The sequence below is a fragment of the Pseudorca crassidens genome, chromosome 15 (assembly GCF_039906515.1).
Source record: "Pseudorca crassidens isolate mPseCra1 chromosome 15, mPseCra1.hap1, whole genome shotgun sequence".
NCBI lineage: Eukaryota > Metazoa > Chordata > Mammalia > Artiodactyla > Delphinidae > Pseudorca > Pseudorca crassidens.
This window is the reverse complement of record NC_090310.1, coordinates 17,553,668-17,842,025: the sequence shown is the minus strand read 5'-3', so window position 1 is coordinate 17,842,025 and position 288,358 is coordinate 17,553,668. Positions and strand designations below refer to the sequence as shown.

Here is a 288,358-nt window from a genome sequence, read left to right as displayed (position 1 = left end):
ATCAGTATTTTTGACAAGTAAGTAACTCCTATGTAGTTAACCCAATGCTCAAATTTAAGAGCTATCCCCAACCCAGCAATCCCACTCCTGGGCAGATATTTGGACAAAACTATAATTCAAAAAGACACATGCTGGGGCTTTCCTGGTGGCGTAATGGTTGAGAACCTGCCTGCTAATGCAGAGGACACGGGTTCAAGCCCTGGTCCGGGAAGATCTCACATGCTGCGGAGCAACTAGGCCCGTGAGCCGCAACTACTGAGCCTGCGTGTCTGGAGCCTGTGCTCCACAACAAGAGAGGCCGCGACAGTGAGAGGCCCGCGCACCGTGATGAAGAGTGGTCCCCGCTTGCCACAACTAGAGAAAGCCCTCGCACAGAAACAAAGACCCAACACAGCAAAAATAAATTAATTAATTAATAAACTCCTACCCCCAACATCTTTAAAAAAAAAAAAGACATATGCATCCCTATGTTCATAGCAGCACTATTCATAATAGTCAAGACATGGAAACAACCTAGATATGTCCATCAACAGATGAATGGATCAAGATGTGAGATATATATAGATATATCGATAAATTGGAATACTACTCAGTCATACAAAAGAATGAAATAATGTCATTTGCAGCAACATGGATGGACCTAGAGATTTTATACTAAGCGAAGTAAGTCAGAAAGAGAAAGACAAATACCATATGGTATCACTTATATGTGGAATCTAAAATATGAACCAAATGAACTTATCTACGAAACAGAAACAGACTCACAGACATAGGGAACAGACTTGCCAAGGGGGAGGTGGGGAGGGGAGGGATGGATTGAGAGTTTGGGATTAGCAGATGCAAACTATTATATATAGGATGGATAAACAACAAGGTCCTACTGTATAGCACAGGGAACTATATTCAATACCCTGTGTTAAACCATAATGGAAAAGAATATGAAAAAGAATGTATATATATATATGTATAACTGAATCACTTTGCTGTACAGCAGAAACTAACACAACATTGTAAATCAACTATACTCTCCCCAAACAGGGTTGGGGTTTCTCTTTGACCCACTGGTGATTCCTCTAAGGAAACAAACCTCCTTACACCTAGACAAGACCCTCTCATCTGACTTCAGCTCTCCTAAGCTGAGTCAAAATCCCGCTAACAAAAACTTTCTTGTCTTATTTTAATAAGACTCCTATGTCTTATTTTAATTAAACGTTTTGAATTCCAAGCTTTCCTGATGCTTAGAAAACTTTTCCTACCCTCCCACTCTTCCCATTTCAGTATTCAGTTTCCACAGAAGCCTCAGCCTGCTTGATCTATTAAATGACCTACAGTTATGAACAATGGAAATATAATGGAAAGATAAATCTGTTTCATTCAATGGAAACATTTACCCAATGAGTCTGAGACATCAAAGCCTCCGAAATTTTGACACATTCATTGATTTTGTTCACCTTTATTTGTTAATCATAAAAACCAGGGACTGCACAAGCTCTGAAAGTTCTGCCTTTCACATGAAGATGTATATGTTGGAAAGGTGTGCTGAAAAGAGCATTTCCTTCCACACAGGGATTCTTAAAGTCATTACATCAAACCAAGTAAAAGAAAGCTTGGGTATATATTATTCTATTATAGCCATACTTATTGAGCACCTGTCATGTGAAAGGTACTCCCCAGGGTCAAGCCAGAGACAGAGACAGATGTGAGTTCTGGTGTGAAGAAGCTTTTAGCTGGGAGGGCAGATAAGCAGAATAGCTATAACACAAGGCGGGATGTGGGACACGTCATGAGACAGTAAGATGAGCACTGAGTATTTCTGCCCTTCTAGAATCTATTTCCCCTTCTTTGGGTAACAGAACCTGAGTTTTACTTTGAGAACTACCCATAACCCCCTATGACTTCATATGACATGGGAGTGATTGATCTCACTATCCAGCTTCAGGGTGGAAGCCCGTCACAGCATTGACCAATCAGAGTATTCCCTTCCTCTAGCCACAGTGATTGGTTCAAGAATGGGCATGTGACTCAATTGGTCCAATGAAATTCAACCCCGGGATCTTGTTGGAATAACATAAAAATAGCAGCTTCCTTTACCCTGAAGTTGCTGAGTTGGGGAGATATCAACCTGAAACTGTCCTGTCTACCCATAGAAAAGAGCTTTCCTGAAAGTGAAGGCAACGAAATACTAAAGACAGAGCCCAGATGGCATTATTTGAGCTCCTGGATTCAACTGTACCTGAAGAATAACAATGCTGTATGTGAAGAATCTTGTGCTTCAGTTACTTGGAGTTCAGTTTCTGTCACGTCTAGCTAAGAACCAAATACGGTGAGATACAGTTGAGGTGTAACCAATGTTCATCCAGGTGGGAGCAGCAGAGAAAGCACTGTCTCCTGAGGCAGTGGCTCCAGAGCAGGTGCAGGACGGAGCTGGAGTTGGGTCTGTGTGGATGAAGGGCAAGGGCATAACTGCCACTCTGTGCACCTTTCAGTGGATGTACTGCACCAGCAAGCCCCCTCTAGCAGCCACACCGCAGATCATTTTAACTCAGTGATGGTGCATCTTCCAGAGAAGTTTTTGACAGCAGGAATTGTATTTTTTCCTTTTCCTCCCTTTTCACCAGGCATCTATGTACACAGTAGGTGCTTAATGAGCGTCTCCTGAGTTATGTATAATGTTCTTGAGCAACAAGCTAAACTGAATCTCAGAAGACAGGTATCCAGTGGTTATCAAACATAAATAGACATTTCTCCAAAGAGGACATACAGATGGCCAAGAGGCACATGAAAAGATGCTCAACATCTCTAATTATTAGAGAAATGCAAATCAAAACTACAATGAGATATCACCTCACACCAGCCAGAATGGCCATCATCAAAATGTCTATAAACAATAAATGCTGGAGAGGGTGTGGAGAAAAGGGAACCCTCTTGCACTGTTGGTGGGAGTATAAATTGGTACAGCCACTATGGAGAACAGTCTGGAGGTTCCTTAAGAAACTAAAATTAGAGCTACCATATGATCCAGCAATCCCACTCCTGGGCATATATCTGGAGAAAAACATGGTTCAAAAGGATATACTGCATCCCAATGTTCATTGCAGCACTGTTTACAATAGCCAAGACATGGAAGCAACCTAAATGTCCATCGACAGATGAATGGATAAAGAAGACGTGGTACATATATACAATGGAATATTACTCATTCGTTAAAAAGAATGAAATAATGCCATTTGCAGCAACATGGATGGACCTAGAGATTGTCATACTAAGTGGAGTGAGTCAGGGAAAGACAAATATCATACGATATCACTTCTATGCAGAATTTTTTTAAATGAACTTATTTACAAAACAGAAACAGACTCACAGACTTAGAGAACAAACTTATGGTCACCAGGGAGGAAGGGTGGAGGGAAGGGATAGATTGGGAGTTTGGGATTGACATGTACACGCTGCTATATGTAAAACAGACAACCAACGAAGACCTACTGTATAGCACAAGGGACTCTGCTCAATACTCTGTAATAACCTAAATGGGAAAAGAATTTGAAAAAGAATAAATACCTGTATACATATAAGTGAATCACTTTTCTTTACACCTGAAACTAATACAACATTGTTAATCAACTATACTCCAATATAAAATAAAAAGTTTTAAAATAAATTAATTTTAAAAAATTAAAAATGTTTAATGAAAAAAAAAATTCAGGCATCTCCAATATGATCTAGGAAGGCACAGAATCAGCTATGTTTCTAATTTCTCTAAAAAGACTTGCTTCAAGGTCCCCCAAATGGTAGTGCCAGCAGCTCTCCAAGCCTACATTTCCAGTGAGCAGTCTTTTATCCCATAATCTCTCTCACACATTTATTACTATCATTCCTACCAATGGAAGACATGCTCAAATGCTCCCCAGTTCTATCTGCACCATGGACTCATTCCGAATAGTGAAGTGTGTGTGTGTGTGTGTGTGTGTGTGTGTGTGTGACTACATGTATGTGTGTTTTCTAGTTTAATTTACTGTTGTTTCATCCAAGCATCAACTCATGGGAAAAGAGTCTAGCAGAAGTTGGAAATTAGGTAGTGAGGCTGATAAAAATCCAGTCCTGGGATTACTGAGCAACAAATCATACATGTCAGTGGGGTGGAACAGCAATATCAGATCCTGGGCTTACCAAGCAGCAAAATGCATGTGCTACGTTGATCAACATGGGCTCCTGAGAGCTAGTTTGCTGGTAAGGCTTTGCAGACCTAGATGGGGAGAGTAAATGGGATGAGTAGGAGTTTGGGGCCTTATTCAAACTGTTTTTATATCCTGGGAGAAGGAAATCTTTTTTCACTGAGAAAGGTCAGCTGAGTTACGTCCACTTGGAGCAGGTATCTTTAGGATGGGTTCCTGGAACTCCTACCACTGTCACCATCACCACCCTTCCACATAACTTGCTCTGATTTTCTTTGGTTTAATATTCAAAACTATCTGGTTTAATTATTTGTTTGTTGGCTGTTCTAAGAGTGCAGGAAACTTCCCTGTCTGGTTCATCTCTATATCCCCAGCACCTAGACTGAGATGTGAGAACTGGCTCCATGATAGAGTTAGTGCCCAATAAGTGTGTATCAGGTGATTGAATAATGAATGAGTGACTTATACCATGGAAAGACAACTGGGCTTGGAGTTACATTTAATCCAAGTCTTGATTATGACACTAATCCTCATGAGACTTTGGGGGAAGTAAATTCAGATATCTGGGACAATTTCATTACCCATAAAATGAAAGAGTTAGATAGTATTTGGATATCAGGGTGTGTTTCATTTTATAGCAGTCTACCTCTCTTAATCAACTGAAATATCATGGAAAATTTGCATGTTTATGACAGATAAAAAGGGGCTGCTCTATTTGAAGCCCAGGGTGAGATGTTGGCTCTTAGCCACCTCTGTAAAGCTATAGGGTTTTCCAGAACAAAGTTCTCAAATCACTGGACAAGATGCGATTCATGAAATAATGAGGCATTCTACTTGCTTAATGATTTGACAACATTCAAAGTGATGCCAATGAAAGGCATAGAAATGGGATGCATGGAGTAGAAGAAAGCGAGAGACATAACCAGGGTTTGGTCCAGGGCTCATCTGACTCAGAATTCCATGTGCTTTTCATCCATCAATCCACCCACTCTCCTGTCCACCCATCTATCCATCTATCCATTCATTCAGCCGCTCATCTCATCCAGTCATCCATCTGTTCTCCCATCTGTCCGTCCATCTATCCATTTATCCATCCATGTATCAATTAATTTACTGAGCAGCTATATATTGAGACACAAGCACTGAGACTATAGTGCTGGATAAGCATGGCAAAGTTCCTGCCTTCACTAAGCTGCAGCTCTATTGGTGAAGTCAAACAAGAAATGGTAGGGAGATAGATAGATAGATAGATGATAGACAGATGATAGATAAGATAGACTGATGATAGATACAGAGAGATAGATAACATTGATCACTAGACAGATAACATATCAGCTATGATGAAGTGCTATGAACAAGAATAAAACAGGGTGAGGGGACTAAGGGGTAACACAGGTGCTATATTACAATGAGGTCAAGGATGGCTTCTTGAAGGAGGTGACTTTTGAGCAGAAATCTGAAGGAATCAAGAGAATATCCTGTGACTATCTGCAGTGAAAGCATTCCAGGAAGAAGAAGGCCATGAGGCAGGATTGAGGGTGGGGTGGCGTTCCGTGACACCCACCTGCCCCTTCAAAGAACACAGCTTGATAACTTCAATGATGTGGAGAGCTCATCTGTGAAAACAGTTTCTTATCTTGCAAGATTATAGTGAGGATTAAATGAGATGATCCCTGCTTATGTGTGTGTAACATATAAGAAGTGCTCAAAGGACATTGCTGAATGAGGGGAGATGGGTCTGATCTGGGGTTTTCCAGATTCCTTAATCGGCAAATATCTGCTGGGTATCCATTAGGTGGAGGCCCCCTGCTCAGCATTCCATGTCATTATCTCATGCAGCCATCCCAACTACTCTAAGGGATAAGCTCTACTATTGTGAAGTCCATTTGGCAGTTGGGGAAACCAAGGCAGGAAAAAGTCAAGTCCTCATCAGACTTCAACAGTCAATGCCAGAGCCCCTAGGCTTAACCACTAGACCATCCTGCCCCCTTTCCCCCATCACTTGGCCCAGAGATTTTGGCATGGAACCATTGGTCCCAAAGAATAAAGTCTTCAAGAGGCACAAGCGTGGTGATGGAAGATCGTGGGTCACTTCCTTTTACGGAAGGGTACCTCTCTTCTAATGCCACAGTAAGGGATTGCCCTTTCTCTCTGCTGCCTCCAAATGATCTCTTTTCAATAGATTATTTACAGTTTTCAAGCACTGAGAGATGCAAAGTGGAGAAGCCCAGAAAGATGTTTCTGCGTCTGGCAGAGATTTTTGCCACCTCAGTCATCCCTGTAGGTGCCCACACGACTCCCTGTCATCAGAGGCCCCAGAGCTTTCAGGCCTCAGCTTACATGCTGTTTCTGCTTCAGGTCAGGCAGAACTAGGTTCCAGACCCAGCTTTACCATTATTAGCTGTGTAACCTGGAGCAAGTAATTTCTCTCTCTTCTGGTCTCACGTTTTTCTAATCTGCAAAGTAGGAATGAAAGTAGATACCTTATTGGGTGATTACAAGTATTAAAGGGTTAATGCTTATAAAGCCCTAGGCATAGTGTTTGGTACATAATTAGCATTAAATAACAACTATCTGCATTATGATTAATATTTTCAAGAGTTCAGAGAGTCTGTCTAGCTAGTCCACTACTGTATTCCCAGTACCTGGCACCGTGCTTTGTCCTACAGTAAGTGCCTAATTATTATTTATGGAGTGACTAAATGAGTGAATGAAATTCAAAAAAAGGAAGGGCTGAAGAAGACGAGGAGAGGTAACTCATGGTTATACTCTGAGCAGGACGATTCAGAGACATCACTTCCCATCAATCTCACAGCAGCCCCATGAGATAGATCTCATTGTTTTCCATCGTATGAAAGAAAGAAGTGACTTGCTCAAATCACTCAGCTAAATAACAGAGCTTAGTTTTGAAATAACCACAGAAAGGTGACCAAATCTCTTGGTGGGAAGTCCATCCCTGGCAAAGTACTATCACTGGGCCACAGAACAATAGACTTAGAAGTCAGGCTAGCCAGTCTAGAGGATGGAAACTGGGGGCCCCTGGGTTGAAATCTGGTCAATGGATAAGGTTACTTAGTTTTCTCAGTGTTTCAAACAATCTTATGATGACACCTAAAAATGTAAAGGTTTCTTGTAAAATCTAGATTCCTGGACCCTCTTGAAAAACCAGAAGCTGTCTGAATTCTGTGCCTGCATTCCTGCATGGAGACAGTGAGCTGGAGCTGAGACAGGGCTGTTCACATTCTCCTGTGTCCTGTAGTCCCGCCTCCTCTGGCCAACTCACACAGCACACAGCCCGTGCAACCAGCCTGCTTCATCGCTCTGTGTTATCCCTTTGGCCCTGTTGACACCTAAGTTGGCCACCATGATTCAATCCAACACTTTCAATCTACAGATGGTACACTGAAGCCCAGAGGGGAGAAGTGGCTTGCCTCAGGCCACACCCGTAGCAGTAGACTTTGAAATTCTAATTCTCCTTCTCCAATGTCCTTTCCATGATTGCATCATGAACTTATGTAGGAAGAGCTCCTGGTTCAATTCTATACCTGCAAGTGCCCACAAATTATAATGATTGCTACAGAATCTATTTCCAAGAGGACTAGTTGGTATCTCCTCTTAAGGGCACAGGGTAAAAAGGAACAAGAATCATGGCAACCACAGGAGGTAGCAGCTGAGAAATAAGACCTACAAAATCAGTATATGCTCACCACCCCCCCCCACAACTGGCTCCCAATCATTCCGACTGCCAGTAGGATGCCTGACTTGGTGTTGGAGCATCAGTGACCTTCCTGCTGGTATAGAATTAGGCGTTGTTAGCCAACAGTACTTTAATTTCTCTCTAAAAGTCTCCAAGTACAACTGCTTCTGGGAGATGCCCAACCATTGGTTCTGCCTCTGTGATGACAGTGAATCAAGAGGCCAAAGACTTTGCCTTCAGGGGCTCCATCCCATTGCTGACATGTTGTGCTTCTAGAGGCTTCAGAGTCCAGCTTCCTGGAGTTCCGTGGCACTAATTCTAAAATCATGACTTTGGAAACTCAGAATCCTAGCCACCTGGAACTACAAATCACTTTAGAGCCCTTCTGGGCTATTCCCCCAACCACTGCAGCCATCCTGAGCCAGCAAATCCCAAATTATGATTGAACTTCAAGGACAAGGTTAGCCAAGCTCATAAAGTAAGGGAGGGAGGGGTAGCAAAAGACAAGGAAGCCCTTTGAGCTGCATAAAAAGCTCTGGTTTCTCGTGGGGTCTTGGATGTTGCCCTACTCAACATGCTCTCTACTAGTGTTGCCCCAGAGGTATCAGCTGGCAGGAAGTTTCATGCGTTGGCAATCCCTGGAGAGAGAGAGAGAGAGAGAGAGAGAGAGAGAGAGAGAGAGAGCGAGTGTGTGTGTGTGTGTGTGTGTGTGTGTGTGTGTTTCATGCGTTGGCAATCCCTGTAGAGAGAGAGAGAGAGTGTGTGTGTGTGTGTGTGTGTGTGTGTGTTTCATGCGTTGGCAATCCCTGTAGGGTGTGGGTGTGTGTGTGTGTGTGTGTGTGTGTGTGTGTGTGTGTGTTTCATGCGTTGGCAATCCCTGTAGGGTGTGTGTGTGTGTGAGTCCCAAAGCACAGTGGATTTCTCAGGCATGATCAATCCTTATACTGCTACCTAAACACCCTCATATCCAATAACACTCCCATCTGTGAAAGGGCAATATGAGGGAAAGCGATTTGTTTATGCTACCAAGAGTAAGTAGAATACATTATATATTGTTGTCTTAGAGAAAAGGGGACAACAAAAAGGATTTGTGAATTGAAAGTCAGTGATTACATTGGTGATGCCCATAGTACAATAAGTACAAACTCAATTACCTCCAGAGACTCATTTTCCTAGTGTTGTGTTTATACTTAAACTGATATTGTGAGTGGAGACAGGGAGACCTTCCTCCATGTTATTTATGCTTCCAGGCCTATTTGCTCAGGATGCATCTGGGTCTGTGGATGAGGTCCAAGCTCTCCAGCCTGATCCAGCCCCTGCTTTCTCCTCTAGCTTCATCCAAAGTCAGTGGTCCTTCCAGCACCTCCCAGTAACACATGCTATGTTCATACCAGCCTCCTCACACATCCCCGGATACTCCTTTCTCACTCACATCTCTGGACATCAGCACATGCTCTTTCCTCTGCCTGGAATGACCCTACCTAAACCGTCCATGTTTGAAGTGGATTTAAACTTCAGTCCAGTTCAAACTGACCCACAACTCTCTCCCTAAACCACCAGGCAGAGTTAACTACTCTTCCTCTTTCTTCCTGCATTCTTCTGGGTATCTCCTTCATAGCACTTACCCCATCCTATTGGAAGAATCTGTTTTTGTGTCTGTCATCTACTCTCAGCTGTAAGCATCTCTAGGCTAGGAATAGCTTTTTCATTTTTATATCTCCAACATCAAGTACGGAGTACAGGCACACACATAAGTGTCCAATAAATATCTGTTGAATTCATAAATTAATAAATGACAATGAAATCTCAGACCTCCTATTAGCTTGCTATTCTATTGAGGAAAGGTTCTAATAAAGATGTCAACGTGGCCCACTTTTAAGTGCCTTTTCTAAGAATCACATGCCCCTCTCTCTTCTATAAAGCAGGCTTGGACCTAGCCAAAGAAGCATATTTGCAGCCTCCAGGCAGGGGTGGAGTCCTAAAGGGCTGAAACTTTAGGAGGTGGTTGCAAAGGATGCCATCTGAATCAGCCCAGAGTCCGAAGAACCGGAGTTTAAGCTCTCATACGCTGTGCAAAAACAGGGCAGGATGGAGGTAGGCGATGCTGTCCATGTTACCAAATCTACATGGTGCCTTAACAGGGTTATGTTTCCTAAGACTGAGCAGTTTTGCAGTTACTTCTCCCCAGATTCTGCTGGGAACTTGAACAGGTGACGAACAAGAAAGGAACAGTCAGAAAAAGGAAAGAGGTGATTAGAGAAACAATGCTTTTGCAAGGGAGAAAAAAGGTGGGGGAATGGGACTATTGGCCTAAAAACCGTTATCAAGCATATTAGTTAGGAATATATTCATCTCCAAGCAAAAGAAAACCTAACTCCCAGTGACTTAAACAAGTAAGGGCTTGAGTTGCCTCAATAAACAAGAAACCCAGTGAGAATTCGAGGGCTGGTGCAGCCACTCAGTGACATTGAGGACCCAGTCCTCTATCTCCTGTCACCTTTGGTACTGGGTTATCTTATGCCCACAAGCTGGCTGCCCTACCTCTTGGCATCACATCTGCATCACAGTCAGAAAGAAGGACAAAAAGAAAAGGATGCATGATCAAGTCTGTTTGTTTTCTTCAAGAAAGCAAATGCTTGTTCAGAAGCCCAGCTCAGTAGACTTCTGCTTAAGTACCATTGACCAGAACTATTCACATGACCATGCGTAAGTGAAGAGCGACTAGAAAGATCAAGAAGTGTGCTCACCTGTATCTTTGGCTCAGAAACGCATGTGAGAAGGGGTTAGGAATGGGAATAGGAATAAACCCACCTACAGTGTGTGCTACACCAAATATCTCTAAGTTTGGGGGACATGAGTCCTTCCATACTTGTTATTTTCCCCTCAATATTGGACTTACAGCCAAGTCAAAACCCTCGGACATGGGGTTGTGTAAGTTCCTACTATTTGCCAATCTGCATGCCAAACACTGAGGATGCAGCAATGAGTAAAACAGAGAAGGTCCCTGTCCTCATGGACCTTATGTTTCCAATGCAAGGATCAGCAAACTAGAGCCTGTGCCATCATCTGTTTTTGTAAATAAAGTTTTATTGGGAAACAGCTAAGCACATTCATTTACATACTGTCTATGGCTGCTTTTCCACTACAACAGCAGAGGTGAGTAACTGTGATGATACTGTGTGGTCCACAAAGTCAAACACACTTATCTGGCCCTTTATGGAAAATGTCCTTGCTCCCAGTCTAGTGGAGGATACGGACAATAAATAATCAAACACGTGAATGATCCAGATCATTCCTGAGTGTGATGATTCTATAAAGGAGATAAAAAGTGATGTAATGGGGAGTAATGAATGGAGGAGCTGGCCATCCTAGGCTGTTCAGGAGAGTGTCTCTTAAGGAGTGATATTTTGTCTACAACAGATAATATAGAAACATGGACCCTAGGAGAAGGGTGTTCTGTGCAAAAAGAACAGCCAAAAAAAAAAAAAAAAAAAAAAGACCAAAGATAACAAGTGTTGGTGAGGACATAGAGAAAAAAAGAATCCTTGCACACTGTTGATGGGAATGTAAATGGGTTGCAGACACTATGGAAAACAGTATGGAGGTCCTCAAAAAATTAAAAATAAAACTACTGCAGGATTCAGCAACCCCACTTCTCGGTATATCTCCAAAGTAAATAAAATCAGTATTTCAAAGAGACAGCATTATTTACAATAGCTAAGATATGGAAATGACCTAAGTGTCCATCAAAGGATGAATGGATAAATAACAATTATATATGTGTATTAAATTCAGTCATAAAAAATGAGGAAAACCTACATTTTCAACAACATGGCTAAACCTGGAGGACATTATGCTAAGTGAAATAAGCCAGACACAGAAAGCCAATACTGCATGATCTCACTTATATGTGGAATGTAAAAAAGTTGATCTCACAGAAGCGAAGATCACCAGGGACTGGGGCAGTGGGTGAAATAAGGAGATATTGACCAAAGAGTAAAAACTTTCCATTATAAGATGCATAAGTTCTGGGGATCTAATGTACAACATGGTGATTATCATTGATAATAATGTATTGTATACTTGGAATTTGCTGAGGAGGAAGATCTTAAGTGTTCTCCCCACACACACAAGTGGCAACCATGTGAGGTGGCGGATATGTTAATTAGCTTGATTGAGGTCATCATTTCAAAACGTACATGGGTATCAAATCATCACATTATACACCTTAAATATATACAGTGGTTACTCGTGAATTATATGCCCTTAAGCTGGAAAAAATAAAGAAAATATATTAACTTTTTTTTTTTTTTTTGCGGTACGCTGGCCTCTCAGTGCCGCGGCCTCTCCCGTTGTGGAGCACAGGCTCCGGACGTGCAGGCTCAGCGGCCATGGCTCACGGGCCCAGCCGCTTCGCGGCACGTGGGATCTTCCCGGACCGGGGCACAAACCCGTGTCCCCTGCATCGGCAGGCGGACTCTCAACCACTGCACCACCAGGGAAGCCCAATGTATTAACTTTTAAAAAATGTATCCAGACAGGAAAGATCTCCATGTGTTATTTCAGAATATGTATGAAGTTAGAGTGGCCAGCTGGATCGAGGGTGAGAGGGCATGATATGGGGTCTGAGAGGTAGGCAGGTTCTCAACTTGGCAGAGCTCTGAGAGCATGGGAAGGGGTTGGGTTTTATCCTCATTGCAATGAGAAATCCTTGAAGTTGAGAACTGAACTGACTACTCTAGCTTCTGTGCACAGAATGGACTGTCTCAGGCAGAAGTACACACAATGCAATCACGAAGTGGTAGAGATTGGCTGTGCACCTGCCGAAAGTATTACCTCTTTGGCGGGGGTGGGGGGGCAGGGGCGGTGTACAGTTCAGAAAATACAGTAGGACAATATTTCCAGACTAACCGTTAGGTGTGGCCAGGTGGCTGAATTTTAACCAATGAAACGTGAGCATAAATAGTGCAGCCCCACCCAGACTCATAAAACCCTCCCATGCATTATCCTCCAGGCAGATGTGAACCCTGGAAGCCACATTCCAAACAGGGTGAAGCCGCCACTCATAAAAGATGAGAACCCTGAATAGCCACTTGGAAGACAGTTGCCCGCCATCAGGAACACCCATTTTTGGACTTTCCATGAGGAAGAAATAAATGTTGATGACACTGAGCCCTTCTACATGTTTGGGTTTGTTTTTTAGAAAGTGACCTTGGCTGTAGTAACTGATGGCTTAGACTAGGGCGATGGTTGCAGGAACCTGATTGCCCACCCGCTATGGGCATGGCAGGCTGATTTAGAGTCCTGGGTGAAGGTGAACATTTCTCTTATTCTACACAGCCTTACTCAGGAGCTAACCACTGTTTAGCACTTCGTGGGCTCAGCTAATCCTCCTGGACACCTGCTCATCCTCAGGGCTTCTGATTTGGTGCTCCCCTGAATTGCACTGCTCCCCAGGGACTGGCTACTTACATAATGATGTTCTGCGCGCACCCCATGTTTTATTTCTTGGGTTTTCAATCTTTTCATAAAAAATGCATGCTGGATGAAAGGTTTTTACATACCAAACAGGCCAGAGATTTAGGGTGGCCAGCTTAGTGGTTCAAAAATGTTCTTTTCCTATTTTTTTATTTTTATTACAATTGCTCTGAAAGAAATCCCTATCGCTTGATATTAACAAATGTAGCCACCGAAGCAGATGCACATACAGAAAATCACCAGGAGAATTAATTACCTACAGTTAGATCTGTTTCGTCCTTTTTTTTCCCCAAGGCAATGCTGCAAAGATGAGAGATGTTATGCAGTCAGTTGCTGAGCCCCTAACCTTGTATTTTTGCACCGGAGCCCACCGGGCAATGGAGATGACAAGAAAGCTTCACGGGGGAGACCCCTGGGCACACCCTTCTGGCCAGATATGTGCTGGAGTGACAGTCATCTTCTAATTTAACTAGAATCTAAGTCTGAAGGAAATCCCAGAGGCATGAGCTCTAATAGTAAAAATAACAGCACCTCACATGTGGGTAAACATCTTCACTTACAAAAGGACTCACATATCTGTTTGTGCCAATGGCTTCTACAAGTAAGTAAAGAAGGCAGCATCTAAAATTGTTGCCAGCTGTTAGTAACCACACACCCCCCCATGTTTCATGGTAGGACAGATCTGGGCTGGGGACAGCACGACATGGGACTGGTACCTTTGTTGCAATAATATTAGCAATTATTATGCACGTCTATTTATGTGCCAAGCACTATTTTTAGCACCATACATACATTAACTCATTTAATGCCCATAATATCCCAACGGTCTCCTTATTTTTATGTCACGGAGGAGGAGACTGAAGAAAGGAGAGGCGAAGTGAAACTTACCCAAGGAAACCAATCTAGTAAGTGGTGGAACTAGGATGTGTACTCAAGAAGTCTAGGCTCAGAGCCCACGGTCTTAAACATTATGCTATTTTAGAAAAACACTGGAATTGGAGTTAGCCCCAATTCTGCCATGAGTAAGTTGTTTTAACCTGGGAACGGTTCTGCGTCTCATAAAAATAGCATGCTGCTTTTACCTGTGTGGTAGATTGTTAAAGTAATCTATAATCTGCTCAAGCCTCCCTGTATTCAGAGCCTTGGGCTGCTCCCTCAAACACTGACTCTGAACTTTGTCTCATGACTTGCTGTGGTCAATACAACCATAGCAAAAATGATGCAGTCGGGGGCTTCCCTGGTGGCGCAGTGGTTGAGAATCTGCCTGCTAATGCAGGGGACACGGGTTCGAGCCCTGGTCTGGGAGGATCCCACATGCCGCAGAGCAACTAGGCCCGTGAGCCATAACTACTGAGCCTGCGCGTCTGGAGGCTGTGCTCCGCAACAAGAGAGGCCCGTGCACCGCGATGAAGAGTGGCCCCCGCTCACTGCAAGTAGAGAAAGCCCTCGCACAGAAACGAAGACCCAACACAGCCAAAAATAAATAAATAAATAAATAAATTTTTAAAAAAAGGAATGAGGGGTAGAACCTTTAAAAAAAAAATGATGCAGTCATAAACTTGAAAAGTGCTTGTGCAGTGGGAATTGTCCTCTCTCGCGCTCTTGCGAACCCTGCAACCATTATATGAATGAGTCTTGACTAGCCTGCTAGATGATGAGACACACATACACCACCCCAGCTCACATGGAGACCAACCTATAGACATGTGAGTGATATAGTGCTAGTTCATCCAGTCCCAGGTGAGCCACCAGCACACCCAGAGATCAGTCACGCCAATCCAGACCAGAAGAACCACCAAGACAATCTATAAAATTGTAAGAAAAAGAATAAATGTTTGTCATTAAAGCCACTATGTTTTGGGGTTGGTTTCTTATGCAGCAAAAACTGTAGGATACAATCAGTTACGATTAGTTTCTGCTGTGATTGACAGATAATCCCAAATAGCAGTGATTTTTTTTTTTAATTTTAAAAACGGAACATTTATTTAGGTTGTTCCACACACAGCCTTTAGTGGTAAGGGTTTTGTTTTTATATTTCTTTTTTTTTTTTACATCTTTATTGGAGTATAATTGCTTTACAATGGTATGTTAGTTTCTGCTTTATAACAAAGTGAATCAGCTATACATATACATATGTTCCCATATCTCTTCCCTCTTACATCTCCCTCCCTCCCACCCTCCCTATCCCACCCCTCTAGGTGGACACAAAGCACCGAGCTGATCTCCCTGTGCTATGCGGCTGCTTCCCACTAGCTATCTATTTTACGTTTGGTAGTATATATATGTCAATGCTACTCTCTCACTTCGACCCAGCATACCCTCCACCCTCCCCGTATCCTCAAGTCCATTCTCTATATCTGAGTCTTTATTCCTGTCCTGCCCTTAGGTTCGTCAGAACTATTTTATGTTGTTTTGTAGATTCCATATATATGTGTTAACATACGATATTTGTTTTACTCTTTCTGACTTACTTCACTCTGTATGACAGATTCTAGGTCCATCCACCTCACTACAAATAACTTTATTTCATTTCTTTTTATGGCTGAGTAATATTCAGTTGTATAAACGTGCCACATCTTCTTTGTCCATTCATCTGATGATGGACACTTAGGTTGCTTCCATGTCCTGGCTATTGTAAATAGAGCTGCAATGAACATTTTGGTACATGACTCTTTCTGAATTATGGTTTTCTCAGGGTATATGCCCAGTAGTGGGATTGCTGGGTTGTATGGTAGTTCTATTTGTAGTTTTTTAAGGAACCTCCATACTGTTCTCCATAGTGGCTGTATCAATTTACATTCCCACCAGCAGTGCAAGAGTGTTCCCTTTTCTTCACACCCTCTCCAGCATTTATTGTTTCTAGATTTTTTGATGATGGCCATTCTGACTGGTGTGAGATGATATCTCATTGTAGTTTTGATTTGCATTTCTCTAATGATTAATGATGTTGAGCATTCTTTCACGTGTTTGCTGGCAGTCTGTATATCTTCTTTGGAGAAATGTCTATTTAGGTCTTCTGCCCATTTTTGGATTGGGTTGTTTCTCCTCCGTCTTTTATAAAATCATTGTCTGTGCTTGACAAACTACAAGTTAATTGCTCTCTGAAAGAAAGGATTATGATTGGTGAGTTTTCTGGGTGAGGAGAGGGTCCAGGTCCCCTTGTATAATTCCCAAAGTGTACACTGAGGGCTTCTGCCACCTGGTGGACCAGCCTGTGTCTCAGGACATCGGAAAAGACTATAAAGATCCCTGCATAACTGGGTAGGACAGAAAAAAAGAAAGGAGAAGGAGGAGGAGAGGAAGCAGGAAGGGACCTGCACCCCAGGGCAGGGGAACTGAAGAAGAGGAGAGATTCCCAAATTCGGGAAACCCCCTCTCCGACGGGGGAAATCGATTGGGACAGAAGGGAAGCATTTGAGGCTGTTGGAAGAGGGTGAAGCGGCCAATCTGTGGCAGACAGGACAGAGTGAGAAATATACAGATGGTCTATACCACAGCCCTACATGTCCCAGACTGGGACGTGTGTTCACAGGTGTGCAAGGGGCTGGGAGCTGGTGCGTGGGGACTGGAGAACAGGCCTGGGGTGAGAACTGCTGTTGGCTGTGGGGAGACGGACTGGGGGTCGGGAGGGAGGAAATCCACAGCAGGGAATGCCTATGGAGGAAGATCGGACTGCCCTGGAAGCAGGGCATGACTGCTGAGTCACACGCAACGGGAGGAGCCACTATTGTAGCCTCTCTCTCCCCACATGTTGGCACCTGCCGACGACAATAAAAGAAGCCCGCTCAGGGCTGGCTCTTGTGTGCTGGCTGCCAAGCAATAAAAAAAGCCCCCTCAGAGCTGGCCCTCGTGCACCTGCTGCCAGGCGCCAGGAAAAGCCTGGCCAGGGCCAGCCCTCACACGCCTTATGCCGGGTGCCAGGAAAGGGCCTCACCAGGGCCATATCTCTTGCGCCCAGGGCTGCCAGCTTCCCTGAGCATCTGGTGCTGCTGGGGCTCCCCTGATCAAAGCAGTCATACTACGTCTGCACCCTGTCCTCACAGGGGCAGACCCAAGAGCTCCAAGGCAGCCTCAGGCCCAGAGTCCTGTGGGTGGACCACACACAGAACACAGAAGTAGGGATAAAACCAAAGCTGGACCCCAGGGACGGGGTGACTAAGGAAGATCGAAAATCTTTCCATCATCTGTACTACCTGCAGATAAAATCCCTGTGATCAGCTAGGTAGACCCTGTGTCTATGAAATATCTGAGTAGACAATGAGTGTTCCCACAAATGAAAACGGTCCAGCTCTGGCAGCTGTGGACTTTGGGGGCAGCACACGCGGGAACTGGGCCACATCAGAGTCGGAGGGGTCCCCACAGGGCCCACAGCAGGTCCAGAGACCAGCCCAGAGGCAGAGGAGGGGCTCCTGGGGAGGCGGAGGTGGGCTGTGGCTCACGGCGTGTGCAAGGACCCTTACAGTGGAGATCCCAGGGAAACATAATTATTACTATTAATTTTATCATGTTTTGATTCATTTTGTTGTTGGTTCTGGCTTTTTTTTTTGGTTTCTTTTTCGTTTGTTGTTTTTTCTAATTTCTTTTTATTTAGTCTTTTGGGATCTCTGTGTTTTATAACATATTTTTTATTTTTATTTTTTAAACATTTTTCTACTTTTACTTTGCTTTTCTGTTGTTCTGTGTTCTTTTTCCCTTATGTTTTCGTCTTCTTTTTCTTTCATATATTTTTCTTTTTTAAAATATTTCCATTTCTCCTTTGCTTTTCTGTGGTCCTCTGTTTTTTCCTTTTTATATTATTATTATTTTAAATCATCTTATTAGTTTGTTCCGTTTCCTTGCTGTATTCTTCGGTTGGCACACGGCTTTGGATTTGGTTTCAGGTTGTGTGTTTTTGTTAGTTTTAATCCTCATTGATTTCATTTTTGAGTTCTACTTGTCTGGTTTTCTCTTGCTTTTTATTTTATTTGACTCTGTGTTTCTTTTATGTGTGTATGCTTCCTTATTTCTGTTTTTGTTTGTTTGATTTTTTTTACCATTTCTCTGGGGTTTTGTCCTTTTTTTCTTTAAGATAGTTCCTATTTTTTTGATATATTTCTATTTCGATGTTGCTTTGCTGTCCTTCTGTCTTCTTTCCCCTTTCTCTTTCTCTTTCCTTTTTTTTAAAATCCTGTTTGTGGGTTTCTTTTGTTTCCTTGCTTCATTCTTCAGCGGGCACTTTGCTCTGGTTTTGTTTTCTGGTTTTGTGGTTTCGTCAGCTTTCTTTTTAATTGTTTGATTTCATTCTTGGGTTCTTTTGTTTGACTGGTTGTTCTTTTGCTTTTTATTTGGTTCTGTTTTTGTTTCTTTTGTGTTTGTGATTGTTTCCTTGTTTCTCTTTCTGTTTGTTTGATTTTACTTTTTACCATTCCTCTGGGGTTTGTTAGCCTTTTTTTTTTTTTAATCCCCTTTATTGCCGAGATGAGCGACTTGCGGGGTCTTGGTCCCTCTACCAGAAGCCGGGCCTGGGGCTCTGGGGTGGGAGCACTGAGTCCAGGATGCTGGACCACTGGAGAATCCCTGGGGCCAGGGAAGATTAATCACTGAGAGCTCTATCTGAATCCAAGACCCAGCTCCTCCCAACTGCCAGCAGCTCCCAGCGCTAGACACCTGACACAAAACAACAAACAAGACAGGAACACAAACCCACCCATCAGCACACAGACTACCTAAAGTCATACTAAGCTCACAGACACCCCAAACACACCACCTGACACAGCCCTGCTCATCAGAGGGAAAAGACTCAGCTCCACCCACCAGAATTCAGGCACCAGTCCCTCCCATCACAAAACCTATGCAAGCCACTGGACCAACCTCACCTCCGGGAGCAGAGAACAGAAGCCAAAGGAACTATGACCCTACAGCCTGAGGAAAGGAGACCTCAAATACTGTAAATTAGACAAAATGAGAAGACAGAGAAGTATTTTGCAGGCAAAGCAGCATGCAGCTCAACATCAAAAAAACAAACAACCCAATCCAGAAAAGGACAGAAGACCTCAAGAGACATTTCTCCAAAATAGACATACAGATGGCCAACAAACACATGAGAAGACGCTCAACATCGCTAATTATTAGAGAAATGGAAATCAAAACCACAATGAGGCATCACCTCACACCAGTCAGAATGGCCATCATCAAAAAGTCTACAAACAATAAATGCTGGAGAGGGTGTGGAGAAAAGAAAACCCTTTTGCTCTGTTGGTGGGAATGTAAATTGATACAGCCACTATGGAGAACAGTATAGAGGTTCCTTTAAAACTAAAAATAGAACTGCCATATGACCTAGCAATCCCACTACTGGGCATATGCCGTGAGAAAACCATAATTCAAAAAGAGACACGTACCACCACGTTCACTGCAGCACTATTTGCAATGGCCAGGACATGGAAGCAACCTAAGTGTCCATCAACAGATGAATGGATAAAGAAGATGTGGCACATATATACAATGGAATATTACTCAGCCATAAAAAGAAACGAAATTGCGTTATTTGTAGTGAGGTGGATGGACCTAGAGTCTGTCATACAGAGTGAAGTAAGTCAGAAAGAGAAAAACAAATACCGTATGCTAACGCACATATGTGGAATCTAAAAAAACAAACAAACAAACAAAATGGTACTGATGAACCTAGTGGCAGGGCAGGAATAAAGATGCAGACGTAGAGAATGGACTTGAGGACACAAGGGGTAAGGGGAAGCTGGACGAAGTGAGAGAGCAGCATGGACATATATACACTACTAAATGTAAAACGGATGGCTGGTGGGAAGCTGCTGCATAGCACAGGGAGATCAGCTCGGTGCTTTGTGACAACCTAGAGGGGTGGGATAGGCGGGTGGCAGGGAGGCTCTAGAGGGAGGGGATATGGGGATACATGTATACATATAGCTGGTTCACTTTGTTGTACAGCAGAAACTAACACAACACCGTAAAGTAATTATACTCCAATAATGATATTAAAAAAATACAGATTCTAACTCAGTAGTTCTAAACTGTCTCTCTGGCATTTGTATTTTTAACATTCTCCCAAGGCAATTCTCATGCACACCAAAGTGTGAAAACCAGTGATGTCTATACAGACATCTATCTTCTCTCTTGCTTCATGCTTCCATGCTGTGGGCTCATTCTCTCTCTCTCTTCACCTTCGTCCATGTACATGATATAGTGCACTCGTTTCAAGGTTGGGGGCCAGCCAGTGATAACACTGGGATTTCTGTATAGAAGGCAGTATAAACCTTCATAGTTCTTTAGAATGTGCTACCTTCTCTATTATTCCAACTCTTCCTAAGATCCTCCCACTGGATATTGTCCGTTGGGGGCCACTGGGTCCCCTAAGAGCAAAGCAATGCTTTGTGTGTTGTTGATATTGTTTTTTGTGTAATGACCTCTCAGGAATCCTGTGAAGAGGCAACAGAATTGTAAGAGCAAGAGGCAGACACCCTGCACCCTAGCTGCATTCTATCAGAACCCCTATTATTTCTATCAGTACTGTCTAGCCTGGTTTGTCAGGTGGTGGCCAGAACTTGGACTCTGTGAAATATAGATCATGCACCTCATGGAATTAGGAAGGATGTCATCACCCATAGGAGGCAGCAGACTAAAACTGGCAATTGTGGATCTCTGCGAGATCCCTATCATGCTAACATCTGGTGCAGTTCAGCAGAAGGAAGGGTTGTATTTGGTCTCACATCTGTGTCCTAGGCAAAGTCCCTTGAAGAGAGAGCCTAGATCTCAATTGGGAGATCTTGTTCACTGCTTATAGTGTGATCAACCATATTCCTTTGTAACCTACCCAGGCTAGGTTCACTTTAACCCAGCCAGGACTACGAATAGGAGCTAGGGATTTGGGGTGTACCACATGGAAATACCTACCTCGTGTTCTTCTCCTCCTTCTCTCTCTCTCTTTTTGTTTTTTTTGCTTTTATTCACATCTGAGGAGCTAACACACTACTAACCCTTATTCAGGATGGTGGGGTTGGGTGATCCACAGGGTAGGTTCAAGCACACAGGGTGGAAGATTTTATAAATAAATGGATAAATTGGAATGCGGATATTATTGTAGGCAGAATCTCTTTTTCTATTAGACTGACCCCCAGGGTCCGCATTTGTAAAGCAGGGCCAAAACTGCCTACCACAGAGTGCTTAACTCAGTACTTGGCTCGTAACTAGCAACAGACGGCACCCTGATATCGTGGTTGTGATTGCTGTTAAATTTTCAACAGAGTTATCTCAAACCCAAGAGATGAAACAGAAATAAAACGGTAAGTTCTTGTACCACTTTGGCTCCAGAGGGCAGGTTTGCCCAGGAACCTGGAAAAAAATGTAGTCAGCAGAGGAGAAGTCTTCAGTGCTAGTAGGCAAACAGAAAACCATGGCTTGGACTTTGAAAGGAGCATTCTAATGAATGAAGTTGATTTAAAAAAAAAAGTTTTATCTTGTAGTTAGAGAAGAAACAGCAGGAAAGAGAAATGAAAGGGAAAGCCGATGCGGCAGATCCTAATAGGCTCCAGCAAACAGCCTTAGCCCTGCATGTGGGATAGGAAAGATGGGGCCAATTAGAGAGGCAGCTTTTAGTTTTGAAATCCTAGCAGGAGTCCCATGAAAGAAGTAGAATGCCAGAGGGATACTGAACTGGAATGTCAGAGGAAGTAGAGAAGGACCACTCTGCACAGGAACAGAGCTGGCCACAAAGAGTGTACATGCTCACATCTAAGTAAGGAAGCTTTCCCGAGGCCTGAGAAATTCAGAAGTTAAGAGAGACAAAGTTGTAAAGTAAAAGAAGTCATAGAGAAAATTGACCCTTGGGAAATCCAAGGAAGTGCCTACTGGGAACGCGTCACCCAACGATAGCCCTGAAATCGGAGGACCTGGGGGCCAAGACCTCGGACAGCGCTCACATACACAGCTTGGCATTGGGATGCCATGAGTTCAGGGGACAGAGGAAAAGATCATTTTAAATATAAAAAATATGCAATATGAGAGACAAGGGTCAAAAGGAAGATGGGAAATCGGAGGCATCCCTGTTGCACATTTCCAAACGTGGCTAGACTCATAACCAAGAATAGCTAATATTTACTGAGTGAGCATTACTAGGTATCTGGCACTCTTCTAAGCCCTTACATGGATTATCCAATTTCGTCTTTAGGAGTATGCAATTTACACATTTCAGTAGAAAAAGCAGACAGGTGGTAAAATGTTTCTCTGGAATGAGAAGTGTGATGTCACAATCAATCTTTTGATTAGAGATGTTTGCTTGGGTTTTAAGTTCACAAGGTTCCTGTCAACTCTGGACAATTGACGCAAATGTACTGAAACCAAAATATTCTTCTCTTTTCACTTACTCTGTTTTTCCCATCTGGTTGCTGCCCTCAAATAAAAATGAGATTTAAAAAAAATAACTTATGGCTGGTAACAGCAATCAGAGGGAAATTGTTAGCAGCACTTAGAGTCTGTCTGGAAATAGCTTCTTTTCCCCTTTCTGAGAACGATTCTATTGTACAAGGAAATCTGTATTCACCTTATGGTCCTAATAGTTCCAAAACTTTGGAAAGCTGGAGTATATAAGAGACATGGATTTTGGAGTATCTAACTTTAGGAGGCTAAAGGGATAATATCAGTTCAAAGGGGGAAATAGTAAGATTCCAGCTGCCTAATAAGGCAATCAGAATCTTACCAAATATCAGGGTGAGGCAACTTTGGGTGTGACAAAGCAAAATAAGAAGGTTGGGGGGTAGGAGAAATGACTTTGTATATTAGTTGCATCTTTGATGCTTCTCTGGAAAAAGGACTATTTTGAAAATGCATAGTGTTAGCTTTAATAAAGTAAAGAAATATAGTGTGCATCTTATATTGCTAATATCCTATTATAATTCGGCCATTCTGTTATTTCAAGAACATTGTATAACTCTCTCTGGAGAATTTGCACAGCTATATAGCTGAGCATAATTTGTACAAACATCCCGGATCATCACTATTACCTTGAAATGCAGAGTAGAATCACCTGGAAAACTTTTCTCAAGTTAGAAAGGAGTTAAAACCCAAATAGATTCTAGGGCTCCATGTGCTCGGTCTTGACATGAGGTCACTTTTAGATAATCGTAGTTGCCATTTGTTACATGCTTACATTACACAAAGCATCATTCTAAGACCATTCACACATTATCTCATTTAATCCATACAACAACCCTATGAAATAGGCACCATTATTAGCTCTGGTCCAAGTCACCTGTTATCTCTTGCCCAAATTACTGTAACGGTCTTCTAACTGGTCTCCCTGATTTCCCTCATGCCCTCCTAAAGGTTTTTGACCATGCATTTCTCAGAAGGATCCATTTAAAACACAAGTCATAGCATATCCACCCCACCCCCAATCAATAAAACCCTCCAATGACTCCTGATTGCGCTCAGCATAAAAGCCAAATTCCTTATTTTGGCCTACAAATCCCTGTATGATTAAATTCCCCATGACCTGCCCAACCTCACCTCCTAATGCCCTCCTTGCTCGCCCCACTTCAGCTTCACTGGCTTCCTCACTGTTTCTTCAATGTGCGCTGATGTTAGGGCTTCCTGGCTTCCTGGGTGGCACCCCCATCTGATGGCCACATGGCCAACTCACTCTGCTCTTTCAATTCATTGGCTCAAATGTCACCTTCAGAATAAGGCCTATTCAAATAACTCTACTTTTAATATCTAATTAAATATTCTAATGTTTAAAATTACATCCCACCTGCTAGGCCTTCTCATTTTCTTTACCCTGCTCTATTTTAGCATAGCACTTAATTTACTAATTTATTATATTTGTTACTCATTATCTCTCTCCTCATACAAGCATATAATTTCCAAGAGAATAGAGATTTGGGTTTGCGTTATGCAGCAATGTATCCCAAGCATCTAAAACAATGCCTGGCACATAAAGATATTCAACAATCATTTGTAGAAAGAATGAACTAATTCCAGTTTTTAAATGAGGACAAACTGTGGGACTACAGCATGGAATGATTTAAGAACGGGCCCAAGATCAAAACCCAGGCTGACCCATAGAAACTGCACATTTATCCCCTCAAAGAATGACAATCCAGGGCTTCCCTGGTGGTGCAGTGGTTGAGAGTCCGCCTGCCGATGCAGGGGACACGGGTTCGTGCCCCGGTCCGGGAAGATCCTACATGCCGCGGAGCGGCTGGGCCCGTGAGCCATGGCCGCTGAGCCTGCGCGTCCGGAGCCTGTGCTCCGCAACGGGAGAGGCCGCGGCAGTGAGAGGCCAGCGTACCGGCAAAAAAGAAAAAAAAAAAAAAAAAAAAAAGAACAACAATCTATTAACCAAAATGTGAGTTAAAGGTGAGGATCTATGTCTTGTATAGAGATAGGAAGATAGATAGATAAATAGATAGATAGATAGATAGATAATGGATATAGACATTGATAGAGAAATTCTTGGCTCTTTCATAATCACCCTGACTTATACAAAAGGACCCAGACCCACCTAGTGTAAGAGCTGGAGGCTGAGAATGAATGAGGAGTAATTAAGGTCAGATACTTAGTGGGACAGGAAGGAGACTATGAATACCAATAAATTTTAAGAGTTTTTTCCTTTTAAACTTAAAAATTTAAAGTTTTGCTCATGTATACTCGTATGCTGACTCAGTAGGTCTAGAACGAGGTACAGGCATTATTTTTTTTAGAAAATTCACGGGTGGATCTCGAGTGTACCTCTGGTGGAAAAGCCCTAGCGAGAGAGTGGCCTCCTTATTCTACTCTACAGTACCTGTGGAGTGGCCTTAATTGAACTAACCAACTGGTGACTTTTAGAGACTTCTTGAGACAGAGTCACCAAAGTACGTGAACACTCAACTCATTGACATGCATATAGGGTTTGTTGTAAAGATTGGAGAAGAATCCCACAAAAGAGCAGGTAAGACTATTCTAGGGTTCCATCCGTCTCCCTCCCTGAAGGGGCAGCAACACACTTGGCTGGTCAATGCTCTGGTTGATAAGACCACATCGATCATAGGAGAGAATAAAATATGGGTAGAAATTTCAGTCCTCCTTTCAACCCGATTCCAAAAACAAGGGAGGGCTGCTGCGTGGAGTTAAGACCTAACTGGATCATGGTCCAAGAACATGGAATGTTTGATTAAACATCCTTTCTGCCATGGAGAATGCTACCTTGAATGCAGCCTTCCCCTGTGGTTTGCTTCTCTGTCTTATCAACATGTCCATCTGCAGCTGATTCTAAGAGAGAAAAGCTCGTCTTCCTCCTTAGCTTTAGAGAGCCAGGCAGGAAGCAAATAGGACTTGAGAGCAAAGGAAATCTGGGACCAGCCACCTAGGAGTTTCATGACATTTTCCTGGTCTCCCAAATTGAGGAGAAGGTTCACCCTTCCGCTGGGCTTTCTCAGCTCTACACAGACCAGAATAATTAGGTGTTAAACCATGTGCAGTCCAGCACATCCAAATGACCTGGGGCCTCCTCAGCACAGCTCAGCAGGATGGCTGGTGATCGACCCATGTAGGAGCTGTCCTCCCTCATTCCTGAGCAAATTCTGACCAGGGAAGGGGCCAAGGAGGCAGCTTTGCCAGGGAGGTAGGGACCTGAATTAGTTTTGTGGTCACAGGTCTGCTATCTTTGTGCCTAGAGTGGGTCCTGAACACTAAGAACTTAGCAAGCTATAGTCTTTGCCACCGACACAAACATATAAACCTGGGAATCCTGAACCCATGCTGACCAGCTAAAACCACCCCCCATAACATAACACACATACAGCCTTCGCTGGTCACCTCCTTCCTACAAGGGGTAGCTTTCCAATGCAACTAGCCACCAATGGATGCCTAATCCAAATTGGACTGGAACTCCAGGATGCTTTCAGCCAGCCTGACATTGAAAACCTCATGCTGCGGCCCTCACACCCTGGACCCAACACTCTGAATATTGATGCCTGCACAGTCAAACCCAGAATCAGATTCCTTCCCACTTATTCGTATACAGCTCCTGATGCTTCTTCCACGTCTCCCATATCCCAGCAGTTAAAGCTGTGACCACTCCCATAAAGATACTCAGTTCACCCAGACAGAATAACTTCCCTCCAGAAAGCTGCAAATCCTCCAGCCCCCAGCCCTTCCTTCTCTTCGTCCCAGGAGCTTGGAACCATCAAGCCGCCCAGATGGAAGGCTTCTCCTAGAAGCGTCCTACAGAGTGCAGTCTCGTACGGGGAAGCTGACACAATGTCTTCAAACATTTTTAATTGCCCTGTCAAACTGACAATTATCGAACTAATTATTGAGGAGACAATACCAGATACACTGACTGAATCAAGCATCAACTGAGTTTTTATGTAATTATGCAATTTAATGAATTGAAGGCTGCAGTAATGGACGATTACTAGTTAATTAGAAACTCCCTTTATGCTAATAATGCCATTTATTTTCGACTCACGGTATTTATTTTCAGCGTCTAAAGCATGGGACACATCTTCCTCTGACACGGGCATGATGAGTGTTTTTCGGGGGGTTTGGCTGCTAATTGTGCTATTTATAAGCAGCAAGTTTCTTCCATTCACTGACTGGAGAGCTCCAACTGGTTCCTATTATATTACAAGCATCTCATTTAGACCTAGATTTTAATTATTCTGCTTCCGGATGAGGTTCCTGTGTCTTCCTTCTCCTGAAATCTGGAAGAGAGAAAAGTAAGGGACTGTGGCAGATGGTCCTCAAGGTGCACCTCATCAAGGTCACCTTGTGAAAGGTACAGAGGTATCCCTCTTTCGTGATTTATTTTTATCCCCAAGCCCTTCCTCGTGTCTAAGTATTGCTTTCCTAGCACAACACATGGCTAGAAACCAAAGTGCATAGCAGTGGTTCTCAATCAGGGGAAACGTCCCCCCTCAACAGACACTTGGTGATGTCTGGAGACACATTTGTTTGTCCCAACTGGGAGCTCACTACCAGCATCTAGTGGGTAGAGGCCAGGGCTGCTGCTAAACGTCCTCCCAGGCACAGGACGGCTCCTCACAACAAAGAATTCTCTTGCGCAAAATGTCAATAGGGCTGAGGTTGGGAAACCCTAGCACAGAGCATCAGTAATCAAGAAGCAAGTGGATTTTCACCACCCCAGCCTCACAGAGGAAAACAAATATTTCGCAGCATCTAAAACATGATAGAACTGTCAAAAGCATGTGAAGCGGCTACATAAATTGTGAAACATGAGTCACAGTTATGTTTGTTCTGCAACAGTGTAAAGACTTGGAGGGTTTTTTTTTTTTTTCTCTTTATGAAAATAGAGAAGTGACAAGCACTCTCTCCCGGAAGAAGCTAAGGTCCTTGCCTTGTCCTTTGGTCTGCAAACACCCATCAATCCAGACCTGTCTGTGAACAAGTTGTTCATGGTCTGAAGCAAAATGAGGAAATAGAGGAGAATGTGGTCAGACCCTCATAATGCTAAATTCAGCCAATTTTTCACTTTCAGATGATGGCTTTTTTACTCTTCAGGAAGACATCTTGTGTTTTTGTCTGGCCAGCATCCTTTTTTACTCACTGGCTTTTTTTAGAATTATCCCTCACTCGTTTTCAGTCTGTGGGTCTGGGTGGTGCTGTGCTCGCTCCTAGGATCCATGGTGGGTGTAAGATCCAGGGTGACCTGGTTAGTCAGGCAAGCACAAGAGACCCAAGAGTCAACCTGGGACTTGTGATGGGGTAAGTGAATCCCACTCTTGTCTGTTGGGATGAAACGTGGAATGATGAAAACCTGAGGCCACCTTTGCCACCTCACGAATGAAACGTACGCAAGGTATGTAGTCAGCACAAGGATGGTAAAGAGGAAAGGTAAGGAGGAGAAGGAAGGGGAAGAGGAGGAAGAAAAAAAAGAAAATTTTATTTTACCTTTATTGTATTGTACTGTATTGTATTGCATTTTAGGTCCTGGTTCCAGTGATGTCTACAGCCTGATAATTGCCCGACCTTTCAGTATCATGGATGAATACATTATCTTCTGGTTTGAGCATCACCTCATTCTCCTCCTTTGGCTTCTCCTCCTCTGCCAAGCCCCTAAACATCTGGTTCCTCAGGGTTCTATCAAGGGTCCTTTTCCCTCTTCACTTGGCCCCTTCCTCAGTGAGGTCCTGTCCTCACCTCTTTCCTCAGCCACTATCCATGTGCTGAGGACTCTCTCATAACCCAAGGCTTCATCTCTGTCTGGATATCACCACTGCCTACTGGGCATCTCCAGCTGGAAGTCCCACCAACACCACAAAGCCCACCTGACAGCCGCAATCCTCACCTTTCTTCCACCCTGTCTTGCCCTGCAATTCTTTTCTCATGGGCAGAACTGTGATCCCCCAGGGACCCAGATCAGGAAACGGGTGTCCTCCTCCCTCAAATCTTTCTTTTGTTCCATCAATGATGTCTTGCTCTGCCACCACTTCGCCCTTAATTCCCTCACCTCTATGCCCCTTCCTTACTCCTCCACAAAATAGAACCTTCATTCTCATCAAACATTCTCTTCCTCCCCCACAATGCTCACAGCTCTGCTTGCAGTGCCTTCGTTTTTATCCCCTTCTCCCTGAAACCTTCCCAGACTCCCCAAAATGGATTAGGTGCCCCTCCATTACACTCCCAACACATATCACTTTTCATGGAAATTACTTTGAAAACTAGTTACTGAACTTGCTATATATTGAGCATTTTACCCAAATTATCCTTGAAGCTCATGACATATCCTCAAAGGAAGACATTACTATGTCCATTCTACAGATCAGGGAAATCAGATTAGAGAGCTTGAATCCATTTCTCAAAGTTGGGAGCCAGGAGACAAGCAGGCCTGGGATGTGATCCAGGCAGGTCTGGCCACAAATCCTGGGTAGTGACCACACCACCACACTGCTGTTCAGTCCCGCAGGTTGAAAAATCAGGTTTTTGGGGATAAAGTCTATAACTTTCATCTCAGGTCCCCACCAGCCAGGGCTGCCATATATTGGCTGTCAACGAATGCTGACCTGCTTAACTAAGAATGCTTGCACGAGATTCTATTCCTCTCACTAAAGCTAGGTTTTCTTGTTTGCTTGTTTTGTTTTGTTCTGCAAAAGCAGGGCTGGGTCACAGTCAACTTTCAGATTCTATGACACTGTAGTTCTAACAAACTCTATCCAGCTAATAACTTGCAAAAATAAGTGACTCATCTGTTTCTGTCCTTGTATCAGTCATTTTCTATCAAAAAATAACTTGATCATGTGTAGTTTGCATTGTCCAAGGAGACACATGAATCAGCTTTAAGAAATCACTTTCTCTGCCTTCACTCCTTTCTACCTCAAACGTGGTAATCAATGAAACAAATGGTACTCAAAGTTCCAGATCACCTGGGCTTCCTCCTCCCAATACCTACCCTTTCTTTTATTAAAAAAAAAAAAAAAAAAAGGCACAGAGAAGAAAAAACCAATATTTATCATAAAAGGTGGAGAAAAGTGATATTTGCTTGCTAGATTGGCAATGTCTTTTCTAACACTGGATTCAGAACAGATCTAATTAGCTGGGCTCAGACCAGGAAAGAAAATTCTTGCATGGTTTGCACCTTCACAGAATTCCATGGCAACAAAACCATCTGGAATGAGGGTGACAATTATAATATATTTAATGTTAGCAACCTTACTGGATCCAGGTGCAAAGCATGTTGGGATTTCAGCAGCATGAGTTGATGGGAAGTGGAGAAGCCTGAGGTGGAAGGAATAGAGAATTCTAGACATAGGTACAAGCCTAGTGCATCTCCCAAGGACATAGACCCATAGTCTAATATACATAATCCCAAGTGCCCTGCTGTCTTGGGCTCTAGTCTGGCTGGCATCAAAATCCAAACTTGCCCACAGTAATTAGTGGATAAAGGCAGCAGGAGCCCAGGTGGCAGGTGGCACTTAAAAGTCTGGCTTGTGGGAAGATCATAATTTCTGTTCATTTATAACACAACTTCAGTAAATAGTTAAGAAAACAAGAAGTATAGTCCTACACCCCAGGTAGAAGAGGCCAGCAAAATCCAGAGAGAAGATTAGAAAGAAAACAAAGGGATGGAAAGACAAGACAGCCATCCAGTTCCAGTAGACAAGTGAGCACACAGGCAGGGAAAATGAGGCAGAGGCAACACAGCAGGGGCCAAGGAAGGCAGGGCAGGGATAGCAAGCTCAGGTGCCCATGGAGACCAGGGAAGCAATCTAAGTGGGTCTGGTCATCCAGTGGAAACTGGCCACCTAGAAAACACGTGTCCCAACTAGGTGGCGGGGGGGCAGCTGCTACTAGCTCCAGCCCACTGATACCAGGTGGAAATATGATTCCCACATTTCTAGGTCTTGCAGTTTTTCAAGAGAAGCCAGAATTCCAAAGTTTGTATGAACATCCCACACATTGGAAATGCTGGCAACTGGTTTCAAGTATTTTAAGACATTTGCAGACCAAACAAAACTGTCTGCAGGCTAAATATGAACCCATAGGTTCATAGACTTCTGCAGCAAGGGCTTAGGAGAGCTCAGTGCCCCCCGTGGCACAAGGGATACCAGCGCTACAGTGACAGCACTAATATCAGAGGTTACAGCTGCTGGTGACTAAGGATTCGATGTCTAGACTACCCTTGGGGAATTGAGGGGAGAGGGCATCCTCAGACGAAAACCTCAGCGACTTTAGAAATATAAGACAAGAGGGCAAGGCTCCCACTAAGCCTGAACACAACTGGGTTAAGGAAAGGGATACTGGGGGAAACTGGGACAGTGTGTGCAAAATCACGGCAAGAGAACGTGCTCGTAACTGACAGTCAAAAGAAAAATAGCTGTAGCAGGTTCTGAAGGGCTCTGCCCAGATGCACTCACCACTCACACCTTCTGCCATTTCTGTGCATGCACAGAGAACATTAATCCCCCTAAAGGAGCAGCCCTTCACTGACGACTGATGGGGCCTGGTGGACAACTGCTCTAGATCCCTTCCCTCTGCTGAGATGAGGGCAGGGCAGTCCACACTGCCTCCCAGAGTTCTCTGCTGGGACTCAGCCTCAGTTGCTCACAGAAGTAACCTTCTTGATGATACACTTTTACTGACTTTCTTCTCTTCCCCATTTCCCCATCACTGCTTCCTAGAATCACCTCCCCGATAAACTACATGCACCCACATCCTTGTCTCAGGGGCTGCTCTTGGGGAGGAACCAACCTCAGCAGTAGCTTTTCATGTGTGAGGACCCTACCTTAGAGGCAGCGGATTGACTGGGTGACTGGTGTCCACGATTCTATGGATTGCAGATGATGTTCTGGAAATAAGGGACTGGGTATAAAGCATTTTCCTGGGGATCCTAAGAGTAAACCCTAGGTTTTAGTGTTTATCCTGCCAGCCCTGAGGAATCTTCTTGGTCTGGTCTGGATTGTTTCTCTCCTTCTCTGAAGAATATCTGAGCCAGTGGCATGTAATACACTGTCTTTAGGTATTTTTGCCTCTGGTTTCTGTGTAAATGAGTCTTTACGCACATCAAGGAAGATCCTGCTCAAAAGAACCCGAAGGCGATCGCTTCTGCAAAGGGTCAGAGACAACGATTGAGCAAATAACTCCTCTTCAATGTATTGAACTTTACATAATCTGTTCTAGGACAAGGGTCGTGTGTTATGAGCTGGTCACTGACACCCACCACTTATCTGAACTCAGGTGACCCAGAGAGTCCAGGAAAGTTCTCCAGGAAGCCAAAATCCATGCCACAAGTCCCTCCTCTCCCTCAAAGACTTTGCTCATGTGTTACACAGAATTCTAGCAACTTGGTTTTCTGATTTCCTTCAGAGCTAATGTAAGTGAATTTGGCAGTGGGTATCCTAGAAGCAGGCATGGTGGCAGCAGGCAAAAGTCAGAGTTGGGTAGTCAACAGCAGAGAGGAAAAGCAGAAAATCCATGTAGAACAGAAAGAAGACTTCAAAAATCCTAACATTTCTGAGCTATTTGTGTAGATGCAAACAAACATCCCTGTGCACTTTCCCAGCACAAGTGTAGCAACTATATAGAGAGTCTGTGAGGTTGCTGTATGCACATGCACACACACACACACCACTCACATTCGCACACATCACAGACACACATGTCACACACATGTGCCCCAGTCACCCACGCAGCCTCACTGGTTTCTTTCCACAGACTGAGAGGAAGATAGAGGCAGGGCAGTAACCTGACAGCTCCGACACAGCTGTGGCAGGAACAACAAGGCTCTAGTGAGCAGTTTACAGGGAAGTGGGTGGGAAACCAAGGGTATAGTTCTAGCACCTTCTTGCTGGGTGGGAGGGGGCTGGGGACTGCAATCAGAGTCCAAATCCTGAAATGTCTGGCAGATCCTGTCAGGCCCAGGACATGCCAAGCAGCCATGGTAGGAGTGTCCTGCCTCTGCTTACACCACACTTGTCCCAGCCCTGTCCATGGATGGGACTGGAAGTGGCAACAGTCCACTGGTCCTTGTTCACCACATGCCTGGAATCTTGCGCACACCAGACATGCAGTCCTGCTATCCGCCCAGTGCTCAGCGGCGAGGGGGCCACATCTCCATGTTCCCCCATCACCACCAAATAGATGCAAATCTCTGGAATAAAATCCTTTGCAAGGGTTGAAAACAGGAGGTACAGAAAGCACCTGCTGGGAGGCATTCTTGAGGCAGAGCCCAGGAAATGTAGCAATGATAACCCTTCTAGGAGCAGAAGCAGGAGGAGACCTTTCTGTTTCTAATTACACCAGGTAACAGGAGCAAAATACCAGAGAACCTTCTGCATCTGCTTCTCTGTTCAGCCCCCCTCCTCTGAGGACACACCAACCCCTCCAAGAATACACCGCATGTTCTCATCTAATCACCTGCTGCCTGAGCAAGAAAGTTAATTTCCAACAGTGGGATCTAGGCCATGGATAAGTTCCTCTGTTACCCTTTTTCCAGAACATTTGTCCCTCCCTGACGGGGGATAAGGCTGAATGTGTCCCACCTTGCTAATGCCTCATTCATCTCCTCCCTCTCTCTTCCCTCTGCCCACCATGGTGCAAAGTCAGCGACAGGGCCAATGTCAGTGTAGGAGGGAGCCACGGGACTCCGTGACATCTGCCTGGCCCAGAAGCTGCAGAAGCTGACCTGATTCTCATGGTGCTGCAGGAATGATGAAGGAAGATGGGAGAGAAATAGGGGAAATACAGCAGCAGTCATCAAGCGTGGACAGTCCAGGGCTTCCCTGGTGGCGCAGTGGTTGAGAGTCCCCCTGCCGATGCAGGGGACACGGGTTCGTGCCCCGGTCCGGGTAGATCCCACGTGCCGCGGAGCGGCTGGGTCCGTGAGCCATGGCCGCTGGGCCTGCGCGTCCGGAGCCTGTGCTCCGCAACGGGAGGGGCCACAACAGTGAGAGGCCCGCGTACCGCAAAAAAAAAAAGTGGACAGTCCAGGGCAACCCAAGAAGGAAACTCGAGGCAGGCAGATGGGAGACAGATCACTAGAGGCAGTGAGTTCCTTGACACTGGAATTGTGTGAGCAGAGTCAGTTCAACTCGCTGTCAAAGCTGTAGTGAGTATATCTGCTTTGGCTCTTCCTTGACTCCAGATTTTTCTGGGCTCCGATAACAGCATTTCCTCCATCTGTGACTCCAACACTAAGCACTGGCTTCTCGCTGTAGGAAGGCCCTGGTTGCCTCACCATTACTTTCTGCTCCCAACCCTGCCTGGCCCTGTTTCAAAGTCCCCATGTTGACTTCTCTGCATTTCCCTGGAAATGAACTACGTTTCCCACTCACCCTTGACTGATCTGACCCTGTACAGTGAGGCTACATCAGTCTCCTTCAGAGAAAATAAGTATGATTGTTTTATTTACTGTTAGGAGGAGTAAATTGACTCAGATTATTCCACATGCCTGGTAAAGTCACTTAATCTCACTGAGTTTTTGCATCTGCAAAATGGCCATAAATACCTCATCTCTTTTGCTCACAGAGGAAAAAAAATGGAGGATTTGAATATCGCTGGGGAGGGGGTGGATGGAGAAAAGCAATTAAAAGAAAATGTTTCTTACTGGAAAGGAATTTCAGCTGCTAAAACATGACCAGCAGCCCAACCCCAAGCCCAAGTGCCAAGTCTGAGGCCAGAGAAAGGAGAGAAAGAATTTGTAGCTTTTTTAAAGAGACTATTTGAGAGACTGAAGGTTCTTAATTCTTCATTGTGGAGGGAAAATTGACCCCTAAATTATTTATTGTATTTTAAATTTACTGATGGAAGCAGTTTTTAAAACTTCACTGTTCTTTTTGAAAAGAATTAACCTACTTAAATGTTTTAAATCTTTTAAAGTATTTCCTGTTAATGGTAAAATTAGACAGAAATTCTATTCATTGGAATAGGCTGTTAAGAACTGAGAAGGGAGGAATCCATGCCCCCATTTCCTCCAGGATCCTTGAGTAGGGGGACGGAGGGGTAAAGGTCATTCCCGGCCTTGATCTCTTTGCTGGGTCAATCTTAATCAGAACCAGTGAATAGCGGGGAAGAGACTGCTATTTTTATGGAATTCAGTGGAAAGAACTAGGACTTCTGGGACCTGTATTCCAGGTGAAGCAACCTTTTCGGCTGCAAATAGAAAACCCAACACAAACCAGAGTAAGCAAAAAGATGATTGGTCGGTTTCTATAGCCAGAATGTCTATGGGTACGGCTGGCTTTATCTTATTTCCCTGGCCACGGTGATTGGTTCAGAGATACACGCATGAGCCACTCAGAGGGGAGAAGCTCTGAAGTGCCTTGCCTTCAGAATCTGGCCAAAGACTTGCTCTCTCCTCCTGAGCTTCCTGTAGGGAAAAGTGGTGCAAATTTTGTCCCCAGGACATACTTCCCCTCCTTTCATCTTTCAGCCCTTCCTCCTCTGGGAGAACCAAACTCTCATACAAAGTTTCCTCTCCCTGTTACAAGATGTCAACTTTGTATAACTTTGTTTTAGTCTTGACTTTCTATAGACTGCTCTGCCTTAGACTCTTGGGAAGTGGACTGTGTCCTGAGCAAAATGAGGAACCTCTGAAGGTGTAACAGGTGTGAATTTCACATCACCATCATACTCAGGCACAAGAAATATCATCTTATTTCCCTTTTGTCTCAATAATCAAATTAAATCTGACTCTGACCCCTCACCTGGAAGGAAATTCAGTCTTAGTTATCACTGGGGCTTCTACTCCAACTCCTCAAAAAATTGTACAAATGTTCCCGGAGGCTTACACCATCCAGGCTTCTGGGTCACACTTGTCACTGACATCAGGACCAGTTACATAATTTGTGCAAAATAATAATCTTGTTTGAAGATTATTAAGAATTTTCAGATGATGACACAAAAGTATTAAACTAAGCCCAGGGCTATGTTTTTCCCAAAGCTATGAGATAAGGTCTTTGCCAAGGCTGGTGCCCCGGCATCTGAGCCCAGTGTCCCTAGATGTACCATGTGGCATCCTCCTTCTAAGTCGTCTGCTTCCCAAGGGTACCACAAGGAATCAGGGTTCTGATGTAGCAGAACCCCAAAACCCTTCTTTACCCCAATCTTTGGGAAATTCTCTCCCAACTTAGGCTCCTTCTATCTCCAGGCACCAAGCATCGTTGCAGCTCCTAAATATTCCCTTAAGCAAAAGAAGCCCCAGGCTGCTAAGACTCACTTCAGACCCTGTTTACACATCAGTTCAAGAAGGGAGGCAGGGCTTCCCTGGTGGCGCAGTGGTTGAGAGTCCGCCTACCGATGCAGGGGACGCGGGTTTGTGCCCCGGTCTGGGAGGATCCCACATGCCGTGGAGCAGCTGGGCCCGTGAGCCATGGCCGCTGGGCCTGCGTGTCCGGAGCCTGTGCTCTGCAACGGGAGAGGCCACAACAGTGAGAGGCCCGCGCACCGGAAAAAAAAAAAAAAAAAAGAAGGGAGGCAGATAGTTCTCATTTTTTCTTTAACAGCAGAAAAAAATAAAAATAAAATGCATAGTACTAAATACATTATCCTTCAGGGAATGACATGGTCAGATTTATGTTCTATAAAGTTCTCTCTGGCCACAGTATAGGAAACAGATTAAGTGGGAGGAAGGGGAAGTTAAGAGGGAAAGTGGAAGTACAAGCCAGGAAGATATTTCAGAGTCCAAGAAAAAAATAATATTGGCCTGGAGTGTCAGTGCAGATAAAGGGAAATGGACACATCTAAAAGATATTTAGAAGACTGTGGCTGATACCAATAGTTGCCTACTCCAGTACCCACTTATTTATTACTAATATAATCTCAGAAATGTTCTGGTTGGCAAGGTGTGTATTTAAAAATATTCACTTCCCAATCTTCCTTGCAGATAAGGGTGACGTAATTCAGCCGTGGCAAATAAATAAATAAATACACTGGATGAGGTTTCTGGGCTTTTGAAAAGGAAACAGATTTGACTGGCTTTAGTTTTCTCATCTTCCCTTCATGTCATGCCTGAAATCTGATGTCTTGCCAGGAGGTGTGGCAGCCATCTTGGGACCATGAAGTCATAAGCCTAAAGCCAAATTCCATAAGCTAAGAACGGTAGAGATGAAAGAGAGTGTGAGACAGTGATCATGTTACAGAGCTGCTTAAGCCATGATTTGACTCCCTCCAGATTTCTTGTTGCTTGCTCTTTGTTTGGTAAGTGTGATTGAGTTTTCTGTTACATGCTTTAAGATGCAACCCCTAAGAGATCCAGATATAGACCCAACAAGACTTAGGGTAAATTGTGGAGAGAGAATTCAGAAGTGGGCAGCATCACCTTTGGAGGACCCCAGCCAAACTCACTGCAGAAACCCCAAACCAACCATGAAGCAATGTTAAGTCAAATGCAAAGCTCAAAGAAGCTGTAACATTTAACAGGGAGAAATATATTGAGGTCATAAACCTATTTCCTCCAAAATATTAAATGAATAGCAGGAGGACCCTCCAACTCTCTGGACCGATGTGTTTACGAGCAGAGAGGGGATTGTGATCCAAAGCTCTGGCAAAGAATGGATTTACTAGAAAGCCCCAGGGCTGCATTTTACTGGCTTGGAGCACAGGGTTTGGAGTCATAAATAGCTGGATTCTAATCCCAGCTCCATCATACCCTAGTTGTGTGACCCTGGAAGTCAAGTGACCCTGTCCCTTTAGCACTCTAGATCCAGTTTGCTCACCTATAAACTGGATCTTGCAATAGTGACATTTCACAGCATTGTCTTGAGAATTAAAAGAACGAATGCACATGAAGTTAATAACTGAATCTCTGGCACATGTAAGTTCTCAAAAAAAATACGATTCCTTCCTCCATTCCTTCTTTCCATTAGCTTCTTCCTCCCTTCCTAGATTTCTCCCCCCTCCTCACCTATCACTAAAGACTGAACTATCAATAATAAGGCAGCGCTCAAACCCTTCTAGGAATAAAAATGTCATCATTCCGTATTACAAAGAAACAAGACTCAGATAATTACAATGGGGACTAGAACTCAGACCTCCTGCCTTTCAGCCTCGTGTTCTTTCTGCCTTCAGATGCCGCTTCCATTACAATTCCCCTACTGAGAGGTCAGAAAGCTGGGTACAGGGAGCAGGTGCTGGGAAAGGACATGAGGAATGCTGAGAGGACCTCAGACTCTTCATTGAACTTCATTCCTGCAGGAGGCTTTGAAAAGCTTGCCTCAGTGAATATTACTGAGTGTGATTGTGCACTAAAACTGTTAGAGACTATTGGCTATACATGGAACACATCTTCTTTCCACCTATGCATCAGATGTACAATTCCCAGACTCCCTTTCAGTGTGTAGCCATGCAATGAGTTGAAGCCAATAGAATGAGAGAAGTAAAGTGAGCCACTTCAGGTCTAGTCCATAAAGCCTCCCATGCTTGCTTCTCCATCTTTTTTCCTCCCTTCTGCTGAATGCTTAAGACTAGTTCTAAGATCTTAAGGGAAGGAAAAGCCACAAGATGGAAACAGTCTGAGTCTCTGATTGATTATGTAGAGAGAAACCACCCTGCTGATTTGAATGCTCAACCAAGACTGCTACATAAATGAAAAATACACATCTAATGCGTTGATCCATTACATATTTGGGTCTGTTACTACAATACAGCCCAGTTTAACTAACACATATGCCAAAGCCTGCACCAAAATAAGCTGAAAACGTGAACATGCCCAGGCAAATTCTAATTTGGAGTCTTTTTTTTAACTTTTATGGTTTTGATTTTTTTTGCGGGGGGGGGGATACTTTAAAAAATCGGTTATATTTGTGTAAAGTAAAAACATCAGGGGACTTCCCTTGTGGCGCAGTGATTAAGAATATGCCTGCCAATACAGGGCACGTGGGTTCGAGCCCCAGTCCGGGAAGATCTCACATGTCGCGGAACAACTAAGCCGGTGCACCACAACTACTGAGCCTGCGCTCTAGAGCCCACGAGCCACAACTACTGAGCCCGCATGCCACAACTACTGAAGCCCACGTGCCTAGAGCCTGTGGTCCGCAGCAAGAGAAGCCACCACAATGAGAAGTCTGCGCACCACAATGAAGAGTAGCCCCTGCTTGCCGCATGTAGAGAAAGCCTGCGCACAGCAACGAAGACCCAATGCAGCCAAAAATTAATTGATTAATTAATTTTAAAAAAAGATCAGAATTACAAGTCCATATGCAGTAAACCTGGGCTTCCTGTCTATCCCTAACCCCAGTTTCCCAGTTTCCTGTCCCAGAAAAAGACCACAATAAATAAGTTATTGTATATTCTTTTTAAATTTAATAATTTTTTAAACTAAAGTATAATTGACCTACAAACACTATGTTAGTTCAAGGTGCACAGCATAGTGATAACAATACTTCTATACATTGCAAAATGATCAGAACAATAAGGCTGGTTACCATACAAAGATATTACAATAATATTGACTATACTCCCCATGCTGTACACTGCATCCTAATGACTCATTTATTTTGTAACTGGAAGTTGTGCCTCTTAATCGTCCTCACCTATTTCACTCATCCCTCACCCCTTCCCCTCTGGTAACCACTTGTTTGTATCTATGAGTCTGTTTCTGTTTTGTTATGTCTGTTCGTTTGTTTTGCTTTTTTAATTTCACATATAAGTGAAATTATATGGTATTTGTCTATCTCTGTGTGACTTATTTCATTTAGCGTAATACCCTCCAGGTCCATCCATGTTGTCACAATGGCAAGATTTCAATCTTTTTTTATGACTGAGTAGTATTCCATTGTGTGTGTGTGTGTGTGTGCACATGTGTGTGTATCACTTCTTCTTTATCCACTCATCTACTGATGGACACTTAGGTTGCTTCCAAATATTGGCTATTATAAATAATGCTGAAACGAACCTAATGTGCATACATCTTTTTGAATTAGTGTTTTTGTTTTCTTCAGAAAGTGTCCAGAAGTGGAAATGCTTGATCATATGGTAGTACTATTTTTAATTTTTTGAGTAACTTCCACACTGTTTTCCATCGTGACTGAACCAATTTACATTCCCACCTACAGTAAGCAAGGGTTCCCTTTTCTTCACATCCTCCCCAACACTTGTTATTTCTTGTTTTTTTGGTAGCAGTCATTTTAACAAGTGTGAGGCGGTATCTCATTATGATTTTGATTTGCATTTCCCTGAGGAGCATCTTTTCATACGTCTGCTGATCCTCTGATGTTCTTTGGAAAAATGTCTGTTCAGGTCCTCTGCCTACTTTTTAAATTGGGTTGTTTGTTTATTTGATATTGAGTTGTACGAGTCTTAGTATATTTTGGATATTAACCTCCCATCAGCTATAATATTTGCAAATATCTTCTCCCATTCATTAGGCAGAGTTTTCCTTCTTTCTGTTGACAGTTTCTTTCACTGTGCAGAAGCTTTACAGTTTGCTGTAGTCCCATCTGTTTACTTTTGCGTTTTTCCCTTACCTGAGGAGACAGATATATATATATAGTGCTAAGACTGATGTCAGAGAGAGTATTGCCTATGTTTCTTCTAAGAGTTGTGTGGTTTCAGGTCTTACATTTAAGTCTTTATTCCATTTTGAGTTTATTTGTGTTTAGTGGTGCTGAACTCCTTTAGCTTTTGCTTACCTGTAAAACTCTCTCTCTCCTTCAAATCTAAATGATATCCTTGCTGGGTAAAGTATTCTTGGTTGTAGGTTTTTTCCCTTTCATCACTTTAAATACATCACTCAACACAATTTTTATTTTTAACTGCATTGCTGCATGGATCAATAGCTTGTTCATTTTTACTGCTGAATAGTAGTATGTGAATATACCGTGATATGGTTATACCATAATCTGTTTATCCGTTCACCAGTTGATGGTGATAACAAATAAAAATGCTGTGAATGCACATGTAAAAGCCTCTGTATGAGCATATGCTTGTTAGGAGATACACAGGAATATAAAGTCCAACCACTTAACACTGCCATCAACAGTGTGTGAGCATCCCAATTGCTCTATGTCTTTACCAATATTTAACACGTCTTTTTAAATGTAGGCATTTGATTATCCCCCAATGACAAACGATGTGCATCTTTTCATGTGTTTATTTACTGTCTGTCTTTGCTAAAGTGTGTGCTCATTATTATCAGATTGTTTATTTTCTTATTTTTGAATTTTGATAGTTCCATGCTTATTCTAGATCATGTCCCTTTCAGATGTGTGATTTGTAAATAGTTCCTCCTCATATGTAGCTTGTCTTCTCATTCCCTTAACAATGTCTTTCAAAGAGCAGACTTCAAATTTTTATGAAGTCCTATTATTGATTATTTTCTTTTATGGATAGTGCTTTTAGTGTCATGCCTCCCCCTCTTCCTCCCCCTCTTCCTCCCCCCCTTCCTCCCCCTCTTCCTCCCCCCCTTCCTCCCCCCTTCCTCCCCCTCTTCCTCCCCCCTTCCTCCCCCTCTTCCTCCTCCCCTTCCTCCCCCTCTTCCTCTCCCCTTCCTCCCCCTCTTCCTCCCCCCTTCCTCCCCCTCTTCCTCCCCCCCTTCCTCCCCCTCTTCCTCCCCCCCTTCCTCCCCCCTTCCTCCCCCTCTTCCTCCCCCACTTCCTCCCCCTCTTCCTCCTGCCCCTTCCACAGTCAGGGCAGGGGAGGAAGGATGATATCGATATTCCCTAAAAATATATATGCTTCAGACCCTCTAGGTACATTATCCATCTCATTCTCTTCCAGGTAGGAGCCTTTATCCACCCATTTTACAGATTTGAGAAACTGAGGTTCAGATATCTTGACATGCTTAGAGGTGTCCAGCCCAGGAATGGGAGGCCAACAGGCTTGGACCACACTGACTCAGAATTATGTGAGACATCCATGAGTCCACACAGTCTCCAGAAACCAGCATGACGCAGCCTCTGTCCTCTCCCACCAGGCCCGCACCTTGGCCCAGAAGGGCTCTGACAGAGCTGGCCTCAGTGTCAAACAGAGCTGGGTTCAAACTCCAACTCTGCCACTCGTGAACAGGCTGAGCCTGGGCAAGTACCCTCACATTTCTGACAATCCTGAGCAAGATTTTCTGAGAGAAAACAAAAGAGCTTTTTATAAACTGCAAAAAAATGCCACAGGAAGGGTGTCATAATAAAAATACCAATCTCATTACTATGTCATGGAAGGTAAAGTGAATTTTTAAAAGTAGATTAGGTCAGTATTCCCAGGCTTGCCATATAATAAAGTTCAAATTCGGCAGCATGGCAGCATAATCCCATATGTCCCTGCACCAGGGGTGCCTCCCCACCGCCCCCCCCCCGACTTCAATCCTTCTCTTTTCCATTCCCACCAGGCCTTTGCACCAGCTGATTCCCCAACCCCACCTGGGCTGCTCTCCCTGCAGATCTTTCTCTGTCTGGCTCCTACTCATCATTCACATCTCAGCTCAACTGTCACCTCCTCAGGGAAGCCCTCCCTGACCACCTCTCAACACTGTCATACATACACACCATCATGCTTTCTCACACTGGTTTATATTCTCCAGGATCTATATTGCTGTCCGAAACTCTCTTGCTTATATATTTCTTTGGATACTTGGTTATTGTTCGTCTTTCTCTTGTGGCAGATAAAGCCAGGGCCTCCACTGTCTTGTTCAGCATCTCATCCTCAGCACCTAGAACTATGTCTGACTCAAAGTAGGTGCTCAATAAGTATGTGTTGAAAGAATGCTTGAGATGAAATGAAGTATATCGAATGCTTGACATAAAGCAAGCACTCAGCTTAAGACAAGCCTGGAGAGGCTTCCGGGAAGATGGCGGAAGAGTAAGCTGCGGAGATCACCTTCCTCCCCACAGATACACCAGAAATACATCTACACGTGGAACAACTCCTACAGAACACCTACTGAATGCTGGCAGAAAACCTCAGACCTCCCAAAAGGCAAGAAACCCCCCACGTACCTGGGTAGGGCAAACGAAAAAAGAATAAACAGAGACAAAAGGATAGGGACGGGACCTGCACCAGTGGGAGGGAGCCGTGAAGAACGAATGGTTTCCACACACTAGGAAGCCCCTTCGCGGGCGGAGACTGCGGGTGGCGGAGCGGGGAAGCTTCGGAGCCGCGGAGGAGAGCACAGCAACAGGGGTGCGGGGGGCAAAGCGGAGAGATTCCCGCGCAGAGGATCAGGGCCGACCGGCACTCACCAGCCGAGAGGCTTGTCTGCTGCCCCGCCGGGGCGGGTGGGGCTGGTAGTTGAGGCTCGGCTTCGGTTGGAGCGCAGGGAGAGGACTGGGGTTGACGGCGTGAACACAGCCTGCAGGGGGTTAGTGCGCCACGGCTAGCCGGGAGGGAGTCCGGGGAAAAGTCTGGACCTGCCGAAGAGGCAAGACACTTTTTCTTACCTCTTTGTTTCCTGGTGCGCGAGGAGATGGATTAAGAGCGCTGCTTAAAGGAGCTCCAGAGACGGGCGCGAGCCGCGGCTAAAAGCGCGGACCCCAGAGACGGGCAGGAGACGCTAAGGCTGCTGCTGCCGCCACCAGGAAGCCTGTGTGCGAGCACAGGTCGCGCTCCACATCCCCCTTCCGGCGAGCCTGTGCAGCCCGCCATTGCCAGGGTTCCGGGATCCAGGGACAACTCCCGCGAGAGAACGCACGGCGCGCCTCAGGCTGCTGCAACGTCACGCTGGCCTCTGCCGCCGCAGGCCCGCCCCGCCCTCCGTGCCCCTCCCTCCCCCCCTCCATCTGAGTGAGCAAGCGCCCCCGAATCAGCTGCTCCGTTAACCCACTCCAGTCTGAGCGAAAAACAGACGCCCTCCAGCGACCTACACGCAGAGGCGGGGCCAAATCCAAAGCTGAGCCCCTGGGAGCTCTGAGAACAAAGAAGAGAAAGGGAAGTCTCTCCCAGCAGCCTCAGGAGCAGCGGATTAAAGCTCCACAATCAACTTGATGTACCTGCATCTGTGGAATACATGAATAGACGACGAGTCATCCCAAATTGAGGAGGTGGACTTGAGAGCAAGATTTATGATTTTTTCCCCTTTTCCTCTTTTTGTGAGTGTGTATGTGTATGCTTCTGTGTGAGATTTTGTCTGTATAGCTTTGCTTCCACCATTTGTCCTAGGGTTCTATCCGTCCGTTTTTTTTCTCTTAATACTTATTTTTTTATTTTAATAACTTTATTATATTTTATCTTACTATATTTTATTTTACTTTATCTACTTTCCTTCTTTTTTCCTTACTTCCCTCCTTCCTTCCTCCCTCCCTCCCTCCTTTCTTTCTTTCTTTCTACTTCTACTAATTCTTTCTTTCTACTTTTTCTCCCTTTTATTCTGAGCCATGTGGATGAAAGGCTCTTGGTGCTGCAGCCAGGAGTCAGTGCTGTGCCTCTGAGGTGGGAGAGCCAACTTCAAGACACTGGTCCACAAGAGACCTCCCAGCTCCACATAATATCAAATGGCAAAAATCTCCCAGAGATCTCCATCTCAACACCAGCACCCAGCTTCACTCAACGACCAGCAAGCTACAGTGCTGGACATCCTATGCCAAACAACTAGCAAGACAGGAACACAACCCCACCCATTAGCAGAGAGGCTGCCTAAAATCATAATAAGTCCACAGACACCCCAAAACACACCACCAGACGTGGACCTTCCCACCAGAAAGACAAGATCCAGCCTCATCCACCAGAACACATGCACTAGTACCCTCCACCAGGAAGCCTACAACACACTGAACCAACTTTAGCCACTGGGGACAGACACCAAAAACAACGGGAACTACGAACATGCAGCCTGCAAAAAGGAGACCCCAAACACAGTAAGATAAGCAAAATGAGAAGACAGAAAAACACACAGCAGATGAAGGAGCAAGATAAAAACCCACCAGACCTAACAAATGAAGAGGAGATAGGCAGTCTACCTGAAAAAGAATTCAGAATAATGATAGTAAAGATGATCCAAAATCTTGGAAATAGAATAGACAAAATGCAAGAAACATTTAACAAGGACCTAGAAGAACTAAAGATGAAACAAACAACGATGAACAACACAATAACTGAAAAATACTCTAGATGGGATCAATAGTAGAATAACTGAGGCAGAAGAACGGATAAGTGACCTGGAAGATAAAATAGTGGAAATAACTACTGCAGAGCAGAATAAAGAAAAAAGAATGAAAAGAACTGAGCACAGTCTCAGAGACCTCTGGGACAACATCAAACACACCAACATTCGAATTATAGGGGTTCCAGAAGAAGAAGAGAAAAAGAAAGGGACTGAGAAAATATTTGAAGAGATTATAGTTGAAAACTTCCCTAATATGGGAAAGGAAATAGTTAATCAAGTCCAGGAAGCACAGAGAGTCCCATACAGGATAAATCCAAGGAGAAATATGCCAAGACACATGTTAATCAAACTGTTAAAAATTAAATACAAAGAAAACATATTAAAAACAGCAAGGGAAAAACAACAAATAACACACAAGGGAATCCCCATAAGGTTAACAGCTGATCTTTCAGCAGAAACTCTGCAAGCCAGAAGGGACTTGCAGGACATATTTAAAGTGATGAAGGAGAAAAACCTGCAACCAAGATTACCCTACCCAGCAAGGATCTCATTCAGATTTGATGGAGAAATTAAAACCTTTACAGACAAGCAAAAGCTGAGAGAGTTCAGCACCACCAAACCAGCCCTACAACAACTGCTAAAGGAACTTCTCTAGGCAAGAAACACAAGAGAAGGAAAAGACCTACAATAACGAACACAAAACAATTAAGAAAATGGGAATAGGTACATACATATCGATAATTACCTTAAATGTAAATGGACTAAATGCTCCCACCAAAAGACACAGATGGGTGAATGGATACAAAAACAAGACCCATATATTTGCTGTCTACAGGAGACCCACTTCAGACCTAGAGACACATACAGACTGAAAGTAAGGGGATGGAAAAAGATATTCCATGCAAATGGAAATCACAAGAAAGCTGGAGTAGCAATTCTCATATCAGACAAAATTAGACTTTAAAATAAAGACTATTAGAAGAGACAAAGAAGGACACTACATAATGATCAAGGGATCGATCTAAGAAGAAGATATAACAATTGTAAATATTTATGCACCCAACATAGGAGCACCTCAATACATAAGGCAAATACTAACAGCCATAAAAGGGGAAATCGACAGTAACACATTCATAGTAGGGGACTTTAACACCCCACTTTCACCAATGGACAGATCATCCAAAATGAAAATAAATAAGGAAACACAAGCTTTAAATGATACATTAAACAAGATGGACTTAATTGATATTTATAGGACATTCCATCCAAAAACAACAGGATACACATTTTTCTCAAGTGCTCATGGAACATTCTCCAGGATAGATCATATCTTGGGTCACAAATCAAGCCTTGGTAAATTTAAGAAAATTGAAATTGTATCAAGTATTTTTTCCAACCACAATGCTATGAGACTAGATATCAATTACAGGAAAAGATCTGTAAAAAATACAAACACATGGAGGCTAAACAATACACTACTTAATAACGAAGTGATCACTGAAGAAATCAAAGAGGAAATAAAAAAATACCTAGAAACAAATGACAATGGAGACACGACGACCCAAAATCTATGGGATGCAGCAAAAGCAGTTCTAAGAGGGAAGTTTATAGCAATACAATCCTACCTTAAGAAACAGGAAACATCTCGAATAAACAACCTAACCTTGCACCTAAAGCAATTAGAGAAAGAAGAACAAAAAACCCCCAAAGTTAGCAGAAGGTAAGAAATTATAAAACTCAGATCAGAAATAAAAAGAAATGAAGGAAATGATAGCAAAGATCAATAAAACTAAAAGCTGGTTCTTTGAGAAGATAAACAAAATTGATAAACCATTAGCCATACTCATCAAGCGAAAAAGGGAGAAGACTCAAATCAATAGAATTAGAAATGAAAAAGGAGAAGTAACAACTGACACTGCAGAAATACAAAAGATCATGAGAGATTACTACAAGCAACACTATGCCAATAAAATGGACAACCTGGAAGAAATGGACAAATTCTTCGAAATGCACAACATGCCAAGACTGAATCAGGAATAAATTGAAAATATGAACAGACCAATCACAAGCACTGAAATTGAAACTGTGATTAAAAATCTTCCAACAAACAAAAGCCCAGGACCAGATGGCTTCACAGGCGAATTCTATCAAACATTTAGAGAAGGGCTAACACCTATCCTTCTCAAACTCTTCCAAAATTTAGCAGAGGGAGGAACACTCCCAAACTCATTCTACGAGGCCACCATCACCCTGATACCAAAACCAGACAAGGATGTCACAAAGAAAGAAAACTACAGGCCAATATCACTGATGAACATAGATGCAAAAATCCTCAACAAACTACTAGCAAACAGAATCCAACAGCACATTAAATGGATCATACACCATGATCAAGTGGGGTTTATTCCAGGAATGCAAGGATTCTTCAATATACGCAAATCAATCAACGTGATACACCATATTAACAAATTGAAGGAGAAAAACCATATGATCATCTCAATAGATGCAGAGAAAGCTTTCGACAAAATTTAACACCCATTTATGATAAAAACCCTGCAGAAAGTAGGCATAGAGGGAAATTTCCTCAACATAATAAAGGCCATATATGACAAACCCACAGCCAACATTGTCCTCAATGGTGAAAAACTGAAAGCATTTCCACTAAGATCAGGAACAAGACAAGGTTGCCCACTCTCACCACTCTTATTCAACATAGTTTTGGAAGTGTTAGCCACAGCAATCAGAGAAGAAAAGGAAATAAAAGGAATCCAAATCGGAAAAGAAGAAGTAAAGCTGTCACTGTTTGCAGATGACATGATACTATACATAGAGAATCCTAAAGATGCTACCAGAAAACTACTAGAGCTAATCAATGAATTTGGTAAAGTAGCAGCATACAAAATTAATGCACAGAAATCTCTGGCATTCCTATACACTAATGAAAAATCTGAAAGTGAAATCAAGAAAACACTCCCATTTACCATTGCAACAAAAAGAATAAAATATCTAGGAATAAATCTACCTAAGGAGATAAAGGACCTGTATGCAGAAAATTATAAGACACTGATGAAAGAAATTAAAGATGATACAAATAGATGGAGAGATATACCATGTTCTTGGATTGGAAGAATCAACATTGTGAAAATGACTCTACTACCCAAAGCAATCTACAGATTCAATGCAATCCCTATCAAACTACCACTGGCATTTTTCACAGAACTAGAACAAAAAATTTCACAATTTGTATGGAAACACAAAAAACCCTGAATAGCCAAAGCAATCTTGAGAATGAAAAACGGAGCTGGAGGAATCAGGCTCCCTGACTTCAGACTATACTACAAAGCTACAGTAATCAAGACAGTATGGTACTGGCACAAAAACAGAAAGGTAGATCAATGGAACAGGATAGAAAGCCCAGAGATAAACCCACGCACATATGGTCACCTTATCTTTGATAAAGGAGGCAGGAATGTACAGTGGAGAAAGGACAGCCTCTTCAATAAGTGGTGCTGGGAAAACTGGACAGGTACATGTAAAAGTATGAGATTAGATCACTCCCTAACACCATACACAAAAATAAGCTCAAAATGGATTAAAGACCTAAATGTAAGGCCAGAAACTATCAAACTCTTAGAGGAAAACATAGGCAGAACACTCTATGACATAAATCACAGCAAGATCCTTTTTGACCCACCTCCTAGAGAAATGGAAATAAAAACAAAAATTAACAAATGGGACCTAATGAAACTTCAAAGCTTTTGCACAGCAAAGGAAACCATAAACAGGACCAAAAGACAACCCTCAGAATGGGAGAAAATATTTGCAAATGAAGCAACTGACAAAGGATTAATCTCCAAAATTTATAAGCAGCTCATGCAGCTCAATAACAAAAAACCAAACAACCCAATCCAAAAATGGGCAGAAGACCTAAATAGACATTTCTCCAAAGAAGATATACAGAGTGCCAACAAACACATGAAAGAATGCTCAACATCACTAATCATTAGAGAAATGCAAATCAAAACTACAATGAGATATCATCTCACATTAGTCAGAATGGCCGTCATCAAAAAATCTAGAAACAATAAATGCTGGAGAGGGTGTGGAGAAAAGGGAACCCTTTTGCTCTGTTGGTGGGAATGTAAATTGATACAGCCGCTGTGGAGAACAGTATGGAGTTTCCTTAAAAAACTACAAATAGAACTACCATACGACCCAGCAATCCCACTACTGGGCATATACCCTGAGAAAACCAGAATTCAAAAAGAGTCATGTACCAAAATGTTCATTGCAGCTCTATTTACAATAGCCCGGAGATGGAAACAACCTAAGTGTCCATCATCGGATGAATGGATAAAGAAGATGTGGCACATATATACAATGGAATATTACCCATCCATAAAAAGAAACGAAATTGAGCTATTTCTAATGAGGTGGATAGACCTAGAGTCTGTCATACAGAGTGAAGTAAGTCAGAAAGAGAAAGACAAATACCGTATGCTAACACATATATATGGAATTTAAGGGGAAAAAAATGTCATGAAGACCCTAGGGGTAAGACAGGAATAAAGACACAGACCTACTAGAGAACGGACTTGAGGATATGGGGAGGGGGAAGCGTAAGCTGTGACAAAGCGAGAGAGAGGCATGGACATATACACACTACCAAACGTAAGGTAGATAGCTAGTGGGAAGGAGCCGCATAGCACAGGGAGATCAGCTCGGTGCTTTGTGACCACCTAGAGGGGTGGGATAGAGAGGGTGGGAGGGAGGGAGACGCAAGAGGGAAGAGATATGGGAACATATATGTATGTATAACTGATTCAGTTTGTTATAAAGCAGAAACTAACACACCATTGTAAAGCAATTATACTCCAATAAACATGTAAAAAAAAGAGAACACTTAAAAAAAAAAAAAAGACAAGCCTGGGTTGGCCAGAGGATGCTCTGGTCCTTCCTTACTGCCCTGCCACAGGGTCTGGGATTCTTCTGTTCTGTCACAAATGCAGCCATAGACAATACATAAATGGATGGGCGTGGCTATATCCCAGTAAAGCTTTATTTTAAGAAATGGGCTGTGGGCTGATTTGGCTAGCAGGTTCTAGTCTGTTGATTCCTGGTTTAGGGGAGTCCCCCTCTGGGATACCTCTTGAACAAGATGCAGGTTACAATCCAGGAACCAGCATTTACAAAGTGGTTGCGTCTTAGTCGAGGCACCTGAAGCAGCCTGCGTCAGCAGGACCCTGGGCCCGAATTTCAGCAGAGGTACAGGCCATAAACTTTATTTTTCAGCAGGACATCGCCCCCCCCCCAACTTAGCTTTCTGCTGATTTTCCAAAGAGCAATGGAGGTGGGCCCAGCACTGTGATCACTGATGCGTCAGGGAAAGGGAGCCTGCACATTTAATTAAATGTTATTCAAGAAATAAAATTCAGGCCCTCAGCTGACAACGCAGAATATTAAAGCATCAATTTCCTGAAGGAAACCTGCCTTAATGAGATCCTCCAAATAAATGGAAAGGGAAAAAAACGGATTAATCCCAGCTGCTAATGTCAGCCCCATCAACGCAGAGCAATGTCTTGATCAACAAAAGCTGATGATATTGGTTTATCGGGAAAAAGAAGGCATGGAGGGCTCTGTCAGGTCCACTAGATTCCAGAGGCAGCCAGAGCCCTGGAAAGCAGACCCTTTCTTCTCATGAGCCCCTAGAATGAGAAGCCATACAAGTCATACCCTCCTGGCCAAAGGTGCTAATAATTGAGTAGAGTGGAACTGGGAGGTCTGTAGTGGAGGGTCACAGTGCTCTGTCCTTGGTCCTGTCCCAGGCAACCTTTCCATTAGCAACTTGGAAATGTACAAGGGGAGATATTGACCTCATCTGTTGAATAAGCTAAAGTTGGAGTTCAATTAATTTATGTAAGATACCTGAAATTCTTAGAACAAAATAGATTCCTTTTCTTGTCTAACCCTTCAGTCACCTCTTTGCTAGAGAAACCAATGTGAATAAGATCTATTTACTCAACTGACTGCAATTTTCATGGTTTTTACCATTCTTTTACTCCCTGTTCTATTATGAACAATACGTTACCTCTAATTTGACTCATTCATTATCTCAAATAAATATATTTTTAAAGGACACTTGAGATCACTACTGTAAATGAAAAACTGGTATAACTTTCCACCAGCCAAAAGCAGCCGTAAATACGATGAAAACTAGCATTGTTATTGTGGCTCAATATCATTGCCAGAAAAAGCCTGGGATTCACTCTCCTTGTTAATTAGAGAGATGAGGAAAAGTTAGAGAAGTGTTAACCACATACAAGAACCAACTGAGATTTCCATATTATATGCTCAGCTATTCATTGACATTTAATGTCATGTCCCTGTACCATGATCTATGCCTTCAGGCAGCCTGAATCTGCTTCTGTTGCTTACACTCAAAAGTCCCCTAACTGACACACAGTCTCCTGATGACCAGCTCTTCCCGTATCCCTGGTCCTACAACTCTTGCTTGCAAATGCCGTAGAGAAGCTTCATTCTGGGACAAGAAATAAAACAACGTTCAGTTTTGAGCATAGCCAGTTAACAGTAAGAGGCTACTAAGGTCTTTCTTGCTGCAAGTCAAATTGGCCGGGGAGCCAGGGCAGGGCTGAGCCCTTTCTGAATCGTTCAGTACTCTCTCCCTCTATGCAGTGGCTGCCACCGTGAGCATCAGATCTGCGGGTGTTGGATGATGATTGACTAAACACAGCAATGCACTCCTCTACTGCAGAGCCAAAGATGACTGCTGGTGTTTGGGAGGAAAGTCTCTGTGTATGTATTTTCCCATCTAGTTTTGTACGTAGAGACTGGAAACATTTCCCAGAATGACTGGAGAAAATGTCAGTCTTTATTATGGGCGAGATGAATCTGCTTTGGGGAAGTTTTATTGAATGTCCAATAGTCACGATTAGTCTTCATTGAATACTAAATATAAATACGAAGAATCAGAAAAGACAACCAGATTGTGAAAAATCTCATAAATTTATTTTTGCAGTGCTGATAAATCCACTTCTGATTAAAATAATTCATCACTTATCTATAGCAAGCAATACTGGGTGGTTATCCATATGTGAATTTGTCTTAGAAATATGTACCAACTTAAAGTGATTTTTAATAAAAATACATTATTTTTAGCCAGCAATTTGGTTCCAAGGGCTGGTTGCTGACAGAGGGAAGGGAACTATTCTATGAGTCAGTGAATGTTTTCCAGAAAATAAATTAAGGAGAAAACAAGAGAGGCAGCTAGCTCCCGGTGTGATACAAATTCATTGTGATTACCTTTGCCTTGAGTTTCATTTTTCTTAATTTTTTTTTGGGGGGGTGGGAGTGGATTGTGGCTGTGGTTTTGTTTTTAATCAAGTCAATCGGACAGCTTCTGATAACTCTGGCTGGGTTTGTAGTTTCCTTGGAAGTGTCATGACTTGGAGAAAAATCTGAGAAATGGCCTAGAATATGCCCACACTCGAAAGGTCTTTAGGATGACATTCAAGGCCCCTCACAACCAAATCTCCACCCACTATTCCCTGCTTCCCAGGTCCCCCAAAGCTATGCTTCAGCTGCATTAAATTCTCATCTTTCTCCAGAGTAGTAGGCATGTTCTCTGTGAAATAAAAGGGGGAGATAAGAAAACTTATTTATATTTGCTTGCATTTGTGTAAAGCTACTCTGGAAGGATGCTTAGGAGACAAAAGAAAGTGGTGATATGCGGGTGTGGGGGGGGGAGTAGGGTGGGAAATGAATGGGTGGAGGTAGGGATGGAGAGGGAGGAAGATATTCACTATACACATTTTTTTGCCTTTAAACTTTTGAACTATGTGAAAATATCACCCATTCAGAAATAAAAGGGAAGGAAGGAGAGAAAAAAGGAGGGAAGGAAGGAAGGATGAAGGACAAGAGAGAAGCAGGGAGGGAGGAATTCTCATTATTCTAGGAACACATTTCCAGGCCTTTGCCCTTGCTATTTCCACTTCCTGGATGACTTCTTCAACCTCGCACCCACACACATACTTCCATATTTTGCCAGGAAAACTCCTGCAGATGCTTCAGAACCCAATTCACATGCCACCTTCTTTGTGAATATGTCACCCAAGAAGAGTTCCTCTGTGCTCCAAAGAACCCTGGTCGGAATGTATACTCCCCATAGGCACAGAACAGGAGATGCCTTGTTCTCTGTTGTAGTATCTGCCTTTATTATGGTCCCCAACACATAGTAGGAGCTTTATAAACATCTATCGAATGAATAAGGAGACATAAGGAGGCTGCATAACATAGTGGTTAAGAGCACGAACATGGATGTCAGGCAGACCTGACCGATAAGGGCTGTGTGACCTTGGAAATGTGAACTACCCTCTCTGAGATTCAACTCCTCCCCCCAAGGGGTGTAGCAAAGACTCAATAAGGTAACTTACGTGCAATGAACATGCAGTGTTAGCTATATTATAGTGGCTGTACTTGCCGTGTCAGTTGGCACACTGTATGACAGTCCCCTGCCACATTTCTGCCTCCACCTCCAGGCTAGAGGTTCTTGAGGGTAGGGACTCTGTTTGCTCCATCTCTGTTGCAATTCTGCAGCACCTAGGCTAGAAGCCCTAGGCAAGAAGTCAGCCAGAAAGCAGTTCTCAGAAGGGTTTGTCGACTGACTTTAAAAGGGAGCAAATGAATGAGGAGCCTTCTACCAGAGGGGAAGAAGGAAGTGAAACAAATGAACAGGTAGGAATCACTCTTGCTGATAACTGGGACCCCAGAAGCACAAAGCACCCAGAGCTGGAAGAGAACAGAAGCCAGACGTCGGCCCTGAAGCCATCCCCTTAATGGGGATTCAAGATGAGTTGAGAGCTGGAGCCTGAGCTTGCCCGTCCTTCAGTAGGAGCCCTGCTCAGCCAGCCCTCACCCACTCACTTCCTTCTGCAGGGCGGTGCCTGGTGCCTCCTTGCCCTGGCACCCCTCTCCTGCTATGGCTTTTTCCCAGGTGCCATCTGCCCCAAACCCAGCATGTGCAGCCTTCCTTACCCCACTTCCCCATCCACTGGGCACCGGTCCGTTCCCTGCATTGGCCTTTGATCTTTTACAAACAGCATGGGTAGCTCCCGTTTGTCAAGCCCGTACACCATACTTTGCAGGTGTTATCATGTAAGTGTCATTTCCCCCGTTTTACAAAGGGGAAAACTAAGGATCAAAGAAGTTCAATGGGGGCTTCCCTGGTGGCGCAGTGGTTGAGAGTCCGCCTGCCGATGCAGGGGACACGGGTTCGTGCCCCGGTCCGGGAAGATCCCACGTACCGCGGAGCGGCTGGGCCCGTGAGCCACGGCCGCTGAGCCTGCGCGTCCGGAGCCTGTGCTCCGCAACAGGAGAGGCCACAACAGTGAGAGGCCCGCGTACCGCAAAAAAAAAAAAAAAAAAAAAAAAAGAAGTTCAATGACTTCCTCACTGTTGCATAACTATGAAGAGGTTAAAGCCAGGATTTAATCACACAAGTCTATTTGGTTCTGAGATGAGGGCTCCTAACTACACCCCAAGTCCCCTTCCCAATGAGACCCACGGCAGAAGCTTGCTGAGTTTCACACTTAGCCCATCCCAATAGCTCTTTCAGATTGCCTATTCCAACTGGGAATGCAGCATCTCGGGCAAGGCATCTTCTATGATCTTCTTGAATACCTTCCTAGATGGGGAGCTGACTCCCTCATTGCCTCTTCCCCTCCAGTTTCCTTCCACTGCGCTGGTGGGCAAGCTGACGCTCCTTGGAGCTTCCTAGACCAACTGGAGGGTCTCTGCTGCCCTCGCCCTGTCTCCTGTCTCCCAGAGTTCAGCCTGCCACTCAGCTTCAGAGGGAAGCCTCAACCCCTCGTGCCCTGGGCACAGTGCTACACATATAATAGATGCTTGAGATGGCTGTCTCTGAGTTTTTGCCTGGGCAACCAGACCTCCAAAAGAGGGACCCTCCCCTGCCCAGGCTGTATCTGATGTGCCCAACTATTCCTTCAAATGACTGTGTTGACACATCACAATGTACCTTGGGTAGCTTGGGATGGCAGGCAGCTCTCTGGATGAAGAAGTATTAATTGTCCTGGGTGTGTGAATCCAGCTTTCATTTACTCCATTCACTGTCTTTCATTAAATAGTCACTGTGAATATACTGTGCTGGACACCGAAGACCCAGACATAAATCAGACAGTCTCTGACCTCAGAGAGATTCCCATGGAGTCAGAGTCCTAGAATTGGAAACAGAGACACAAATGCAACGTGGAAAGAAGAACTGATGACGCTGTAATTAACAACACTTTGCATCATTCTTAACGCTGCCGCCTTGCCCTGCAGACTGTGCCCTGGCGCAGACCGTGTCTGCCTTGTTGATCACCGTTTTTTCTTGCGCAGAGCCGTGCTCAATGGGAACTCAATGTTGATCTGGTGAATGAATGAATGAACAAACAAACAAATGAATGAATAAATGTCCTAGAAGTTTACACAATGTGTTGCTGGAACACGGGGGCTGACACCAACTCCTTGGAAAAAGAGTGCTGAGCAACGAGTTTAACTTCATGGCTCATGTGCCAGTGGGGGTGGGAACTGGGGGCTCAGGAAACTGCAACGAGCAGAAGGAACTGCCCAGACGAAGGCAAAGAAATTCAGCAAAGGCTGAAGTGTTTGGGGAGCTACAAGTGTCTTCGTGTGACTGCGAAAGCAATTCAGGGCTGTGCCAACGCACTTAATTATCTGAATTTTGAGCACAGCACTGAGTCTGCAATAGAAGCCACTGTGGTTTACACGTAGGAAAGGGGAGGGGCTGTGTCCACACCCGTCAGGAGTAAACTCCCTACCTATTCCCTCTCCTTTTGCCCAGCCTGGGTCCCTGGACCTGCAGACATGACCTTGAGCATCTGCCTCCCATGGGATGGAGACTACCAGTGCCTCTCAAGGAAACAGGCATGTGCTTAAATTCACGGCACACTCTCCGGTGACTGGGCAAGTGACGCGCCCTTTCCTGGGGCTGACAGATCCCTGGGCTGCTCATCGACCGGTGTGCCTACCCCCAAGCACTGTGATTAGCCAGGGTGTGGTGACAGCTGGCTGACATTAATTATCTGTGAGTTAGAGGCATCTGAAAGCACAGGCAGAGGGCTGTCAACAGAGCAAGACAACAATGATGATTGCTCCTGGGCTTTGCAGCGGGGACCATGACCGGGGACAGGGGCTTTCAGGTTCAAGGAGGGGTGGGCAAGGCCAGCAGCCCTTCCCAGCAGTCTCCAGGGCTGTCCACCAGCAATCTTTGGGTTAATTCACAAGTAGGTCAGGCATGCGGTGGCGATCAATGCATTACCCATCACCCTGCCCCAACGCCCCGTCCATCACCACATCCTGGCAGTTTGGCCTCCTAAATAGTTTTCACATCTGTCCACTTCTCTGCATCCCAGTGATGCCAGCCCAGTCTCCTAGCGTTGCAATTGCCTCCTCTCTTGTCCCTTCCTGTACTCAGGCCCCCCTCTACACACAGCAGCCAGAGCAGACCTTCAAAGTCCAAGTCAGACCCTGCCACTGCTCTGCTCAGAACACATCCTCCCTGCAAACCCAGCCTGTGGCCCTGCTGGACCCTCCAGCTTCATCTCCACCCCAGACCTCTGCTCTCCTATCACAGTCACTTTCAATCGTTTTCCCAACCATGCCTCTTGCTATGTGGCTTTTGCCCATGCTGTTCCGCCTGAGTGAAATGCTCTTCCCTCTCTCCCCTATGCTCTAGTGTTCCTTAAATCTCATATCATGTGTCTCTTCCTCCACAGAGCACCCCTCAACCCCAAACCAGGACAAGTTCCTTTGTCTCACAAGGAGGCAGTGCAAGGTAGTGGCCAAAGGCAGGGAAGCTGGTGTCAAACAGCCTAGATTCAAGTCCCAGTCCCTCCCTGACTGTGTGACACTAGACAAGGTACTTAACCTCTCTGAACCTCAGTTTCCTCCTCTATATAATTGGAGATGACAATAATGCCAATCCCACAGGGTTGTTTTAAGGACTAAGTTAGTAGAGGTAAAAGGCACTTGGAGCCAAGCCTGGCAGTGTGCTATAAAAGCAATGGCTGTTGATGTTTATACATTTCTTGTTTCTCTGTTTGTAACCATACCCTCCTGAATGGAATAATTTGATTAATTCTGTCTTCTTCAATATGCTCTAGGCCAGGGCAACTCAATAATCAGCACTATTGACATTTGGGGATGGATAACTCTTTGTTGTGGGGCTGTCCTGTGTATTGTAGGGTGTTTGGCAACTTATGTGGCATCAACACAGGAGATGACAGTAGCATCCTTCTCATTGTGACAACCGAAAACGTCTCCAGACTCTGCGCAATGTTGCCTGGGGAAAATCAACCTGGGCAAGACCCCTGCTCTGGTCTCTCTGACCAGGGAGTGTAGGTGGTCTCCTTCACAATTTCCTCACAGCACCTCACGTTTAGCCCACAGTAGGTGCGCACTCAGTAGATATTAAATGAATCAATGAATGAGGGAATGAATGAACACATCCCCAGAGACATCTGTAATATAAGGGTCTCAGGGGATATGAAATCAGAAGGTCTGGGGCCAAGTCCTGCCTCCACTAGTCCAAGACGGGGGGCACCTAGGGCCAATCATTTCAGTCCTCTGAGCCTCAGTGTTCTCCTCTATGAAATGGGGGTGTTGATAATGATGCTGATCTCTCCCATCACATGGGGAGGTAGTTGGCCCGTTTGAAACTGATAGAATGACTTTGCTCCTATCACCGCAGCCCGCCTTGTCGGGCATCATCTGGGCCATGATGGGCATGGGCATGTAATATATGTAATACATAAGGAACGTAATATATCCCTTCCTCTCCCTTTTAATATTGCTGTAAATATGTCTTATGGGGGAGATAATCGAGATACAGCGCGAGTAATGGTGATGATGGAGTCAGACGGATAGAATCTCTCACCTGTCAGGAGGGCAGTTCCCCTGTCATTGCTCCATTATGAATGGTGTCTTGGGTAGATTGCTGTGTAGTGTATTTTGAATTATGGCAAGCCCCGAGCACTTAATTACATTGTGTTTCTAATAAGGAGAGGAGCCACATGGTAGCGGGAGAGCATCGTGCTCCAGAGTTTTGCCCACCCAGGTTCAAATCCTGACTGTGATGCTCCCCACTGTGTGAGCCCAGGCACATCACCTACCTTCTCTATTAAATGGGGGCAGAGATGAGTGTCACAGCACAGTAAGATATTTGGAAAGGACATGGGTTTAGAGGAGGGGCAACGCTGGGTGGGAAAACGGGATGACTCCAGTAAACTCCAAGTATCTGTCAAATGTGCTAACAGGGTTTATTTGCAGGAAATGATCCCATCCAGGGGACCTAAAAGATCAATGATTTGACTTCTAAGATGAACTGATTCTTCAGCTCTCCACTAGTTCTTCAGGGGTCACATGGCGCAGTTTCTAACATCCCTAGAAATTGGGCATTGGGCTCAGTCACCCTGGTCTCTGTTTTCATGTTCCCAAAATGTGAACTGGAAACGACAAGGACTTCTGTGTCGCATGGTGTTAGTCCAATGGCGTGGAAGGTACTCCAGTCAGTGGAAGATTGGATGCCCCACGTGTGAAATGTCTTCCATCCCGTAACAAAACTTACCTTTCCTGTCTTCCTTGCAAGCCCTTAGCCCCTCCCAAAAGAACAAACTACAGAGCTGACACACACACCCAAAATTAAATCTGGGGGGCTCTCGTAAAGGCTCAAGCTACCCAAGATTTTCCTGTCCGTGTCCAGAAGTAAGTGTCTCAATAATTCAATTCTAGTACCTGGTTGCAGCCCAGAATTAATGCAAGACACTCTAAGTGGGCACCCCAGGCCACAGGGCTGCTCGCTGGGCTTCCTGGGCCAGAGTCATCTCATTAAAAACCAGGTCCACTGCTCCCTGGGCTCCCCCACTGGGCTGAGGCCACTCCTCTGAGCTTCAGGCCACTTAACCAGCACAATGCCCCAAAGTCCCACCCAAAGGAGGGGGCACAGCCCACAGTTTTGCTAAATGTTACCATTGAGGTAAAACGGGGAAAAGTATCCAAAAGATTTCTCTGCATTGTTCCTTACAACTGTGTGAATTTAGAATTATCCTAAAACAAAAACTTATCACCGGGCCCCATTTCCAGGGTCTGATCCAGTAAGTCTAATGTGAAACTTGCATGTTTCATCACATTTCTTTTCCCCAGCTTTACTGAGATTTAATTCACATATAACATTGGGTAAGTTTAAGGTGTACAACATGATGATTTTTTTTCACATTTCTTTTATTTTTTAAATTGTAGTTGATTTCCAAAGTTGCATTAGTTTCTGGTGTATAGCAAAGTGATTCAGATATAGATACAGATATAGACATAGATATAGATACTTTTTCAGATTCTTTTCCATTAAAGTTTATTACAAGATATAGTCCACATATAAGTGATATCATATGATATTTGTCTTTCTCTGTCTGACTGACTTCACTTGGTATGATACTCCCGAAGTCCAGCCATGTTGCTGCAAATGTCACTCTTTCATTTTTTTTATGGCTGAGTAGTATTCCATTGTGCATATATATACCACTTTGGAGACCAATCTGGAGTCCATGTTGTCACCTGGGCTTCTGACTTACCACTGTGACTGACTATACATCCAGAGGTTCCAACAGCCCCCTCCCTGGGTTTGATCAATTTGCCAGAGTGGCTCACAGAACTCAGAGAAACATTTTCCTTACTAGATCACCAGTGAGTTATAGAAGCATTGAATTCAGGAACAGCCAGGGGGAAGAGAGGCACAGGGCAGAGTATGTGAGAAGGGGTGCAGACCTTCCATTCCTCTCCAAGAGCTCCACTCTCCCTGAATCTCCATGTGTTCACCAACCCAGAAAGTCTCCAAACCCAGTCCTTTTGGGTTTTATGATGACTTCATTACATAGGCATGATTGATTCAATCGCTGGCCGTTGGTGGTTGAACTCAATCTCCAGCCCCTCCCCTCCCTTCCCTGGAGTCTGAGGATGGGCCTGAAAGTTCAAAGCCTCTACTCGCAAGGTTGGCTCAACTAATCATCAACCCCCAAAAGTCACCTCGTTAACATAACTCAAGACACCTTTCTTGCTGTCATAGCTTAGGAAATTCCAAGAGTTTTAGGAGCTCTTTGGCCAGAAACAGGGACACAGTAACAGAACAGAAACAGTAACACAGAAACGTAACCAAATATATATATATATATATATATATCGTATTATAAATCACCATATCACAGTGATGGTGATGATAAAGAAGAAGCTAACAATGACAATGACAGCAACCGTTATAGCATTTATTGGTTACATACTGTGCACCAGGCTCTTTACATTGTGAGTACACCGTGCTCTACGTACTGTCCTTATAAGTGGAGCCTCGGAAGTTAAAATACGTGCCAAGGTCATGCAGCTGGTAGGTGATGGCGCCTGGACATTGATTCCGAGCGTTCACTTTTCACCAACATGTCAGGGATTGAAAACCAGTGTCCACTGCTACACTCCAGCCTGCAGATGTATGTTGTTTGACCAGCAAAGTGATTTAAATGTTTGGAAATTTGTTTTCAATATTTAAATATAAGATTTGGGTGTTTTTTTTAAATTTTCGTATTACTCGAAGTCCTTGTTTCTGGCTTTTGGAAAATTCAGAACATTGGCCACAGCAAGCCAGGGTTCCCACGTGATAACTATTGGCCTAAAGGGCTGCCCACTTTAGACCCAGCTTGGATCCACCATTTTGCCAAAGTCCATACACGGGCTATTTCTCTTCTTAGGTTGTAGGCCGGCTCCAAAAGCATTTGCATTTTCAAACTTACCATTTCCACAACATTGACCACAGGCCGGTGGTCAGCCATCTGGCTTTTAGATCCTACTGAGTGACCTTCCTCTGGCCCAGGGATCAGAGGCTGGCTCTGGGACCTCACTGACTTTCCATATCTCTGGGAAGGCCTGCTGGAGGTCCGGTGTGGGCTGTGCCTGATGGGAATCCAAGGAACTGGTCCAGAAGCTGCCACGGCATTGCCCTTAAAAAGCATGACATGAACTTAGATCCGAAGATGAAATTGGTTTGGGAGGTGGCAGGTCCTGTGCTCTCCGCACCGTGGCTGCTGGGAGAAAACAATCCATCTGGCACGAACAAGATCAATGCCAGCTCAGTGAATTCCCCCAGAAACTGTGAAATTGCGTAAAAGATTTGATCAAAGTCCCCATCAGCCACCAAGCTGTAATGACTTCTGTGATTTTTCTTAACCGGATTTTAATGTTTATGTTTATTATTTAGGGACTGATGGAGCACAGGAAATGCCTCAGCCTCTGGACGCCTCTCACCTCTCCCGTGAAGCACTTTAAGAACTCGGAAAAACTCAATTGCAAAGGAAAAGCATTTGGCTCTCAATGTTTCATGTCTGTTCCCGCTCCCCAGGCTTGGAGACAGCTCAGGAACTTAATTAAAATCAGCGGAGAAAAAGAATTGAATAAATCACAACATGAATATCTCTGAAAGTCTATATCACAGCGCAGCGGCATGGAGGTGAACAAAAGATGCTCTGTTCCCTCTCTCCCTCTGGAAAGGGGAAATATTAAAATTATCTCAGAGCACACTTGATCTCTCTCTCTCTCTCTCTCTCTCCCTCTCTCTCTCCCTCCCTCCTCTCTGATAGCAGGAATAGGAGACAGAGACTGTCAAAGAGGTCAAGGGTATGGATCTGGCCCTCATTCCCAAAAGAGGTCACTAGACACAGAAAAGACCCCCAACCATCACTGAACGTAAGACATGTGACATATTTCTCCCTCCAGCAACGCTACAGAGTCATTGCGCTTAAGCCCCATTTTGCAAATTAGGTTAAGAAATTTTCCCCAAGTTTACCTGGCCTTCAGGTGGCACCTGATGCCCATTATTTACCTTGAATTCAGCAAGACATCCTTCCCCAAATAGCCCAGTAGATTCTTCCTAGCACTTGTGGACAAATTACTTCCAGGGGATCTGAGTCACACCCAGAAAGGGATGGGAGAGGACTCCACAGGACCACCAGCCTGGTGGCCCCTGCCTCTCAGCACAATCACTTCACCACTCAGTCCCCACGAGGACTGGGCTCACTCCTTACAATTGCCAGAGGAGGAAACTCTCCTCCAGCCTTGAAAATGCACTTAAGCGTCTAACATCCCGCATTCTCCATGGAGCAGACCTTGCTCAAATCTCATCTGAATCTTTTGGGCTGCAGGCTGGATCTTGTCCTTAGGGTAAATCTGAAAATGAGTGATGGACCTTTTCCTTCTTTCATCCCTCCCTCCTCTGTCCTTGTCAAAGTTCTGCCCTCTTGCCTCCCGAAGCAGGTGAAACACCCAAACCAGTGCCTGGCACAAAGCTTGTGTTTCTTAAATATTAATTCCTTGTGTTTGTTTCTTCCTTCCACCGTGCCTGTGCTCTGGGGTGGGGGGCACTCACCGGCCACCCCATCCTTCTCTTGGAGTTATTCACAGTCTCAAAAGAAGGACCATGCTTAAACACAGAGCTGCAAGGCAGGGACGTAGATGTGACAACAGAGCTAAAACTACTGTGGGATCCCAGGGAGAGACCTGCTCTGCCTTTCATGACCCAGTCTCCAGCATGCCCCTACCTAAACCCTTCTGGTTGCCTTTAGGACAAAAGTTTGATCCCTGGGTCCCCCCCCCCCCCCCCCGCATCTGGCTCCACCTTAGGGCGTCCTCCCTTCTCTCACAGCAACCTCACTCCCTGCCCTGAGGGTCCTCACACAAACTCTTTCTTCCTCCTGAAGTATTCTTGCCTCTCCACTTTATCTGGCCATATCCTATTTCTCATCCATACTCTGCTTAAATACCACTTTCCCAGGAAGCCCTGCAGGACCCCCAGCCCAAAACAGGTGCAGGTTCCTTGCTATGTGCTCAAGCTAGTTTCCTTTTTAAACACTTGCAACACTGAACGAATAGTTACTCTTCAATAGCTGTGTTTTCTGCTTGACCAGAAGCACCCTGAGGGCGGGGAAGACGTCATACCAGCTGATATTTTAGCTGGGGCTTGACGGTTAGATAGAACAGACCAGTGGGAAAGGGACAGATGAAACAGGAACATAAAAGGTGTTCCTGGTGGCGCAGTGGTTGAGAGTCCGCCTGCTGATGCGGGGGACACGGGTTTGTGCCCCGGTCCAGGAGGACCCCGCATGCCGTGGAGCTGCTGGGCCCGTGAGCCATGGCCACTGAGCCTGCGCGTCCGGAGCCTGTTGCTCCGCAACGGGAGAGGCCACAACAGTGAGAGTGAACCCTTGCCCCAATAACGCCATAACACAAACAGCTCGACGCTCAGCAGCTTACAGCAAAAAGCATTTATTCTCATGCTCCTGGGACTGCAGCTAGGCTGATCTAGGCTGTCCTTGTGCTCTGCTGCAAGCTGTAAGTAGGCTGCACTTGGCTCCAGGCTCCAGGTCGGCTTCAGTTCACACATGGCTCAGGCTCCAGGGTTCGTTCAGGGTCCAGACGGAAGGGGTTGTAGCCACCTGGAGCACGTCCTTCTCATGGCAGATCATGTTATAGCTAAAACTGACCGGACTAGCTAGGTCTCCATCACCTTACGCTTCACTTGCACGCCCTCTTTCCATATGTTTTTTTCTTTCTCTTGTTAATGATTCCTTTGCACCTAATTGCCTAGAGTAACTCATTTGTTAGTTAAAGCTATACCAGGCACCCGGTGTTTATCCTCTTTGAAACAATCCCTCACATTCTTCTTCTTTGAAGCATTCTTCATTCCAGAAGAGGTCACTGTACAATAACCCCAAAGACCACTAGAGCCCATCTCTGGACCTCCCGATGCTGGCCTTGACGGCTTTGAAATGTTCCATGAGAAGAGAAGAATGCAGACCCCGCAGCTGCCCCGATCCTTATGAAGAACCCTATTTTGAGCTAACACTGTAAGTTTTACTCACTGAACCCTTTCAGGGAGGACACAGTCTTGAGGGCATTAGCCTGTTGTGGCCTCCTTTGCCTGGCAAAGCAATAAAGCTACTCTTTTCTTCTTCACCTGCTTTAAACTCAATAAAATGCTCATCACTAGAGTATTTTGTCACTATGAGATTGACAAGTATAGGGGAAAAGCTAACAAGCTAAAAATGTTGAGGAAAAAGCATAGAAAGAGCCCGAGTCCTTAATGACACCACTGGGTAGCTCTAAGACACCCAAGGTCATTTCAAGGAAACAATGAGTATCCTTATGGCTTAAGCCACTGTTCCTCAAGCAATCTGTCACTTAAAGCTGAATGCATTTCTAATGGATACAAGGGCTATGAACTAAACCCGGGGAAATAACAACAAATATTTAATTGGTGGGAATAAAAGGAGGAGCTAGTAAAATAGGAAGGAAAGTGAAAAGAGAGACCTTGGAATGTGGAGAAAATATTAAAATATAATCAGAGCCCAATTCTGCAGGGAATTTCATTAAGATAATGCATGAAAATTATCCACTGGATTTCACAGGCAGGAGGCCACTGCCACAGACTAAAAGTTTGTGCCCTCTCAAAGTTCATAGGTTGAAATCCTAAATCCCAATGCAACGGTACTTGAAAGTGGAGCAGTTGGGAGGTGATTAGGGCATGAGGGTGGAGCCCTCATGAATAGGATTAGTGCCCTTATAAAAGAAACTCCAGAGAGACCCCCTGCCCCTTCTGCCATGTGAGGACATAGTGAGAAGATGGCCATGTATGAGTCAGGAAGTGGGCTCTCACCAGACACCAAATCTTCTGACACCTTAATCTTGGACTTCCCAGCCTCCAGAATGGTGAGAGACAAATGTCTGTTGTTTATAAGCTGCCTAGTCTATGGTATTCTACTATACAGCCCAGACCAACTGAGACAACCATTGATGTCCTTAGTGAGAGAAAGGTTGTTGCAGGCAGGAGATAAATGGAATGAAAGACCACAGGGAATGGGCATTTGGGGAATATCAGTGTTCATTCACTCCCTTCTCCATTTTGTGTGGGACCTTGCCCATGACTCTAGGGCTGAGGCATGTGACCCAGAACTGGCCATTTAGCCCAAGCAAATCCCCCTAACTATAGCCATTAATTCAGAGGTTGGCATGTGCCCCATCTTGGGCTAATCAAAGTGGAATTGGGGACTCTGTTAGGTGACAGGAAGAGAGAATCCCTCTATATATTTGTAATTTGTTACGTATTTAATTTAGGAAAGATTGCTATGGTAACAAGGGAAAGAAATAAGAAAATATATTGCCCTTTATAAAAATGCAGTAAAAGATAAATCACAAAGAGCCCCTCTGTTGTACTGAAATATTGTTGCTCTGTGATTAACACTCCACACATCAACCCGGTTTTGCAGATACTCTTTTTTTCCTCACTGGACTTGAATTTGGAAGGATGGGAGGATCGAGCCATGTTGCCAACATGTAGGTAGAGACTCTGAAAATGGATCCAACAGTAAAAGCAAGAAAGAGGAGAGATCTTGTGACATTATGTGAGCATCTGAATCAAGCCATACCTGAAGCCAGACAAATCCCCTGACCATTCTCCTTCCAGTTTGGGCTAGAGTTCCCACCACCTGTATAGAAAGAATGATGATAAAAGGAGTGAAATGGAGTGGAGGAAGTGGTGATTAGTAACTGTCCTTTTTACTCAAATGCTGGAACTAGCAGGCAATGATTAAATCCCTCCTCAGCCCTCTCAAGGATTACCCTGTTTAGCCACCATTATTCAGTCAGCAACTGTCATTTCTGCCTTACATGATGGAAAAGGAGGGGAGAGGCTGTTGACTCTTTTAATCTCTTTCTGTCTGAGCACACTGGGGTCTCATGTTCCTTTCCTCCAATTGGAGAAGATGAGCCATCCACCTGATTTATCTCTCCCTGTTTTTATTTGCTTTTGTTTTCATCAGCCTCCAGCAAGATGCTACAAGTGTTCCCCCAAAGTACATTCAAGAGAAAGTACTGATTTCAGAGTAACCAGCAGTCTCTGTGCTATGATGCAGTCCCACCAGGATTGTCCATGTGGGGCCAGAGGCTGTTTGCCAAGACCTCCCGATACTTCTCTGAGCATGGTCTGCATTGAGCTCTGAGTCTCCATGGGGCTGCTGCTGGGGGCTAAGTGGCTGCAGCTGAGCAGGTCAGAGGTTCGCAGGAGCAGGGAGCAAGCAGATCGTTACAGTCATAGGGACCCTAGATGTGTTGTTGGTGCCCCACCCATCACCCCAGGACCCTGCTCAGGAGAGAGGTGGGGAGAGGTAAAGGGGCCAGGAATATGCAGATGCCCTGATGTGAGAAACTTCTGATATGCCCAGTCATCCAGCCCAATTGAGATAAGCCTGGAGAAACACAGTCTGATCTGTTTTTAGCTTCACAAGGGAGATCAAAGACACCAGATCTGGACTAGAGAGAGAGGGAGTGCTACATCTGTCATGATATGGCTTAGAACTAGGAGTCAATTATGAGACCAAATACAAAACAATAAACCCAGGCAGGTCAGAGAGGGGAGAGCTGGGAGAAGAGCAAAATCTAGAGTAAGAATCACAAACTCAAATGACTCCAGGGCTAAGGTAAGAAAAATAAGAGGATGAGCCATGCTGGGAATAGATCATGGAGAACCGGAGAACATATGCCCCACCAAGATAAGCATCAACTCAACTTGCTATTCAACTCAAACTTGGGAGAAATAAAGGGTAGTGTTGTCCAATTATTCTAGAGAAGCCAGAAAATGATTGGATGTTATTAACTGGAATTACTTCATTTTTAAATACTGGTCACTAATTCTATTCCTCTTTTTTTTTTTTTCTCAACAATATGGACTTTTGGTTTCTAGCTGGGCATGTAAGAAGTTTAGAAATCACCACTCAATCCTAACAACAAGTAAAAAGCTGAACAAACTGAGAAATCAGCAACTCTTCCTAAATTCTTCAGAGACACAAGGTCACAGGGAAAATTGCTGCCCCCCCAAACAGACAGGCTGATACAGAGAATCACAACTTACTGAGCAGAAACCGCCCTGAAAGTAGTGCCTAGAAAAAAAATTTATGGTATTGAATATATCAGAAAAGAGAAATATCTAAAATCAATAATCTAAGCTTTTACTGTAGGACACTAGAAAAAGAAAAGTAAATTAAATTCAGAGTAAGTAGAAGAAAATAAATAATTAAAATCAGAGCAGAAATGAATTGAAAATGAATATTGAAAATCAATAGAGACTATCAACAAAATCGTAAGGTGGCCCTTTGAAAAGGTCAGTAAAATTGATATGCCTTTAGCCAGGCTGACTAATCAAAAAACAGGGAAGACACAAATTACTAATACCAGAAATGAAAGAGGTGACATCACCACAGATCTCATGGACATTAAAAACATAATTAAGGAATATTATTAACAACTCTATGCCCACATATTTCATAACCTAGATGAAATGGACCAGTACCTTGAAAGACACAATCTGCCAAAAAATACACAAGAATTAACAGGTAATCTGAATAGGTTTATATCTACTAAAGAGATTGAGTCAATAATTAATAACCTTCCAAAACAGAAAGCACCGGGCCCTGGTGGGTTCACTGGTGAATTCTTCCAAACACTTAAGGAAGAAATTATACTAATTCTCCACAATCTCTCCTATAAAATAGAAGCCAAAGGAATACTTCGTAACTTATTCTATCATGCTATCATTACCCTACTACCCCCCAAAATCAAACACATTACAAGAAAAGAAAACTACAGACCAACATCACTCATACACATAGATGCAAAAATCCTCAACAAAACATGAGCAAGTAAAATCCAACACTGTATAAAAGAATTATACACCATGACCAAGTGGGGTTTATCCCAGGTATGGAAGGCTGGTTCAACATTTAAAAATCAGTAAATGTAATTCATCAAATCAGCAGGCGAAAGAAAAAAATTTTCATGATCATTTCCATTCATGCATTTGACAGAATCCAATATCCATGCATGATAAAAACTCTCATAAACTTAGGAATAGAGGGGAACTTCCTCAGCTTGATAAGGAACATATATAAAAAAAGAAAACTTACAGCTAATAATAGTGAGAAACTCAAAGTTTTTCCACTACGGACTTCCCTAGTGGTGCGGTGGTTAAGAATCCACCTGCCAATGCAGGGGACACGGGTTCAAGCCCTGGTCTGGGAAGATCCCCTATGCTGCGGAGCAACTAAGCCCACGCGCCACAACTACTGAAGCCTGCACGCCTAGAGCCTGTGCTCTGCAACAAGAGAAGCCACTGCTATGAGAAGCCCACACACCACAACGAAGAGTAGCCCCAGCTCACTGCAACTAGAGAAAGCCAGCACACAACGAAGACCCAACACAGCCAAAAATAACTAATAAATAAATATTTTTTTAAGAAAACTCAGTCAACAGCAATGCCACTGAACAGCATCTCAATATAGGACAGAATGTGGTTAGACAACAAGTATTTGTGAAGTGCCTATGATATTCCAAACACTATCCCAGGATCCGGTGTACAATAGTAAACAAAAATAAAATATCTTCGCCTTATGAAATTCACAATCTGGTGAAGAGGCAATGAGTAAACAAATAAGTTTGATAACATATTAGGGGAAAGTAGGGTGGGGTAAGAGGTACCATTTCAAATAGAGTTGGCAGGGATGGTGTTGAAAGATGATACATGAGAAGACTTAAAGGAGGTGAGAGAAAGCCATGAGGATAGCTGCGGGAGAAGTATTCTAAGCAGAAGAAACAAATGCAAAATCCCTGAGACAGGAACATGTAAAAGTAACAGCAAGGAGAGTGACAGGAGGTAAGAGCAGAGGGGAGCAGATTATGTTCCAAAGTAAGGACTTTGGCTTTTATTAGGAGTGAACTCAGAAGCCTCTGGTTTCAAGCAGAGAAGTGATATGACATGGCTTGTTTTTTTAGTGTAATAGGTATTAGCTTCCATCCTCAAAGTCAGAAAGAAAAGGAATATCACTTTATTTCCCTTAAGGCAACCTAGCTGTGACCCTTCTCTCACAGGAAAGCAATTCCCTCTCCTCCACAACTGCATCTCCCTCCTTTGCCTCATATCACTCTTGATTAAGGGCAGTGTATGAAGACTGGAGTGCAAAGGTCTGCCTCTAATGAGTTACATCATGGTCATTGCTGGTGTCCTTGCTGTCTGATCTGCAAGAGGTCCCGAGTCATGGATAAAGCATTGCTTGAGATCCCTTGCCAACAACCCTATCTTCCTATGTGGGGTTTGCAAACTGTATTTGTGCAGGTAACTCCAGTTGCTGTAACAAATAAATTCAAAATGGCAGAGACTGAATGAAATGGGAGATCATTTCCTGCTCATGTGATATTTCAGATACCCTGGTGCATGGGGAGCACTCCTCCGAGTGGTGATGCAGGGACCCAAGCTTCTTGCATATTAACCTCCACAAGCCCCTAGAGAATCAAAGTTCCTCTGCCCCCAGAGAGAAGGGAAAAGAGAGGAAAAGCACATCCACTTCTTAGCCACCTTGACCTAGAATTCATACACATCACTTCTATTCACATTCCATTAGGGAGAGAGAGTCACATGACCTCACATGGAGACAAGGGAGGTTGGAAGAGGCTGCCAGCCAACACTGGGAGAAGATCTGAATGGTAATGAGGCTGACATGGGGCCAATGGCACCCTGATGAACCGTGTGTAGGCTGAGTGTATATGAGTTAGGTTAATGTCAACGTACTCCATAGAACATGGACTACCAGGTGGGAAAGGCTGTCTGAGTTTGAGTTCCCACTCAGTCTTGCTGGGAACTTGCTGAGTTCCATAGTGCAAGGCAGGCAACCTCTCTGAGCCCCTGTCTCTCCCATTGGAGTCAGTGATCTATAAACCACTTAGCACAGTGCCTGGTACATAGGAAACACTCAGTAAACATTATCACATGTTCTCACCACAACCTGCAGGCACCTGAAATCCAGAACTTCCGTCCTATCCAAGGCCTGTATCCACGAGGCCTGACCCTGTTAGAGGCTCTGCGCTAGAATTAAGAGGTTCTGGTCTCCTTACAACTCCACGCGTTTGTCTTATTAGGACCCCTCTTGGGTGGGCCAGTGTGAGTGGGCCTCTGTTTTGGGGAATGCAATTCTCCCAACAGAAAAGCAGATCAGGCTCAAGTGAGGTTAAGGGATTCCTAGAAATTTAAGGCAGAGAATGAAAGTTGGTGTTTTAATAAGATTTCAGGGAAGGGAGAGAAGGAAGAAGAGAGAGAGGTAAAAAGGATGGAGGGAAGAGTAGAAAGAAGGGAGAGAGCGTGTTAGGTAGAAATTTGGGAAAGGGAAGATATAAATTAGAAAGGAGGAAGGAAGAGAGAGAGAAAGAGGGACGAAGAAAGGGAAGAGGGAGGGAATTGGAAGGAGGAAGAGCTGGACTCTGGAGCCTCTTGGAGGATCTACGGATTCCTTTGGCCAGAGGCAAGTGTCACTGTGATCTGGGCTTGGTGCCAAACGCCCATGAGCTCCCACCTACCAGCCTCGAGGGCAGCAGCAGGCCCACTATATGCACAGCTTCATAAAGGACTCATCATTTTATTGTCAAGAGCACGTGCCGATCTCATCCAAATCAATTCATTCCTTAATCACACTGGGAATGGAGCAGAATGTGAAGCACCCATGTGGGAGCGATGAATATTAGCAGTATTTAACGTCCAAACGCTTCTGATACCATAAAAGCATCCTCGAGGTTGCACGATAAAAATCCAAAGTTTAATTCTTGGGTAACAAGGCCCCAGGCAATTGTGCCTTATTAATTCTGACAACAGGAATATGTATGCGAGGGCGTGACAGCCGGCTACTTAGAGCCATGCCAGCTGCCAGCCCCAGGACCTGGAAGTGATTAGTGTGCGGCCCAATTGCAGAAAGATTTAGGATCCCTTTCACTATGGGATCTTTCTCAAACACCAAGCTGTAAATACATCATCTTCCCCACCCACCTGCACCTCAAGGGATGTTTTGGAAAAGGCAGAGAAATTGAAACTAGAGGCTTATGGGTGCAGGGAGGCAGACACTGGAGAAAGATCTGATGCAGGCAGGTTGGGACAAGTTATGTACTGCACAAGGCCTCCAGCTGAAGAGGGGTGAGCAAGGGCTGAAATTCTGGTCTGAGCTCTGCCCACCAAGCCATGTGCCTTGGCATGAGGCTATACCTGCTCTGAAAAGGCAGGTTTTTCCTTAATCCAACCACCCAGAGGGTGAGCTGCATAAACTCTTTGAAACTCAATTTCTCCATTTGAAGAGACTGGACTAGATGAGAATGTGCCTTTTGAACGGAACATTGCTTAATCCCAATTTGTTCTTTCAGTCATTCAACACACATATATACAGGTGCCTATTGTCAACTGTATAATAGATAAGACTCTGGAGATATGGAGATGGCCTCCTCATTTTAGAGGAAAGACAGGTCCTAAGGCAAATATTTACACTAGCAGTATATGGGGGGTTATGGTGGGACCACATCTCTGTTCCAGTACAGGAAATGCCTGAGGCCTTATTTTTGTGGCGTCTCTCCTGCAGCCCAGAACAGCAAGGGCAAACAGTAGGATATTAATAATGCATTTATTATATTGCTTTGATTTTTTTTCTTACCCAATTTCCACCTCTACCAAGCTGGGATCTCCTGGAAGTCGTAACTATGCCTTATTCATCTCTGGCACCCCAAAACCTAGCCTAGTGTCTGACACACAGCACAGGCTCATAATGGGTTAAGTATTTGCTGTATGTTAAAAATCTCTAGTAAGTACTTTATACATACTAACTCCTTCAGTCATCATTTTTGTTCTGCAAGGGGTCATTTATTATCTTACTTATTATCTCTCAGCCCCCAAAACACTCTCTAAACCATACTGCACACATTTTCTGTAAAGGGCCAAATACTAAATATTTTAGGTTTTGCGGGCCTAAGTATTTGTCACAAAGGCTCAACACTGCCACTGTAGCACGAAAGTAACCATAGGCAACACATAAACCAGTGAACCTGGCTGGAATTCATGGACGCTGAAATTTGAATTTTACATCATTTTCACATGTCAAAAATATTATTCTTCTTTTGATTATTTTCAACATTTAAAAATGTAAAATTATTCTTAAGTTGTGGGCCGCATGAAAGGAGGCTAAATTTGGCCTGTGGGCTGTACTTTGCCAACCTCTGCTCTACTCTGACATTGTGGGGCTGGCTGTCTTCACACTTCATATCCCAGAATTCCTTGATGCCTGGCTTCCTTTGGGGTTTTGCCAGAAGGAGGCATTGCTGAAAGATCGGTAGAAGGGGAGAAGGGACTCGCTCTCTCCAGTTTCTGGCAGCATCTCTGCAACAGCAGAGGACAGTCAAGGCTCTAGCCACTCCCAGGAGTTGTCACTTACTGCCCCCATACGTGTAAACACCAGTGACCCGGTGTCCCCTAAGGTGTGAGGACCTCCTGGGGAGGACTTCCCTTCAAGATCCAGAGGCCCACCTACCAGGTATTCTCCCACGAGCACCTAAATGCTGTGGCATCACCTCTTGCCTTTCCTACCCAGCACTAAGGAACAGTTACTGCTGTCTACATTTCTAATATTTAGGATACGTTCCCTCCCCTTTTTCACTCTTCTAGGCTCCTAACACCTGTGTAACCAATTCCCTGTATTAAATCTTCTCCATTTGAAATACCTAGCATGATGAATGTTTTTCTAGCCAAACCCCAACCAATATATCCCCATTTTATAGATGAGAAAATGAAGGCTGCTAGAAGCATAGGCCTTGTCCAGGTCATTGTAGCAAGTAAGTCAAGAATACTTTGTCCAAAATACCATTTCTATTCAACGTTGGGCAAAAGTTCATAAAAGATACAAAAATTGAAAAGAAGTAAAGATACCTTTATTCAATTTGACATGATTGTGTATGCAGAAAATCCAAAGGAATCTACCCCCAAAGCTACTAGAACTAATATGAAAATTTAGCAAAATTATTAAATACAAGTTGACTATTAAAAAATCAATTATATTTCTATATAATACCAATAAATAATTGGAAAATTAAATAAATATTTAATAGCATGAAAACTATTAAAAAAACGTAGAAGTACATTAAATAAATGCTATGCAAGAACCCTTTGTGTGCTAAAAAATTACAAAACATCAATACATTGCTAAGTGAAATTAAACAAGACCTAAATAAATGGAGAGGTATACTATGTTCATAGGCTGGTGGACTGGAGGACTTAATTTGTTAGGATGAGATCTCTGTACATTGATCAATAGATTTGATGCAAAATCAAACAAAATCTCAGCAGCCCATTTGTAGAAACTGATGAGCTGATTTTTAAATTTGTGTATAAATGAAAGGCCTAGTACAGGCAAAATAATCTTGAAAAAGAAGAAAGTTGGAGGACCTCCGCAACCTGACTTTAAAACTGATAATAAAGCTACAGTAATCAAGAGACTATGGCATTAGAATAAGGATCATTGCAACAGAAGAGAGAATCCAGAGAAAGACCCATAATTACACGGTCAGTTGTTGTTGTTTTTCTTTACTAAGGAGCCCAAGCAATCCAGTGGGGGAAAGAAACAGCTTTTTAACAAATAGCACTGGAACAACTGAGTAAACATGGGGGGGAAGATGAACTTTGACCTCTATCTCACACCCTGTACAAAAGATCAAGTCAAGAAGGATCATGGATAGAAACCTAAAAGCTAAAACTATAAAATTTCTGAAAGAAAATATAGGAGAACAATTTCACAGCTTTGGCAAAGATTTCTTAGGAAAGAAAAAGGGCTAACCATAAAAGAAAATAAATGGAACTTCATCAATATTTTAAAATTGTGCTCATCAAGTTATATCATTAAAAAACAGGTCAGCCACAGACTGGGCGAAAATATATATCTGACCAAAAAAATCGTATCCATACTACATAAAGAACGCCTACAAATCAATAATAAAAGACAAATCACCCAATAAAAATTGTCAAAAGACTTGAACAGACATTACAAAAGAAGATAAATTAATGACATATTAGCACATGAAAAGGTGCTCAATATCTTTAGTCATCAGGGAATTACACATTAAAACTCATTGAAGGGTGTTAAATACTCATTAAAGTAATGAGATAAAACCTCACACCCAATATAATGATCCCTGTGTAAAAGACTGAGAACAGCACATATTGCTGTTGGGAGTGTAAAATGGTTCAGCCACTTCAGAAAACAGCTTGGTGGTCTTTTACATGATAAAACATACACCTACACTATAATGCAGCAATTCTACTCCTGGACATGTGTCCAAGAGAAACAAAAACATATGTCCACACAAAGAGTTGTTCAAGAATGTTATTGATAGCTTTACTTACCACAGCCCCAAACTGAAAACCACCCAAATGTCCTTCAAGAGGAGAATGGACAAACAAATCTTGATATAGCCACACAATGGAATACGATTTACCAATGAAAAGGGACAAACATTGATAATAGCATGTATGAATCTCACAGACCTTAAATCAATCAAAAGAAGTCAAACATTGAGCTTCCCTGTTGGCGCAGTGGTTGAGAGTCTGCCTGCCGATGCAGGGGACACGGGTTCGTGCCCCGGTCTGGGAAGATCCCACATGCTGCGGAGCGGCTAGGCCCATGAGACATGGCCGCTGAGCCTGCGCGTCCGTAGCCTGTGCTCCGCAACAGGAGAGGCCACAACAGTGAGAGGCCCGTGTACGGCAAAAAAAAAAAAAAAAAAAAAAAAAAAAAAGATGTCAAACTCAAGAGAACACATCGTATTTATATGAAGTTCAAAAACAAAAATCTATGGTGATAAATATCAGAGTAGCAGTTGCTTCTTGGAGCAGGAGACAAAATTGGCTAGAAAGAGGCCTGAGGAAAACCTTCTGGCGTGATGGAATTTGTCTTGATTGGGGTGAGAGTTTATGCAACTGTCAAAACTGTACAGTGAAGGTCTGTGCATATCACTGTTTATGAATCATACCTCAATTTTTTAAAGCCCCCGAAATATTTGGTGATAAATTGTTTGCAAGGGTGTGAGGAAATTCACTAGCATACATGCCTGGTGAGAGTATAAGTGTGGTGCAATCTCCCTGGAGGGCAATTTTGACAATACCTATCACAATGAGTAATACAGATGCACACTTGACCCAGTCATTTCACTTCTAGAAGTCATCCTACAGATATATGCATGCATGATGTAGAGACAGTTGTAGAAAGATATTCTTTGCAAAATCGTTTGTGATAGCAAAAGACTGCAAATAACATAGCCAACCATTTATAAAAGGCAGGTTAAATAAATTGCAGTGCTATATGTTAATAGAATACAATGCAGATGTTAAAATAATAAGGGAGATTGCTATGTACTGATATGAAATGATATTCAAGATGTATGATATATTGATACACAGGAAAAAACGTGTAGAACAAAGTTTATAACATTCTTCCATAGGTGTAAAAATAAACGTGCACATGTAATATATCTTGAGAGGTACATAAGAAACAGAACATAGCTGTTGCCTCTGGGGCTGGCAGGCTGGGAAGTGGGAGATTAGACACTGGGGGAGAATTATTTTCAATGTATTACCTCTTTCATTGTCTGAGTTTTTCTTTTTGTTTTTTACCATATGGGTATTATATAAATCAATAAATTTTTAAAAAACAAAGAAAAAGACCAGCATAATGGGGTCAGTCCATTTTCCCTGGCGCTTGACCCAGACCCTTTAGTTCCTGTGCCCCGTATACTCTGGGGCTGTCCTGATTCCTCCTATAATAATCACCCCCATCCTGAAGATATAGACCACCTCCAATCTCAGATCTGAACTCCAATCCACCTACTGTCTCGGTTTTGCTTTCCTACAGGACCACCAGTGCTTGGGTTATCATATATTTCCACCCAGCACTGCCCTCCACCACTCAGCATTTCAGTTGTTGGATTTTCCAGGCTTTTCTTTATTCCTGACTTTTCCCAAGCAAAACAGATCTACCCATAGCTAGCACCATGCCTATGCCCCCAAATGAGACTATGAACTATCCCTGTAATTTCCAGATGCCTTAAGATATACACTCTTAACCAGTTAGTAGATTATCGATGACCTACAGCTTTAGTCCAGCTTTTAAACATAACTTCTTAACGAGGCTACCTGGACAGTTCGCCTCCAGGCAGAGCGTAAAGATAATTGTGACCTCCCTGATGAACACAAGGGTGGGCACAGGGGAATTACTGTGCATTGTTCATGAAGGCATCCTGGGGGCCTTGCACCCACTTCAGGGACAGATGCACTGCTCCCAGCTTCCTCTCTGATCCTGCAGTCTGATTTGTGGGCAGAGAATCAAAGAGCATGGTCTGAAGCCTGACTCTGACTTCCTGTGTGGTCTTGAGCACATCCCTTCTTTGGGCCTCTGGGCCTTTCTCTGTTGCATCAGGTAACCTCTCAGGCCCTTGCAGCATTTAACTTGAGACTTCTAGTGTCTGCAATTATAACTATTTAGTAAAATTTATTTCACAATCAAAAAATGAAAAAGGAAGCAGCAAGGATTTTTTTTCAACTTTTAAAAATGGGTTAAAAATAAGAAATATTATATTTCTTTTTTTTTTTTTTTTTCGGTATGTGGGCCTCTCACTGTTGTGGCCTCTCCCATTGCGGAGCACAGGCTCCGGACGCGCAGGCTCAGCGGCCATGGCTCACGGGCCCAGCCGCTCCGCGGCATGTGGGATCCTCCCGGACTGGGGCACAAACCCGTGTCCCCTGCATCGGCAGGCGGACTCTCAACCCCTGCGCCACCAGGGAAGCCCAAGAAGTATCACATTTCTTTTAATCTTTGTTTTTCCAGCAGCACTGGTACCACCATGGAGCTCCTTAAAATGCAGAACCTCAGGCTTCATCCCAGACCTACTGAAGTAGAATGTGAATGTTAACAAGATTCTAAGATACTATTTTTTTTTTTTTTGCCTCTGAGCCCCCAAGGGAGATAGAAATGCATCAGAGATGTTATGTAAAACTGGCAGCTTCGGGAAAGAGTCTTCTCTATATCTTCAGGTCTCTGACACAGTAGATGAACTAGATGTAAAGCAGGACTCAAAACATTGGATGCCTACAGAGGTCAGGAAAGTAAAAACTAGCAAAGGAGCCTGGGTGGAGCAATAGGGAAGGGTGGCAACTGTGGTTCAGTGAAGTGCTTGTTTCATCTTAAGTGGCCTAGTATCAGTTAACGGTTGCCATATGGAAATGCAGGATCTGTGTTGCCACATACTGTGTTTTTGTTTGTTTGGGGGTTTTTTGGTTTTGGTTTTGGTTTTCGTTTTTTCGGCTGTGTTGGGTCTTCTTTGCTGTGTGTGGGCTTTCTCTAGTTGTGGTGAGCAGGGGCTACTCTTTGTTGTGGTACACGGACTTCTCATTGTGGTGGTTTCTCTTGTTGTGGAGCACAGGCTCTAGGTGTGTGGTCTTCAGTAGTTGTGACACACGGGCTCAGTAGTTGTGGCTCGCGGGCTCTAGAGCACAGGTTCAGTAGTTGTGGCGCATGGGCTTAGTTGCTACATGGCATGTGGGATCTTCCTGGACCAGGGATCAAACCCATGTCCCCTGCATTGGCAGGCGGATTCTTAACCACTGTGCCACCAGGGAAGTCCCTGTGATTTCTTTTTTAAGTTAACCTGGATATTCAGATTTCTATGTGGAATCTCTTAATGATAAAAACATCATCAGGTCAAACACAGCACAGTTTAAAGCCAAATGTAATAACAATTTCAAAAACCCTGAAGCAAGAATAAACTTGAGTTCAAAACACAAAAGGCAAATAAGCTGGCTGGAGTGTGATGAGTAACAGGTAAAGTAAAACAAGCCCAGAAGGGGAAAGTAGGGGTGTTGGCTGCTGACAGGAGGAGGCAGAATGATGTGGGGTTTATTGGTGTACATGGCGGTTAAAGGCGCAGGGACTGGAGTCCAAGCCTGCCCTTTTCTATCTCTGTGACTTTAGACAAGTTATTGCATGCATATGTACCCTCTCTTTCTTATCAGCAAAATGGATTTAATAATGGTATGCACCTGAGAAGGTCAAAGCAAAGAAGCAGAGATTAATGTAACAAGGTACTTAAAATAGTGTGTAAACCAAAGTAAGCCTCAATGATTGTTGTGACTGTTATTATTTGCCTTCTTTCATTAGCACTACAAACGTTATGAGTACCTGCTGGGGGGCCAACCCACACATTAGACTTTTTACAATGGGCTTACCAGCTCTTCTCCTCCAAAATTTTCAAATAAGGAATGGGCACACAAAGATCTGTCTTCTCCCCTCAAGATGCCTCAGCCTGCCCTGACCCAGACCCAGCCATGTTGTTTGTCCCGAACATTCTTTCTCCCCCTCCGCCCATAATTTGTCTTGTAGAGTAGCTCAGTGTTCAAGGCCCTCTGCAGGCTGCCCACTATCAAAGCAAGGCCATTTATTCATTGAACAAACATGTATCTGGCATCAACAGTGTGTTAGGCACTGAGCTAGTTCTTAGAGATTCAGGTGTGAACAAGATTCTGACCCTGTGGAGTTCCATTCTAGTACAGGGGATGGATGATAGCACATAAGCACATAAATAAATAAGACAATGTCAGAAAGCAGTAAATTCCACCAAGATGATGAGATCAAAATAGGGGTGGCCATTTCAGAATGGGCTTTCCTGCTATACCTCTAGATAGAGAATTCATTTGCCTTGACCAAAGTTTGAAGCCCTGAATGATTTAGACAAGAGCCCATTTGACACTCACTCATTCATTCATTTATTCATTCATTCCACAAATATCTTATGAGACCAAAGATTTGCCAGGCTTTTTACTAAGCAGTAAAGAAACAGGAATGAAAACACATGATTCCTACCTTTAGTGGACTTCCCAGTCTAGTGATAAATGAAGACATATTAATAGACAAGTAAAGTCTGAAAGAATCTTTTTTAAGCAAAGTTTTAAGGAAGGAGTTTATTTCATTTTATAATAAGCAAACTTGCCTGTGGGTTATTATTCTTGGAGAAATTCTATTAACCTTAGCTTTCTCAACTTCTTGACTCTTAAGGTCCAGCTGGTTCAACTAATAGTAGTTCCATCTGGTGACTACAAGGCAAAATTGCAGACACCAGATCCCCTGAGAGATGAGCCCATCTCATCTAGAGGTGCTGTCATAAAATGTTAATGCCTGAGTTCATGCTTGTATAAGGATCACTATGGTTTAAAGTTGTGTTTCCTTAAGTGGTCCTGGCTAATGAAAAATCTACAAAAAGAGATGGATTAATAAAAAACGTTTTATCCTAAGTGATGTTTCCTCTCTTGTATAGTACCCATGAAAACATCAAACGCTCATAAAAGTTTACTTTTATAAGATAATTTAATCATGATAGCAACACTGTGATGTATCTATTATCATCCCATTTTGTAAATAAGGAAGCTGTGGGCACAGGGATATTAATAACTTGCCTGAGTCCCTAGCTAATAAATGGTAGGAACAGAATTTTAACCCATTCATGTTGGCTTCTCAAGTTCATAGTCTTAACTATCATGATGCAGATAAAAGAATTTTGCAGTTGTCAGAATTTGAAAAGATTTTTTCCATCATAACACTGACAATACACTCAAAAAACCTTTCCCTAAAACTGTCAATACCATATTCACATTGCCAATGAAAAGCTATTTAAGCAACTCCACATCATCTGTCATCTTTAAATTAATGTCATCAATTTGAATATATGCTGAGTGAATCTTGAAAGATAAGAAGGAAATATCCAGGCTCCACGCATGAGGAGCTACACGGACAAATGCAATGATGCAAAAGGAATGATGGAAGAAGGTGTGGGGTTCAGGTGGAGAAGAAAAGGATGATGAGGGAGTTTTTCCTCCTGACTATAATTTTCTTTGCAAAACAGAAGAATGGTTAGTTTGCTGAGGGAGGGGAAAATGGTGGCGGTGAGCTCGTTAAGAGGAAAGGCTTGAACTTGTGTTGAGTGTGGTCCTGCAGGAGGAAGCGTTCACCAGCTGAGACTGGAAGCCAGAAATTTGTACATGCGCTCCACGAGCAGATAAATTCCATGAGGGCAGAGCCACTCCCTGTGTTGGTCACTGCCGTATCACCAGGGTTAAATTTGGTATACTTGCTAAATACTGATATGAACAAATGTGCTGAGGCACCAGTCTGACATTTTATTTCCTCGACAGCAATTGAGAGGCCAGGGATAAAAGCCTTGAGGCGACTCAGTAAAGCTGGAGTTTAGGGTTCGAGGATATGAAAGATGTGTCCTGATCACAGAGCATCAGATAGACCATCTGAAAGACCATGGGTTTTATCTTGAGGGCAAAAGGCAGACAGACAGGAAAGATCTGTGTTCCCAAAAGTCCACTCTGGGCTTTGAGGGGATTATCCAAGGGAAGAGAGAGGCTATTCTAATCTTCCAGGTGAGCAATGAGGAGTTAGGTAATCCTGGAAGACTGGTGAAAAGGGAGGGTCAGTTTCAAGAGGGCAAATTCCAAATCGTTATCAAGGACAGCTTTACAGTCGTAAGAACTGCCCAAACACGGCTGCTTTGAGGGGCAACGAGGGCCTACACCTACCTTGGGGGGATGCTGGGCCGAGAGAGCTGAGAGCACACCGTGAATCTGTGAAAGCCAAGTTGCCAGCTTCACTGCCTGCCTCTTTGGGAGGCCTTGTGGCCTCAGCCGGCTGGGAACCGTATCCCCTCCTCCCGCTTACCAAATTGCTGTGCTGTATTTAAAAGTCAAAGAGGAAAACAAACCCCAGCCCAAGGAGGGAGCGATTTTGGCATTAAATAAAGGGAATGTTTTTATCCTGCAATGAAACCACTGCGATCTTGGAACATAATTTGCATAAACAGACAGTTTGGCTATAAACAACCTCACCAGTAACTGGTATTTACATATAGAACAACTCAGTCAAAACCCAATTAAAGGCTCTGATGGATTGGGGATTGTCAAAACATTTAAAACACTTCACAGCAGCCAGGACATTTATACGCCTCAGTTGGACCAGGAGCTCCTGATTTCTCCTCCCATCTGCTCTTTCTCCTACCCCCAGTCGCCTACCAGACTGGTGACTCCCAACCCAGCCCCCAACCTGGCAGCCTGGCCTCCGACAGGAGGGAGAGGTCTCTAAGTGGAAGACTCAGAGGAGAACAGAACAGGATCCACCTGGCGTCCCTGACCTGCCTATGGAAAGCCGAAACCAGAGTCCCATGTAGCGTTTGCACATATGATGCTGTCAAAAGGGTCTGCTCAGATGAGGCAGGATTTCTGGATGATCCAGACAATACGGCACCTGATGTTGGGCAATCAGTACCCAACCTGTGGTTCTAGGTTCCAAAGTTCTAAGCAAATGGTTGAGGAGTAAGGTAGGAAATTAGCCCCCCACCCCCACCGACCCATGGGGAAAAGAACTTGCTCATCAGGGACTGAGGCCAGCCATAGAAACGGAGTAGACATGCTGGGAAAATTGCGGACAGCTTTAACGGGAGGGGGAACCATGGAGCGAGAGGTTCCCCTGGGGCTTGACGGAGCCCACCAGGCTTAAGGCAGAAAGATGACTTGGGCTAAGCCTCCAAAGTGTTCCTGTTCTCGGCACAACTGTATAGCTTATAGGGCCACCCCATGTTTCTATAAATGCAGTGTGATTAGAACACAGCCAGCTCATTCATTTATGTGTCTTCTGTGGCTGCTTTCACGCTGCAAGAGCAGAACTGAGTAATCGCAACAGAGACTTTAGGTCCAGCAACGTCTAAAGTATTTACTATCTGGCCCTTGAAAAAAATATTTACTGACCCCTGGCCTAGATGGTCTGAGGTCTTATCTGGATGTCGCTTGGTCATGTGTTTTGTTCTGAATCCAAAGAGAATTCCAAGGCAGAAGGAATCTGGCCTTCGGTCTCTTCTCTTCCAGCTCTCCATGCAGGTAAGGATAATAGAGTCTTTGATTTCCTTTCCTCGACTTGAGTTGGGGTCCACTGAAACTGCCCCTATCTTCACAGCCTTCTTGCAGGAGGGAGTCCTCTCTGGCTAGTCTTCTCAGCCTCCTTCAGTTAGATGTTCTATCTCTTCCTTCCAGGAGCCCGTAGATAGGAATGGGGGAAAGGGGAACCACACCTTTCAGAATGGTCTCTGGGACACTCAGAGATAGAAGGAAGCTATAAAGTAGTGAGACTGGAAGTGTACAAGCAGAGAGGTCTGCTGTGAAAGGCCCTTTGGGCCTCAAATCTTGCATTTAGCGGCTTCTCAAACACTAACTCAAGTCCTAACTCAAGTCCATGGGGTTACTGCCCTTGTTGAGTTCAGTGGCCCCCTCTGTGACCTCCCTACCCCAAGCTTGGCAGCCTCTAATCCATCCTCCAAGAGCAGCAAGGGCCAGCTTTGCAAATTCAGATTTATCCTTGTTACTTCCAGGATTAAACTCCTTCAAAGGCTACACATCACACCCAGGATAATATCCAGACCCCATCTTAGTGTTTACTCGTCCTTTGGCCCTGCCGAATTCTCCAAGCTCATCTCCTACACACCCCACCTCCCATGCTCCAACCAGATCCAACAACTACTTATTCTCCAACCATGTGTGTCTCTCTACCTTTCCTCAGGCTGTTCCCTCTTTCAGGTATGCACGTTCCCTCACCTTGTGCATATGACGAACTCCTATGTATTCTTCAAAACCCAGCTCAGATGCCCCTCCTCCTGTTTAAAAGCTTTTCAAGATTTCATTTCAGATTAGTTTCTATTACTCAGTCCCTATGATGTACATCTTGGTCACAGCCCTATTTAGAACTTATGACATTGTACTAGAGTAAGGTATTTGCAGGAATACATCCCCTAGCAGATGGAGTCCCTTGAGGGAAGAGACAGTGACTAACTCATCTTCACAAGCTTAGTCCGAGGTCTTGCACGTAGTAGATGTTCAATATATGTTCCATAAATAATTGAATGAATAAATAAATGAATGGGCTTTAACAAAGTCAAGATTCTAGGAGGTCAATCCACCTGATCAAACCAGGCCTTCTACCCACTTGAGGATTTCACAGCCATACTTTGTCTTTTTCCGTTAAGGCCAGATTTAGGACAATCTCTCATTCCAGATCTTTTTCCTTCTTTCTGTCAACTTCCTACTACTCTTCTGGATCCTGAGGCAGAACCCCTTAGTGGAAAGATGGGATCTATAGAGTCCAAGGGAACTGACTCTAGACCCAGGTCTGCCCCTGGTCCCGTGTGTGGTCTTGAATAATGATCTGCATCTCCCAAGTGGTAAAATGCAGATAGTCAATCAACCAAGCACAGCTGCAGCGGCACCTAGCGGGTTAACATACATTCAAACACCAGGCTCCAGGCTCATAGTCACTACCTCAGAGATACATACTCCCTTCATCAAGATTCCTGATGAAGACCATAAATCCTAGTAACCTATCTGCTGCTTGAATTTGATACGTGGGACAGGTAGGCATTTGGCCTCTCTGTGATACCCAGCGATGGGGAGTCGTAATAAAAGTAGTAACAGTATCAGTAGCATGGTCACAGATCTTATCATTACAAAGCATGGTTGTAATTTCTGATTCTCACCAAAAAAAAAAAAAAAAGAACCATAAATCAATGTCCCCAAGTAAAGATGTGGCTCTGAGGCCCAGGGAGGTTGAAGACTTGGTCACTCAGAGATGAGCTGCTGAGCCAGGATTTGGGCCCAGGTGCCCTGCCTTGAGCCCTGGTTTCCAGGTGACTTCTGTGATCAGCATGAGGTTCTTTGTTGTGTCTTTTTCTCCATGTTTCCCCCTCAACATACACAGTGGGGACAGTGCAGACTTTCAGATCTGAAGGCTCCCACAAATCATCATTGTCACCATTCCCTCCATTCCCACTGCTCTAGCTGAAGGACTGTATTGATCAAGGCTCTTGGTTAAGTGACAGAAAATACTACTTAAAATGATATAAGGGTACTTGTGTCCTTTTGAATTATGGTTTTCTCAGGGTATATGCCCAGTAGTGGGATTGCTGGGTCGTATGGTAGTTCTATTTTTAGTTTTTTAAGGAAGCTCCATACTGTTCTCCATAGTGATATGGAGAATTTACATTCCCACCAACAGTGCAAGAGGGTTCCCTTTTCTCCACACCCTCTCCAGCATTTATTGTTTGTAGATTTTCTGATGATGGCCATTCTGACATAATTCAAAAAGACACATGCACCCCAATGTTCACTGCAGCACTATTTTACAATAGCCAGGACAATGGAAACAACCTAAATGCCCATCGACAGATGAATGGATAAAGATGTGGTACATACATATAATGGAATATTACTCAGCCATAAAAATAAATGAAATTGGGTCATTTGTAGAGATGTGGATGGACCTAGAGTCTGTCATACAGAGTGAAGTAAGTCGGAAAGAGAAAAACAAGTATCGTATGTTAATGCATATATGTGGAATCTAGAAAAATGGTACAAATGAACCTATTTGCTGGGCAGGAATACAAAGGCAGATGTAGAGAATGGACATGTGGACATGGGGGGGATGGGAAGGGTGAGATGAACTGGGAGATTAGACTTGACATAAATACATTACCATGTGTAAAATAGATAGCTAGTGGGAACCTGCTGTATAGCACAGGGAGATCAACTCAGTGTTCTGTGATGGCCTAGTTGGGTGAGATGGGGGCTGGGGAGGTCCAAGAGGGAGAGGATGTGTGTATGCGTATGGCTGATTCACTTCGCTGTGCAGCAGAAACTAATACAACATTGTAAAGCAATTATACTCCAATAAAAAAATGATATAAGGAAATAATAACAGTAATAATAATGATGATAATATAAGCTCTTTCTGTTTCATGTAACTGAAAGGTACAGATGTGGGCTCTTGAGGAATGGTTAGGTCCAGGCCTAGATGTCATTAGATCTCCATCTCTTCTTAATTCTCTTTTCCTCTTCACTGGCTTCAGTTTAGGCACCCCTCCCCTGTGGAAGCCCCCAACAGCCCCAGTCTTACACATATTACAACCTCACTGTTTCAAGCCCCATCAGAGAAAGGGTTTCTCTCCCACAATCTTCCTAAGCAAAGCTCCAGAACTTAGTGGCATTGCGCTGGTCTAGGTCAGGGGGCCATTCCACACGTGAAAAGTGACCCTGGTCAGGGGACTAATCTGTACCTATCAGCCAAACCTGGTCGTATGCCCACTTCTAGAGCTGGAGGATTCATCAATCTTACCCCAATTTCATGAACTGAAAATGGAGGATGGGTGATTTCCCCAAAAGAAAACCTGGCTTCGGTTACCCAAAATGTGTGTAGAGTGGATGCCAGTCTAGCAAAAACAATAGATGTCCTCATCTGTGACTTTTTGGAGCTTCGGTTTCTGCCTATGAAAACTATGGTATAAAAGTATCTACCTCTTTTTTGCTGTATCAACCAGAAACAGAAATAAAAAGGATTGTACAACTCCTATTACGCTACTATAGCCCTGTGGTTTTTACCCCCTTCAAACACTCTGCCCTCTGAATCCATTCCACTGCCTCTGTTCTGGTTCAGGACATTACTGCTCACCTACACTGTTGCAACCCCTTTGGTGCTCTACAGCCAGATTAATCGTCCACTTCAGCAGAGTTCAAGGAGCTAGAGAGCTCAGTGGTATTTAACTTGGCTTGTACTCCACCTCATGAATTTAAAGCCCATCTGATGGTGAAATAAATGAGTTAAACTGTTAAAAAAAATAAGAAAAGAAGAAGAAGATCTAAATAACTGGAGTGATAGCCCATATTCATGAATTGGAAGACTCAAAATTGATGACAAGTCTTCCCAAATTAGATTCTCCCCTTAGATTTACTGAAATCCCAATCATAATCCCAACAGATTTTTTTTAAAGAAATTGACATGCTAATTTTATATGAAAATGCAAAGAACTTAGAATATCCAAAGCAACCCTTTAAAAAAGAACAAAGTTGGAGGGCTTATGGTACTTGTCTCCAAGACTTATTATAAAAGCTACATTAATCCAAACTGTATGAACTGACGTAAGGATCCCCCAATAGATCGGTGGGACAGAATAGAGAGTCTGGAAATAGACTCATATATCTATAAACATTTGATTTTCACCAAAGGCACCAAGTCATTGTAATGGAGAAAAGGAAAGTCTATCCAGCAAAAGGCACTGGAAGAACTGGATACTAACATGGAAAACTGAATTTAGGCCCTTGCCTTACACATATACAAAAATTAATTTGATATGGATCATAAATTCTAGAAGCTTCTAGAAGAAACTGGGAAACTATCTTTGTGACTTGGAGGTAGCCAGGATTTCCTAGACAGAATTAAGGAAGACAATAACCATAAAAGAAAACATGGTTAAATCAGACTTCATAAAAATTAAAAACTGCTCATCAAAAAGCACTATTGAGAAAGCAAATAGGCAAGCCACAGATTGAGGAAAAGATCTTCAAAACATATATCTGACAAAGGACTAGTGTCCAGAATATATAAATCATTCCTGCAACTCAATAATAAAAAGACAGACAATTCAATAAAAATGGGCAAAGATCTGCACAGACATTTAACGAAGGAAGATTAATGAATGGCCAATAATCATATGAAAAAAGATGCTCAACCTCATTAGTCATTCGGGAAATGAAATTAGAACTACTGCACACCCATGTGAATGGCTAAAATTAAAATGACTGACGGCACCACTGTTGATGAGGATGTGCAACTGGGATTCTCAGATGTTGCTGATGGGAATGAAAAAAGGTACAATTACTTTGGAAAGTTCTGGCAGTTTTTCATAAAACTAAACATGCATCTAACCCATGACTCAGTAATTTCATCCCTGGATGTTTACCCAAATGAAATGAAAGCATATGTGCCCAAGAACTATTGTATAGAATGTTTATGTAAGCTTTGTTAATAATTTCCCAAAACTGAAAACAGTCTTGGTGCCCATCAGCAGGAGAATGAGTAATCAAAACCTGAGATATTGGTTCAATGAACTACAACTCAGCCAGCAAAAGGAATAATTTACTGACTCACACAGCATGGATGAGGCTTTAAAACACGCTACGTGAAAGAAGCGTTTTGCAAGAAAGTATGTACTGCAGGCTTATGCTTCCACATGTAAAATCCTAGAACTGGCAAACAATTCTATGGTAAAAAAATAAAAAATCAGAAAGTGCTTACCTTTTGCAGGGAATGGGGATGGTGCAGAGATTGACTGGAAGAGATATGAGGGGACTTTCTGGAGTGATGGTTTGGGTTATACAGACGTGTGCATTTGTCAAAACACATCAAATGGTATATTTAAGATAAGTGCATTAACTATACGTAAATAACACCCCAAAAAAAGAACTGTAAACAAATAGTAAACTCTAGTTAATGGTATGTATACTAAAGTAATTAAAGGTGAATTACATTGATGTCTGTAATAGACTTTGAAATGCATCAAAAATAAGATTCATGGATGGATAGATGATAGATATATGACAAAGTAAGTATTCTAAAATGTTGATTGTAGAATATAGGTGATAATTATATAGTATTCATTGAAAATTATTTTTTGGACTTCCCAGGTGGCGCAGTGGTTCAGAATCCGCCTGCCAGTGCAGGGGACACGGGTTCGAGTCCTGGTCCGGGAAGATCCCACATGCCGCGGAGCGGCTGGGCCCGTGTGCCACAACTACTGAGCTTGCGCTCTAGAGCCCACGAGCTACAACTACTGAGCCTGCGTGCCACAACTACTGAGCCCGTGTGCCACAACTACTGAAGCCCACGCACCTAGAGCCCGTGCTCGGCAACAAGAGAAGCCACTGCAATGAAAACATGTGCACCACAACAAAGAGTAGCCCCTGCTCACCACAACTAGGGAAAGCCTGCGTGCAGCAACAAAGACCCAACGCAGCCTATATATATATATATATGTGTATATATATATATATATATATGTATATATATATATATATATGTATATCTTTTTACTTTTCAGTCTGTTTGAAAATTTTCATTAAAAACTGTTGGAAAATTAAATAAATTAATTAATTAAATAAAGGCCATCTGAGCTGGAGCATTCATCTGCTCCTTCTTGACTCCCCATACTGAGGACATTTCCACACCCTCCTTGCCAATACCCAGCCACTTGAGCTGCTTACACGTATTTCTTTCTCAGGAAAGCTCAGAGGAAAAAAATATCTATCAAACCCCAGAATTTGGAAGCTTTCTTCTATTATCTCATAAAACATCATGTTCATATCAAAATTTCAATCTAGAGAGAGGATTTGCCGTGTGAGCTATGAGATGCACACAAATTGCCCTTCTCAACCTCTGGCTACAATAAGCAAACTTCAGAAGCTGACAGTTTACCTGATAAATACCTAATAAAGCTTAAATAATTATTGAAAGCAGACAAATGAAAGAGTAGAACGGCAACAGGTGTTGTGCTGATAAACCATAGGGAAGAAGGCAGAGCCCCAGCAGCTCAGGGTGAAGCAGATCCCAGAAGCAGAAGAGAGAATCAGAAGCAGAGACCCAGGACTAGAAAGAGTCGGCAGTGCGTAAGTGGCTGGGGAGCCACTGATGTACAAGATGGGCTTCTTTGGGGGGACCAATAAGGACCCAAAGTGTGACCTTTCTCAACTCTTCTGGAAGAAAGAGAATCCAGGAAGAAGATTAGTGCACCTCATTGTCTGTCTCTGTCTACCCAGCTGTGGAGGCGGGTCAGGACTCCAGATATCACACCTCATTTATGAGCTCACCCAGCCCCAATTCCAATCTTGAGGCTGGAAGAATTCAAATCCTTCTAGGATGCCATCACCTGAACTTGACCTAGAGTCACCATCCCTGATGGACTTCAGGAAGGTATCCCAAACTCTTCATTCCTTCAGTTGTTCAACAAACTTTAAGTGCCAACTACGTGCCATAAATAATGCTCAACAAACTTTCAGTCTAACCAAGGACGGTTGTGGGAGCGGATCATTAAACAAACAATGATACATGATGAAAATAGAAGCTTTGGGGGTTAGCAGAAGTTTAATCTGGTCTGGGGCAAGTGTGGGGAGCAGAAGGCTTCGTAAAGGAAACAGCACTTAAACTGAAATCTGAAAGATAAATAGGAGTTGGAGGAAGGGTGTTTCAGGCAACAACGATAGCAAGTACAAAGGCCCTGGGGTGTACAAGTTTTGTGGAGAGAAATCCTGAGACCTGAGCTCCCACGTTGATGCTAATATGTGATTATTCCCATCCCCTGAGCACCCTCCCCACAGGAAGAGGTTCTGACTCCCATGTTTCTGAGTCCGTTACTGGTAAGTTGCCATTAACTGAGGTAGGTTTTGGATGCCCATTTTAGAGATCAGGATGCTGGGTCTCAGAATTGATATGGGATGGCTGTCACCTATGTGGTCATAGATTGTGTTTCTATTTCTACTCTTCAGCTCCAGCCTAGCAAACCTCCCTAATTATTCAGAATACTTCTGGGAAAGGATGCTTCCCTGTCCTGCCAGATTCCCAGCAGGGACCAGAGTTCTCCTGGATTCCCAGCTACGTGGGTTCCCAGTGACAGGATGCTTCTCTAGTGCATCCCTGGATGTCCAACCATCACTACACAAATGCACACACACGCCGCCACTGCCACCACTACCACCACACACAGACTATTTGCCTAGACTTCACAGGCCCTCCACATATGCTGGGCCTTCCCCTCCCTCCTGACCCCCGATGTCAACCTCTGCAGGTGCCTCTACATCCACAGCTTTATCTGCTGAGGGAACAAGAAGGCAAAACCGGATGTGAGCACTCATTCTGTTGGGATGACCCTTCCAAAGACATTCTGCTTGAGAAATACAGAAATGACTCAGGCTCTTATTCATCCATCCTCAAAGTCATTTGAACTAGTCAACAATACTGCTTGGAGCTACAGTATCCTCTCCTATAAGACGGGCATAATTCTGACACATCGTGCCTCCTGACAAAGTTCTAAATACTTTAAAGACCCTCACATTTGTATAACAGTTTACCAAAAAAATTCAAACATCATCACTAGGGTGATATAGGCAGAGACTCCCTCCTCAGTTGAAGGCTCGTTAATGGCTAACCCTGGTTTTTTAAGACTGGATGTGACTAAATTAATCTTTCTTCCCAAATGGTATCCACATGTCAGAAACTACTCCTCCCTGTTTTGCATCTAATCTTTCTATGGAAATGTGTAATAGCCACAGCTCTTGCCGTTGTAAGTAACAGAAACCCAATCTAAACTATTAATAGCTTAAGCAAAAATGTCATTCATTGCCTCACAAAACTGGGAAGGGTTCCAAGGTAGTGCCTGTGATCAACTCCCACAAAACCAGAGCCTCAGGAGTTCAGTCTTATCCAAACACTCTTTTCCTACTTTCTCATATCCTATGTCTTATTTCTGTTTAGCTCTAGTTTCATTCTAAACACAAACCAAAAAACAAACAAAAACCTCTCTATATTGTGGGGAAGATGGCCACTGACAGCCCCAAATTCACATCGTCCCAGCTTAGAAAAACTGGCAGATAAAAAAGTCTCTCTTCCATTGTTTGTATATAAATCCCAGGGAAGAACTCTGATTGGCTCTCCTTGGATCATGTGCTCATTCCAAAGGGTGGTATGCAGGGAGATCAGCTCGGTGCTTTGTGACCACCTAGAGGGGTGGGATAGGGAGGGTGGGAGGGAGATGCAAGAGGGAGGAGATATGGGGATATATGTATATGTATAGCTGATTCACTTTGTTATAAAGCAGAAACTAACACACCACTGTAAAGCAATTATACTCCAACAAAAGGGTGCTATGATTAGTCAGGTCTGGGTCACATGACCACCCTAGTCACCAGGAGGGTTAGGGACTGTGATCAGAAGAAGGGAAATAAGGGTAGAAATGTTCTAGGAAGCCAAAAACAATAGATCTCCAGCCCAATAAATGTTGCTACATGAGGAGGAAGGTATGTAAGTGTAGTATGTTTCAGGGCATGGGAAAATAGGAATGTTGATTGATACAATATTTCTATTGAGAAAATGTTAAATGTGTTTTCAAAATACCTAAAGAGTTTATACCTTTGATCCAGAAAGTCAACTTCTATGATTGCATCTTTAGGAGGAAAAAAGAATGTAGAAACGTGTATACAAGAATTCTCACTGTAGCATCATTTTAACCAAACTGCACAACATTTATGATACATTAATTAAAGGGCATACTATTAATTTTTAATGATTCTGATGCACATCTATATACACTGACATGGAAAGAAATGTATGGTATGTTAAAAACTTTTTAAAAATCAGTTTGCAAAAAATGTTTAGTCAAATTTTTGGTTTTTAAAAAAGAGCATGTTTACCTTTGGGGGTAACAAGTGGATCAGGGAAAAAGGAGGATTCCTTGAGTGTAAGAATGTTCTGTTTCTTGATATGCTTGCCAGTAACAAGGGTATATTCACCTTATGAAAACTGATCAAGCTGTCCATTCACGATATGTGAACTTTTCTTCATGTATATTATACTTCAGTAAAAATATTTTATGCAGATGTGTATGTTTAAAGAAAAAGATTTAGGGTAGTTTCCTCTGGATGGTATAATAATAGTGAGTGAAACTTTATCTTTGTGCAAGTCTTCATTGTCTGTTTTCACAATAAGCATGTATTAATGCTGAAGTTGGTAAAAAACAAAAAAAAGAAAACTATTTCCATTGGGAGTGGGAAAGTGAAGAATGGATGAGATCAAAGAACTAAAATCTCAGTAGATAGTAGGTCTAATTAGTTTGCATAGGACCTGAAGACATACACTAGACATGCCTACAGAGATAAGGCATGATGGAATGTATTGGTTAGAAGCAGCAAAAGTGCTGTAACAAATAGACCCAAATATATAATAGCCTTAATACAATAGAAGTTTCTCCCCTACACTGTGCGTCTAGGGAAGGTATTTCACATGGGCAGGGGTTCTGCTCCACACTGAGATTCAGGGGCCCAGGCTGATGGTGACATTTCCTTCTCAAACACTTCCAAGGTCTCACTGATCCTTACCATTCACATCACAGCTGTTTACCTTCCCTTGGAAAAGAACTCAGTCACGGCCACACCTAATTAATTGCAAGGGAGGCTTGGAACTGCGGTCCCTGGCTGGGCATCCACGTCCGTCTGTGATTCTGTGGCTGTGGGAGAAGAGGAGAACGGATTTTAGTGGCAATTCACAGTTTATGCCACCTTGGGGAATGGGGAGTAGAAGCAGGAAGGAGAGGTAAGGAAGAGAAAGTTGACTTCAGCACACAACCACGACAAGGTCTACATCAAAGAGGTCCAGATACACGGCATGTGGCCCTAGTCCATTCCAGGTCATGGTGGTTCTCAGAGTTCACAGGTAGCAATGTCGTGGTTCCAGTGGAATGTCTGCTTTGGTGTGAGCTTCGCAAGGGCTTTGATCAGAATGCAAAATAGAAAGACAGGCACCTCCCTGGGCAGAAGTCTGGAGCACATACTCTATGGCAGTAAGACTGGCTGCGGGGCTGCCCTTCCCCAGGGACCCGTCCTGATAGGCTCCCCTCAGAGTCTGAACAGGGCTCAGCTTCCAGGTAATTCCAGTGATTCCACCTAGGGTGGAAAGGAGCCAAGAATCCATCTGATAGACGAACAAAGGTGAGTGGTATAAATGCCTTCATTTGCCCCTCCAGTAAGGGGTAATAATAGAACAAAGGATTGGATTTGATGTTTTAGAAGTCGCCATTCTTCCCAGCTTCCCCCCACCCTCCGCCGAATAAATTGTGCACAGAAGAGGTCTCCACACCCCTCCCCCTCTGCATTATTTAACCCTTGAGGAAGTACATTCCACAAACCCCAGCCTCTTTATCTACAATGAGGGCAGTCAGCGCCAGAACACTTCGGGCAGCACCTGCAGGCAACGTGTGGCGTGCACACGCAGGAAACAGGCAGCTGATGAATATTATCCAGAATGTATTAGCTGATAACAAATGCGCCCCCAAATCAATGAGGAAATCATCTCCTCCGCACCATCAGCACAAAAGAAGGACATTTGCAGTGTCCCTCCAACACAGCCCAGCTATTGTCAACTCTGGCCGCGTGCGAGATGATTAATGCACATGTGACTACGCGCCCAGATTTCAATCCCTAGGATGATGTGCACGGACAGCTTTTCCCCCTTTATGGATCCTCGACACTTAACCTCCTCAATGGTTTTTATTTGCATTGATCCCATTTTATGGTATGATTAAATTTGTATGGAAGAGAACCAATTAGTTTTGTTTTACACTTATTGAATGCCCTTTATAGTTAGACGAATTAACTCTCCGCAGTTAGGTTGATTTGCGGCGGGAGGCTTGATGGGCCATGCAGGGTCTTGTTGTGGGCTGTGGGAGCTAGAAGGGCTGATGCCTCCGAGAAATGGGCTTACTGTGCTGAGGCTAATGGCCCAGCCGATCACCCGGGGGTCCAGGTGGGATATCTCTCAGGAGAGTAAATACAGGGCTGTAGCTCGATGTAAATTTCAGGAGCTGATCAAGGATTTGTCTGAAGAGGAAACACTTTCTCTTACAAAGTGGAAAGATCAATGGAGTAGAATTCAGTTCTAGCTCTGACTCTTTTACTCTGCTGCTGTGAGATTGGGCCAATCATTTAACTTCTCTGAGCCTCAGTAAACAAAGATGATAAGAAAGCGGAGGGGGGCGGGCGCAGGGGAGCAGAGGGGAAGGAAGGGAGATCATCTTCCTACATAAATAAATTCGCTGTGATGATCAAATGTGAGAGTATGGATGAAAATAATGTATAAACTGTAAAGCATCATCTCTATGCTAGTCTTCCCTTTAAATAAAAAAACAGGAGCAGCACAGCACTGTGTAACACAAGAGTAATATGGAATCAAAAGACAGAGGTTTGAATCCCTGTTGCTTCCCAGCTGTGTGGCTTTGTGGATGGCATTTAACCTCTCTGAGCTCACATTCCCTCATCTGTAAAGTGCAGAGCATCACAGGATCTGATGAAATATTTCCGAGGGCAGTGCTTTCTTGACCGTCCTCATAAAATACCAGCCTCCTCATTTTCCATCTCTTTTTTCTGCTTTATTTTTCTCCACAACTGCTGTATTCGTTTGCTTAGGCTGCCGGAACAAAAGCCCACAGACTGGGTGGCTTCAACAACAGAAATTTGTTCTCTCACTGTTCTGGAGATTAGAAGTCCAAGAACAAGGTGTCGGCAGATTTGGTTTCTCCTGAGGCCTGGGCCCCTCCTCACTGTATTCTCACGTGGCCTTTCCTCTGTGCACGTGTGCCCTCATCTCTCCTTGTGTGTCCAAATTTCCTATTCTTATGAGGATAGCAGTTAGATTGGCTTAAGACCCACCTCAATGGCCTCTTTTGACTTAATCACTTTAAAGACTGCATCTCTGAATGTAGTCTTCTTCTGAGGTACTGGGGCTTAGGGCTTCAAAATATAAATTTGGGGGGACCCAATTCAGCCCATAAAGGCACCTAACATTATATTACATATTTCTCTGCAATCATAAACTCCACGAGAGACCTTGTTTTCTTCACTACATATGCCTAACACTTAGTGCCCGGCACATAATAGGTGCTCAATAAATGTTTGTTGAATGACTTAATGAAAACTGCTTAGAATAATGACAGTTCCAACATGGAGACACCCACCAAGAGGTGGGCTGCTAAAGGGCCTTCTAATCATTGGTTCCATGATTAGCTTCTACTGCACTTGGCTTGTGACCCTAGAATTCAAAGAAAACTCCACGACATGCTTATTTAATATTTCATTCCCAAACTCAAGAAAACCTCCAGCTTCAGTGTTATAAGGGAATTTACACATCATCAGATTCAACTTAAAAACCAGTGAAGGAAACCCCTTTATAACATTCCTTGATAAGCTTCCCCGTGATCAACTCCAGGGACTGGAAGCCCTTGACCTCTGGAAGCAGCCAGTTCTATGGTTAGAATGTGTTATTTTGTGCACATGATGAAGCATAAACAAAGACGTGCTTTTCAGAACTGGTTATCACAGTGAAAAATGTAACTGAATATCTCTAAGTAGGCAAACAGCAAAGGGCTTATCTGTACAGTAGTGGTAGTCTGCAGTCATTCAAATAAATTCTTTAGATCTACATGCAACTGAAAGGATGTCTTAAAAAAACACTATATTGGTGCATACAATATGATACTATACACACATATCTATTCATTTACATATCTTTCATATGTGTAAATATTCATTTAACGATAATGTCTGTTACCTCTAGTAAAAGTACAAACACGTGCATGGGACGGATACACACCCACCACAAAGCAGTGGTGGCCTCTGAGAGGGGGGAGGGAGGGGTGAGGGAGGGGCCTCTAACGCTATCTGTAACATTTGTTTCTTTAACAAAGAGGCCTGAAGCAAATATGGCAAAATGTCAACATCTGATGCAACTTGCTGGTAGGTACATAGTATATGTCTTTTATTATCTGAACTTCTCTGATGTTTAAAACATGTCTTCGTTGCTTTTTTATTTTTTTTAGTGTATTTTAGTGAAGAGGGGAAATTGTCATCTTTAACGGAACCGACATTAGGCCCCAGATCATTCCAGCTACTGGTCCCAGTTGTGACCTCTGGGACCACTCAGAATACATTTTCTTCCTCTTTCATGTCGCATCCATGGCCCTCCTAGAAGGGGTGAGGGGAAACATAAGTGATCTCATCACCAGCCTGTGGCCAACGCTTTGGCTGAATTGCATGTGGACATACAGACTCCCTCTGCCCCCTACTCATGAGTCAATCTGTGCATGTAGAGTACCTGCTACTTACACACGTATTCATTTATATGTATTTCGTATATGTAAATATGCTATTTAAACAATAATACTCTTCTCCTCCCAGCTCATTGTCTAGTGAGAAAAACAGATACACAACCAGATAACTACCGCACAATGTTCTAACTGGAGAGCTTGCACCAAGAGCTTTAAGCTAGAGGAATTCATGACTAACCTGCCTTAGGAGCAAGGGAGCCAGAAGGTTGGAGAAGCTTAGCTAGAAAGAGTGAGCCCTCAGTGAGCTCTGAAGGATGACTAGGGCATTTCCTGGAGGGTAAGACAGGGAAAGCGTCCCACGCAGAGACACGATGGCGTGAAAAGGACTGGGTCATTTGACAAATAGAAGGGTGTTTGCAATGGTTGTAGCAGAGGGCAGGTAATGGGAAAACAGCAGAAGGATGCCTAAAGATTCTCTTCTAAAGCAGTAAGCAGTGACTAGGCTCACCCACTCTGTATCACTCCCACGGACGTCTTTATGTGTGACCATGGTTCCATGTGTTCCATATGCCATCTCTTGTAAAACTTGTTAATGGAAAATGTTATAAATAGGTGGGCCCAAAGGCAGCCGGGGTCTGGGTGTATGAATGCGCTGACCTCTACAAACACAACTGTTCCTTAAACTCAGTGAAATCCAAACTCACCTGCCTGTGTCATAGTAATTGCCTGTATCCAATTCTTTATGCAATAAGTAATATCTATGCTCTCTGTTGCATGGAAATCATATTTTAGTGTGCTCTGTTTTTTTTTAAGATTTTGCAGGGTTCACTGAGGAGACAAATAAGAGATAAAATAAAAGATGCAGGAAGGGCCAGCTAATAAAAGACTTGAACTTTATCTTGTAGGCATCAGTGAAGGTTCTTCAAGCAGAGACGTGCGTGCGTGACCGTGGTCAGCCTTTGTTATTTGGATTATTGCTTTGGAAGCCATATGGAAAGAGAGCTGGGGGAGGAAGACCCTTGGAGGGGCTACTGAAGATAAAGTGGATTACTGCTGGATCTCGGGCAGTGCAAGTGGATTCTCTAGACTCAGGACGATTCCTCTAACGAACCACCCCTTAGACATCAGTGGCTTGGCACAAGGGACATTTATACTCAGTCCAAGGCAGCTGCTCCTGGCTGTCTACCAATCCCTCATGAGTGTCCCGGAACTCAGCCTCCTTCCAAGCTTCCTTCCTGCTCTGCCATCTCCAGATCTGCCTCCCACAGTCACCGTGTTCATCGGTCTCAAGCTGGCAAAAGGGGAAGGAGACTGGACAGGCTCCCAGGAGAGGGTGGGATGGACCTGGTCTGGAAGTGGCTCCCATCGCTCTGCCCACATTTCATTGGGCAGAACTCAGTCACATGGCCACACGCAAGGGAGGAGGGGAAATGTGACCCAGCTGTGTCCCCAGGAGGAAGAGGAAATGGGTTTGGTAAGCTTTTCCCGTCTCCACCCCAAGTACTCAACAGAAAGGGCCAGATGGGAGGGTTGTTTTTAAACTACTGAGGGCAACCACAAGCACTCTGGATGGAGTTGTCGGCCGATGGCTGGGGCTTCTCAGCAGATAATTTGGCCTTTTCAAGGAAGAAAATTCAGAAACTGACGCACAAGAAATCAGCGATGCAGCCCCTTCCCTGGCAAAGTCTCACATGAGGAAAGTAACAGAGTCTCAGAGAAGCAGGGAGGGCAGACTGAGGTCCAGAGTGGGACACAGAGGGACAAATGGGGGCTGTGACTCAAGAGAGAGGAAGGGAGATGGGGTGGTCCTCACGTGTCAGGTCCAAGTACTGTGGGGAATTAAATAGGCTAATATTCAGGGAGCTGGAAAAACAGATTCTGAAGAGAGAAACAGTCTGAGGATCAAAGGCCAGAAAATATCCGGTTCTTTACTCAAAGGAAAAAAGTTTTTAATACAGAAAACTGCATTCACAGGGGCTGAACCCTCAAATGCTAATGCTAATAAATATTAATGCTAATAAATAATGCTAATGCATTAAATAATGCTAATAAATAATCCCAAATGCTAATAAATATTTATTGAGCACTTACTATGTTCCAGGCATGAATCTAAGCACTAACATGCAATTATCTCATTGATTTTTCATGGTAACTCCAGAAAGTAGACCCTATGATAAACGCCACTTCCCAGGTAGGGGAAATGATATACCAAAAGTAAGTAAATAATTCGCCCAAGATCACAAATGTGGTGTCTAGCATTCAAATCCAGCGAGCCTAACTTCACAACTCTGCCCCTTCACCTTAACCAAGAAAATGACCGGAAGCAACGCATGTTTTTCTTCCCTGCAGTAACTCCTACCTGTCAGCTTCGCCATTTGCGTCCCCAGATTTTGTTACCGTTCATTGTTCTTTCACATTTTTCATGGTGCGCTCACAGTTCTCACCTAGTCCACACTACAACCCTACAGGGTGATTTTTTATCACTCTCCTCCTCTTGTTCATGGCGAAAGGAAAGCCCAGAGGCAGCGAGAGATGCACCCAAGTCACCCAGCAAATTAGCAACACATTTTGGATGTGGGTCTCTGGCTTCCTACATCAGTGGACTTGTGGCCATAACTGTGTTTCCAAAAATGTGCTGCCCTATTTAAAAAATAATATTAATTAACTATCACGGGTAAACATTTTTTTAATGTATTGGCCACCCCTCTGGTAGAGCATGAGGTGACTTAGGGAGTTGAGGGATGCAACATTATAATTACATCATTTAAGATAAAAATTTCTGGGACTTCCCTGGTGGTCCAGTGGTTAAGACTCCAGGCTCCCAATGCAGGGGGCCTGGGTACGATCCCTGGTCAGGGAACTAGATCCCATAGGCTGCAACTAAGAGCCCACACGCCACAATTAAGATCCCGCACGCAGCAACGAAGACCCCACGTGCCACAACTAAGACCCGGCACAGCCAAATAAATAAATATTTTTTTAAAAAGAGATAAAACTTTCCATCCTCCTCTCCCAAAAATGCAAACTGTGGTCCAGGAACTGATCTCCAAAGAAAACCATCTGCGTGAAGCTGAAGTAAGGAGTTCCTTCTGTGCCAAAATCTTTTTCAGGCGCTGGGGGAATAAAGCTTTGATATGTTAATCGATGTGTACCCTTTTTTTCCTCCATTCCTAGAAATGCCTGCGGCCCAGAGAGGCCTCCTCCATTCACAGAGCATCGAGGGTGTCCAACATCCTGCCTCAGAGGAGGGATGTCGGAGCTCTGGCAGATCTGAGCACAAAGACCAGAGAGTGGAAAGACCTTAGATGAACGTATAGTAAGGTAAGCATCTCAAAAGCATACAAAGACACACTCCCAGACCAGATAAACATTTGGCAGGCTTGGCAGAGAGAGGAGAATTAGAGGGAATTAGAATTATAATTATTATTAGAATTAGAATTATTATTAATTATTAGAATTAGAGAATTAGAATTAGAGTGTGACTTTGGTGAGTGAATGAGAAGGGGCTATGTGCCCTTTCCCCAAGGCCAAGTTCAGAGTAATGGTTGGGAAAATTACAGAACCCCAAGATACCTGTGGGGACCCCAAAAGAGAGAGGAACCATGCTGTCTATCCCAGGAGGGAAGTCCCAGAATACAGCAGGATCCCCTGATCTCCCTACACCAAGCCAGAGTCAGAGCCGAAAAACCACCTGTGTGCAGTCTGTGAAGGAGGCCCTGTGACCCCACCCAGAATGAGGACCACAGAATGTTCCCATGCACCCTGGATGGAGAGAAGGGAGGTGTGGAAAGATGTGAGCTAAAGCAGACTTGAAGCTGGGTGTGAAAAAAGACACAGCAGCAACCAGTAGGGACCAAAGACCAGAGCAGAAGGGACCACACACAGCACAGGGGAACCAACAGACAGATGACAGCACCAAGTCCAAATGCTCCCTCCTCCGCGCTCCCACCGAACCCCGCTGAGATCTGGGCACCTCCAGACTTGGGCAAGACCCTGGGAGAAGAAAGACGCCCACCTGACCGAGGTTCAGTTCCTACCATCCGAGTCAAGCTCAGCCACATAATTGTTTAGACTCTATGTCTTACATTGCTAAGGTGATGAGATGAGATTTGTACCCACCACGCAACCAGGACACGTAACCATTTTGCTCCCTGAACCACCAGGACCCAGCTTCCCCTGCTCCCGGGGTACCAAGCAACGCTGGGATAGGATTTCTGGGGAAACTGATGCTGCCGCCCAGCTCTCACTCCCTCCGCACCAGGGTTATTTGACTGCAGGTGACAAGAACAAAGGGCTCTGTCAGAGCATTGATGGACAGGTCCTGGCAGAGGGACCTGTTGTAGAAGGGTTGCCATTGGCCCACTGGGCCTGCTGTGACCTAGATGGGGACAGAATGCCAATCCTGAGAGGTTACTTCTGTCCCTGGCATCCCTTCTCCTCTTCCACAGAGCAGCCCTCACCTTCACCTGGGGAAATATGCTGCACCCCCCAGACGGCCCTCTTAGCGTGGCTTGAAATGGGGCTTATATGCTTCCCTCCCGCCTCTTGCCACCCCCAAGGACAAGCCCACTCGCCCTTTCCATAATTTCAGGGTTCTACCTGTGACCTTTGGGAACAGACAGATTGGAAGCACTATAGTCACAGTGGAGAAAAGTGAGACAGTTATTATCAGTATTATAATGATGATTAATATAATGTTTGAGGCACGCCAGGCCATGTGCTAAGTGCTTTACCCATGTGGTCTTCTTTAACCCTCACTACAACCCCAGGAGATACTCTTAGATCTCTTAGATACTCTTAGATACTCTTATTTGCCACATTTTATAGACAAAGAGACCAAGGCTTTGAGAGGCAGGAGCACAAGGCTCGTATGTAGTGAAAAGAATATTACGGGCCTCAGGGTTTTCTGACTCCGAAGCCCATACTTTAACCACTCTACGCCACAGAAAGGCTGCACTTGCACGTACCTAGGGCTCATCTCTGACACAGTCACCTGGCTGTGACAGCAAAATAATTCTGAATCCTACTGGTAGAAAAGCTGCCTCTTCCCTGAACCAGCCAGGTGATGGGATGGAATAAAGCTGGTTCTGAAAATTGTAGGAATCTGCACTTATGGCTGAAAGGACCTGGGAACAGTTCAGCTGGGCAAGTCATTCTTCTCTACCTGTGCGTTCCAGCTGCCAGAATAGCTAACAGAACACCAGGAGTCCTGCCATCCGTCAGGCTGTCTCATCTAAGCAGCTAGAAGACTCTGCAGATGCTTGCCTGCATTGTGGGTTAATGCGGCAGCATCACCACCTGGCTCTCACATGCTGAAAGAATTACAGAACAGAATTTGCTCTATGTCCCCCTAAATACTTTGCATGAAAGGGACTTATGTCATAGCTGGAGAGTTAGGCGTTGACCCTCAGGAAAGATTATCCAGGAGGCATAACTTGAAGACGTTAGATCATTTGCTGTTCTATAGGGAACAAAACAAAACAAAGGAAAAAAGGAAGCAAGGGAGAGGTGGGGGGGAGGGACTTACTAGCTCATGTAACTGAAAGGTTCAATCAGGTTTCAGGTGTGGCTAGATCCAGGAGCTTTAACTATGTCATAAGAATTCTATCTCCTGGTCTCTTACGTCTTTTTCTCTTGTGCTGTCTTCACTCTCTAGCAGATTCTACTCTCAGGATGGTGAGGTAGCTAACAAAAGATCCAGACTCACATCCTACCAGCTCGGAAGCCCTAATGGAAAGAGTGTTTCTCTTTTCCAGTAGCTCCTGGAAAGTTCCAGGGCCAATTTATCGGTGCAGTTTGGAGCTCTGGGTCTCGGTTCTGGGACTCAGGTTCGGTTCTGGAGCCAGAGTGATATATGCTGACTGAAGGACAGAAAATGAGTGAGGAAATTGGGATTCTTCTGGTGAAGAAAGGAGAGTAGATAATCCACTGGGTCGTCCACTCCACCAAGGAAGGCGAAGTGGTGGGCCAGAAGTGACTGCCTCTGTAAGCCTGGAGACTTACGGTGTGCTAACCCACAGAGCTCCACAGCATCCCCATGGACTCACTCCTATCTTCCCAATATTTTCGTTGTTAAGGAAACTGAGACTTTAAGAAGAAGAATGGGTTGATCTATGCAACGTGAACTCATGTTCAAACTCACATCTGGCTGATTCCAACAGCAGCTCCATCTTTCATTCTGTGTCTTGGCTAGAAAGACAACTGGGAGGTAAAATTAAAAGTGGCCGCAGCTCCGTGATAAAGGCTATTTGGTTGGGTTCCTGTGCACCGATTACTCTTCTCCTCTGAGTTTTAGTTTCCACTATAAAACGACATTTCAGCATTGACAGTGTTGTCCTAAATTAGTGGTGCTACCAGGTAGCAGAGGGACCTAGGGGTGACAGTTTTCTGAAATCCTATAGGATTCTGTCTCTTTCAGCCAGCACGACCAACCCTAAATGTGACATGCGGCTTCCTCTGCATCCAACGGCCATGACCTGGGGCAGTCAGTTCAATAATCACAATTATAATAACCCCATGTCACCTCGGTGCTTTGGGTACATTATCTCATTTAACCTTTTCCTTTTCCTAGTTCTGTTCAAACACACAGAAAATAATGTGTCAGACACATATACCCTAAGATTAAACAGATGTTAACATTTCACCATATTACTTTCAAACACTTTTTAAAGAAACAGAATGTTACAGACGCTAGTAAACTCCTCTTCATCAATACCTTTTATTCTTTTCTCTATTTCTGTCCTATCTCAGAGGTAAACTTAATACTGAATCGCTGTGAATGAACCACACATATGTTAATGTTCATTGACTTTTTCTATATAAGCATACACTAAATTATATATATTTATATGCGTGTACTATACATATATGTGTATATGTTAAAATTTTTGCATGTTTTAAAATAGTACATGTAATAGCCTTTAAAACTTGTTCTTCCTTCAAACATATTTTTCTTAATTTATCTGTATTGATACATGAGTCTCATTCATTCATCCAAACTGTGATATCATATCCTACAGTGAATAAACCATAACTTATTTACCATTTCCCAAAAGAGATTCAGTCGAAAGTCATCATTCCAACCATTTTCCTTTGTCCCTTAGTCCCAGAGCTGTAATTCATTCCTGTAGTTGCTGTCTTTGTGCTATCTTTGTGTCCTTTATTGCCTTTTATTTACCTAACCAACAATTTTACAACCGGTTTACAGTTCCTTATATTAAACTCTGTTAAAACAGCTGGTGTGGTTTCTGTCCCTTGACTGGACACTTACTGACAGAGCAACTTCACAGTGAATCTTGATGTCAAAGAAGAAAACGTCCTCTCTTGATTTTTCTCCTTCAAAATTGCCGTGATCTTCTTAGCCTTTACTTTTCCACACCGGTTTTATGGTCCTTCTTGTGAAGTTCCACTAAAATAATTAATATTAAGCATTTGGATATTTAAATATCAATTGCATAAATTTATAGCTAAATGTGTAACGAATTGACATCTGAACTGCGATTTTTCTGATCCATGAACACAGCATGGTTTTCCCATTTTTTTAGGTCTTCTCATATATTTTTCACAAGGATATTATATTTTGCTCCACAAATTTTGTGTCTGTCCTCTGCTGGATATTAATTAATTTATAGGTTTTGTTGTTATGGTACATTGAATCTTTTTAATTACTGTTTTTAATTGTTTCGACTGGTGTTTAAGAACACAATTGATTTTTTTCTGTATATTGATTTTTTCTGTATATTAAGCAACTCACTGAACTCTTATATTTGTTATTAATATGACTATATTCTGTAGCATTTTTCTTTTTTTTTCTGTAGCATTTTTCTATGTAATCACATTAACTGCAAATAATGACAGCCTCATTGCTTTCTTTACAACTCTTATACCTTTTATTTCTTTGTGTGTATGTGTGCAGGTATGTGTGTGTGTGTGTGTGTGTTTTGTTACACTATCATTGTTCCCTCAGTTCAATACTGAATAGAAGCACTTCCTTTTCTGGCCAAGATGGAGCTACAGGAATTGGATTTACCTTCTCACATTTTTTAGATGTTCAGAAACATCTAAAAAAGTCATTTAAAACTTTATGAAACAATGGTTCTCAAGATATTGGAATTAGTCAAAGAAGGTCAGTGACCTCTGAGAGACAGGAAACAAACCAGGTAGGCTCTGGATTGGCCCAACTTACCGCCAGGAGAAAGTTTCCAGGCTGCAGCATGAGGGGGTGGTGACCCCAGGCAGAATCAGATCCACCTGAGATAAGAAGATGAGGCTGAGAGACTAGGAAGGCCAATGTGGCTAGAGTTCACAGGGCTATTCAGAGATCTTCGGAAATCTGCGGAAGGCCCCCAGTGAGTCTTCAGCTGAGTACTGATCAGCTCATGAATGTGACAAACCGTCACCCCCTCCCCAAAGTTAAGTAAAGAACCACCATAAAGGATTAAGACATATAATACTCAGGAACTACACAAGACCAGGAAAGAATGCCTATCGTCACCAGCCACGTCAGAAAACCTCATCATTCACAGAGCACTGGGTGGAGTACCAGAAGGATTTTGTCACAGTGGTGGGGCACAATTAGCCCTAAAAGCTGCTCTGGCCCTGCCTAACAGTGCTTAAATGCAAGACACAAAAGGATCAAATAGGTTTCAAGTAACGTAATTACACGTAAGAACAAAGCTCAAAGTAGTCATCGGAAAGGAAAATATCTAGTCACAGCAAGGTGGAATTCAAAATCAAAAGTGGCACTCAAAAATTACTGAGCATACAAATACGCAAGAAAATACAACCCATAATAAGGAAAATAATCAACTAATCAAAAGCGATGCAGAACAGATACAGCTGATGGAATTTATAAATAGAAGCTAGAGAAAACATGGAAGAGGTTAATTAAGCACATGGAACAAAGAGAAACCACCAAATCAACTGCTAGAGATGAAAACTAAGATGTCTGAGATGAAAAATTACACTCGATGGGATGGATTAACAACAGACAAGACATGGCGCAAGAAAAGATTAGTGAAACTGAAGAAACGGTAAAAGAAACTACCTGCAATAAGACGCAAGGCTTTTAAAAAATAGACAGCACTTCAGTGAGCTGTAAGACAATGTTAATTTCCCTGATATACATGAAATTGGAGTATCTGAAAGGAAGAATGGAGAATAAAAAATATTTGAAGAAATAGCAGCTGAAATTGAAATGTACGAGATATATGAGTAGACATTTTGCCACAGAAGATATACAATTGGCCAATAAACACATGAAAAGATGTTGTATATAATGAACAATTAATGAAATCAAATTCAAAGCACCATGAGACATGATTTCACATTGATTATAATGGAAATCATCAAAAACACAGATAATACAACTATTCGGAAGCTTATAAAGAAACTGGAACCCCAAATTATTGCATGTAAAATGATGCAGCCACTTTCGGGAAGAAAGGTTTGGCAGATCCTCAAAAATTTAAACATAATTTTTTTTTTTTTTTTTTTTTTGCGGTACGCGGGCCTCTCACTGTTGTGGCCTCCCCTGCTGCGGAGCACAGGCTCCGGACGCGCAGGCCCAGCGGCCATGGCTCACGGGCCCAGCCGCTCCGCGGCATGTGGGATCTTCCCAGACCGGGGCACGAACCCGTGTCCCCTACATTGGCAGGCGGACTCTCAACCACTGCGCCACCAGGGAAGCCCCTAAACATAAATTTAACATAACATGCTATAATTCCACTCCGAGGTATCTACCCAAGAGAAATAAAAGATTATATCTGGACAAACACTTAAACCCAAATACTCGTAGCAGCATTATTCATAATAGCCCAAAACTTGAGACAGCTCAAATGTTCATCAACTGATGGATACCATTCAGAAATAAAAAACAATGAACTATTGATACATGCAACAACGTAGATGAACCTCAGAAACGTTATGCTAAGTGAAGGAATCCAGACCCATCACCACACACTGTAAGACTCCACTTATATAAAATGTCCAGAAAAGGCAAATCCAAAGAGTCAGAATAAGATTAGTGGTTGCCTGGAGCTAGAGGTGGGAACAGGGAATGTCTGCAAATACGCAGAAGGGATCTTTATTGGTGATGAAATATTCTAAAATTGAATTGTGACGTTATCACACAGGTCTGTAAATGTACTAAAAATAATTCAGTTCTGTACTCAGAATAGGTGAATTTCAAGATATATACAGTATACCTCAATAAAGCTTTTAAAATGACTATGAAAAGAATAAAAGACAAAATACAGAGAAATTACTTGCAAATCACATTCTTGATTTTTTAAGATTGCATCCAGAACATATAATAAGAAAACAAAATGAAAGCAGTATTTGATAAAAAATTTGAACAGATACTTTACCCAAGAAGATATAGATGGCAAATAAGCATGAAAAGATGCTCAACATCATTAGTCATTAGAGAAACACAATGAAACCCCAATGAAATACCAGTACACACCTATTAGAATGTCTAAAATTTTAAAGACTAACCACGCCAGGTGTTGACAAGAATGTGGTACAGCTGGAAATTTCATACACTAATGGGAATATAGGAATGTGGAATGGCTCCAGGCACTTTGGAAAACAGTCTGGCAGTCCCTTAAGAGTGAAACATACACCTTACTTGTGATCCCGCCATTCCACTCCTAGGTATTTATACAAGAGAACTGAAAGCACATGTGTATACAGGACTTGTATACAAATGCTCACAGGAGCTTTATTTGAAATAGTCAAAGCTGGGAACAATACAAATGTTCAACAGATGAATGGATAAACAAACTGTGGTATACCCAGGATGGAATACTTCCCAGCAATAAAAAGGAGTGAACTACTTATGCATGATACAACATGGATAGATTTTAAGGCGGTTATTTGAATAAAAGAAGGCAGATGCAAAAGGCACATATTGTATTATTTCATCGGTACTGAATTCGTTAAAAGTGAGCAGCAATCTATAGCAACAGAAAGCAGATCGGTGGTTTGCCTGGGGTCGGGGATGTATGGCAGGCAAGGACAGGCAGGAGGGGGAATTACAAAAAGCACAAGGAAAGATTCGAGGGGTCATGAACATGTTCCTTATCTTGATTGTGATGGTGATTTCATGTGTGTGCACATATATCCAATCTTATGTGCAATTTACTAAATATCAATTATGCTTCAACAAAGCTGTTTTTTAAAGTAGCAAAAATATGGACTAGAAGCAGAAATGCAGGCATACTTGTTCCATTGCCAGCTCTAAAGAAAATGCTGCTTAAATTTCACCGTTATGTATGTTTGCTCTTGGATTTTGGTACTTGATGCTTTTGGATGAAAAATATTACATCTCATGCTCTTTTTTTTTTTGCGATACGCGGGCCTCTCACTGCCGTGGCCTCTCCCGTTGCGGAGCACAGGCTCCGGATACGCAGGCTCAGCGGCCATGGCTCACGGGCCCAGCCGCTCTGCGGCATGTGGGATCTTCCCAGACCAGGGCACGAACCCGTGTCCCCTGCATCGGCAGGCGGACTCTCAACCACTGCGCCACCAGGGAAGCGCTTTTCGTGGGTTTTGAACTTTAAATCAATAGAACCATACTGTATTATTCATTGACAATTTGCTTTTCTCACTCAATGTATTATGTTTTTGAGATTCATCCTTGTTGTTACTTGTAGCTGTAGTCCATTTTCACTACTGTTTAGAATCTCATTGTATGTACCAAAATTTGCGTTTCCATTCCAATGCTGATAAGTATTTCCAGTCCTTCTGCTGTTATTAAAAGGGGTTGCTACGTACATTCCTGTATGCAACTCATGCTGCCCATCATCTTTATCAGAGAAAGCCAAAGTGTTTTCCAAAGCAGTTATAAATTTATAAATTTATCCTCCCACCAGAAACGTGTAAGATTTGCCATCATGGCCTCACCAACAACTGATATTGTCTGTTTGTTTGTTTTTTGGTGGGGGGGAGTTTGGCCAATTAGGAAGTATGATATGAAATCTTATGGTTGTTTTAATTTTTATTTCTCAGAATATTAATGAAGTTGACCATCTTCTTCAGTGTTTAATGACATTTGTATTTCCACTTCTGTGATAGCCTTTATAAGTTGATTATCCATTTTTCAATCTGATTATTTGTCTTATTCATGCTGACCTGTAGTTCTTTATTTTGCCTAATACTCATCTTTTACCAATCTTGTTGCAAATATCTTCTCCCAGATTTTGGTTTTTATTTTAACTCTCATCTTTGTGTGTTGGTTTTTTTAACAGGAATTTTTATGCAGTCAAGTTTATTCATTTCTCCCTTTATGATTTATACTTCCCACATATTGTTTTCAAAATATTGTTCCCTGATGCATAGTCACAAATATATTCTCCAATATTGTCTTCTAAAAGATGTTATGTTTGCCTTTCACATTTAAATCTTTAACCCAGCTGGAATTTACTTTTGTGTATAGTATGAGGGAGGGATACAATGACTCGTCCATCTCATTGTTACACTGTCTTACTTAGTACAGCTTTTTCATGATTTTAACCAATAATTTTATACTAGTTCTTAATATGAAGTAAGCCAGGTTTCCTCTCATTTTTCCCCTTTATGGGTATCTTATTCTTAGCCCTTTACTCTTCCATAAAATTTAGTATTAGCATAAAATGCTACAAAGAAAAAAAAATCCTGTTGGACTCTTAATGAGAATAGCATTGACTTTTCAGATCAACTTGGGAAGAACTGGCAGCTTTGTGAAACTGTCTTCTTATCCATGAGCATAAAATATCCCTTTATGTCTCCTTTAACATCTTCCAATAACATTTTATAATTTTCTCCTTAAAGGTTTCTTACAAATCTTTAGATTTCTATTTCTTTATAGATACTATTATAAATGGTGCATATTTTATTACAGTTTCTACCTATTGATGGCTGGTAACTACCAATGCCATTTATTTTTATAGATTAAATTTTTGTGCAAGAGTTGTGTTAAATTCTCTTACTAATTCTAAGAATTTATCTGTAGACTCTTTTGTGTTTTCTACATAATCATACCATTTGGGGAATACTGACTTTTTCTTCATCTCTATCTTTATAGCTTTTATTTCTTTTCTCACATTACTGTGCTGTCTAGGACTTCCAGTACAACACTGAATACAAGTAGTGACAATAGATATTACTTTCCTGTTCCTGATCTTAAAGGGAATGCTTTCTTCAATTTTTCTTTAAATGCAAGGTTTCTTAGAATATTTTTATAGCAGTCTAAGAGAAATTCCCTTCTATTCTTCTTTTGCTAAGAAATGTTATCAGTTTTTTCTATATATACTGAAATTATCACAAGATATTTCTCCTTTAATCTGTGAATGGGATGAATGACATTAATCGACTTTCTAATGTGATCCAAACTCACATCCCTGGAATAAAGCCAAATCAGACATTACATATTATCTGTTTAATGTATTGATGAGTTCTTTTTTGATAAAACTTTGGGCTTTTTCCATCTACGTTCACCCATGTGATTGGCCTGTAATCTTGCTTTCTTATGCTGTCCTTGTTAGCTTTGGGTGTCGATGTTTTGTCACAGAAATGAGTGGAGAATGTTCTCTCTTCTTCCATAGTCAGTAAAAACTTCCAGAAAAGAAAAATCTGAGACTGCTGTTTCATTTTCTCAGCTTGAGTGTTCTCAGTATAAATTTGAATCTCAAATGTATGTGAGGAACAGCCAGCCTGTGGTTTTGAAGATATACAGGGACTTTTCCTACCCAGACATCAGATGGAAATAGACAAACTTGTTGTCTTGCCCCTTTACTGGCAGGTGGATTTTTTTGTCTACTCTCTCAGAAGATGCAGCCTTTTTAAGGGTTCTGTTTTACTGTAGGTGTGGCCTCAGTTTCAACATCCCACCTCAAGGTTTTGTGTGGCTAAAAACCTTGTCTCTTGTCCTCGCTGGATATTAAAACCCACCTCCCCAAGTTGCTAAGATTGACACCCCACCCAAGATGGTCACACTGCCCATTTACATGCTTATTCTTCTAGTTTTCAGCCAATTAAGGATCCCCTTTATTGTCTGCAAACTCATTTATTCATTTAAAAGTATACCTATTTTCAGCACTTCTAGATGTTTCCAGTGGCACTGTCTTTAAGTTTCTAGTCAGTCACACTGTCAGTACCACAAGTACTCCTTCAGTGACTCTCTACAATAAACTTTGTAATAAGGGATTATCATCCCAAATTTACAGATGAGGAAAATAAACTCAAATAGGTCAATACTCTACCCAAGGTCATGCAGCTAGTAAATATGGGAAACAGGATTTGAACCAAACTATGCCTTGAGACAAAGTCTATGTTCCTGACCACAACTCCAAATTTCCATCTTTTATTAGTTGCTTGTAATCTGAGATTACCCATTCTTTACCAGGAAATGGTGGGAGGGTCACAATCCTGTGATGCAGGCACAAGCTCAGTCACAGATGTGGCCTAAAGAGGAAATCCTTTTTTTTTTTTTTAAATCCCTATAACAAGGAATCTGGTCTCTTTGCTTATTATATGGTTAAAAAATAATAATTTTTAAAAGTAACTTTACACAACAAGCAAAATTAAGAGGCAAAATACAAACCAGAAAATAAAATTGCAGCAAATAAGACAAAGTGCCAACAACCAATATATAAATTACTTACGAAAATCAGTAAGATAAAAACCAGCCTAATGGGAAAATGAACAAGGCAAATAAGCAGAAAGTTCACAAAAGACAAATTGTGAATATGCAACCTCAATACTCACTTTTTTATACAATAGGCCTAAATGTAAGATCCAACTCTATCAAACTCCTAGAAGGAAACATGGAAGAAAATCTTTCTGACTTTGGGTTAGGCAATGGTTTCTTAGCTATGACACCAAAAGGACAATAGGCAAAAGAAAAAAATAGATAAATTGGACTTCATAAAAATTTAAAACTTCATGCTGCAAAGGGTATCATCAACAAAGTGAGAAGACAATTCACAATTTGAGTGGAAATATTTACAAATCATATATCTGATATATATGATTTTTATCCAAAACATTTAAAACTCATACAACTCAAAAATAAAAAGACAATAACCCAATTCCAAAATGGACAAGAACCGGAATAGACTGTCTCCAAAGAAGCTATACAAATTGCCGCCCAGTGCATGAGAAGATGCTCGATGTCATTAGCCGTCAGGGAAATACAAATCAAAAACACAATGAGATACGACTCCACACTCACGAGGATAACTGTAATCAAAAAGACAGACATGAAACTTATATAATGTTATAAACCAATGTTACCTCAATAAAAAATAAATCTGAGAAAAAGGAAAGACAGTAAGTGTTGGCAAGGATACGGAGAAATTGGAACCCTCGTTTATTGCTGGTAGTGATGTAAAAGAGTGCAGTTGCTTTGGAAGACAGCCTAGCAGTTCTTCAAAAAGTTGAATCGGTAGAGTTACCCTATGACCCAGTGATTGCAATCCTAGGTTTATACCCAAGAGAAATGAAAACATACATCCACAGAAAAATTTCTATATGAATGTTCATAGCACATTATTCATAATAGCCAAAAGGTGGAAACAACCCAAATGTCCATCAACTAATGAATGGGTAAATAAAATGTGGTATATCCATTGAATAGAATATTATTCAGCCGTAAAAAGGAATGGAGTGCTGCTACATGCTACAATGCAGATGAACCTTAAAAACATTATACTAAGTGAAAAAACAGTCCAGTCACAAAAGACAATATAATGTATGATTCTAGAATATATATGAAGTGGAATTTATATGAAATGTTTAGAATGGGCAAATATAGTTACAGAAAATGGATTAGTGCTTGTCTTGGGAGGAGAGAGGAAACAAGGAATGAGTCTAATGGGTACAGGGTTTGTTTTTGAGGGGGCGAAAATGTTTTAAAGTTAGTTTATAGTGATGGCTGCACAACCTTATAAATAAACTAAAAACACTGAAGAGTACATGTTAAATGAGTGAATTATATGGTATGTGAATTATATCTCAATAAAGCCATTTATAAAAAGAAACAATGAAAAATGAGACACTTCTTTGGCTATCAAGTTGGCAGTTGTTTTTTTTTAATGATGCTAATATCGTGCCTCAGCAAGGGCACAAGAAAATAACTATTAGCAGAAGTATAAATGGATGCATATTTTGTGGAAGACAGTTTTAAACACATATCAAAATCCTGAAAATTGGAACAGGCTTTGCTCCAGCAATTCCCCCTCAAGGAGACATAGCCTAAGGATATATCTAGAGACCCACGCAAGCTTTATATACCACAATGCTAATTACATTCGATTTTTAAATAGCAAAACAAGAAAACTAGAGGCATATTAAATATCCAACAATGGATAAATAAAGACATTATTATACAAATATATGAAAAAATATTACCCATCCATTAAAAATCATGTTGTAAAAGGCAAACAGCAAGAAGAAGTCACCACAATGTTTCATAATAAATGAAAGACCAGGCCACAAGGTAATATGTAGAGAATCATTCTAATATTGTAAAAAAAAAAAAAAAAAAAGCATTACTGAAAATACATACTTTAAAATATTAACAGTGATTTTCTTAATGTGACAGGATAATGGAAGACCATTTTTTATTTTCTTCTTTTTTCTATAGTGTTCTAATTTTCCATAGAGAACACTCACAGGGCTTTTAATGACAGGAAAGTAGAATTTTAATGTGTTTTGGATTTTCCACTTTCCTGGCCCATCCTCCCCTAAAATGCAATGATTGATGGGTTGTAAGACTTGAAAGTCAAGGACCCCTAAGTTAGATAATTTCTAAGATGCTTTTTATTTTTAAGACTTCAATATTCTATGCTTAGACTATTTATTTTCACAGCTGGCCTAAGAAATTCTCAGAGACACATTCTTCCTATTTTCTTATAGACTGTGGGCCCCCATTTCCAGGCAGGAAGAAGCTGCAGTCTTGAAAAATAAGGCTATTCAGCAGTCTGGGGACCAGGACACCACAAGATGAGACAAGGCAACCCCTGCAGAGACCTGGAAATGATTTTTCTCTCTCAAAATATAATTAATCAATTTTGTCCAAAGAAGTGGAATCAATATTTTTATAAATGAGATGTTCATATGCCAAGAAGGAATTGTTGCAATGGTCACATAATCTTTCACCTGCTAATCCAATGTAAATTTTATGGGCTTTTTAGCCAATGTCTTCAGCATCTGCCAACCGAACTTTTTTCCACTTTGGCATTCTGATCACGACTCTCCAATCCTCTTGTCCAACCCCCCGGCAGACGCAATGTGCCAGGGTCTCAATAAGCAATATGCCACTAATGACAAAACCTCGTATTCACTGGCTGCCCTGCTCTCCCAGGCCTTTGTAATATTGTCACATTGATCTTCCCGCCCTCCTCTAGGACACAGGGAAATGATGTGCGAGGGGGGACACTGGCAAGGCTTAGATAAATTGCAGCTTGATTGAATCCTTTTAATGCAAGAAACATTTATTAAGTGCCTACTATGCACCACAATGACTCCAAGCACTAGAGCTACAAAGGTAAATCGCAACAGTCACTGTCCCCGAGGCTCACGATTTAGTAGGGGAGACAGGCACGGAAATAAGGAGTCACATTACATCATCAGAGGCTCCACGTTGTACATCAAAGCACAGCATCACGGGAGCGCAGAAGAACAACGAACTCTTCCTGTAGCGATGAGCATCAGTTCCCCGAAATTCTTAAGTGTGAAAAATTGCTCAGTAAACAGATGAGGGTAAGAGATGTTCTGGCAAAAGAAGGGAAGCTGAGAAAAAGAAAATCACATTCAGGGAATGGGATGAGGGAAGGTTCCAGAGAGATGGGCCAGGGCCAGGGCAGGGCACGCTTCATTCACGTGCTCTTTTTACAGACATCTGTTGTTTTATCTACCCTGCAACCATCCCTCCTTCTTCTGGTACAGTACTCCAGTTTGCCTGTGGGGCTCCGCCCCTTCCATCTCCCAATCAGCTGAGGCTAATGGCACCCACTCCCATCATCAACTTCAAGGCTTGATATGCAACGTGGACCACCCTCATCCTGGTCACAGTGATAGTTTCAGGGGTGGGCACATGGCCCAGTTGAGTCCTGGAGAAGCAAATCCTGGGATTTTTAATAGATGATTGGGAAAAAAGGCACTGACTGTACGTCAATTATATCTCAATAAAACTGGAAATTTTTTTCAAAAAAATAAAAATTTTAAATTTAAAAAGAAAAGAAAGAAAACCACTGTCTTCCACCTGTGGTTACTAGGATGGAAGACTGAAAACCCAAAGCTTGCCAGCACCTGGGAAGAGCCTGCCTGAGAAGGAAGCCAATACAGAGAAAAGGAAAACCAAGAAGAGGACGGAAATGTAGTCCTAGTGACGTCATTTTGTAAACCAAAAAAAAAAAAAATCCCCTTTTGCTTCAATCGATTTGATTGTTGTTTTTTAATTACTTACTGCTGTAAGAGTATTAGTGAACTGATACACCATTCCAGTATTTTGGGAATTAAGCCAGTGTAAAACAAGGCAAGTTAAAGAGGCCTTTGGGTTGACTTCAGATGGGGAAATTGAGATCCAGGGGTATTAAGGGGCTTACTTCAAATCACAGGGCCTGGGAAGAATTAGGGCTCGTGACTCTGGGGTAAGCACTCTGCTTTACAGCACTGTGTCCTGGAAGATTGATAACAACAGCAACGGCAAGAGTAATACCATTGGGTACGACATGGCAGGCACTGTTACAAGCCCTTTACATGTGTTAATTCATGGAATCCTCCAAACTACTCCACAACGTAGGAATTATTTAGTGAAGTAAGGAATTTTGGGGAACATTTCCAACCATCTGAAATGGTTGAACCATCTTTCAGCTTCCCATCTGAAAGACCAAGTTGGGACAAGGTCTAGGACTGAAGTCGCACTCGATCCAGGATGTCCTGGGGTCACCCAGGGAGAAGGAGACCTCAGGGTGACACTGAAGTTCAGGTGATCAGAGTCTTACGACTCTATTAGAGACTTGGGAGTCACGTTTGGGGGAGCAGGACCCCCCACGAGGAGTTTAGGAATATAGGAAATGGAGTCCTTGGAGAAGATCAGGGCTCTAGCCCGAAATGACTTGGGCTTAAGTCCAAGTTAAAGAAACAAAGGCAGAAATGTAGTCAGAGGGCTGGAACTAATGTGACCTCAGCTGCTGCCATCACATGGCCACGAGCAAGGTTAAGCGCTGGAGCCCTGGCCCAGCCCCCGGAGGTGAACTGGCTTGCCCGCTGCAGGGAGCTGCACACGCCCAGCTCTAACGCTGCTCAGGCTGCCTGTGCTTTACCAGCAGTTTCTTCTCCTTGATTAAAACCTCACAGGTTTGACGTATCAACCCTTTAGCTTTGTGTCCCTCCCTGCCCCCTACCTCTTGACCGAAAACATATTTTAAACTCACATTTTGACACTTCAATATTCTCCTTCAGATAGGACTTAGATATTTGCCCACTTGTCCTGTGATGGCAAATAAGTGCATCTCCTATAAATTTTGAAAGGGTGGCAGAATCAATGAATGTATAAATGAACCTCCATGGTGACTACCAAGCGCCTGATACATAGTAAATCTTTAGAAGCTTGTCATCCTGAATGACTACTAGATAGAGTGGATGGATGGATGGATGGATGGATAAATGGAAGGGTGGACAGATGGATGAGTAGTTGGGTGGAAAGATGGATGAGTATCTATGGGTAGAGGAAAGACAACGATCCTTGGCCATTGTTTTACTCTTTAAGATCCCTGGCATAGTGTACCTTTTATTTTTTTCAATAAATACACTGTCTATCCTATGGAGTTTATAAACCAGTGAGAGAGAAGTGGACGGGAGACTAAGCAAATAACTACTCCAATAAGTAATGAATTTCAACTGGATAGGTGCTAGAGGAACTTCCGGTGCTAGGCGGACATATAATAGCAGCTAGAAAATCAGGTAAGACCTCCCCAAGGCCAAGATCGAAAGTACAACTGGGAGCTGGCCTAGGAAAGGGGGATCAGGCTGGGGCAGGGGGGATCAGGTGGGAGTCTTAGGCAACAGGAATTCAGGCTGAAGAAACGCCAAGTGCACAGGTCCAGAGGTATGAAGGAGAATGGCTCCATAGACTACATGAAGGAAGAACAACACAGCAGGATCAGAATGAACAAAGCTTCAATGTCAAGAGAACAATGGAAACGTAAGGAGAATGCTGCGTCACAACGCAATTGTGTCAGATGTAGGATTCTGTGCTTGTTCCTGCCTGTGACTGCAAGCAAGTGAGGGGTCTGGCACGATCAGACCATGAGCATCCCATCTGGAATAGTAATGAAGCTGAAAGAGCTGGGGAGACTGTGCCGCCATTCATTGCCTCCGACAAGGGGAGCAAAGAAGGCAGACCCATGGGCTTCCCTGGTGGCGCAGTGGTTGGGAGTCCGCCTGCCGATGCAGGGGACGCGGGTTCGTGCCCCGGTCCGGGAAGATCCCACATGCCGCGGAGCGGCTGGGCCCGTGAGCCATGGCCGCTGAGCCTGTGCTCCGCAACGGGAGAGGCCACAGCAGTGAGAGGCCCGCGTACCACAGAAAGAAAAAAAAAAAAAAGAAGGCAGACCCCCTTGACCATTTTTCTGCCCTATTTTCATCAGCCTCCCGGTGTGACGGTTTGGCTGTCGATGTAATCTCATTCTTTCCTTTAAGTGAAGTAAACGGCTGCCCTTCTGTTGGGAAGAGCCTAGTTCCCATTCACCTCAACATCCGTGGAGGCACAGGGATCTGTGCAACGCCGTGAAGCAACGCCATCCTGCTTGTTCCCTCCAACAAGCTTTGTGTCCCTCCCTGCCCCCTACCTCTTGACTGAAGACATATTTTAAACTCACATTTGACACTTCAATATTCTCCTTCAGATACAACTTAGGTATTTGCCCACCTGTCCTCTGATGGCAAATAAGTGCATCTCTCACACTCTTAGGCAGAGTGCTGTTGAGTAGATTGGTGAGTATATCTAAGGCTTCAAGAACTGAGCTGTCCTCCCCATAATAGCACCTAGTTTACTGAGTGCTTACTCTATGCTTGAAACTTGCTGTAAGTGTTACTTGAATTATCTCATTTACTCCTCCCAACATCCCTATGATGACATTTGACATGATGCCCACTTTACTGATGAAGAAACTATAATTGAGAACAGCCGTGTCACTTATGCAGAGCCACAGTTAGTAAGTGGTGGACCCAACAACCAAACCCAGGTCTATCTTACAAACTTCTACTCTTTCTACGAAACTACACTGGGTATGGGTGGTCTTCCTTTGATGCCTTAAGCACTGGTCAAGAGCAATTTCACTAGCCATTGTTTTTGCCGGACATTGGGTTCAGAGAACTGTTCATTAAGACTAGAAGACACATATCCACGGGGAAGGCCTCCAGGTTTCTACACGCCTAGCCTGAATTCTTATGGACTAATCATATAGAGCCTGGGCCCTACACCTTGCCTTGTGGGATCCCACCATTTATGTGGCTGTGTTTCTTAATCAAGCCATAGATTTCCCCATGCAGTCTTGCCCGTACTTGGACACAGAGCCTTCTGCTGCGGTGAGGATCCAATACATACCAGTCTTCATCCAAAATAATTCTCCCTCAGAGATAAGGGTTGAGACCTCTCTTGCATCTCTTGCATCCGCAAGAGGGAGGCGATATGGGGATATGCGTATATGTATAACTGATTCACTTTGTTATAAAGCAGAAACTAACACACCATTGTAAAGCAGTTATACTCCAATAAAGATGTTAAAAAAAAGATCTGACTCCCTTGGACACTCCCTCGGACACTCCCTCCTTAAAATACTTCTTTCATAAGCGTCCAGGACATCAGTCTTCTGCTTTTCCACCTGCCTCTCAAAGCCTCCCCGTTTTTGCCTTTCTTGCTAGCTTTACCTCCTGCTTCCTAATGGCACTGGCCAGAAAGGCCAGGATTTGCTTTTCAGACGGCTTCTCTAGCTACACTCACTCCCAAAGCGATCTCACCAAGTCCTCTGCCTTTAAATGTTATCTACAAGCTGGTGATTCTAACTTCCACTGGGAGGTCCGGGCTCCTACATACAATCACCTGCTTATCTCTGCCTGGATGCTTCACATTTAACATAACCAAAAGGGGAGCCCAAACGTACGGCTACTCCCCTGGCAGGCTGCCCCATCTCGGTAATGGCCCCTTCAGCTTGGGGTTATTCAGGTGAAAAAGCCAAGACTCATCCTTAACCCTTAGCTGTCTTCCACACCCCACGTGCAACACAACAGCAAGTCCTGCTGGCTCCACAGGTAAACTTTATTCCGAATCTGCCTTCTTCCCATTACCTCCACGGCTGCTTCCAGATCACCAGCAGGACCCTGTGGGGCTGCTGGGCACAAAAGCCTTTCTGGGTGCCCCATTTCTTGGTTACAGGTAATAGGCTTCATTCAGCCTCCATTGACCTTCCCTGAGTTCCAAAGAGCAGGTTCAAATAGCTGCTAATCAGGGAAGGGAGGGGATGGGAGACAAGGGAGAAGCAGTCAAGAAACAACAGTGCAGCCCTGGGGCAGCGTCCCGGTTCCCCCTGAAGGGATACACATAAGAATATCTTTGAGCTGTTTTGCAGATACTGAACCCCACCTGGTGGAAGAAGTTAACGGTATGCTGCCCACAAGCGCGTACACTCCAGACCGGTTGGAACCAGAAGGTGGATGAGGCTGACTCCCGGTTACCTCACCGCCAACCAATCAGAAGAATGTCCACAAGCTGACCACGCCCTCTTTGAACCACTACTATAAAACTCCTCACTACCCGCTCCAGGTCAGGACACAGAGTTTTGAGGGCACTAGCCTGCTGTGGCCCCCTTTGCCTGGCAAAGCAATGAAGCTATTCTTCCCTACTTCACCCAAAACTCTGTCTCTGAGATTTAATTTGGTGTCAGGGTGCAGAGACCAGATTCGGCTTCACTATCACCCCTTTACTCAAAACCATCAATGACTACTCATCACACTGAGAATAAAACCCGTCACCAAGGCACTCGCTCCGCGACCTGGTCTCTGCCCAGCCCTACGCCCCTGCCCACCTCACTCTCACCTCTCTGCCACATGGGCCTTCCTGCGGCCCTGCAGTCACTCCAAGCATCTCAGTTCTTTTTGCCTGGAATGTTCCTTCCCCAGATGTCGGCAGGGGTGGTTCCCTCCCTTCATTAAAGCCTCAACTCAAATATCACCTCCTTAAAGACAAGTCTCCTTAGTTTCCTTCCTAGCATTTATTACCGCCTGACATTAAAATTCACTTGTTTATTCTGTCTCTGCTGCTGGAGTGGGAGTTTCCTTGAGACAGAGGGTTTGTCTTTCCGGAGCCTTGTTACCTACAACAGGCTGGGCACATGGTACACACTCTATAATACTGATTGAATTAATGGACGGATAGATGAATATCCAACTTACTAATAAGAATCTCCACTTAGATGACCTATCACGCATGGAACCCAAACTCAGTATGCCCCAAACTAAACTCTCCACTCGCCACATCAGTGCTCTGCCCACACCCCCTGGATCCCTTTACTGGTTGTTCTGGGCATGCCGTCCTCCTGTGGCTTCCACACGCAACAGCCAGCACCAGCGTTGCTTTGTTGGAGGGCTGCACACAGGCTGCAGAAGAGACTTTTCCTGTAGGTGCACAGGGCCAGAAGTGCCCAGGGATTGATGTCGCCACCGAGGGCATTCTTTAACCAAAGATTGACAGGTGCAGGAGTATAAATACTCCGGGTCCCCTGCCCATGACAGGGAACCCTCTGAAGCGTGAACTTCAGGGCTCCCCTGTGGGTCTGAGTAACCATTGCCCTGGACTTTGCTACTTATCATACCACTGCTTGGTCTCCTTCCCTTCCCTAGGTTCCTACTTCTCTACCAGTTTTTTCTGGGATCACTTCCTAACGAAACACTTGACAGAAAGAGGCCTCTGCTTCCCAAACCTGGTCCTCCTGTCTCTCCATCTCAGTGATGATACCTCTGCATATTCAGCGATCCAAGCAGAGACCAAACCCACCCCACCCTCCTTCTCTATCTAACCCCACCCATCAGTCTCCCTCGTCCTGACCGCTCTCAGTCTTCATCCACTTTCCTCCACCCCTCTCCCACTGCCCGCCTCAGGCTGGCCCCAGTCGTGTTGCTGGCTGACTGAAGCCTGATGGTCACAGGAATGTAGACATTCTGCGGACTGCTCTTAGCTCACCAACCAGTGCAGTCACAGCGTAGCCCTTAAAATCATCCACAAGGTCATCTCCACCCTCCCTCTTTAGAGGACTTAACACCAAAGAGTCTCCTTAGATTCCTTGCAGGTTACTGTCATTTGTATGTTACGATAATCGATTCCTCCTTTGCTTGAGGAGAAACAATTACCTAGCTACATAGCAAGGCACTGTGCAAGAGCCGCGTGGTATGGTTATAAAAGGCACAGCTCTAAACTTCAAAAAGCTCATTGTTTGGGGAAGAAGACATACATGCAAATACTTCATTACGATGGTGAAAGTGCCCCTCAGGCTAACTCTGGAGATTCCACATGGACCTGAACTATGTCACGTCCATCTTTAAATCCCTACCGCACTGCCTAACACAGAGTCGGCTGGTAATAAATGAATGGATTTAAGTCAAGCAAGTCAAGTGGAAGTCTTTCCAGAAGTGACATTTTTGCTGGGCTTTGAAAAATGAGAAAGGAGAAAAAGGGCTTGCCAGGCAGATGTCAGAGTATGTCAAAGACATGGGGAATGAACGAATGAGGTGTTTTAAAGAATGAGAAAATTGCACAGAATAGCTGGACAATGATATGCATAATGAGGAATAGCTAAGATGGGTTAGAACCAAGAGTGAAGGAAGGTGAATACAAAGTTCATGACTCTACACTGGATCTTAAGGCAAGACGGAGCTGTGGAAAGTTTTTGAGCTTCGCCGCTGGGTAGGAGCCCAGGGAAGCAAAATCATTAGCCTGTACCAGTCTCCAGTCACATAAATGACTCTTAAAAACTCCACTGGTGGCTCATATTCTTTCAGCCTAAGTAGCTGTGCCCCTAGTTCTCTGTCGGCACCGTTCTAATCTTGCATCCTTAAAAATCCATCACGTGACACTGTCACCAGGGTTGGCGATCACGAAGCAGAGTCATCATTTCTCCAATTTTCTACCCCAAATGGACAAGAAGTGGGTTCTGCCATCAGAGGAGAACAAACCACTATCCTCAGCACTGGGAGACAAGTGTGTGCTTGTGTGTGGACGCACGGATGGATACGTATGACTTTGTCCCTGGGTCTGGGTGTGAGTCCAAGGATGGGTTTGGGGTGTTGGAGTGCACACGCATGTGAATTTTCATGTGTGTGCATTTGCCTGGGCGTGGTGCCCTTTTGAATGTGTGTGCTTATACATAAATGTTTAGCATCTGTTTGCACGTGGACCTGTGCATGAGGTATGTACACACGTTTGTGTTTGCATGTGCACGTGCCCATGTGGAGGCATGCCCATACGTGCACATCTCCACGTGTGCTGCACACATCTTCAACCTGGCATATTTTGTTTGCGAGGGGCCCAGAGCCTGCCTTGGGCCATAGCCAGCCCCATCCCTTCCTACTGCCGGCCCCGCCCACTAACGCAGTCTGCATTGGCTAGGCCCGTGGCAGCCTCTGCAGAAAGCGTTAGATATCGCAACTGAAATCCTCAAATTGCTAAATGCTAACAAATAAAGTACTGCTTGGGCAGTCTCTTTGTAATCTTTGATCTGGAAGAAAATAATAAAAGCTCCCTATTATGTGTCAGGCATGAGCAAAGCACAGAGCATCTGCTAATTTAAATACACCCAGTTGTGCAGCCCTTACTATGGGCCACGCCCTCTTTTAAGTGCTTCACTCACATTAACTTATTCAATCCTCCTAGTTATCTTAAGCATCCCCTTTTTCTTTTTTTTTTTTTTTTTTTTTTTTTTTTTGCGCGGTACGCGGGCCTCTCACTGCTGTGGTCTCTCCCGTTGCGGAGCACAGGCTCCGGACGCGCAGGCTCAGCGGCCATGGCTCACGGGCCCAGCCACTCTGCTGCATGTGGGATCTTCCCGGACCTGGGCACGCCACCTGCGTCCCCTGCATCGGCAGGCGGACTCTCAACCACTGCACCACCAAGGAAGCCCAAGCATCCCCTTTTGATAGAGAGGGAAACTGAGACACAGGGAGGTTAAGTCACAAAGCTAGCAAGCAGCAGAGCTGGGATTTGAACCCAAGAGCTCTCGGTCCTAGTGCTGGTTCTCAGCCACTCCAACTGCATTGCCCCAGTGACTTCTCCCAACACATTTCACAGAAGAAGAAACTGAAGCCAGAGAGGAATAGCCACGGGTCACGGGGGTCCGTCTGACACCAGTGCTGGGGTCTTCCTAAAGAAAACTCAGAACTTGCACAAGGCAAGGGTGGGGGGCGAGGGACTATTAGACAGGATTGAGGGAAACATTTCTAAGAACGCAAATGTTATCTTTTTCTCGAGAAAAAAAAGCTACTCGAGCTGTCAGACCATAAGCTGCAACCTTTACGTTTACAAAGCAAAAAGGGCAATTAAATGAGACAAAATAAATCTTCTTGGGTCTCCGTCAATGGGCCTTGCAGGTCTGCGGTCTGACGCCTGATTGACAGGACACATTACATTCGGGAGCAGACTCAGCCTCTTGACATTTCTTTGATGCAGCACTGAAGCAGGAGGGCCAGTTTCTTAAAGGGCCCCTGCCCCTTTCCGGGCTGCAGGATCCCCTCCAGCAGAGGAAAGGAAGGGCCGGTGCGATGCTTGTCTGAGACCGGTGGCAACGGCCACGTTCACAGTGGAGACGACAATCACGATCACGGTGACGCCTTGACAACCGGCACGATTTGACAGTAAGGGCTCACCATGTGCCGGGCACGTAGCCACGTGCTTGTCAGTGAGGGGGGTCCATTTGTGGTCGCCATCTGTCAGGTGCCAGGACCTTCAGGGAATTCCACAGAGTCACACAGAATGGCTTTATTGGAGACTTAGAAACCGGGGTCGGTAAGAGGGGCCAAGGTTCCCCGGGCCTCTCATCGTCCTCAAACAGATGTGTGCCAAGGCCAAGGTGCTCTGCTAGACCCTCTCTGTGGGCTTACGTTCTGGGGAAAGACCCCACCCCCACTGTTACTCTCCCTTCTCACAGCGCAGGGTGAGCGCAGCCTTGGCAGCGGGGCAACGCAGTCTGACATCAGGGATTCCGGTGTTCTCTGGGAAAGATCCACGGAAAGTTGGGTTTGCACACAGCTCCTTCTGGGAGGAGGAAGCCACGCGTTCCATGAGAAAGGAGGTTTGACCCCAGCTGCTCCCTCTGGGCGAGGAACACCCCTGGTCCTGGTTGACGAATGTCCAGGGTTCACTTTGGACCATCCTCCTTGGATTCTGTTATCTCATTTGACCGTCAGTCCTCCCCAGCTGACACAACCAGTCCCTGTTTTTCAATGCTGTCCTGCAGATACAGCCTGTTTTTCTTTCACGTTCCCATCCCTGACCATAGGCTTTAGGGACGTGGGATGTTGTGGCACAGGGGCTGGATTTCGATTCTATTGATTGACTGATCAATTGATCAATCCATGACTGTTTCTGCTTCCATCTGGAGAGGCAGCATAAAACTCAGGCTCGGGGTCAGAGGGGCCCAGGCTCACGTTTCTGGCTTCTGCATGAACTCCAGGCAGGAGTCCTGTATGACTCCACAAAGCCACTTAAAGTTCTGTGCTCGGCTTCCTCTTCTGTCAATTGGGGATAACGTCAGAACCTATTCATGGGGCTGTTGTGAGAAGTCAAATGAGTTAAAGTGTGTAAAGCACCTAGCCACTCACTGAGCACATAGGGTGCTTGGTAAGTGCTGGTTCTTGATATTCTAATTGCTGTTGATGACGCTCTGGAGATGACATTGATGATGATAGTGACAATGATGACGATAAGATTGAAGTTGCTGTCCTCCAGACATCTTGTACCACATTCTCAGAGGAAAGACTTGAGCTGGGAAGATGCATGGCGTCCGGGGTTTTGCATGTTCTCAGTAAGAAGGACAGTAAGGCCATCTTTGGCTCATGGGGGCTTTAGGCGTATAGATAGGACTTGAAGACAGTTGAGCTGGGAGAGCATAGGATCTGAGCAGGCACTGGGTTCCTTTCCTGGTTTTATTTGAGAGCCAGAGTTATTCTGGGATCCAGACTGAAACGATCATTCCTTTAGGGCTGTCCCTCACATCTGCTGCTTGTCTGGGCTAATGAGCAACGCTGGACCAGCCTAATCACACCCAGCCCTCTGCCCTTTCAAATGCCACAAAAATCACGGTGGTGGTGGAATCCACCTAGTGATGTCCCAGCCACCCCATTGTCTTGGGTTTAGAGGCCAGGACACAAGATTCCTACAGCCCAAGACGATGAACATTCAGATCCCTAAGTGTGCTTTCTGGCATGTGAACGTTCACGTGGGCTTTGGCTGAGACCTAAGGAGCCTTGCTAGTCATGAAATTGTTACAGGGCAGGAAGAAATGTGGGAAAGCGAGCACTTCTAAACCATGACTGCAGAGTCCTCCCCACTGGAAATGAGTAGAGAAATGAATAAAAATCGAACACCACCACCCAACGTCTGCTCCAAATAGGACATTGTGGTTAGGGATACTAAAACCGAAGTCTGAAGACCTGGGTTTGAACATCTGCCTCTCCACGTCCTCCTGGGTGACCTGGGGCAAGTCATTTCCATTGGAACCTCATTTTTCTTGTTCATGAAATGGGGTAAGGACCTCAGCCCAGACCATCTTGCTAGGTTGTAGTGAAGGTCAACTGAGATAAAGGATGTGCGGGACCTTTGAGAGCTGTAAAGCATGGTGAAAATGCTATTTATTAATAGCTTGTCTATTCTCTCTGACAGTTACTAAGGTGGAGAGAGAACCCCATTAAGGAGAACTCCTCCGCACCCAGCAGCAGTCTTGAAGATCTCTGTACCTGTGCTCGAACTACCACCCAATGTCATAATGAGGAGGAGGGTGGTGATAAACAGCAAGGGGTGAGGGAACATAACTGTATCAGTAACGTTTTCAGCAACAAGTAACTGACTCAAAATGGCTTAAACAGTAAGACAATTTATAATCTCATAAGGTTGTATGAGTAGGAGGATGGGCCCCAGGTGTTATATGATCCAAGACTCAATGAAACCATAAAAAACCCCATGTGTTTTCCATCTTCCCCACTCTGCTCTCCTCGTGGACTCAAGATGGTGTCCGCAGTTCCAATATCCAGTACATCGTAGGGGAAAAAATGGAGGGAATGAAGAAAACAATGTAGGGAAAAGAAAAGGGGGCACCTCCTCCTGGGTCTCCTTCTTAAGAGTGAGGAAGACTTTCTCAAGAAGAACACCAAAACGCTCCCCTATTGTTTTCACGACCCGAATGGATCCTTGCTCACTGGCAAGAGGAAGGGATCCCCAAGATTGATCTAGACCTGTGCTGTCCAACACAGTAGCCACCAGTCACACGTGACTATATTTGAAATTGAAATATGATTCACACACCGTAAAATTCACCCTTTTAAGATGTGTAAGTCCCCGGGTTTTCAAATATTCACAAGGCTGTGCAGCCATAACCACTATCTATTTCCAGAACATTTTCATCATCCCATAAAGAAACCCTGTACCCATTCCCTCCTCCCTCAGCTCTGGCAACTGCTAATCTCCTTTCCATCTCTCTGGTTTGCTTGTCCTTGACATTTCATACAAATAGCAACATCCTGTAATATGTGGTCTTTTATGTCTGGCTTCTTTCACTTAATGTTTTCAAGATTCATCCACATTGTAGCAGGTATAAGCACTGCAATTCTTATCATGTCTGATTAATTTCCATTTATGACAATTTCCATTTATGAATATACCACATTTTCACTATACCACATTTATCAGTTGATAGGCATTTGGGTTGTTTCCGTTTTTTGCCTATTGTGAATAATGCTACTGTGAACATTCATGCACAAGTTTTTGTGTGAATGTATGGTTTCAGTTCTCTTGGGTATATACCTAGGAGTGGAATTGCTGGATCATAGGGTACTTCTAGGTTTAACTCCCAGAGGGACTACCAAACTGTTATCCAAAGTGGCTGCACCATTTTACATTCTTACCAGCAATGCATGAGCATTTCAATTCCTTCATATCTTTGCCAACACTTGTTCATTTTTTTATTATAGCCAATGTGTAACTATTTAGTTTTAAATTTACAATAATAAAAATTAAATAAAATTTAAAACTTCAGCTCCTTCCTCAGATGGACTAGGTACATTTCAAGTACTCAATAGCCCCATGTGACTACTGGCTACCATGTTAGAAAGCACAAAACATATCCAGCATCTCAAAAAATACTCACTAGAAGTCCCAGCCAGAGCAAGAAAAAGAAAGAAAATAAAATACTTAGGAATAAACTTAACAAGAAGGCAAAAGATTGGTACACTGAAAACTGCAAAACACTGCTGAAGGAAATTAAAGAAGACACAAATAAATGGAAAGACTTTCCATGTTTATGGACTGGAAGACTTAATATTGATATGATGTCAATAATACCCAAAGTAACCTACAGATTCAACACAATTCTTATCAAAATCCCAACAACACTTTTGCAGGTAGATAAAAGTCCATCCTAAAGTTCAAGAGATCCCCAAAAGTCAAAAGAATCCTGAACAACAAGAACAGAGTTGGAAGTCTCACACTTCCTGATTTCAAACTTACTATATGTCCATGGTAATCAAAACAGTGTGGTACTTGCATAAGACAGACATATAGACCAATGGATTAGAATAGAGAGCCCAGAAATAAACCTTTGCATATACGATCAAATGATTTCAACAAGGGTACCGAGACCATTTAAGGGGGGGTAAAGGAAAGTCTTTTCAACAAATGGTAAAGGGAAAACTGTATAGCTATATGGGGGGAAAAAAGTTGAACCCTTATTTACACCATATATAAAAATTAACTCAAATGGGTCAAAGACCTAAATGTAAGAGCTGAAAGTATAAAACGCTTAGACTAAAGAAAACATAGGGGGAAATTTTATGACATTAAATTTGGCAATTATTTGTTGGATACGACACCAAAAGCACAGCAACAAAAGAAAAAAATAAGTAAGTTGGACTCTCAAAATTTAAAACTTTTGTGCTTCAAAGGACACTATCAAGAGGATGAAAAGGCAGCCCATGGAATGGGAGAATATTATTTCCAGAATATATAAAGAACTCCTATGACTCAACAACAGAAAAACAAACACCCCAATTAAAAACTTGACAAAGGACTTAAACAGACATTCTCCAAAGAAGATATACAAATGATCAATAAGCACATGAAAAAGTGCTCAACATCATTAATCATTAGGAAAACGTAAATTAAAACCAAAATAAGATAACCTCACATCCATTAGCATGGCTACTATCAAAGAAACAGGAAATAACAAGTGTTGGTGAGGGTGTGGAAAAATCTGAAAGCTTTGTACATTGCTGGTGGGCATGTAAAATGATGCATCCGCCGTGGAAAACGGAATGGTGATTCCTCAAAAACTTAAACATAGAATTACCAGATGATCCAGTAATTCTACTTCTGGGCATGGACCCAAAAGAATTGAAAGCAAGAATTTGAACAGATGTTTGTACATCTATGCTCATAGCAATATTATTCACAATAGCCAAAAGGTGTCCATCAACAGATGAATGGATAAACAAAATGTGATGTATACATACAATGGATTATTTGTCAGCCTTAAAAAGGAAGGAAATTGTGATACATGCTACAACATGGATGAAGTCTGAAGGCGTTATGCTGAGTGAAATAAAGGAATCACAAAAAGACAAATATTGCGTGTTTCCTCTTTAAGAGGTTCCTAGAATAATGGCATTCATAGAGACAGAAAGTACAATGGTGGTTTCCAGGGGCTAGAGGAAGGAAAGTAAGGGGATGCTGAGGTTTAATGGTTACAGAGTTTTAGTTGGGGAAGAGGAAAAAGTTCTGGAGACAGATGTTAGTGATAGTTGCACAAAAAATATGAATATAATTAATGCCACAGAACTGCACAGTTAAAAATGATTAGAATATGGCAAATTTTACATTACAGATATTTGGCCACAATCTTAAAAATCCAGCCCCCAGAGAGCGCTTTTGCATCCATTCGGCCATTCTAAAAGTACAAATAAAGGTATTCAAATAGGAGGGAGGAAAGACACCCACGAGGATTTAATATAATCCTACCTTTCCTAAAAATGCAGCAACATTAATACTCAGCAGATAAAAGAGGCGCTCATGTATATTGGTTTAAAACATCCTTAACATGTTGAAAAATGATGAACAAAAAGGAAACATGGGCAGATGCAAACCTTCCAGAGGCGGCTCTCTTCTAGGTCAGCTAGTCATTATGGTAACTGATCATTAAAGAAGTTGATGTCTTGTGAGGGACTCCACCAGGCCCACTCCCGAAGATGCTCCTGCCCAAAGGGTGGAGCCAACAGAGGACGTTGGGAGAGGGTGTGTGCTGTGGCCAAGTCCAGCGGAAAGAGCTACAGGAGAAAAGAGACAAAGAGTCGGGGATGTTGGACTTACCTGAACCAAGGATGTTTCTTACGTCTGACTCAAAATGAGTTTATTCTTTTCTGGCCCAACTTCCCTTCACCAAGGTCTCCCTCAATTTCCAGGAGAGAAATTCATTAGGAAGATCCCAGCTGGGACAGAGGACACCTGGGACCCATCCTGCCTTTGGCTCAGTTTCACTTGCTGATGGGGAAGAAGGCCTCTCCCTTCCTCTTTGCTAAGCGAGGATGCTGCTAATAATAGCTGTCCTTTACAGAACCCTCACTGTTCCAAAGCACAGGTTGCAACTAGACCATGCCTCAGAAACAGAGGACCAAAGTGGAGAAATGACCTGTTCAAGGTCACGCTGAGGAAGGAGTTCCAATTTTAGACAGGGTGGTCAGAGAAGGCCTCCCTGCAAAGATGATACCTGATGAAGACCTGAAAGTGGGGCAGAAGCAAGTCATGAAAGGGGAGCATTCCTGGTAGAGGGACCAGAGAGGACCATGCCTGGGTAGAGGGTATGCAGCAGGTTTAAAGGACAGTAGGGCGTCAGGCGTGGCTGGAACGGAGTGAGTGAAAGAAAGGCAGTAGGAGATGGGGCTGGACTGTGCCGGGCCATGCAGGCCAGTGTAAAGACTTGGCTTTTACCACGAGCAAAATGGAGAGCCATTGAGGGTTCTGAGAAAAGGAGGAGTGAGATCTGACTCGGGTTTACATGGAATTCCTCCGGCTTCTCTGTTGAGACCAGACCATGCGACGTTCAGGAAACAGAAAGCCCAAATATCACACAGGCTGTTAGAAGCAGCTGGGGAAAATCACAGGGTGACAAGCCAGAGGTCTGGATATCTGTGCCCTTCCAGGCTGGGTGCCAAGTTCTCCCCAGCAGATTTCCCACTGTTGCATTTGATGACTAAGAACAGATGTTAGCGGTACCTTCCCCTTCCCTCCCCTTGGAAAGAGAACACACAGGTATCTCATCTCAGAGACCACCCAACCTCTGCCTCTGATGGTGGTACACACTGGCACCAACCAACTCATCAGAGATATAAATAAATTTGAATTCACTTGTTGAACGAGTTCAGGTAGGGAACAGGGTATAGACTTCTGGCATTTGAGTCGAGAAAAGGTTGCCTTCGTGAGCAGATGGGCACACCCATGTGCACAAACACAAACCTGGTCTCCATCCCTCCTCCCCACCAGCTGGGCGGTCTCTCATCCCTTCTGGGGTGAAACGGGTGCAAGACTTGGGCTCCCAAGGGGCAATGGAAGGCATGTCATTCGATAAGCCTGTGTGTGAATACTGACTCTGCCAACCACTCAGTTTACTCATCTGTAAAATGGACGTTTAAAATACCAGTCTCGCAAGGTTGCTATGGGGATTCAATGAGATGAACAAGTAAAGGTTCAGGAAGCAATATCTGGTCTCTAGCAGTTTGCCCACGGTCACGATACACACTCCCTCGCTCAGATCCCGTGTGTAGATCTCAGTGGCCTCTCCACCACACAACTCTCCCCCCCCAACACACTCTCCGCACTAACTACTTAATATCTGAATAGGATTGTCTCTGGAAAAGAAATACTTTGGAATGTTAATTGTTTTGGCTGTTTATATTTCCACCTTTCTTTTCCCCCACGTTATTCAAGCAGGAAAAGCAGGACCAAAATCAAAACCTTCCTGCAATCCTCTGTCTTCTATGTTCCAAGAAGCCCAAGCCCTTAGGAAAATGGGATTTACTGGCAAAGGCAAAGTGAGAACTATGACGGAAAAGCATTTCCCCCAGCTTAAAAGAGAGGTACTGAAAGCAGAGAGATTGGTGGACCCCGGAGCACGTGTGACTTGAAGCCTACTTCCTGACAACACTAATGGACTGATAGCAAAATCCAAGTAAGAAAGGTCTGCATGGTGTGTCTGGAGGAAGCCATGATCACAGCTTGCAAAATATTCCCACGCCTAGCTTGGCCACTGATGGCCGCCGGAACACAGGGGTCACTCATGCGAAGATGGTGGACACCTCATCATCCGTCATCCTCATGACTGGTCAAGCAGTGGACAGACTGCTTGAAGACCAATGGACTTCCCCAAATTCCTTGACACCATGTAAGACCCCAGAACATGAGATCATCTCAGGGACCTTCCTTAGAGGACCCCCCCCCCCGAAATGACTGGGATTAATGTTGAAATGGGAGAGCTCAGATTCAGAAATTAAGCTGAGTTATACAAAAGAATTAGATTTTTTTGTGCACATTCAAATTTGTGAGTTGAGATTCACACCTGCTACATGACTGGATCCCTCCTATGACTCCTCATTGCCCTAGAACACCAAACCTCTCAGCCATCTTTAAAGTCCCTCAGTGGTCGGGCTTCTATTTCCTACCAGGCTCATGTCTCACCACCCCCAACAGTCAACATGTAACCTGCCAGTCGTACTAAATTACTCGTATTCCCTAGAGGTTCCTGTCATGCTCTCTCACCTCCACGCCTTTGTGTTTTTTCTTTCCTTTGCCTGGAATGCCCTTACACACTGAGGCCACCCTGAGAATTCCTATCATCTTCCGAAAATCAGCTCAAACATGAGACCAACCTATGACCCGGGATGAATTAGGGGCCCCACCTTGATGTTCCTACAACATTAACATCATTGTCATATCATATGCCAAAGCTCGCTGCAGTTGTTGACTCACTCGCCATTGCCACCACCTGTTATAAGTTTACTGAGTGCAGGAATAATATTCTCTTCATTTGTGCACCCCCATTGTCCAGCACAGGGCCCAGCACCAAATACACTCTTGGTAAATATTTGGTGAAGACCTACTAATTGAGTAAAGTAAATGACATCTCTCTATTGCCTCAATGTCCCCATTTGTTAAGCTGTGAAAGCAGAAGATACGTTAACAGCTTTGACATCCTATGATTCCATGAACTTTCACTTGCTTGATAGAACCATTAGCAGGGGTTCAAATAGATTTTTTTTAAATAGATTTTTATAAGCTCTTGTGAGTCGGGTAGGATAGGAAGGGGTTAAAATAGGGGAAATATCCATGCTTATCTCTTTCAAACAGGATCCTTGGCAAAAAGGGGAGTTAACGACTCATGGAACTTGAAAACCTAAGGCTTCTGGGCTGGTTTAAGACAGAACTAAATGCAGGGGCTCAAATGATATGGCTAGGACCCTGACCTCTCCATCCCTCACCTCGCTTTGCATTCCCCTTAAATTCTTAATCACGTTCTCTGTTGGGACGAGATGGCAGCCCAAGCTCTAGTTTCATGTTTAAATCAGTGGGAGAGTGTAATCCACTTCCTCAGTAGCTCTAGTTCGCTCTGATTGGCCTGACTTGGCTCTGGTGCCTATCCCTGAATGAATCGCTGAGACAATGGGACTGGCATAGGCTTGGGTCATGTGATTCCCCCTGAGACCTGGAGTGCAGAATCACCATGCTGCCAGGGGAAGAGACTACAGTACGGCTACTCAAACCAAAATCAGCATCTGTTGGTGCAGGAAGCGGAAACCATGTAGACCTCCAAGTCTCTACACCCTCACTCGGGTCCCCGAGCTCTACCCAGCCAGGACGTAGAAACTAGAAATCCCATCTCCATCAGCAGTTCTGGAATTAACCTTGCTGCTCCAAATCCATCCCCCAGGATAGGGACAACCCCCCACGTACCCCTGAGCGCCCAGAATCTTAAGCTCTTCTGATTGACCCCCACGCCCTCCTCCATATATCTCTGGTGTTTAAATCCTGCTCTAGAATCAAGCCAGTAGTCTCAGGTCCACCTCCCTGCTACCCTCCCCCTTATAGTGGCTTACTCTGATCTCCCATGTCTGAGTATCTGTCTGCCCGGAATAGACCAATCACCTAGAACGACGGTACTGCCACCAGCTGAACTGGGTACCACTTTCTGCATTTACCCCAGTGCCCAGCCCATTTTGGACCTTGGTTGTTAAGTGGTGACCACCACACTGGAAGCCAGGCAAAAGCAGATATTTTTTGTCCTAAATAAGCCCCACTGATTCCTATTGCCTCTTTCTCCTGACCAGCTGAGCCACCAGGTTACAAGAATACACAGGTGCACATGACAGCTGCAGCTCCAAGGGGCTATCCTCCGGTTTCTCTTGGCAAGCATCCACTCACCCATCAACATGTCTTGAGTGTCTCCTGTATGCCAATTGCTGTGCTAAGGGCTGGGAATACAACGTTGAACAAGACTGACACTAGCCCTGCTTCCCAAGAAGAAGGTTTTTAGGCTAGAGAGGGAAGTGAATATTTACCAAACAATTATGCAAATGATTATTTAATTTCAACTGTGACCAGTACTCTGAAAGACTGGAACAGGTTGCTATGAGAACATACAACTGGGTCTGGAAGATCTCCTTGAGGAAATTTTATTTAAGCTGGAAGCATAAGGTTGAGTAAGACTTAACCAGGTGAAGAGAGGGAAGAGGAGTGAGGCAAAAGAAGTAGCCCATGCAAAGGCCCTGAGGCAGGAGAGAGATGCCAGAGGACCAGCAGCTGTGTGAGCCAGGGGAAGAGGACCAGGCTGGGAGGTGTATTTAAGTCAGTGTCTTCCAGAGATGTGAAGTTTTAAAATTTCTACATCTCATTTCAGTAGAAATGGAAAATCTCTGTAAAGCAGCCAGAACTGATTTTTTTATTTTCTTTTACCCTTTCTTCCCTATTCTCATCCAATTCAGACTTCAAACAGCCATCCCTCACACCGCCTCAGGGCATTTAACCTGAAGCATCCTGAAACTCTGCCAATTATAGCACTCCACTTGTTAATTCCTCCACCAATAGGGCTTCCCTAAGAAGCAAGCCTGGTGCCTAAGGGGGCTGGAGGAGTTGCCCTGTCCCAGCATACCCTCCCAGGAGCTGCCAGAGCGTTGAGTCCACTGATGCGACCTTGCTGCTCCCCATGCAGTTAATAATGCAATGTCTGAACGTCTCTCCCATTTGTGGGGGAGAAAAAAAGGTTCTGCTAAAAACAAACAAATAAAAACAAACAAAGAAAAACGCACACCCTGTCACTCAAACCCTCTCCAAACATGCTGTCACGGGCTCTGTCCCTTTCTGTTGATGCTGTTGGAATGATCCTCCCTCCCTGCCTGGCTGCCTGGGCGACCTCCATTATTTATGATGGGGCATGAAATTGATTGTGGTTGAAAGATCCACACTGGAATCAAATGAGCTCTTCAATTATTGCTGCACAAATAAATCTCTGTTTCCAGAGTTCCCCTGGGGAGCAGGCATCTACCCCCAGGTTCAAGGTAATAGATATCTCTAGATGGCAAAGTACAGATGACTCTATTGTAATGACTGTCAAATTATAAGATTCCCAGGGTCAAGTGATTCTTTCTCTCCCTCTCTGTCCCCCCTCCTTTAACAATTCCAAAGGAAGCGTATTCTGACGGTCCTCCCATTGTGTGCCAACACGGCCTTTCCCCGGCTGCTGCGTACATGACAGATAGTTCCATGCTGCGGGCTCTGGTCATTTCCAATCCTTTTTCACAGGAAATATGCAGTGAGTGTTAATGGGGTTACAGAAAGATTAATAGAGCTTTCAGGGTGTTCGGGCTTGGCTGGTATTTCTTCCACAGAAAGCCATCAGCTCAGGAAAATTTAATGATGAGACTCAACCCATTAAGACAACAAACAGACAACCTCCACCCACCTTGGGCTTAATCTTATTTTCCTTCCTCATCATACAAAACCATTCTGGAGAGGGAAGGGAGGCAGAGAGCTCAAGGATGCTGAAGGCTACCTTCACGCCAGGTGTTGAGCTGCGTACGTTCACAAACATCTGACAGCAAAGACCAGTGATCGTGGGCTACGTGTGGCCCACAGTTGCGTCCTGTTTGGTAGGGCCGATGTTTTTGGAAAATAAGAATTGGTGAATTTCACATACAAATCTGGATTTCCTTAAAATAAGACTTGGCTACATCTCACCTGCATATCTACGTGGCCTCAGTTTGCAGGAACTGAGGGGTACTGCCCCCTTCAGGTAGCAAAGGGCAAGTCCCTTTTCCTATGCCTTAGTCCCTGCCTGGCCCAGTTCATTCATTTAACTGTCTGGACCCCATAAGCATTTGAATATAAAGGCCCTGACACTTCCCATGTCATCAAGTTGTCACCACTCTGCCAAGTTCTCCCCTCAGTAGCTGTGACCACATGTTGCCCCAACACAAGACAGAGAAAATGGAAGTGAACCTGCGCACATGACAGCTGGAGTGAAGAGACCATGACAGCTTTGGGCTCTATGGGACTGTAACCGAGCAGGACACTGTGGGGTCTTCCAGGTGCAGACCGCTCCCCTCCCTATCCTCTGCTGTAGCTCCTCTCTGAACTACCTAGATAACAGTATCTGGTGCACATTCCTGAGTGGTTTTACAGATGCTAAAACTCCCACAAAATGGAAGACGCTAACTACTTGATGACCCTGAGCACGTAGCCTCCACACCTACTGGAGCATGAGGATTGACAGTGTGAACCCCTGTGACACCGCCCTGTCACCCTGTTACCTCACCATCAACCAATCAGAGAATGTTGCACTTACCCTGCTACCCGCCCCCCTCGCCTGGCCTTTAAAACTGCTTTCCTAAAACCCATGGGGGGTGGTCGGGGGGCGGGGGTTTGAGCGCTAGCTGCCCAGACTCCTTGCTTGGTGTCCTGCAATAAACGCTGCACTTTCCTTCACCACAACCCGGTGTCAGCAGATTGGCTTCACTGCGTGCAGACAAGCAGACCCGAGTTTGGTTCTGTAACAGGACCTGGACAGACAATGCCTCAAGCCTAGCTTAAAAAAACAAAAACTAAAGTTTAATAGAATAAAATATATCCTTATTTTTTATTTCCATTGAAACATTTTATAATCACACCCCAATTTCAGCCTCTCGTGTCACCCTAATGGCCCCCATTTTATGGGCTGGTTTTGAACTGCGAGGATAGGGAGACCAGGAGAAGAAGGTCACAGGACTGTGTCAGTGAGATTTGGGGGCACATGTGTGCCTGCTGTGGGGCCCAGGGGACTAAACCAGTTATCAAGCTGCCACCATCTTCCCCCTGTCAATTCAGAGGGGCCGTCCTTACTGCTCTCATCCGGAAACCACACCACCTTCTTGTGGAATCTGGCATTTTGTGCTATGCAGCATCTTGTACCCATGCAGGAAACTAAAGTTTCTAGCTGTTTCCAGGTGATCTTAATGTCTTATGAGCAAAGATTTCACTTGCATCTTTCACGGTGTTTATCATCAAGAGATTCAACTGGCAACCATGTTACACAAGGCCACATGGTTTAACTGTTGCTTTTATGCCATGCCAGTCATCAGTTTCAGGAGCAGGAACATGATAAAATCAGGCCCATTCGCATTTCAGAAACATATCCACTGCAAAACTGTGTACAGGACTCACCTGTAAAATTTAAATTGACTGAAGTGGAGTAGACACTCTCTAGCCACTCTTTTTGTTTTTGTTTTGGCGGTACGTGGGCCTCTCACAGCTGTGGCCTCTCCCGTTGCGGAGCACAGGCTCCGGACACGCAGGCTCAGCGGCCATGGCTCACGGGCCCAGCCGCTCTGCGGCATGTGGGATCTTCCCGGACCGGGGCACGAACCCGTGTCCCCTGCACCGGCAGGCGGACTCTCAACCACTGCGCCACCAGGGAAGCCCTCTAGCCACTCTTTTTCAACATATTGCTATCATTTGCCTCTTACGTAAGCCTCTCTGGACCATGTGCTTTCAAGTAAAACCAGACATCACGGCTCTCCCTGGCTGGACTCACGCACAAGGCAATGGTCATCACACATGGGCTGGGCAGGTGACTTGGAAAGAATTGTGCCCAAGAGGGGCATCTCATGATACACGATGGCATCCTGAGCCAATCAAATCCTCTCTTCTGAGCAGGTTAGTGCTAAAGGAGTAAAGAGGAAACATGTCCCCAAACCCCAAACTGTCACCTCGAGTGACACAGACCTCTTCCGCCTCTTCTACATAAAGCCTATCGTGCAGCTCAGCCTATGCTAGCTGGAATCCAATAGAACAGTGCAGCCCAAGGAATGAGATCCCTCCCAATTCTACTTTTCCCCTAATCAGCCTGTCTGTGCCAGCTGTACCACCCAGAGAACCTAAGTTCCCCTAGCTCTTGGTGCCCTGAGCCCTTACCTGCTCATCTAGCAGTGAGTTTGGTCTTTCCTCTGATTTCTCCATTCGAAACATCCCTCATAATTACCAAAGATTCTGACACTTGCCCCGACATTGGTCCTGCTTCTGTTCTCTACCTACTAATGAACCAGGAATGGGGTAAGCCCTGGAACACAGATTCTGCAACTTCTGACCCTGCGACAGCCTAGGGGGGATCTCTCCTGCCTTCAGGATGGAGAAGGAAACCTGTCCTCACTCACCAGCAGTGCCATTACCAAGACATCACAGTCTAAGCCCCAGCAGCCACGTCACCAATGGAGCGTTCCAACGAACCTCCCGGGAACGTATGACTTTTGCACAACTTACAATAAAATCATCAAAGTGAGGATGGGTGTACAAACTGAGGGGAGACCACTCCCTACCATCAATTATAGTCAGGGGGCCCTACACAAATAGTCCACCAAAGTCAGCTCCTAATAGAGTAATTCTTTTACTACACATACACACACGCACACACACATTTTCCCCTAGGAGAAGCCATGACTAGCGATGACATCTAGGTAAAGATGGCCACATCCAGTGCTCCTGGAACAATCAGACTCTTCTGAAAGTTTGCCACAGCTATTTAGTGAGCTATCGGCTTGGTAGTGGTGCGAGGTTCAAGCCTGTCAGGTTCTCCTGTTTTCTAGAAGGAGGTCACTCACCCATCAGCCCTCAAGGGAGGTCCTTGGCCAATGAGAGCCTTTTCTGTACCAATACGCTTCTCCCAGGCCCTCTTCTGAGCACTGTAATGCCCACTGGTGGTCACCCTGAGCCCACAGGGGCACAGAAGCTACCCTGCCAGGAGAATGGACAAAGAATGACTCTCTTCCTAACTCTCGCTCTTGGTCACCTACATTTTCAAGAAGCCCTGGTTGAGCCCATAGCATCACAAGGTTATGTATGAACATAGCTTTCCTGGGTGTCCAGCCTGAAGAGAGGGAGAACCAATAGGATATATCCTATCGGCTCTGTTTCTCTGGAGACCCCTGACTAATACAGAGGCTGGCTAGAATGACAATGTACAGTCTGGCAGGAGCAGAGCTTCCTGAAGTGTGCGGAGGAGAGAAGAGACTGGAGATCCCACAGGGGCTGCTTGTGAAGGGTTTTGTGTACCATCCTACACAGCTTGGTTCTCATCCTGAGGGCGAGTGAAACTGCTGGAGGGATTTGAGCTGGTAGTGACCTGGTCAGGTGGATGTCTTAGAAAGATCACTCTGTCTGTAATGCCAAGGAATTGGAAGGAGAGAGGCTGGAGGCAGGGAAGGCAAGCACACTGCTGGACTGACTTTAGGCAAAGGTGAGAGGGACTGCTTAATGCAGACCTGGAGATGCTGACTAGCTATCAGGTCTTAGCAGTATTTCTAGGGTTCTTGCAGCTTTGAATCTTAAGGAAATATTCCCTTGTTATTCCTCTTCTGTGGTCAGAAATACTGGAGAAGGGGCTAAGGCACACTTAAAAGCAGAGGTTCAGAATCCCTGCATGTGACTGCAGGTATATCGATGCCTGCTTTACAGGTGGGGAAGTTGAGGCACAGGCAGATAAAGTGATGTGCCTGAGGTCACCCAGTGAGTGAGTTGAGGGATCAGGAGAAGAAATGCCTAGTTATCGGTTACTGATCAAGAGTCAGCATCGTGTAAGGCGTTTCCACTGATCTGAAGTCTCAGTGAAGGTTCACAACCGTCCCGTGAGGTCGTAACTGTATCTCTATATTGTAGATGGAAAAACACGCTAGAGGCACGGGAATCCCAGTGGAAAGGAACAAATAGTAATAATCAGGATCACAGCTTAGCATCCATCCTCCCTCATTCAGTGTGTGTCAGGCACAATGCCACGGGCTTTACACAAGTGAACTCACCTAATCCTCACCAAAACCCTCAAGAAAGGAAACCGAGGACAAAGAGGAAATGTCGCCTACCTGAGGCCACACAGCAACCGCCGAAGCTGAGAGCAGGCCATCGGACCCCAGAGCCCGTACTCACGGCTCTGCTAGTCTGGCTTTCACATTGTGGTGGAAACAGTCGGGGCCTGAGGGCCAATCCGTGTCCCTGCTCAGACTTCCCAGCTGTGTGCACCTGGGATGTCCATGGTCAACTTCACTGGTGTGGTTTTGGACAGCCAGCCCCAAGCGGTTGGCTTGGGTTGCTAGACACTTCGCTGGAAGACTTAAAGCGTATTCAGAACTCAAGTCATGGAGCTGGAAATGCCAGATCATTCAGTAAATGCCTGCCCAGCTTATAGACAGAAACAAAACTTAAAGGGCCAATAGGTCCTATATGTCAAATACGGGAACTGACACCCAGACAAAGATAAGATTTGCTCTGGACACCCTAGCCAGGCCCCTCCTTGTGCTTTTTGTTCTTATTAGCTCTGGATTCAAGACAAGCGTATTTCATCCACTTGCCCACACTATTCGAAGCCCTAGTTAGCTTGTCATGACGGTGTGGCAGTCATTCTCGCCATTAACCAATATTTCTGGTTTTCTCCTTCGAAAGACTAAGTACATTGAACTTCCCCAACTCCTTCAACTTAAACGGAGCCATGTGACTTCCTTTGTCCAGTGAAACGTGAGCAGAAGTGTCTTGCAACTTATAGGCAGAGCCTTAAGGTCCAGTGTGAAATCCACCATGTTTCCATCCCACTTCTTTGGCGACTGGCAACAGCCCAGAAGTTCCATCAATCAGCCTGCAGGCCAGAGCACGAGGGACATGGAGCCCAGCCCAGCGTCACCCGTGATGGACACACACATAGTGTGAGCAAGAAATCAGCCCTTGTCATCAAAAGCCACTGAGGGTCCAGGGTGGTTTGTGGTTGCAGGACCACCTAGCCTGTCTTGATGGTTACAGGTGACGTGATGAGACAAATACAAGACGGCTCTGCCCTCAAGGTAATCACAGTCCGGTGGATAGAAAAATCAGTCCACAAATACCAGTAACCCCGACCTGACTGCAGGGGATCTCTCTCAAACACAATGTTCTCCTGCACAAAAGTACTCACTCACGGGACGCATACGTCCTAGGACTGGCCAGAGGGGGACGGGAGTATGTGAGTGCACTTCTCTGCAGGGAAGAACAAGCTCTCCCCCAAACGTTGTTTCCTGAAAGGCCCATCGTGTGGATGTGTGGCCCATCTAGGAAATTCATTATTCTCCAGCCGAGTGATATGGCCCTATTTACCCTTGAGTCAGGAATCGCCCTGTGGGCAGCTGTGTAAACTCCAAGGGAAATGGAATATCGATTTGCAATCTCTTAGATACAAACACACACACACACACAGCCTCCTTCAAAGCCGTGGCTTCCAGCCTCTTTGTTGCCAACACCTTCTGATTCATTTTCTCCTTCAGCTCAAGTTTGGAAAGACATTTTCTCCAAAACAACTGGTCTATAGTAGGTAATAGTTCCTTTCTTCCAGGCAGGTAATATCTCCTTTTTTTCAATGTCATTCCAGATTTTAATCCACAATCCTTAGTCACCAGCTTGTCTTTATTTCTGTGTCAGTGGTTCACAAATTGATGTGCATATAAGCACCCCTGGGTCCCAGCCCCAGAGATTCTGACACATTATGCTTGAACTGGCACCTGGGAATCTGCATTTCAGCAAAACCACCCAGGTCGATCTGGTGCTGGAAGTCGATGAGTCAGACGGAACAAATGCTGATTTTAGTGCTCCGTCAGAAAGGCACTGTACACCCCCAACTCCAGTAACTGCTGATGGCCTGAGAATGTCCCTTGACTCTCTCCAGCCCCACTGCCAAGGCTACATCCGCCTCCCCATCAACTCTCCGTATCATACCATTTAGGCTCGTAACTGATCTCCCTGTCTTTAGTTCCCCACCCCTAGTCCATCTCCGCACAACATCCCACATCCAACATGCCACCCAGCTGCAAAGCCTCCCAGAGAACCCTTTGCCTACAATAAGCCTTTACTGAACACTTGCTGAATGCCGGGCAGGTACTACGCTAGCACTGTACATCTGGTGCCCTATTTAATCTTCACAAAATCCCTGTGACATAAAGTCTACTGTTAGTCCACCTTACAGAAGAGGTAACTAAGAAGCAGGCAGTTGAAGTAATGAGCCTTCCCTTGACATTTATAGCCCTCTGGCAAGGGGAAGCTGTGAGCCCACAGCCCAGGGTCCTTCTCTTTCCATACTGGCCCCATCCCATACATCAAGGGGCTTCATCACACACGCATGTGGACACCCCAGCCTGCCCATCAAAACTTCATCCATATCCCCTGAAAACTGCCACACCTTGGGCACTGCTCAGAAGTGGGAATGTTCACACCAGTAGCAGGATGCATTCTCAGGGGGATGGGCTCAGCAAAGTGGTTCGTGCAGACCCTCAAAGTAGGTTAGGGGATGTCTGAACAGGAATCATAAAGTTGCATGGTCTAGAGTGGGTTCTGGGCAGGCATGGCCCCTCGACCCCCTGCTTCCTCACCCCACAGAGGGCAGGGTCGGAGGAAGACCAGAGCCAGCCCTCTGCAGTCCTCTTTGCCAGGACCAAAGGCACTGCTGTGAAGGTGTTGCCACAGGGGCGAAGATCAGAGCACAGCTGGACTCCAAAGCCCATGACCTCAGTTATCACTTCCTTCCTCCAAGTTCAGACTTCTCAGCACAGAGTCTGCAGTCTGGTCCTGGCTGCCCTTGGCAACTTCCTGCTGCATCCTCTCTCCTCTGCGCACGGAAGCTCCTCTCTGCTTCAGACCCAAGCTCTGTGACTTGCCAGTTCCGAACCATGGCATGCTCTCTCACTTATCTCTGGCTTTGTAGCTCTAATTCATATATTTGAAATGTCCTTCTCTTTCTTTTTTTTCTGGACAACTTCTAATTACCTAAAGCTCAGATCAGATGTCCAGAGCAGAGGGCTCTCTTATGGTCATTATCACGTAAAACCCTCATCGCAGTGGTGTGTGGATGGACTTGAGCTTCTCTATAACCTCAGAACTGAGCACAGGGTCTGGAACACTCATTGCTGAATAAATGTTTTTGACAACAATCATGACAAAGCTGTTGACAAATCACTCTTAGCTGTTTCCCAAATACAAATAATTTTCAAGAGACAGAAACCTATCTTATATGGGAAATTCAAAGTGTATATATCTTAAGTAGAGAAAGAGGTTCATCATTAGCAAAAGAATTGGAAATAACCCAAATGACCATCAAGAAGACAACTGGTTCATCAAATTAAGGACACACTGTATAATGGAATACTATGCAGATGTTAAAAAAGAACAGGGCTTCCCTGGTGGCGCAGTGGTTGAGAGTCCGCCTGCCGATGCAGGGGACACGGGTTCGTGCCCCGGTCCGGGAAGATCCCACATGCCGCGGAGCGGCTGGGCCCTTGAGCCATGGCCGCTGAGCCTGCGCGTCCGGAGCCTGTGCTCCGCAACAGGAGAGGCCACAACAGTGAGAGGTCCACGTACTGCAAAAAAAAAAAAAAAAAAAAGACAACAAAGTATATTTATTCTGACACTAAAATGTAAATGAAAACAGTATATTACAGATCTGAAGATAATGATCACATGTAAATGTAGATATGTAAATATATACTAAATATATGTATTTATTTAATATACTCATAAAATGTACTCATAAAAAAATGCTTGACATTCTGTGTACCACACTATTAAGCATCATTTCCCCTCAGCATGCAGGATTGAGAGATTCATTAACGTCTTGCTTTAATGAATTGTTAGATTATTTTGTATTAAGAATATTTATTTTAGGCTTTTAAAATAAAGATACACTTTTAAAAGAAAGTGGCCTAAGGTTGGAAAGCTCCTGGTGATGCCATCTTTGCTGGAAGGTGCCGGCAGCCTCCCAGGGTGTATGCTTTGAAGAGGCTGCCCCTAGTCTGCATGCCTCAGTCCTGGGGTGTCTGCCAGAGCCCAGGCCTCGCAGTCTGCTCTGGGCCAGATGGGAAAGGTGAGCCGTTGACTCCCACACCTCTCCTTGCCATCTTGAGAAGAAGCCATGAGCCTGCACCTATTCCCCCGTTAGAGGATATGGTCCCCAAAAGTAGAGCTCCAGGCTCAGAAGTAATGCCAGCCTCAGGTGAGGAAGGAACTCCAGTCAGAGGTGGGCTTTAGGACCTTGGGGGAGGGGGACAAAAATGTCAGTTCCTCAGAAGGAAGGAAGCAGTGACTTATTAAGTGTCTGATTTGTGTCTAGTTCTTGTAAATACAGCATCCATCTGATCCCTCCAACAGCCCTGTAGACTAGATGTTAACATCTCCATTATACAGATGAGGAAATGGAGACTCAGAAAGGTTAAGCAATTTGCCGAAGGCCATTTGGCTAGGATGACAGAAAGCAGATATGGAAACCTATTCACTGGACCAATGTTTGTTGAAGTCCTTCAGTGTGCCAGGCACAGAGTGGACAAGAATAACAAAAAGACAAGGTCCCTGACCGCAGAGAACTCACGTTCTGGTCACCCCCAAAGTTGAACTGTATTCCCACAGCACCACCTGATTAGAGCGGATGCTGCATAAAGACAGAGCTGAGCACCAACTCCTAGGAGATGTGCTTCCCCCCCGTTGAGAGAAGTGTGCCCCAGTTTCACCTCTGAAAGAGTCCCAGGAAGAACTATACAGTGTCTTACATACATACGGCAGGTCAAAAGACACAGCCTTCCAAGGCAAAGGCTCTTGGAAAGTTGAGGATGAATTCCTGACAAATATAAAGGGGAGTCACATCATCAACTAGGTTTCACACACGGTGGGGCTCAGAGGCAATGAAGATGAAATCCCAGACTCCAGAGGAAGGCTGCCGCACAGGAACTGTGCGCGGTGACACACCCAGGCTACCACGCTTGACCCCTGGGGGGCTCTGACGTCCTGGCCGTGTCTGCCGTCAGCCTTCCCCTGTTCACACTCCTCCCCCTGACCTAAACAATGTCCTGATGGATCATGACCAACACCTAAGGGAGTCACCGGCATCGACCAGCGCCTAACCTCTCGGACTAGCAGGCCAGACCCCAAAGCCATGGTGCAGAGGTTCACCCAGGCCACCTCTGCTCCCCCGGCCTATCCCGCTTCCCTTGCGTGAGCCTTAAATTAGAAAGTCACTATTGACTCCTTTGAAATTCTGAGCAATGTAACTGCATCTTTCCCTGCAGAGAGAGAAACAAAACTGAATAAAATTAGAACAAAAGGACGCTGAGTATGGTCTTCAGGCCTGGGAAATGGACCCTTAAGGGAAAGTTCCAGTCTTGTAGGGAGTAGGGCCGGGACCTGGGTTGGTCATCTATCCCATCCCCCATGGTCCTCGTCACCCTCCTCCGGATGTGCTTTGTGTTGCTCCTATCCCTCTTAGCGAGTTTTTATTTATTTTTAAATTAATTTTTATTGGAGTCTAGTTGATTTACAATGTTGTGTTAGTTTCTGCTGTACAGCAAAGTGAATCAGTTATGCACACACGTATATCCACTCTTTTTTAGATTCTTTTCCCATGTAGGTCATTGCAGACTACTGAGTAGAGTTCCCTGTGCCATACAGTAGGTTCTTATGCGTTATCTAGTTTATATATAGTAGTGTATGCATGTCAATCCCAATCTCCTGACTTATCCCTCCCCCCTTCCCCGTTGGTAACCATAAGTTTGTTTTCTACATCTATGACTCTGTTTGTGTTTTGTAAATAAGTTCATTTGTACCAATTTTTTAGATTCCACATATATCATAAGATATTTGTCTTCCTCTGTGACTTACTTCACTCAGTATGACCATCTCTATGTCCACCCATGTCACTTAAAGTGGGAAACCCAAAGCAAGGAGTAGAGTGTAAGCCTGGTGTTGTTCAAACTTTTAAAACTATAATTTATGGTAAGAAATACATTTTTTATCACAAACCAATACAGTCATATGTGTATATACGTGTGCACGTACGTAGCAACAACACAGGGATTCCTGGATCAAAAGATTTGCAGAACAACTCTACTCCTTGCAGTGAACTCTGGTATTTTCTGAATCTGACCATGACTCGTAAACGTGATTGCCAAACTCGAGGTGGAGCATGGCCCTTGGACTGAAAACCATTTCTTCCTGGTTAAGGACATTAACTTACGTATTGTTGGGAGCTGAGTAAGTGACTTATCTAAGCCCCAGTGTCCTCATATGTAGAGTTTTAAAAATACAGTTTGGGGGCCCATGTGCTGTTGTGAGAATTAAAGGAGGTAACGCACATGAAGCGCTTAGCACACACAATGCCTGGGATGATATGCAGTCAATAAATAAAAGCTCTCGTCATTATCATTTTATTCTCCAACTGTAATCTCATCCCCCTAGAGCAGAACGAGGCCATGCATCCCCTACTTCTCTTAAAGCAAGTGAGGATCTTATTTACGGCCTTACAAGCACAACAACATCGTCATTATTGGCTGATACTGACCTTGCTCTCAGTCAAAAACTCTTAAATCCTTTTAAGCATGCCTTGTTCTTTCTCCAGCCCTCTCCCATCCAGCAGGTGAGCTGAGGATGTTTTGAACCTAAATGCGTGCGCCTACGTTTACACTAGTCACATCTCATCTCAATGATTTTAGCATCTCATTCCATTTTGAGACACAGGCTGGCCCGCCAGGCGGCAGAAGCCCTCAGTGTACACTTTGGGAATTATACAAGGGGACCTGGACCCTCTCCTCACCCAGAAAACTCACCAATCATAATCCTCTCTTGCAGAGAGCAATTAACTTGTAGTTTGTCAAGCACAGACAATGATTTTATAAAAGACGGAGGAGAAACAACCCAATCCAAAAATGGGCAGAAGACCTAAATAGACATTTCTCCAAAGAAGATATACAGACTGCCAGCAAACACGTGAAAGAATGCTCAACGTCATTAATCATTAGAGCAATGCAAATCAAAACTACAATGAGATATCATCTCACACCAGTCAGAATGGCCATCATCAAAAAATCTAGAAACAATAAATGCTGGAGTAGGTGTGGAGAAAAGGGAACCCTCTTGCACTGTTGGTGGGAATGTAAATTGATACAGCCACTATGGAGAACAGTATGGAGTTCCTTAAAAAACTACAAATAGAATTACCATATGACCCAGCAATCCCACTACTGGGCATATACCCTGAGAAAACCATAATTCAAAAAGAGTCATGTACCAAAATGTTCATTGCAGCTCTATTTACAATAGCTAGGACATGGAAGCAACCTAAGCGTCCATCATCGGATGAATGGATAAAGAAGATGTGGCACATATATACAGTGGAAGATTACTCAGCCATAAAAAGAAACGAAATTGAGTTATTTGTAGTGAGGTGGATGGACCTAGAGTCTGCCATACAGAGTGAAGTAAGTCAGAAAGAGAAAAACAAATACCGTATGCTAACACATATATATGGAATCTAAGGAAAAAAAAAATTTTAAAAGGTCATGAAGAATCTAGGGGTAAGACGGAAATAAAGACACAGACCTACTAGAGAATGGACTTGAGGATACGGGGAGGGGGAAGGGTAAGCTGTGACAAAGTGAGAGAGTGGCATGGACATATATACACTACAAAACGTAAAATAGATAGCTAGTGGGAAGCAGCCGCATGGCACAGGGAGATCAGCTCGGTGCTTTGTGACCACCTAGAGGGGTGGGATAGGGAGGGTGGGAGGGAGGGAGACGCAAGAGGTAAGAGATATGGGAACATATGTATATGTATAACTGATTCACTTTGTTATAAAGCAGAAACTCACATACCATTGTAAAGCAATTATACTCCAATAAAGATGTTAAATAAATTAATTAATTAAATTTAATTTTAAAAAAAGACAGAGGAGAAGTCATTTCCCCCATTTTACAGATGAGAACACTGTTTCACATAGCATGGTTAGAACACTTGCAAAAGAAAACCCAGAAGCTAGATGAATATTTATGTCTCCTGAGGCCTAGTCTAGGAGAAGCAGTAGTGAGTATGTGAGTGACTTACAAATGGCTGGGAATTTCTGACTATATTCCAAAACAAATCGGGAGTGGTTCTTGGGTTGTCCAAGGCCATCTACTTTTTCGGGCCAGAATACGTACAACATAACTACATACACTGATCAATGACTTTTCTTTGCCTCCCCAAGGGCCCAGCTATCCATTATCCCTTTGCCCATTGTCACCACAGACAACTAGTCCCTGGCCCTCCAGTCAACACTGCTTAACATTTCTGAGCCCCAAAGAAGAGAAAGGAAGAAAACATTTGATGTTCAAAATATCTGAGATCAACCATTTAGAAAGATGACATGCCACCATAATTGCCAGAAGCATGCGCTTTAGAACAATTGCTGGATTTGACTCCTGGCTCTTGTACCTGTCCAGCCACGTGACCCTCTCTGAGCCTTCACAACCACGTCTGTAAATAAGAAATAATAATACTATGTCAAAGCGTTGTTGAGAGGATTAGATGATATGAAATATATCAGACACTTGTCTTAGGCTGAGTTCTCCAGAAACAGAGCCTGAGACGGTCTTCTGAGATGGGGAGCTCTCTCCAGAGAAGGGGAGTGAGGGAAGCAGAGTAGGATGAGGGAAGAGAGAAAAGCAAGGATATGATCTCACCCCAAGACTGGCTTCAGCCTGATCCCACAGGGAGCTCTAGAGCACAGAGATAGTCCCAAATCAAGGCGAGGTGGCCAGCCTGGGTCAGTCGGTCATCAGCTGCTGGCAGGGGCAGGTGAGGGAGGACAGCTGTCCAGCCAAGGGGACAGATGTGAGCTGTTAGCAGCTGGACAGTGGGTGTGCAGCCAGGGTAGGGTTTCTGCAAGGCACCGATAGCATCTGCTACAAAACAGAGCCTGGCAAAATCAGTGTTCATTTGATGGTAGTTATCACTATTATTTTAAATTGTCCTCACAAGATCCAGGCTAAGCCAATTTCACATTCTATAGCAGAAACCATTACAGATCTTCGGCATTTGTTTCTGGTCCCAAGACCTGAAGCAGTCAAGACCCGGTCTGCGGTGATAACCTAATGACAGGAAGAAAATTTCCCTTCTCTGATCTGGAAACCAAATGCCCTGAAGAGTCCCAACATCAGAAACCTCAGAAAACCCTAACAGGATGTTTTGACATACATAGTTCAGGCTTCAGACAACTGCTTCCCATTGGAAATATGAACTATGTAAAGAAAAAGGCAAGGTTTAGGGAGTCAAAATGACAGGACAGATCAATTTGAAAAGCTTAACGTGCAGAGCTTGGTATGCAGAGTGATTATGCTGAAGTGATGGTTTTTCAAAGCAGATTTTCTTTGCCCTTTCTGGGACCACAGGAAATGGGGATATTTTCCCAAGTCACTAAGAAAATAGCCTTGTGTCATCTGCACCTGTCATATCTGGGGCCCAGACCTTAGAAGAGCAAAGAGCTACAGATGCAGGTCTAGCCTCAGGCAGGCAAGAAGAGAGACCCCAGCTTTATGCCCCCCTCTGTCTCTTGTCTGTTCTTCTAACACTATCTAAATGCTGATGGTTCCTGTGTTTAAGCCCTGGTTGGGATCTACCACATGAACTCCAACCTCAATATCCAGGAGTCTACATAACAACCCCACTGGGATGTCTAACAGTCATCTCAAAGTCAACACAACAAAGAGGAACTCCTGATGCAAACCCCCATCTGCTCCTCCCACAATTTCCCCATCTGTATATAGCGCAATGCAATTTTCTTAATCGCTTGGATCAAAAACACCATCTCCCTCATTCTTTTTTTTTTTTTGCGGTGTGTGGGCCTCTCACTGTTGTGGCCTCTCCCGTTGCGGAGCACAGGCTCCGGACACGCAGGCTCAGCGGCCATGGCTCACGGGCCCAGCCGCTCCACAGCATGTGGGATCTTCCCGGACCGGGGCACGAACCCGTGTTCCCTGCATCGGCAGGCGGACTCTCAACCACTGCGCCACCAGGGAAGCCCTCACTCATTCTCTTGCATAGCACATATCTAATCTGTCAGCAAATTCTGCTGTCTCTGCCTTCAAAATATTCCCAGAATCTGACTACATTCAACGTAGAAGCTGGATTCCCAGCAATGTCCCCCAGGACCCTGCATGATGCCACCCCCTCGCTAGCTCTCTGATTTTATGTTCTACTACTCTCCCCCAGCTCCCTCCACTCCACATAGAACGGATTCCGTGCTCCTCTTGGACCATGGCAGGCATGCTCTGGCCTCAGGGCTTTTGTCCCTGCTGTTGTCCCTGCCAGGAACACACTTTCTCAAAGACCAGTGTGGCTAGATTCCTTGGATCTTTCCTCAAATGCCACCTTCTCCAGGAAACATTTCCTGCCCAGCCTATTTAAATTGCACCACGACCAGCACATTACTTCCAATTCAGCTTTTCTGCTTTCCTTATTCTTTAGGACTTATCAAATACCCTCCTTTTACCTATTTACTTTGTCTCTGCCTTCACTACTAGACTGAAAGCTCCACCATGTCCCAGGGTTTTGTCTATTTTTACTCACCGCTATGTTCCCAACACCCAAGACAGCGTCTGGTAAATAGCTGACACTCAAGAAATATTTTCCAAATGAATGGATAAATAAATTCATTTAAACCTTTTTGTGCTAAATTGATTCCCATTTTAATGTAAGTAAATTCATTTTTAAAAGGAAATGTATATCTAGACTGTAAATGAACCAGAATCAATAGTCATACAGAGAAGTTACCCAGAAAAAGAAATACAATGAAAAGAAAATGCCATTATTAAATCTAGCTAGATATTGTTGCCAGCCCAAGTCTCTAAGCCTGCAGCATAATCTCTTTTCCAAAAAGGGAGATCAGCAGGTGTTTAAAGACACACTAACACCAAACCGAGACTGTTTTTTAACTAATCAAAAGAGTCAATAAAGAATTGAAAGATAGGGCTTCCCTGGTGGCGCAGTGGTTGAGAGTCCGCCTGCCGATGCAGGGAACACGGGTTCATGCCCCGGTCCGGGAAGATCCCACATGCCGCGGAGCGGCTGGGCCCGTGAGCCATGGCGGCTGAGCCTGCGTGTCCGGAGCCTGTGCTCCGCAACGGGAGAGGCCGCAACAGGTGAGAGGCCCGCGTACCGCAAAAAAAAAAGAAAAGAAAAAAAAAAGAAAAAAGAATTGAAAGATAAATAGTTTTCTAACTCTTTGATTCAATGTTAACTGTTCTTGGGTCTGTGTATCATGTCCCTTCCACCCATAAATATAGAGCGTCCCACACTTCTGGAAGCAATAAAATAGATATTCATGACCTTCCATTTTCTGAGCGTCAATTCCTCCCACAATTTCCCCCCTGTCTAGGGCAACTCAATTTTCTCAATTGCTCAGGTCAAAAACAATATCACCATCTCCCTCATTCTCTTACATAGCGCATACCCAATCTGTCAACAAATCCTGTTTGCTCTGCCTTCAAAATATACCTAGAATCTGACCACATATTACTATGTGTAGTATCCCCCTTCTAGGTTGATGGGTGGAGAGGTAGCAAAAGTGGTTGCATATGAATACTGCCTGGAAGAAATTCACAGGGTGGGTGGGAGATAGAGCATACATGCAACTGCCATGCACATAATAGAGAGTAGAATGTTGTAAACTCCACAAGAGATGCTTAGATCATGTGCTGTGGGACCTGTGGTTCGTTCATGTTCAGCAAGTATCTGTTTACATACATACACGCACATCCTCACGAGAAGAATGTGCTTCTTTGCACACTGATATCAAGCCTGGATGTGTGGCTTGCTTTGCCCAATGAGACGTGAGTGGAAGTGACAGTTTGTGAATTCAGAGCCAAGGCCTTAAGAAACATTGCACATTTCTGCTGGCCCTCTGGGAGCATCCAACTTCTTTCTCGAGAAAAGCATCTCAGCCAGCCATTGCCCTTCCAACCTGAAACATGGGGAGCAGGGCTGCCACCACTAACCTGCAAGTATGTGGGCAAGAAACAAATGCTTATTTTTATGAGCTGCTGAGTTTGGAGGCTGTTTGTTATACATCATGATTGTGGTGAGAGCTGACTGAGATAGAAACTGACAGGAAGAAGAGATGACTTTGACTGGAAATCAGCCAGGGATATTTCCTGATCAAGGTGGTGTTCCAGGTGGGTTTCACACCACACACACCATCCCCAAAGCAATCTTACTGGGTTGCAGACCAATGGGGTCTCAGAAGAAAATAGCCCCAGTAAGACTGTGCCAGGGATGCAAAAACTCCTCTGAAAACTGCTTATGACCTCACAGCTCAAAGAGGTTAAGAAGCTACGATAAGGATAAGAAAGAAGGGAAAAGAAGAGAAAGACGATGAGGTTTGGGTTTTTTTCCCCCTAAGTATTCGGTTGTCGGTGTTTGCTCTTGGGTGATTTGTTCATTCTGTGTGTTTTTAGGAAAACCCACTCTTCTTCCTCTGCCTGCCTTTTAAGCATTAGTGTTCCCTCTTCTGTTCTCATGCCTCCCATTCTTCCTGGGAAATCTGCTGCGGCCTGGTCAGCCAGCACCATGACGTACATTCTCACGTGTGTGTCCTCGGGAACTGGTAAGAGTCTGTCCAGATTTGGGGACCACCGAAGGCAGATACTGAGACAAGGACTCAGCGCAGGGAGTTTGAGAGGTTTCTTTGAGAAAGCAGGAGTGAGAGAGTGGGGGCAGAGTGAAGAGAAAGGCCAACTGACATGTACACTGGATAGCAGGTGATGCTGTGGGCACCCAGGCTCAGTCCCACTGGAGATCCTCTGAGGAACCCTGGAGAATGTTCCCTGGAACTGCCCCCCTCCCAGAGAATGGGAAGATGGAGGCTTTTATCCACCTCCTCTCATTCTCCTTCGTTTGTTTGTCTGTCTGTCTGTCTGTTTTGGGTCACACTGGGCAGCTTGCGGGATCTTAGTTCCCGACCAGGGATTGAACCCTATACCATGGCAGTGAAAGTGCTGAGTCCTAACCACTGGACCGCCAGAAAATTCCCTCATCCTCCTTTGACTGAGGGTCTCCCCAGCGATGTGAACTCCCCTCCACCACTTCCTGGTGGCAGCTGCCTTGAGCTGACGTGCCTCCCACTGAGGCTGGCACGGAAGAGACAGCAGCACAAGCTTGGCTGGACACTGGCCACACCCCCAGCGCTGACATCAGAGGTGCCGAGGGGATGCGGCTCAGAGCATCACACGTGTCTGCTGTAGCTGGGAGTGGGAGGGGGCATTTCAGCAGAGGCTTTTCTCCTGAGTGCCACATACACACCTCGGATTCAACATGCTCCCAACTAGGTCAGCATCCCTTCTGCGTGACCCTGCTCCTTCCCTCAAATTCCTAGGCTCAGGGAATGAATGGCTCATCATCTCCTCCACTTTTGAAACTTCAAAGGTATCATCCATTTCTCCCTCCCCACCTATCAAATCAAAATATGGACTCTGAGTCCGAGTTCGGATATTCCCTCACCACCCTCACCGCGGCTCTGGCAGTCACCCTCCCCCATCACCCCGGCTCTGTTTTCTCACAGCGTCTTCAGGCCCCCAAACGCACTTGCTTACTGACTGTTGAAGTGTCCGTTGTCTGCCTTCCACACCTGGGATGTAAGCTCCGGAAAGTAAAACCTTCTCTTCCTGGTTCACCCCTGTATCTCCAGCGCCCAGAACAGTACCTGGTACGTGATGGGTGCTGGATAAGTGTCTGCTGAATGAACAGGTAAGCTGATGGGGAGAGGGGTCCACAAGGGAGGCTTGTCTGGTGGCGCCAAGGCAAAGGCCCGTTCACCATCACTGGGTCTGTCCCCTTCTGGCTGGCCCCACGTGTATGTGGCATACGTGAAGCATGACATCTGAACCCACCCTTTGGACAGGGAGGAAGCCTACAGGAAAGGGAAGTAAACAATTCTGAGCAGACCATCCAAGCTGAAAAGAAAGTCTGCTGTGATCACTGAGGTTCAATACATAAGCTGTCGTTCTTTTCAGCTGTACAATTGTGCATTTCAGTGACCGGCAGGGGAGTCGCCAACAGCCAGCACCCCGGCCCCGACCCACTCTGCCTTCTCTCCAGAGCTGCAGCCTCCCTGCCTTGCCCACCAGCTCCTCCATCAATACCGGACCCGGGGGAACATTCCTCTTGCTGGTGCAGACGGCATTTCCTCCCTGAGAGGGGAACATAAAGATTAACTAGGTGAGGAATTTTTCCCTTGGCTCTGAAGCTCAACACATTTGTCTGATCCAACACAAATTCTCCTGGAGACAGGCTAAATTAAAATACTAATGGACTGCTGTTTTTAAAATATATTTACCAATGATTAACAGCTCGGTGGGTGATGTATGTTTCAATAATTTCTTATTACAATGTGTGGAAACCTCAATAAATATTCTCAGGGTAATTAGCGGGTGCTTATTTAACATTCAGCTCTGTTTTCCTGCACACCCAGAAGGGTGTCATTGTGTCAGCCAGGCCCCTCCCTCATACAGAGATGGACCTCGGGAAATAGCCCTCCTGCAGAGATGTTTGGTTTGGGCCAAGTTATTGCTGAGTAAGTTTTAGGTGATTCGTTGCTATCATTCAAAAAAAGTGCACATGAAAGTTTTCACTTGCAGCTTCTCTGACATTTCCAAAAATCTGGCAATACCCAGCTTTCCCCTGGAGACACCCTCAGTGGAGCCTGAGTCACAGCCATCCACTGCACCACTGTGTTTATTGAAAGATCAGCCTGGACCCCTAGATATTTACGTTTGCAACTCTGACATGCTCTGACTAATCTTGCATTGAGCCACCCCGAGGGTGATGCCCAAACCCTGCATAAATGCCACAGCCAGGGATGCTAGCAAAGGAGTGGGTGGAGGGGCAGCCTCCAAGCAGAGGGCACCCCCGCTCAGACCTCTTGGACATAGGCCAGCTGGACCAGCTGGAGCTTCTCTTCCCTTGACCCCCAAACCAAGCAGTGTAGAGAGTGCTGGTTGGTGTACAGTCCAGATTCAAAGCCAAGAGGGTCTGGCTCAAAACCCAGTGCCATTAACCGCCACTGACTTATTGTCTGGGCAGCTGTGGTGATTGTGACTAGGTGCCTACCACACGCAAACATACACACAGATACATACACACACACACACATACACACAATATATACACACACACATATATACACATACACACAATATACACACATGCACACACATACACACATACATACACATGCACACACACACACACACACACACACACATACACACACACACATACATCCAAGCACAGATTTTGTCCAGGGTAGCAAGGCGCTCAGCTAAAACATGAATCTCACCACCTCCTTTGCACATAAAGGCACCAATGTGGCCCAATTCTGACCAGTGGTTCTAGGTGTGCATCCCTGGAGACAGCCTTCCTTCCCCAGTAGCCAGGCAAAGGCTTCCTAGGGTAAAACCCTTAGCCCGAGGGACGTGGGCACACTGCTGTGTGCCACTTCCCAGCCTGATCCAAAAACTCCCACGCAATCCTCTCACTCTCTTCATCCATCTGAGCTGAGAAGGCAGAAGAGTCCAGAGCCGTGGACTGGTGGACATTGGGTCCCTGACAGACCGCATGGAGAAGAGCCCCTGTGCAGCCCCTACTGGACTTTGATGTGAGTAAGGAATCTTTGTGTCTCACTAAAGCCGCTGGCATTTGAGGATCGCTTATGACCACAATTAGCCTATCCAGTTGAACATACCCATTTATCTCTCTTACCAAAGGAGAGGCGGGGAGACAAGATTTTGAAGACCTTCGCCTTGACCGTAGCGCTGATCCCCACTGTGCAGGCTCCCAGTGTGGGGAAGCAGTCCTCCGTCTGCCCCTTGAATGGGGCTCACCCAACGGCCCACCAAAATGAGAGAGGAAGCTGCTCTTCTGAGTCAGAAGCGCTCCCCTGGGGCCAGCCTTCACAGCGGTCCCAGTCCTGGCTAACTCAGGTCAGGACCCTGGGAGGGAAGCAGAAACACTGACCCTGCTTCTCTCAGCCTTGAATAGCAGAGTCCTGACCTCACCTCTCACCGGAAGGCTGCCCTGAGTCCTCCCTCCTTCAGGTCCTACCCCTTGGCTCCATTTCTCCTGCAGCCAAGAAGGGAATCGCCGTCAAATCTCCCAAGGAAGAGGCAAGGTCAGCTGCGCTGCTGTGGGCTCCGTGAGCAGCTGCAGCCCAGCGGACAATCTGGGGGGGTCTCCCTGTGCCAACAGCTGGCTTTTCTCAACCTCGTCACTCCCAGGGAAATAAATACGCTTGGATGCACTTTCCACGAGCATCAGTATTGACCAAGGGTGGAAGCTTCTAACTTGGACGAATGGCTTCATCTCTTCAGGAAATCCCTTGGGTAAGCTCTCTTCAGGGCAGATGGCTGGTCCTCCCCAACAAGCCTCACCCTGAGGGGCTCAGAACTGTGACCAGAGAGAAGGTTTCCAAAGAGATGGAAACGCCCAGCCAGGGAAGTCCATCCTCTGCACAACCCCCGTGTCATCCCCCCAACCCCAGTGTGACCGCCCTCCCCTCTTCCATGAAGGTCAGCTGTCTGGGCAGTGCCCCAAAGGAGAGCAGGAGGAGAGGGAAGCTAGAAAGACTCTGGCTGTTAATGGCGACCCAGAGAGGAAGCAAAGACTGAATATTAAGTCCAGGCTGTCAGTCCAAGGGTGAGGGGACTGCTGTGCAGGGAATGTCCCAGAATGAAAATCCAGTGGGTGGGAGGAAGATGCTGCACCCTCAGTCCATCAACCCGTCCCATGCCATAAACTTCATCCAAGAAGCTTCCATCCAAGGAGCCCCCGCCCATCTCCCGACCTGTCTGACCCTTGGAAAGTGACTCCATAACAACTTTTGTTGGTCCCTACCCAGATTCTGCCCTCAGGGAAAAATGGGCAGTTGTGGCATCACCTTACCCCTCACACCTGACTTCCGGTCTTCTTCCCCAGTGCTTCTTTGCCCTCCTTACCTGCCTTTAACCACTCTGGAAAACATCCCACCCCATCCATCCGAGCCCTGGGATCTCACAGTATAGCACAGAATGGAGTCCAAGAGCCAGCAGATGGAAGGCCACCTCCACGATGGGTGAAGAATCAACCCCTACACCCAAGTGATCCCTGGGACCTGTCTCCAGTGTCCCCTGAGAAATCAGGCCTCAGAAGAAACAGACTTTCCTTTTAATGTACAGTTATCCCTCCATATGCACAGGTTCTCCGTCCGTGGGTTCAACCAACCACGGATCAAAAAATATTAGGGAAAAAAAAAGTCCAGAAAGTTCCAAAAAGTAAAACTGGAATTTGTCGCATGCCAGCAACTATTTACATAGCATGTACATTGTACTTACAACTATTTACATAGCATTTACATTGTATTCGATATTATAAGTAATCTAGAGGTGATTTAAGGTGCATGGGAGGATGTGTGTAGGTTATATGTTAATACTACCCCTTTTTATATAAGGGACTCGAGCATCTGCAGATTCTGGTATCCCCGGGGGCCCTGGAACCAATCCCCGCTGGATACAGAGAGATGACTATTATTTGATTAACAGGACTGTAGAGATTTCTCGTCTGAATCTTGTTCAAAGACTGCCTCTGTAGAGAGCCAGGACTTGTGAGGTAACTCAAACAGCAAAACACCAAAGGGACTCACCTTCCCTTTGGTTGCCTTGGCCTCTGTGAGGGGTGAGGAGAAACTTCCAGAGAGACAGATCTCTGTGCCAGTGTCAAGCAAGGAGTGTGATCAAGCAAGAAGGAGCCCCAGTTGGAGAAAGAAGGATTCCATGTGAATGGCACTGGTCCTGGCCAGCTGGTCATCTAGAAGTAGGTCAGATCTAGACTGTTAGAAGCGCTAACCTCTGGAATGAGGTTGCTCAGGCGTCTCTGCAGGCGTCAAACATCCTCTTGCCCTGATGAAGAAAAATCCTTCCAGACGTTCCCTCCCTGAAGAATGTGACCACCCCCAGCCCCGCCTCAAGCCCCACCAGAACCATCTCCAGCCCTGATTTGCAATGGCAGAATCAAAAGGGAAAAGGAGGGGTCGGAAACCCAAGGACCCAGAGCAAGGCCTGGCCTCCCCTCTGTTGGTTGCTGTGTCTGAGGTCAGAGAGAGGCTTTGGATGCAGGTCGGGTCAGATGAGCCCCAGGTCACTGACTTTCTAGCCAAGTGACAGCTCAGTTTCCCCATCTTTAAAGTAAAGGCAATGATGTCTCTAGCCCAGGAGGCTGTCACAGGGTCAAACAAGAAAAAAAATAAATATTTGTAATCAACAAATATATATGGAATCCACCTTGACATACGAGGTGCTCAAAAAATATCAATTCCCCTCTCTACCCCTTTCCGTAGGCATGCTCCCCAGATCCCTGCATCCTATCTGGAGCTCTCTCTTCCTGTCTCACAGCTTCCATCTCTGTGCCTCTCTGTCGCCCCCCTCTTTGACCTGAACTACATTCTGCTTTGTCTCTCTGGATTATTCTTTTATTTCCACATCACCTCCTTGTCTTCTCGGTTTGCCTCTCCCAACTCCATAGTTTTCTTTCTCTCTAGTTTTGTCTTGGTCCCTAGAAAGCTATCTCTTTGTCTGCCTGTCTGTCTTCCTTTCTGTCTCTGTCTATCTCTGTCTGTCTCTCTGTCTCTCCCTGCCCCCCCTCCCTCCCTCCCTCCATCCATCTTTCTCTACCTCTCTGTTACATTTTCTCTCTGTCTCTCTCTCTTCCTCTTTTTTTTTTTTTCCTTTGAGGTATGCGGGCCTCTCACTGTTGTGGCCTCTCCCGTTGCGGAGCACAGGCTCCGGACGCCCAGGCTCAGCGGTCATGGCTCACGGGCCCAGCCGCTCCGCAGCATGTGGGATCTTCCCGGACCGGGGCACGAACCCGTGTCCCCTGCATCGGCAGGCGGACTCTCAACCACTGAGCCACCAGGGAAGCCCTCTCTCTTCCTCTTTATCTCTGTCTGTCTCTGTGGCTCTTAGCTCTCCCAAGTCTGTCTCCTTCTGTCCTCTCCGTGTCTCTTTGAATATCGCTATTTCTCTAGATCCCTGGCACCGCCCCTACCCACCCCTCATCCCTCCCTCATCACTCAAAATCCCATCTCTGGGGGAATGAGGGGGAGGCCAGTAGGATGAGAAGCCTGAACAGAAGGCAGTGTTTTATTTCTCTGCAGAAGGGCTGTAAAGTCTCCCTGCCACTCTCTGCAGGAAGACACCTGTCTTATTGGGTCTCAGTGACTGGGGGTGAGGACAAGAGGCACAGACCCGGGCAGGCAAGAGACTCTAACCCAGGGTAGGGGTTGGAGGAAAGGGGGTGCAGGCCCAGGGGCTTCTCTTAGGTCTGCTCACATCAAAACCACGTCTCCCCTCTTCAGCCACTTCTGCTCAGCTTAGCCCAGCCACCAATCAATGGTGTCCAGTAGGACACTGAGGAACGTTCAGGTCAAACTGTGGACCCCAAAGAACCCCCCAAAGGACTCCGGCTGTTAATCACTCCCAATCATCCTCTGGGTTTCTCTCCACGTTTCCGGGACTCCACTTCGGTGCTCTACAGCCCTCATTAGCATTGCTCTTTACACACCTAAAACCCAATTCTATTGTGCTTCCTCTGACCCTTGATAGCTTTGACGGATTTGGCCAACGGACATGCTTTGAGCAGCCTGCAGTACTTTAGAATCATTTTAATTAATTGCCAACTTTTAAAGACTGGAAAATTCCATGTGAAAATTTACTTCTCAGGTTCTGCGTCAGTGTAGTCAGCCCAAACAGGGAGTCTCTCACCCTAAAAAAGAGAAAACTCCAAATCATCCACAAAGTCATTTTTCTCAAGCCCATCAGAGAACTGAGGCTGAACGGCTTCCACGTAGCTTGGAATCTGAGGGCATAGAACCCACTCCAAGGAGAGTCGGGACAGGAAGTTGGAACAGGAAGCTCGGCTCAAGAGGAAGGGGTGGCCCCCATCCCGGTGACACAGAAAGACCCAGCTCAGTTTAGAAAGCCGCTCGAGTTCCCATGTGGGCCTGTGACTCTCAAGACCCCCTGGGAGCCCTGATCAAGAGTTCAGCCTCATTGGAAGGCTCTTACCCGCTGACCCTCACGGGGCTCACAGGAAGGACAGAGGGCAGGGTGGCAACCAGAGAGGGCAGCCTCTCCTTGTAAGTGCAGGCTTGGGGAGGGGATCCAGTGCCCCCATGAGAAAGGCCGGAAACCCACCCCTCACACTCCCCACTGTCTGGGCTCAGAACCTCCTCTCATCTGGAGCAAACCTTGCTGTCCCTCGGGCTCAGATGAGGACCGCTGTCCTCTGCGAGGGAGGGCAGCAAAGAATAAACCTTCCACCTAACAGGGATGGGCAGGAAACAGGGCACCATCAGCCAGAATCGGGCCACAGCAAGAGCACCAGGTAGAACTGTCTCCACCTCCAGAATCCCTCTCAAGCCCCGGCAGTCCCAAAGCACCCGCCCCCACCCCGCGCATCGTCCCGCACAGCATTCCCTGAAGCACCCGCCCCCCACCCCGCGCATGGTCCCGCACAGCATTCCCTGAAGCACCCGCCCCCACCCCGCGCATGGTCCCACACAGCATTCCCTGAACCTCCAACATTCCACCTTTACTGCACTCATCACAGGACTACTCACTAATGGCTATAACAACCCTAAAATATCTGGGGGTTGACACAACCAAACGTTTGCTTCTTCCTCATGTTACAGTCTGATGTGGGTGCAGAAGCTTGCTCAGAATCAAGCAGTCAGAAAGAGGCAGAGGTGAGACCAACCCAAACAGCCTGGCCCACAGCTCCTGCCCTTATCTGCATCCTAGGATCAATGGCTAGTAAGGTCTCGTGTTTGTTTTGTTTGCACAACCAGCTCTACCAGCATATATGGCACACATGGAGAGGACACCTAATGGTCTCCCAGATGGATATGTACCAGGGGCCTGGGGCATCCCCTACCCCAGGGCAAGGAAATATCCTGTTTGCCTTCAAGCTTTCCAACCACAGAGCACAAGTCAAAGTTTTCAGAGGCCTGAAAAATAACTAGGTTTGGACAAGGGCTTTGATCAGAGAGATGGGCCAAAGACCGTGGACATAGGTCTCAGCTTTGGACAAGTTAAATGCTGTGTCAGACCAGGAGACCAGGGCCCCTGGTGACGCAGTCAGAGGCTACATCACCCCTTCTGTGGCGTCCCTGCCTCTCCGCTCTGTTCTCTCCTTGAGTGAGCAAATATTTTTGAGTGGCTAAGCTAATAGTCATGTTAGCCAAGCACATAGTAGGTGCTCAACAAATACTTATGGAAAAATTTTTATTTACTTAAATAAATGAATAGAGGAACAAATGATCTGCATATGGAGTCCATAATCTGCCTTTTCTCCTCTGTAGACTCGGGCTTGAGCTGGGCTAAATGTGTCTCCAGAACCAGACAACAAACTGTTTCTAGAACATTCTTTACTCCTTTGCCATATCCTCCCCCCCGAGGGGGGTCTCTGTTAGGGGTTCTAATGAAACGAAAGGAATTCATCAAATCGGGTGGACGTGAGTGACAGGTTAGCAACAGTGACAACCAGCAGGACAGAGAGCGACAGGCAGAAGAGCTTTTTGGGTGGTTTGGATAGGACCGCAAATTCGGGAACCTGGCGCTGGAGTGTGAATCCTAACTGAGGGTGTTACAATCCATTCTTCTGCTTCCTCATTTGTCAAGCGGGGGGAATAATGGTTTCTACCCCACGAAGTTGCCGTAAGTATTAGGCAAGTTAATGTTAACTGTGAAGAGTTAAACGTTGAGAACTGTATGTGGCTCATCAAACATTCTACGGAAGTGTTCTCTGCTATTGTTATTGAAAAACTGATCTATGCCAGGCAAACACCCACTGTTATTTCAAGCCATATCTCTCAGAAACCAAACCCGTTTCCTGAATGCCAACAATCAGAAAGCCTTATCAAAGATCTGACTTCAACAAGGACCTACTGTATAGCACAGGGAACTATACTCAATATTTTGTAATAACTTAAATTGGAAAAGAATCTGAAAAAGAATATATATGTATATATATTATATACAGATGCATATACATATATACACATGTATGTGTGTATAACTGAATCACCGTGCTGTACACCTGAAACTAACACAACATCGTAAATCAACTATACTTCAATTAAGATAAAAAGATCTGACTTCAGAAAACCTAACTGAGAACAGCCATTTCTTTCTGTTTGGCAGTGAGAAGCCATTCACCCGTCCAGGGCCACAAAATGCTTCAGCTTCTGCCACGTCCCCTGCTTTGGGAAACCAAGGATACATTCATCAGAGAGCACAGGAAAAACACTGAGATACCAGCCCAAAAATAACAACTCCTGGGCAGTCTAGACAAACATCTCAGTCTTACTGTTCCCCAGTAATCTGCTGTCCTGTCTTCACCCCAAAAGGCATGAAGGTCCCGTCTTGATCCCTTCTTCTGCAGCCCTTGAATAACAGGTACACTGCATGGGTCTTCTAGGACTTCAGAGAGAGCTGCTCTGAAAATATAAAGTGCTGAGATCAATGCCTTTTAGGAGTCCCTGGGGAGAGAACTCTGGGATGCCCAGAGGTCAGTGCCCCTTTCCCACCCACCATGGCAATCCCCTCCCCTCCCCCATGCCTTCTCCATTAACTGAGAGCCCTGAGCTGGTTAAACAGCTGCAGCTCCTGTGAGACACAGAGGTGCAAAGGCCATTTGTCCAGCTGCATGGGGCTGAGAATCTGAGAGAAGCAAATGTCAGGCAAGATCAATAAAGCTCTGAATGGATTGGAGAAATGAGGTTGGAGTCTTGGAGTACATGTTTAACCAAAGCACTGGAGACTGGGATGGATGACAGGTGATGAATGCCACAGTCAGCAAGTGTGGCAGCCCCCAGAGAGAGGGCAGGGAAGCCAGGCCAGAAGGAAGATCTGGAGAGATGTTAAGAACCTGAGAAGGGGAGACAAAAGATATGGGTTCCAGTCTGAGGTCACCACTAGTTTCCAGTGCAATGAGCACCTCCATTCAGCCTGGAGTTAGGATTAGGGTTAGGATTAGGGTTAAGGTTAGGGTTAGGGTTAGGGTTAGGGTTAGGTAGGGCAGCATAAAGAGTTCAGGCTCTGGAACCAAAAGTTCCAGGTTCAAATCCTGACTCTACCTCTCACCAATAGTGTGACATTGGGGAAATGACTTCGCCTCTCTGACTTTCAGTTTCCTCATCTGAAAAGTGAGGTTAATAAAAATACTCTCTTCATAGGATTGATGCAAGCATTAAATAAAATCAATGCATGTAAAGCTTTTAGAAGAGTATCAGATGGATAGTAAGCATTACTAACATTAGCTTATGTTATTGAAAACAAAGAGAAAGAGTCAGAGAGCAGGATTGTTCTGGAAGAGAGATGGCAGGCACAGTGGAGGACCATTCCTGTGAATTTTCCCTGTGCGATTCAAGGTAAATATCACAGAATGGCTTCTAATTGCCGCTCATTTCCTTCATCCAGTACCCAACAAAGAAACAATCATCTGTACCAAAGTTAGGAGAAAAATTGGCTGAGTTGTACTCATTGAGAAAAACACAATGTACACAAAATAACAGGCATTGTACTTCATGAGCAATTTGATATACTTTTCCAAAATTTTAGCTCTCCATGATTTTCTCCTTACACTCCGGCTTGGGAACCTAATCTCCACGCACAAAGCAATTGTCCAGGATTCACTCACCTGCCTACTCTGGAATTTCAACTACCTAGAATGTTAGGTGGAGGGTGATTTTAAGACTTGGTGACCAGGAGTTCTGAGATCGACTGGCGATGTCTGGCACGGGCAGTGGTGGGACAGGTGCCATGTTATATGTATGCCTGGTCAAGTTAACCTCCCAAGGGGCTTCCACTTCTGAAAATCTAAGAGCTTATGAAACTCACCAGTGGGATGAAGTGTAAAGATGCAGGAGCAGAGAAACAGTAAACTAAGGGCCTGTGTTTAAGTGGCAAGGTCCACCTGATAGAGCCACCGCTGTGCCTAGAATCTGATGCCTACTCCCACTGCCACAGAGACCTATGAAATCACCTAAGCACAGAGAAAGGAGGTGAGCGTTCTGCCACTAACACACTGTGTGAGCTTGAGCAAGTCCCTTCCTCCCCAAGCCTCAGTTTCCACATCTGTAAAATGAGGTAGATCAACCTTGAAATTTAAGGAAAGGGTCAGATATTATATATGCTTGACCTCACTTCTGATGCCACAGACTGAGGTGACACGACCTTGACATGGGAGCCAAGTGTCTGCAGGGGACATAAGAACAGGGACAACATCATTAACCCCATGACAGTAGGTGGCATATACATGTCCAAGCTCTAGATTTCAGTATCGAGTTACCCACTGGAATTTCTTGGAGTTCTCAGAGGCATCTGCAATATGCTCTGTCCAAAATGAAGTTCTTATTCATATCCTCTGCCAAAACTACTCCTATCACATATTAGCAAAAGTAGCCAGCTCCTGCCAAGATGCTCAACCCCAAAACCTTGGAAGAATACTTGTTGAATGAATGAATGAACGAATACACATATTCTACACTCACATTAATCTACTAAAAGTTCCATCAAAGTCCAAATAAACCCACCATTTGGAACACACTCCTTCCTGTCGTGCCCTTCTCCTGATTAATGCCAACACGGGCCCCTCATGGGAAGCTTCATGGAACAGTGTTTAAGAATGCGGAGGATCCAAACTAAAAATAGAGTTGCTATATGATCCAGCAATCCCACTCCTGGGCATATACCTGGACAAAACTCTAATTCGAAAAGATGCACGTACCCCTACGTTCATAGCAGCACTATTCACAATAGCCAAGACATGGAAACCACCTAAATGTCCGTCGACATGTGAATGGATAAAGAAGATGTGGTATATACATATATGCGATGAAATACAACTCAGCCATAAAAAAGAATGAAATAATGTCATTTGCAGCAACGTGGATGGACCTAGAGGTTATCATACTAAGCAAAGTAAGTCAGAAAGAGAAAGACAAATACCATATGATATCGCCTATATGTGGAATCTAAAATATGACACAAATGAACTTATCTGTGAAACAGAAACAGACTCACAGACATAGCGAACAGACCTGTGGTTGCCAAGGGGGAGACCTGTGGTTTCATTGGGATTAGCAGGTACAAACTATTACATGTAGAATGGATAAACAACAAGGTCCTACCATATAGCTCATGGAACTATATTCAATATCCTGTTTTAAACCATAATGGAAAAGAATATGAAAAAGAATGTATATGTATTTATAACTGAGTCACTTTGCTGCATAGCAGAAATTAACACAATATAAATTAACTATACCTAAATAAAATAAATTTAAAAAAAAAGGAATGTGGAGGATCCAGACTTTGTATCCAGTCCTGTCACTCACTAGTTCTATAACCTTGAGTATGTGTATGACTTCAAAATGCCTCAGTTTCCCCATCTGTAAAATGGGGATGATAATAGAGTGGTACCTTCCCCATGAGGCTGTGATTCCAAGAATTCCATGAATAAATACAGAAATAGCAATGGTTCTCACACTTAGCCACATGTTGGAAACACTGGGAACATTTTTTTTAAAATACTGATGCCTGGATCCCATGCCCAGAGACTCTGATTTAGTTGGTCTGGGGCCAGGCCCAGGCACTGGGCTTTTTTAACTCTCTCCAGGCAATACTACTATGTAGGAAAGTTGAGAACCACTAGTGCCAACTGCTTGAAACTCTACCTGGCACTTAGAATGCATGAGGCAAGTACTAGCTACTTGTAAGTTTTAGGTAACAGCATACATTTCATTTCCTGCAGGAAGTCTTGTCTGAGTTCCAAGACCACGCTGGGTGCCTCTCCCACCCTGTGCTTCCTCCATAACAACACTCATCACCCGGGATTGAAATTGTCCAGTTCTTGCCCATCTTCCACACTAGACCGTGAGCTATGTCCCAACACGTGGAACGAGGCTGGGCGAAGAGTAATTCTCGATAAAATTGACCAAACAAATCCTCTAACTCCCTAGATGATCTCAGGCAGCCCAGTGGCTTTCTATACTGTACACCTGACATCCCCAACCTTTCCACCGAACTCAGACTCTGGCACCCAACTGGCTGCTCAGCACCACCATGTGACTGTTTAGTGGGCATCTCAAGCCAAATATGTGCCAAACTAAACTTTATTTCCATCTCCAAACTTGACTTCCTGCTCACTCTTCCCATCCCAATTAACTGGCACCTTCACTGTAGAAGTTTCTCAGACCAAAAATCTTGGGAGTCATCCTTTCCTCCTCTTGTTCTTTCACACCCTACATCCAATTCATGAGCAAATCACATCAGCTCTACCTGTGAGCCAGGATCCAGCCATGACCGCCTCCACCATCACCACGCTGTGGCCCAAGTCACTGTCATCTCTCACTCAAAAGAGGACCAGATTCCTGTCTCCGTTCTTGACCCCCAACAGTCCATGACAGCACAGCAGCCAGAGAAATCATATTATATAACATGAATAAGACCTGACACTCCTCTGCTCGAAACTCTCCAATATCTCCCAACCTCACTCAAATTAAAATCCGAAGTCCTAGCACAGCCTAACATTTCCTGCCTGATAAGCCCCCAGCTCCCTCTCTGACCTTTTCTCCTGCCACTCTCTCATTCGCTCACTCCGCTATGGCCATGCTGGCTTTCTTGCTGCCACTCAAACACACCAGGTCCACCCGTGCTCAGGGCCTTTGTACATGCCAATCCCTCTGCCTGTAACTCTCTTCCTCAAATATCTTCTTGGTTCGTTCCCTCATTCCCTTCTTGTCTTTGCCTAAATGTTATAAGGAGGCCTTCCCTGTAACATCTAATGCAGCCCTCCAACCCCTATCCCTCACCATCCCTCTTGCTCTGCTGTACTTTTTATCACAGCACTTATCACCCTCTGACAGAACATCTATTGTTTATTATCTGCCTCCCCACATACCCCACACTAAAAAGTAAGCTGTATGACACAACTCACAATAGCCAAGACATGGAAACAGCCTAAATGTCCATGAACAGATGAATGGGTAAAGATGTGTTACATATATACAATGGAATACTACTCAGCTATTAAAAAGAAGGAAATAATGCCATTTGCAGATACATGGATGCAAATAGAGATTATCATACTAAGTGAAGTAAGTCAGACAGAGAAAAACAAATACCATAAGATATCACTTACATGTGGAATCTAAAATATAGCACAGATGAACCTATCTACAAAACAGAAGCAGACTCACAGACATAGAGAACAGACTTGTGGTTGCCAAGGGGGAAGGAGGTAGGGGACGGAGAGGGATGGGCTAGGAGTTTGGGGTTAGTAGCTGCAAACTACTACATATGGAATAGATAAGCAATAAGGTCCTACTATACGGCACAGGGATCTATATTCAATATCCTGGGATAAACCATAATGGAAAAGAACATAAAAAAGAATGTGTATAACTGAGTCACTTTTCTGTACAGCAGAATTAATACAACATTGTAAATCAACTATACTTCAATAAAAAATAAATTAAAAAAAAAATTAAGCTGTAGGAGAGTAAGAATATTGCCCATTTGGTCCACTGCTGAACACAATGGCTGGCACCTAGTAGGTGCTCAATAAACAGTGAATGATGTCATCCTTTTGGGAGCCTGGTCAGCTGACATTAGTTGGATGGAAATTCACCTGGCTAGAGGGATTATCACTTAGGCATTGCCAACTCCTTAGAAATAGCAATTGGGTGCTACCTCCCCACCTCACTGAATAGTAGTTTCTTCAGGGCAGAGTGGGTACATTTCTCAGGAGATAAATAGAATCTCTATGGAAGGGAGAAAGGCCTGGCATTTCGTGGGTTTTTCAAAATATTTTCAACAGCAATTTGAAGGCTGTTTGCTCATCTGACATTTATCTTCATTTGGCATGGGAAATTGCTGAAAGCCATGGGGAGGAGGCATCCCTTATAAATGCTGGGTGGTGACAAAAGAGACCTCTCGCACGATCTATCACAAAGGGCAGCCGTAGCCACTCAGTTCTATGAAATCTGTCCTCATTCTGCTTTGATTTATTCAGCCAGGGTGCTCCCTGATAGCTTGATTCATTTGAAGAATAATTATCCACTGTGTTATAAATGCCACTCCCTTGTCCCTGGCAAGTTGGTGGCGAGGAGGTTAGACTAGTGACAAGTGATAAAGCATGTCTGATCATTGCTCTCACCCTGGGAGGGGGTGCCAGCTGGCGGCAGGTCACTGGGACCCAGGCGTGTGAGTAGGGGTCGGTGATGTCTGCCTGTATTACTAATGGGGGTGCTTCTCTTGTGTCTGCCATCTCTGAGATTCAGGCTGCCCTTCCAGTCTGTACCTCCTTAGAATGACACCTTCAAGGGCTGTGCTCATGTCAGCACCTGGAACACAAGCTCGTGTTGGGGGAGCAGGTCACTGTCACAGGGCTTGTGCCCAATGTTCTCTGTTTGTCCCTCAAAATTCACCCCACCCATTTCTATCTTCTCTGTGTCCCAGGAGCCTAACTACTTTTTCTTTCTGTTGTAGAATCAGCATTCCATTGTAGTTCTAAAGATTTCTCAGATATAGTCCCAGAAATTTTTTTTTATTGAAGTATAGTTGATTTACAATGTTGTGTTAATTTCCACTGTACAGAAAAGTGACTCAGTTATACATATATACGTTTTCTCTTTTATATTCTTTTCCATTATGGTTTATCCCAGGATATTGAATATAGTTCCCTATGCTATACAGTAGGACCTTGCTATTTATCCATTCTAAATGTAATAGTTTGCATCTACTAACCCCAAACCCCCAGTCCATCTCTCCCTCTCCCTCCCCCCACCCTTGGCAACCACGAGTCTGTTCTCTATGTCAGTGAGTCTGCTTCTGTTTTGTAGATAGGTTCATTTGTGCCTTATTTTAGATTCCACATATAAGTGATATCATATGGTATTTGTCTTTCTCTGTCTTACTTGATTCACTTAGTATGATAATCCCTAGTTGCCTCCATGTGGCGGCAAATGGCATTGTGTCATTCTTTTTATGGCTGAGTAGTAGTCTATTGTATATATGTACCACATCTTCTTTATCCATTCATCTGTCAATGGACATTTAGGTTGCTTCCATGTCTTGGCTATTGTGAATAATGCTGCTATGAACATAGGGATGCACATATCTTTTTGAATTATAGTTTGTCAGAAGCCTAACTTCTATGGTGTGCATCAATTAACTCCCTCGCTCCCTAGTTTAGACTGGGTTTGCCTGATGGGAGGTGTTCAGAGGCCATCAGAGGGCAGAGTATTTATTCTTCACTTCTTCTAATTAAAGTCACTGGCCCCGCTGAGTGAGCCTCTCCCTTGCCTACAGCTCCCTCTGGGTTCTGGTAAACCTTTCAGGTCTAGGGGTAGTTATGGCTGCCCACTGTGGCTAGTCAGGTTGCCCGTATCCTTGCCCAGGCCTCTCTACACAGCCCCTTCAATGAACTGCCCTCATCTGTCTTCTTCAGCGTGCCTTGTATTTCCTGCCAGAACTCTGAATAACACTGTACCTTTATCACCTGTGAATCCTCTTCACAAGAGGCAGTGATGAGCAAACTTGTAATAAGACATGCTTCCCACAAATATTACCGAGCCATGCAATGTACCTGGCACTGTACTGGCTGCTGGGATAGAACTGTAAGTAAAAAAACACGGACGTGGGGGCTTCCCTGGTGGCGCAGTGGTTGAGAGTCTGCCTGCCGATGCAGGGGACGCGGGTTCGTGCCCCGGTCCGGGAAGATCCCACATGCCGCGGAGCGGCTGGGCCCGTGAGCCGTGGCCGCTGAGCCTGTGCTCCGCAACGGGAGAGGCCACAACAGTGAGAGGCCCGCGTACCGGAAAAAAAAAAAAAAAAAAAGAGTAACTTGTTCAAGGCTGAGTGGAGGAGCCAAGATGGGAACCCAAGTCTCTCTGACTCCCAAACTCAAGCTGGCCCATAACATCCCCAAATCTCCCCAAGGCTGGGCTAGTCTGGTTCAGGGTGCGGGCAGCAGGCAGGCAGCTAGGCAGAGCCAGGCAAGGTGGGCTGTTGCCCTCGGCGGCGTCCGTCCCGGCACCTGGAGGCTGCGTCCCACTTCTCCACGCGCCTGAGACCAGGTGGGAGGGAGCAAGGGGAGGGGGGCAGGTGAGAAACAGCAGGTGGCCACGTGTTTGGTGTGGGCCCTGGCGACAGGTGGGGTAACAAACACCATGACAGTGTGACAACGTTGGCAGTAATTGCTTCTGCCACACAGCGTTTCGGGCTGCGACATGACTAACGGGGCTGCAGGTGGCATGACAAAGTGCGGAAATTACTGAAGATTGAAAAGCACAGCGGAGGGAACCGCCGTGTTCTGCAGTAATTGCTTCCCCCCGTGGGAGTAATAAGAGAAGTCGCGCCCACGTGCTGGAGCTGGGACGGGCTCATCAGCCGCTGCCCCTCCTCCTTCTCTCCAGCTCCCGGCCACCTCCTCAAGCTGGGAGGGGCCCCTGCCATTCTTTGAGGCTCTTGACATATTAAAAAAGTACAAGGATGCTCCCAAAAATCTCACAAGAGTCACAGCACATCTCCAGTGAACATATTAACATTTTAACACCCTCCGGAAAAAAAAAAAAGGCAAAGCAATATAATTATACTTTTCATAAGGTAATTATGGGAGTATTATCAATTCCATGTTCCCTATGGGCAGTGAGGTCCAGGTACGGGACATAAATTTAAAGTTGGAGAATAAATGACTTTTTTCAAACCTGTTGGTTGATCTCTGAATGTAATGGTATGTAAGTCTTCTTTGGACGTGATGTCAGAAATTTAAATTATATTTCTCTAACAAAAATACGTGTGTGTGCAAATAAAACTATCTATGAAACGAAAACAGATGCAGGGATATGGAGAGCAGACTTCTGATTGCCAAGGGGGAGGGGCTTGGGGGAGAAATAGAGTGAGATGCTGGGGTTAGCAGATGTCAGCTATTATATATAGAATGGATACACAAGGTCCTGCTGTATAGCATAGGGAACTATATTCAATATCCTATGATAAACCATAACAGAAAAGAATATGAAAACAGAATGTATATATACATATAAGTAAATCACTTTGCTGTACAGCAGAAATTAACACATTGTAAATCCACTATACTTCAATTTAAAATTTTTTAAAAATACGTGTGTGTGTACACAAGTGCGTGTCTACACACCAGCATTTATTATGTGTCAGGAAGAACTCACGACAGAGCTTTTAAAGTAGTAATGTATTTAAATTTCATAACAATCTTGGGTACTGTCATCACCCCCATTTTCCAGATGAGAAAACCGAGGCAGAAAAGGGCCGAATGACTTGCCCAAGGTCACAGAGCCACTGAATGGCAGAGCTGGGATTTGAGCTCAGGGCATCTGGCTCTAGTGCCTGTGTTTGTAACCCCCACCATGGGTGGATCGTTAAATCTTTTGGGAATATGAGGTCTGGGTCACCTGGACCTCCTGATCGTCCTGCTCCTCCAGAAACGAGACATAGGCCCTGTGGGTCAAGAATATTCCCTCGAAGAATGGTTGCATCATTTTGGCATCTACATGAGCAGCAGACCCTGAAAAACTGCCTTGGCCTCCCAGGCTGAGCACCGCCCAGTCCTAACCCTGCAGGAGCGGGCCCCAAGATGCTCCCAGGAGAGGCAATTTTCAGGCTGCCCCAACCTCCTAATAGCTCCTGCCTGTTCTGCCTGATTGGACCCAGCATGCTGAGGCAAGGCTGCAAATTCCCAATCACCCACTGGAGGGGCCCTTTCTTTTTTTTTTTTTTTTTTTTTTTTTGCGGTACACAGGCCTCTCACTGCTGTGGCCTCTCCCGTTGTGGAGCACAGGCTCCGGACGCGCAGGCTCAGCGGCCATGGCTCACGGGCCCAGCCGCTCCGCGGCATGTGAGATCTTCCTGGGCCGGGGCACGAACCCGCGTCCCCTGCATCGGCAGGCGGACTCTCAACCACTGCGCCACCAGCGAAGCCCTGGAGGGGCCCTTTGACAACAGCACCAACAGGAATTAATTAGGCCTATGACAGCCCCCAGCTCGGGACAGCTTCCTGCAGGTACCTGCTCAGAAATCCTCCCCAGAGAGTTCTTTCTCTCTGATAAGCAGCATGCTTATCACGTCACCCGGTTTTATTTTCCTCATAACACTTACTGAAATCTAAAATTTTCCAATCTGCTGAATTACTTCTGCCTATTTCTTGTGTGTCTCGGTCCATCAGAATTTAAGCTCCTAAAAAAATCCTACTTCCCTAGCACCTAGTGGCTGGCACATGGTAGGTACTCAATAAATTTTTGTTGAACGAATGAATGAGTGTGAGGGGCCAGCAACAGCGACCTTTCTGGGGGAAATTTCTGGGGTCGGTTATTCTATAAATTCACGTTCTGCAAAACAAGCCACCTACGCAACAAGTTTTAAGTTACCATGTTGACAGAACTGTGGTTAAGACCGTGGTGAAAAGACCTTGAAGGATCAGTATGAAGGCTAGAGTGGGTCTGTTTAACACAAGAATGAACTGTAAATAATCAGACCAGGAGAAAGTAGTCAAATAGAAAAAAATTTTTGTTTGCTCACTTCCACCAGATAATAGTCTAGGTCCTGGGGTCCTGGTCCTCCACACACACTTCCTCCTCCAGCTGCCCAGGCTAAACTTCTGCCCACATGCTCACTCTTGGAGGTCACCAAAGAGCAGAGGGAAGGGACAAGCTCCACTTACGCTGCCAAAGAATGGGGCAGGTGAGGGAGCATCTCTCCCCTGAACACCTACTGTGTGCCAGACCCCGCTTGAGAAGCCTGCACCTTCAGCATCTTGGGTTTTCATCCCATAACTATTATGATTCCCCTTGTACAGATGAGAAAAGTAAGCTCAGAGAAGCCTCGTAATTCATCCAATTCACACAGCAAATCGGGGGAGGGACTCAGGCCCACTTGGTTCCCCAAAACTTCATCACACTGACACTGCAGGGATTAGGGGGTGTACATCGCCCTTCTTGCTACACAACTATATTCACATCTTATCCCTGCTGTAACGATTACCACAACCTTAGTGGCTTGAAGCAACACAATTTTGTTATTTTCTAGTTCTGGAGGTCAGAAGTCCTCCAGTGATGGTGCCTGTGTTTCCACGGGAGGTTCTAGGAGAAAAATCTGTTTCTCTGCCTTTTTCAGCTTCTACAGGCTGCCTGCTTTCCTTGGCTCGTGGCGTCTTCCTTCATCTTCAAGGACAGCAGCCTAACAGCTTCAAGTCTCTCTCTATCCTCTGCTTTTGTCACCACATCACCTTCTCTGACTCCTTCTCTCCTGTCTCCCTCTTATAAGGACCCTTGTGATTACATCGGGCCCACCCAGATAATCCAGGATAATCTCCCGTCTCGAGATCCTTCACTTAATCTCACCCACAAAGTCCCTTCTGCCACGTAAGGTCACATATTCACGGTTCCCAGGGTTAGGATGTGCACATCTCTGGAGGACTATTATCGCTCACAAGGACTTCGAAGATCCCATCACCCCAACCCCCATCACAGAGGGGAGGTAAGACATGGCTAAATTTCGGTTCTATAATATGAAAAAAGTATCCATGCCAAAGAAAGAGTCAGATAAAGTACCGATGTAAGGGCTAGAGGGAGAAACTTAATAACCCCAATGGCCCTTACTTAGTGCCTGCAAGGCACTGTTCTGAGCTCTCTCTATAGTTAACTCACTGAACTGCAAAAACAACACAGTCAGGTGGGCACTATTGCTATCCCATCTTACAGCTGAGGAAACTGAGGCACAAAGCAACCAAGAAATTTGCTCACCCCAGCCAGTATGTGGTAGAACTGGGATTTGAACCCAGGCCCAGAGTCTTAATGACCACTCTGCCTTGGAGCTGCCCCCTCACATGGCTATCGACCCCGGCCTGCACATAGTATCTATTTTTAAGAGTCCCTTCTCGCGATAACGCAGCTTCCATTGATTGGGGGCCTCATCGTGTGCTGGACTGCGGGGCTGTGCTAAATTCCTTGAGTGCCTTCTTTCACCTAATCCTCCCCTCAATCCCCGATCCTGGGATTCCCTCCCTTTGTAGTGATGAGATAAAAGAGAACCAGAGGGATGAAATAAGCAGCGATAAAGCCAAAATTGAACCCTGGGACTATAAAAATCCAGGCTGTTATCACCAGAGCCCACCTGAGACCAGGTGGATTGCAGAGCATTAAGACAAGGCCCCCAGTCTGGCAGGTCTGTGGAGCCATCAGCCTCCCTCCCCACCCCAGAGCCCGCTCTGCCCTTCAGCAGTGGTCCAGGGGCGGGGGAGGCAGTGTCAATAATGTATGACATCCATAAACGCTGCTGGCAGAAGCTCATCAACGGTACATAGGGGCTTTATGTTTCCCAGCTCAGATGAAGGCAGTTCCTTGTCTTGCCTTGGGCCAGCATAAAGATGTGACCTGCAAAGGTTGCATTTCTCTCCAGAGAGAGCCCCCGCCCCAGCTGATGGGGCTGGGAGGGCCACAGTGACACGTAAGCAGCAGCCCCACTGTTTCCCCCTCCCACCCAAGCTGAGCCAAGCCCCGCTCAGTCTCACGGCAGTTTCCCATTCTGGGTGTGATTTAAAACTGCTGATGGAATTCAGCCCCTGGGATGGAGCCCCGTGGCTCTGGATTTGGGGATCCCTGCAGGGTTAGGATTAGGGTCTCTGGACTTCCAGAATGAGGATCCCAACCCAGACGTACCTATATTCATTCACTCGCTCACCGAAAATGCATTGCACACCTACTTGGTGACCCTGCTCTAGGCACTGGCGATGAATGATAATCGAGGCAAAGACCTCCTCTTAGAGATCGTTCCAGAGACGGGGCGGTACGCAGCACAAGGATCTTCATAATAATGTCTAAAAGCGGACGTTTAGGAGCAGAGATAGGGTGCTCCTGTCCCAGGTCACACAGGTTATGAACCACAGAGCTGGTCTCAGAACCAAGTTTGCCCTCTAAACCCTTCACCTTTTAAAGGTTACTGACTTGAAACCCCTGTAGTGGATGAGAGCCAATGTTGGTTGGAAATCAGCAAATGCCTTAAACGGAAATCTCAGGAGGCAATTGTATGTGAAGGGAATATCTGAAGTTGTCACAAATCCCGGCGCATAGTAGGTTCTCAAAAAAATATTTACAGAAGGAAGTGTGGAAGGGAGGCAAGGAGAGAAGGAGGGAGGAAGGAAGGCGGGAGGAGGCTTAATTTCGGAGGTGATCGTGTTTCCCTGCTGAAAGAGACAGTGAAGCTGACAGTTTTATTGTTCAATTGTTTCATATGGATTTTGAATAAAAAATAAATTGGCTTCTTTTCAAGAGGACAATCCTGAAAGCCTGGGAGACCAGTGGTGAGTCATGCGTGACTGCTCTTGGCAGCCTTCTCACAGCAAGAACTCCCTGTTTGCAGGCGGGTGGGGCTTAGAGCTCAGCAGGGGTGGGAATGACCTCCAGGCTCCCCTACCAGGGTCCCAGGGGAGGAAAACTGCACGTGGAGGGACCTTCGCTACTCTCTCTCCCTGCTCACCATTTGCAAATAACTGCCCTGAAGGCGGGACCCCGGCTCAGTGCATGGTCCTTCTGTCTGTGTGATCTGCCCCAGACCTGGGACCCACTGCCTCCTACTCACTCTGCGATCGTGGGCAAGTCTCTTCCTCTCATTTGTAAAATGGGCGTAAGAAAACCTCCCTCCCAGGACTACTGTGAGAATTTGGTGAGACGTGGTATGTGCAGCATGAAGCACAGAACCTGCCTTGTAACAGGTATGATCGCTGATATATGATGGGATTTAATAGGGATTAAATGGTTCTCAAAGGTACAAAGGCCACCATCTTCACCAAGGAGAGAGGAAGAAGGAATAAGTAAAGGAGGGGAATTGAGGGCACACCCAAGGACACTTGCTCACCTTGAAAATGGATGGAGGGACGCCTTTCCCATAACGGTTTATTTGCCTTTTTTTTTTTTTTTTTTTTTGAGGGCAGGAGGCTGAGAGTAATCCCCGAGAGGGCAGAGTGTAGAAGGAGAAACCCAGAAGTCAGCCAGGGTTCTTTCAGTTATACTTGAAAGAAACGAACTTAAAATGGTTTCATTGAGTGAGGGAAATGGATTGGCTCAGGTAACTTTGAATGCTGGCTTCAGGCACGGCTGTATCCAGGTACCAAAGGATTGTGTCAGGAACCTGTGTCTCTCTCTGTGTTGCTGTCACCTTCAGGCAACTTCTCCCCTGTAAATGTGCCCAGTAGCACCTCCATGCTTTCCTTCTCCCTGCTCAGTAACCCTGATGGAAAGAGAACCTCTCTTCCAATAGGTTCTGTACCAGTCTCAGCAGTGGCTTCCATTGGCCTGCCTCAGGTCACGTGCCCACCCCTGAACCAAACACTGCAGCCAGCATGCGTGATGTGCCAATTGGTCAGGTACGGGTCATTCACCAACTCTTGGGACAAGAAGGTAGCGTTAGTCCCACCTGAACCAATAGGATTTAGAATGAGAAAGACGATTTCCCAAAGGAAAATCAGGATACTGTTTCAGAAGATGGAGAAATTGCTGCTGGGCAGGTAACAAATGGCAGAGGTACGCACACCTCAGAAGGCTTTGCAGCCCGAGGCTGCGGTGTGGAGGGTTTGCTTGGCCCTAAGGCCCACCACTATCTGCTCTCATTTCATTCTCCAGCTCCCTGTAACACCAGATCCCGACCTGGAGAATCCAAGCCCCTCCCCCATTTCCCATCCCTGTGTGGAGGAGATGCTGATAGCCCTCCCATTCCATGCGTTGAATACAAGCCTCCCATGGCCCACCAGATAGCTGGTGGCCAATATAAATTAACTCGATGCTTGTCACTCAGTCCCTGTTAATCGTCTTGGACTCTCTGGCTTCGTCCTGCTCAGCTCTGGGGTTGTATTTGTTTCTCTGAAGCTCTTCTTGCCTTTATCCTCCAGGTAAGAATGATGCTGTTTCCTTGGACTTGATAATGGTTGACCTCTGCATTCTCTAAATTGTGACCTGCACTCACCCCTGTGGCACCTCCTGAAATCATTTCTCCGAAACTTGCACTGAGACCCCACATCTACTGGACATGACACTCCCCCACTCACACCCAAAGAAGGATCGATCCCTGTGAGATACAATATATATATACATATCATCTGCCTCTGGTTCCTGACACAGAGCTCCTAACACCCTTGGAATTTCCTAAGCGAGGAGCACCAGTAAAGAGTCTTTTGTTATGTTAATGAGGCGACCTTTAGACATTTCCTAAGGATGGGGGCTGGTTGCCAGGAGAACCAACTGTGTGATTAAAGGGTTGGAACTTTCAGCCCCGCCCCCAGACCTCCAGGGAGGGGAGAGGGATTGCAGGTTGAATCAATCGCTAATGGCCAAAGATTTAATCAATCATAACTATGTAAAGAAGCCTCCATAAAAACTCAAGAAGGTCAAGGCTTGGAGAGCTTCCAGGTTGATGGACTTGTGGAGACTGGGGGAGAGTGGTGGGATCAGAGAACGTGGAAGTTCCACGCCCTTTCCCTATGCCTTGCCCAGAGCATCTCTTCCATCTGGCTGTTCCTGAGTTATAGAATATCCTTTTATAATAAACCGTTAATCTAATAAGTGAAATGTTTCTCTAAGTTCTATAAGCCACTATAGCAAATCAATTGAACCGGAGGAGAGGGTCCTGGGAACCTCTGACTTATAGCCAGTGAGTCAGAAGTACAGGTTAACAACATGGACTTGTGATTGGCATCTGAAGTCCTAGGAGGTTACTGGAACCTCCAATCCGTGAGCTGATTTATAACAACCTGGACTTGTGGCAGTCATCTGAAATAGCTGTGTCGGGGCATGTGAAGGTGAGTGGGAGTGTTGTAGGATGGAACCCTGAACCTGTGGACTCTGATGCTACCTCCAGCCAGATAACGTCAGGATTGAGTTAAATCATACAACACCCAGCTGGTGTCCCGAGAATGGCCTGGTGGAAGCGTGGGGAACCCGTCTCCCACACTGAAACTGAATGCTCAAAACCTACTTAGCCCCTAACGACCAGAATTAGTTCTGAGGCCCCAGCAAACGGCCGTCCATAAAGCCAGCTCCAAGTCATTTTTATCATTTGCCATTTGCCACTTGAAACATCCTCACCCAATAATTTTTCCAACAGGCTTATGAATCCTTTAGAGCAATGCTAGCTGATGTAACAGATAACCCCCAAACTTCAGCAGCTCACTCTAACAGAACTTCTTTTCCCTCCCATATGTAACAGCCTGATGTGGGTGTTCCTGGATATTGGTAACACCGTATTCAGTGAATCAGCAACCCAGGCTCCTTCTGCATTGTGGCTCCTTCCCCCTCATGGATCCTTCCATTTTATGGCTCCACCATCCCCTAGGTCCTCAGAGCCTTCCACTTCCCACCAGACATGGAGAAAGGTAAAACAGAAGGCTCAACCTACATCTTAAGGTCCCAGCCCAAAAGGGACCGCTATGAGGTCTGCTCAAATTCCATTGGTGAATCCAGTCACGTGATCATGCCTGGGCGCAAGGGAGACAGGAAAATGAAGCAGCTGCTTCCCAGTGACAATCCCATACTATGCAAAGGCGAACAGAACACACATCTCTCCAAGGTAACAGGCTATCCATGCCACAGCATCATCTTATCATTTTATCATTAGTCACTAACCATAGGTGAATTGCTTTTTAAATGGATTTATGTTGTGCAGAGTCTCCGTGTATTAACACCCACCTTTCGATTCCCCAGTTATGATCACTGTGTTAACCAACATTGTGTAGCCTGCAGCAAATCAAGCCATTGCCAGGTTCCACTTGGGAATCCCCCGGGGGTCTGAGTAGTTGGATCCTGAGGCGCATCACAGGAAAGGATTCTTGCAGTGAACCTGGGTCACAGGGATTTCTATTTTCCACGGTACACAAAGGCTTCATTTGGCATAAGTGAATGTCCCAAATATATCCCTCTCAATTAGAGATTAAAACTCCCCAAACCCATCTCTCCCTTAGAAAACCTAGTAAAAAGTGGCATTTTGAGTGTGTCACTTATACAGACTCACTGGGGACGCAGCAAGAGCACATCCACATGAATTATCACACAGTGCCCAGCGTGCCACAGGCCTTTTGGAAGTGTGTCAGGCCATGGAGATTGAGGTCTTTGGTCTGGCCAGGCATTGGATGGTCACCTAGGACAGCCGCAGGAGGACACGAGGTTAAGAAGCCAAAAGCCAAGCTCTAAGTTCCCAGATCTACCTCTTATTCAATCTGTGACCTCGAACACGTCACTCAGTCATGCTGAAAAATGGGAATAACAATATGAACTACCTCCTAAGAGCGCTGTAATTATCCAGTGCCTGTAAAGTGCTTAGCAGAGCGCCTGGCACGTAGCAGGCATTCAGTAGATATTAGCAGTTGTTATGCTTAAGAGTTCATCTTATGAAAAAGTCATATGTCTACTGATTTACATCACCTGGCTTCAGAACGTGTTGGTTCAGGATTGGTTAAAGGAAACGGCTTTGGGGACCACTGGAGTAAGAAAGGCCAAGGAGCAGAGGGGGCTGCCTGAACCCTGTTCTGAGGAGTCCAAACACCTCACAATAGGGACTAGCGGTCCTGACTGCAGTGAAGTCAGAGCCAGGCTTTGTGTGGACAGAGACAATGCCCTTTAGGACCCCAAACTAAACACTGAGCCAATAGGTCAAATAGGAGAGGAACCAAGAGTAGTAACTTACACACCTGCCCCAGCCTCTTCTGACCATACATACCACACACAAACACACACACACACACACACACACACACACACACACACTCAGAGCAAGCACTTACTACAGCAATTCCACTTCTGAGAATTTTTCCACAGGAAATCATTGGATTGGTGTATAAATATTTATGAACAGGGATAGTTATAGAACTGGAAACAACCTAGATATCCAACAATAGGGGATCCAGTCAACAATAATGGATAGCTCGTAGCATTATGCATCCATTAAAAACAATGACGCAGATCTCTATTTATTGACACAGAAAAACAGTCCTGATTCATCACGTAAAGAAATATCAGACTGAAATAAGCTTCTCGATTACAAAAGCATTTAGATAGCATTTACCATGTACCAAGAACTATACCAAGGACTTTACATATATTAACTCAATTTACTGCTCACACCAACCCTGTGACTCAGAACCTGCACAACAGTAATGCTGACAAGCAAAAAGCAAACTCTGGGTCCCTGATGGCATCTCTGAGCTGTGCACTCACTTGGGAATACCTATACATTTTTCTTGTCTTTTTTTAAAAAATTTATTTTATTGAGGAATAGTTGATTTACAATGTTGTGTTAATTTCTGCTGTACAGCAAAGTGAATCAGTTATACACATAAATACATTCTTTTTCATATTCTCTTCCATTATGGTTTATCACAGGATATTGAATATAGTTCCTTGTACTATCAGTAGGACCTTGTTGTTTACCCGTTCTCTGTATAATAGTTTGCGTCTACTAATTCCAACCTCCCAATCCTTCCTCCCCCCAGCACAAGACTGTTCTCTGTCTGTGAGTCTGTTTCTGTTTCACAGATAAGTTCATTTGCGTCATATTTTAGATTCCACATATAAGTGATATCATATGGTATTTGTTTTTCTCTTTCCGACTTACTTCGCTTAGTATGATAATCTCTAGGTCCATGCATGTTGCTGCAAATGGCATTATTTCATTCCTTTTTATGGTTGAGTAATATTCCATTGTATATATCTACCACATCTTCTTTATCCATTCATCTGTCGATGGACACTTAGGTTGTTTCCGTGTCTTGGCTATTGTGAATAGTGCTGCTATGAACATAAAAGTACATGTATCTTTTTTAATTAGAGTTTTCTCCCGATATATGCCCAGGAGTGGGATTGCTGGATAATATGGCAACTCTATTTTTAGTTTCTTGAGGACCCTCCATACTGTTTTCCATCATGACTGCACCAGTTTACATTCCCACCAACAACGTAGGAGGGTTCCCTTTTCTCCACGCCCTCTCCAGCATTTGTTATTCGCAGATTTTTTGATGATGGCCATTCTGACCAGTGTGAGCCTATACGTTTTTCTTGTTTCAAATAAATAAACAAACCCCAATATACTTAAGCCAGTGTTAGTTTCCTGTGCATTGCAGCCAGATGCAATCCTAATTCATATATTTGTAAATGGCAAGGATGGGATCTAACCACTCCTGCAAAGGTGGCAGTGCACAGCCAAAGCACAAAAGGAGATGTGAGAAGATCAACTTTCTCTGGGCTGCCCTGGTCCAGGGCAATCTTCTGCAGGGATGCAATATCTGTCTTCCTCCTGACCCAGCACAAGAACCTGTCACTGCCATCTTTTGCTCCATCTTGCCAGCTGGCCCGCCCCCAGGACTACACCCAGGAGTCTGGGGAAGCCAGGACACTCCCCAGGGTCATTCCTCCCTAAGCTCATGGCTCTGTCAGGTTCATTGCCGGAAAGACACTTTGCATCTCTTCTGCTCATTGCAATTCAGTCACGTCAAAGCAGCCCACAGGATCCGAACGCAATTTTCTCATTGAATTATGCTAAATCCTTCGGGGAAGGAGGCGAAATTATTTAAAACCTATAAAAACTAAAGCAACATTCTGGCTCTATATTTTAACTTTCTGATCATTATTTAGAGTTAACCTTTTCTGCCCCTAAATCACAAACCCATTTTGCTGTATATCAGGCAGCACGGGCCATAAGGCATGGGAAAAGAGAAAAGCACCCAGGCAAAGAGCAGACCTGGGGATTGCTACTTGGGCTCAGGCAGATAATAGAAAATGAGGTGGCATTTTGCTCTTAGAAATCAAAAGTATCAGGACGTGACTCATTGAAGCAGCAGAAAAATGAATTGTGTCTGTGTTGTTATAAATATTAGAGCAATAGATTAGGGGCGAGGTGTGTTTCTGTGGAATGCATTGAGTGGGGATGAGAATTCATGCATCAGGCAGACGAGGGATTGAATCCTGTGCCTGGGATCTCAGGAAATTAGCTATTCCCTCCATATATAAAATGAAAATAACTCATTCAATTAGGAGGTAGGTACTATTATTTATTGTTATTTTTTAAGTGGAGGAAACAAGGCAGAGAAGTCTCAGCCTATGAGGTCAGAAATAGCAAAGCTAAGGTCGATTTCAGGCTGGTGGCTTCAGGGACAGGATTGGCCTGCAGAGTAAATAGATATTCATTATCTTCTTTTTTGCTTAGGACAGTGCTTGGCATATAGTAGGTTCTCAGCAAATGCCGGATGAATAATTTGTATAAGTGTGCATTTATAATCAAATACATTTAATTTGTATAAATAAGTCACATCAATAACCTTATCAACACACCAGTCTAATTCCTGTTTATCATTTTTCCATAGCAGGCTATATTGAAACCCCAAAACTGGCTGGATGCCCCTTATTTGATGCTCTTATAGCAGCACCCTGTATTTTTCTTTCATGGCATTTCAATGCAATTAATTATCCATGTGATTAGCTGGTTCATATGCAACTTCCACTCCAGCCCTGTGGGTTTTACAATTGCAGGGACTGGGTCTTTCTCATTCAGATCCCCAGCACCTAGCACGGTGCCTGATAGGACGTACGCAGCCATTCAGCAATGTTGATTGGGTGTTTACTATGTGCCCAGCAGTGTTCCAGGCACTGTAAATAAAGTCCCTGCCCTCTCGATTCCAGTGAATTCAGTAAATAAGCAAACCAGTAAGTACTTAGTCAAAGGATATCAAAGGATATATCAAAGGATGTCTTAGTCTGTTCGGGCCACTATAACAAAATACCATAGAGTGAGTGGCTTAAATGACAGACAGACCGATCTCTCCCAAAGGACCAGTTTCTCAGTTTTGGTGGTTGGGAAGTCTAAGATCAAGGTACAGGCAGATCTGGTGTCTGGTGAGAACCCTCTGCCTGATGACCATCTTCTCATTGTATGCTCATATGGCAGAGAGCAGAGAGAGAGATCCTGTGTCTCCTCTTTTTACATGGGCACTAATCTCATCATGAGGGCCCCACCCTCATCACCTCATCTAAACAATCAGTTCCCAAAGGCACTATCTACTAACACCATCACATTAGAGGTTAGTATTTCAACATATAAATTGAGGGGGAAGGGAAAGGGGGGGGGGGAAACAAGCACGTAGTTTGTAGGGAACAGTGTAAGTGTTTGGAGAACTGTAAAGCAGGGGAAGACTCCTGGGGGAGGGGGTTACTTTATAGAGAGTGGTCAGAGAAGTTCTCTATTAAAAAGATGGCCTAATTGAGCAGATAGATGGGAGGGGTCATAAAAATATCTGCAGAAAGAGCTTTTCAAGCAGAGACAACAGCAAGTGCAAAGGCCCTGAGGTAGAAATGTGCTTAGGATGTTTAAGGTCAGTGTTGCTGGAAGGGAGTGAGTCCGATTCAAGGAGTGGAGTAGATGAGGCCAGAAGGGAGATGGGGCAGATAATACATAAATAATTATGTGAAAGAACCAAAAAGAGACAGAGATAGTATCTGTGTTCTTCCTCTCCACATTCACAGACAAACATCAGGTGACCTACACAACACAGGGTTTGGAACACTGATGACCTCTGAGCAATTGATACAAAATCTCAGAGTCTCTGGCCTGAAGAAGGAGGATGGGGCATGGCCACAGTCTCCCAGCATCCAAAGGGCTGTCATGGAGGAGATGGGTTGAATTGGTTTGGGATCATTCCAGTGGCCAGGCTGGGACCAATCGATAGCTCTTACATGAAGGCAGAATAAAGGGACAAATATTCAAAGTCACGGTAGCTAGATTTCTTCTTCCAGGAAGATGTACTAGACACACTTTCCCCTTTCGTTTCCACTAAGTACAAACAAAAACCCTGGAAATTACATATAAAACAAACCTAAGGAGACTTTGAAAGGTGAAGAGAAGAAGACAGTCTGGTCAGGGAACTTGGGACCCCAGGAAAAACACAAGAGTGAGTTCCCCGGGTTCTCTCTTTGCCTCCTGTGTCTCAGACTTGGAACTGAAGGAAACAGCAACCGGAAAAACAAACGCCACAAACAAAAATAAACACTAACAAAAGCCTGATCTCTCCCAGCCGAAGAACCAGGAAAAAGGCAGCCTGGAAAGACAGAAAACTTCAGGACAATAAGCACACTACTGCAGCCAAACACCACAGAGAAAGGAACTGTGGCTCCACCACCCACACCAGCAATACAAGTGGAAAGCCTACGTGTTCATGCTCGTGAGGCTGTAACAGGGCCCCCAGGCCCTACACTGGGGTGACATCAAAGAGGTCGGAATAGGGAGCAACTGAGCTGCAATGTCAGCCTCAACAGCTCATTGATTCTCAACAATATTATTGCTAGAAGTCAGGCACACGCCTCAAGCATAACATTTGTGCCTAAATTAACATCGCTACAATATAAGCAAGTACATCTGCCTGGTGGCTGGAAAAAGAAGTCTCTTACTAAACAGCAGATGTAAGAGAATGAAGGAGCCCAGGGCTCCCATCAATCAGGTGACCGAGGGGATTGGCTCAGGGACGTGCATGTGGCCCAAAGCATTCCGGGGCAGGCACGAGACTTTCATTCAGATCACTGGTGCAGCAGCAAGAGCTGTATTATGCTGCTCCAAGAAAAGAAAGTCAGTCTGAAGGTGGAACCAACACAGAGGAAGCAGAACTCAGCCATGAAGAGTCTGAATCCAAATGACGTCATTTGGAAACTGGATCAAGCCATACCTGAAGTTACTCCTGGTCTCTTCTGTTACAGGAACGGACAAACCCCCTTTATATTTAAGCGGCTTTGGTGTATTTTCCACCCCTTGCAACCAAAAAAGTCCTAAATGACAGAAATGGGTGTGGCGTGAGCTCCTCTCTCACTATAGATGCAGAAGCAGGGGTGGAATGGCCGTCTGTGAAGGAGGCGATAGCAAGATTCCAGCATGAATGGGAGGTGGGGCAACAGAGTCCCTCCCTGTACAGTGTTTTTCTTGTTCTTGGGGGTAACCTTCCATGACGTTCTTGGTGAGGTTTAAAGACCATTTGTTCTGCATCTAGACGAATGATGGAATTTCCCAGGAGAATAAATCAGCCCAGCAACCACTGGTTTATCTCTAGGATGAATGCTGGAATTTCCCAGGAGAATAGATCAGCCCAGCAACCGCTGGTTTATCAGGTAGGTGAGGTCCTGTGTGATCTGGCGGCTGCTCTCCTCTCTGACCTCTCATCTCACTCTCCCGCATACTCTCTCCTCTCCTGGTCATTTCTTAAATAGAACAAGCGTGTTCCAACCTCAGGGCCTTTGCACTTAACTGTTCCCTCCACCTCCAGACCTTTCCATGGCTGGGTCCTTCTCACCTCAACCCAGAGGTCACCTGCTCAGAGAGGCTAGGTTGTCCTTGATGGACACATCTGAATTGCAACACCCAGACCCCTCTAGTCTGCTACCGTGTCTTATGTTCATCACAGCACCTTTACAGTCTGAAACGACCTTAAATTAATCTCCATGAGAGCCCAGGCCTCCTCTGTGTGTCGACTGTGGTATCCTTGGAGTGCAGAATAGTACCTGGTAGAAGAAAGATGAAGGTAAAGAAAGAAGGAAGAAAGAAAGAACAGAGGCAAGGGGCAGAGGCCAAGAGCCAGGATGGGAAACTGCTGTCCACTGGGGCCTTTCTGCCTCCTCTGGGGACCCACTAAGCGACCAACTTTCAGTGGTTTGGAGGTCCCAGGGGTGGTAAGCCTCGGGTGGCCACACAGGAAACCAGCTCATTAAAGTACACTTGACTGATGTGTCTCCAATCCATCCTCCCTCATCTGTGCTTCCTAGAATCACCTCCTAAAGGAAGTAAATGCCCAGATCTTTGTCTTTGGTGCTGCTTTCAAAGGAACCTATATTAAGACAGACTTTTACCCAGATCCATGCAAGGACACATGTGGAAATGTTCGTCACCACCTTGCTCATGGTAACATGAGATGGGGGCTAACTTAGGTGCCCATCACTAGGGGAATGGATACTAGGAAGGAGTCAGATGGAGTAAAACAAATGAGCAAAAAGTAGCATGGAGAGATTTCTGAGACATAGTGTTGAGGGGAAATACAGCATGATGCTCTTTCTGTCATTAAAAAACACCCACCCTTAAAAATCAACATATATTTCTCCTAAATACATCCTGATTTAAGAACTTAAAATATATTAGAGTGGCTGCCTCTGGGGGAGCAATGAAATGGGAGGAGAGATGGAGGTAAAGAGAACATATATACGTTCATAATGTTATGAACATAACATTAATTGCCTGGACCACTGACGTGCCACAAACCAAACGAGAAGTGTGGTTAATTCACCTCTGTGCAGCTGAGGTCCAAAATTAAAAAGTAAAAAATAATAACTCAAATCCATCTTCTCTTCCCCGAAATAACTCCCACGCCTCCTTTGTATCTCCGTGCATGACCCCCCGGGCTCAGACAGAACCCGCATCAGGTGCCCCTCCAGTGCCAGGTGCCTGCACTTCATCACGCCGTCCCAAGTGCAATATCACACTCATCCCTGTCACTTCTGGGTCTCTGTCTGTCTTCCCCACTCTACTCTGGTTCTAGGAGAGCAGCAGATACATTTTCTCTGTTTCTCCCTCTTCCTTCCCTCCCCCTCGCCCTCCTCCCTCCCTCCCCTACACCCTGACCCCTGATGCAGCTTTTGGCGCTCTGCAGATTGCTGACTGCATGAATGAGTGAAGACATCCGTGAGAAAGCCAGTCATCAGAGCCACATACACGCAGGCAAAGGAGCCACAAAGGTTCATATCATGCAAATCACACCAAACGTACACTCAGAAAACGCGTCACAGAGCCATACCCGCACAACACACACTGAAGACGTGGAAATACACATGGAATATGCCCAGATAGGCGCACATTCAGAGCTCTGCACCACACAAAGGCACCAGGCACCAGCCCCCATTACTGTCAACTGCCTCCAGCCTGACCCTCCTCCCCCCACCCTGGGCCTTCCCCAGAGGCACCTGCCTGCCCCCATCCCTGGGCAACGGGGGTCTCCCAGCTTCCAAAGCCAAACTTCATTTCCTATCCCGATGGGTTTTTCCCTTTTAAGCATCCCTTCCCAACTCAAGCTCATACCCAGGTTTCCTCTGGAAGTCCCGTCCTTTCCTCCTGAGAACTTGTTCCCAAACTTCCAGCTTAGCTGGAAAAAAATGAATCAAGCTGCCTCACCTACAAAGGCCAGCCTCCTGGTACCCAAAGGGGCTTTGGCAGGATAAACAGAAAAGAGGCAGCCTGCTTTCTCATTTCAGAAAATGAAAGCAAAGGGAGCAAGGAAGGAAGGGAAAGCAGATAAAGCTGGAAGCCTTTAGGGAAAGGTTTTCATGAAAGCCATGGTCCAGAGAGCTGGAAGCTTCCCTCTCCTGCCCTCGGGAAGAGAACTTGTGTGCAGTTATCCGGAGGCTTGCAACCTCAGCTTCAGTTAGAGCTCACACCAAGGAGGCAGGCTCTTATTTGCCCTGTCCCCAGTGCCTTGTCCAGTGCCTGGAAACACAAAGGGCACTCGATAAATATTTGTGTTCTGAGCAAACAGACTCAACAAGGGCAGAAGCCTGTGGACCGACACACCTTGTTGCCAGTATTAAGTAAATGTCGACTGTGACAAGGCAAGGGCTTTCATGTCTGTTCTCTCACTCTGTTGTGAAGGATCAGAGAGGTTTGTTCACTTGCCAGAGGTCACACAGCTAGCAGGAAGCAGGTGCAGGGTTGGAAAGCAGATCTTTTATTTGTTTATTCGTTCGTTCTTCTTCTATTACTCACTGAGCACCTACTATGTGCCAGGCTCTATTTTGGGCTCAGAGAACAAAATGTGGAGCAAAAAGAGCATATTCCCCTGTGATCTGAATGAGGGTGATGCTTGAGGAACTGGAAACATGTGGAATGAGTTATTAAAATTTAGTAGGTGGACTTGGGATTTGGGGATTGGTTGCATACATAAAGGGACATGTACGTAGTGCAAATGGAGAAGGGGAATTTGAATTGGCATCATCATCATTATATTACATGTATTTGCTGACACTAGGTGTCAAGTGCGGATCTGTATTAATTCCTTAATTCAGTTAATTTACTCGCAGCAAGCCTGGAGGCACGTACCATTGCTGTGCTAACATACAGATGAGAAAAGTAAGGTGGGATGAGGCTGGGTAACTTGCCCCAGGACACACAGCTGGTGAAGGCTGTGGCTGCAGAGTCCACATGACAGGGCAAAGTTGAAGGAAGAAGTGGTGACGGGGCAGTCTGAGGTCTCTTGTTACTGTTTGAGTCTTTGTGGATTTTTTCTTTAAGATGGAAAGACTCGAGCATGCCCCAGAATGGACTGGACAACTTCTACGAAGACCAGTGGGGCTCCATCCAGCAACGTTAGAAGTGCGTGTGCCCAGCATCAAGGAATTCTTCTTCTGGGAATTTATGCCATGGATACCCCAGCATGTGTGAGAAATGATGTGTCTGCCCCAAAGTGGGCACTGCAGCCTCCTCTGAAATTGTAAACGATTGGACAACCCATACGTCCACCAGTAGGGGACTGGTTACATCAACAATGGTAAAGCCACCCAGTGGAATGCCATATAGCGATAAAAGGACTGAAGAAGATCTTTGTGTGCTGATATGAAATGATCTCCAAAATATACAAGGTGAAGAAAAGGAAGGCACCCAACAGTGTGTAGTGAAACCACATACCCATGGAATTGCTCGTGTGCATAGGATTCTCCGGGGTGATGCACAGGCACTAGCAATTTGGGTTAGTCTCCTGGAGGGAAACTGGGTTGTAACGACAGGAGCAAGGGAGAGATTCACACTTTTGAACCTTTTGATTATATCACTGTATCTATCAACTATTGCTGTAAAAACAAAGACCACGAAATCGCAGGCTGGGCTTGGGCACAGGCTGCAGGTTGGGTCTGGGTGATTGGCAGGGTCTGCCCCATGTCTCTGTCTCCCGGGGCGTGGTAATGCCGAAGAGCAAAAGGAACAAGCAGAACATGCCGTTACTCTAGGATCTGTGCTCCAGAATCGGCTGCTGTCGCTTCTGCCAAAGCAAGTCCCAAGGCCAAAGGGCAGAGACGCACGCTCCATCCCTAGTGTGAGGAGTTTCAAAGGCGCCTGGCCAACAGCAGGGTTCACGGTCACATCCCCCTAAATGCGGTCCCGAGTATGGGCACACGCCAGGCATGCCTATCCTATTTCTCGGTTCTTTCCAGCACTTATCTCTACATAAGTCACCGTGTTAATTCGTTCACTTGTTTATTGTGACTTCCTCCATCCACATGCAAGCTCCCTGGGGCCGAGGATTTTGTCCTATCCCTCACTGAACGTCAGCAGTGCCTGGAACACAGTAGGTGCTCGATTAAAAAAATAAATAAGTTCAAATGAACGAAAGGAAGTAGGAAGTTGAAAGACCTTTCTTCTGGCCATTTCTATCATCTCTGTGAACTAGGAGATAAAAGATCATTTGCTAAGACGGAGGGGGTGAAGGAGGGGTAGGAATTGAGGGAGAAGCTACATCTGTGACGGGAATGGGAGATTAAAGAGCTGATTAAGGGTTTCTAGGAAACACAGAGGGTGCAACTGAGGCTGGAGATCATGAAATTGAAGCAGGACCATTGTAAGAGCCTCAGTGAGCTTCCTCTCTGCCTTTTCAATGGCAAATAAGAGGGCAAGTTGGAGGTCCGGGGCCTGGGATCTTCCAGGAGGCATGTGGTAGGTTGACTGCTGTAATGGTCTCAGTCATTCCAGCCTCCCTTTATCCACGCCCCTTGTCAATGTCCTCCCACCCGACTCTAGGATTGACCTTTGGACTTATCAATACTTTGGCCAATGGGATTGCAGCAAACAACTAAAGCTGAGGCTTTCAAAAGTGCTTGTACATTTCGATTTCCTCCCTTGTTGCCCTGCTTCTGCCAGGAGAACACGTGCAGGCTACTAGCTGAGGCCATCCTGCATCAGCCAGCCCCCTGCTGATCCGCCAGCTGACTGCAGATGCTTGGGCAGCCAAGCCAGCCCGGAACCGCCCGGAACCGCCAAATCACCGAACTGACCCACAGATACATGAGAATCATAAAGGGTTGTGTTTGCAAGTCACCGACTTTGGGTCAGATGTTGGGGCAGCATTACAACAAGATAACTGATACAGGCACATGAGGTCAAGGAGGCTAAGTAACTGAGTCTATTGGCAAGCGAGTGGATGACTTTCAGTAATTCTGTTTCTACCACACCACTCAGAAAAGGTCACCCAAAGAGTTAGGAAAGATTAGCCCCAGATGTTGTAGGCTTCTAGGAAACTCGAAGAATATTGAGTTCAGTTCTGGCCGCTCTCTCCAATCTTGATCTCCCAACCCCCAGGTGTTTGGCTGGTAGGGAAACCAGATAATAAAGGCTGTGGGGTACATGACTCATGAGGAGAGTTTGGACATTATCCCATCTAATCCTGGCAGCAACCCCAGGTGGTCCATGTTTTGTCCCCACCGTGCAGATGGAGAGACAGGCTCAGAAGAGTGCGGAGCTTGCTTGGAGTCACAGAGCTGCTACGTGGGAAGGGAGATGCTGGTCAGGTCAGTGACTGCAAAGCCCGGGCTGCTTCCGCCACACAGGCCCCCGAGGGCTGGCCATCCGCAGCCCTGTGCCCTCTCCCAGCCACCTCCTGGCCCCCAGCCCCACTCCTCCTGGCCCTAACTGGCCTGCTTAGCGTTCAGCCCAGTGAGACCACCCCCCTTGGTTTAAAAGCTCTTCAGGAGATGGGAGAAAACTTGGCATTTACCTCTGCACACAGCTTTAAGTACACACACTGGCCAATCTTTACAGATTTAACTGTCTATAAAATTCCTCTGTGTGCGATTCCCACATGGATCTTCAGGGCCTCGCACGCTTCTTGGCTGGTGCTGTCTCCCAGGCTAGGGTACAGCTGGTTCAACACAAAACAAGGTTACCTGCCAGACTGTGTGACTTTGAGCAAGTGATCCAGGGCCTCAGTTTCCTCATCTGTAAATGGGGATAATCACAGCAACCTGTCACGCGGTTGGGAAAATTAAACGAAACCATGCAGATAAAGCTTTTAGTGCTGTGCCTGGCACACACACAACGTGGTAGCTAATATTTTGAGATCTCAACACGTTTGCCCCCCTCAATTTCCTGGAACCCTTTCTCCCCCCTCCGCACCCCCTACTCCCATGTTTAGCCATACACTTTATTGACTCAGGGGACAGGTGATTCAGAGGAAGGTATGAGATGTAAGAAAGGCGGCTTTAAAGCTTCAAAACACTGAACCCTGATGAAATCAAGGTATACAGTTTACACCATGAGGAATATTCCGGAGAAAGAATAGCCAGTGCGTCAGCTGGGAGCCATCCTCCTGCAGGTAACAGAACACCCAACTCAAACTAGCTAAGAAATAAGACAAGAACAGGACTGACAGGGCCAGAGGGAGAGCAGCTTCAGAGGTGGTTGACCCAGGAACTCAACACTGTCACTCAAGAGAGACCAACTGTCCTCCCTGCCTTCAATGGAGGCTGTTCCAAATCAAGGCTGGATCCCCAGGTAGGGACAAGATAGCTGCCGGGTGCTCCCAGGGCCTTCCTCACCCAAGGGGGTGAGGGGGTGGGAGCACGTGTCTCCAGATAGCTCCGCCCAGAAGCCCCCAACCAACATCATCTCCCACCTCACTGGCCCCAAACGGGCCACGTTCCCACCTCTGAACCAATCACTGGAGGAACGGGTTGTGCCGAATGGGTAAATCCGTGGGCCTTTATGCCGATTGGCAGATCCATCATCCCTGGGCCTCTGAGTCCCTCCCCTCCAAATACTGAGGGACTCTTGGGGGTAAAAGGGAGCTTCTTCAGTGAAGTTTTCAAGGCATAAAGTTTATGCCATAATGAATAGAGTGGAACGAGGATAGATGAAGAGCTTACTAAAAATCGTCTTATCCATACTAGATTACTCCTTGTCTGAACAATATCTGTGCAATATACTTCAACATTTATCTATTGGCAAGTTCCTGTGGGGCTTTCATAGCCAAGATAGCTGTCATTATCTCTTTCAGAATATGATGCCCAGAGGTGACACTGTTCTCCAAGGAGGTCTGGCCAGCAGAGAGCACCAGGGGGCTGTCATCTCCAATGGTGATAATAATAATAAACAGCTAACTTTTGTGGAGAAGTTACTGTCTGCTGAGTACTGTGCTGAGCATGTCACCTCAACTCTTTCAATCCTCGTAAAAACCCTGTGAAAGCAGGTCCTCTTATTATCCCCATTTTACAGATGATGAAACAGAGGCACAGGGAGTAGAATTAACCTGCCCAAAATCACACAGCCAATCAGTGGAAGGTTTGAATCCAGGCAGACTTACTCAAGCTTGGATGCTGTAATGCCTCTCCTCCTATAGTGCCGCGGAAGTTCACATGAGACTTTTGACAGGAGTAGCCATTCGTTCACTTGGCAAACGTTTATTGACTGTGATATGCCAAACAAGCTATGACATTTAAAATTCATTTCTTCAACAGGAACTATTTTAAATGCTTACCCTGTACCGAGCACTGTGTATAGTGCTAGGGGACACGGTGGTGGGTGATCCTGACCTAGCCCCAGCCTTCACGAAGTGCACTGTTTTCAATTTCCTTGCCTGTAGTGCTGAGCCCACCATCATCTAAAAGCTCAGGGCTGTCCCATACAGTTTGGTTGTACAGTGAACGCACTGCGCAATGACACCCAACATAGAGGGGAGCGAGGACTGAATTCCACCGCTCACTCCCCTCATCAAATCCTGCGCTCTGGCATGTAGCTGAATCTGTCCAAAAAGACATCTTTTTAAGAAAGTTGCCTTTGACGCATCAAGCCATGCGCTGCAGTGCTCCCTCCACCCAGCAGGGGGCACTTGCTCTAATTTACACAAAAGCACCGTAGAATAACCCGACCCAGTAAGAGCTGCTTCTGTTCCCACTGCCATATTAGGAGTCAAGGTTTTGGTTTGGTTGGTTGGTTGGTTGGTTTCTAGAAGAGCTGCTGCTAAATTATGGCTCTTGGTTCCATTGTCTGTCCGGTTGGGTGTTTCTGATTTGAGCTCAAGGCTTACACCTGCTGCGTTTCATCTCTAAAGAGCTGATCCTATCGCGAGTACTGGTTGGTGAATTATTCTTCCTGAGGGCTTGCATCTTAAGAAGTTCATCACTCACCCAGGAGCCTCAGGGGCCACCAGGAACCAGTCTCTCTGGAGGTAAGAAAGTCCTCCCCAGTGACCAGAGTCAAGGGTCCATCAACCCAGGGAACCCAGATCGGTCTACCTCCTCCCCATTCCCAAGTGGAGTTGAAGCAGCAGAGACCCGGTGTTGACACTGGGTGCAAGCATTGCCCAGGACCCATGGCAGGTGCTGTCAGCCCTCCATCTGCACCCCTTGGGTCCCCTTTACCATCCACACCAGCTCCCAACCTGCCTCCATCCCAACAGCCAGCACGTGCACCTCTTTGCTGGAGGATGGCCTCCAGGCTGCTGGAAGCCACCTCACCTGTGTGCACGAGGAGCCAGAAGTAGCTGGGGATTCATTTCCGCTGCCCCGTGGAAGCCTCTGACCTCTGGCTGCCTTTCCCCAGGCCTGGTCCAGAGAGGAGGTGTCACCTACACTGCCTCCAGGGCTGCCCCATGGAACTGAGCCCAAGGTTCACTCCATGGGACCTTGTCTGATGCCAACCCTGACTTCTTTCTTCCCTTCCGTCTCACTCCTTCACTCCCCTACTGATTTTCCCTGGAGGATGCTTCCTAATAAAAATCTTACACATGAGGGACTTTTCTGGTGGCACAATGGTTAAGAATCCGCCTGCCAATGCAGGGGACACGGGTTCGAGTCCTGGTCCAGGAAGATCCCACATGCCGCGGAGCAACTAAGCCCATGCACCACAACTACTGAGCCTGCGCTCTAGAGCCCTCGAGCCACAACTACTGAAGCCCACGTGCCACAACTACTGAAGCCCATGTGCCTAGAGCCCGTGCTCCGCAACAAGAGAAGCCACAGCGATGAGAAGCCTGGGCACCACAACAAAGAGTAGCCCCCACTCGCCGCAACTAGAGAAAGCCCGTGTGTAGCAACGAAGACCCAGTGCAGCCAATAATTAATTAATTAATTTAAAAAAAAATCTTACACATGAAACTTCATCTAAGGGTCTGATTCAGAGAAATTGAGCCTAGAATGGGAACTGAAGGAAGTTAGCTAGGCCATGCCTGCTGGGTCCCCTTGCCCATGCCCCTTTCTAAGCCTCCTCTGTAATTTCAGGAGACATATGCCAAGTTCCAGCTGGGGCTGAGCCTCAGCCATTTAACTCAATCCATTGGCTCCCTATGGAATCCATCTCTCACATTTTTTTTCCTAGACCTCCATGAAAAATGATTTGCAAAGTCCTCTCTCTCCCTCTCCCTCTCTCTCTCTCTCTCTCTCTCTCTCTCTCTCCCCCCGTCTCTCTCTCTCTCTGGTTAAACTTGGTGTTCAAGGACTCCCCGAGATGTTTCTCTAAATGACAGCTTTATGGGGCAATAGCTGCTGATGTTATATGTGTCCTCAGATAGGCAGGTCTTTTTATACTGTGTGTGTCCCCATAAAAATGATTGGTTTTAAGTTGTTACTCTAATACTGCTGTGATTGTAACATTGGAGCCGACAGTCTCCAAGGAGAAGAGTATCAAAGCCTGATGAATAGACGCAGGAGGTCCCATCGGTCTACATGGCAGGAGGATGAGGCTGCTGGGCACTGCCCGCCGGTGGGTAGGGCCTCAGAGGCTGTTGTTTTTATGTTATCATAAAGATAATAATTAATGTGATAGTGTCATAAATAATCAAAACTCCCCCCGGCCCAACTGGATAAAACCAGAAGCAGCTCATTGCGGCCTGAGAGGAAAGGAGATGGGCAGAGTCCAGAAGAATATAGATAGAAAAACACCGCTACATACAGAGGGACAAACAGAGAAGGATCTAGGCGGAAGGGGGAAATGAAGCAATGGGTTCAAAAAGAGACAAAGATATATGACAGACAGGTGAGTACTGGGAAAAGGGAGATAGGGACAGAGGGACCCATGGACAAAATCTAAGGCCGACAGACAGAGACAGACACACCAGACACACAGACACACAGACACTGGCAGTCATGGAAACAAAGAACAGATGACAGCAAGACCAAGACAGACAGACAGACGGAGGGGGAAGTAGTAGGAGAAGCGCAAAGGAGTGACTAGGAGAGGAAGACACACACGGGACAGGATGACAGACTAGAGGCCAACATCACAAGCAAAAGAGAACACAGTGGGGAAGACAGGCTGAAAGGCAGATGTTTAAGAGGAGGAGGTGGCGGAAGAGGAGGAAAAGAGGAAACAGAATGAAACCAAACCAGGCCGGCAGGCAGGAGAGTTCCCTAGGGGGACACAGTGGGGAGAGTCTGGGGGGTAAGAATGAGGGCTTAGGAGCCAGGTGCCTGGTCCCAAGCCTGGTTAGACCGCTTGCCAGTAGCTGAGTGACCTCGGGCATATTACTTAGCCTTTCTATGCCTCAGTTTCCCGATGTATAATGTGAGGCACATAGACCCAGCACCCACCCAGCCCCTCATCTGTGGTCCCTGGCACCTCGGCACACCTCTGGTGATAAAAAAAAAAGCCCCTGGGATGGCTCCCAATCACCCCCACCACCTGTGTTCATGCCTTCATGGGACATCCTGAGCGTGGGCCAGACCTAGTGACCAGATAGAACAAACAGGATATGGCAAAGGTGGTGGGGTGTTGCTACTGAGATTAGGTTGCCAACGCCTGTGCCTTCCATCTCTGGAGCTCTGGCCCTGGAGAGAGGATGTTGCCACGGTAAGGACTTCCCTATGGAGAGCTCCACACAGTAAGGAGCTGAGGCCTCCAGCCAACAGCCAACAAAGACCTGAGGCTACCAACAGCCACAGGAGCGAGCTCAGAAGGGGACCCTTCAGGTGCAGCCTCAGGAGACACCCTCAGCTGGAGGACCCAGCTAAGCCAAACTAAGATGCCCACAAACTAAGATAATGGTGGTTGTTTTAAGCCTCCATGTTTGGGGGTAATTTGTTGTGCAGGAATTAATACCTGATACAGATTTTGGTACCTGGGAGATAAGTCAGAGGAAGACAAATACCATATGATCTCATTTATATATGGAATCTTAAAAAAAAAAAAAATCAAGCTTATAGATAGAGAACAGATTGGTCATTGCCAGAGGCAGAGGGGATGGGGGTGGGCAAAATGGGTGAAGGGACTCAAAAGGTACAAACAAGTCCTGGGGATGTAATGTACAGAATCATGATAACAGTTAATAAGACTGCATTGTATATTTGAAAATAACTGAGAACAGATCTTGAAAGTTCTCATCGCAAGAAAAAAAATTGTATAACTTTGTATGGTGACAGGTGTTAACCAGACTCACTATGGTGATCTTTTCACAATATATACAAATACCGAATCAGTCTGTGGTACACCTGAACGTAATATAATGTTATATGTCAATTATACCTCAATAAAAGAAAGAGAGGGACTTCCCTGGTGGCACAGTGGTTAAGAATCTCCCTGCCAATGCAAGGGACATGGGTTCAATCCCTGGTCCGGGAAGATCCCACATGCCGCGGAGCAACTAAGCCCGTGCGCCACAACTACTGAGCCTGCGCTCTAGAGCGTGTGAGCCACAACTACTGAGCCCATGTGCCACAACTACTGAAGCCCACGCACCTAGAGCCCGTGCTCCGCAACGAGAAGCCACCGCAATAAGCCCACGCACCACAACGAAGAGTAGCCCTCGCTTGCCGCAACTAGAGAAAGCCCGCGCACAGCAACGAAGACCCAACGCAGCCAAAAATAATAATAATAAATAAATAATAAATTTATTTTAAAAAAAGAAGAAAGAAGAAGTTGGGAGAGGCTTTGGAATGAAGCAGAAGACAGAGGTGGGATGGATGCTAAGCCACGTGCTGGAGAAAGACTGAACTTTGGACAGACTGTTACTGAAGCCTGAACTGTGAGGACACCAAAGGGTGGGGATCAAAGGGAAACGAGAGCATGTATTGGGAAGGGGATCTTGTTTTACAGTGACAGGAAGCTCGGCAACATTCTTGGCTTCGGTGGCGTGGAAAGTAGGAAGTGTGCCCATGAGCCTGGTGGTGGGTGGTGTTGGAAGCTGTCTCCTGGCTTCCTCTTGCTGCTTCTAGTAGAATGCCAGCAGGCCCTTGAGTGCCCTTTTTTGTGTTGCCTGCCATAATGAACCAACCACGTGTTACTGTCCTGCTGCTGCTGTGACGATTTACCACGAACTGAGTGGCTGGAAACAATGCAAATGACCTCAGCTGTGGAGGTCAGACATCTGACATGGGTCTCAGTGGACTGAAATCAAGGGACCAGCAGGCCTGCATTCTTCTAGAGACTCTAAGGGGAGAATCCGTTTCCTCCAGCGACTTCCCTTTTTCAGCTTCTAGAAGGCACCTGCATTCGTTGGCTCATGGGCTGTTCCTCCATCTTCAAAGACAGCTGTGTAGCATCCTCCAGTATGCCTCTGACCCCTACTTCCGTTGTCACATCTCCTTCCCGAACTCTGACTCAGACCCTCCAGCCTCCCTCTAATAAGGACCCCTGTGATGACACCGGGCCCACGCAAATAATCCAGGATCATCTCCCAGCTCAAGATCCTTAGTTTAACCACATCTGCCATCCTGCCATGTAAGGTAACACATTCGCAGCTTCCAGGACTAAAATGTGGACTTGGGGGGCCATTATTCTGGCCACCATGCCACTCTGCCAGCACTGATCCTCCTGTACCTTATGTATTGAATTATCTCTGTTCCTGACCAGGCTGTGAGCCCTACGGGAGGACATCTAACGTAGTGATTTAGGTCTTGCCCAAAGTCTAGTTTTAGAGAGATTTGCATGCAAGGCGTGATGCAGCCCCTTACCAGTGACACATCACTCAACTTCTCTAAACCTCAGTTTCCTCATCCAGAGGCTGGAAGACCAGCTCCTGCAGAGTTTGTGTGATAGGCTCACCCCTCGAACACCAGCCCTTACAAGAGTCTGGAATCATACCAGGTGCCTAATAAAGATTTATTGAATGAATAAAAAACAGTACCTACCTCATAAAGCTGTTATGAGGATTTAACGAATAAACAATACAGAGCACATAGCACAGGGCCCGACACCGGGTGGGCCCTCCATCTGTCAGCTATGATGATTATTAGATGGAGACGGAGTCAGCGAGAACGTGGCTGAGACCTGAGGCAGCAGCAGAGACCACGGGCAGATAGGCAGCGGCAGGAAGGGAAAACAGGGAGAGAAGCACGAGGGACAGAGGCAGGGGACCAGCTCACGTTGTCTCCCGGATCCACTTAACTCCTGCATCTATGGGAGCAGCAGGGGTGCCTGCCTGGAGGCAGAGTCAGGAAGGGGAATCGTTCCTGTAAGACCCCAGCCTAGAACCAGGAAGAGACAAGGAGAGACAAACAGATCCCCAGCAAGGCTTGAGACAGGAAGAGAGAAGCTGTAAGGGTCCTAGAAAACAAGAAGAGAGAAGCTTCCTGGGTCCTAGGTGGTTACGTCTGAAAGATCATGTGACTTGTGAGCACTTACTATGTACTAAGCATTGTGCTATGTCCATGTACACACAAGTCTCCTACATTCCTCTCAGCAACCTACGGATTGGGTGGTATTCTCATCACTGCTCTCTCACAGATGAGGAAATGGAGGCACAGAGATGTTAAGTAACTTGGCCAAGGTCACACAGCTAGCAAGTGGTCGGGAGAAACTGAATATCATGCAGATTGGCTCCAAATACTTTGTTCAGTTAGAGTCACAATGCTGTTCTTCATGTAGGCCAGAACTTCTGAACCCACAGTCCATTAAAAGCTTCCAAGAGGCCCACAACCTCCTAAAATTATATATAAATTTTCAGTGACCCACAGAGGCACACATGCACATATGCCCATGCCTGGGGCAATAGCTTATACCTTGAATCAGATTCTCTTAGGGGTTTATTGCTCACTGATCTGGAATAGCTCACTCCACCTTGTACCCATTTTACAGAAGAAGAAACTGATCCCCAAAGAGATAATAGCTAGCCCAAGATCATTCAGCAGATGAGTCTTGAACTCCTGGGCCCCATCCAGGACTCTGCCTCCTGGGTAAGACAATGCCCCCCACCCCCTGCACCAGAGACCCCCAGGTGAATGGGAAGGGGCCTCTCTCTGCTTTCTGGGCCCGGCTCATTTTGGTGTACCAGTGGGTGTAGAGGAACACCATTATTCAACCCTGAATCCCTATATACAGCCCATCGCTGCCAGGACAGTGGATCCACTGCGCTCCCCCTCCTGGAGAATACCCAGGCCAAGGGAGTAAGGGGCAGGACTTAGAGATGCCAGAGTACTGAAATAAAGGGGGTTGAGGGTTCTGAGTATATCTCTCCCACAGCAAGATGTGAAGAAACTAGTTCAGGGATGGAAGATGGATTGATCATCAACTGACAGCCTTAACCTCACTAAGTGACCAGTTTCCCTTCCTCAGAAAAACCCCACGATGACCTTCACCTTCCTGGGGCCACCTCTTTCTCAGGTCAGCCACTATTTTTAAGCAAGAGTATTGGGGAACAATAGAAGAACATGAGGTCTTGGAGGTAGCCAAGGGCCAGATCACATAGGGTCCTGCAGACCAAGGGGAGGAGTTTGGATTTTATTCTAAGCACCACGAGAAGCCATGGGAGAGATATGAGCAAGGAGTATCCTGATGTGGCTTATGTTTTAAAAGACTCACTCTTTCTGTTCGATGGTAAATAGACTGTAAGGGGCAAAGGTGGGGTCAGGGAGACTAGTTAGAGGCTATTGCTGTGGTCCACATGAGCCAAGAATGGGAGAGGGGCGGTCCAGCCAAGATGCTGAACAGACAAGATCATACAGCCACTAATCTTGTCTTCTCTGTACGTATCAGTTAGCTACTGCCATAAAATACTGTGTAACAAGCATCACCTGCATCAGTGGTTTAAAACAGCAATTACTCTGTCTCTCTCACAGGACTGCAAGTTGGCCAGAGCAGCTCCGCTCCGTGAGTCTCATATTGAGGCCAAACTTGGGAGGCAGTGACTGTCTGGGGAAAGCTTTGTTCCATGGCATAGAAGCCCACAGAGTGGTAAGAAATGCATGCTGCCTCTTAAGTCTTGGGCTCAGAACTCTCATGCTGTTCCTTCAGCCTACATTCCATTGGCCAAAACAAGTTCATGACCAAGCCTGACATCAAGGGATGGAGTGTGAATATTTTCTGAACGGCAGTCTAATCCGCCACAGTCCTCTGGGTGCTCCTCACTCTTCTCCTGCCCCAGGCAGTCCCTTCCTGAACCAACCAGTCCCTCCCGCTCAGGGTAATGAAAGTTAACACTTGCTACAGGGTTGCCATGTGAGTGCTTTACATGCATCATCTCCTTTATCTTCGCAATAATCCTGGGAGGAAAGTCCATTTGTTCTTTTTCCATTTTACACATGAGAAAACTTAGGTTCAGAGAAGCAACACAGCTCATTCAGCACAATCCAGGTAGTATCAGAGGCAGGATTTGAACTCTGAGAACCCAACTCCAGGGTCTGGAATCTTAACTGGTTGCACTCTTTTGCCTCCCCAGACCTAATGGACAATTTGGGGACATAGGATTCACCTCTAAGGACTGAGAGTATCCATACTCCAGAGTGGGGAGCTAGGAAAAAGCATAGGTTTCAGCTAAGTCCCATCTCTGCACCTCAGTTTCCCCATGTGTGAAATGGAGACGCTAACACCTTCCTTACACAAACGTTGTGAAGATTAAAAATGATGCCTCGTGCATACCAGGCACATGGGAAGCTCTCAACAGCGAGTAGCTAGTCTTACTAAAGATAGAACTAGGAGACAGCAACCCACACGGAGCATGTGCCGAGGAGGCAAAGGTCTCTCTCCACTCCCTGCTCTCCACCCCCTACCTCTCCAAAAAAATCACAGTTGATCCACAGCCAGAGACAACTGTGTCAACTGTCAACAGTGTTCATTTTCTGAGTACTGTCATCTGTTATGCTGACCGAGAAACAGCCTGTTTCAAGCCCATTTGGCAAATGCAATTAATTTCTTCAGTATTAAATTGTCTTTTCCTAATTGTCCATATGGACACCCAGGCAGAGGGAGGAAGGGATAGAACGAAAAGGCTATTAATGGGACTTCCCTGGTGGCACAGTGGTTAAGAATCCACCTGCTGATGCAGGGGACATGGGTTTGAGCCCTGGTCCGGGAAGATCCCACATGCTGCCAGAGCAACTAAGCCCGTGCGCCACAACTACTGAGTCCGGGCGCCTAGAGCCCGTGCTCCGCAGCAAGACAAGCCACTGCAATGAGAAGCCCACGCACCACAACGAAGAGTAGGCCCCCCTCACCGCAACGAGAGAAAGCCCGCGCCCAGCAATGAAGACACAAACGCAGCCAAAAATAAATACATAAAATAAATAATTTAAAAAAAAAAGAAAAGGCTATTAGTAGCACTTCTTTGCCAGTGATGGGGTGCCCTGAGGATGGACCCAAAGCTGTCCAGTCACAGCACTGGCAGCCAGACCAGGGAGCACCCACATGCCACTCAGGCTGAAGAAATTCCCCAGGGCCCCTCCCATGCATGGGTGTGTCCACGGCGCTGCGTGGGTGTGCAGCTCAACCGCCAAGTATTGTCTGGGCCTCTCACTGCATCCCTAGGAGGTGTCGGATTCTAGGGCTGCGGCATGGGCATGCCTTTCCAATCCTTGGGTCTTCAAGCTGCAGGCACATTTCTAGTCGAGGCCCTGAGCCAGGTCTGACCACATTGGCAGTGTCATCTCACCAGTGGACGGAGCTAGAATAAGTCTAGCTGCCCTGGGCTGAGTGTCACATGTGCCTGGAGGATGCTTGACAGTGTATAACCACAGGGATCCCGCCTCTCCAAAGCCTGGCCTGGTCCACCCAGCTGTGCTTCTCTCTGCGTAGCTGCCGACGTCCCCCAAACCAGCAAGCCTGACCCAGGTGACAAACCTCCACCCTGAAAACTGCCCCTCCCCCCATAGCCATGTTGTACCACATGGTTGTATCTGAGGTGCACACCCACGAGCCAACTGGAGGGGCACCATCAGACCCTCTCTGTGCATTCATACGGACTCTTGATGGCAAAAGGTAGACCTCCAGCTCAGACTGGCCTGGGCAAAATGGTAGTGCATCAGCTCACGTCAACAAAAGCCCGAGGAGGGAAAAGCCCCAGGCTTCGCTGGATCCAGAAGCTCAAAAAAAATATTACTGAGAGGGCTTCCCTGGTGGCGCAGTGGTTGAGGGTCCGCCTGCCGATGCAGGGGACGCGGGTTCGTGCCCCGGTCCGGGAGGATCCCACGTGCTGTGGAGCGGCTGGGCCCGTGAGCCATGGCCGCTGGGCCTGCGCGTCCGGAGCCTGTGCTCCGCGGCGGGAGGGGCCACAGAGGTGAGAGGCCCACGTACCACAAAAAATATTACTGAGGCTCTGTCCCGACTCTGCTTCCATCTACGATGGCTTTATCCTTCAGTGCCACGAGTGACCTCTAGCAGGTCTAGGCTAATATCTGACCACCCTTGCAACTCAGCACAAAGAGAATGTGTCTCTCCCAAAAGTCCCAGCAAGAGCCCAAGGTGAGGACCTTACCTCGCTCATGTGACCATCCCTGAAAAAGTCTGCGGTGGCCACAGGACTTAGAATATCTGGTTGACCCTGCCGGGATCACAGGCTCATTCCTGGAGCTGAGGTGTAGGGGGAAGGGAAGATTCCTGCCTCCACTGCATGGACTCGGTGGCAGGGCAAGGATGAGGCAGTGCCCAGGGGAAAATCAGGGCGCTGGCACTAGAAGAGGACACTCTGCAAACCTCTTGGGAATCGGGACTCAACACTCGTCGATGTGAGCTCATCCCGTGCATGGACATTTGGGATAGGAACCTGTATGACAGCGATGTGTTGCAGAGAGGCATAGAAAGCCTGTCTGCAGAGAGCATGACAAACAAAATAGACTGTACAGAGCAAAGGGGCAAGCAACAAAGGCCCTGGATCGCAGAACATTTTCAACTCCCAGTCCCTTATAAGCCAGACCTTGATAACATTCCCATTAACTCCAAGAGGGAGGAGATTGTGTCCAGCATGTATTTTCCCCAGGGAGCAACATCCCCAGCTCCCTTTGTGGAACCACGTCCTCCTCTCCCAGTGCATGTGGTTCAACTGAGGCTGACCCCACTCCTCCCCACTAAATCCAGTGGGGGGCATGTGAGCCAGGCCCAGCCAGTCAGCTCATTCCATACTTGTCCTTGTCAGTGATTGGTTCAGAGGGCAGGCATATGAACAAAGCCAGGCCAGTAAGGCCTGATTTCTTAGACCTTTGTTGGAACCTCAGGGACGAAGGCCATCTCTTTCCACAGGACCACTGACATTAAAACTGATGTGAGTCCAGAGGTGCTGGAAGCCATGACAGGCTGAGGAAGAAGCCAGTGCAGAGGGAAGCAGAGATGACAGATGGAGACATATTCTGAAGCCACTGTTCGGGCTTCTAGATCCAGCTCTGCCTGAAGGCAGCCTCTATTCCCTGGCACTTCTGGCCCTTTTTCTTGCTTAAGTAAGTTAAAGTCAGAGTTTCTGTGACTTGTGGTCCAAAGAGCCCTGACTAAGAGACTCCTTCCCAAGCCATTTTCCTCCCTTCCGTTCCCACTGTTTGCTTAGTCACCCATGGGGAAGCATTTTGAAATCAGAAGAGGAGTAGGATCCTGAGGAGGGTGTCTCTCCCCAGAGATCCTCAGTACCAGGTCCTGAGCGCCACCAGCTCCCCCCAAGATCCAGTATTGCCTGTTTCAGGCAGGTCTGACTAAGGTGCAGTGTAACCCAGCAGCTCTTCCCAGACCATCCAGTGGGTCTTGGAGTTAAATCTCTCATCCGGGATCAGGGACAAAGCCGCTCTGAGCCCTGTACCCAGGCTTCCTTCGTTGTCTACTAATCACACCATGAATGAGAATAAATACTGTTAAAATGCTAGGGCACTGCCTGATCTTCTTGTCTCTTTGTCGATGAGCTATAGAGGGCTGTTGGTCCCAGGTCATCCTCCCAGGGCTACTGCTCCCAATGGTTGATGGCTCATGCCATTGTATAGACAACTCAGGTCATGATCTGCCTGACTCATGGATTCAGCAGTCACTGGGATTCTGTTCCTGCTGCATTCCTCCCACCCCATTGGAGCTCTTGGAACCAAAGATCGTCAGAATACACCAGAGGTATGTGTTGTACCTGTGGGCTGATATCAGGGTGCATATGGTACAAAGAGCACATGGCCTTTGAAGTCAGATCTGGGGTCAAAGGCAAGTTACTTAACCTCCCTGAATCTTAGTTCCCTCATTTGTGAAATGGAGGGAACGATGCCTGTCTTACAGGACTATGTAGGAATAAGTGAAAGGTGAGCACCTAGGACAGTGCCTGGCACAGAGTGGACCCTGAATATGTTGCATGGAAGGAAGGGAGGGAGGGAGGAACAGAGGGAGGGAGGGAGGAACGAAGGCAGGGGAGGGGAGGGGAGAGAAGCACCCAGCACATGTGGCACATGACAGATGCTACTTACCTACTCACTCCCTGCTACCACTTCTCCCATTTTACACCCAGACAACTCAGACACTTTCTGTAGTTTTCCCAGGTTTTGACCTTTCCAGTCCTGACTCCACCCTCACGACGTCATCAGCCCGGTTACTCCGCAGCCACACATCCCGGGGTCTCCTCGGGAGTGCCCAGCCCAATGGTTCCAAGCCACGGGAATCCCGGAGACAACCTTTCCAATGCAGTTTAACCTTCGTCGTCAGAGGCCTTCTCGCGCACCCTGGAAACCTGAGGCAAGTCAACAGCACGTGCTTCCCAACACATCCCTGGAACCTGTCCACTTGAGACATCAGGCAGCAGGAACAGATGCTTCTGTTTAAGGAATGCCTATTATGCCAGCTTGCAAACCGGTGCAAATTCAGTCCAGCCCACAGGTATGTTTTGTTTGACCTGAAAAGTGTCTAAATATTTGAATAACTTACCAACATTTAAATATCAAAAAACGTCACGTCAAAATTCGTTAACAGTCTGAAGATGTGGACTCACAGAGCCCCCTTTGACTGGGGCATGGGCTCCCATTTGCCACCGTCTTTGCCAGGCTAGCCCCTTTAGCCATTTGGGTGCAGGACTTCTGATATAATAGCAATAAATTCAGATTAGAAAGGGAAAATTAAAACTGCCCCTATTTGTAGATGGCATGCCTGATTTCAGGACACTTGCCACTGCTTCCCACAGCTTTCCTGGGCGGGATCCTCAGACCGGCAGGCTGAGTGACACTGCCCCTCTCGGTAAGCCCTCGCCTCTCCCTGTATTTGCTCAGAGCCTGTTGGCATATGTGGCTTAAACACCAGGGCTCCCAGGGGAGCGCAGTTCACCGAGCCGGCTCATTTATTCATTAATTTGCTTTCCGTATTTTCAAACAGAAAGCAGCCGTTCCAGGCAAGGCAAATCAATATTGTGCTCCACGATTCATCTTCATTCCCACCGCATCCCTGCTCCGTCCCCGGTGCTTCTCATCCAGCCTCCTCCTAATGGGTTCCTGGAGGCTGAGGAATGGGATGCTCAGAGGCAGCCGCGCCGCGTTAGAAAATTAAATCATTAATATCTACATCGGTCATTTTCACGAGCCTCCCTCACCCCCAAACTCGTCACCACCCTTGTGTTGAGCTCACTGTTAGTGATTCAGGCAGACACAGTCAAGATGAAATTGCCACTTCTGAGATTTTACTGGCTGCAAGCCTGGAGATATTGATCCCTCTTCTTCTGCTTTTCTGAAATCAGGTATCCTGCCCAGAGATGCAGAAGTTATTGAGAGGGGGACTGAATATGGACTGGCTGATTTCCCCAGCTCTGTTTGCCAAAGGGTTTTCTTGTTTTCCTAGAAAGGAGAGAGAGGCAGTTTCCTCACGTTCCTTTTGTGGTCACAGTTTAAAACAGGGTACTTACTATTTGCCAACCACTGCTAAGCACTGCACAGGTGATGCCCACGATGTCCTCCCAGCAACATGAAGAGGTGGGAAGTATTATCAGCTCTTTTTGCTGAGAAAACTGAGGTTCTGAGAGTCCCCCCAAGATTACAGGGAACTTGAACTCAGGTATGCCTAACTCCAGAGACTGGGTTCTTGCCCATCACCGACACGGCCCTGCTCCCCCCTCATTAGCTTCAAGAGGGGCACAGGTAGAAAGATAAGAGATGTTAAGTCTTATAGACTGAATATATTATTCCCCCAAAGTTCATAAGTTGAAGCCTCCCCTAATGTGATGGTATTGGGAAGCGGGGCCTTTGGGAGGTGATTAGGTTTAGATGATGTCATGAAGGTAGGGCCTCCATGATGAGATTACTGTCCCTAAAAGAAGAGGAAGAGACCAGAGTGTGCTCGCGCTCTCTCTCTCTCTCTCTCTCTCTTTTTCTTTCTCTCTCTTTCTCTCTCTCTCTCTCTCCCCACCATAGAGGACACTGTGAGAAGGTGGCCATCTGCAAGGCAGGAAAAGAGCCCTCACCAAGATCCTGACCATGCTGGCACCCTGATCTTGGACTTCCCAGCTTCCAAAACTGTTGTTTAAGCCACCCAGTCTGTGGTATTTAGTTATAGCAGCCCAAGAGGACTAAGACATCAGAAGTATCACTATATCCTGGAGCAGGGTTGCAGGTCAGCCCAGGGTGGGCAGGGATGAAGGGAGCAAGATGCTGGAAATCAGAGCGCAGTGTGGATCTGATGCTTTTCCACCTCCTCTGCCCACAGGCAGATCCACAGACCTGAACTTCCCCACCCTTCAAAGCAGGAGGGAATTGAAAGTATTTCCTCTTAAGTTCCAGAAGGTTTAACTTTATCTCTCAAGGATCAGATAATAAATATCTAAGGCTTTGTGGGCCATACAGTTTCTGTCACAACTACTCAACTCGGCTGTTGTAGCATAAAAGTGGCCACAGACAGGTAGGTAGATGAATGGGCATCACGGCATTCCAATAAAAGTTTATTTACCAAAACAGGCAGTGGACCAGATTTGGCCTGTGGGCTATAACTTCCCGTCCTGGAGGATGGGGCTTTAGGAGCAAGTGTTTGTGATTTCTGGACCAGTGACACTGACCTGCCTTGTACCACTCAGTGGGACCAGGATGTAGGAAATGTCAGCACAGGGAGGGGAGAAGCAAAGTCCGCATCAACGTGGCCAGATAAAATGCAAAACCACTGCCATGGAGTGGAATCCAAACTGGAGTCAGTCAGGGTAACACAGCAGAAGATAATAATAATAATAATAATGAAAGTATTATTTTAATAAAAGATAATAAAAGTATATTATTTTTTATTTTTAATAAAAAATAATATCTTTTAATAAAAGATAATAATAAAAGTATAAGCAAAAATCCTTACCATGATCTACAAGATGCTCATGGTACTCTCCCCCACCTCCCACCCACTCTACCTCTCTGTTCTCATCTTCCACTGCTCCTCCCCTGGCATGCTCTCTCAGCCACACTGGCCTCCTTACTCTTCCTCAAACATCCAAGCTTGCTCTCACCTCAGGGCCTTTGCACCTGCTATTTCCTCTGCCTGGACCTTACCACTGGGCTAGCCTGCTGGGGGATGAGACCATGTGGAACACAGATAAACTGTCCCAGCCGAGGCCCTTCTAGACCAGCTACCAGCTGACCATGAACAGGTCCAGTCAAGATCAGCCAAGCTTTGTCCAGGTCAGCAGAACACAACCAAACTCTAGACTCGTAAGAAATAATAAGTCTTTGTGGTTTTGAGTCACTTCCTTTTTGGAGCTCGTTCTTACACAGCATGAGCTAACTGACACAGAAGGCTGGGCCACCAACTCACTGTATGAATAATAAAAGCATTCACTATGTCTGGTCTCTGAATTCCTCATCAGGAAAATAAGAGAATCATAAAAATTTTACTCCTTCCTTTGTCTCATGTTGCAGCAACATTCAGCACTATAGCACACTCCCTTTTTCTTTTTTTTTTAATTGAAGTATAGTTGATTTACAATATCGTGTTAGTTTCAGGGGTAGAGCAAAGTGATTCCGATATATATTCGGATATATACATTCCTGTTTTTCAATTCTTTTCCATTATAGTTTATTACAAGATATTGAATATAGTTGCCTGTGCTATACAGTAAATGCTTGTTGTTTATCTATTTTATATATGGTAGTGTGCATCTGTTAATCCCCTACTCCCAATTTATCCCTCTACTCTCTTCCCCTTGGGTAACCATCAGTTTGTTATCTAAGTCTGTGAGTCTGTTTCTGTTTTGTAAATAAGTTCCTTTGTATTGTCTTTTACATTTCACGTATAAGTGACAGCGTATGATATTTGCCTCTGTCTGACTTACTTCACTTAGCATGACAATCTCTAGGTCCATCCATGTTGCTGCAAATGGCATTATTTCATTCTTTTTATGGCTGAGTAATACTCCACTGCGTATACGTACCCCACCTCCTTTACCCTTTCCTCTGTCGATGGACGCTTAGGCTGCTTCCGTGTCTTGGCTCTTGCAAACAGGCTCACTCACTCTTTCTGAGGCTCTTCCTCCCCTTGGCTTTCATGGCACCACAGTCACATGGTTCTCCAGTTTCTTCCCCCTGTTCCTTCTGCAGAGTCCTTCCCCAGTGCCTGGCCGTGAAATACTGAAGTTACTCAAGACTTGGAAGTAGGCCCTCATCTCCTCTCATTACAAATCTCCCAAAGTCATCACATCCACACCCATGGCTTCACTTGCCATCTCTGTGCTCCACTGGGCACACGCTTTCCTCTCCGTCAGTAACTACGGCGGAATGGGATGGTCATGGGCCATGTGTGGCCTAAGCTAATCACGGTCTGTGACCTGAGCCTGGGCAAGAAACCCAGCCTGAGCACATGGATCCTCCAAACATGGGGTCGTGACATTTAAAACAAGGGAGGCATGACTCTTAGGTTGGCAACTAACTGGACAACCAGAAATGCGGACACCATCCTTAACCTCTCTCCCTATAAACAATCCCTTCCCCTACCTAATCCATTAGAGTCTGGTGTATTTCCTCCTGAGCATCCCTCAAATCCACTCCCTTGTCTCTTGCTCCATCTTTAGCACCTATTCCAGGCCAATTGTGCCCCTTTCCTGGATGAAGGCGGCAACCTCACAACTGCCCCGCCACCCCCGCCTTGATCTATGCTACTTCCTCCCGCAGGGCCCCCTTTATTCAGCAACCACAAACTGACCCAGGTGTCTTCCTGCTGAAACTCTGAGTGCTGGCTGCTCTCATGAGGAAGCGGGCCCTGCCCGGACTGCCTCCTGCTGGCAGCTCCTCAGTGCTCCCCCTCACTCTCTCCACGGCAACCAGTTACTAACATGGGCCACACTGCCTCCCACCGCAGGTCTTTGCACACGCTGTCTCCTCCTCCTAGACTGATCCCATTTCTCCTTTTATCTACCTAACTCCTTTTCATTCCGCAGATCTTAGCTCAAACATTACCTCCTCAGGGAAGCCTTCCTTGATCTCCTGACTAGGTCAGGCGCCCGTATAACACATTTGTAGCCCTGTGTAACTTTCCTTCATGAGCACTTACTTTTACTGTCATCTCAATGTTCCGAGTATGATTCTTCGAGCAACAAGAACAGAGATATGCCACTCGATCACACTTACTTCTTCCTTGAAACAATCCCAGGATGTAGGTTCGACTACCCTCAGAGGCGAAAACTTGTTCAAGACTCACAGCTAGAAAAGACTGAGCAGAGATTTGAACCCGGGTTGATCTGACCCTAGAGTTGAGCTCACTTCCTTTCATCAGTGGTTGTCTAACTGGATTCCATGAGGCCCTGGGATTCAGCAGGTGTAAGCCTCAGGGAATAAGGGAAAGCTAAGCAGAGTCAGTACCCTGTACTTTTTGTCCAATCTTTACCGACCCGTGTCCCTCCAAGAAGCATGAGCCTTTCTTTCCTCTCCTTATCCAGAGCCTTCATCCTGCACCATGTACCCTGGTTAATCTTGAACTTGGCTTCCCAACTTGTTCTTGGCTTCCCCAGGTCCTGTCCCCGTCTCTGGTCCAAGGCCTCCTGCCTACCCCTTGGATTGGAGATTCTTGGTACCAGCTTCTCAGCTCTTCTCAGAAGCTCTTCTCAGCTTCTCCTTCCTGGCCCAGCACCCAGTGGTCAACACACTCCCTTGGTTCACCTTACCCTGTGAGTGGGACTGGGGTACATGGTGGCTTTTAATAGTCAGTAATAACTTTGGCAGCTGAATTAGTCTTTCTCTCCACTCCCAAGTCCTTGGGGACTTTGATGTCCAATGTGAATGAGCCAGTCGACATCTTCAACCTCTCCGACTCCAATGGACCTCACTTTCCTTCCACTTCGACCACCCACACCCATGATTATGACGTGCCAACTTTTGCTTGAACTTGAATCCCAGGCCCCTACTTATCAACCACAACCTCCTATCATGGCAACCAAGCCCTCCCCTTATGTTACTCTCTATAGCTTCCATCTCTTCTTGACCACTCTCCATCAGTTATCCCCTCTTACTTGTTTTTCAACCCCTCCTTCTTATTCATCCTCACCATTCAATCATGACGGATTCTTTTCAGTCTGGAAAAATCTAAATCCCTCCTGTAGCAGATGCTCTTGGTGTCTGATCCTATCCCCTCAGTTTTTTACTATTGGCATCACTCCAATCCAACTTCCCACTGCCACCACCTTTGTCTCTTTGCCTGAGGACTTCATCTGGCTGCCAGAGCCCACTCTCCCCATGCACACGGCAGGCCAAGTGTCTGGAAATTAATGCTTCCTCAACCAACGAGGAAGAGTCCTCAACCGATGACCGTGGGAATTGGTGGATAAAGACCCCAGCTCCCTCGCCTCTTGCGGACAGTAACTCAGGTGCACGTTCTGAATTGCCTTCTCTAGTTACCCAATGGGATTAAGTTCCATTTTCTCTCAGTGGTTACTTGCTTGCTGGCACACCCCTGACTGATTTCCTTACCTTTACGTCTCACTTCTTCACTCCCCTACTCGTGTTTCCTGGGATCACCTCCAAAATAAACTACTTGCACTTAATCCTGTCTCGTGTCCGCCCAATCCAACATCTCCTCTGGGTACTGCTCCTCTATTGCTTCCCTTTCTTGGACCAGCACCTACACCTATACTCTTCTCTCTTCCATTCACTCTGCAACCCACTGCAGTCTGGCTACCACCCCCAATGTCCCGTCAAAACTGTTTTTTCCTAAATATATAAGAGGCCTTCCATTTTATTTGGCCTCCGCACAGCTTTCAACATGTTGCCACTCTCTTCTCAGAACTCTTTCCTTCCTCGGCTTCGTGACATCACTCTCTCTCTGCTTTTCCTTCTACCTCTCTGCCATTCCTCATCAAGTTCTTTCTCAGCTCCTCAGAACTACAACTGCCCTTTAAATGCTGAGATTCCTAAAGGCCCCACCACCCTTGGCCTTCTCCTCTTCCTCTGAGGTTACACACTCTCCCTGGATGATACCTTCCAACTGAGTCCCAGTTGACTTTCCAGTTGCTCCCCCCACACAGAGCACAATTCCAAGGGTCAGACCTCAACTCCAGCTGCCAATCAAATCTCTCCAACATGTCCTAAACCCAAATCATTCTTTCCCCGCCCCTCTCTGGTTAATGTCATAACCATCCAACCAGTCACCCAGCCCACTTGGAGTCCTCTTACACTGCTTCCCCTAATTCGGTCGGGATACATGATTCACCACCCAGTCGTGTCGATCTGGCCTCCTGAATCTCTGTCCTCTCCATCTCCATGACCATGACCGTGGGCCCAGGTTTCTGCAATAGCCTCCTTGCCAGTTTCTCTGACTCCGGTTATCCCAATCCAACCCATCCTCTACACCGCTGGCAGAGTAATTCCTTCTGAAGCACAAACAGGAGGCCCTTCTTCTCCTGCTTGAAACCCTCACTGCCCTCAGATAAGGTTCTGATCCCTTAACAGGATTCCAGGACCCTGCATGACCTAGCTCCTGGCCACCACCTCTCCAGCCACACCTCTCACCACTTTGCACGTTAGTGACTCTAACCTGGCTGAATATTAGCATTATCCGGAGAGCTTTAAAACAAGATACCAAAGCCTCGACCCCACCTCCAGAAATTATGACGTATGTGGTCAGGGATGAGTTGCGGGCACTGGTATTTACCACGCTGATTATTAACTGTCTCACCACCTCAAATAGGTGGTGACTTTCATAGGGGGTCTTTCATCACTCCAACAGCAGGCTCGATACAGGTTCATTGAATGGATGAATTAATGAATGATCCCCAGTCCCCTGTGGCCATGGGAATAGGAACTTGTCTTTTCACTGCTTCCTCCTCCTCCCATAGTTTGATGCCAAAGCACGTAGTAAGTGCTCAATAAGTATTTGTTGAGTGGATTAATAAATATCAGACGTGGAGAGACGAGCATCCACGCTGCCCTCATTTTTACAGGAGAGCTCTGGGGAGCAGAGACAAATCAAATTAAACTTCCTACAGTTTTGCTAAAATGGAATTTGCCAAAGACGTCCTGAGAAATGGATTTAATTAGGTCTGTTAATAGGGGAGTCATTGGTGGCTAAGATTTAAAGCTGAGGCTGAAAAAGGTATCAATAATTTTACCGTTTTAAATTATACAGGAGGTTATTTCTCACTCCTGCCTTAATTATGACAATGCAACTTGATGAAACCTCAGCTTTGGTTTCAGAGGCAAGACCGGATATTTCATTGAAAGGGAGCATCAGAGGTATGGCAGCTGTACTCGACTGGCTCAGCCCAGGTGTGCTGGCCGTGGAAGAAGTGGACAAGGGGCGCTGCACAGCCAGATCTCATTACACTGACTGTCAGTACAACCCCGTGTGGCTTTTAATTGCAAGAAACATCCAGGAGAGGGAAAGGTGCGGCCGGTCTCTAATGATGGCGTGAGATTCTGCACAGGTTTTCAGAGCCCAGATTTCTTGCATTTCATCCCCTCATTAGGCAGTTTTAGAGACCTGAGTTCTAATTAGTTCCACCGTCAGATCCTGAAAGGGGCACACCCTTCTTCTTTAGCTCACCACTATCAGAAATACTCAGCTGTGGCCAAAGGATGGAGCCAAGTAAAAGCAGCTGTTTGGGGTTCTAGCTTCCTTCAGATACAAAGACCCTTGAATACCCACTGGAAGACAATATGTTCTCTGGGGACTCAGAAAATGAGCCTGGATACATGGTAGGGCATCATTCATTCTACAAATCTTTCTTGAATGTAACTATGTGTCAGGCACCCTTCAGTGAGGAATTCAGCGAGGCACCTACAGCGAGGAATTGGTCAAAACCCCTCCTCACGTAAATGTTCAAGTGGCTAGGAGACAATGAACACAATAACCAAGTCAAATATATAAGGCTGGTGGAGGGTGTTATGGAGAGATATAAAGCAGAGAAGGGGAAAATTCCATAGCAAACATCTCAAAACCCCCTCCCCAGTCCGGACTTTCTACTTCCTGGTATAGTAGGAAGAACAGGGACTCCCAGCCCAGTCCGAGGGGCAGATCCCAGACCCACCAGCCACCTGAACTAGGTCTTAGGGCACTTCAGTCACTTGCTTTCCAGGCTTCACTCACGTTCTACCATCTGAGGAATGGAAAGGCGGGAGTTCATAGCCAGGGTCACAATTGTGAGCAATCGCTCTGCATGGAGCCCTGTGCTAAGCTCACGAAGTTCATTCCCTCATTCACCCCTCACCACGATCCAGCGGCAGTGGGTACTTCTATGGTGTGGAAAGCTGACACTTCACGTTGAACCCAGGGGAGGGTGAGGCTTTGAGGTTCTTCAGGCCAAATTCCCAGCCGTAATGCTGCCCACCTCAAACTGCAGCAGGGATCTGTGCCTGAGTAACCGGGAGCAAGCCCCTGGATCCTTCCGAGCCTTACTGTCCTCATCTGAAAAATGGGGATAATGATGCTCCCCCCGACCCAGGACTGATGAAGCCATGCGTCTGGCATCCAGTGGGTGCCCCGTAAATGTGGGTGCCCCTCCTCCCCCTGGCCCCTGCCCTGGGCAGTGATACCAGTCTGCAAGGCAATGGGGCAGAAGCAACCAGTGAAGTTCAAACGCGGCCCATTTCCTATTTTCCTGACAGCCTATTTCATGGATCACAGAGACCCAAGCACAGCTGCTCATTCAACAGAGGAAAGAATGAATTCATTTTCATTTTCATTCCTTAATAACTGATGTGGCCTATTCTCTGCTGATCTCTCCTCTCCGAGGCTGCAGCCTTTCCCTTTAAATTTGGCCAGAGAGAGGGAATGCGCATCAATGACAGAACGTGCTGCCCGGAGGATGCTGGGAGCCACGTCAGCGCCGTGCAGTTTTAAGTCCAAATGAAAGATATTATGTCACGTCGTTTGAATTAAACAGAATTAAACTATAGTCCTAGATCATTAAAAATGAACCAATCTGCTGGACAGCTTCCAAGTGCTTGGCACTCAGTGCCCCAAAAGGTGCCCAGCTCCCACAGGGTTGTTGTTTTTTTAACACCTTTATTGGAGTATAATTGCTTTACAATGGTGTGTTAGTTTCTGCTGTATAACAAAGTAAATCAGCTATACGTATACATATATCCCCATATCCCCTCCCTCTTGTGTCTCCCTCCCTCCCACCCTCCCTATCCCACCCCTCTAGGTGGCCACAAAGCACCGAGCTGATCTCCCTGTCCCACAGGGTTTTATGTCCTCATTTTCTGCCAATAATTCCTCCTCTCTGTGAACGTGAGGGAATAATTTGCTCAAAAGGCCATCACCCATCAGCGGTGGCCACATTCCGCAGGCGGCCCTGCTGTGCTAACTCAGGGCCAGCCCTGCCCTCACTGGCGCTCTCCCCCCGGGCTCAGGCAGGCAGGGCACCCTGGCAGTGGGGATGCACTGGTCGGCCCCAGCATAGGGACCAAGAGAGACTTTCAGAAGGAGGATGCTGAGCCAAGCCCCGGCTATTCACGTGGTCCTGCTGCATCCGCAGGTACCAATCCTGAAGTCACCTGTGCTAGAAAGGAAGAGCGCTCTGCTCACTGGCGTGCTCTCTGCCCTTCACCCTGGACACATCCCCAGGTGTTCCCTACAGTCCTCAGGCCCAGAGTGCAGAGTACCTGAGGCAGGTGGGGCGGGAAGCGGAGGGAATGTGAGTCCCAACAGGCTCACCATTAATTCCCAGCATCGGTGCACCTGCCCTGTTTTGCATTCGTGAAGGGACAGAGACAGTCTCGAGCCCCAGACTACCTGCTCGGTGTCCGCCCCTGCCTCCCTCCTGCCTGTCCCCTAAAGCTAGACCTTGTCCCTGCTTCCTACAAGAGCTGGCTCCCACCACGCCCCTTCCTCTGGATCACCACCAAGCCACTGCTCTGTCCCTTCCCTGCCAGTCCCTGGTGGGGAATGCAGGATTGTGGGAACAAGAAGTCAGACAGCCGTGAGATGCCCTCATACCCCGGAAGGATCAGAATTTCCGAAGCAAAAGAGATGCCTCTGTGTACAGCAGAGGGACGCTGAATGGCCCCGGGCAATGGGAAAGGAATTCATAATAAACACGACAGTGGTGATTGGCCCTGCTGACTGCCAAGGGGCGGGGCCGCTCACTCTCCAAGGCGCACCTCCCTTCTCCCCTCACCCTGCATCCCAGACAGAGCCAGCCAGCCCTCTCAGACCCATCACAGTCAGGCTAAGCACCAGGGCCATCCCTCTCCCAAGTGTTAGGCAAGAGTTGTATTGAATCTTTATGCTTCTTGATCTTTTGAGGATCACGGACACCCTGGAGAATTTGATGAAAGCTGTGACTCCTCCCTTAGGGGAGAAAAAAGCATACTTGTAGCTCAGTGCAAATTCTGTACACAATTTCAATGAATTCCCCGAGTCCTTAAAACCCACCTATGAACGCTTTGGGGGAGGTCAATGAATTTCTCAATTCAGTCATTCAGTGAACATCTATTAAGTATCGGCTAATAAGTGCCACGCTTGGCGTTCTCACTTACAGTACTACTTAATCAGATCTGCACACAGAATCACCTATAAAAAAGCACAGGTAGCCAAGCCTCTCTCCCAGCACAGCAGTTCTCAATGCTGACTGCACATTGGAATCACGTTGGAGAGCTTTTCAAAATTCTGATGCCAAAGTCTCACCCAAGACCAATTCGTCAGAACCGCTGCGAGTGGGACCCAGGTGATCTCAGGTGATCCTGAGGAGCAGCCAAGGGAGAGCCACTGTCCTCAACAATCCAAACACTTATGAAAAGCTCCCTGCGTGGTTATAATGTACATCTGAAGGTGGTCGATTCACTCACTCAGTAAATGCTTAATAAGCATCTATTACGTTATGTGCCAGGCACTAGGCTGGGTATCAGGGGCAGAGCAGAAAATAAGAAATCAAAATCTCTGCCCTCATGAGGTTGACATTGCAGCAGAGGGAACCAACAGCAATAAATAACCAGTACGTAAAAATCATCGCAAATCATAATTAAAGCCACAAGGCCCATAAATTAGGATGTGGCCTGAAGAATAATAGAGGGATCTTCTTAGGGAGGCCAGGGAAAGCTTAATGAGTGACACTGGAGCTGAAGCCTGAAGGGACCAAGGAAAGAGCATTCCAGGCGGTGGGAACTGCCAGTGCAAAGGCCCTGTGGCAGGTAAGAGCTCGGAATAAGAAAGCGGCCAGTGTGGCTGGGCATCCGAGGTAAGGACGGGGTAGGGTGTGACGTGGGATGAGGCTAAGAGCAGGAGCTCCACCAGGCAGGGCCATGGAAAAATTGAGGTTAGACTCCTGACTGTGAAATTCTCTGCAGTCCTCACAAGTGGCTCAGCGAGGAGTAAGCGGCTCAGAAGATGAAGTGATGTGAGGAAACGCAGCACATAAGGGCCTCAGCTGGGATGCATGGCCAGGTCTCCTGACCTGGCAAAGCAGAGGTCACAGGCCTCTTTGAAAGTGGTTCTCACCTCTTCTGGCCGTGATCCTTTATGAGAAGGTTTGCCACTAGGACCTCGAAAAATGCAGACATGAGGACCCAGAAAACCCAGACTTCACCCAGAGTGGTTACTGCCAACAGAAGTAAGAAAGACCTTTAAAAAGTACACACTTTGTCAAAATCATCGATGGATAGCCCTATCTGCAGCAACAACCATCAGCAGAAGAGTCACACGTAGCCAACTACACTGAGAATCAGCAATGGATGATGAGACCATCTACACTGAAAACCATTCTTGGGAAGAATACGATCGAGAGCCGTCAGTGCGGGGTCCACCTGTGTTAAGACCGCCAGTGGCAATAACAACAGTCCTGTGAACCCCCGTGACGAGCCATCCCTGACAGCATCCCTCCATGGCAAAACCATCTCTGTTGAGAACCATCGTTGGTGGGATCACCTGTGCACAAACTCATCAGGGGGGACAACTGTTCCACGATGAAACCATCCTAAGTGGGGAACACCATCTACAACCAACACCAACCATGATGAGCTCAGAAGACACAACCACCAACCACAGATGGGAATGTCCACGTCAAGAGCCAGCTGAAGCGGGTGCTATCCAGGGAGCTCTGCCCCAAGCACGCTCTGTGGCACGCGCTGCCCACAGGAGCCAGGAGCATCTAGAGAGGACAGCTGTGATGACTGCATCAATGGAGCCCCACCCCTGAGGAGCGTCACCCAAGGAAGCGTCACACTTTCACTTTGAACACTGTTTCCAGATAGCTGCAGGCCAGGATCTTCCCAGGAGCAAATGCTCCCTGACGTCCATCCATGTCTCTGTTGCGGGGGCGGGGAGGGAATGAGCGTGTCCTCGGAGGGACAGAAGCCAGAACAGTCATGAAGACATCCACTGGGTACCAGAAGGAAGGCTGAGGGGGCACCAAAGACAATAAAAGGTGTCTGGAGAGGCTGTGTGTGTGTGTGTGTGTGTGTGTGTGTGTGTGCGCGTTCCTGGCACGGCTACCATGACAGTGGGCCACGATCGTACTGAAGAACCGTGGAAGGAGTAGGGTTTAGCTACCAACTCTGCTACTTCTAAGCAAAATCCTCACACTTTCTGAGCCTCAGCTTGCTCATATGGAAAATGAGACCAGTCACCCCTATTTCACACGTGCACAGGATGGTTACGTGGATTACACGAAATTGTATTTTAAGTACCTGGCTAGTAATAGACATTGTTTGTTCCCTTCCCTTTTTTGCCCATCTGTAAAACGGGCACAGTGGTTTCTGCCTTGTTTCACTCACAGGCACAAATTAGACTGCTTAATAGAGCATCTGCTTAGGAGTCAAGACGGTTCAGCAGCTGGGTTTGAGGAGGGGTGAGTTTTTCTGGGTTTGAGGGTGTCACATGTCTGGACGGGTGGGTTCCTTCCCCTCAAGCATGAGCACCCCTTTGGAGGACAGTCTCCCTGACCTTCCTGGCTCTTCACAAACTGACCTAAATATGTTTTCCCTACCTCAACTCCAGCTACTTCCTCCTAACCCTCTAGGTGCTGTCACAAACCTGAGTTCAAGCCCCTGGGCCTTTGCACACACTCTTCCCTCTGCCTGCCATAATTTGCATGCAGTATAATTTCCATACAATATAATTCACCCTTTTTTAGTGTACAGTTCTATGCTTTTTGACAAACACACACATGCAGTCATGGTGATCCACCATCACCCCCAGAATACCAACTAGTTCCATCATCCCCCCCAAAGTCCCCTCATGCCCCTTTGTATCCGTCCCTCCTCCCACCTCCACAATCACTGACCAGTTTTCTGTCCCTACAGTTTTCCAGAATGTCACGTACATGGAATCGCACAGTATGAGCCTGGCTGCTGTCGCTTAGCTGACGCCATTTGTGACCCACCAGCATCGTTTGTGTTCGTCCTGAGCAGGGTCCATGGTTTATCAGTCCTCTGGCTGAGAGGCACTCTGCTTGTTTCCGTTTGGGGAGGTGATGAATCGGCTAATAAACGTTTATGTACCGGGTTTTGCGCGAACATAAGTTTATCATTTCACTTGGGTGAATGCCTAGGAGAAGACGGCTGGGAGGCATGTGAGCGTGCTTCACTTTGCAGGAAAGTGCCAACTCGTTCTCCAAAGGAAGCTCTGCTTTACCGGAGCTTTGTATTTGCTAGTGCTTCGGTTTTTCATTTTAATGATCTAGCTCCCTGTTCATTATCGTAACAATACGAGGAAGTTTGTTTCAGCCTCCCATTATTAACTCCATTTTACATATGGGGAAACTGAGGCCCAGAAAGACTAACACTGTGTGGGTTAGTTGGCAGGGCTGGGATTTGAACACAGGCAGTGTGGCTCCGGAGTCCATGATCTTAACCATTGGCCTCTCTACCCTCCCCTCTGTGCCTTGGACTCAGCGGGCCCCCAGCAAACCCAGGCCACAGGCCACACCAAACACAGGGCCCCCAGCCAGCTGTTTCTTGTCTCAGGCCCCTAAATATGATGCCTCCCACTGGATGTGTCTGTCTCCCTGAGGGGAGGTGCCACTCCCACCCCATCTGATTTTTTTTTTTGGCCGCAGTGTGGCTTGCGGGATCTTAGTTCCCTGACCAGGGATTGAACCCGGGCCCACGGCAGTGAAAGCATCGAGTCTTAACCACTGGACTGCCAGGGAATTCCCGGCCCCACCCCATCTATATCCTCAAGGCCCCATCCCTGTCAGCGGCACCAGTGATCGCCGAATGAATGAATGAATGAGTGAGCAGGCAAGTGAGTGAAGGATGCATGGCTGAATCAGAGGAAGAGAGCTGGGTCCTCAAGGCCCGTTCTCCAGCGACTACAGCCCAAAACAAATGTAGCTCAGGATCCAAAAGTTAACTACCGCTTACTGTGCGCGCCCCGGCCCCCGGGACAGCTCCCTCCTCCTCTCACTGTCTGCCCAGCAGATGTGTGTTGGCCCAGCTCCCTCCCACCCCAGCACTGGGCACGCAGCAAGCACTTGAAGTGAGGATCATTTTTCATGTGGGCACAGTGATTTTTTTCTTTCCTGTCCACTAGCTCGGCGTTCAGGGTGCAACAGAGTTGGAATGATGGGTCGGCTGCAGGCGCTGGCTCCTGAATTATTAACTGGGCTGGGGAGAGAGCTGCTTACAAATGCTGTCTGTCCAGCAGACCGCGGCAGCCCTCAGACTTCAAACAGGCCTGGAGTGGGCAGGCAGGACGGGTTGGTGGGCCTCACACGCTGACCAAATCCAGGACCTCTGTTCCCCTGTGCTCCCTTGGCCTCCGTCCCCCAGCCCTGCCCGGAAGGAGGTCATCTTTCGCGCTATGATGTGCCTGTTCTGTTGGATTCAAGCTCCTGACCTCTCCTCCTCTGCCCATTCCAAAACCAGTGGGTAAAATGGATGGAGTCTGGCGAGTATGGTTCTTTCTGAGCCAGGAGCTTGCTGGGTAAGCCGGATTCTCAGTCCACGGCTCATAATGGGCAGGGAGGGGGAGTAGGGCGTCCAAGGTCAGGTCCCCTAGAAGCAGAGCCTGAGCTGGGGGTTCTTGTTCCAGGGAGAAGGGAAGAGGAAAGCAGGTTGGGGAAGGGAAGGGCCTGGAGACCGGCCTCAGGCTGATCTCATGGTGAGGGGGAGGGAGTGGGAGGGGGGCAAGGGGCAGTGTTCTACAGTGCCAACTGCAACTCAGAGCTGGTCCCACCTTCAATCAAAGGGGGAGGGCCCTTCATGCCTCCATGCCTGGGTGAGGGGAACATAACCTCCCTGGTGGAATAGCTCCCATCCAACTAAGAGCAATTCTCCAGAGAAGGGACAGCTGTGAGTCACTAGTGGCAATGCCAGGCAGGCAGTCAGGTTGGCATGGTGGCCCCACACAGTGATCAGGAGCTCAGCTCCTTCCAGATCTCCATCCGCCATCCTTAGGATGGGACGCTCGTGCTCATGGTCCAAGATGGCTGTCCAAGCTCCAACCAACACATCTCCATCCAACACATCGAGGAGAGCAGGGGAGGAAGGAGGGAAGAAAAGCTTGGCCCTTCTCTTTTCAAAAAGGCTTCCTAAAAGTCCCATACAACAGGGCTATGCCTAGCAATAAGAGAGTGAGGAAATTTGGTCTTTATTCTACGAAGCAACGTGCAGAAATGAAATTGGCGTTCTGTTACTGGTAGGGGAGGAAGGAATGGATATTGAGGTACAAACTGCCCCCGATCAATTCTCCGCTTTTTACCTTCTAATAACATCACCCTTTCACTTAACACCTTTGGGGTATCTGGCGAAAATGGCCCCAATACCTAGCAACCCCTCCCACTAAGAGGAGGAGTCCATTTCTCCATCACCTGAATCTGGGTTGATCTTGTGATCTGCTCTGACCGACAGAAAGTGATGCTCTGCAGTTCCAAGTCTAGGTCGTCAGGGCCCTTGCAGTTTCCGCTCACGCACTCTTCACTCTCCACAGCTATCATGGGATCAAGCTGGGCCAGGCTGGTACATGATGAAAGAATCCCCAGGCCCCCCAGCCATCCCTGTCAAGGCCATCATAAACCAACCAGCCCCATGTGACCCACCAGGGACCACAGACACACGGACAAGCTCAGCCCAGATCAGCTGAGCCTGACCCAGACCAGAACCACCACCCACTGAGCCAAGCCAAACTGCTGACCGACAGGCTCCTGAGCTAAAGTGGGTTTTTAAAGCCGTTATCTTTGGGGCTAGTTTGTTACACAGATAAAGCTAGCTGCTACTGCTCTGCTATTGGCCCCTTGCTCTCAGGATAAAGAACAGAATTCTCCCCGTGACCTCCACGGGCCTGGCCTCTGCTGACCATTCTGGCCTCATCTGTTCCTCCCTGTGGTGCCTTCACTTCCTCAGACCCCCTCGCCCTGAGCCTCGGCACCAGCAAGTCTGGGACCCAGAATGTTCTCTGCGCCCCTCACTTGGTTACTGCCCACTCTTCCTTCAGAGCCAGCTCACGCGTCCCTCCCCTGGCAGAGGCTTCCCTGGCCCCTGGTGCACGCCCTCAGGCCACCGTGCCCCTCCCGGTCACAGCACTTCCTTCAAGTTGTAAGCTGACCCTTCCCTGTGTGACTCTTTGATCAAAATCTGCCTTTAGCTCCACAAGGCCAGGGACTGGCTCTAATTTGCTCTTTGTTGGGTCTCCAGAGCCCAGAACAGCCTTTGCACAGTCGGGGCCTCTTTGTGTCCCCAGCACCTAGAGCCAAGCCTTGCACACAGTGGGTGCTCAAGGCATACTTCTGAATGAATCAGTTGAATCTGAGCCTTGCAAGGCCAGCCAGTGGACACGTGTCAAACCTCGACTGTAATGTTAGTTCTTAAAACACGAAAGGTCAAAAGTGAGAGCCATGGAGATTGAAAGTGTCTCTCTCTCTCTCTCTCTCTCTCTCTCTCACACACACACACACACACACACGCACACGCACGTACGCACGCACACACGCACACACCAAGTCTGGCAAGGTCAAAAAAGTGACTGTTGACAGACTTACCTCTCGGGCTCTTATGAGTCCCTAGGGACCACCTGCTCTCCTCAATGGACTGTCAGTTGTGGTTTACGAAAACTTGCCTGGAATCCCTTTCTTTCTAAAGAAAATCCTTCACTTTCATATCACATCAGCTGTATGAGCACAAGGTGGCCTCATTCTAACCCTAGAATTCGCAGCAACTTAGAGGCCAGACGGGGTTCAGCATCCCTGGGCACAAGTCTCGGCTCTGCCACACACCAGCTCTGTGCCTCGGAACATGCAATTTGACCTCTCTAATCCTCAGTGTTCTCACCTGTAAAATGGGATGGAAATAGCACCTCCAGGGTAATCTGTGTCAAGCACATCTGTCTCAATGCACGGTCGGCCATCAATAAATGGTGACTATTTCTGCAGCAGACCCTGGGGCTGGCCTGACTCTCCTCCCAGGCAGCTCCCAGCTCAGGGTGTGTCCCGCTAGTTGCTAGTTTACATGTCTTTCTGCCCACCTCCCACCCTCCACCCCACCTCCAACCCCAGCCCTTAGCTCAGGGCCTGGCACAGAGCAGATGGTGATAAATGTCTGTTGAATGATGAAATAAGAACTTGAAGAGGAAAGACGGGATCCAACTCATTCACGCATTCAGTATTCACTAGGTGCTGAGCCCTGGGCTAGACGCCAGAGAACCAAACCAGAATGAGACCATTTCTGCCTTCCGGTTGCTCCTGGGCCAGAAGTCAGAAAGCACCAGCATGCAGATTTCACTTAAAGATCCAAGTGGCCGTCGGCCTGAGATCTGGCCACGTTCCCACCTGGCCGCAAGCTGCTGGAGCAGAGGTCCCTCTACTCCAAACTTATTTTTTGCATGGCCTGTAAGCCGTTGAGTTTGCAGCCCTGGGCTGGAGGGAGAGGCAGATGGGTAGACAGTGCAGCTGAGGAGATGACGGAGCCAGAGGCGGCGTGAGGCCCTCACTCAGTCTGGGAAGACAGGGAGGCAGGCGAGGGAGGGACGGGCCATTTCTACTCAGACCACGCAGTGACAACGGGTAGGTCAGTCGCCTTCTCTGGCCTGAGTTTACTCCAGAGTTACATGACGGGGCTCTGCTAGATCAATGGCTTTTATATTTATCTGTAAAAGTACTTGAAACCATTCTCCCAACCCCACCCCGAAAGAAAGGAGACACGTGTGCAGATAGAGGCTGAGCTTGCACAGCAGGGGGGCAGTGGGCAAGACCCGAGCCATTTGTCCCCCACCTGGAGCCCCAGGCCACAGGGATCTGGGAAGAACAGTGGGAAAGATGGTTCTGGCACTTGGGATTCTGAAACCACGTCTCATCAGTCCTCTGAGGCTCAAACCAGGGGTCAAAAACCCATGAGTGCCAGGCCCAGGCCCAAGACAAGCGCGAGGGACCACAGGAGTCCCCGTTACCTGTCACAGCATCTTAGGCTGGACTCTTCCAACCCAGATAGAGAAATGTGGCTTATGTATCAAGTACTTATTTTTTATTTCCATCAAGAAATATGTGCTCTTCCATTTGTCTGGAAATACATGGCCCTCTAGGTCTATCTTTGACTTTTTTTCTGTTTTTGATTAAGATGTAATATCAAAAAATGGCTCACTTTCTTCCTTGGTTGGTAGAAGAAAAATGTGGTGCAGGGATCATGAAAGACAGAAGCTACCATCAGCCTCAGGACAGGAAGGTGACAGGGAATAGTCGGGACTGGGGTGAACTGGGACCCGCCGAGCCCTGTCTCAGGAGAAGTTACCACTTAGCACCAGCCAATGGCTGCTTCGCAGGAAGGTGGCGCCAGTATTGCCGAGTCTGCTATTTCCAGAAAATTGGAAACTGGACTTTTTGTGAGAAATCTCCTGATTTTTAATGATTATTTCCTTTTTTTTCCAAACAACACACTGTTCTGGCAAAACATGTCCATAGATCCAGATTTATCCTAGGAGTCACCAGTTTCTGACCTCCACGCTAATAAGTCTGGTTTATGAAGCTGGTTCTCCTTGGAGATTGGCTGGCTTCCCACACTGAACTTGGCAGTGTCCCGTTTGAGCTGACAAGTTGGCAAAAGAAGTGAGTGGAGGTCCTTCTTGGGAACCCCACACAAACTCCCTCCCGTCCACACCCCACCCCCTCCCCCGAGAACAGATGTAATGGATGAACAGAAACAAAAAGGCAGCTTGAGATTGGACAGACTTTAGAGACATAAAGAATGATTTTTTTCCTGCAAAGGATGACAGGCAATCAGTTTGACCAGGATGAGAAGTGTTTAAACCAATGCCCTGAGGGTTAACTACAGAAAACAAGAACGACCAAGTGCTCCAGCCAGCAGTCCCAGTATCTTTTTAAAACAAATCCAATCGCGTTTCCAGCACCTTGCTTAAACCTTCAATGGCTTCCCCCTTGCCCTCAGGGTAAAGACCAAATGCAAACGCCTTAACTTGACCTTGATGCCTTCCAGGATCCAGCCTTTTCTCCAACCCCTCCCACACAAGCCCATGATCCCATGTAGCCCCCACAAAAGTACCTTTCCTTCTCTTCTGGGGATTTTTACAAATTTTCTCTCAATCTGGAACACCCTCCTTCCCTTCTTTTCCTCCCCAACTCTCTCCAGAGGACTCAATTCAGGTGTCCCCTGCACCTTCCCTGATCTCACCCCAGGCTGAATTTAGGTGTCCATTCCCTGTACTCTCACGACCTTCTGCTTTGCTCCATCTTTGTCCAAGTCTCCTGGGTTGTAACTGTCCACTTCCTTGGCAGTTTTCTCCTCTGTGGGGGCAATATCCCCAGCACTTAGCACAGAGCAGCCACTCAAATGTGTGCTGAAGGAAGAAAGGAGGGAGGTCTGTAAATGGAATAAACCCCTTCCTACAAAGGCTTTGGGGTACAGATCTCCCTGGAAACAGAGGCCTCAGTGGGTGCTCAAAGTCCCTTCCATCACGTGGATTTCAAAGCATCAGAGTCAGTTCAAAGATGGCAGGACTTCTACTCAGAGAGGGACAGAATTTATCAATGATCACACAGCAACATGCAGGCAAAACTCCAATGAAAACTCAAATCAGGACTCTGCTGTGTTCTTGGCTCTTATTTACTTTCTCAAATGCCCCTTCCCCCACCGAGGGGTCAGGAAAAAGTCGAGGTGACCGGGCTGGTGGCAGTGGTGGGGAGGACAGAAAATACAGAAGGTATTTTCTCTTCTAGGTCTTCGTAGGCACTGGCTTCATGAATTATTCATCAGGAAATCTGCTTGAGGTAGTATCTTAGCCTTAATTTTCAATTCCCCTAAAGCTGGCCAATTCTCTGCTGAAAAACCTCTCAATTATTAATGTTTCTAAAACAATATTTGTTGTCTCTGCATCTAGCAACAAGCCAAGGCCTCATAGCTAGTGATCCTAACCCGAAAATCCCAGAGAGAGGCTGGACTTGCTGATGAGGCACTTCAAGGGGGTCAGGGGGGTGTTTGGCTGCAGCAACAGCCAGACGGAGAACATTAAGCCCACGTAGAGAACAGGTACTTAACAGTTTCCTGTTATCAGGAATTCCCAGGACAAAAGAAACTACAATAAAAGCAAAAACAATTACTATGTATTGGTCGCTTATGTGCCAAGAGGGAGGCTAAACACTTTACTTTTACTTATCTAAGTCTTACAAAAACTCCACGGGGTAATATTTCTCATCCCCATCTTACAGATGAAGAAACTGAGGCTCAGAGAGGCCCGTGGTTCCACAGTTCACAGCTCAGGAGAACGCGATTAGGACTCAAGTCTATATGACTCCATGGCCAGTACATTCTCTATCTTGACACGATGGTGTCAACTGGGATTTTAGTTGTATACAAGGAAGAAGTTTCTGGAAGCAAATTATGTTACTTTCAAAGAGCGTTTGCAACAAGGCACTGATGGAAGGGCGATATGGATGAGATGAAATTCGGTTGGTGTGACAGTGGAACTGGGGAGATCTCTGGAGCCCCCGTAGGGACTGCTCTCCTTTACTGTAATACAGCCTAGACCGCCCAGGTCTCGTTGGTGGCAGGTGGGAGGAGGGGCAGGAGACAAACTCTAAAAGCAGTGACAAAAGGCGTGTGTGTGCCACCTTTAACACTCAGACTCAATCATGGACAAAGGGCATGGTGGTACTGCTGGAGCCTGGCTGAATAGAGGACCCAGGCTGCAGAGCCAGGCCAGCCTGGGATGGCGTCCCCAGCTGAACTACCCCTATCCTCTCTGCCTCTCATTTGCCACATTTGTGAAATAGGGTAATGCCAGTCCCTCCCCCATGGGGTTGTGTGCCCATGACGAGACTGACACACAGTGAGAGACCAGCAAATGCCAGCCCCCCTTTCCTTTTCCCTCTGCTGAGCAAGAGGCTAACATTTTCAAAAAGACTTGCTAAGGAAAAGGGGAAGGACAGAAAGGAAACAGAGAAAACACTTCTTTTTCAAGCCTCTTTAGTTGCAAGGGGAAAAAATCCACTCAAAAGGGATTGAGGCAAAAGGAGGAAGTGAGGGAGAAAAGGAACAGCTTACTGAGCACAAGGCGGTCTCTCACAGGACGCAGGACCCTGGGCCGGGTCTAGCAGAGCCTCACGCGCCAGAAGCACCGCTCCTCTCAATGTCTGCTTCTTCTCCAGAACTCCAGTATCTCCTCTTCCTGTCCTTTCCTGCATTTCTTTCCCTCTCCTCTCTCTGCAAACCTGCTTTCTTGGCTTTTCTGCGGATAGAGTTGGACACTGCATGGCTCCCTGGTTTTCGAGCTCTTTTTCAAGGTCTCAGCAGCCTGATTGGCAACGCTTACGTCTCAATTCCAAATTCTGATTGGCCCTGCATACTGTCAGGTATACAATCTGATTGGCTGGGCCAATCAGATGTGGCCAGCAGGGAGGGTGTGGCTTAGTAGAAACATTGCGTCTAGGGCCTCTGTCCTTAGGGAACTTAAAACCAAACTAAGAATCCACTACACCCCCACCAGAATGTCTGAAATTAATGCCTTACAATACCAAATGGTGACAAGACTCTGCAGCAACGGGAGCTCACATACACTGCTAGTGGAGTGTAAAACGGCACATCCATTTGGGGAGATTTTTTGATAGTATCTGCCAAAGCTGAATATATCCCTACCCTTTGACCTGGCAATTCCACTCCTAGGTATATATCCAAGAGAAATGATTGCTACCTCCAGCAAAAGGAATGTACAAAATGACCACAGCTCCAACTGGAAAATGTTCATAACTCCAAACTGGAAAAAAAAAAATCTCCACCAACAGTAAAATGGACAAATTGTGGCACATTCATATGATGGAATATTGTACAGCAGTGAAAAAAGAATGAATATTGCCACACATAACAACATCGATGAATCTCATAGGAATAACGTTTAGCAAAAGAAGCCATACACAAGAGAGTATATACTATAGGATTCTGTTTACAAAAAAGTTTATCCATGGTGATAGAGACCATAGTATGAGTTATCTTTGGGGAGTATCAACTGCAAGAGGGCACAAGGGAACCTCCTAGGGTGTTATAAATATTCTATATCTTTTTCTTGGTGGTGGTTATATTAAAAAAATATCACCAGGCTAAACATTTAAGATTTGTGCCCTTTACTACACATAATTCCTCAATTAAAAAAACAAACTTGTGGGACTTCCCTGGTGGCACAGTGGTTAAGAATCTACCTGCCAATGCAGGGGACACGGGTTCGAGCCCTGGTCTGGGAAGATCCCACATGCCGTGGAGCAACTAAGCCTGTGTGCCACAACTACTGAGCCTGAGCTCTAGAACCCATGAGCCACAACTACCGAAGCCTGTGCACCTAGAGCCCTTGCTCCGCAACAAGAGAAGCCACTGCAATGAGAAGCCCACGCACTGCAACGAAGAGTAGCTCCCGCTCACCACAACTAGAGAAAGCCTGTGCGCAGCAACAAAGACCCAACACAGCCAAAAATTAATTAATTAATTAATTAAAAAACTTCTATAACACATAAATATAGAATCAACTACATAACCACCCCATCAGCAATACAGTCACCTTTGTCTGAAATAGAGATAAGCACAGGATATATAAACACACGTATACATATGTTACATACATATATGTTTTCTATATTTCACTTGATAAAATATTGACACCAGTAGACTGTAAAATAAATGACATATATAGATAATGTATACCCAGAGAAACCACTAAAAAAAGATACATCCTCAAAAACACTACAGATAGAATTCTAAAAACTGTTCAAGTAACCTACAGGAAGGCAGGAAAAAGAAAAGAGAGAAATGAAAAAAGAGAACAAACATAAAACAAAAGATGAAAAGACAAACTTAAGCCCTAACACAGCAGTAATTACATTAAATATAAGTAGCCTAAATATATCAATTAAAAGACAGAGTTTGTCAGAGTGACCTAACTACATGCTCTCTACAAGAAACTCCCTTCAAATATAACAATATAGGTAAGTTAAAAATAAAAGAATGGAAATATATGCATCCTGAAAATTTTAACTAAAAAATCAAGATAAAGTATAATTCAGAGCAAAAATAATTAACAGAGACAGAAGGGAACACCACACAAAGATAAAAGAATCTACCACGAAGACATAACAATCCTAAATATGTATGCACCAAACAGAGCTACAAAATATATACAGCAAAACCTGATAGAATTGAAAGGAGAAATAGATACACGAGCACAATTGGAGACATCAACACCCCCTCTCAACAACTGATAAAACAACTATTCAGAAAATCAACAAAATCTTCTTCTAGTCAGAAGAACTCAACAATATCATCAACCAGCAGAATTTAGTTGACATTTATAGAACACTCCACCCAACATCAACATAATACACATTCAAGTGCTCACAAAACGTATACCCAAATAGATCATATTCTAGGCATCAAAACAAACCTCAATAAATTTAAAAGCATTAAATCATACAGAGTGTGTTCTCTGGGTGTAGTAGAATCAAACTAGAAATCAATAACAGAAGTAGAACAGCAAAATTCCTAAGCTTTTGAAAACTAAACAACGCACTTTTAAATAATCCATGAGTCAAAGTGGAAGTCTCAAGGGAAATTTAAAAATATATTGAACTGAATGAAAATAAAAACACAGTATGACAAAATTTGTGGACACAGATAAAGAAATGTTGAGAGAGAATTCATAGCACTAAATACTTACATGAAAAAAGAGTAAAACTCTCAGATCTAAGAACCTAGAAAAAAGAGCAAAATAAACCCAAAGAAAGCAGAAGAAATATAAAAACAGAAATCAAAACTGAAAACAAAAACAATAGGGAACATCAATAAAACAAAATTTGGTTCTTTAAAAAAATCAATAAAATTGATAAACTTCTAGGAAGACTGACAAAACAAAAAGAGAGAAGATACAAATTGCCAAATTTAGGAATGAAACAGCGATATCACTACAGACCCTGCAAACGTCAAAAGGATAATAAAAAAGGAATAGTACAAACAACACATACAATCTACACCCAGAAAGCTGGTAACAAATAAAATGAACCAATTTCTTGAAAAACACAAACTACCTAAACTCACTCAAAATGAAATAGGTAGGAGGCTTCCGAGAAGACGGCGTAAGAGTAAGACGCGGAGATCACCTTCCTCCCCACAGATACACCAGAAATACATCTACACGTGGAACATCTCCTACAGAACACCTACTGAATGCTGGCAGAAGACCTCAGACCTCCCAAAAGACAAGAAACTCCCCACATACCTGGGTAGGGCAAAAGAAAAAAGAATAAACAGAGACAAAAGAATAGGGACGGGACCTGCACCGGTGGGAGGGAGCCGTGAAGGAGGAAATGTTTCCACACACTAGGAAGCCCCTTTGCGGGTGGAGACGGCGGGTGGAAGAGGGGGAAAGCCTCGGAGCCGCGGAGGAGAGCGCATCCACAGGGGTGTGGAGGGCGAAGCGGAGAGATTCCCGCACAGAGGATCAGGGCCGACCGGCACTCACCAGCCCGAGAGGCTTGTCTGCTCACCCGCCAGGGCGGGCGGGGCTGGGAGCTGAGGCTCGGGCTTCAGTCGGAGCACCGGGAGAGGACTGGGGTTGGCGGCGTGAACACAGCCTGCAGGGGATTAGTGTGCCACGGCTAGCCGGGAGGGAGTCCGGGGAAAAGTCTGGACCTGCCGAAGAGGCAAGAGACTTGTTCTTACCTCTTTGTTTCCTGGTGCGCAAGCAGAGGGGATTAAGAACGCTGCTTAAAGGAGCTCCAGAGACGGGCGCGAGCCGCGGCTAACAGCGCGGACCCCAGAGGCGGGCAGGAGACGCTAAGGCTGCTGCTGCCGCCACCAAGAAGCCTGTGTGCGAGCACAGGTCACTATCCACACCCCCCTTCCGGAGAGCCTGTGCAGCCCGCCACTGCCAGGGTTCCGGGATCCAGGGTCAACTCCTCCAGGAGAACGCACGGCGCGCCACACGCTGCTGCAACGTCACGCCGGCCTCTGCCGCCGCAGGCCCGCCCCGCACTCCTTGCCCCTCCCTCCCCCCGGCCTGAGTGAGCCGGAGCCCCCGAATCAGCGGCTCCTTTAACCCCATCCTGCCTGAGCGAAGAACAGACGCCCTCCGGCGACCTACAGGCAGAGGCGGGGCCAAATCCAAAGCTGAGCCCCTGGGAGCTGTGAGAACAAAGAAGAGAAAGGGAAATCTCTCCCAGCAGCCTCAGGAGCAGCGGATTAAAGCTCCACAGTCAACTTGATGTACCTGCATCTGTGGAATACATGAATAGACGACGAGTCATCCCAAATTAAGGAGGTGGACTTGAGAGCAAGATTTATGATTTTTTCTCCTTTTCCTCTTTTTGTGAGTGTGTATGTGTATGCTTCTGTGTGAGATTTTGTCTGTATAGCTTTGCTTCCACCATTTGTCCTAGGGTTCTATCCATCCGTTTTTTTTTGTTTGTTTAATTTTTTTCTTTTTTTCCTCTTAATAATTATTTTTTATTTTAATAACTTTATTATATTTTATTTTACTTTATCTCCTTTCTTTTTTCCTTCCTTCCCTCCTTCCTTCCTTCCTCCCTTCCTCCTTTCTTTCTTTTTTCTTTCTTTCTCTCTTTCTCCTTCTACTAATTCTTTCTTTCTACTTTTTCTCCCTTTTATTCTGAGCCGTGTGGATGAAAGGCTCTTGGTGCAGCAGCCAGGAGTCAGTGCTGTGCCTCTGAGGTAGGAGAGCCAATTTCAGGACACTGGTCCACAAGAGACCTCCCAGCTCCACATAAAATCAAACAGCGAAAATCTCCCAGAGATCTCCATCACAATGCCAGCACCCAGCTTCACTCAACGACCAGCAAGCTACAGTGCTGGACATCCTATGCCAAACAACTAGTGACACAGAAACACAACGCCACCCATTAGCAGACAGGCTGCCTAAAATCATAATAAGTCCACAGACACCCCAAAACACACCACCAGACGTGGACCTGCCCACCAGAAAGACAAGATCCTGCCTCATCCACCAGAACACAGGCACTAGTCCCCTCCACCAGGAAGCCTACACAACCCACTGAACCAACCTTAGACACTGGGGACATACACCAAAAACAATGGGAACTGTGAACCTGCAGCCTGCAAAAAGGAGACCCCAAACACAGTAAGATAAGCAAAATGAGAAGACAGAAACACACACAGCAGATGAAGGAGCAAGATAAAAACCCACCAGACCTATCAAATGAAGAGGAAATAGGCAGTATACCTGAAAAAGAATTCAGAGTAATGATAGTAAAGATGATCCAAAATCTTGGAAATAGAATAGACAAAATGCAAGAAACATTTAACAAGGACCTAGAAGAACTAAAGAGCAAACAAACAATGATGAACAATACAATAAATGAAATGAAAAATACTCTAGATGGGATCAATAGCAGAATAACTGAGGCAGAAGAACGGATAAGTGACCTGGAAGATAAAATAGTGGAAATAACTACTGCAGAGCAGAATAAAGAAAAAAGAATGAAAAGAACTGAGCACAGTCTCAGAGACCTCTGGGACAACATCAAACGCACCAACATTCGAATTATAGGGGTTCCAGAAGAAGAAGAGAAAAAGAAAGGGACTGAGAAAATATTTGAAGAGATTATAGTTCAAAACTTCCCTAATATGGGAAAGGAAATAGTTAATCAAGTCCAGGAAGCACAGAGAGTCCCATACAGGATAAATCCAAGGAGAAATACGCCAAGACACATATTAATCAAACTGTCAAAAACTAAATACAAAGAAAACATATTAAAAGCAGCAAGGGAAAAACAACAAATAACACACAAGGGAATCCCCATAAGGTTAACAGCTGATCTTTCAGCAGAAACTCTGCAAGCCAGAAGGGACTGGCAGGAAATATTTAAAGTGATGAAGGAGAAAAACCTGCAACCAAGATTACCCTACCCAGCAAGGATCTCATTCAGATTTCATGGAGAAATTAAAACCTTTACAGACAAGCAAAAGCTGAGAGAGTTCAGCACCACCAAACCAGCCCTACAACAACTGCTAAAGGAACTTCTCTAGGCAAGAAACACAAGAGAAGGAAAAGACCTACAATAACGAACACAAAACAATTAAGAAAATGGGAATAGGTACATACATATCGATAATTACCTTAAATGTAAATGGACTAAATGCTCCCACCAAAAGATACAGATCGGCTGAATGGATACAAAAACAAGACCCATATATTTGCTGTCTACAAGAGACCCACTTCAGACCTAGAGACACATACAGACTCAAAGTAAGGGGATGGAAAAAGATATTTCATGCAAATGGAAACCAAAAGAAAGCTGGAGTAGCAATTCTCATATCAGACAAAATAGACTTTAAAATAAAGACTATTAGAAGAGACAAAGAAGGACACTACATAATGATCAAAGGATCGATCCAAGAAGAAGATATAACAATTGTAAATATTTATGCACCCAACATAGGAGCACCTCAATACATAAGGCAAATACTAACAGCCATAAAAGGGGAAATCGACAGTAACACATTCATAGTAGGGGACTTTAACACCCCACTTTCACCAATGGACAGATCATCCAAAATGAAAATAAATAAGGAAACACAAGCTTTAACTGACACATTAAACAAGATGGACTTAATTGATATTTATAGGACATTCCATCCAAAAACAACAGGATACACATTTTTCTCAAGTGCTCATGGAACATTCTCCAGGATAGATCATATCTTGGGTCACAAATCAAGCCTTGGTAAATTTAAGAAAATTGAAATTGTATCAAGTATTTTTTCCAACCACAATGCTATGAGACTAGATATCAATTACAGGAAAAGATCTGTAAAAAATACAAACACATGGAGGCTAAACAATACACTACTTAATAACGAAGTGATCACTGAAGAATCAAAGAGGAAATTAAAAAATAACTAGAAACAAATGACAATGGAAACACGACGACCCAAAATCTATGGGATGCAGCAATAGCAGTTCTAAGAGGGAAGTTTATAGCAATACAATCCTACCTCAAGAAACAGGAAACATCTTGAATAAACAACCTAACCTTGCACCTAAAGCAACTAGAGAAAGAAGAACAAAAAAACCACAAAGTTAGCAGAAGGAAAGAAATCATAAAAATCAGATCAGAAATAAATGAGAAAGAAATGAAGGAAACGATAGCAAAGTCAATAAAACTAAAAGCTGGTTCTTTGAGAAGATAAACAAAATTGATAAACCATTAGCCAGACTCATCAAGAAAAAAAGGGAGAAGACTCAAATCAATAGAATTAGAAATGAAAAAGGAGAAGTAACAACTGACACTGCAGAAATACAAAGGATCATGAGAGATTACTACAAGCAACTCTAGGCCAATAAAATGGGCAACCTGGAAGAAATGGACAAATTCTTAGAAAAGCACAACATTCCGAGACAGAACCAGGAAGAAATAGAAGATATAAATAGACCAATCACAAGCACCGAAATTGAAACTGTGATTAAAAATCTTCCAACAAACAAAAGCCCAGGACCAGATGGCTTCACAGGCGAATTCTATCAAACATTTAGAGAAGAGTTAACACCTATCCTTCTCAAACTGTTCCAAAATATAGCAGAGGGAGGAACACTCCCAAACTCATTCTACGAGGCCACCATCACCCTGATACCAAAACCAGACAAGGATGTCACAAAGAAAGAAAACTACAGGCCAATATCACTGACGAACATAGATGCAAAAATCCTCAACAAAATACTAGCAAACAGAATCTAACAGCACATTAAAAGGATCATACACCATGATCAGGTGGGTTTATTCCAGGAATGCAAGGATTCTTCAATATATGCAAATCAATCAACGTGATACACCATATTAACAAATTGAAGGAGAAAAACCATATGATCATCTCAATAGATGCAGAGAAAGCTTTCAACAAAATTCAACACCCATTTATGATAAAAACCCTGCAGAAAGTAGGCATAGAGGGAACCTTCCTCAACATAATAAAGGCCATATATGACAAACCCACAGCCAACATTGTCCTCAATGGTGAAAAACTGAAAGCATTTCCACTAAGATCAGGAACAAGACAAGGTTGCCCATTGTCACCACTCTTATTCAACATAGTTTTGGAAGTTTTAGCCACAGCAATCAGAGAAGAAAAGGAAATAAAAGGTATCCAAATCGGAAAAGAAGAAGTAAAGCTGTCACTGTTTGCAGATGACATGATACTATACATAGAGAATCCTAAAGATGCTACCAGAAAACTACTAGAGCTAATCAATGAATTTGGTAAAGTAGCAGCATACAAAATTAATGCACAGAAATCTCTTGCATTCCTATACACTAATGAAGAAAAATCTGAAAGTGAAATCAAGAAAACACTCCCATTAACGATTGCAACAAAAAGAATAAAATATCTAGGAATAAACCTACCTAAGGAGACAAAAGACCTGTATGCAGAAAATTATAAGACACTGATGAAAGAAATTAAAGATGATACAAATAGATGGAGAGATATACCATGTTCTTGGATTGGAAGAATCAACATTGTGAAAATGACTCTACTACCCAAAGCAATCTACAGATTCAATGCAATCCCTATCAAACTACCACTGGCATTTTTCACAGAACTAGAACAAAAACTTTCACAATTTGTATGGAAACACAAAAGACCCCGAATAACCAAAGCAATCTTGAGAACGAAAAACAGAGCTGGAGGAATCAGGCTCCCTGACTTCAGACTATACTACAAAGCTACAGTAATCAAGACAGTATGGTACTGGCACAAAAACAGAAAGATCAATGGAACAGGATAGAAAGCCCAGAGATAAACCCACGCACATATGGTCACCTTATCTTTGATAAAGGAGGCAGGAATGTACAGTGGAGAAAGGACAGCTTCTTCAATGAGTGGTGCTGGGAAAACTGGACAGGTACATGTAAAAGTATGAGATTAGATCACTCCCTAACACCATACACAAAAATAAGCTCAAAATGGATTAAAGACCTAAATGTAAGGCCAGAAACTATCAAACTCTTAGAGGAAAACATAGGCAGAACACTCTATGACATAAATCACAGCAAGATCCTTTTTGACCCACCTCCTAGAGAAATGGAAATAAAAATAAACAAATGGGGCCTAATGAAACTTCAAAGCTTTTGCACAGCAAAGGAAACCATAAACAAGACCAAAAGACAACCCTCAGAATGGGAGAAAATATTTGCAAATGAAGCAACTGACAAAGGATTAATCTCCAAAATTTATAAGCAGCTCATGCAGCTCAATAACAAAAAAAAAACAACCCAATCCAAAAATGGGCAGAAGACCTAAATAGACGTTTCTCCAAAGAAGATATACAGACTGCCAACAAACACATGAAAGAATGCTCAACATCATTAATCATTAAAGAAATGCAAATCAAAACTACAATGAGATATCATCTCACATCAGTCAGAATGGCCATCATCAAAAAATCTAGAAACAATAAATGCTGGAGAGGGTGTGGAGAAAAGGGAACCCTTTTGCTCTGTTGGTGGGAATGTAAATTGATACAGCCGCTGTGGAGAACAGTATGGAGGTTCCTTAAAAACCTACAAATCGAACTACCATATGACCCAGCAATCCCACTACTGGGCATATACCCTGAGAAAACCAGAATTCAAAAAGAGTCATGTACCAAAATGTTCATTGCAGCTCTATTTACAATAGCCCGGAGATGGAAACAACCTAAATGTCCATCATCGGATGAATGGATAAAGAAGATGTGGCACATATATACAATGGAATATTACTCAGCCATAAAAAGAAACAAAATTGAGCTATTTGTAATGAGGTGGATAGAACTAGAGTCTGTCATACAGAGTGAAGTAAGTCAGAAAGAGAAAGACAGATACCGTATGCTAACACATATATGTGGAATTTAAGAAAAAAAATGTCATGAAGAACCTAGGGGTAAGACAGGAATAAAGACACAGACCTACTAGAGAATGGACTTGAGGATATGGGGAGGGGGAAGGGTAAGCTATGACAAAGCGAGAGAGAGGCATGGACATATATACACTACCAAACGTAAGGTAGATAGCTAGTGGGAAGCAGCCACATAGCACAGGGAGATCAGCTCGGTGCTTTGTGACCGCCTGAAGGGGTGGGATAGGGAGGGTGGGAGGGAGGGAGATGCAAGAGGGAAGAGATATGGGAACATATGTATATGTATAACTGATTCACTTTGTTATAAAGCAGAAACTAACACAACATTGTAAAGCAATTGTACTCCAATAAAGACGTAAAATAATAAAATAAAATAATTTTTTTTAAAAAAAGGAATTGGTAATTTGAATAGACCTGGAACTGCTAAGAAAAGTGAATTTATAATTTTAAAATTCCCCAAAAGAAGTCTCCAGGCTTAGATGGTTTCACTGGAGAATTTTATCAAGTATTTAAAGAAAAAGTAATAATAATTCTACACAATCTCTTCTAGAAAATAGAAGAGAGGGCACTTCCAATTCATTTTATGAAGCTAGTATTTCATTGACACCAATATCAGACAAAAACAGTACAACAGAAGAAAACTACAGATCATTATTACTCACGAATAGAGATGCAAAAACCCTTAATAAAGTATCAGCAGATAGAATTCAGCAATATATAAGAAAAAAGGACACACCTTGACCAAGCGTGGTTTATTCAAGTGACGCAAGGCTGATTCAATATTTGAAAATCAGTCAACATAATCTGTGTTAACAAGCTAACAAATAGAAATCACGTGGCCATATCAGTTGATAAAGAAAAGCATTTGACAAAATCCAACACTCACTCATGATTTGAAAAAAAACCCTCTGAGGATACTATAAATAAATGGGAATTTCCTCAACTTCATAAAGAGCATCTACAAAAAAACTATAACTAATACTATACCTAATGATTCAAGACCTAATACTTTCTCCCTAAGTTCTGGAAAAAGTCAAGGATGTCCACTCTCACCACTCTTATTCAACATAGTGCTAAAATTTCTAACAAGTGCAATTAAGCAAGAAAAGGAAATAAAATGCATATAGATCAAAAAGAAGAAATAAAACAGTCCCTATTTGCAGATGACATGATTATCTACACAGAAAATGCCAAGGAGTCTTTAAAAAAAGAAGAAGAAAGAAAAAGAAAAAACTCCTAAGCCAATAAGGAAGTTTAGCTAAGTTTGCAGGACACACGGTAAACATACAAAAATGTTTAGCATTTCTGTATACTAGTAATGAACACATAGACACTGAAATTTAAGATACTATACCATTTTCAATTGCCCTCTCCCCCTCAAAATGAAATACTTAAGTGTGAATATAATAACATACATACAGTATGGACTCTTATCCTGAAAACTACAAAATACTGATGAAAGAAATCAAAGAGGATGTAAATAAAAGGAGAGAAATACCATTTTCACAGATTGGAAGAACTCAACAAAGAAATGATATCAGTTCATCCCAATTTGATATTCAGTTTTAACACAATTCTTATCAAAATCACAGAAAGAGTTTTTGTAGATGTAGACAAGATTATGCTAAAATTTAAATGGCAAGACAAAGAACCAGAATAATTAAAACAATTTTGAAAAGGAAGAATGAAGTGGGAGGAATAAGTCTACCTAATTTCAAGCCTTATTATATAACTACAGAAATCAAGATCATTGACAGTAATAGAGGAAAGACAGCACAATGCATAAAAAGAAAAAAGTGATACATTGAACATCATAAAAATTAAAAAACCTTTTCTCTGTGAAAGACTCTGTAAACAATGAAAAGACAAGCTACAGATTGGGAGAAAACATTTGCAAACCACATATGCAACAAAGGACTAGTATCTAAAATATGTAGGGTTTCCCTGGTGGCGCAGTGGTTGAGAGTCTGCCTGCTGATGCAGGGGACACAGGTTCGTGCCCCGGTCTGGGAAGATCACACATGCCACGGAGCGGCTGGGCCCGTGAGCCATGGCCGCCGAGCCTGCACGTCCGGAGCCTGTGCTCCGCAACGGGAGAGGCCACAACAGTGAGAGGCCCGCGTACCGAAAAATAAAAAACAAAAAAAACCTAAAATATGTAAAGGATTATCAAATCCAATAATAAGAAAACAAACAATCTAATTAGAAAAAGGGCAAAAGAGATAAACAAAAATTCCACCGAAGAGGATATACAGATGGCAAATAAGCACATGAAAAGATGTTCCAACATCATTAGCCATTAGGGAAATGCAAATTAAAATTACAAGACTACATACCTGTCTGAATGGCTAAAATAGAAATTAGTGACAAAACTAAATACTGGTGAGGATGTGGAGAATTTGGATCACTCATACCTGTGGGTGAAAATGTAAAATGGTACAGCCACTCTGGGAAACAGTCTGACAATTACTTATAAAAATACACATGTGACTACCAGATGACCCAGCAGTTATACTCCTGGGCATTTATTCTAGAGAAATGGAAATGTGTGTTCCCACAAAACCCTGTATACAAATGTTCATAGCAGCTTTATTCATAATAGTGATACATTCCAGATGTCTTTCAATTGGTGAATGGATAAACAAACTGTGGTACATCCATACAGTGGAATACTACTCAGCAGCAAAAGGAATAAACTATTGATACATGTAACAACTTGGATGAATCTCCAAAGTGTTACGTTAAGTGAAAAAAAAAATCTCAAAAGTTACATACTGTGTGATTCCATTTACATAACATTCTTGAAATGATAAAATTATAGAACTAAAGAACAGCTTAGTGGTAGCCAGAGAAAGGGCAATACAAGAGATCCTTGTGGTGATGGAAATGTTCTGTATCTGGACCATAGCAATGTCAGTGTTCTGGTTGTGATTTGTACTGTGGTTAAGGAAGTCATTGCCATTGGAGGAACCTGGGAAAGGGATATACATGGGCCCTCTTTGTACTATTTCTTACACCTGCATGTGAATCTACAATTATCTCAAAATAAAAAGTTAAGTTATTGTTCTTAACCACGAGAAAAAAAGCCCCTCTAAACTCCCCTACCTCACCCTAGTTCTGGCCCTAGTCTTAAACCTAGACTCAGTTTAAGGCTTTTCCTCACAATTTTGGCAAATTGACCATTAGAAGGATGACTAATTTGGGGCAAATTGTCTTTGATGACTTGGCTTTGGATGAACTAACCTACACTCCAGTTACTCAGGGTTAGGAAGAAAGAGGCTGAGGGTGTAAATTAGGACTGGATAATACCAGTCTTCAGAGCCACTTTAAGGAATCTGGACACTGTCCTTGGGACAATGAGGGGTGTATTAGTCAGCTCATAATACCAAAACAAAGTGCCACGGACTGAGTGGCTTAAACAACAGAAATTTATGTTCTCACCGTTCTTGAGGCTTAGAAGTGTGATATCAAGGTATCAGCAGAGTTGGTTTCATCTGAGGCCTCTCCCTTTGGTTTGTAGATGGTCCTCTTCTTGTATCCTCACATGGTCCTTCCTCTGTGTATCTGTGTCCTAATCTCTTCTGATTGAAGACAGCAGTCGTGTTGGATTAGGGCCCACTCCCAATGACCTCATGTTAACTTTACCTCTTTAAAGATGGTATCCCCAAGTACAGTCACATTCTGAGCTACTGGGGATTAGGATCTCAACACATGCATTTGGGGGGAGGGGATGTAATTCAGCACATAACAAGGAGTTATTAAACGACTGAAACACGGGGTTAGTGAGGTGATTCATATTTGTGTTATTTGTCTTGTCCTCTGGCTTCAGTGTGGAAAACTGATAGAAGGTAAGAAGGGAGGTGAGAAGACTGATAAGGAGGCTGTCACCATCGTCCAGATAAAAGAAGATGGGGGTCTGCACTGAGGCAGATGCACTGAAGTGGAGAGAAATTTACAAATCCAAGGTGTCATAGTCAGGGCTGCCCTAAAAGCAGACTACAGACATGGACTTGGATACAGGTAGTTTATCTGGGAGATGATCTCAGGAAGCACCATGAGGAAGGTGGGAAAGGGAGGCAAGAAAAGGAGATGAACCTATAAAGGGTATGCCAAGGAGCAAATTCCCCCTGTGGGCACCTGGAGCTCAGTCTCACTGGGAACCATCTGAAGAACCAAGTAAACTGCCCACTGGAGACAGAACTGGCCCCCTGGAGGACAGGGAGCCTGAGTAATTTATCCACCAACTCTCATCCCCCATTGGTTGGAGACGGCCCCCAGAGGTCCGCACACATCTGAGTAGTATATACACACAGCCGAGTGACCTTTGGAGGCTGTGAAGCACTGTCGTCTAATAGAACTTTCTGCAATAAGGGAAACGTTCTACATTGATGCTGTCAAATATGGTAGCCACTAGCCAGCCACACATGACCACTCAGCACGTGAAGTGCAGCTGGTGTGACTGAGAAACTGAATTTTTCATTTTACTTAATTTTAATGAACTTAAATTTATATAGTCATATGTGGGAGTGGCCATCTTATTGCCCAGCACAGCTTTGGAGAACGCAGAGACCTCACAGAACACAGGACCTGGGGCAGGAGCAGGGAACTGTCCACCACAGCAGTTCTGAATCAGGCTGGCTGAGTGGGTCCGACAAAGAGAGGGAGAATCAACAGGACTTGGTATTTAGTTGGATATGGAGTTGGGGGCTGTGCTGGTGGCTCCAAGCAGGGTGTGCTACAATTGGCCAAAGGCTGTGCAGGTGGTGTTTCCAGGGGCTGAGCTAACCAGTGCCATGGGGCACACTTTGGACCCTTACTATGTCTGCTGCTAGAAAGGGTCCAGAGGATCAAATAATGGTTCCCTCACTGCTCTTCCGAACAGGACTAAGCCTCCCTTACAAAGGACAGGGCAGTCAATCCTGAAGGAGGCAGTTTAAGGGGAGAAATATTAGTGTATTTGGGGTCTCTTGTGAATATTTTGTGGTGTTCTAAAAATGAACATAATTAAAAGCAGCATTTCTTTCAGAAAATCAAAACAAGGTCCCCACCTAAAGAAAGTGATGTGGGTAGATGCGCGTTGGTAACAGACTTGGCAGTGCTCTTGCAGTGCCTACGTGCTGACACGCTATAATTTTTTCTTGATGGTTAGACATACTCTGTTGTTATTCAATCTGACTCCTCTGAGACTGTTGCCAATAGTCCAATTAAATAGTTAGCTAAATATATTAGTGCACATTGCCGTGTATTTGGCCCTAACGAGGTTTACAGGAAATGCATTTCCCAGGCCGCAAGGGCTCCAGAGGTGGGAATTGCTGATGGCTCTGCTCTCCTTGGCCATCGTCGCTGGCCCCAGGCCAGCCATCCCTGAGAAAGAGCCTCTGATAAACCAAGATGACAGAGCTAGAGCAAGGAGTTGGGGAGCGGCCCTTGGTTTCCTGAAGAGAAATAATCAGTCTTGGGCCTGCTCCAGCTGCCATAACAAAATACCACGGACTGGGTAGCTTAAACACAAAAATGCATTTTCTCACAGTTCTAGAGGGTAGAAGTCCAAGATCAAGGTATCAGAAATTTTGGTTTCTGTCTTCCTGGCTTGTAGATGGCCACCTTCTTCCTTAGCACGCACAGAAAAGGGAGATAGAACTCTAATGTCCCTTCCTCTTCTTATAAGGACGTCAGTCCCATGGGATTAGGGCCTCACCCTTATGAACTCATTTAATTTAGTTATCTCCTTCAAGGCCCTATCTCCAAATACAGTCACATTGGGTGTTAGGGTTTCAACATATGAATTGGGTATGGGGCACAATTCAGTCCATAAAAGGGTGGTTGAAGACACCAGTTAGAACAAGCAGAAAGCAAACTGGATCTTGGTCACCTCTGCTTAGAAGGATGCATCCTGACAGAAACATCCCATGCTCACACAACCAATGTTTACTGAGCACCTACTATATATCAGACATCGAGTTGGTGCTGCAGCTACTGTGGTGAGCAAGAGGGGCTTACTTCTCTTGGAATCTAGTAGGTCCAAGAGAAAGTGCAGGACACCATGAGAACACACACATCAGAGCATCCCTAGTCCTGACCTGGACAGCCCTAGCAGGCTTCTCCAAGGAAGCAACATTTAAGCTGAGACCCAGTAAATGATTATGGATCAGTTTTCCAGGTGAAGGAAGTGGGAATGGCAGTGGAGTGCTGTTCCTGACAGTGGGGACAAAACCTATGCAATGATCTTGAGGTAAGAGAGCACAGCTCATTAGAAGAACAGAGAAGTCAGGGTGTCTAGAGCAAAACCCTTCCTTCCCAGCCCACGACAGCACCAGGGCATCATGGGTACCCACCCTCATGGGTCGGATGCTGGATGTTGCTAAGTTGTTCACTGGCCAAGATTCAGGCTTTACTTTCTAAAGTTCTCTCTGGCCCTGAGAGGCTAAGACAGTTAGGGTGAGTGGTGTCCTCTCATATCAGCAAAGTTGGTGGAATCATCCCAAACAGACCCTTGCTAGCCTGAACCTGGGGAAGTGGCCTCTTGAAGCCCATAGTGACTCCCAAAACACCATCTGTGAGAGGCCAGATGTGGCCAGGTAGTTGGCTTTTATAAAGCCAGGTAAGAGGCAGCACTTTGACCTGACCACATCTTCGGTGGCATCCCAGAAAGCCAGGACACAGCCCCCAAGTCAGGGAGTTCCTATATAGTACAGTGAATGGGAACTGGGGCCCTAGAGTCAGAAGGACCAGAATTTGAGTCCTACTTCTGCCTCATCTGGCAAGGTGACCTCGGGAAAGTTGCTCACCTCTCTGAGTCTCAGTTTCCCCATCTGAAAAATGAGAATTTATTCCACAAATATCGACTGGCTGCCTACTGTGTGGCAGATGCTGTGCTGGGTGTCTGTGATACAATGGTAAACCCAATAGACACAGGTCGCTTTTGGTCTAGCAGGGGAGCAGACAATCAACCCACAGATGAGGATAACATGTGACCGGAACAATAATGGAAACCCACAGGGTGAGAGGATGAAGACAACAGGAATGAGGAGGAGGGGCATCCATTCATACAAGGTGTCAGAGAAGGCTTCTCGGAGGAGGTGACATGTGAGCCAAGACCAGAAGATGAGCAACAGTCCCTAACCCCCAGAGCGGGTGTAAGAACTAAATGAAACACTGTCCACAAAGTGCCAAGCATGGTGCCTGCACATAGGCAGAGCTCAAAAAAATACTGACTTTATCATCAGCCACTAAACCATAGCTCCTTTGTTTGCCAGAATACAACACAGACAGAGTTGACTGAATTAACAAGCTTCTTTTTTTCTTATGCTATCGTGTTGCTGGCAAAGTCTTTATCTGGCCTTCATTTCTGAAGGACAGTTTGCCAAGGGTTAAACTTATAGCCAACAATAACGTCTTGTACACTTAAAATTTGTTAAGAGGATAGATCTCACTTTAAGTGTTCTTATCACAATAAAATAAAATTTCAAAGAGTTTACCAAATTAATACATTTATAATAGTAATGGTACTAGTAGTAGGAAGAAGAAGAATTGCTAGCAGTTCTAAGAGTAGTAGTATTAACAGTGGTAGTAATAACAGTAGGAATATCAGCAACTCCTGCTACCGCCGACCCTTTCAACAGGGGCGCCATGTTGCAAGGGTAGGAATGTGAGATTTCAAGTCAGTCAAAGCCACACTTGAATAGTCCTGGCCCCACTACGTGGTTACTGTGAAGCACTGAAACTCACTTCCCTAAGCCTCAGTTTCCTCCTCTATATATGGTAGGGATAACAGAGTGCATCTCTCAGGGCAGCTGTAGGGACTGGGGAGGTGTATGTATGGTGACTCAGACAGAGTAGGCCCACAATACGTGGTGATTCTCCACATGCCAAGCACGTCCTGCCCAGTAACTGAACTCTAGGCATCTGACACTCAACCACCATCCTTAGGGAGAGATGGGGAAGCCAGCTGGGCATGTGTGGGTCAGGCCTTGCAGCTGCCAGCAACTTATGCTCACCAGGCAGCCACTGCTAATCTGGGTTGGGGTAGCTCACTTCGCTAAACGCTCTCAGACTTATCTGGTCCGGGAACTAGACCCCTTGGGAAATTGCTAGATTGAACTAAACTAAGTAAAAGTTTTCCACAGGACTGGAATTCCAGTGGGCAGAGAAATGTTTTCTGACACATTTAACTGTCAAAATAATGCATATCTATCAATCAACAAGAAAAAGCAAAACTATAAAATAGAACACTGACAGGGACCTACTACATAGCCCAGGAACTATACTCAATATTATATAATAACCTATAAGGGAAAAGAATCTGAAAAAGAATATATATATATATATATAATATACGTATGTATGTATAACTGAATCACTGTGCTGTACACCTGAAACTTACACGATATTGTAAATCAACTATACTTCAATTAAAAATGTTTTTAAAAATCCATTGACACGGCTTCCCTGGTGGCGCAGTGGTTGAGAGTCCGCCTGCCGATGCAGGGGACGCGGGTTCGTGCCCCGGTCCGGGAAGATCCCACATGCCGCGGAGCGGCCGGGCCCGTGAGCCATGGCCGCTGAGCCTGCGCGTCCGGAGACTGTGCTCCGCAACGGGAGAGGCCACAGCAGTGAGAAGCCCGCGTACTGCAAAAAAAAAAAAAAAAAAAAAAAAAAAAATCCATTGACAAGTAAAAAAAAAAGAGAGAGAGAAAAAAGAAAAACAACCCAAAATGGCCAAAGTCTATAAATAGGCAACTCACACATAACAGAGACTTTGGACCAACTAACACACAAAAAGATCCTCGGCCCAGCAAGGATCTGTGGAGGTTAAAGAGAAGCCCTTTCAGACCTATCAAAGGGACAAAAAACTAGATCAAAAGTGGCCAGGGTTGGTGACAGTGTAGGGAAATGGGTACTTTCACGTACTGCTGCTAGAAGTGAAAAATGGTAGCTTTGGGGAGGGCAATCTGACAGTGCCTGTTAAAATCTGAAATTAGGATATTATTTTAGCCACTGCTAAGTGAGTATCCTAGAGAAATACTCATATCCGGGCCCAAGGAGGCATAAAATAGGGATGGTCACCACAAGCATCATTTGTAAGAGCAAACAGTTGAAAACGGTGCAATGTCTATAGAGATAGGAATGACTAAATTAAAATAATACAATCATATAATGGAATATAATGAAGCAGATAAAAAGAGAGAGATCTAGACGAATGATCACAGACGATGTCCAAGACATAGTAAGTGAAATCAGAGTGTTATAGAATAATACATATAGTATAATCTCATTTGTATTGGAACAAACAGAAGAAAATAATGTATTCCTATAGGAATTTATGTGCATGTGTATGTGCACAGATACATAGAAGAAGGTTGAAAGAAAACACAGTTAAATGATAACAGTTGTTACTTCTGGGGAGAAAGGGGGATGGATTGAGGGGGACTTCAAGTGGAAGTTTAGTATTAGCCATATCTGAATTTTTTTCAAGAATGCATGCATGTAAGGGAAGATAGTTACAGCATACAAAACAAATCAACAAAGGATTGTTATTCAAAGTGTATTAAGAATTCTTATGAATTGGTAAGAAGACAAAACCCACTAAAAAAGTGGGGGAAAAAAGACATGAACAGGAATTCCCCAGAAGAGGAAACTCAAACAACTAATAATATAAAAATAAATAAATAAACTAAACCCAACCAAACAGAAACAAACACACAAACACGTAGATACATAGAACAGAGTAGCGGCTACCAGAGGCGAAGGGTCAGCAGGGCAGGGGAGGGGGGGGAGTGTGAAATGGGTAAAGGGGTTAGCTGTATGGTGACGGACGGAAACGAAACTTTCGATGGTGAGCACACTGTACTGTACAGGGAAGGAGAAATACAATGTTGTACATGTGAAACATATAATCTTATAAACTAATGTTACCTCAATAACTAATAATTTAAAAGATGCAAATCTGACACACAGAAAACTCTTGGTACAACCTAGTATCATTTCAACATTCAACAGATGTGTGTTGAGTGCTTACCATGTGCCAGTATAGAACAAGGTCATGGCGGGTGGGGGAGGGGACTGATAATGGGGGAAGAAAGACACATTAAGAAATACGGGAAAAAAAAAGAAAAAACAGAAAAGAAATAGGAAATTTACAGATTAGGCTCAGCTCTGAAAATTTTTTAAAAGAAGAACTAGAACAGGAATGGGGAGTTGGCTGCCTTTAGATAGCCTTGATCAGAAGAATGTCTGTGAGGACATGACATTCGAACCGAAGGATCCAGTCGTGTGCAGAGCTGAGGAGAGAGTGTTCTAGCCCAGGAAGTATCAGAAACAGAAAGGACAAGGCCCAGTGCAGTGTGAAGCCTGTGGAAGTTTCTCAGCAAAGTGAGACAGGATCTGAGCTGTGTTTTAAAAAAATCCCCTGGTCCAAACCCATGGGATGTACAACACAAAGAGTGAACCAAGAAGTGTAAACTGTGGACTCTGGGTGGTAATGATGTGTCCATGTAGGTTCATCAGTTGTAACAAATGTACCATGTGGTGGGCAATGTTGATAACAGGGCAGGCTGTGCATGGTGCGGGGTGGTCTTTGGGAAATCGCTGGACCTTCCACTCAATTTTGCTGTGAACCTAAAACTGCTCTAAAAACATAAAATCTTCATTAAAAAACTAAACTACTGGGGCTTCCCTGGTGGCGCAGTGGTTAAGAATCCGCCTGCCATTTCAGGGGACACAGGTTCGAGCCCTGGTCTGGGAAGATCCCACATGCCGCAGAGCAACAAAGCCCACACGCCACAACTACTGAGCCTGCATGCCTGGAGCCCGCGCTGTGCAACAAGAGAAGCCACCGCAAGGAGAAGCCACCGTAAGGAGAAGCCCGTGCACCGCAACAAAGAGTAGCCCTGCTTGCCGCAACTAGAGAAAGCCCAAGCGCAGCAACGAAGACCCAACAAAAGCCAAATAAATTAATTAATTAAAAAAAAAACTAAACTACTGAATTGAAAACAAAATAATAGAAGTTGCAAATCATAAAAGCGCAAATTAAAACCACAACGAGATTTCAATTCCCACCAAACAGATGGGCAAAATTGTTAAGACATTCACGGGCATCCCTGGTGGCGCAGTGGTTGAGAGTCCGCCTGCCGATGCAGGGGACACGGGTTCGTGCCCCGGTCCGGGAAGATCCCACATGCCGCAGAGCAGCTGGGCCCGTGAGCCATGGCCACTGAGCCTGCGCGTCCGGAGCCTGTGCTCCGCAACAGGAGAAGCCACAACAGTGAGAGGCCCGCGTACCGCAAAAAAACAAACAAACAAAAAATAACGTTCGCAAATGCTAGCAGGGATGTGGAATCACAGGAATCCTCAGACACACGTGGTGAGGTGTTTGGTATAACCACTTTTGAAAACAGGTTGGATTTACCTCCCAAGTTTTACATAAGAAAATCCCTGACCCAGCAGTCATACTCCTGGGCACATACCTAGATAAACCCTTCAACAAGTGTGCCAGGAGACATAAATAGGAATGTCCCGCCAAACTAGTCCCCCCAAACGAAACAATTCATCCATCACCAACAGAATGGATACATGGTCTGCAGTCATTCACACAACAGTATACCAGACAGCAGTAAAAATGAATTAAACCTTAGCACAAAATTCAAGATGGCGCTAATTTTTGGAAAGGGAGGGAAATTGTCACTGGGGAAAAGCACCTAGGAGGTTCTGAGGTACTGAGAAATGTTCTACTTCTCAACCTGGGTCTTTATTTTACAGTTACTTTTTAAACTCTGTGTGTGCTTTATATACTATTTTTTTATTCTTTTTTAAATTTTTATTCTATATTGGAGTATAGTTGATTTACAATGTTGTGTTAGTTTCAGGTGTACAGCAAAGTGATCCAGTTATATACATATCCATTTATCTATTCTTTTTCAGATTCTTTTCCCTTATAGGTTATTACAGAGTGTTGAGTAGAGTTCCTTGTGCTATACAGTAGGTCCTTGTTGATTATCTATTTTATATTTTATATAGTAGAGTTATACACTATTTTAATGTGTGTAATTGAAAATAAGAAAAAGTCATGAAGGAAAGAAGAAGAGAGATGACTCAGCCCAGTGGCACATCTGTTTCCCTCCACCCAGGAGAGACCACGAACTTACTTCTGGATCCACATAGAAAAGTGCTCAGGTTGGCTGAAACACCCCAAGAGCCAGCATGGTGATGACAGCGGAACAAGCACAGGACAGGCCCATGAGGACCCTAAGGCCAGTCTGCACCTTCCAGTCTCTTTCTCTGCTAAAGCCGTGGCCATTGTGGGTTTAGAGTAAAAAAGGAAGCCCACTTTCTTCCCCAAGTCATTGCTCTAGAAAGGCCTTCAGCCATATCTGATCCAACCTCTTTGCCTCACAAAGACCCGAGAGAGGGGGTCACCAAATCAACATAGCCATTCAGTCTAGATCAGTGGTTCTCAACCTCCCTGCCCTCACCATGACCCCCAGGGCAAATGACGTCCACAGGAGTATCCTGTCAGGGATATATCCAGCCTGTGATCAGAGCATAGACAAGACAGACTCTGGGTTAGGTGCAACGCCCCCAGGGAAACTTAAAGTCAGGAATGGGTCCATGTCCCCTGACAGACCCCATCTCATTCACAGAACTGGCACAGTTCCTGACACAGAGCTGAAGCTCAATAAATATTTGTTGACTTAATTTTTACTCCATCTAATTTATTTCAACTAAACTCCCTGTGCCTTTAAACTGAAGAAGAGAAAAGGAAATGCTTAAATCCACAGGGAGGTGTGGAAAGCATACCAGGGTTCTGGAAAGTGCAGGTACCATGTTTGAAATCAGAAAGCAGAGCTGAGAGGCAGCCACAGGCCACCTGGAAGCTACTCACCTTTGGGAAGTCACTTCTCTGTGGAACCTCTACTCTTCCTTACACGGCTGCCGTGACCTCCTCTCTCCACTACCTGGCTTCCTCTCTGACTCAGGGGTCCAAAATGGCTGCTCCAACCCGGAATCCACTTTGCATTCAAGTTCAACTGCCACTACCAACTGGGAATTCCCCTCTGAGTCTTGTTCAAATTCCAGGAGAGAATCCGATTGGCCAAGCCCATCCAGGCCACACAAGTGATAGGTGGTAAGCCAACCTATAGTCTGGCTGTCCTCAGGTCACATGGCCACTGCTGGTCCGATCAGCCATGACTGGGAAGAGAAAGGGTAGAGTCACTTATTATAGATGACGGCAGTTTAAGGTGACCCAGGGCTGTGAGGAGGGAAGTTTCTTGCAGAAGGCGGATGGATGCAGGAGAAAATTAGCATCTCTAGTCCTTTTAACCTGTGGTTCCTGAGGTCTGAAACGTTATCCTTCAGGGAACCTGCCTCCTGGGATCTGAGCGAGAGGGTCAGGGATATAGTGGTTGGCATGAGTGTCTTTTAGATTATTTATCTCAAGCTGGAAAAACGAATATGACAAGGATTAAGAGTATAGGCTGGGGCTTCCCTGATGGCACAGTGGTTGAGAGTCCGCCTGCCGATGCAGGGGACACGGCTTCGTGCCCCGGTCTGGGAGGATCCCACATGCCGCGGAGCAGCTGGGCCCGTGAGCCATGGCCGCTGAGCCTGCGCTTCTGGAGCCTGTGCTCCGCAACGGGAGAGGCCACAACAGTGAGAGGCCCGCGCACCAAAAAAAAAAAAAAAAAGTATAGGCTGTAGAGTCAGACAGATAGTGATCTAATCCTGGATCTGCCACTTACTCTCTGTGTGTACTTCGGCAAGTTACCAAATGTCTCTGAGCTTTTGTTTTCTCAGCTGCGTAAAGTAATACTAGAACCTACTTCACAGGGTTGTGAGGATTAAAGGTGACAGAACATGATGCAAAGTGTTAGCACAGTTCCTAGAGCAAAGTAGACGCTCAATAAATGTCAGCTTGTTCTTCTGAATGGAAAGCCCTCATCCAGACACGTGGACAGACACCTGGCCACGTCACTTGAGCACCTGGATGCAGGTGTGCTTCAAGTCATTACCCTGGACTTTTTGGATAAATAAGCAAATAAACTCCCTTTTGTTTGCACAGTCCTGTTTTAACTGGTTCTGTATCACTTGCAGCCAAAAAAATGTCCTGACAAAAACACTGTAAAAAATTACTCTCACTCACTTGCTTTCTGACCAGCTTTCTTTCACAGAGAAAGAAAGCAGTGGATTCACAGCCAGTCACTGAGGACTGCATATAGCCCAGAGGCTGTCTTACCTGTGCTTCAGATCATAGGCTAGGTGTGCCTATAACAAGATACTCCTGTGGATGTCATTTGCCCTGTGGGTCATGGCAGGGGGGCAGGGAGGTTGACAACCATTGGTCTAGACTGAACAGCTGTGTTGATGACACATGAAGGTCCAGCAACCCCAACCCACCTCCTGCCAGCCCAGCCACAGCACAGCCTCTGAGGGTGTGTCTGAAGTACGGGGGTCTCCACACACCCTCTACCTCCACACACACACACACACACACACACACACACACACACACACACACACGCACACTCGCCTTTCCCGGGCATTTCTGACAATGCCAGTCAATGGGCAGAGACTAGGGTCCTGGCTCAAGTGGTCTGGACTCCCTGGGGTAAGAAGCGCTTCATTCTTCCAAAGACTCATTCTATCATTCACTTAAATACCCATTCTTCTCATGCACACTTCCTCTGTGCCAGGCTCTGTGCTGGGCGTGGGGGTGGAGGAAGTGCACAGAATGAATGACCACCATCCCGTGGAAAGAGCTCCCAGACCAGCAGGACTCTCAGCCATGGATGTAAGTGGTACTGCGGATGGGATAGGTACCAGAGGAGAAGAACAGACATGGTTCTGCGTTTCCAGAAGCAAATGCCAGGACACACAGTCTCACAAATACAGTCTCACCCACGGGGACATGATCAGGGATGTGGAGACTTTGAGGGATGGAGTACAGCCGGTGATGAGAGTGGTTACAGACAAGGGCATGGCTAGAAAGGGGGACAAGGTCAGGCATGGGAATGTGGTCAATGGGAAGGTTCCCATGATTGTTCAGAGATGTTCAGTTTCTCTGCTTTATGTTATGTGGTAGGATTGCACTTCCTTTGACATTGGCTGTGGCTGTGTGACTTGCTTTGGCCATGATATGTCAGTGGGAGGGATATATGTCACTTGTGAATGGGCAACTTGGGACACCCCAGATGGTGGAGGCTCTGTCCACCAGGGTCCCGAGTGAGGAGAAACCCATGAGGGACACGAAGCATGAGGGAGGACGAAACCTCTGTGACTCGGAGCCACTGAGATGGAGATGGGAGATGTTTGTTACTGTAGCAGTACACAGTCTGCCCTGACTGATGTGGTCAGGGTAGGGCGATGAGGGCAGTGACAGCACTGAGCAGGGATGGGGGAGGGGAGGGACTGGGACCAGTAGATCCTGCCCCTCTTCTTTTCACCCTCCAGAGGAGTCTGGCCCCACAGACAGGGTTGCTCTCTGAGCACAGCCAGCTGTCTTTGTCTTCCTTCCAGAAATTTCACTTGATTTCCCTGGAAGGGACCTGGAGAGCTCTCTCTCTTTCTCTTTATTTCATTCCGAGGATTCCTCATCCCCTCTGTGGAGCCTGCGTTTATCCTGAACTCTGTCAGCTCCGCTGAGCAGCCATAAATCAGGAGCTGTTGCAAAGAGAATCTGCAGAGAAGAAAGTCAAAGCCAGGTTCCTCGGGCAGAGAAGGGGCGTTGAGAACAGAGCCCCCAGGATGATGCCAGCTCCTCCAACCCTAGCCGGCTCTGCAGGGGGTCCAGACACTGCCCCCACCGCACACACACCCAGGCAGCTAATGGTGGTAGCAAATTCTGCCTCCTGTAACCAACGGGGACCATATTTCAACAAATCTAAGATGCCATTGACTGTACGGTGCACCTTTATGTACCACTAAGAAAGAAAGAACACGGCCAATTAAACCAAGACATACTGCTTTATTAGCACTTAGAATTTTTATTTTATATGTATCGAAAGGGCTCTCTTAGACGTATTTAAATGTAGATTTTTATCATATATCACTATGGTGCCTATAAAAAATGGAAAACGTGAGCCAAATAAATTGGTCAAGTTATCCTACAACATCTTTGCCTTCAGAATTTGACTTTTGTGAGTCTCTTTTCAACTCAGAGTCATTGATGTTTGTGTTTTTCACACAATATCATCTTCTGGGACATCAAGAGCTTAGGTGATGCACCATCTCTTAAAAGAGTGTTCCACCTTTGTCCCTGAGATTTGATCTCAAGCAGACATTCATTCTTCAAGTTTTGATGTTGCCACTTTTTAAAAAATCTTGCCACAAGTTTCCAGGCAATGAAACTTGCCTGGAAAGTGCATCACACTGCCATCAGGCTAACAATTGTGAAATGCCATTTCATAAGATGAAACCTGTTTTCATGGAGAGGAGAAAACACGTGTCTTTGAATCAGTGGAATCTGCACCCACCTTCCCTGATTCTGCTTCTAATGTAATAGACAAGAGTTTGGGGTCATAAAGGCATGGCTTCAACTCCCAGCCACTCTACGTCTTAGCTGTGTGATGTATACCTCATTTTACTGTGCTTCCCAGATATTGTGTTTTTTAACAAACTGAAGGTTTATGACAATCCTGAGTTGAGCAAGTCTATCAGCACCATTTTTCTAACAGCGGTTGCTCCCTTCATGTCTATGTCACATTCTGGTAATTCTCACACTATTTCTAACTTTTTCATTAGTATTATATTTGTATGGTGATCTGTGATCAGTGATCTTTGATGTTACTACTATGACTCACTGAAGGCTCAGATGATTGGTCAGCTTTTTTTAGCAAAAAAGTATTTTTAATTAAGGTATGTACATTTTTTAGACATAATGCTATTGCACACTTAGACTGCAGTATAGTGGAAACATCACTTGTATATGTACTGGGAAACAAAAAAATTTTGTGTGACTTTCTTTATTGCATATTCACTTTATTGAAGTGGTCTGGAATCAAACCTGCAATATCTTTGAGGTCTGCCTGTGTTAATCAGGGTAGGCTATGATCTGCTGCAGTAAAAAACAATCCCAAAATCTCAGTGGCTTAACACAATAAAGGGTTGTGTTCACACAAATCTACTCAAGGTCAGGACCACGTGTCAGGGCAACTGCCCTCCACATGCTAACTGCCTAGAACACGTGGTTCCATCACCTGGAGTGATGGGGGGGGTGGGAAGGGAGAGACTCCATAATTATCGAAGGACAGTTCCCTGCTTCAGCCAGGAAGTGACACCCATCACTTCCACCCACATGTCAATGGCCAGAACTAGTCCCATGACCCTGCCTAACGTAGGGGACTGGAAAATGTTCTTGTCTGTGTAGTCAGGAAGGAGAAAAGACCAGAATATTTGTGCCTGCAGTAAAGTCGAGCACAGTGATACTAGGCAATTTGCTAAATCTCTCTGAGCCTTTGTTTCATGTCAAAAGGAGGGTTATGAATGTGTCTATTCCTGTGGCGTGGGTGAAGGATGATGCATGAGACACACACACTGCGTCCTGCCTGATGCAGGGTAAGCACTCAGCGAATACCAGCTGCGATGTATCGAGACCTCCTGAAGTCACACAGAACACCCTTCCCACCTGGAAACGACTATGCTTGCCCCACATCAACCCCTGAGGCATCTCTTCTCTCAGGTGAAACAGTCCCAGCCCCACCCCATCCCACCCCCAAGTCCTTCTCATGATTTTCTCCCCAGAAGAGACCCTCAGAATCACTCATCACCCCTTCTTTACGTCTCTGCTATCTGACAGCCCTGGTGCCTCCAAACACTTGCTTTGTGACCCTTGCCAAGTGCACAGGCCTCTCTGGACCTCTGCTTCCTCGTCCATAAAATGAAGAACGGCAGCAGAGCTCCCCACCTCGAATGAGGGGAGGTAATGTCAGCAGGAACCTGGACCTGGAGTCTTGAGAACTCAGGGGCTCCCCCGCCCTTGTCTGGAGTCTTGAGAACTGCAGGAGCTCCCCCTAGTCTGATGGAAGGTCAGTCCTGCTCTAGCCCACGGGGAAGGAGGGGAGGATGTTAGCAGAGCTCTCCGTTTTTCCCAAGAAGGTGTGAAATCTGCCAGTTTTTAAATGTCAGCAACTACTTCTTAGGAAAACAATTAACCCTATGTATGCCAAACAACACATGTCAGTGGGGAGGGTTTGGCAAGCTTACAAGCTCTGGCTACACCTTACGTCTTTAAGAAGCTAGAGGTGGGACGTTTTCCCTTTTAATAAATATTCCTGGACCCAAAGATCTTATTATTCCCCCTCTCAGGAGAAGAACCACAGGGGGTACAGGGAGAGAGGTCAGATTTGCTGGTGACGGTGATGTGTCTGCTTATAGGACTTGATCAAAACCAAATTCAATCAGCAGAAACATCCATGAATAAACCTATACCAGTGCCCACTCCACGCCAGGTCTGGGACACTCAGAGAAGAATCAGATCCAGACCTCATCCGTGAGAAGCTCCCACACACAGGAGAAGACAGATAGAAACACAGGCCACTGAAACGGCAGATGTGGGGATGTGTGAGCCTGGGGTGTGTGGCTGGGAAGGGGGCATCAGCCCAGGTGCTAAGCTGTTTCCAGGTGCGGGGGTGGCGGCTGTGTATGCAAAGGCGAATGTGCCTTTGTTCCTTGAAGAAAGATGTGAATGTGCCTGTTCCTTGAAGAAAGAAGGAGCATTGCAGGGAGGCTGGAGCCTGGGGCTACGAGGGGAGTGGGAGGAAGGGAGACAGGTGACTGGGGGAGGGCAAGATAAGTCCCCGCCCCACCCAGCTCCCTGGGGGTTCACCTGGCACAGAGCCTGGCACTAGCAGGCATCAATCAAAAAGTCTTCCCAGTTGGTTTCCACCCTAGCAGCCCATTAGAATCGCCCACAGAGCTGTCAAAAATTACCAGGGTAGGGGCCCCACCAGAATTTCTGGAGAAGACCAGGTAATCGATTCAAAAGGTTCCCCAGGTGATTGTAATGAGCAGCCTAAGTGGAGAACGAGGGAACGGGAGGCGACGCTCCGAGAATCCAGCGCTCACCAGGTGCCAAACCTTGGGCAAGGCTCCTCTGTGGACCGTCACTCCATCCTCACAGCAGGCCCGTGAAGCTGGTGCTGGTGTCCTCGCTGCCCAGATACGGAAGGGGCGATGCAGAAACGTTGACAACTTGCCCAGACACGTTTGGCCAGAGGTGGAATTTGTAGTCCAACTGCAGAATCCAGAAGGAAGGAAGGAAGTGAGAAAGAAGAGAGGGAAGGAGGAAGTTGAAAAGATGGATGGATGGAGGAATGGATGGAGAGAACGAATGGACGGTGGGCGGGCGGTGAAAGAATGAGAGGGAAGAAGGAAGGGAGGAATGAACGGAAAAGGGAAGAAGGAAGGCCGGGAAGGGAGAGAGTGAAGAAAAGTAGTATGCAGGGGTTGAAGCAATGAAGGAAGAAAGAATGCGTCAATTAAGGAAGTACAGTCAGGCCCTCCGTATCCGCAGGTTCCGCATGCGCGGATTCAACCAACCACGGGTCAAATTTTGGTTGAACCAGGGGATACTGAGGGCCAGCTGTATTACCTCACTGCATACAAGGGACTCGAGTGAGCATCCGCAGATTTTGGTATCCGCGGAGGTCCTGGAAGCAATCCCCCGCGGAAACCCGCTAGGGTAACAGAAGCAGCCCGAAGTCTCAGGCCGGCGCCTTCCGCGGCCCCTGCAGCCCTGAGCCAACTCGGGTCACCGCCCCGCCGCCGCCTTTTGCATCCCTTCGCCCCTTCCGGGACGTGGTCTGCGTACGCGACGCCGATCGGGCGGCCGCGCATCCGCAGGGCCCTGCTGCACCCTAGCGGCGGCGCGGGGCGCTGCAGCGCGGGGCGGCGACGGAACGCCGCGAGGACCACCCTCCCCAGGGACCCTCCGAGCCGCCCGCGTTCCCTAGCAACTGGCCCTAAATGCTAAGTCCCTCGCTCCGGCAAGCCGGGCGCCGGCTGCAAACTTTAGCATCTCTAGGCCTGGCATCCGCTGGAGGGAAGAGAGAGAGAAGCGTCTCCCGTAGCTTTTTCCCGAAAAGGTTTTCTCTTCTCTCCTCCTGAAAAAGGATAATGAGGTGGGGGTGGGAGAAGGAAATGGTTTAAGTTTTAAACTGTGTCTGCCGCAGGCAACAATCCAGGAAAGGTTTTTCCCTGTTTTTAAAGAGTCACGTTTGAAGCATTGAGGGAAGCTCTTTGCTGCAGCCCAGCGGCCACTGCTAGACCTTGGAAAGTCTCTGCAGAGAACCTGCTGAGTTAGAGAGGGTCCCACGGAGGAACAGCACCGAGGCTTGGCGGTGGCCGAGGTCAGTGGAATCGCCAAGACTAGCCCAGAACCCTTGAAAGGCCGTGGCTAACGTTTACTGAGGGCTTCCTCTTTGCCAGGCATTTTTCATATGTGGGCTCATTTTAAACGCAGGGAGCCATGAGGTTGGTTTTATCCCCACTTCGCCGAGAGGAAACTGAGGCCCAGAGGAGTTAAGGGCCCAGAGCCAGTTAGTGGCAACACCCGGGTTTTAAGCCATGAAGTTCCACCCAGGGCTCACAGGCTTAAGGGCTCTACGGTAACTGCTAAAAATGGATGCTATCACCCCTCTCACCCAACAAATACACTGAGACCTCCAGAGGCTTATTCAAGGCCACTTGTGTACAGTCTGCTGCCCCTCCCACCCTCACACCCGAAATGTCCCCCTTGAACACCAGGAGCTAATCTCAGACAGCCCCCCGGGCTGGTGGAAGAGTGTTGGCAGCCGGCCTCCAAGGTGGCCCGAGGCTGTAGTCCCCGACAGCATCCCTGATGACACAAGCTGTGTGCAGGGGGCAAGGGAGCTCAGGGGCTGAGCCACAAACTCTTCCCCACCTGTCTCTTGCCTCCTCCACCGTGTCCAGAGGCAGAGAACTGACACATGAGGCTTCATTTCACCTAACGACTCGTTCATACAATCAGCTGATATTCATTGAGCATCTGCAGGTGCCAGGCCCAGTGCTGGACAGTGCGGGGGCGGGGGGGCAGCGGGGGGCGGGGTACTTTGTGATAAAGACAGGAAACAAACTAATCAACCAAGGAATGCACGAGATGATTTTGGATGCTAAGTGCTGAGAAATGAATGAAACAAGTGATGCACTAGGAAGAGGCTGGGGGAGAGGGGAGCGGAACACTGCTATCAGTACCCTTGTTTGAATCCAGCTTTGCAGTTGCACCTCTTGGATTCTGAGGTGCATGCCTCTGTCTGCACCTGTCCCCCTCACCACGTGATGGCTTGAAGGCAGAGCCTGTCCTCCCATCCCTGTGCCCCTACCCCAGGGCTGGGTGCCGGGCAGCACCTCAGGGAAGGGAGCAGAGCTGATCTGGTACTTGCTGAGTGAGGGAGCCCAGAGATGGCTGAAGAGTTTACCTCATGGCATTGAACTTGACACTAGTTTTGGGAAGAGAGATCCCAGTGACAGTCAGTGTTCTGAGCCCTTGCTCTGCTCAGTCATTTGCATGCCTCATCCCCATCAATCCTTGCAATAGCCTTTCAGATAGATACCATTACTAATCCCATTTTACAGATGTGGAAACTGAGGTCACATCTCTAAAGAAGGAGAGCCAAGATTTGAATGAAGACAGCCTGGGTTCAATACCATGATTCTAACCACTGCACCCTACATTCTGCCACCCAGCAGGCCTTACACTCAGTGGGAAATGTCTTGGAGGTGGAGGTGTTACCTTGAGCGAGTCACTTCCCCTCTCTGAGCCTCCGTTTCCTCAGGTCTGTGAAACAGGGGTGAAGCAGGGGGCCTACCCTGGCTGGGTTCATTTGGGGGATTCAATAAATAATGCAAGAAACCTGCCCAGCAAGAAGCCTGGAATTCAGGAATAGATTTTTTTAATTAAAGGATGAAGAAATAAATGAATGAGCATGTAAATGTTAGTTCCCTTCCTTGTTCTTCAATTCTGTAATAATGGAAAAAAAAAAAAAAAACTAAAAAGCTTCTGCTGGGTCTGCTGCTCTGCCCAAATTCCTGAACACAGCAGACAGTCACATATCCCCTCAGGCGTCCCTAACAACGTGCACACGTTGCTGACGGGCTTGCAGCCTCTCTCTGGTTTGTGGCTAAAGTGTAAGGCAAGAGACCCCATCCAATTCCTTCTGCACAGCGTGTTCTTGAATCAGACAGACCCGGGTCTCCAAATCCCCATCTATCACCTACTTGCTGTGTGATCTTGGGCCGATGTCTTAACCTCTCTGATGTCTGAATTCTTCACTTGTTAAGAAGATACTGCCACATTGGGCTGTCCTAAGGAGGTCCTCTAAATCCCCTTTCCCTGTGAAGTGGTGAGGGTAGGCAAAGGGAACAAATCCAGAAGGTGATGTTTCCACACACACATAGCTGTGAGCTTCCTGAGCTTGAAGTGAGGTTGAAATTGAGTCGTCCATTATTCTCTTCTTCACGCTCCTTTCTCATGTGGCCTTACCCCTCCCCCACGCCCAATCCACCCCATGGGTTTCACCTCAAAATATGACCCTGAGCCCATGCTCTTCTCTGCATCCTCACCACTCCATCCCTGGTCCAATCTACTGTCATCAGCCACCTGGACAACTAGAGGAGCCTCCCAAACTGTGCTCCCCACCCTGGCCCTCCCCACCCAATCCACTCCCCAGAACTTGAGCCAGAGAGGTCAAGTTCATCCCAAATCAGATCACTCCTCATCTTAGACCCCGCAGTGGCCCCTCATTGAACTCAGAATAAAATGGACACTGGACCACCCCTTCCACGACTGGACTAGATCTTCTCTGTTTGTCCCCAGGTCACTCTCCATCCTTCCCCACACTGTTTAGTGACCCAGAGGCTGACCTGAAGGGTCAACATCAACCTTTGCCCTCTGGCTTCTGGAGGTGCCAGCAGGAGATGGGGGCGGGAAGGAGGGAGGCGGTATCATTCCCACTTCCTCTCTGCTTGGCCGTGGGCTGGCATGGCTGGGTCCGTCTGATGAGAGCCACTGGTGGTCTCCTACAGCCATGACTATTTCTGGGTTCCCCTCACTGCTCCTCCCTGGCCCCGTCAGGGCTAGGGTGGCAACAAGGGCCCCACTGCTACTGGTGCCCAGGTGCCTCATGCCTCCTAATTAGTCTCCCTCAACCCCACCCAACCTCCATAAATAGTCCCCTCATTAAACTTTCATCGCTTACCTCCCTGAGTGTGCCGTCTGTTTCCTGTCTGGACAGCAACGGATGCTAAGACCCTCAAGATCTACCCCCTACCTGGCTCTCCATCCTCTTCTCACTCTTCACTGCACTCTGGCCACACCTGGCTTCTTCCTGTCCCTCCACCACAGCAAGCTGGGAACCTCCTTGGTGCCACTGCATTTGCCATTCCGTCCAGCCTGGGACACTGTTCCAGGTCTTCACACAGCTGGTCTCCGCCCAAATGGCACTCTTCAGGGAGACTTTTCTTAACCACCTATCACACACGCCCTAAAGTGTTTTTTTCTCCAAACACCTCAGACACCAAGATGTGTTGGGTGTTTTCACACCAACAATCAATTCTGCAACTCTCCACTCACCAGCTGGGTGTCCTACAATTCAACACCATCTGACACTAAGCGCCCGAGGTTAGCACAGACCCCACAGGTTAAGGGTCCTGTCCCACAAGACAGCCCCCACTTCAGACCCCAACTGCAAGCCACGGGCCTCCTGTACTCCTGACAGACTGACTATGAGTCAGGGGCTCCCACAACTCCCTCACTGGGTTTGGCTAATTGTCAAATTACTCACAGAACTCAGGAAAACTGTTTACTTATGATTACTGGTTTATTATAAAGGATACAACTCAGGAACAGCCCGTGGAAGAGATGCACAGGGCAAGGCGTGGTGGAGGGGTGGTCCATGGACTTCCATGCCCTCTTCAGGCATATCGCCACCCCTGCACCTTGATGTGTGACCAACCTGGAAGCTCTCCAAACCCCATCATTAGGATTTTTATGAAGGTTCCGTTACACAGGCACGAGGGATTAAATCACTGGCCCTGGGTGACTGCACTCAAACTCCAGCCCCATCCCCTTCCTAGAGGTCAAGGGGTGGGGCTCAAAGTTCCAACCCTCTAATCATGCCTTGGTCTTTCTGGCAACCAGCCCCAATTCTGAAGGTATCTAGGCCACCACCCCCAGTCATTCTTAGCATATAAAACAACACTCTTATCATAAGTCCCAAGGGTCTTAGAAGCTCTTGAATCAGGAACCAGGGACTAAGACCAAATATTACGACAAAAGATGCACCTATCACCCCCCATCACTCAGAAAATTATAAGGATTTTAAGAGCTCTGTGCTAGGAAGTGAAGACAAAGACCAAATATATATATATTTATATTTCTCATTATCGCACAATATCACACATCCTAATCCATTTCCTTCACTGGATTTATACCAGTCCAAAATTAGCCCCCTCATTTATTTGTTGGCTTAGGTTTTTGACTATTTCCACCTATCAAAGTGTTAGTTCCACAAGGCAGTCTTTTTGTTTACTGCTGGAGCCCCAGCGCCTAGTGCCACACCTAGAACATTGGAGGGACTCGGTAAATATTTATGGAATTAATACAAGAGGTATATGTTCACTTAGAAGAAGAGATGGAGGACACCCACTTGGGACCCTGGAAGGCAGTGGGAGCACTTGGGTATCTTTTCCAAGCCTCAAACCTTTTAGTGAATCCTCTGAGGGCCCCGGATCCCTTGTAGTTCAGTTACAATCCCAGGTGTGTTTTCTGAGAAGCAGGTGGATGTTGATAAAAGAGCCTAACTCAGGAGTCAGACATATCTGAGCCTCAAGCCTGGCTCTGCTATACCCTGCACTTCCCTGAACCTCAGTCTGGAATAAAAGCACTGAAGGAATGTGAGCTACTGAAATCACTACGCAAGTTTGACTGAACATTGGGATCACCAAAGGAGCTTTAGAAAACACTGATGTAACGAAAGAGTAAAACCTATACTCTGAAAATTACAAAACATTGTTGAATGAAATTCAGGAAGACCTAAATAAAGGAAAAGACATCCCATGTTCATAGATCAGAAGATTAAGTGTTGCCATTTTGGCCAGACTTCCCAAACTGATCTATAGCCTCAGTGCAATCCCCATCAATATCCCAGCTGGCTGCTTCCTTAGAAATTGATGAGCTTATACTAAAATTCATACGGAAAGTCAAAAAATCAGCAATACAATCTTACAGTCTTGGAAGAAAAAGAGAAAGTTGGAGGATTCACAGTTCCCAATTTCAAAACTTACAACAATACTACAGTAGTTGAGACAGTGTGGCACTGGCATAAATATCAATGGAATAAAATTGGGAGTTCAGAAATACACCCATATATCCATGGGCAGTTGATTTTTGGCAAGGGAGAAAGAATAGTCTTTCCAACAAATAGTGCTGGGACAACTAGATATCCACACGTAAAAGAGTAAATGAAGTTGAACCCCTACCTCACACCACATAAAAAATTACTCAAACTGGATCAAAGACCTAAAGGTAAGACTATCAAATGTAAGACTATATAGTTGTTGTAAAACTATCACATTCTTTGAAGAAAACATAAGATGAAATCTTTGTGACCTTGAGTTTGGATCTTAGATATGACACCCAAATCACAAGCAACAAAAGAAAAACTAGATGAATTGAACTTAATCAAAATTAAAAACTTTGTACTTCAAATGACATCATCAAAAGAGTGAAAAGACAACCCACAGAATGAGAAAAAGGTTTTTCAAATTATATGTCTGACTTGTATGTAAACTAAATAAAGAATTATTACAACTCAACAATAAAAACATAACTCAATTTTTAAATGAGTAAAGAATCTGAGTAGATATTTGTCCAAAGGAGATATACAAAAGGCCAATAAGCACATGAAAAGTTGCTTAACATCATTATCCATCAGAGAAATTCATATGGAAACCACAGTAAGATACCACTTTACACCTGATAGGAAGGCTATAATCAAAAAGACAGATGCCAATAAGTTCTGGTGATTGTGTGAAACAAAGTGTAAGAAACCCTCTTGCCCTTCTGGTATGAATGGTGCAGCTGCTTTGGAAAACAGTCTGGCAGTTCCTCAAAAGGTTAAACATAAAGACATCATGTGACCCAGCAATTCCATTCCTAGTATATACCTAGGAGAAATGAAAACATAGATCCACACAAAATCTTGTACAGGAATATTTATAGTGGCATTATTCATAATAGCCAAAAAGTGGAAACAATCCCAATTTGCATCAGCTGAGGAATGGATAAATAAAATGTGGTATATCTATATAATGGAATATTACTCAGCAATGAAAAGAAATGAAGTACTGATACATGCATGAGCCTTGAAAACATTATGCTGAGTGAAAGAAGCCAGTCTCAAAGGACCACATATTATATGATTCTATTTATAAGAAATGTCCAGAATAGGGCTTCCCTGGTGGCGCGGTGGTTGAGCGTCCGCCTGCTGATGCAGGGGACACGGGTTCGTGCCCCGGTCCGGGAGGATCCCACATGCCGCGGAGCGGCTGGGCCCGTGAGCCATGGCCTGGGCCTGTGCGTCCGGAGCCTGTGCTCCGCAATGGAAGAGGCCACAACAGTGAGAAGCCCGCATACCATCAAAAAAAAAAGAAATGTCCAGAATAGACAAATCTATAGAGACAGAAAGTAGATTACTGGTTGCCTACAGCTAGGGTGGAGGGTGGAGGCAGGTGGGGGGATTTGGGAGTGACAGTGAAGGGGTGCATTGATATCTTCTTGGAGTAATGAAAGTGCTTTTCAGTTGATGGTGGTGATGGAGGCACAAGTCTGTAAATACAGTAAAAGGCATTAAATTGTAAGAGAGAAAGAGAGAAAGGAAGGAAGGAAAGGAGGAGGGGGCGAAGGTGGGAAAGGGGGAAGCAGGGAAGCGGGGAAGGGGGGAAGGGGGGAAGGAGGGAGGGAGGGGGAAAGGAAAGGAGAGGAAATGAGAGGAAAGGAAAGGAAGGAAAGGAAAGGAAAGATGCTGACATTTAGACAATCTGCTTTAACTGGTCTGGAGGGCAAGTGTCTGCATCCATGCAGGTTCTGCTTACCAAGCCCTGAGCTCACAGGGCTGATCCTGCCCACAGGCATCTCCTTCTTCTAACTCACACTAAGGTCCTGTGGTGATGCTCCGGTAGCTGACTCAGTCCTGCCCTGAGGAAGGGATGGGATACTAACCTCCCCATCTTGCTCCATGAGACTCTGGCGAGCCTGAGCCTCCCTGGTCCAGGGATAAGCACATGACCCAAGCCTGGCCAGTCAGGGTGCTCCATGCACCTGGATACAGTGATTGGCTCAAGGATAAGCATGTGACCTAAAATGATCCAATAAGATTCTCTCTCCCAAGAATTTGAATCTTGAATGAAGTGACACCGGATGGAAAGTGGTTACAGCTAATTCATCCTGATGGTGAAGCTGCCCAGGCTCTGCCTCCCAGACCCCCAAGCAGCTAGGACGGTTCAGCAGTTCCACACCCTTCTGACGAAGCGTGTGTTTTCTGCATATATCGTTGTTCTCTTTTGCTTGCAACCGCAGACGGGACCCTGATGCTCTGATCTAGTACAGGATCTCCCCAGCCAGACACCCCTAGGCTCAGCCTACTGAAGCTTCCTCTCCACATTCTAGGAGGTATTTGTCTCTATGTGCTTCTTGGTACAAGGTCAATTACAACTTTTCAGCAGTAACGCCGTCAACTGACCAAGAAGCCCTTTCTGGTCTTCCTCCCCAGAATCCCAAAGTTGACCTGATCCACAGTGGGTACAGGGAAGGGACCCCAATGGATGTCAGGACACTAGCAGACTGTGGGACTTTGGGCAGGTTGTCACCCCTCTTAGGTCCTCCATTTCCAATTCAGAAAAATGAGAGGCTTCGACTGGACCCGACAGCTCCTATTACAGAGGCGGAGAGGGGTGGGATGGCAGAGTGGCTAGGAGGCTGGAGGCTGCCTGCTTAGAATCCTAGCTCTGCCCCCTCCCTCACCATGCAGCCCCAGCCGGTAACTTCCCCTCTCTGTGCTTCAGCTTCTTCTGTAAATCAGTTTAGAAATAGGACTTGCCTCATTGGGTTGTTCTGAGGGTCAAATGATTTAATATTTGTGCTTAGAACAGTGACAGGCACAGAAGTAAGGAGAGTAAAAAGCAGCCGTCCTGCACCTCTCATGACCCCTGCCAGCTATGGGCTCCTCTGGTCCAGAATGGGGCGAGGGAACAGGACCTCACAGGACATGTCACCCAGATGGCTATCTGTGTTCCGTTGACTCACGTGGTCCTCTGTCCTCAGGTCGTAGGTGTTTATGATGGGGGTGGGGAAAAGGAAGCTCTGGGTCTCTGAGCTTCCAAGGAAAGAGCAGTCTTTGACATTTGCCTCTTCCTCTGCACCCATCTTCAAGGGCTGTAGGATGGCAGGGTGGGACGAGCTTTTATAGCATGGTGAGTGAGACTCCTGGAAAAAGGAAGAAGGCTTCAGGAGGTAGTTAGGTTATACCATGGAAAGAGGAAGCGTTTCGGAGTCAGAGAGGCCCAAGTTGGACGTTCTGCTTCTGCCACTTTCTAGCTGTGTGACCTCGGGCAATTTCAGTTCTCTCATCTATAAACCTGGGAGACTAATGCCCTCCTGACAAGTGCAATGGCTGTCTTCATGGCTTTAAACTTCACTCAGTAGGAGGTATCTTCTCCTGCCCTGTTTGAAAACTACCCCAGGTCCCGTGGCTCTTCTGACCATGACTGTCCTTCTCCAAGGAAGCAACACTAGAATTGCAGCCTAACAAGACCAGTCATTGGTGCTCTGTTCATGGATGTAACCCAGCACCTAGAACAGTGGTCAATAAACATTTGCTGAAAGAATAAAATAGTTTCAGTTCAATAAGTAGAGTGTCCAGACCAAATTATTCATCCAACTCTGAGCTTGGTTTAACCATCAAGTCCTGAGGTTCTCCCAGGTCAAGCCTATGTCTGGGTGGAGGTTAGCCCTGGGACAGGGAACGTGACTGGCTTCTCTCTGCCTCCACTCTGCCTTCCCTGCCTGACATGGAGAGACTTCTCCCTTCTGGGGCTGGTGCTCAGAGAGGGAGGAGGGTAAGGGGGCAGGAAAGGTATTACTTGAACCCCTACTGTGCAAGCTGGCCTTGCCCCCTCTAGACTAGGCAGATGTTTAATACTGATACTTTCATAGGGGACTTGTTAGTGCTTTGGGGTTCCCTCCTGGAGCCTCACCAGCTGAAGTTTCCCTGTACTTGAGTGGATGCATCTTTGTCACAGTGGTCTTTCCTCAGCCCAATGCATTCACCTCCTTCTTCCAGGAGCTCCTGTCAGATGGGACCCACAATGATCCCATGTCAGGTCTCCCCCGCTTGGCTAGTCCATTGGAAACAGCCACACATCCATTGCCCTGAAACACTCTGGGAGTGCAGGCTAAACCCCTTCAAGCTCTCCTAGAGGAAGAGCTCCTAGGAAATGGTAGTACTCACCAAACATCCAGGTGCTCCCATGTTTCCCAGACTTCCTTGCAGTTGGATTAAAGCCATGTGACAAGTTCTGGCCAATGAAGTGAACAGGATTGCCATGTGTCCCTTCTGGACTGAGATGGTTAAGAACCTCAGAGGCTTCCACCCTCTAGCTCTCCTCCCTTGAGGGCCAAGTATTCTAGACAGCACTGCTATAAGATGGAAGAGAGCAGCATCAGACTTCAGCCTGAGCAGGAAATAAATCTTAGTTTGATTAAGCCACTGAGACTTCTGGGTTTATTTGTTACTGCATCAAAGACTGTCCTATCCTGACTAATACTCTCCTCATACCAGTCTTACTGTTGTACTCCATACACCTATCTCTAGCTTTACAATGAAGAGAACAGCACCTTTAACTCCTTAAGACAGGGAAAGAATAAGGCTCTCAGGATAGCTTTTTGTAAAGATATCTTCCTCACAAATTGTTGGCCTTCATTTTCATTTCTTTTCTATTTCTGAAGTAGGTAAAAGGGGATTGAGAGTTGAGGTACATGTTTCCAACTATTTTATTTGTAAGTCTGCATACAGAGAATTGGCACCTCACTTTGAAATTGCTAATCTGTCTTATCCTGGTGCCTAATTGAAACCTCAGTTTTAACATCTAATTACACAAGGCTGTTGTAAGATAACAAGATTGAATAATATTACCATTCTATGAGTGAAGTTATGCTGAACAAGTAATATTTATTATCACATTTAATCCTTCCAGCAACTCTGAGAGACAAGTTACTACTGTTATGAACTCCATTTTACAGATGAAGAAGCAGGTTTGGCGAGGTAAGTGACTTGCCCAAAGACACTAGGAAGTGTCACTAGGAGGTGTCAGAACAGGGATTGAACCCAAGTCAGATTGATGCCAGAGCCCCTGCTGTTAAGACATATAACCCTCCCTGCCCCCAATTCCTCAGCAACAAGCCAGGGGACTGAAGTCTCCTGGTGACAAGGGTCTATCTGCTGGTCAACAGTGGTGGTGACAAAACCAGCATCTGTACCCAGGTTCCTGTCCCCAAAGCTGGTGACTACACTGCCTCCATGTTTGTGAGGTACCCAGTAGATGGTAGGGACATAGTGATGTCAGCATCCCCTTCCATCCACAAGGAAATTAACCCAGTTAACTAACCTGGCAACTTTCCTTTGGAGGAGCCCCGCCTCTCTGGAAGATGCAGCAGGCATACCCAAGGTCTCCTAGGATGTATATGCACACACACCCATTGCCATGACCATCCCTTAAGAAGCCCCATCTCTTTTAAGCCTCACTATCCTCAGAGAGATCTAATCCTATTCTCCCTCCTCCCATTGCCCCACACTGCTCTCCTCCACTGGCGCTCACTCCAGACATATTATTCATGGTGAATTCATTTGTCCTAAATGCAGATGTAAGATGTAATTCCTCAAGAATTCAAATGTAATTTAAAGTTATTTTCCAATATCTAATTTGCCTTTTATTTATTTAGGGCAATATTTCAGCAGGCGCCTCCCAGCCCAAGTACCAGGGTTTATCTACAGTGCCAGGCCCAGCAACAGAGGGAAGCCATGCACCCGAGACACAGACGTTACCAATTTAACAAGTAATTACAACATTGAACACAGCCTTAAATAAAAGCAAAAAGGCAGGAGACAGGAGGGGAAGCAAAAACATAAATTGGGAACAATACTGTTTTCCCCAGACGTTCTGTAATATTTGCAGCCTGCCTGGTACTGGCACCCTGCCCTGGCTGCCTCAGACACAAGCAAAGCAACCAGCAAGGAGGGATGGTGCAGCTCTGCCCTGTAAAGAGGTGAAAAGAAGTTTCTAATTATGATAGATTATCTATCTGCCTGTTTGCCTGTCTGTCTTAATATCTTTCACTAGTGAGACCCCTCTTAAACTGGTTCTCAGGAGACGAATTAGTAAGCTATATTATGACAAGTAACCAAAACTCAGCCCAACTCAGACAGACCTAACTAGAAAATGAGTATCTTCTGGCTCATGAAAAAACCATCAGTAATGTTAGCTTCAGGTACAGATAGATCTAGGTACTCAAAATCTTCAAGAATCTCTCCATCTCTATCTCTTGGCTCTGCTCCCTGCAGAGTTGACTTCATTCTCAGTCAGGTTTTCTCCACCTGGTGGCTACGATAGAATCCCAACAGCTTCAAGCCTACATCCTACCAGCTTAGCATTCTCAACCGAAAGGCAGTGCTTCTCTTCCCATCATTCTAGCAAAAAATCTCAGGTCAGGCTTTCATTGGCCCTACCTGAGTCATGGCTGATCCCTGAACCAATCACTGTAGCTGGCGAGTTTCAGTCCCGTGATTGGCCAGGCCTTGGTCAGATTCTCACCCCTTGAGAATAGAGGTAAGACCAGTCTTGCCCAAACCACAGGGACTGACAGTGGGGGGAAGGGTGATTCCTGAAAAGAAAATTGAGGTTCTGTGAGAGTTGAAGAAGCAATGGGATGCTGGGCAGGCAAATGCAGCTGATTTCCACCACAGATACGAATGATTTCTGTCTGTTTCCAATCCTGTATTCTTCCTACATCATCTCTAGACCATGTTTAAAGATGTGTGAGCAGGACTTCCCTGGTGGCGCAGTGGGTAAGAATCCGCCTACCAATGCAGGGGACATGGGTTTGATCCCTGGTCCGGGAAGATCCCACATGCCGCAGAGCAACTAAGCCCATGTGCCACAGCTACTGAAGTCCATGCACCTAGAGCCCGTGAGCCACAACTACTGAGCCCACATGGCACAACTACTGAAGCCCATGTGCCCCAGGGCCCGTGCTCCACAACAACAGAAGCCACCACAATGAGAAGCCCACACACATCAACAAAGACCCAATGCAGCCAAAAATAAATTTTAAAAAAAAGAAAGAAAAGATGTGTGAGCAGAGTGTACTCTATGCTCCACTGTCAGGAGTATAATAGGACCGTCCCGAAGAACATCAAACCTTTGGGTTCCTCCCTCAACTTTACTTAAAGAGGCTGTCAATTACAGATAGCATGACTAGGAATAGAAGGCATTTTTCATCACTGAGGGTAGCCTGCAGCATAAGGATAGGTACAAAGCAATTTGCCCTTCAAGTGGACTTCTTTCAAGATGTAACAAGAGCTTTGAGGTTTGAATGAGTCAAATAATAGCTAATTGTCTAATAATTAGGTCAGAGGGGAAGCATGAGGTAATACTTATGAACTGACTCCAAACCAGTGCCCCTGGGTCCAGCTTTTACCCAAAGAGTGACTGTGTATGTGAAGTGGCAACATTGACCATAGAGATGTAACCCTGGGGCCTTGGCCAAGCATAGCACTGAAGGAGTCAGAACACCTTCTCTTGACAGATACCCAGAGACTAAACCCAGTGTAACCACAGAACAAATCATCCACAAGACTGTGCAGAATTTATCTTCAACGGTGACCCCTGTGGTAAGAAGAAGCAGCTGCAGCAGTGGACCTACCAGACTCCTGCTCTTGCTTTGTCTGGGTTGGAGGAAGACATATCACCTTGTGAACTAAAAAAATTTTTGAGGTTCAGAGAGCATTCCAAGGAGGGGTGGGGGCAAGGAAAGAAACTTAAGAGAACAGTGATAAGTGTCCTACTAATAAGGCAAGTGAGTGCTGCTGAAGCAATTGGTCAGAAAGGTACAAGTACTCTCTCTTATTTATGCCGCACTTTGGTGTGGGGTCCATAGAATGTTTTCCATAAAAACAGTTTATATAGTAGAGTTGAAGTATCGCGGATAACAATAAGGCAATGAGAAAAAGTTTTAATCACAGAAGTCAGATTTCCATATTAGAAAGATACTCTGGCACCACGTTGGATAGAAATAGGGAGACCATTTTTGCAGGAGATCAGCTGAGAAATTATGAGGACCTAGACTGAAGAAATATAAGGCAAGATGAGGACACAACTTGAAGAGGTATGCAGGAGGGAGAATCAATCGGATTTAGTGATTGATTAGATGTGGAAGGGTGAGGATGTGTGGAGAGGGAAAGAGGAGAACCAGGATCCAAGGAAGGGAGGGAATAGCATCCCCAGGGTACAGAAAGGTAATGAATGTTGAGCTGGTGTGCTTACGGTAGTAATGATGCTGATACGGACGGTGGTGTTGAAGGCTCTGGTGATGATGTGGTGGTGACTGTGATGATGACAGTGATGATGGAGATGATAGAAGTGGTGATGCGACAGCGGTGATGGTGTGGTATTGATAAAACTGGTTTAAGGAGTGATGATGGTGATGATGGAGGTGATGGTGGTGTTGATGTTAATGGTGATGATGGAGGTGATGGTGGTGGTGATGGTGACAAAACTGGTTAGAGAGGAGATCATGGTCATAGTGGTAGTGGTAGTGGCAGCCGTGATTATGATGATGATGACTATAATAGAATTATAATCAAGATGTTATAACCAGAAAACCTAGACGTGAAAGTGGCCACATTCAGCATTGGCCACTCCGGCTGCCCCATCTTGACACCAAGCACCTACTAGGGAAGATCCTACCTTCTCCCGGCCTCATCCATGAAACAAAAATCACACCTCTCTTCTCCCTTCACGATGGTAGGTATCACTCTCACGCTGTAATCACTCAATGGGAAATAAACTATAAGTGAGCACTGGAACCAGCAATTCCCCCCACAGCAGGGAATATCCATTATTTACCCATAAAAATATTTCAAGGGTTATTAGCATGTAAACTGTGATTAATTAAATTCACAAAAATTGTTTCTGATGCATGCAAATGTGGCGGTTCCTGCTGGGTGAGGCTGAGGTTTTACTCTCTCTGTGACTGCTTGGGGGAAGTTGCTCAGCTTGTCCCTGACTCCAAAACTTCAGAAAAAGGAAAACTATAGGGTCCATATTAAATGAGGTTCTGCCCTGAGCTCTTCCAGACTCATCTCTCTTCCAGACTCATCTCTCTAGATCAGGTCTACACAATTAAGGGGATATGTTGGGTTGCTGGTTTCCCTATTTAGGAATTTATTCACACCCATGAGTTTTGATGGGGCCTGAAGGTCATGGAGCTTGAAGGAACCAGAAGGGAGAAAATCAGTTATCAGTGGTCCACTGTGACCGCTGAGTCCAGGAAAGGGCCAAGACTAGCTCCCAGTTCTTCTTTTCTAGGGCTTTCTGTATGCCTCCTTAAATTCTTACAGGGTTTTCGTGAGGTCAGCAAGACCCTAGATTGCATACCCAAAGGAAGATGGCCCAGAATTTGTGGCCAGAAGAAAAGGGCAAAGGAAGACGGAGGGATCAGACTGAGTGGTGTTGCAGTGACCTTCAGCATCGAAAAGGCTTGTCCATTGTCTCTGTCTTTTAAGCCTCCAAAGATCCACCTGGCTGACTCTCTAGGCATTTGGTGCTACGAAGGGTCCACAAGAATTTCAGTTATCCGAGAACCCATACAGGTCCCCAGCACCCACCCTGGTACAGCCAGTCCCCAACAAGGGTTGTTCTCCCTGCAGCCTCCACGAGTTCCGTCATTGTTTCTCCAATCCCGGCAGGGCCCACCTCAGCCCAGACGTCTGCCCAGGTCAGGATGTTTGGAGAAGAAACAGACTGTGTGTGCCTGGGTGGAGTCCCTGCGAGGTCTGCAGCTCAGGGACACGCCCTCTCCTGCTAGGACCCGCCCACATCCAGAGGCAACGAACACTTGCCCGCACCATCTATGGGCGGCCAGATGCTCTGTTGTGCGTTTTCACTCACAGCTGTGTAAGTGGTGGCGTTACTCAGGTTTTCCTGATGAGGAAATGGGGTCAGCCATGCCTTGAGGACACCACCCATACCAGGTGCCTTTGACAAGACAGGCAAACTCCCCAACACAGACCCCGATGCCCCACCCTGCGGCCAGCTATGTACACAGCAAGACAAGGTCAGATGGTTTCACTGTCCCCCAGAACACTTCCCTGATTCTTTTCTTTTAATTGAAGTATAGTTGATTTACAATGTTGTATTAATCAGTGCTGTACAGCAAAGTGACTCAGTTATACATATATATATACATTCTTTTTCATTATGGTTTATCACAGGATATTGAATATAGTTCCCTGTGCTATACAGTAGGACCTTGTTGTTTATATAAATGTCTTTTTTTTTTCTTTTGGCCGTGCCACATGGCTTGTGAGATCTCAGTTCCCCCGACCAGGGATTGAACCCAGGACACGGCACTGAAAGCCCAGAATCCTAACCACTAGGCCACCAGGGAACTAACTACCTTAATTCTTGAGGGCAGGTTTTGGCCCAATGTCCTGGGGCCTGATTGCCAATCCTGAATCTTCTGCACCATTTCTCCCAGAGGCTCAGGAGGCTGTTTGAGTGAGGCAACGTGGAAGTTCTCAGATGCAACTCCCTTGGAGAATGGGGAAAGGGCTTTCTGAAGGAATGGAGTCTCAGGAAGGGTCAGGACAGGAAGATGAAAAGACTGACCCCCAAAGTCAGGACGAAGGAGTCAAGGGGAGCGCAGCCTGGCACATAAAAGGGGTCATGAAGACATAACTGTCCCCGAGGCCCTGGCCTCAAGCAATCCCAACTCCACTGCCACCACAGCCGGCCTAAGGTCTGAGCGCCCAAATACCAGGGGCCTCTGGGCACCAAGGGACCCACCTGGATCCACATCCGCACAGCTGCAGGGTCTGTGAAGGGGAGTTCTGACACGTTAGGGTCTCGGGGGCCCAATGATAACACTGGGGCGACCTAATAGTTGACAGAATTGGAAAAAAACAAGGCAGAACTCAGTAGGGAAACTCTCAAGTCTCCTGTGTCTTAACAACCCCCTGCAGTCCTTGCCATGCAGAATGAGGCCGAAAAATTCTACACTTGCACTGTCAGGTTCCTTTTGTCCTTCTGGTGTGCAACCAATCTCTTTGAAAGACTTGACCTCTGCCGTTTATCCAGGTCATTCCTGTCCATAGTGTTTTGGAGTCCTCTTACGGGGACCCAGCCCCACTACCTCATAAATAACTTCTAGGTCACCTGGGATCTTCACAGACTCAATACTGACATCGCACTTGACTGGGCTGGTGTCTTGGACGATGGTGGTGGTTCCAAAACCTGGTCGGGTATCCAGATCTCCCGGGGATTTTTTTTCTCTGCTATTAACAAATAAAGGGAGAAGTACAACATATAAATGGTAATCAAGTGAAACAGTATCAGAGGGCACAGAGTCAAAAGGTAACTTTCCCACCTAATTCAGTCAACCAGTCCCCATTTTCAATCCCCACAGGTGATCACTGGAACAGTTTCAGGGGTATCCCTTCTAGAGAGAGTCACGAATATACAAGCATCCAGCTCCCCCAGCTTCTCCTCCCACCTCCAGAGGGAGACACACCATCAAGACTCTCACCATCTTGCTTTTTCCTCTTAATATTTATTGGAGAACATGCCATAACAACATGTGTACATCTGTCTCATAATTATAAATAGCTATGGATACCGTAATTTATTTAATGAGTCCCCGTCTGACGGACCTTTAATAAGTTATTAAATGCATCACATTTAATGCTCACAATCTCCTCTGAGACATGTTATTCCTGTTGAACAATCCAGTGCAGTTCAAAGGTGATCCGTGTACCAACTAAAATGATTAGGAATCCTGTGATATTGTGATTTATAATAAGATATATATATATATATTCGACTTTTGTCCCTATTTCTGGCACAGAGCTCCTAAAACCCTTGGAATTTCCTAGGTGATAAGAGCAATAAAAGTATCTTGATATTTATAACAACCCCCTTTTGACCACACCTGAATTTATGTTAATGAGATAATGGAGAGCACCCAAGAATGGGGGCTGGTTGTCAGGGGAACCAACCTCGCGATTGGAGGGTTGGACTGTTCAGTCCCACCTCCTGACCTTCGGGGAAGGGAGAGGGGCTGGACGTTGGATCAATCCCCAGTGGCCAATGATTTAATCAATCATGCTTACGTAGGGAAGCCTCCATAAAAACCCAAAAAGACTGGATTCGGAGAGCTTCCGGGTTGGGGAACACACGGAGATTTGGAGAGAGTGGTGCGTTCGGAAAGCCTGGGAGTTCCGCAGCCCCTTCCCCATGATTTGCCCTGAGCATCTCTTCCATCTGGCTGTTGTTGCGTTACATCCTTTTACAATAAACCAGCAATCTAATAAGTAAAATGTTTCTCTGAGCTCTGTAAGAGGTCCAGCAAATTAATGGAACCTAAGGAGGGGGTCTTGGGAACCTCTGGCTCATGGCCAGTCTGAAGCACAGGTGACGACCTGGATTGTGATTGGTGTCTGCGGTGGGGCAGTCTTGTAGGACTGAACCCTTCACCTGTGGGATCTGATGCTATCTCCAGGTAGATAGTGTCAGAATTGAGTTGAATTGTAGGACACCCAGCTGGTGTTCAATAATTGCTTGGTGTGAAGTTGGCCTCCGAATCAGAAGTCCTCAATCCTGGCCGCACAGTAGAATTACCCAGGGAGCCAGGCTGTCCCTCACAGCTTCTGGGCTGAGGTCTGCGCTCCACCCCCTCCTCTGCCTTAGCTGCTGGAGGCTATGTGAGGTCCAGCCAGGCTTTGTAGTGATCAATCCATCCGTTTTTGTTTTATGTTAAAGTTGTTCTTCCTGCCGACCACCACTGCCTCCAAGCTATTTCAGAACATTAACCTTTATGGCCGGCCCTCCTCTGCCACTGTTTCTTGGGGTGGCATTTTACTCCACTCAGAAGACCCGGGGACAAAGCACCTGCAGCGACAGTAACTGTGCAGTTAACACTCCAGGGCCCCTGAAGTGCCGCCTTCCCAGCTGGGACTGGTGGCCTTCGGTTCCGTCCCCTAGATGGTGATGGAGCCAGACACAACTGCAGAGAAAGACACCAAGAGGGGTCGAGAGGATGGAGACAGATACCGAGAGAAGCAGAGAGACAGAAAGCTGTACCCTCGTCCCACCTATCCAAAGATGACTTGTATGAATTGGCTCAAGCACATCTTAAATCAGATAAATAATCATTTATTAAGACACTACTATCAATAAAACCACCACCCAGAGTGCCTACTGAATGCCAAAGGTAATACAGACCTCGCCTCTGGTTCTCTCTGAAATCCTACAAGGAGGTATTATTGTGAAGAAACTAAACTGCAGCCCAGAGAATTAAGCGCCTTACCCAAGTATATCAGTCAGCGTAGGCTAGGTCATGCTGTGTAAAAAACAGTCCCCCAAATCCCAGTCATAAAGCATCAGAGAGCAGTAAACTATCTCCTTCTCAAGCTGCGTGTCCAACAAGGCACGGCAGCGACTCTGCTCCATGTCACCTTCTTTCATGGACACTGTGCTTCATCCCCAAGATAGCCCCTTAGAGGATGCAGGATCTAGTCCCCAGTGATGTGTTGGTAAATGTTTAATAATAATTCTCTGGGAGAAAAAAATATAAATACACACATTTATTACAAATTTTGCTGATATGAAGAATGTATAGTGTACTGTTTATATATGATAATAAAATAGGTAACACTTTTTATTGTCAATTCCATATAGCCCAATAATTCTCACAGAATGCTTTTATTGATCTTTATTGAACTCATACATCCACAGCCACCTATAGTTGCAATTCAACTATTATTTGACTTTTTTTTTTTTTTACTATTCACAATGTAACAGCTACCAGTGACATTTAGTTTAGTCTGCCTTTTTTCCATCACTTTCTCCAGTCTAGACAATCAACCAAACAAAGGAAAAAGCCTTGATTTGTAGCATTTGCCAGCTTCTGTGGTATAAATACTCCCACTAGGGTGGATCTCAAGCTGCCGAGGTCACTGAATGCAGAGCTGGAGTTGTGTGATAGCACACGCTGTGTAGTATTTCCACCAGACAATGATGGAAATCAGCTCAAGAGCTCAGGTAAAATAAAATAAAACAATTAGGAAGTGATGAGTCTTGAGTATTTATTACCTTTGTTTTTAATAAAATGTATTTATACATTTATGTAATTTAATTTTTAATGATGACTATGTTTAGCAGCTGGCTCGCCAAATTCCTGACACTTCTTCCTGATAGGCCAGGATGTGGTGAGATCTCCATTCATGGTTCCAGACAGACATTACCAATCGGTCATAGGAAGCACAAAGTTTAAAACCATTTGCCTCTCTGAAATCCTCCGATTTAAATATAAGGAAACTGAGGCCAGAGTAGAAAAGATCATAACCCACATACATGGTAAGTCAGTTTGGCCACATTGTCGCTCCAGCAAAGACATATGTCCTGGGAGGACAGCTACCTAAAGCACCCTGGGTGCTCATTGCTAGGAGGTAGAAAGCCAGCCTCAGCCCAGAGCTTTCCCCCTTGCTTGGTTGATAATAATAATAATAATAATTTTCACAGGCTGTAGAAGCTGGCTCCTTGGGGATTCCCCGGTGGTCCAGTGGTTAGAACTCCACACTTCCATTGCAGGGGGCACAGGGTCAATCCCTGGTGGGGGAACTAAGATTCCACATGCCATGTGGCGCTCCCCCCAGAAAAGAAGCGGGCACCACTGCTATTCTCCAGCTGCTGGAAGCGCTGCCCTCAGCCCGCAGCTGTGTTCCCTCTGCGGGAATTGCTCTCAGCTGAAGAGCTCCACCGCCTCCAAGGTTGCATTCCCTTCCTAGTGTGCGTTTTGCAAGGACAGGTTCATATTTTAGCCCATTTTGTGAGCCCCACTGTGCTTTATTCTGCTGTTCTATGCAATTTGACTACTAATGAAAACAATACGAATGCATTGTTGCTGCATTGGTGTAATGTGTGGTTTTGCACTTAGAAGAGGTATTCGGATGATCTAGTTATAAATGTGCATAAAAGCCCCCTCTACTAGTCTAACTGCTTTCAGTGAGTCTCACCAGTGGCTTTACATCTGCAGAGCATTGTGGACTAGGCCGACTTTTTTTTTTTATTATATGTGTTTATTTATTTATACTGTGTTGGGTCTTCGTTTCTGCGCGAGGGCTTTCTCTAGTTGTGGCAAGCGGGGGCCACTCTTCATCGCGGTGCGCAGGCCTCTCACTATCGCGGCCTCTGTTGTTGCGGAGCGCAGGCTCCAGACGCGCAGGCTCAGTAGTTGTGGCTCACGGGCCCAGTTGCTCCGCGGCATGTGGGATCCTCCCAGACCAGGTCTCGAACCCGTGTCCCCTGCATTGGCAGGCAGATTCTGAACCACTGTGCCACCAGGGAAGCCCTAGGCTGACTTTTTGAGAGGATTGAAATTGCTTCATATTGTGATCCTAAATTTTATATTCACTATATTCCCTAAAGTATGCCTTTATAAATATTTTATGACCAGGAAAGACAGAAGTTCCTGGGGGTAACTTACATTCAGTGAGTGATTGATATGAAGGTATAAAAGCTCAGACCATTGCCCCAACTTGGGACATCTCTGAAGGACCACCCCAGCTTCAGAGCTCTTGCTTTCCTCCCTTCATCCATGAGTGTGGATCCCAAGAGCATTACCTGGTAAACTTCATGTGTGCTAATCTCCATCTCAGACTCAGCTTCCCAGGGAGACCAGCCTTCACTCTGGGGTCCAGGTGATGGCTAAGCACATCTGGAACATTTTTGTTGGTCATCATGGAAAAAGGAAAGAAACGTTTCTGAGGGATCTCACTTCTGCTCACAGCCCATTGGTCAGAGCTAATCACATGATCCTACAACATTACTATCTAGTTCCCCCCAAAAGGGAGCTCCAGAATACTTGGCAAACAGCACTGGTGATTACCACTGCACAGACACACGGCTGGGAAATAGCAGCTCTGGGATAGAACTCCAGGTTTCTCTGACCACAGAGTCTATGGTCTTTCCTCCAGGCCATTTGAGGAGTGAACCTCCTCGCTAGGTCCTAAGAATATGAAGATGAGTAATATTCATTCCCCACCCCGAGCTCCACACTGAAGCACCCACAACATGAAAGCTGATATATAGACTTGTCAGGTCAGAAATCCACACAGTGACTGAATCTTAGTACTCTCAAGAGACGCCTAAGAGACTACTAGTCTAGGTCGGCAGATACACTCCATCCTCCCACGTCACATACATTGCAGACATCACTAATCCATCATGACACTTCTTCCTGATAGGCCACGATGTGGTGAGATCTCCATTCATGGTTCCAGACAGACATTACCAATCGGTTATAGAAAGCACAAAGTTTAAAACCATTTGCCTCTCTGAAATCCTCCGATTTAAATATAAGGAAACTGAGGCCAGAGAAGAAAAGATCATAACCCACATACATGGTAAGTCAGTTTGGCCACATTGTCGCTCCAGCAAAGACATATGTCCTGGGAGGACAGCTACCTAAAGCACCCTGAGTGCTCATTGCTAGGAGGTAGAAAGCCAGCCTCAGCCCAGAGCTTTCCCCCTTGCTTGGCTGATAATAACTAAGAGCAAAAAACAATGATATTTGCCATCTATAGGGCACATTCCATGTGTGACCCCCAGTGGTAAATCCTTGAAATGCATTCATCATTTCTCATCCTTACACCATCCTCAGGTGGTTGTTAGGAATAGGTAGCATGATGTCTGCCCATTTCAAGATGGAGAACCGGAGACTCAGAGAGTGATGGTAGGAAGTCTCTCCTGCAGTGAGTGTTTATTACGTGGCAGGTTCTATCTCTTTTGATCCTCACAACAGCCCTATGAATGGGGTAGTATCATCTCTCATTTTGCAGATAGAGAACCTAGAGCCCAGTGAGGTTGTGTCTGTGACCTAATGTCACAGAGGTGGGATTGGAATCCAGACAGTCTGACTCTACCATCCAGCTCATGACAGTAGATGGTGGTTAGTAGAGAAGTTAGGACTTGAACCTCCTGTTAGTCTGATGCTCTCAACCACTAAGCTTTACTGGCAGTGCCCACTGCCCATCTGAGGGTGGCGCTAAGGAGAGACTTGGAGCTGCGTCTGGAATGCAGAGACCTTGCAGTCTGCAGAGCAGGGCAGAGCAAGAGAGTCGCATGGTTCACCCCAGGCAAGAGGTAACCGGCCAATAGGAAGCTGTGATCAGAGGAATGGCGTGTTCTGATTGGCCAAATCTCAAGCCCACCCCCGGGCTATACATCCCCACGGCTGAGTGCAACGCCTGGCAAAGATTAGGCGCCAGAGAAATGATTGCTGAGTGATTGTTTCAGTTTACGTTTACTGCATAGAGAACCACCCCTAAATGTAGTGGCTCGAAACAACAGTCACTGTATTTAGCTCATGGATTCAGTAGATTTACTGGGCTGGCTCATTGGAGCTGGGTGGTCGAAGGGGGTTCACCCACGTGTTAGCAAGCTGGTTACCATGAGCTGGGCGGCTCAACCGTGTTCCACGTCGTCTCTGCTCATCCAGCAGGCTAGCCCGGGCTTTTCCACGTGGAGTCTCGGGGCAGCACGAGGGGACTAACCTCAGCTGGCACCGCATTTGCTAACATCCCATTGGCCAAAGGCCATCCCATAACTGAGCTCAAATCCGCAATTTGGAGTAGACTTCACTTCTTAGTGGAAGAAGTGCATCACAGAGGGACTGGATACAGGGATAGGAAGAATTTGTGCCCGTTTTTGTTGCAACCTCCCACAGTGATTGAATAAACGAGTAGATGAATAAATAGAAAGGCAGAAAGGAACTAATGAAAAGGTTATGTCCAGATTGAGCCCCTGAACTCCATCCGACCTCGGAACCTCTTATATTCCTCTGTCCTTGGCAAGGAGCAGGGGACGGAGCACAGACGTGCGTCAGATGGGATGAAGTGGCTGGGGAGAGGCCAGCAGGAGCGAGGGGCTGAGCAGATCCACGTGCCCAGGCCCCAGCTAGCCAGGGAGGAGAAGCAGGCTTGTGTGGTCTGCAGGTTCCTGCGTACCACCCTCCCCCCTCCCCCTCCCCCAAACCTGCATCCCTGCCTCTTGCCCCAACCATCCCTCTGCCCACCTGAGCATTCTTCCAAACCCCCTGTGCCCCTTATGACGCACAGTGCTGGGGTTTGTAATTGCTGTAGTGATTACTTACAGCCATTACATTAAGTTTTAAAATGCTCCCTTCAAATGGAACAATGTTTTTTCAAAGTCAACAGCTGGTTCACAGCTTGAGTGCAACCATTAGGATAAATTAAATAAAAAGGGTAATAAAATCATGGTCTAAATTTAATTTCTGAAGAGTGCATAGGCTCAAAAAAGAAAGAGCACTTAAATAATGCCTTTAAAATGCAGCCAGAAAAGCTGATGTTAATTCACTCCCTGATTATGTCAGCTAATGGGCACGCTGGCACAATTACCCACATAATTGCCCTGGTGTGGACAAAGCCCGGAGCTCACTCCCAGGGTTCCTTTGTACAGCCCACAGGGTCCACAATGGGAAGGGGTTCTCAGACAGGTGGCTGTATATGCAGACATCCCCACAAACTGGCTAACATGCACACACACATACACACATACACACACACACACACACACACACACACACACACGTGCACATCTGCTATAAGAGACCAATTGTCCCTTGAAGCAAAATAACAGCAAAGATAATGTACAGGGCAGGCCCCCATCCCAAAGCATCTTCTCATTACCTGCAGCCACCTGAGGCTACCTGCTGTTACCTGGCAGGCTGGCTGGAGCGTCTTTGAACTTGCTTGTATGCAAGTTGCAACATTCAGCCACTAAAACCCTTTGCCTCTGAAGGGTGGCATAATATGCCACCCCAAAATATGCCATTTTGGCATAAGGATTCTTTTGAGCTGAAGGCAACTGAAAAAAAAAAAAGATACAAGAAAATCTCTCCATCCTTCTCCTATTTGCCTAAAAGCAGAACATAAATTTGTAAAGGTGTCCCTACTCTCTACCGGGAAGAACAGAAGTTAATCACTGGAGACAACTCTAGAATCTTACGAGCATGGAGATGACACTAGAGGAATCTACACAACAAACCTTACTAACTAGCTCTCATCTTCCATTAGTTTCCCCATAGTTACCTCCCCACAGTTTGCTGCCCTAGAAACTCAAAGTCCTTTTCCTTCTCATGTCACTCTAGCACTATATGGTGCCTGTGTTAAGATGCTATGTAAGCCCAAGTCCTGACCACTCCTTTGAGTTACTCAGCACTGGACACTCCCATGAGTATGCTAGATGTACATGTTAATAAACTTCTGTTTATCTCTTGTGGGTCTAATTCACAGGGCCCCAGACAATGAATCTAAGATGGGTAGAGGAAGAAAGCATTTTCTTCCTCCCCTACACCTCAAGGGCAACTTGCCTCATAACCCACCTAAAAAGACCCATCCAGCACTTCCTCCGGGATCAAGCCCTACATACCAATTTGGAGCCAGCCTGGACTTGAATCCCACTTCTGCCACCTACTTGCCATGTGGACTTGAACAGTGATCAGCTCATTTTCCAAAGCCTCAAGTTCCTCCTCTGTAAAAAGGAAACTCATCCATTCTTTCATACAGTCAGTAAATATGTACTGAGCACCTAGTCTGAGCTGGTACCTGGGACACAGCAATGAATCAGTCGGACAGAAATCTCTGCCTGAAGGAATGTAGATCCTAGTGGACCAGACAAACAATGAACACAATCAGGAAGAATATGTATAGACTGGGAGAAAGTAATTCATGTTTGGGGGAAAATAAGGTAGGGGAAGGAGGGAGGGGGTGTTGTAATTTTAAATAAGGTGTTTGGGGGAAGGCCCTGCTGAGAGGGAGCAATTGGAGTAAAGCCTGAAGGAGGGCAGGGAGCCAGACACATGGATATTGAGTGAAGAGCATCTGGGTAGAGGAACAAAAATGCAAAGGCCCTGAGGCAGGAAGGAGGCCAGTGTGTCTGGAACAGAGTGAGCAGGAGAGTGGTAGGAAACAAGGTGAGAGAGCCACCAGGGGAATAATAAGATCCAATTCAAAGGGCTAATCCCTTCATTCAACCAGTATTTACTGAGTAAATAAACTCATTCATTCAACCAGTATTTACTGAGTATTCAGAACACACATTAGACAGGTTTGTTGTGAGAGTTAAATCAGATCAAGTGAGGGCAGTTCCTGGCACCTACTAAGCTCTCAATACACGGGAACCACTATTACTGCAGAGGGGTGGACCTCCCTGCATCCTGGGCAGGTGGAGGTGGACACGCTGTTCAGAGAGCCTGAGTCCTGGCTCTGCTTTCTGCCCCTGGCTGAGGGTGCAGCCCCACTGCCAGTGAGCCTGGCTCCAAAGCCAGAGCCTGAAGGTGTAAACAGCCCTTTACCAGGGTGCCCGGGTTGTTGGGGCATTTCTCCCCAGCTGTCGGTCCAGGTATGGAAGGTCCGCATCACAGCAGAACTCTGCTGTCTCCTCACCCCTTAAAAGAACCATCCTGTGTGGAGAGGGACACAGGAACTGGTCCCATGGAGGGAACCAGGGGAGGGCATGAGAAATCAAGAGAAGATGCTCGCACTCTGGGGACTGCCTTGTGCAGCCTTGGTTAAAGAAACCGGTCCCTTGTAGCAGGTGCGCACACACGTGTGTGTGTGCAGGCAGTGGTCTCTTTCCCCAAATCTGTAGTCTACCTACTACCCGGCAACTCTTCCTTTCCTTGTTAGCACCCAGCCTGGGCCCTGGGGTTCACTCACCACTTGAGTCGGCCACAAGCGGGCTCTCAAGGCCCCCCTTTCCTCTCCCTCCTCCCGTTAATGTATCAGGCCAAGGCCCCACATCACACACACAGGCGCGTGCGCGCACACACCTCCTTCTCCATCTTCTCTCAATTCTTACTCTTGAAAGTACTGCTCCCAGGGCTGGCGTGGTAAGAGCTAACCTGGGGTCTCCTCTGGCTTTTTAAGGATGGCCACCCTGGGCTGGTCTGGTGGGTCATACAGACCACTTCTACAGAAGCACTCAGGTAGATGCTTCCTTTTTCCACTACTATGCCTTAAGGTAGTCTCTCCTCCCCTGAGTGATATAAGACCTTAAAGAAAGAGTAGCTGGACTTCCCTGGTGGCGCAGTGGTTGAGAGTCCGCCTGCCGATGTAGGGGACGCGGGTTCGTGCCCCGGTCCGGGAAGATCCCACATGCCGCGGAGCGGCTGGGCCCGTGAGCCATGGCTGCTGAGCCTGCGCGTCCGGAGCCTGTGCTCCGTAACGGGAGAGACCACAATGGTGAGAGGCCCACGTACCGCAAAAAAAAAAAAAAAAAAAAAAAAAAAAAGGCAAGCATATGATTGTGACATTCTTATTGGGGCCATAGGTATGAATTGTTCTATAACTCCTGAAATAGAAGATATGCCCCATTTCTTTAGATGTCTAAATCAAGTCATACCCCCATTGGTTAGATAATAAATTCAATAGTAGTCAATTTCTGGAGTCTTCTCCTTTCTGTGGATCATACAAGGATTCCAGGGTTTGGTCCAAAATAATTAGAAAGGATTCAGTTTTCAGGTCTTGTGATCATCATCCCCTCAGTTACTGCTTGTGGCTGTAGAGCACAGGGACTAAGAATAGACTCTATGGCTTATGGCCTCTACTTAAATCCCAGTTCTCCCTTTCACTGGCAGTGTGACCTTGGGCAAGTTGTGCCTCAGTGTCCTCATCTGTAAAATGGGAGTAATACTGAGACCTATAACTTAGCGTATTTAATACAATGAGACCTGGCACTAGTGAACGATTGATGAATGTTTGCTACTGACGTTGTCACCATCATGCACTATGCCCCCACCAACAACTGCTCTTTGGGATGGGTGACAGATGCCCATCAAGGGTTCTCTTCAGTGATGCAGGCCTGTTTCGGGCCCCAGGGACCCCATTCCCAAGATTGCAGGACTGAGAGTCCAGCTTCCACAGCCCTCATGGAGCCACCCCACTGACGACCTACCACCTGGAGGGCCCTTTGCAAGGGCCACCACCTTCAGAACCTCAGCATCTCCTCACCCAGTCCCAGAGGCCAAAATATCTCTTTCCCCTGCGAGCACCAGCCCCTTGCACCTCTGCATCCCAGATGCAGCTAAATTCCACTCCAGGGAGCCTCAGACACCCAGGGTTCCTATCACCCACATCAGAGTCTCCTGAAGTGTCTGTTTAAAATGCAGAGTCCTGGGCCCACCCCAGAACTGGGGCCCAGGAATCTGTGTTTTCAGCCAGCCCTCTGCCTTCTGCCCTTCTGCTCTCAGGGGGTGTGGAACCTCTGATTTTGCAGCAGGTCCTGGGGAAATGGGAAGAAACATTCCTCTCATTCCTTTCTGACGAGCCTAAAGCAGTTGAGGAAAAAGAGGAAAAAAGACACCAATTAATTTTTCAGTAATTCACACTGCTCCCTAGGAATAACTTTGAATCAGCTCTAATTCTGTTGAACTTAATCATTCTTTGACCTCGGTACTTTAATGGCTTTTAATATCAAAGGGTTGTGATCAGCCTCCCCTCTAGTTACAGCCCCCGCCCACACATTTATAGAGTATCACTGTTTAACCCTCAGAAAACTTCCTGCCCACCGAATCTTGTCCAGAACCCTGAAACAGCGCGTCCCATTTTATGAAAATTTGCATTACGTGACTTGGAAAACGGCGATTTAAAAATATTAATAAAGACTTGCCGTATGTTCAGATTTTGAAATAATGCAGATCTTGCTTTGCATTTATCCCTCTGGGAAATTTAGTCTTGAATAATGCATGGCTTCAGGAATGAATCCCTTGCATAAATCTGATCAGAGCCGATCTGCTCTAATGTTGGGGGAGGGACCCCAACACTTAACCCTTTCTTCCCCTCCCCTGCCCTCCCCGTGTCCCCCACAGGAACCTGTAGCCCAGAGGTGGCCTGGGTGTCCATTCAGTTTTTTTGATAAGATCTCCTGACCAATCATTCTGCTGAGACCTGCCCTCTCATCCACTCAATCCCAATATGTTAAGCACCTACTGTGTGCCCGTCCTGTCATGTGGGCGTATCATCTTTGTGGAGTTTATACCCTGGACCAGCCCTCCCAACAGCCTGAGACGCCAGCGTTGTTCCCAGTGCAAAGGAGGAAACTGAGGCTCAGTCAGAGGTCACCCAATGATTATGTTATGCAGAAGCCACATTTGAAAGCAGTTTGTCTGATTCCAAAATCATCATTCCATCTGCTGGTTGAGAGGCAGGGTGTTGAAGTATCCCAGATCCTGGCCAAACACCACCACATCTCAACTACGGATCTGCAGGGGACGTCACTGAGACTGTGATCATGCTTCTGCGGACAACACTGGAGAGGGGAGCAATGCCTACGTCACAGGACTGGCCTCCTGCAAGGGAGGTCGGGAAGGCGTTTCGGCCGGGAGCATCCTGTTGATATATATATATGGGTTCTGTTATCAGAAGGGGGAATGGATATTGGGAAGGCAACCCAGAGTGTCTCGTGCAGAGAGGAAGCTTGAGGAGAGGTCTGGAAGAATGATAGGAATGTTCCAGTTGAACAAAGGCAGGGAAAAGGCTCAGCAAAGTTCAACATTCAGAGGCAGGAGAAGGCAACTGTTGACTTGGAGACCCAGAGACAGAAGAGGGGGCCTGGTGGGCAAAGAACAGGACGGAAGACAAGGCTGGGGCAGCTGCTGTGAGGAGACATCTCCACACTCTCCCATTCCAGCAGGTAGGACCCCAGGTGGGAAGGGAAAGGGGTGGGTGCTTCTCGTCACACCTGTATGGCCCATACGGACGGGCCGTCTCCATATGGGCGTGTTATGAGCTCCCACAAGTTAAGCCTCTTCTTCATAACAGTGTTGTATTTTCTCCCTCGGAAAGTCTAGATTCTGTGAAACACTACATCTCACTTTGTTTCTGTAAAACCAACCCAAGGTCCTCCGTTCCTCTCACTTTGAATTCTGCATATATTTCTGCATATAAAGAGAAATGGCTGCATGGGGTGGGAAGGGGTGCTGGTGCCTGGGAGGGTGCTGAGCTAATGGCCATCTAACCTGGGGGTCCCCAGGCCCACCTGCCTGATTAACGGCAGTGATGGGGATTTACCTGCTTTGACAAGAATTTTGGCCTCCAGAGCCCTGTTTCTCCATCAGCAGTATTTATGGGATTACCCAAGGCACTCACATATACTCACAAATAGATCTGAGCCCAGCCTAGCTGCTGCCTTGCCAGGCACCAATGTCCCCACCATCCCCAGCCCTCCAGATGCCACCGCTCTGTGCCCTGTGTCGGGGAGGGGGAAGCAGGGGAGGCAAATGGATTTTTTTGTTAGTTCACTGTTACAGCAGCCTCCTGTCTGAGCCCCTTGGGCCCCAGTGTATTCCAGAATGAAAGAGCTTTCTGTTTTGAGTTACAGCCATCTCCAACCCCACAGGGCGGAGCCCCCCAAAAGTCTCAGTGGCCTCTTTCGCTCCAGCCATAGAAACTTCTTGACTACAGTTAGATCCTTGGGGATACGTGCACAGCTCCCCCCAAAGTCTCCTTCCCGAGGAGACTTCCCGCCAAAGGGAGCGGATCCAGCAAGAGCGTTTGTTTCATGTAACCCCACTCCCTGGACACAGCAACGGGACAGGGCAGCTGACCCAAGCTGGGCCGTTCAGATGAATTTCTCCCAAAAAATTCAATGCTGAGGCCAAGAGACATTGGGTCTATTTTCTGTGAGGTCTGGAACTTGCAAAACTGAACCAAAAATCTGAGAAACGTCATCTGTGCTCGGGGCCAGAGAGAAACAGAGATGAGAGGCACAAGAAAAAGCACGTGGGTGTCTGTCCTCTTCCCAGCTCCAGGCCTTTCCAGCCCATCGCTTCCTTGAAGACTCCATATGTCAACGCTGGTCAGGGCTTTGGGGTGCCTGCAACAGGCTCCACTCTAGTTGGTTGAGGAAATAAAGGCATTTATCAGCAACATTCACTGAGTCTCCAGAGAAGCTAGAGAATTAAGCCCACCAAGCCAGGGAGGGTCCTCAGATGACACTGCAAAGGCATTTTAGCAAAGACCCTACAGTGACCCCTCATGCTGCTGGAGCTGGACCCATGGCGCCCCTGCCAGGACCTTCCTCCTGCTATCCTGAGACCATCCCTGGTCCACACCCAGGTTGCAAGGGGGGCTGCCAGATGGCATCCCTTGACTTCTATCTTGAGGAGGCAGGGCTACGAAGAAAGACAATTTCCCAAAGATGGTCAAAAGAAATCACAGAGCAAGACAAATATTCACTGCCTCACTGTAGCAATGTCTGTCTCTCTCTCTCTGTTTTTTTTTTTTTTTTTTTTTTTTTGCTCTTGCTAGTGGCTGTTATAAGATCTTATGATGAAAGTCTGGGCTCAGCATCCTGGCCTTGCTCTGACCACTGCAGCAGCTGGACCAGTCTAGCTTCTTACCAGGATCAGGAGGGGTGAGACATGTATAGGGCTCAGGATGCAAAATTTAAGGAGGCGCTTACTCTCAGGCTCGTGGAAGTGTGGGACCAGCGCCTGGGAGTGAGGGTCTCCTTAAATTGGATGCCGTGGGTGCAGGCCCTGCTTCTTGCTGCTTCCGAGGGGTTTGCTCTCCAGATGTCTCAGGCCTCATGTAAACACAGACGGGGGATCCACCCCCACCAGCGTTCCTGACACATTTCAACATGCCTGAATCCACTTAGAAACCACTGGAAACAGGGACACATTTGTTTGGTTGACTGATTCACAATGATAACAACAAAAAACACTAATCACACAGTGACCTTGTGCCAAGCACTTGGGTATTTCATCAACACCACAGCTCTATGAGGCTGTCATTTGATCATCCCCATTTTACAACTTCTGAGGCACAGAGAGGTTAAGGGACTTGCCCAAGGTCACACAGCTGGTAAGTAGCAGAACCAGGAATCAAACCCGAATCTCTGCACTGTCTCTTCCAAGCCCCCTTCAAGAAAATCAGCTGCCTGCCTGTGAGAACCACAGACACAGTGGAAATGACCATTTTTGACTCACTCAAGCTGTTTAGAATGGCCACAGGGCTATTGAGTCATCAGCCCCTAAACCCACTAGTTATTGTTATAATTAGTAGCATGAGTGTCAGGGCCAGTACAATTACTATTACCATGACCATGACTACGGATCAATTCTTTGTGTTGGATTTAGGCGGGTGATCTCATAAAACCTTCACTACAAGTAGGTGTATTATTATCCCAATTTTACAGTTGGGGAAACTGAAGCACAAAAAAAGTCAAGTTAGTTGCCCACAATCACACAGCTGGGAAGTAGTATCAGAGTACAACGCGGGTGGAGTGACGGGGTGGGTGAGGGCGCAGAGGGTCAAGAAGAGTCCACGAAGCATATCCAACCCATCAACCCCAGACTCTTGAAATGGATTGAAATCTACCTCCTTCTGACTGGTCATTTAGGGCCAAAATAAGGCCTGCAGGCGCCTCTTCCCTCTCCGTGGCCTGTTCAGAGGAAAGATCATTTTCCTCAGAACCCCCACACAGTCTCCAAAAGACAACAGCCTTCCAGCAGCTTCACACGAACTTGGTGATGGAAACAGATTTCTCCCATCTTCTGCTTTCAGCCAAGTGACATTTAATTCAAGCTTATAAAACCCACATAACATGTGGTAATACTTATATCACCATATTGAGGCTGAGAAGTATTAAAGTCCAGTATTAAATTAGTCAGACAGGCACGAAGAGGCCTGGAAAAGGATGGCGGCAGGGGAAGTGTCCTATCTGATGGGCCCCAGGCAAAGCCAACAAGAAATCCATGGGCTGGACTGGGCTGGGGGAGCGGGAGCTGGGTTCTGGGACATGTTCTGGTATCGGGTGAGCGCACAAATTTTACAAGATGCTGTTCTGTTCAAAGCAACTGTTTAGCCAGGGATAGAGGTTAATATGGCATTAATGAGGTTCCACTCAAAATTAATGATGATAACGATGGTGGACATGAGTCCCACTCCCCTTCTTAGCCATGCTTACCCCTTGGCATTTAACACAAGCTTAAAATACAGGAGAGATTCATAAAGTATCTGTAACTTGTACTGCATCGTGTTGGTGGTGATGAAAATATGAGTGATGGTGACAATGAAAGCAGTGGTGGTGGTGGCGGTGATTTGGTGACAAGTAGAGTCAAGTGGTAGTGACAGTGGTGGACTGTGGTGAATGATAATGGCAAATAGGCTCACAGTATAAGGATGGTGATGGGGGCAGTGTTGGTGGGATTAATAATGGTGATAGCAATGGTGATGAAGTTGTCATAGTGATGGCAGACATGGTAGCACTGATAGTTTGGTGATGGTTGGAGTGGTTGATAGATGGTTGGAGATGATAATGCCATGGGTGATGGTCACTGCTATGGTCATAATGTAACCAGGACGGTGGGCCGCCGGTGGTGAGAGCGGTGGAGCATCGTGAAGAGGGATGGTTATAACAGGATGGTGGTGGTGATGGAGGTTGTGACAACGATAAGTGAAGGAAGATAAAGGAGGATGGAGAAGGGAGAAAAGGGAAAAAGTATCCTGGGGCATTGATGTCATCAGCCTTGCTGACAGGAGCTTAGCTCCATTCCCTTTGGTCGCTGGAGGTCAAAAGGCTCATTGTCCCCCAGGCTAGGGACCCCTCCCGCCACCACCACTTCAGCGGGAATGTACAATCTCAACACAGGCCCTGCGGAAATCCCTTCCTAGGGGGACGATTGGCCCAGACCAGGTTTCATAAATGTATAGATGCCCTCCCTCCATTGTCTAAATCACCAAGTAGGTTTCCGGGAGAGTAAAGACAGCAAGATGATGTGGCAGTCAAGAATCTGGGCTCTGGAGTTCACTTGGATTTGAAT

The 288,358-nt window shown here is 45.6% G+C and overlaps 1 long non-coding RNA gene across 5 annotated transcripts; it reads right to left on the bottom strand.

Annotated features, from left to right (window-relative positions):
* Positions 1 to 59,196: 59,196 nt before the first annotated feature.
* On the bottom strand, positions 59,197 to 254,948 carry LOC137207011 (uncharacterized). 5 transcript variants are annotated; one of them, XR_010934908.1, is made up of 4 exons: positions 254,753 to 254,948; positions 254,227 to 254,395; positions 91,854 to 91,981; positions 59,197 to 60,897 (listed from the first exon to the last, which is right to left on the bottom strand). It is a non-coding gene; the product is annotated as an uncharacterized lncRNA (long non-coding RNA). The 5 variants fall into 5 exon arrangements; XR_010934907.1 differs by lacking the exons at positions 59,197 to 60,897; positions 91,854 to 91,981 and adding exons at positions 110,343 to 110,794; positions 127,958 to 128,137; XR_010934911.1 differs by lacking the exons at positions 59,197 to 60,897; positions 91,854 to 91,981 and adding an exon at positions 155,880 to 156,115.
* Between the last annotated feature and the right edge of the window lie 33,410 nt (positions 254,949 to 288,358).